We start from the raw sequence: 288,358 nt of genomic DNA on the forward strand, positions 1-288,358 counted from the left end.
GTTTAAAATACTAGTTTAAAATGTCACAAAACTGGTGTAACGTCCCTGTCTGTATGTAATCAAAGTTGTTTGACTTTACTTCAAGCCATAACTCGCATAGTGACATGTCAAACCAACAACAGAGACCAAGGAGCTTTCCAAACAAGTCATGGATAAAGTGGTAAAGAAAACTGATAAGAAGAAGGTTACAGAAACTTTCCAGTTGCTGATTATCCATTTGAATCTGTTATTAAAAAATGGAATGTGCTTCATATCATCCAGTTACTACCCAGCTCAGGCAAGCAAGAAACTGATTAGAAATGACATTGTAAAGCCAACAGTTACTTTGAAAGATTTGAAAAGTTCTATGTTCGTACATCGACAATATCGCAGTCCCTACACAAAGCTGACCTGTATAAGTGAGTAGCAAGGAATAAATTACTGAAAAAAAAAATCGTTTTAAATTTCGTATGGAATCTGTGACAAAGCATGTAAAGACATGTGGCAGAGGATTTTGTGGTCAAACGAGACAAAAATTGAACCTTTTGATCTACATTCAAATCGCTACGTCTAATACAAGCCCAACACAGCACATCACCCAGTGGATACTAACTCTCAAGTATGGTGGTAACAGATTATGTTACACGCATACTTCCCTTCAAAAGGGACTGGGAAGCTTGTTAGGATTGAGGATAAGATGGATGGTGTAAAGTAATGGCAAATTCCAAAGAAAAACATGCTTAGATCAACCGTAAATCTAAACATTAGTCGAAAATTTACACTTCAGCGGGACAATGTCTCGAAGCATAAGGTCAAAACCACACTGGAGTGGTTTTAAAAGAAGAAAGGGAACGCCACGGAGTGGAGCAGTCAAAGTTCTGACTTGAATCCAATGAAAATTAATGGCGAGCTTTGAAGACTGCAGTCCATCAATGATCCCCAACAAACAATCATAATAAAATTGGAACAATTTTGCCAGGAAGAATGGACAAATATTAGATCATCCCATTGAGCAAAGCATATAGAGACCTATCTAAAAAAGGTTCATTATAGTAATTGCTTGTAAAAGTGCCTCCACCAAGTACTGACTTAGGGGGCTGAATATTTACGAAATCAGAAATTTTCAATTTATTTATTTTTAACAGTCTTTGACATACAACCTCTTTCACCCATAACAGTGTTAAGTTTGATCATTAGAGTCTCGAATACAAACAAGTTATAGAGTCTCAAATACAAACAAGTTACTTAACAAAATTGTTTACATTACTTGTAGGGGTGAATCCTTTTACAAGGCATGCACACACATACACGTTTCACAGTAGGGAACATTTTGCCAGTTTCCTCGAGCTATGAAACAACTTTGAAAACCAAACATGTTGTGCTGTGTCTAGTTTCTTGTTGACTTGTAAATTTATTCAGTATCATCCACTCGTATACATTTCAGAAACGGTAAGGTAAGCATCCATACATTACTCTTTTAGAACGGTAAGGTAAGCATCCATACATTACTCTTTTAGAACGGTAAGGTAAGCATCCATACATTACTCTTTTAGAACGGTAAGGTAAGCATCCATACATTACTCTTTTAGAACGGTAAGGTAAGCATCCATACATTACTCTTTTAGAACGGTAAGGTAAGCATCCATACATTACTCTTTTAGAACGGTAAGGTAAGCATCCATACATTACTCTTTTAGAACGGTAAGGTAAATATCCATACATTATTCTTTTAGAACGGTAAGGTAAGCATCCATACATTACTCTTTTAGAACGGTAAGGTAAGCATCCATACATTACTCTTTTAGAACGGTAAGGTAAGCATCCATACATTACTCTTTTAGAACGGTAAGGTAGAAGGTAAGCATCCATACATTACTCTTTTAGAACGGTAAGGTAAGCATCCATACATTACTCTTTTAGAACGGTAAGGTAAGCATCCATACATTCTTTTAGAACGGTAAGGTAAGCATCCTCTTTTAGAACGGTAAGGTAACATTACATTACTCTTTTAGAACGGTAAGGTAAGCATCCATACATTACTCTTTTAGAACGGTAAGGTAAATATCACTCATTACTCTTTAGAACGGTAAGGTAAGCATCCATACATTACTCTTTTAGAACGGTAAGGTAAGCATCCATACATTACTCTTTTAGAACGGTAAGGTAAGCATCCATACATCCATACATTACTCTTTAAAAAATTTTGAAAAAAAAACTGAATGATTTTGAGATAGAAAGTCAAAATCCAAATATTTACTTATTATGGATAGAATGTAAAATTAACAGTCGCTTCCTGCAGGGATAGATCCAAGATATTCAAGGATAAGTGTTCATAATGAATCAATATGAGAGAGTCGTCCAAGGAGATTTGCCTCCATTTCTGAAGCAGAAGACTTTTTGGAATCTCTCTAATTCACAGTACTTTTCATTGAGTTTTGCCAGTTTCTCCTTTTTTTATGCAAGTTAAAAATAAGAAATTAGAATGGACAATACTTTCTGGTAATTTCCACGAGTAAGAATAAATAGGGTCAGGTGACCCTGCCCCTGCCACGTGGTTTGGTTTGAATTTCGCGCAAAACTTGTTTGTTTTCTCGCGCAAAGCTACTCGAAGGCTATCTGCGCTAGCCGTCCATAATTTAGCAGTGTAAGGCTAGGGGGAAGGCAACTAGTCATCACCACCCACCGCCAACTCTTGGGCTACTCTTTTACCAACGAATAGTGGGATTGACCCTCACATTATAACGTCCCCACTGCTGAAAGGGCGAGCATGTTCGGTGAGACGGGGATTCCAACCCACGACTTTCGGATTACGAGTCGAGTGCCTTAACCACCTGGCCATGCCGGGCCACTTACCTCAGGAAAGACGTCAATTGTTGGAAACGGTTCAGAGAATGGTGCTGAGATGGAAGGGGTTGTTTGTCATACAAGGAGAGACTTAAATTTTTGAAATAGTTTTCTCTCGAAAAAGAAGAACTAGAGGGTATTCTGAGTGTTTAAGATCGTAAAAGGAATTCATAATGTTGATACATCATCATTTTTATATTTAACAGTGAAAATAGTAGGTCTAGGGAACACAAGTATACATTTCGGCAGGGTTGGAGTCATCTCTAACCAAAACAGTTTCTATTTTTTCTAATGGGGTGATTGACTTTTGGAATGGATTGCCTTCGGTTGTTGGGGAGGAAATAAATGTAAGTTAGTTCAAGAGTAAGCTTAGTAAGTATACGAATGATAAGGGCTGACTTCAAGATTTATTTATTTATTTATTTCTAATGATTTTAATTTAGTTTAAAGGACGGAATAGCCGAGATGGACCAATACTCCCTCATTGTTCCAAAATGTTACGTCATAAGATGCGTCTCGGTTTACATGGTACTGCAAGAACCAATAAAAAGGCTGTTTAGAAACAAATATATACTTGCTGTAACTTTGTTAGAGGATTAATTTAATTTGTTGATTGAGAGCATGGAAAGCGTACCGAATACAGTGTCTTGTATTTCAGAATAATGTGTCTTTTTAACGTACTGTACTATGGATAACTTTCATAAATCAAACTTTCTGATTCTCAGTGTGTTTTTGGTTAATTAATACTAGTAGTATTTAAAACACAATACTTTAAAGTACAGAATTGTCTTTACACTCTCCTAATATGTATTATATATAACAACAACGTAATGCTTCTTCCAGAACGGAAATCTTGAAATCATTATAATAAAGCTAGTTGTTCTGTCTGCTATTATAGGTTTACATATGGTTGGGGCCCGGCATGGTCAGGCGGTTAAGACACTTGACTCTTAATCCGAAAGTCGTGGGTTCGAATCCCCGTCACACCAAACATGCTCGCCCTTTCAGCCGTGGGGGCGTTATAAGGTGACAGTCAATCCCACTATTCGTTGGTAAAAGAGTAGCCCAAGAGTTGGCGGCGGGTGATGATGACTAGCCGCTTTTCCTTTAGTCTTACACTGCAAAATTAGGGACGGCTAGCGTAGGTAACCCTCGTGTAGCTTTACGCGAAATTAAAAACAAACCAACCCAAGGTAAGGAGCCCAAAACCAAATACAATACTTCAAATGCGGCCTAACCAGCGACCTATACAACGAAATTATAACAACGAATTCTTTATTGTTGAAGAAAAGTGGAACAAAAGCATTACTAATTTCCGAGAAAAGCGATTTTGGAATGCTGTATAATACTTAATACTTATTAGAGGCCCTGTATCACGATCAAACTTTCCTGGAAAATATTTATGATTTTCAATGTGTCTCTGACAAAATTTTGTTTACTAGGGCAATCACTTTGTTGTCTTTTGGATTTACTAATTTTAAATATGTCAATTTTTTATAATTACATAACATATCTAATAACAGGTTAAAAACTTAAGAAGTTAAAATTAAACTAGATATGCATTATATTAAAACGTTTCAAATTCTTCAGACCACAAACGTAGCAACAAACATGTCAGAAACATGTTTTATAAGCATCATTCAGTATTTTGTAATAGGCTGTTTGGACTTATGGAATCATTGTTGTTAGTTTTTTTTTAATTACAATCTGGGTCCTCTGCTGGGACAGCCGTAAGTCTGCGGATTTATAACGCTAAATTCGGAGGTTTAATTCCCCTCGGTGGATACATCAAATAGTCCAATGTGGTTTTTCTATAAGAAAAACACATATATACTAAATATTGTCCCATATTAATAAAGCGGTAAGTCTACGGATTTGCAACGCTGAAATCAAGGGTTCGATTCTCCTCGGTGGACTCAGGAGATAGCCCGATGTGGCTTTGCTATAAGAAAACACATATACTTAATAAATCTGGACATAAGTTTTCATGAATAAATTTAAGTTCGCTTATTCAGTAGATTCTAAGGAAGATGCTTTCAGTGTGTTTATTTTAATCACAAAGAAACGAATTATAAAGTTTTTTTCAGTGTTCGTGAAATCGGTCTCTGTGGGTTTTTCGATCACGATAACGCAAAAATAGGCTAAACTGGCCTTGTCTTCATGGTGGGGTTGAACCATGTTCGTAGCACAAAAACTACCGCGGTCATGTCTTCGTTATTTATGCTATCAGCACGCGGCCGACCCTCTGGCACGTGTCGCTTAGAACCACACTGCACGATTTTCCCACGCCTCCTATAGCGAAGCTCCTTTCCCCTTTCGACTTTACAGTGGACTTGGCCATCCAGGCACTTGCTGTACAAGCAAGAGATCACGTTTATAGCCAGTGAGAGAGAGTGGATCGTAGGTTTGGTGTATTTAACGCTGAATGTGAGCAACTGGTGGTACCAAAGAAAGTTCGTATAGCGAATCTTATCAGATTATAATCTCGCTACCCAAGATGGACATCTAAATCTTTTTCCTGATAAACTAAGTAAAAGTTTGGGAAAAATCGTAATCGACAATTTGTAGTTGTAGTGTTGAACTTTGGCTAGTTACTGGGGGATGTCGGTTACTTAAAGAAAGGGCTATCTCAGTTTTCAGCGGACTTTGATTCGGTCAAGAAATATTCTGCATCGACGTTATACGGTGGTAGTACCGATACTAATAGATACCAGACCAGATACTCTTCTGCGCCAGGATGCAGGCGTTTTATTAAACCCAAGTGACGTTTCCGATGGCTTGTCTCAGACTCTGGAATCTTTTTCTGAGGGTGATTGCTTTCAGTGTATTTTGTGCGTGCGTTTGTGGGGCGACTGACGAATGTGATTGGATTGGAAGGTAAATTAATATTTTCAGAAAACAGCATTAACTTTTATAACTAATCGTTCTTACTTTTAGTGTTAGAGTAAAACCTATTATGTTATATTAATACCATTGTAGTGGCAGTTACAGATTTGTCAAAATAATAATAGATCGACTAGTATTAATAGTCAGTAGTAATAATAAATTTCAAAGTATTGTACGCTATTTAAACATAGTAAATTTAATGACACTTAGTACTAAAATTACTAAATTTCTGTATATCGGTCTATGGAGTACAACTAGTTTACACGAAATCTGAATGTTTGTTGGTTTTTTTTGCAAGAAGAATTTGTGATTAGGCCTAATATATGTATCACAGTTCTTTTGGACTGCAGTGGTGACTGTTCGGTAAACAGTAATTCATGGCTGTGTATAAATGTATTCTTTTATATATTAGGTTAATAAAACGTAGAAGAAAGGGAAAGCTAGTAATCTATTCTTTTATCAGTTATTTTCGAAGTAAAATTTGGAGTCTCGTGCAATGAAAAACTAGACTTATCAAACTCTCATTGAAGTACAGAGAATCCGGGGCGGTTTTAATAGAATCGGGGCAAAATGCGACGATTCCAGTGTTACTAAACCGTCTGGCTGAGATGTGGGCGCAAGCCATGTTAGACGAGTTTTGTTTGTTTTCAGAACGTATTTGATTTGAAACTTCTCTTGTGGTATTGGGTGACGTTGAAGTAAGAAAATTATGCCAAGTTTAGTGTCTTATTTACGTCGATCATCTACGTTGACGCTGACCTTAAGTCCAAGCTCGAAAACGTCAATATAGTAAACAAAGTGTCACATTTAGTAAGTGAAGCTGGGAAGGAAATCCATAATTCTTTCGTTGTACACCGCAACACTGAATGTACTCGTGAAGTTACACTTGTTAACTATTTCAGTTTATAACAACGTTAAATATTACTGATTATTTAATAAAAATTCTTTGTAAGAACGTAATTTAAATTACTTAACCTTGCTACTTCAATACCACAGTTATTTGTGAAAAATAAAACATATGTACTTTGTTTTTTTTGCATTTTTTTAGACGAAATACACATAAAAGTAAAGAAACAAATGTAAAACTTAATTCGTAAGATAACATAGAAGAAGCTTAAATGATTGTCATGTTACATTAGGAAGAAAGAGAAATTTTGAATTTTCTTTACGCATGTATACGAGGAGAGTACATGTTTTTAAAAGCGTAAGGTTTTCGCGCTTCTTGCATACCTTTAGTTTAAACTGCACACGACTAGTTATTTTAAGAAACATATTCTACGTCAATCGTAGAATAAGCGGACGTGTAAATATATATTAAAATTCACAGAAATTTGAAGAGAGAATTTGGTTTCTAGAATTACAGGATAAGCGCGCTGTCTGCTGTAAATCTCTTCTCTGAGTACCATTTTATTTTACCAATTACAAATTGCTCGTTTTACACATAACTGCTTGTAAGTCTGGCTAAATGTGCTTGGGAGTGATGTTATGGTGGTTTTAGTTATTCTAATGTAAATATGGCCTGTTTAAGTGTAGTAGTTAGTGTTCGTATAACAAGTCTAAAGACGTGTAGGGGTCACTTAGCCTAGAGCCATGTTCATGAATTCTTTTATAAAAATAAAAATATCGATTTAAGTTTAAATCGTTTCTGAATTGAGCTATTTTTTGTTATATCACCAACGTTTTTAGTAGAATAAAGCTTTTTTATCAACGGAGACTAAATTGAGAAAGTACCGAAAGTTTCATGTTTTGTTGTCCTTATACTTTGTTGTATACTTTAAGAACGTAGACCATCAACAATATTAGGTTATACCTTTGCCAAGCGACATGACATAAGCCATTGTTTGGGATGTAGTGTTACCAAAATGCACTGGCTGTCAATACATTAATATTGTTAATCTAATTGATTTTTAACGATAATTATTCCATGAATACGTCACAAACTTGTTTCATGAATGGTCTTAATTTTTGTTGGCTTAGTAAAGAATTTACCAACGTATGACTGCCTTGAGTACACTTTTCTGGGTCTTTTGTTCGTCAAGCTTGACTTTGCAAAATTTATTTATTTCAATTAACCATGAAGTGAGAGGTGAGGGTATACTGTGGGGTGGGGAAGAAAGTACTTTCTACGTCATTTCTGATGGGCTATACAGATAATTTTTGTGTGTAATCCTGACACGTCTATCACTCCAAATTTTTGTCAGAAGTACAGAAAAATCCAACTTGCACTGATGAGAATGAATTAAGGTTTTAGTTGAAATAAATAATATACTTTTCAGTTAACCTTTACTGTAGTATGACTTAAATAGCCGTCATGTAGCGGTGCAACTTCATTAAGGTTTAGCGTACAAAATTATTTACTGTAGTAATGGACATCAACGTCATAAAGAATTAAGTGTATTTTATATCGTTTGTTTCTATTGCACATTTGTGTTGTAGCTTTACAAGACGATTATAGGAAGGGGCATAGAATGATTCACAGGAACAAGGTTATTATTTTTAACGTAATTACAACCATAGCTGGAAAGTGTGTGTGTGTAATTTCTTTTTTCTTTTTGCAATTACACATGCACAGAATGCATATGTAACATACAAGTCACAATACCTGTCACGTGCATGTTTCTGTAATTATGATAACATCATGTCTGTATACTGTAAACCATTTATATTGTTAATTACTCTTCCTTTCGTATTCTTTGTGTGTATTTTACATGACAGAGCAAAAAGATGTGAAACCAAAATATTAAGTTACACGCGTGTCTTTCAAACACTGCAAATTCCGGACTGTCACGTGCTTTACAAATGATTGGTTGTATCGGGATGTCAGTAACGCACGCCAAACTGTTGCTGTATTTGTCGTACTCGAATCGGATGTTGTAGGATCGCTTTGTCGTTTGATAACATTGTTTCGAGACTGCACAGGTTATTGGATTGTTCGTTGACGTAAATGCAACTATTTTAGGCCTAACATTGTTCTTTTAAACCTACAGAAAATTGGATGCGTCAGTATTTTACATCAAGTCAAAATATTTTTTTTTTTTTAAGAAAGGGAAAACAAACTAAAGTTTTAACCATTGTTACTCATTTCACCAATTAGTATCAGATTTGTTGTATTTTACGGTCCTCTGGACGTTTTCAGAGAAAAGTGTGTGGCAAACAAAAGTCCTGTAGTCGAGGTTTGCTTGTACGTCCTAACAGGACGTGTTTATTTCAACTGAATATATGTTTAACGTGTGTAGTACAAAGGAAATAAGAGTTTCAAGTTTTCATGGCATTTCAGGTGTTGTTACTCAAATTGCCAGGAAGTATCAATTTAAAGAACATGACAATGAACTTTTGTTGTAACACTGTCTGAATTATGAACAATGAAATTACATTTAAGACCATTTATTTAAACAACTTAATTTTTATCTAAATATTTAATTTTGAAAACGAAAATTACGCCATCTACATTAAATCTTGAGATACTATAATAATCGTTATTTCTTCTGATAACATAAAACAGGTTTTGATGACATGCAATCATTGAACATCCTACACTGAATTGATCAAGGCTGCTTTAGAAACAATCCAGCAACTTTTAACTTTGACGTTGTATTGTATTAATTGACATTGATTACAAAACAGTTTTAACTGTGAATTGGATGCAAGGGCTAATAACTTGGTAACAAGGGAATTATTGTAATTGTAACTTCAAAATATATTTTTCTTGATGATGAGAAACTCACTTGAAATACAAATGAATCTCAGAACGGCTGCTATGGGTAGTAATACTTTTATTGATAAAGTTTATCAATAGAAATGTGAATACGCATAGCAGCCGTTCTGAGATTCATTTTTACGTCAACAGATAGGTGACAGTAAAGTGAACAACTAAGCTTGTGGCATTACATGATATATGAGGAAACAATTTATTAACGACAGTAATGGTGAACAAACCTTTCATTTCAGATCGTGTGTTCTGACATATCTGGTCGTTCAAGATAATTTAGAAATTGAGTTTGGCAATTTACACTATGAACTATAACTGGAACACTGACAGTTGAGCTGTTGCTGAATTTCTGACTGGGAACCTTTTGCAGAAATCTGATAATCTATACCATGAACAGATTCGTCTTGAGAATTATTTATTTACATAATTATTAATACTTCTCACATTAGGGAGCGCCTTTTCCTTTAACTCTGTATTTGTAACAAAGTTACCACATTTAGTAATGCAAAAGTATTGTTGATTGATTGGAAAGTTTTCAACACTAACTTATAAGAAGAATTAAACTGTCTGCTTGTATATCACCGAAGTTAGTAAAAATAAACTGAAAATGAGCCATAAATTGACGTGTACGTCTTTTATTACGGTTTACAGCTTTTATGGTGAGATTACTTTTTAAAACAGGTACGTTGTAGTCACTGGTTCAATCATTATTTTACTTAATCTTACTGTGAAAGCTGTAAACTGTAATAAAACACTATCAGTAAGTAAGCTCGAAGCGAAACTAACATGGACATAACTCGTTCAACGCGTAACATTGTTGGTCTGACAAATATCGTGATGGTTTTGTCGTTCAGCGACGGTGTATAGGACTGATTATTCGTAACACGAAGACAAAAACTGAATTAAAAGCGAAAAAATAGTTTTTTTGTGATAAACTTGATGGAATTTTCGCTATTCATTTTAGTTGCCAGTATGGTTGGTGGTGACTGGTTAAATAGTGTGCGAGGAGTTAGCGCACGGACAAACAATTTCGCTTTTGTGTATATAGATGAGTAAGTGTGGATCTGTGAATTAACAGTTTAAAGAAATTACAAATAATGTGTACATTACACACACAAAACTGCTATATGAATGTTGAGCTGTTAAAAAACCTACAGAAGGCAAAACTAACGACCGGATCGTATGATGTGTCTACTATAACTAACGACCGACCGGATCGTATGATGTGTCTACTATAACTAACGACCGACCGGATCGTATGATGTGTCTACTATAACTAACGACCGACCGGATCGTATGATGTGTCTACTATAACTAACGACCGACCGGATCGTATGATGTGTCTACTACAACTAACGACCGACCGGGTTGTATAATGTGTCTACTACAACTAACGACCGACCGGGTTGTATAATGTGTCTACTACAACTAACGACCGACCGGGTTGTATAATGTGTCTACTACAACTAACGACCGACCGGGTTGTATAATGTGTCTACTACAACTAACGACCGACCGGTTGTATAATGTGTCTACTACAACTAACGACCGACCGGGTTGTATAATGTGTCTACTACAACTAACGACCGACCGGGTTGTATAATGTGTCTACTACAACTAACGACCGACCGGGTTGTATAATGTGTCTACTACAACTAACGACCGACCGGGTTGTATAATGTGTCTACTACAACTAACGACCGACCGGGTTGTATAATGTGTCTACTACAACTAACGACCGACCGGGTTGTATAATGTGTCTACTACAACTAACGACCGACCGGGTTGTATAATGTGTCTACTATAACTAACGACCGACCGGGTTGTATAATGTGTCTACTACAACTTTTCATAGCTGTTTCTAGTGTTGTTGTATATTTGCTACCGATTATTTAGGGTTGATTAATTTTAACACCACGACCAAAGTCGTCCATTTCAGTAGACGGTAATTAATGCAAGGTGTTCTAAAGGAGGAAAACGGCAGCTGTTGTTTTGATTTTTCGAAGAATGAATGGATAAAACGGGGTGAGTTGATAAACAGACGGATATGAATTCGGTTTGTTTGTTAAATAGTCAATAATAAAAATAAAATATGTTACCAGTGATGACATGACTTCATGTCAGAGACATTAAACTTTAAGCTCAGATGTATGTTATGAAATGTTTTAAAATGTTTCATGTAAAACAACAACAAAATATCGAAGACTTACGTTATGTCGTATTATTGTCATGTCCCTGCTCAGAGCCTGTGTTATGTAATGATTTAACTGGAAAACTCAAATATCCTGTCAGGTTTAAAAAAATTTAAAACTTGGTAGTGGAGGGAAGACTGGGAATCTCGCCAGCATGTGCAGAGACAGTTGTTTACAGCTAATCTCCGAATTACATTTCGACTATAATGCGTAGGAACTGAACAGGTTTTCAAAATTGTCACATGTATATACTCTATATGCATACAAGTTTCGGTTAGATTTTTCTTTGAGAATCGAGTCACTAATGTTGTAGTTTCGACACTATTATTAAGCTTTGGGACAGGTTTTAATCGGTTATTCAGTCACCGTAGGCTACAAGTTTTACAGAAGGTATATCTGTATTCAATTACGGAGATGTCCCCAATATGTTAATATACAATAGTTTTGGGGGATTTGAGTGTTGAATAAAATATTTTAGATTTGAACACTGATGTAAATTTCATAATGATAATAATGAGCCCTAATTAGAATTGTCGTCTGTTCATATACATCAGATACTAGATTCTAAAACAATTTTCTTCCAGGTGCAACAGGTTTTGTTGTTTTAATTTTATGTATATGTTAGTTATGTTTAGTGTTTTTCTTTACTCATAGTTTTCCATTAATGTTTCCACATAACTGACTTTTGCCCAGGATTCAAATTATGATTGGAACTTTTTTAAATGTAACGTTGTCAAAAGCCCAACGAATTTGAGACAGGGAAGTTTTTTTGTTTATTTCGAGCTTAATCGGTAATCGAAAGTTGCTGGTTTTATCCCGTGGCTTCTGAAGCAACTCCAAAAGGGATTTTTTAAAAAGAGAATTATAAATATTTCTTGTCTTAACCTACCCTCTTCTAGTTCTTTTCTCTTGAGGTTTGAGGAAAACCTTAAATGTAATCTAGTGTCCTTGTAAGACAACAGGCTCTACCAAAACGAAACCCTACCAATCTCTGCACGTGCATCCTCCATTATTTGAAGCCCCAGGTGTAGGGCAGGGCAGTTTACCTTTTGGTGGTCTCCCGCTGTCTCCATTCTGTGTCTTTCCCTCTTCCTTTCCTGACCCCCTTTCCCTGTCTTATTTGCCCTGCTAACTTTTAGGTGTGTTTTATCCGAGTCTTTCAGATGTTACATGTATACCTTGTAGCCTTTTCGGACCTCCCACATCAGAGATGTAAAATTACATGTCCTACTGTTTACGATTTCCAACTGGTTTCTTTTTTACTTATTGTCTTGTAACACATTTTTGACTTCTTTTTTTTTAACCTTTAAGTTATACATTCCTTACAAGTACACGGATCGTGTATATTTTTAAGATTATCCATTAATGTAAAAAAAAATCTGTTTTAATATTTGTACCATTTTAAGACATGCCTGTTATCTAAAAATAAAAGGGGAAAATATACCTACAGTCGGCCTGATGCAACAGTAATGACGTAAGAAATCTTAGGTACTCTTCGGGTTCATTTGTTCACTTTACCTTGATAATGTCTTTCTTCTGCATTTGCTGTAGACCCTAAACCGGTTGTTGTCTTTCAAACGAGTTAATATTAACAACAGCAAGAGGACCCGGTTTAAAACAAAACTTGAGAAACGAGACGTTTGAGGTTGGATCGGTTTAGTATTAATGTCTGTAAACTGAATAAAACTACTGGAAAACGTTCACTTTGTCAATGTATTATGAAATTTACATCGTAAAAAAACTATATCCCTTACCTCCTAAATGTCATTGTGATATTGGCTTGTTATCTTACAATACCGCATTCGATGATCTGTCCTAGATGTGAAAGAACCTGTTTCCACGTTCGTTATATACTACGTTAAACTTGCACGTAAGCATGCACAGGGGTGGGGTTCGTTTTTATAATCTCTGCAATAGGGGCCGTCTTGTCGGAGATAAACGCGGAAAGTTTCTAATCTTTTGTGATCTTTGTAAAACTCCCGCGAACGAAGCAACCCACCCTGTATTGGCAGGTAAGGCCACGGAAATTCGTGATTAGGGGTTACGAAGGTTATAATTACAGCGTTATGATGTGGTGTCTGTAGCCTTTCGACCACTGGCCACCCCGTTATGGTATTTAGGGCGCTGTAGCCATTGTGAGTGCTATGTCCAAAGCTTCTTTGATTCTTCATCGGGCTATGTCGTATAAAACGTCTTTGTGTGTTGTAATAACCAGATGGTATCAGTTTTAATGCAACAGGACCTAATAGGAGTAGACTACAAAATTTCTTGGTACTTAAAGTGCGTTCCCTTTGAAAAGCACTTTAGGGAGGTTGAGCACGTGTCTAGCAGGGGGAAATGCTGCTATGTTTTCCTGAATTTGTAGGTATTTGTTTAAAAGCTACGATGGTTTTTAGATGTTAGATAAAGATGTTTTGAAACCTTTTTATTTCATTATATTTTGCTTAATTGTTATCAGTATCTATAAGAATTTTATGGATCCTATGTGTAACAGGAAGTTGTACAGTCTACTTGGACACAATACGTAATATGTAGAATTTCTGGAATATAGAAATATAAATGCACAGTTTACCGGAGATAATACAGGTTTATAGGTTGTTTTGTATGCCAGGCTTGTAAATTTACATTTAGATGTATATCACAGTTGAAGTTTCGTGATGGACCGTTAGTTATTCCATAAACAACTTGATTCTTTATAGACTTGTTTACAAGTGGGCTCATGTCAGGGTTTTCCCACTAGCTAAATCTTTGTTATTAGTCACGTGCTCATTCACGTGACAACAAACAATGCACAGTGCTTTCCAACAGTATTCACTCTTGCCAGTGATGTCGCATTTTGAGGAAATAATAATAATAATAATAACAATTGTATTTGTTTTTATTCAACACTGATGAACAAACTGAATACTGTTATGGGTGAAGGAGGTTGTATACAATAACTACTTAATGGTTATTTAAGAACAGAAATCTTAATCATTATAATAAAGCTAGGCCTCAACATATAGTTGTTCTATCTAGCCTTCGTGTACCTTTGCGCGAAATTCAAAAACAAATTTTCATGGAAGACTGGAAAAACAGTTATAATTATTTTTGCAATTTTCAGTGAACCGCGAGTGCGTTTTGTTGGATATTGTTGTGTATACGTGTTTTTTATATAAATGAAACTGTAAAACACCAGCTTTTGTTTCATTTTGTAATTAAAGAATCATTTTTAAACTTCCGTTTCTAATAAATGTGAACAATTTATTATTTTATGTATAATAAAGTAGTATAATATTATAGTTTCGTACTTGTTACTGTTTGGAACAGCTTATAGCATTAACTTTCTGCTCTTTACGTGTTTTGGACATGAAGAAAACTAAGCAATTAGGAAGCAGTTTGTTGGCCCATAGTTATGTTTCCCATCAGCTAACCCATCAACTTTACGACCTGTATTATAGTTAGTGAGATTACTTGTGTCATAAAAGGAAGGAAATGGTGGCGCTGGTGTATCGAAGCCGTTAACTTAAAAGCTTGTCGAAAAAAGGTGGCTTTTATTATTCCGATTTAAATAGTATGTGTACTGTTCAAGCAAGTTGACATAGGTTTGTTTTGAATTTCGCGCAAAGTTACACAAGGGCTAGCTTCCCCTAATTTAGCAGAGTAAGACCAGAGGGAAGGCAGCTAGTCATTACCACCCACCGCCGACTCTTTGGCTACTCTTTTACCAACGAATAGTAGGATTGATTGTAACTTCGTAACGCCCCCACGGCTGAAAGGGTGAGCATATTTTGTGTGACAGGGATCTGAACTCTCGGATAGTTGGCATAGGGTTTATAGATCTCCGCTGACCTGTGTGACAGGGATCTGAACCCTCGGATAGTTGGAATAGGGTTTATATATCTCCGCTGACCTGTGTGACAGGGATCTGAACCCTCGGATAGTTGGAATAGGGTTTATATATCTCCGCTGACCTAAAGGATCGACCGTTTATTTGCTATTTTTCATCTCCTATCCATTTATTAATCTTACCAAGTTTCGAGCTTTTTTCAAATTATTCACAATTTAACCAGCTCCATAAATTACAAACCTTTACTGTTTAGCCGCACATCACCTCTTATCCACGAGCGGGTTAAGGGAAGATTGTTTTCCTTGATGATTAATTATTTATTCTCACTTGATTATTTTTACACGAAAACAACTGTCAGAGAAAAAGTGCCTACTTTTGTTTAGTATATAAACAGACCAGTACTTTACTAGTGAGAGAGGCAGAGATGTTGACATTATTTTATTATAAAAAGGTTGAGATTGATGTATAATCATACTCAGTTTTTTTTAAGCCTAGAATTTTTTTCATCATGTTCTAATAGTTACTACCATACCTTATTAACTTTTTATAAATTTATAAAAGATGGATAATAGCATAGTCTGGATTAGTTTGCAGATAAAGTAACAATGTTATCGGACGGGTATGGGTATCTTCATCCAATGAGTAAATAAAGGTTCTTGGTTGGATGCACGCTATGACCGCTCGGGATTGAGAAGCTAAATTTGTTTTTTTCCCCAATGAGTTAAGTTATTTTAAACAATTTTCATCAGTGAATAAAAATAACAATTTGTTATTGTTCTATAGTATTAATTTTTATTAGGAATGCGATATTTCTAGGTTATCTTCGAGGTTGCGTGAGATAATGGTCTGCATAGTTTGGAGGTATCTGACAAGAAATTATTTAGCGCCTTTATTGTAGCTGTAATTTCGTCGGTAATAGAACACTGGAAAAAACCGTGTAGTGCTGTGACAATATTTTTTTCGAACGCCTTTTACTAGTGGAGAACTTGCGGACGTTGGGTAATGACTTTATTGGTGGTATAAAGCTGAATAGCTGCAATTGAATTACTTTGACAAATAAATCGATTTACAGGTGGAGCCCTGAAGGCGCCACTCAAGAGTAAGTCGTGATACGAGTCCAACCACTATAAACAAAAGGATGGCACCTTCAGCGTTAGACCTACCACAATTGTCTGCTCCCGCAGGGCTCCGATTTGTGTGCCATAAACATAATGCCGCCTCTGTGTTTTTGGGAGACCTGTATGGGTTGCTTTCAAGCTAACGTAAAGCTAATGTATTATAATATCTAATACTTTTTGTTTTTATAATGATAGTTTATATTTGAATCTGTTAACTTTGACGCTAACTAGTTAGCTTTAAAATTTATAAATCCGTGATGACGAGAAAACCCACTTGTAGAGAAATATATATTTAAAAACGGCTGGTATGGGTTGAGAATTTTTTTTTTTTTTTTTTAATGTAGAGGAGCGAACAACGTTTCCACCTTCTTCGATCATCGTCAGGTTCACAAAGAAAGAAAGAGGTAACTGACCGGTGGCTGACCACATGTTTCAAGGGAGTTGTGTAATTGAGTGTGGGAATGTAGAGGGCGTGCTTAGATGTAAAATTATATTTATTAATATAGGTATAAAGGTGTTTGTTTGTATTGGTTTATTTTGGGCTTGAGTTGCTGTATAAGTAAGGATTATTTAATTTTGCGTTTGTTTATGTTTGTTTCTTTATTTAGTATTTGGGTGTTTTCTATGGTTACGTTGTGTTTATATGACTTGCACTGTTCGAAAACGTGTGGTGACTTTTTACCTTCTTTGAATCTGGTTTCCATTTTTCTACTTGTTTCTCCAATATAGAAGTTGTGGCAGTTATAACATTGTATTTTATAAATAATGTTGGTGTGGTGTTTGTCAGTGTAGTTTTTACATACTATAGATCTTAGTTTTGTGCTTGGTTTTTGAATAAATTTGGTATTAACTGGAATGTTATATTTTGTTACTAGTTTTTGCCAAATGTTTGTTATTTTTCTGTTGATGTCGGGAATATATGGTATGCAGCAGTATATGGTTTTGTGATTTTTTAAATCCTGGGGTATATTTACTTGTGTTTAGTTGATTTTGCTTTTTGTCCAGGTGTGTGTGTGTATAATGTTTTCTACGGTTTGTGGAGGAAACTTATTGATGTTGATGAAGTATTGTTTTATTTTATCTAATTCATCGTTAATTTTATCGGGTGAGCATAGTTTTATGGCTGTGTTTATTTGGTTTCTTAGTATGTTGAGTTTTTGTTCTGTTTCATGTGCTGAGTCCCAAGGAATGTATAGTTCAGTATGGGTGATTTTTCGGTGGATTTCTGTTTTAAATTGTGTATTGATTGGTTCTTGTAATTTTGAGGTTAAGAAATGATATTTGATTGCTTTCTTCCTGTTAACATGTGAAGTTAATGTTGGGATGTATAGAGTTAATGTGATTGAAAAAATTAAGTATGTGTTCTGTAGATGTGAATCCCGCAATCGTGTCGTCTACATATCTGTACTCAACGAATTTTCTCACAAAACCATCAACATAATTTCACAAAATAGAAACCTAAAAAATAATCTTACAAAAAGAGGCATTAATTCCGTTAAAAACCTAAAACAAGACAAAAACATAAATTATAAAAGCAGATAAAGGAAACGCTATAGTAATAATGAACACGAATGAATACATCCAAAAAATGAAGAACATTCTATCAGACACTAACAAATTTAAACCAATACACACAAATCTAACAAAGACGCACGAGACGCAACTAAACAAATTACTACTACAAATGAAAAAAGCCAACACAATTTCACAAACACTTTATTCCTACCTACGTAAAACCGACTCACGCACACCACAAATATAAGGCATCCCCCAAACCTCGTAAACCATTGTCCATTACGACCAATAATGTCCACATATGAATTGTTTAATTACAACCTTGGTAAATATATAGCATGGGCATTCTCCAAATATGTAACATCAGCCAGGTCATTCATCAAATACTCTTTTAATTTCAAGTCTAATCTTAATTAACTTAATCATAAAGCCTTAATGGCCAGTTTCGATGTTATATCCCTCTTTACAGAAGTTCCAACCACTGAAGCCTGCAAGATAGCCTTAGAACTGTATATCCGAGACCCTAACCCAGCAGTTGACATTCCCAGTAACCAATTAGCAACCCTTATAGAATTAATCACGATGAAGACAAATTTAATGTTCAACAATCACAACTATTTACAATCAAATGGCTTAAGTATGTGCAACCCAGTATCGCCAGTTCTAGCCAATATTTTTATGACACAAGTTGAAACACAAGCAATTAGCACAGCATTGCATCCACCACTATACTGGTACAGATATGTAGACGACACGATTGCGGGATTCACATCTACAGAACACACACTTAATTTTTTCAATCATATTAAATCTATACATCCCAACATTATTTTCTTCCTGTTCACATGTGAAGTTAATCAAATATCATTTCTTAACCTCAAAATTACAAGAACCGATACACAACTTAAAACAGAAATCCACCAAAAAATCACCCATACTGGCCTACACATTCCTTGGGACAGAAAAATAACCAACATTTGGCAAAAAATAGTAAAAAAAAAATGACATTCCAGTTAATACCAAATTCATTCAAAAACCAGCCACAAAACTGAGGTCCATACTGTGTAAAAACTACACTGACAAACACTACACCAACATTATTTATAAAATACAATGTGATAATTGCCACGACTTCTATATTGGAGAAACAAGTAGAAAAATGGAAACCAGATTCAAATAACACAAAAAGTCGCCTTCACACATTTTCGAGCACTGCAAATCAAATAAATACAACATAACCATAGAAAACACTCAAATACTAAATAAAGAAGCAAACATAAAAAACGCAAAATTAAAGAAGCCTTACTTTTACAACAACTCAAGCCCAAAATAAACCAATACAAAGGAACACCTTTATATCTATATTAATAAATATAATCAAACATCTAAGTAAGCACGCCCTCTACATTCCCACACTCAATTACACAATTCCCTTCAAATATGTGGTCAACTATCGGTCAGTTACTACTTTCTTTGTGAACCTGACGATAACCGAAGAAGGTCGAAATGTTGTTCACTTCTCTACATAAAAAAAAAATTTCTCAACCCAACCAGCTGTTTTTAAATATAAAATTTACAAATCTTTCAGGGGATACGAAATAAAACAGCGAAATGCGAATAGAGTACTAAACTATAACATTCATTACTGAATTATTTTTATAATGTATAATTAATTAGTGTATAAATTTAAGAGATGATCTTTTTAGATAAGAAATCTGCTACATTCAGAAATTTGTTTCCGAATTGTATTCTTACCTTTCAAAATACACATACATATGCCCAAAACGTAACTAGATTTTAACCGTATTCGTAGAATGGTTCCGAGCATTTTTACCAAGTACAAAATTTTCCCCTCGTAGCTCCATCTTTTGACCGATTTCAGATCTATTTACAGCTGCAGCTGTTATTGAGATGATTTTTCTATCTTTACGTTAACCCGCATGAGTGGATTAAAAGTTATTAGGAACACACTCATAAGAGTTTTCTCGTACAAAAATAAGACAAGAAAAGTATCCAGTTTCAAAGAAGGTTACGTTCTAGTATATTAAGCCTTAAATGTAGTAAACCTAATTTTACTAATGTGAAGTACAAGACCCAGTTTCTGATTGACCTTAATCTAATAAATAGCACATTAGGAATTCACATGTAATTACACTTTTCGTTGCAGTGTGAACAAGCAATACAAGCTAGATAGAAAACGTAAACTCAGACCGATCATAGAAGCTTCTGGAACTGGATGAATTGTAGAGAAAAGCTCCGGTTATTATACAATGTGTTCGTTTGTGTTGACATATCCACACATTGTGTGTAACTGTATTTCATTCGTTATGCATATTTGATAACAAGACTGGCGTTGTATTAAAAAACAACAACAAAAAACGCTCAAAATTAACACAGATTAGTAGAAGCAGCCACGATTCATGTTTTGATGAAAACTAACGTAACTATTGTAACAAAACGACGAGTATGATACCGTTTTAGGATTTTTTGCCTGTTAACGCGGGGTTCTGTCTGAGTAAAGGTTTCAGCGTCAATACAAGAACCTTCTTTGTTCGAAGTTCTGCGTCATTTCGGCTTCTGGTGAATCATTTGAAACGCTGTCCACGTGAGGTTCATGTCGAAGAAAAGGGAGTTTTCAAACAGAACGGTCAGAAGTGCCACTTGGTGTCAAGTTTCATCTTGCTTCCAGTGCCCGGCTGTCTGTGTCTTGAATGTCCAAATGACGTTACTGGAAAGTTATACTACGACCTTGATAGGGGTGAGGGGAGGTTGGCGAATAGTTGGTGGTGAGCGAGAACTGATAAGACAGCATACATGTTAATATTGTCTTGGAGGAGCGGGTCACAAAAATATGAAAAGGATAGATAGAATAAAAAAAAAAACTGATGTTGCTTAGGCTTAAACTCGTACGTGTGTTTTTCATTATCTCTGTTTTAATAGTCTGTTTTAGCAACCTACTTTCTGTCCATCATTACTACCTATCTCCTTGGGGGGTACTTTTAAGTTTTTTTATTGTTGCATGATAATAGGTAGATAATGTACGTATAGTGTGTTTTAAAAAATTACCAGAAATGCCACAAATAGCTAAGTGCTGCACCGGTGTTATGAAATGTGTAATTTATCCATTGTAATCGGACATTAAGCACGTGAGCTCTCAACACATTGCAACTTAACTTGTCCGTAATCACGAATGTTTAAATGTGTGTTATGTCATCAGTAATAAATGAATATCAAAAATTCTGTGTACTGTGATGTATGGTAACGAGGCTACAGTTGCTCTCGAAAGGCCCCTCGCTAGTACAGCGGTCTGTCTACAGATTTACAACGCTAAAATCAGGGGTTAGATTCCCCTCGGTGGGCTAAACAGATAGCCCGATGTGGATTTGCTATAAGAAAACACGTGCTTTCGAATGGTATAGCAATTATACTAGCACTAATTATTAAGTTGAAATAAGTTAGATTTGATCGTATCATGGCTATATGTCACAAAATCATGAAACACTTTGAATTATCATGGTACATTATTTTTCCAGTTTTTAGTTTTGTAGGTTGGATGAAAAAAAGGATAAAACAGTGTAGATAAACTACATTGTAATATGTAACTGTACATAATGTTTATGGAACTATTGTGTGTAAATTGAAAATAATCATTTTTATGGTTTTTATAAACTTCTATTTCGAGTATATATGTAAGTTGTTTTTTTTGTTTTTCGACGTTATTATTATGTTTAAGAAATTCTTGTAGGTGTCGCTGCTCCTTTGCCTTTTGATCTGTTTTTCTGTCTCGTCACGGATTCGGTGACGTGAAACCAGTTCCTACAGCAGATTTAAAGTTATTTTGAAATAACTGAATCTCTCTTTTTTTTCTTTATCAGATTTTTTTTTTTAATCTTTTAGTGGACTAAGCCAGGGGGAACGATGTATTCAAGCCATTTATTTACGTTGTGCACAAGGTAGTATTGAATGGAAATATCCACGAGGGGCTTTGAGAGTTGTACTACGACATGGTACTTCCGGAAGAGAGTTCCGTGGTTGCTTGCGGGTTAATAATAAATTCAACGATGCTCAAATATATGTAGAAGGACATCGAAAACTTCATTTACTGTTCAGCAAACGTGACGGAAAACACCCGGAACTGTTACGATGTTTTAACTCTCACCACGGGCAGGTGGCGCTGTACGTGGAGGCAGAAACTGTTAGTAGCACTTTGCAGAAAGAGGAAACAAGGTTCACCTACGAACTTCAAGCTGTTTCAACCGCAGCTTTGTTAGATGACTTGGATGGTAAGTAAAATTAAAAATGAATCTTAAACGTAAATTTACAGGTAATCTAGTTCCCACAAGTTTTATTTCTTTTATTGTTAAGCAAATTTTTCATTAAATTATTTTTTTAAACCCATATTTTTGCTGGTTACAGCCTTCGAATATATTTTATGTACATACAGATATTGAAAAATGCAATTAAATTTGCAATCTAATTACAACTCAGTGCTGGAATAGGGGAAATTCTTTAGATTTAGAACGCTAGAATCAGGGGTTTGATTCCCCTCAATGGACACAGCAGATAGCCCAATGTGGCTTCGCTATTAAAAAATACTCGCGCGCTCATACTTATAGGAAATAAAGTTCACTCTTTTTTTTGCCAGTTTTTACATTAAATGTAACAGGCTTTTACACAGTAATTTGAGCTGAGTATAGCATGTAATGTTAAGACTTGAAGTATGGAATTTTATTTAATAACAAATCAACCAACTCTTTTTAAAACCACTTAACGAGTGGTTAAAGGTCAAAAGGTCACTGATACATACAAAATACGCCCTAATCATTAGGACATATTTGAAGATTGGACAGGTACTACCTCATCAAACTGGGGGAAGGGAACTTGAACACTCTAACATCAGTGAGAGCTTGGGGGTTTCATAAACACAATTTGCACTCATATTTTGGGCAACATCAACATAATTTATTTAATCTCGAATCGTACGTCACACTTAACTTCTGAAATCTCCTTAAAGGTGGTTTTCCAACACTAGGATTATAGTGAGGTAAGTTAAGAGTTGAAAAAAAAAAGAACAGCAACAAAAAAACACGAACCTTGAAGTAACAGATGCAAGCCATTATGGTAAACCAAAGACGTCTTAATCCCACTTTTATACCTCGTATCACCTTATTCTAAGGAGCGTAAACGCGTACTAAGACTTGTACGAATGGTTTAAGAATACCGAATCCCACAGATTTAACGGTTATTGGTATATGAAATTGGTCATTCCAAGTCCTACATTTGGAGGCACACGTTAACTGTAAGTCTAATCAGCTTAAGTTATTGATCTAGGTAACTGTGAAACGAACTGAGAAGAAGAAGCCATTGTGGAGGTTAATAAACAGTTGACACTGGACATTGCAACAATATAGGTTTAACGGTAGGAACCACCTTCTTAAAGAACCCGTAGCTCAGTTAGTTTATTGTCCGCATCCTCGCGCGATTCACTGTGTTTGACGTCACAATAAAACTTCCGATACATACACCATGCATCACGACAGGTCTAAACGAGGAAATCCTTCGTTGGTTAGAATGCATTATATGATTATACTGTTATGGATATAGCAGCTGGTATCATTTGACAAAACGTTTCAAGATAATCCGCTTACTACGACTTCTGAGTGATTCTCTGCCCGTTTTGTGTAGCCTTTTTGCTTATAGTATGCGCAGGACGATGACAGATGGAATTTAAAAAAAAAAAAAATCCATCATTTTAATCCAAAGTCAACATCATACTTGAAACTTCTGATGCCAGGTGAAAATTTACCGTAAAAATGCACTTACATGCTGTGACTAGGACTTGTTTGTATTCGGAGTTGTTTTTTAAAATAGTTGTATAAATTTGGAGATGAATGACTGCTTGAGTTACGTGTATCGTATTTAAAATGCCCCCGGCCTGACCACGTTAAAATCAGAGTTTTAATTCCTTGTGAATGAAACAGCAATTAGTCTAATGCGGCTCTGGTCTAAAAGAAGCACTTTAAATGATTTACAAAGTTGATAAACTTCTTTAGTTTCGTGGAAGAGAAGTGTACTTGAAACCGGACGACTGGTATTTTGAGATTGGTCCCAAAACAAAATTTCTAAGAACTGATACCAGTTCGAATGTAATCATTCATATGTTGTTTTCATGTTTTCACAAATTAATACTCAGCTTGATAACGTGTCCTTGTAAAGGTATTTCCAGGTCTGCTAAAAAAAACATGTTAATAATGCCCCCTTCACTCTGTCTACGGATTTGCAACGCTAGAAGCAGTTTCGATACTCATGGTGGGCAGAGCACAGATAGCCTATTGTGTAGCTTTGTGATTAATTCTAAAGAAACGAACGAACAAACAGTTGCACATTTATTTTAATATCGATGTTAAATATATAAATGTTACATCCTACTGTATTGCGAGATTCCCGCCTCTATATTTTACTTCAAACAAACATATTGGTAACGCACCCATAACTGACCATGCGGTCGGGCAACTGACAAGAAACAGTTTGTGGAGTTTGATGTCAGGGAGTCCATTTTTATTTTACCCATTGTTACTTTTTCAAAATCAGATCGCACTCATTGTTAAGCACGTGTTCTAAGATTATCTAACAGGGGCGCTGCAATTATTGGTCTTTTATTATGGATGACTTTAATTTAAACTTAAGTAAAACGTACATAATCATTTTTTGTCAGTAATACTATTTCTTCCAGTAGTCATCGCCCAGTTCGTATTCCTGCTTTAGTATTAACAATTTTAATCGACAGGGTTGTTTTACAAATTACCTCTTTCACTAATTATCTCTTAAAGTTGATGTTAGAGGACTCCTACGTGTTTTGTTATGGTGACATAGTTCAGATGCCAACAGAAATGACTACGTGAAGAGAAAGTTAGCTAGATGCTTGCAATTCTAAAAAAAAACCTGTACGAGTGAAAGTAAACAAGAGTGTATAGCTAGCTATGTTAATCACTATAACCAACGATACCTTTGAATAAATATCATGACCCGCTATGCTGGTTAAGGTACGACAAACATAGTATTAGTTGATAAACTGTTCATATTACCAAATTACACGAACAAACATCATCATGGCAATGTTTAATTTTTACCACTTTTTTATCTACGCATAATTAGGGTTACGGATTGAGGATTAATATTAAACTCATTATTTTATTTTTAATTACCATTCAGAAAGCTGGCTAACCAGCAAAAACTAGGCAGTCTTGTTTGTTCGATCGGGTCAAGTAACTCCAGCGTTCATAACTGTAACCAATAACGTTATTGGATAGTTATGTTTTCATTTTTTGATATTTTCTGTAATTGCAATATTTCCGCTTGCAAAAGTTATGTTAAAAATTGTAAGTGCGTTGAGTTTCGATCGTGTGAACAGTGGGTGAGGACTGTAATTTAATTTTGTTGATATTTAATTACATGTTGATCTAAAAAAAACAAAGCGCCATCATTGTCGGTCTGCCTAAACCTAGTTGTGATCCGTTTTTGCAAAGGTCATCAAATGTACCCCACTCGCAGATACAGCCGGAGGAATAAATTTAATTCGCCATCGGCCATGTTTAGGGTTGCAAAAAATGTGGCTAAAGATAAAGCGTGTATTCCTATCTGTCGTGTTATGTTCTGTAAACAGTTATGTCTTCGCTCTACCTTATATACAGTCGTAAGCCATATTTTCAGGGTTTTGATTTAGTTGTTTGCTACAGGGAGCTACAAACATGATGATGTTGATGATGACAAAAATTTATAAAAAAGGTAACAGAATATCCAGAATGTTCGTGAATGTTAATGATTGAGAGGTTTTGCGAAATCTGGAAACGGTGATCACTTATAAATACAAGAATAATGACGTATTGAGATAGTTCAGTTCGTTCATTGATTGAGAAGTTAGTTAAGTGTTCACAACAGTACTGGTTATTGTGCATATTTAGTTACCCTCTCAATTAGCCATAATATTGTACAAGTGAGTTTATTTCAATATTAGTAGCAGTACAGTTAATGAGTCAGTTTCTGTTGATAGTGAGTGAAAACACTAACTTGGGCCTCTAACTGCGTACAACTGATAGGAACCTGTAGCAAATGTTAAGAAAAAATCATTTGTTATCGTTATCTAGACTGAACTTCAAATTATTTTCACCTAATAGAGGTGTTATAACAATAGGATTCTCGTAATTCGTAAAGTGTTTTAAAAAGTAAGTTGTAGTATTGATTTCAGAAGTACCATACCATCAGATTTGAGAAATGTGTTACAACATACATTACCACTGAATGTCAACTGTAGTGTATAAACTAGCCACCAGTGGAAGGTGGTCTTCAAAAAACCTGTAACTAATCGTTATAAAAATCTAATTTATTAACCTTATTAAACTTATATTCATTGTAAAGTAGGAAGGCTCATAAATTGTACATTTTGAGTTAGAATTGTTATATCGACCTCGAAAAACAAGGTAGATGCTAACTGTAGACTTGCTTGATGTAGGTGCGCACTTGGGCTTTTGTAAAGTTACTACTGGACTGGTTACTCAGTTGTTCAAAGTTAGGGACGGCGGCAGTTTTAGTAGTTTTACCATAAATATAAGACAGAAATAATAATTTTATTTCTGGTGTGTCTCAGAAATGTTCATATTAAATATGTGAAGTAACAAGTTTAAAAATCGTTTTTATCTTTATTGAGAGCTAAATTACATAAAAAAAATCGTTACAGAAATTAAGTTATCACAGATGGCGCTGTCAGACCTTGCTCGAAATACGAGTACTGATGAGCGTGCGAGTGATTGTTATCGCAACGATGCCCCTAAAATACGAAACTGGGAGTCTTCCTTTCTGTCACTCTTGTATGACTCATAAGGTGCAGTGAAAGGATTATTAAATTAACTCAAGCAACTGTTCATCATATAAAGCCGACTTTTCTAAGGTATTGTGGTAAAATTAATATATTTCAACTTTCAGACTTTTAATGAAATTATCTACTTGCGTAACTGGGCAACCCCGGCGTCCCTTGATGTTCACACTCGAACACTGATGGATAGTTTTACAGACCAGAAACAATCGACGTGACAGGGTTGTCTTCGTACCCGCGTTGTGCTTGGATAAACACGGTTACTTGTTAGCGGTGCACGATGCATGTTGGATGTTCTGGGAAATGCAGTGCTTGGTGGATTACAAAAGAAATGTAATATAGTCTACAGAATGTAATATTTTTACTCTATAGCTACTTTTCTTTGTTAATGAACTCGCACATGCATGAAATGTCGTTTATTATGGACTCTCATTTTAATCGAATTTTGTATTTTTTTCTTCTTCTGCACGTGCAAAACTATAAAGTGTCGTTGATTTAAATTTTGCAATTTTCTAGGTATACACCCACGATTGTATATTTTAACCAAATACAGGAGCCTGTGCCTATTGGCTATTTTGTATGTGTGTGTGTGTGTTAGCGTTAGTAATTTAGCTGTCACGTTTTTGACGTTGTGGCTTGATGTGTCACGTAATATGTGATCGCTTTTGTTGGCGTGTGTTCGTTATTCCTAGCAGCAGATAGATAACTTGATTGTTGTCTTGTGTAGTGTTTGTGCGTGCGTGAAGAGTTTTAAACGTCAGGGTCACTACAACAACCGTGTATCATCTCTATTTAAACGGATGAATGTAAGGTTGAGAAAAACTGTTCTTTTGAGGCATTAGGGGAAATGCTTGGAAACGTTTTGAGGTTTCTAGAACTATTTTAAGGCAGTGGTTCCTAACTTGTGGGTCGCGATGAGTTTATTACAATTAGGCTTACTTTTGTTATAGATTTAAACGATTTGGTACTTGTCTTGTGAATTCATTGGTTGCTACCTGGGTGGCGATTAAATGTTTCAAAATGGTGTCACGTAGGGAAAGTTCGAGAAGCATTGTTAAAGGACAATTGGATATTATAACGTTGTGTTACATTCTAATTGCTCAGTCACGTCAATGCCACCTGACTTTATGAGCTAATTTATATTTTAACCGTTTTAAAAGTACTACTTACAGCACACATTGAGCCACAAATAAATAATAGAAGCCGTGTAAACTTCCGGTTAAAATTATCAAAATGAAAAGTCGTGCCACCAATATTAATCCGTTACTGTGCAGTACAAGTTAATCAAAATTTGGCAGATTATTTCCAATTATAAACACAGGCATGATTGTGTTAAAACAAAATCTAAAAATGTGTGTAAAAATGTCAACAAATAAAAAAAAAAAAAATGTTTCGATTGCACGATCAGTTTTTCTTTATAAGACAATCTCGAGGTGTGTGATCAAAAGTGGGAATTTTGACTTGCATTACTGATATTTGGGAAGGTAACTCCCATTCGTTTATCTACTCTCATACCTGTCCATTACTCTGATTATCTCAAAATTAGTTAAGGAAGCGTTGTAATGTGTTTTAAAATCAGTGTAGAGCTAAATAGAAATAAGTTACCTTGTTTTAACAATAAAATAAATTGATGGAAAACTAAAACTAAAATTTCACACTGAGTAACTAAGAAACAAAATTTTATGTTTTATTTCTGATGAATCGATTTGTAGGTATTATTAGCAGAAAACGTTCCTCATAATGGATACGATCTTGAGAAATTATAGGGGGAGCTAAGATCTAAAACTGGGGTACATATACTTAATGTTTATTTATAGGTTAAATAACTAAATTCAGATATCTAATTCGTAAAAGTTAACATTTACGAATTATTTTAATTCAAAATTTGTAATAACCAATTTTTATATAGAAATTAGATTTTTGTTATCGGATTATCTAAAAACTTGCAATAAGATAGCAGGTTCGTACCAACATTTTCAAAGTTTATTTATGTATTACTGAAATTAGATTTAGGCGAATTTTAATTCAATTTTGAAATGTGTGCACTTGTGTCTTTGGCCTAAAGCCACGATTCTAGTCAGCTTGTGAACGTTACGCAGAAGTAAATTATTCAGAAAAGCTCAAAAGATTCGTAGTTGTTTGAAGATAAACTAACTTCAAAGTATGAGTGTGATTTTTACGATATTCTGTACCAAGTATATCTCTTGAATGATTACTTATAGGTTTGGAATCCATTACTTTCAGCCATTGTATTTGAGAAAAATGTAGGCCTGCAGGTGAAACGTCAAAGTACGATAATTGGATGCTGTGTACCAGACTAAGTAGTGTCAATACTTCGAAATATGTATTTATGTTTAGGAGCGTACTATTGTATTTCATTTTTATTAACGTTGTTATTTTTTTTGTGAAAAAGTTTCTCCACTGCTAACAGACTCATTATATAAAACTTTCCATTTTACTAGTATTTCACCAAATTCTGCCTCCATAAACATAAAAAAATAAGCAACTAATTCTGAAGCTTGACTCAACATGGCCTTTTCAGGGTCGTCTGATACAGGAGTATTACGGCATTCTAAACAATTTAGTAACTGACAGAGACGAGAATCATTATGATAAACCGGAATTACTAATACCCTAGTGATAGGTTGCTAGTTGACTTACTGGTTGGAGAGCAAGGCTTACATTAGAAAGCTTTAAATATACAGGGTGGCTCGTAAGTCCCTACCCATCAATATGTTATTATGTTATATTCAGTAATATTAATGAAGAGTTGAAGGCAGCTGTTACCACGGCATTTGGAACAATAACCCCTGCTATGTTGAGGAAAATGTTTCAAAGAACATGGCGTCGCATAATATTATGCAGCAAGAATGAGGGACAGCACACAGATACACTGGATACGTAAGATATATGGATGGGTAGGGACTTACGGGCCACCCTGTACACTATTTATATTGTAATAAATGTTTTTTTTTTCGTTTTTCAGTTTGTCGTCCTTGTTCGGAAGAAGAAATGCTAAGGTTTTTCTGCGTGAGTGATTTTGGTGAGTAAGGGCATCTGTACGTTTATAATTGATAATAAAGATAAAATTTAGTAATATTAACGGCACTTAGATTACGTGTTCCCGTTTTTTTCTGGTTAAGTAAGCTTTGAGAAATGTATATTGCATTAAAAAAAAAGGTGTACTGTGTGACGTTACTATAGTTGTAGGCCTATCTGTGGTGTCTGGGCCTCGTTTCTGAAGAAGTTTTTATTTGAACCATATATTTTCTCTTATACCTACTTTATTAAATTATATACCAGCATAACTTTTGGTTCTATTTAAAATAGTTTCTGATAAAAAGTTAGTGTTAAGTAGATATTAAATTTGATACAATTTACCCAAGTTTTTAATATGAATGCTAGTTTTCAGTTACAAGTTTGTTTTTGAAGTAACTTACTCCGTGAATAATGTATATTTTAACTGTATTTTCGAAAGAAATAACTCTAAAGTCCACAACAAAGAATTTCTTTAAGCCAGTGATGATGGTAATAATCGCCACTTAAGCCTTCTTTGGGTACACCAGTGATATCGATAGGAAGGGTAGAGTAGGCTAAGCGATAAATAGCCTTCAGCAAGTCTGTGTCACTTAATTTCTGTACCTTTCTTATACACTCAATCTTTCACACCTATCTTTGTGGACTCTTAGAATGCCTGGAAAAAGGATTAGCTCGTTGTTCGTGCAGCTTTGACTTACACGGACCTGCTGACCAAGAACATGAAGGGCTTGACCGTTGTTCACATTTAAAAGCAAAGAATGACTTGTTGATTTTGGCAGCCTGTCGGGTTTTAAGTCAATCTCCAGTTAAGATGCATACGTACGTATGTCTGTAGAAGCTTTTGAATCCAACCTCACTTCTAACCCTTTAGTACTCAGTTAAGATGCTTTGGCCTAAATCACTAAGTGAAAGACGCAGGTGTCTTTGACTGAAATAATCCACCGGTTTCATTCATCAGTTCCTCTAAACGCGCCCCCTGTTGTGAAAGGGTAAAAGTATTCAACTTAAGCTTAACTCTTAACATTTTACATTGGTCTTTCTCGGATCACAACTGACTTAGCTAACCGCATTTTGTCTGGCCACATTATGTTATAGTCAACTCTGTTCCATCAAGTCTAAATGATATTCTTTAGACTGTAGCATGCATGCATGGTGTAAGCGAGACTAAAATATTCAGTGATTAATAAAATAAAAAAAAAGCTTACAAAATTTGAATAAAACAGGTAGAACTTTCTACCACCCACTTTGTAATAAGTTAGACCAAATACATATATGTTCTGTTGATAGGACAGCAAACAGAATTTGATACGCTAGGTTAGTTGGTTGGTTTGGCGTTTTATGGCGCAAAGCAACAAGACTATCTGCGCCAAACATCCGGTAGAAAGTTAAAATTAAAATACGTTAGGTGACGTTTGACTGGTACAACAGATGTATGTACTTATTTGTAGCAAAATTAAAATCGTTTAACTTTAAAAATTGGAGAACTTTGAATAAAAAGCTTTTAAAAGGTAAACTTGATGTGAAACAAAATGGCAAAAGAAATAAAACTCAACAGTACTCTCTTGACGTTGTAGACTAGATGTAAACATTGGTTTTATGCTATTTATGTTTTTTTAAAACTGTTTTATTTTACCTTAATTTTACTAAATTTACTTTTAACTTTTTACCGGACGTTTGGCGCAAATAGCCTAGCTGCTTTGTGCCATAAAACACTAAATCAACCAACCAACCTCATCACTACTGCCGGACTTCAGAAAATGATTTTTTACGACATATCGAATTATTGGACTTTTTCTGTGATAACTGCACATGGTCAATTCTGAACGTTCCACTTTCTTTTTTCAGCATTTTTCGGCTGAAAGTTTCATAATGGGACATGTGCACATGACCCGTCTCTTAATTTTAAGCTAACAAGTTAAATGTTATTAGTTACTTAACAACAACAACTTATTCTCGGAATATATAGTGAGATTTTGCTGTCACTGTTTAGCGCAACCATTGTCTTAAGGTGCGGATAGGGTTTTTGCGAAGATGTCGTAAACCATAAATCTTCGGTTTCACAACCGAGCCTGCTAATCATTAGATTTCGTATAGTCCAATAACACTCATCTAAGCATTAATTGGGTGCGGCACTAAACTCATAATCCGAGGATCGCGGGTTCGAATCCCCGTCACACCAAACATACTCGCCTTTTCAGTCGTGGAGACGTAATGTGACAGTAAATCCCACTATTTGTTGGTAAAAGAGTAGCCCAAGAGTTGGCGGTGGGAGGTGATGACTAGCTTCATTCCCTCTAGTCTTACACTGCTAAATTAGGGACGGCTAGCGCAGATAGCTCTCGTGTAGCTTTGCGCGAAATTCAAATCAAATCAAGCATTTAACAGTACATTTAATGTAAGGTTTTGATATTCTTATATTCATATCTTTGGAAAAATACACATAATAGGGTTGTTAGAAATCCCAGTTTTAAAATTTGTAATCGCAAAATGGCATGACATGATGTGTAATCTTGCGCTTTCAATAAAGAAAAATGTACAGTGGCAGGTTTGTGCCCCAAGGTCATGATTATCTGACTGCCGAAAACCTATTGTTCTCTTCTAGTGGTACCTACTTCGGACAAAAAAGAGACTTTTCAACCTTTTATTTACGTCCTAGCTTAAGTCACGCCCACGTAGGTTGCCAGAATCAAGCTAGTAATTTCTGTAGTAGTACTTACTCTGTTCGGTGTTGACAACTGTGATTCTTTTCGTACATGGAAAAAGGTTGCGAGATTATGGTGGTGGGGGAGGGGGGGGGTAGTCTGCGAGTACATAACTTGTGTGATGTAACTGTCTATTTCGTTTAGAATGTTCTGAATGTTTATTGCATTAACGTCAAAACGCCGTATTCATTATTCAGCTGGTTAATGTACTCGACTCGTAATCTGAGGGTCTCTGGTTTGAATCCCCGTCACACCAAACGTACTCGCCCTTTCAGCCGTGGGAGCATTATAAAATTACGGTCAATTCAACTATTCGTTGGTAAAAGAGTAGCCCAACAGTTGGCGGTGGGTGGTGATGATGACTAGCTGTCTTCCCTCTAGTTTTGCACTGTTAAATTAGGTACGGCTAGCGCAGATAGCCCTCGTGTAGCTTTGCGCGAAATTCTAAATAAACCAAACCAGTTTGTGAGCCCGCTTTTGGTTGTTAAGCGCTGAGTAATAAAACTAATTTAATATGTTGTAAAATAAAATATTAACCGTAGCCGCACTAGTCTTGAGTGAGGTTCGTGATGTCAGCTTATTTATAGTATTTTATGTAAACTGAATTTGTTTGACTTGTTTTTGTTACTCGTCACAGTTTGATTTGTTCCTTTACTGGTGCCCGGCATGGCCAAGTGCGTAAGGCGTGCGACTCGTAATCCGAGGGTCGCGGGTTCGCGCCAGCGTCGCGGTAAACATGCTCGCCCTCCCAGCCGTGGGGGCGTATAATGCTACGGTCAATCCCACTATTCGTTGGTAAAAGAGTAGCCCAAGAGTTGGCGGTGGGTGGTGATGACTAGTTGCCTTCCCTCTAGTCTTACACTGCTAAATTAGCGACGGCTAGCACAGATAGCCCTCCTAGTAGCTTTGTGCGAAATTCCAAAAAACAAACAAACAATCCTTTACTGGTTGTGTTGAGAAGATTCATAACGTAACATTCCGTAAATGAAACCAGAGTTATTTCATTTATATTTCTTTCACTCTTTTGCTTTTAGTTTTGCAAGGCACAGTTAGTTCTCTGAACCACAACAGGCGCCTCCAGCGGTCAGAGCTGACAGTTCAAGTGAAAAGAATTTATCGAGATAGTCACGAGTCAGTTTTGAATTCTGTCCCAGACGACCGCAAAGAAACTGTTCTTCATAGATCCCTGAAGTGCGATACTAAAGTTGGACCTGGGGAATATGTGTTTTTTGGCAAGTGGACACTGGAAAGCCCGGTTATTCAGTGCGCCCCTCGATTAGCGGATTGGAGAAAGATTAGAAGAAAAGCAATAATGGAAGGAACTAACCAGTGCCATCTGGATTAGGAAATTTTATTTCAATTTACGAGGAAAATGGGACTTTTTTTAAGAATTATTGCCAAAAATATTTCTGTGATTATGGTTATGAGTAACGTGAAACACAACAACGTATGTAACACATTGTCATCATATGGTAACACTTCTGAATGCTTATCTGAAGCATTATTGCTGTGAAAGTAGTAAAACGTTGTATATAGTTTCGTATTGATCTCATCCCTAACAGTGTACAGATTTTAAGTAAAAAATATTTTGAAAAAGAAACTTGATGACAAACAACTGTTTCTTGTTAAAATTGCTCCGAATATTAGTCACTGATTGAAATATACTTAGTGGCTCTTTCACCTTCCTCAGATCATCTGTGCTGAGTTTTGTTTATTTAACTTGTATAATTGTAATCAAATACTTAAACTGGTGTTTGATTACTCTTTGCAATTTTTTTACATGGTGGTTTTGTGTAACAGAATTAACTGCAATATATTTAACGGGAAACCAAAAATAAATAATAAATAATGCCTTTTACCGAAGATAATTAAAATCTTTAGAAAATACCTGTTCAACTGGTCAGCCAAATTATTGGAGCTTGTTCTTAAACAGCGCCATCTATAGTATTATTTCGTTACCTAATAATATTTGGTGAAATTTAAACAGAAAATGGAATTTTTCATTTATTTAAAGTTACGTAACGTATTCATATTTTTAAAAGTTAAAATTTTGAAGATTATATCTTAACACTTCGCATGCTTTGCGTTTTGTTGTTAAGAATTAACTGGATCAAGGGATCTTTCAAAAGGTTTGAGAGATTTTGTTATTTAAGCTTAGCAACGTCAAATTTTGACGATTATAAGTTGATTTAGCGGTATGACTTATCAGTTAGCGATCTAAAACAAGAATAAATTGGTAAAATAAAGAAAAATGAAGATTTTGTGACGTTAAAATGTGCATGACGTTTTTAAGACCTTGTACCACCTGGTGTTAATTTTGTTTATCGAGTGATTGTTATTTGTAATGTTGATGCTTAAAAAGTAATTTGAGATATCTTTAGACTTTTAATCTCTTAAAGAAAGCCCTTCTATTGTATATGAAATTTGACTGTTTCTAAAAATAGCTAAAGTTTCTTTGCTGAAACAATTATTCGAGGTAGAAATCAATACCTTTCGTTCACGAGTACACAAAACGTTCACTACGGGATCAAAGATGCTTGTACACGTGTTATAACAAAAATAATTTTTCTTTTACATGTGAGATTTTCACATGTTCGATTAATTTTAGATATTATTAGAAAAGAAGATGATCGTAGATATTTAATAAAAAACCAAACACAAAGATGCGACAAGGCTCACGCTCTACTGAAAAATAGACACACACAGAGAATGTTGAAATTTAAGTATACGAATTTTCCTTTGCTTTTGCTGACCGTTTTTCTTAAACTGTGACATTTACTTAGATTCACATATAGTAAATGTTTTGTTGTGCGAGTTATTTTTAGTCACTTTTCTTGATTTTTCTTCGTATTATTGTTCTGTTATAAATAGTGACATGGTAAAATTAAGACTGCGTCTGTAGCATTTCTTTTATAACTGTGTATTATTTAATTTTGTTTTATTTCGAAGGTTATATATGAACGAATTTTACTCTTTCGTGTACGAAGACTAAATTTTAGTCACACACACACACACACACACACACACACACAATAATAATAATAATAATCATTTGCACACTTATGATCCGTAACTGAAGTTTAGATGCACTTGGTAAGTAGGAAGTAAGATATAACATCGAAAAACTATAAAACAATGTTTTTTACAAAGTTGATTTTTGCTTTTCTTTGGAATTAGTAATGGTATTTTGAAAACTCCTTGTTAAAATATTTGATTCGGTATGGATTTAAGTGTTAAAAGAAACGCAAAAATTGGATTTAAGTGTGTGTTGATAAAATGGTTTCCTTGTGCTGACTATAGTGGTGGTCACTTTTATTTTTTGTACAGTTTACAAGTGTGAATAATAAAATTCAAATTCGATAAATTGTGCCCTAAATTTGGTCTGCGTAAAACAGTAACGAAGAATACAACTAACTAGAAACTAAAAATATATTAATTTAATACATACCGTTTCTTTTGACAAATAGATTTTTCCCGTCATATTCAGTGATGTTTATAGATTCTTGTCTTATTGTAAGGAAATGCTTTATTTCCTACTTATTACTGTTATACTCATTATATTCTCACACTTAACGTGAACCGGATGTGGCCTTGTGGATCCAAACGTACATGACTTGCGAACTATTTGCCGCAACAAAAAGCCAATAATTAAAAAAAAATCGACTATGCGAGTAGGGCAGGACTAAGACCACGCTGAACAATATTAGTTCTGTACCCCCTTCCCAGTTTCACAAACTCCGCGTTTTGCCATTGAAACATTACTTATGACAATGTCCTTTTATCAGTATAATGCTTGTGAAGTACTAGTTCCAAAATCGAATGAAATTCTTTTAAGCTATCACTTTGACGAACTCGGTACATATCTCACATTGTACTGCTTTCGCATTAATCAAAACAATCGTGATATGTTTATAGATGTCTAAATCAGATTAATTGGAAAACGTACCAATTACCTATTTTTTTTTATATAAACTTATATCTATGGTAAAGGGCGCCATCTGTTGTTGAAATGAAGTTTTTTGGTATTTTTTCTCTCTCTTTTTTTTCTACTAGTTTTCGTAATTATGGGTACATTCCAGTTGAATTCCATAATAACTTAAACTGTTTCAGCATATAAGCTTGTAATTGTTTTTTTTTTTCTCAGACATGTTGAGAAGGAAACTTAGCATGTCGATACAACAGTATATCATCACAGTCTTTTAGTGATACAACTAACCTCGTGTCTAAAAACCCAGAATTATAGAATAAGTAATAGTTTCTATATCCACAGCGTCTCTAATGGTAATTTATTTTTTTCATTTTTTACATAAATAACTAAAATTACTTCTAACCTTTTCATTATAAAATGAAAAGTACGAGAGACAAAACAAGTATTGTTCTGAACAGAACCACACTCTTGAATAAATCTGACGTCAATCCTGCGTCGCGTAGTAGTGGGACGCGCCTGTGAACAGGCAGTATGGAGTAGCCCAACCGACATAGTCGGTCTCAATTCCTTTTAAAAGTGGCCAGGTGGGTTAAGGCATTCGACTCGTAATCCGGGGCGCGGGTTCGAATCTCCATCGCACCAAACATGCTCGTCCTTTCAGTCGTGGGGGCGTTATAATGTACGGCCAATCCTACTATTCGTGGGTAACAGAGTAGTCCAACAGTTGGCAGTGGGTGGTGATGACTAGCTGCTTTCCCTCTAGTCTTACACTGCTACATTGGGGACGGCTAGCGCAGATAGCCCTTGAGTATCTTTGTGCGAAATTCAAGAAACAAACAAAATGACGTCATTAAATTCTGGGACAAAGAAAACGATTCGTGATAATTAACAAGACGTGTGTTTAACAAAATACACAACGGGTTATCTGTCCGTTACTAATATCAAACCCGAGTTTTAGCGTCTTAAGCACATGAACTTACCGGTAAGGTATTCTTTTGTAACTATATTTTAATCTGTGTTAGAAATTACTTTACAATAACATAGAGCGCTTATTCTTGTTAGAAGATAACGAAAGAAAACATAAACAGCGAAGGATTTCAAGACGTATAATTAGCGATACATCAAGAACACAGGTTTTAGTTTTTCATTTTTCATTCCACGCAAAGCTACACGAGGGCTATCTGCGCTAGCCGGTCATAATTTAGCACTGTAAGACTAGAGGGAAGGCACCTAGTCATCACCACCAACTCTTGGGCTACTCTTTTTACCAACGAATAGTGGGATTGACCGTCGCTTTAGAACGCCCCCACGGCTGAAAAGGCGAGCATGTTTGGTGTGACGGGGATTGGTACCCGCGACCCTCGGATTATGAGTCGAACATCTTAAACACCTGGCTATGCCGGGTCCTTATAAAAGATAAAGTATTGTAGAATGAAATATTCTGTGCCATGTGTATTATAGGTAATAAAATTATGAAGGTGAACATATACAAGTTTTTATAAAAAATAACGAAATTACATGATCAGAATATTTTAGCGTCGAAATATCTTTTACTAATAGTAATTTCTGAAAAGATCAAACGTAATCTGAGTTCACAGTGATGTTTACTTATAGATGTTTTGTCATTATTAAGTCGCTTCTGAAGAGTTACCTGTGCATAAATGTTGACTTTTAAAGTCACTTAAGTCTAGCGCCATCTAGTATCGAATATGTTTATTTTATGGAATTGAGTTGTTGTTCTTCGATTAATTAATAATATTCTTATTGTAAACGATTTGGTTTGTTTAGAATTTCGTGCAAAGCTACACGAGGACTCTCTCACTAGCCGCCCCTAATTTAGTAGTATAAGCAAAGAGGGAAGGCAACTAGTCACACCACCCATCTTGGGCTACTCTTTTACCAACGAATAGTGGGACTGACCGTCACATTATAACGTCCCCACGTTTGAAAGGGCGAACATGTTTGGAGTGACTGAGAATTGAACCCGCGACCCTCCAATTACGAGTCGCGTGCCTTAACCACCTGGCCATGGCGTGCCTATTTTAAATGGAGGTTAAAATAGCACATGAGAAATAGTGGATTTCTTTCAAATAATTAAGTTATTTCACAAAGTCATCCTCAGAACCATTATTAAAGGAATAACATCACAACATGTTACATCAGCCTTTAAATATATCTAAGTATAGATACACACAAGTTTCATCAATAGTTTGCAATAGCCATATCCCGTATCCAATGTCTGCGGTTCGTTTTAGGCCTAATAACGCTATGATTCTGGGTTTGATCCACGCAGTTGGAAAATACGGATATCCTACTGGACAGCTGTGTGTTTAACAACCAGTAAATTATGACCGTGTAGTTAATGTGAAAATATTCTTCCAATAAAACGGTCTCTCATTGGGTAAGTGGTAAGTTTATGGACTTACAGTGCTAAAATATGGGTTTTGATACCCCTGGTGGAACAACTCGTGTAACCTATTGAGTAGCTTTGCGATAAAACAAAATAGTTAATGTTTGCAAGTCTATATTAGCAGCATATACACATCTTACGTTAAGCCTCTTAAGTGAATAGTTGTAATCCTAGCATAACACATCAATAAAGTGAGGAATCCTAAACCGTATAAAAATATGCAGGAATAACCAGCTGGTAATAGGTTTGATAACAAATAGTGTTGGAATATTAAAGACCATATTTCATCCTGGTCACGCGTGGCCTAGTAGTTAGCATGCCCAAATTTGTGATTCTGAGAATTCATGGTTCTCGACCCATTTCAACTAACTTTAGGCTCTTGGGTGCGTTATAAAAGTAACTATTAAATTCATTGTTTGGTCAAACGAGAGTTGGTAGGAGATACTGCCTTCTTTGTTTCAGTTTAACACTGTGGTGGCCGAGAAGCAAATAGTTCTTTGCAGCTTTGCATCGAATATTTTGAGAAACAAACGATATATTCCATTATACATTCTCATCTGCGTTCGTTAAAACTATATTTTAATATTTTGTAGTAAAGATAATTAAATGTGATTAGTGTGTTATTCTAAATCACGGAAGATCTACACAAAAAACAAAGTACTGGTTTCCCAATACATTTCGCTGATATGATGAGCCCTGGTTTTAGACGAAAGGCCTAATCGGCAATGGATATAATAGATGTAGTGTGGTTGCCATATTGTTATACATTTTTCTTCACTTTCACTTTTATTCTCTTAGAATTACTGACGTAATTTTCTTTCGATGACACTGTAGTTTATATAAACCACTCTGGAAACGATAAGAGAAGTTTATTGGTTCCCTAGTTCTTCTGAAAATTAAGTATAAAATTATTTCAAATAAACATAAGTATAATACATAATTCATGTTAAAATAAATACATAAAATACATAATTCATGTTAAAATAAATACATAAAATACATAATTCATGTTAAAATAAATACATAAAATACATAATTCATGCTAAAATAAATAAGTAGTATTGTATTATTAATCTTGGTTCTAGTTTATGAATGACTCATGTAACATTATTAGATATTTAACTTCATCATCACCTAGTTAACACTGTAACAACTATTGTTTCACAACCAGACCTGTAGCAGGTCGCCACTTTTAATTTTTAAAATTTTTTTGAAGGGAAGTTGGCTACATATTCTGTTAAGTCTTGTTATTTAAAAAAAAACTACGGTGGCTAAAAATCACCAAAACTGAATATTTTGGATGAAGACAACAACAATATAAAAAGTAACGCGCAGTTTTCTGTGTTATATGATATTGTGAGTTCACATCTTATTTACATTTTAACTTCAGAACTTGGTGCCCTTTAACGCTATTTTCAAATTTCCTTTATTTATCACAGAACAGAAAACTGTGTGTTCGTTATCAAATCAACTCCTGAAAACTATAAAACAGATATTTCCCACAAAACTAGAAGCTAGCGTCATTAAACACTTCAGGTAAAAAGCATCTCTTTCATATACATGAGTCAAAGCCGCTAAGAAAACAAACTTATAACACTAATAGCGCATGGTAACTAAACATACAGCATTAATAGCACATGATAAAACATTACTAGCACATGATGAAGAAACTTCAAACATTCTCGCTTCTTTATCCTTTCAGATTGTTCGGTTTTTAAAGATAAAATAAAGATAATAAAAGTAACAAAGATATGCAAAGTATTTGTGTTTTAACGAATTGGTGTTGTCATTGCATCATAAAGAGGTGCCCAGTTCATTAGCTGATTATAATATAATACATTCTGTGTCTTCTATGATGACGAGAAACCCACTTGAAGTAAAAACGTATTCTAAATGTATTCATCTTCTTGTTCCTAAGACGTGTCCAGCGACGGTCAGTTGCAAACTCTCTTTGTTTACCTGAGGATGACTTAAGAAGGTTGAGGGGTCGCGGGTTCGAATCCCTGTCGCAACAAACATGCTCGCCCTTTCAGCAGTGAGGACGTTATAAAGTTATGGTCAATCCCACTATTCGTTGGCAGAAGAGTAGCCCAACAGTTGGCCTCTAGTATTACACTTCTAAATTAGGGACGACTAGCGAAGATAGTCCTCGTGTAGCTTTGCGCGAAATTAAAAAAACAAAACAAGAATTAAGAAGGTCGAAACTTTGTTCTGTACTTTAAGTTTAATTAAAGTACTAATATCCATACCAGTCGTCTTTAGCATACATTCTGTAATTTTTTAGTGATTTTAATGAAATAGAAATCGGCTTAATGAAACAAAATCACAAAAATTAAGATATTTCTATTATTTCTATAATATTACAGTATTTAACACATTTGCAAAGATGCCAACCATTACGATTTGAATGTAATCATTACGATTTTGGTGTATACATTACGACTATACACTCATACAGACAAATATTACGACTTGTTGCAACTCCCAAATTATTATATATTATATAGGCCTATACAATAAAGTGATAAATTGTTCCCCCAGGGCTTGAAGTGGGTGAAAAGAAAATTTCTAGTGAGATACAAGTAAATTTTGATCATAAATAAAAGACATAGTCTAAATGGCTACTTGCGATAATCATGTTTGTTTTTGAAATAATAAAAAATATCTGTATCTCCGATGTCTACCAATAGTTTGAGTGCGGTGCTTCTCCATACTGGGTACGTGGGGGAATCCATAGTTACATCATCAGTGCTTGTCTGCCAATCAGCGCTCGCGTAGATGGGTATTTCTCCTTTTCTAAGCGGCATAGAAACACCAATGCGTTCGTTTACAAGTTGGAAAAAAAAGAGGCCTAGTTCACCAGATAGTCTTGTTTCTGGCAAATCTAAAAGGACTAAAACTGTGAAAGGGGTCTGTCTACAATCATTACGCTCAGTCATAGGAAATAGTTGGCATCTCTACATTTGATGATGAAAAGTATCGTATATCCTACTTGCATATACTACCTATAGATGGCGCGGGATGTAAATGACCGTGTAATATTAAATTATACACCAGTGTTTAAAGCCTTTCTGAACACAAATAAATGTATATTTGTTGGCTGTTTTCATCTCGTCTGGTAAGTATAAGTCTGTTGCCTTAACATTTCGCGAACTAAAATCACACTTTCATGGACTTTGTAATGTGACTAAATTCTAGCATGGTCAAGCGTGTTAAGGCGTGCGACTCGTAATCTGAGGGTCGCGGGTTCGCATCCCCGTCGCGCCAAACATGCTCGCCCTTTCAACTGTGGGGGCGTTATAATGTACGGTCAATCCCACTATTCGTTGGTAAAAGAGTAGCCCAAGAGTTGGCGGTGGGTGGTGATGACTAGCTGCCTTCCCTCTAGTCTTACACTACTAAATTAGGGACGACTAGCACTGATAGCCCTCGAGTAGCTTTGTGGGAAATTCAAAAACAAACATAAAACAGACTAAATTCTGAACCGAAGTGTGAAAATACAATATGCCAATTTTAATCAAAACAAATTAAATCAGAGCCATATAGAATTTGTGTGTGGAGGCTTCCAAACAGTGTGTACCTTTTTTCTCAAACAAAGAATTTACAAGCAATTTGCTTAAAAGTTGATTGTTTATTATGAAAACAACAAAACAGAAGCAAGTTGTCATTTTGGACTTTTTTAGGAAATTGAGGTGGTTGTTCGACCTCTTCTTCTCTGACGACCTCTCTATAAAGTATTTCTATTGTAGACTAACTAATGGTGAGCCGTTAAATATTTTTTAACACTTTGTGCCTCACTATGTACAAAAGAACTAACGAAATCTTCAAGTTTACACTGCATGTCGAATATTAAACATTTAACAACAGAATGCCACAAAACAACACGGGAGGAAATGTGAAAATCAAATAAAGACAGATTGTCGATTTAAATAGCATGAGCGACAAACCCATTGTTTTTACAAAATGTTATGTCTAATTCATGAAAACAAAAGTTGACCAGTCCCTTGGGATTTTAAGAATGATTGCATCCGATAAACACTCATCAGTTTTGGCGCTTTAAACCTATTTTTAAGTAAATGTTTTACTTTGTTCGCAGTAAGTCTTTACAACGGTCCTCGTTTTATTTCCTTCGCTTCTTATTCTAAGAGGAAGCTACATTGGGGAAGTGACGTAGAGATGGCTGGTTGCGCATGAAAACGCATCGCGTTTCCACGAGCGACAAAATAGTTAAGCGAAGTGTAGTGAAGAGACGTATCTTTTGTTTAGGCTTAACGTGTCTGAAAACGAAGTGAAACAAAATTTAAAAACTCGTAGGAAGTTTATCTCTATAAGACTGACATTCTTATCACCGACGAGGAGTTGATAGATACACAAAATATTAATATACAAAGTGTAAAATACAAAAACAAAATAGTGTTACATTGTAATTATTTCTCAATTTGCTCTCGTTGCTGTTGAGTATTATATTTATAGCTCAAGTCCGAAGTTAACGTCGTGGTTTTGAAACTAAGGATGGAAGAAGAAATGCCAAGTTTTTCATCATCAAGAGAAGAAGCTGCTTATTTTAAACAGTTGGCACTGGAATATAAGGAAAAGTAAGTAATTTAAAAATTAGCACTAATGCTGTTGAAACTAATATATCTTCACATACTTCCTTCTTCCCGACCCTTAAATTTTGAAAAGTAGGCCTTCAGGATTGGTGATTTTTTTTTTGCTGAGAAATAACCTATTTTAATATTTGTATATTATGATTATAACTTAGAGTAAATATCGCTTCCACAGAAGAAAATGTTCATATGATACTTTTAGTGGTGGGGGTGCTAAACTCATGCTTTGTGTGATTTGTATTTCCTGAGCAAAGATATCTGTACAGGTGTTCGATGAGTTATGAGGAGAGACGAGGAGTGATTTTCAGTCTTATACACATGTACTTGATACCAATATTGTACGAGTATGTATGAAGCAATTCTTTTAAAATTTCGAAATACTTGCGGCGTTAAATATGTTAAGTCGGCCTGTGTTTCAAAGAAACGTCACTCTGTATTTGTTAGAAAAGCGCGAATGAGTTGATAAATTGAATGGTAAGGCTAATGTTTAAACCTAAAGTGAAAAAAGTACGTATACTTGGTAAATGAAAATAAAGACTTATTTATTCAAATTTAAACCATGATAAGGTTAGGGCCACGTTTGTTGTGAGCTTTCGGTAAAACAGATGTAATAAAGAAATAAAGCCAACGTTTAATATTACGTGATAAATACTTAAAAGCGAGACTGGCTTTAGAGTCAGAATATAAAAAAAACTATTGTTTTATATAGTAATTTACTGTGTGAAGATAAAGTATCATGAGATTGGAAACAGTTTTGTGTCATACACTTCATTCATGTTTTAACGCCTGACTGCGTCATCATAAGGAGTAATACATGGAAACGTAGTGTAAGAGACTGCTTTCAGTTTCACGCTACTTTGTAAAATAAATTAAGTAAAACAAAAGTTGTATTGTATTTTGAGACTGGGAACGACCTAATATTTGTATAACCATTGTGTACTATTAAAATTGGCTGAATTTATTTTAATACATCTGTGTTGTTAAACATACGCAACTCTTAATCTAAACCTATATTTCAAACGTGGTGTTTCTTTCGAACTTCGGTCACTGGAGGTCGCAATACTCAGTTATTGTTGAACTTAATGAATTATTGTGTTATTAATATAGGTCGATTCCTAGTTTCTTCTAAGTTTGAAGGCATGTTTAATCTATGTTTAAATAGCCTTTGGGGTTAATATATACAGTAGTATGAGAGTACAGTAACGGGAGTGCCACCGGATTTGTAGCAGATATTAATGTTGAACGAATCGTTAGCTTTGGTAATCAAACAAAATATTTTGTAATCATGGTTAAGCAGTTTTTGCTGAACATAAATACTTTATAAATTATTGCAGACTGAACATTTTTTGGGTGTGGAAAGTGGTTTTGTGTGGAAGTAATATCTCAGGTAATATTATTACAAGATGAATAATAATCAATTTTTAAAGGTGTTTGAATAATTATTATGTACGACCAGAAATGACGAACGTTAGTAAAACGATACCATGAAACAACGATCTAACGTTAAAAATCAACGCTAGATATTTGTATGAACGTCAGACCATAAATGAAAACTAATAAATTATATATAGTTTTGAAACATTCGCTAGGCATATATTCGTGACCTTTAAATGTAAATATTCTTAAGTGTTTGTTTAATTTCGCCCAATAATTTTTCAGTCCCACGGAGGGTAGGTAGAATGGATGCAACGAAACGTTTTGTCTATTAACCTTTTTATAGATAGTGGAATATAAATAAGATTAGCAAGTATGATAAAAATTCGTTGTTGCGAAAAGAAGCTACTCTGTTTGTCAGAACACGGTGGAAGGTATAAAAAATGGAGGGTCTCTATCTCTATGGAATTCGATCTACCTCATCGCGTTCAAATTAACACATCAGTATTTACGTTTCGTCTTCGTAATTGCAGGTCCCGACTGTGTCATGATAGAGGTGAAAGTAGGGAAACGGGTAAGAAAGATGAAAAACGTTCCGCTTGGCTTATGGTCTGGAAAATCTGGAATTGAGGGCCAACAGGGCAAAATATTATAAACACATCACGTGTAGTAGGTGTTGTTATAGGGACAGCGAGAGACCTTCACTTCCCGATGGAAAGGGTTGAAAAAGACGCGAATTATACTACCGAGGACTACGTGTACTGTGCGTGTGAAGGCTCAGACGGTCCGAGCTCTTTCCTGGCCTTTAAGAGTGACTCATTTCCGTAATTACGGGAGGAGGGGTGGGTCAAGATCTATTTAATAACTGTAAAAAAGGCCGCTGGATTTTAAATAAATCAAAGAAGGAGTGAAGCTACAGGGATGTTTTAATTTATCAAAGTTCAGTCGCCATAATTTTGTCTTTTCTTTTATACAGAGTTTTTTGTTTTCTACATAAAGCACTGAACGAACTGTATGCAACTGTTTTCTACGTAACGGACATGGCGCCCTCACCCCTTGATTACAACGTCATTTGGTTAGTACCGTATTTTGCGTACAACGAAACTAAATAGCCCTTGACAATAATACATTTCATTTTTAATTGTATATTTCACGGGATTTGAGATTTCTGTAAATTACACATGAAATAGTTGCATCAGTTGATCTATCGAAGTCATTTTGCGCCGTTATACTAAACCAAATATTTAAATTAAATGCTTGTAATCAGTTTGTGTGTGTATTTGTGCGTTATTAAATTGTGAATAGGTAAACTAACACATACAGTATTTTTACTTGAACAACTATTCGTTTATCATGTTTATTTTCTTGATACACACACACACACACATTTATGAGAATTTTTAAACATTTTTTTTACGATTGTCAACATCACTTATAATGAATTTAAGCTTAAGATAATTATAAAGATAAAAATGGGTGGTTTTAAACATTTGTTTATTTTGTTATTTCGACAAAACGACTTGCACAGTTGAGCCAAAGGATGAGTTAGTTTACGGAACTATTTTTCTTGTCACCAACTATTGTCTCAAGGTTTTCTGAACACCTTTACCTGGAAGTGCTCCTAGGGGGCGCTATGTGAAGTTAAAGAAAACTCTAATACATCTAATTTCTATCTGTTTATTTGTGGCTCCTATAAGTATTCGAACTTGGAGTAGTTTTCAAATGTTCAGAGTTTATTAAAGCCGTGAATATTAAACTTCAGGTGATATTGTTTCATTGTAACGTCCATATTAATATCGAGGGAACGTTTCCAAGAGAACCCCGTGTTCAGTTCTGCGAAAATGATTAAACTGTAAGCTATGGAAAATAAACTTTAATAAAATTAAAATAAACTACTTTGTAAACTGAAATGGTAAATAAGGCTAGAGACAGGAAAGTTATTTTATTCAATGAGTTATGATTGCATTTAAATTATTCCAAGAAAACAAAACAGAACGAGTGAAAATAAACACATTCGGTAAGTTATAGAAGGCGACTGTTAGTGAAAAAATTACGCACAGAAATGAAAATTCTGGGAGATGTATATTATTAAAACAACGTTATTATTGAAACAGTAAGGCTAGCTTTCCCACATAGGTGTCTGCGGACTCGTACGGTTTCGATACTGATGATGGGCAGAATACATATGGCCCATTGTGTAGCTTTGTGCTTAATAAGTAAAAAACAACAATCTCTATGACAAATCTTCAAGTTTCAACCATGTCAAACATCTAGGAATTTTGTGATTATAATCCAAACGTATGGATTATAAATGTTTGTACAGTAGTAAACTGTTATCTAATGGGTTCTCAGCAATCGTATTTAGTAAAAGACGATATACATACACACATATCATCATAGTGGTACTACGAGTTCCTACGTAAAATTCACGAGCTGTAACTTTGCGTTTTATAGTGCTAACCCTTCTTTACACGTGTACGTCCCTCAAATCAGCCCTTACGGACGTATACAGGGAAGAAACGGTGTGACTTGTTGGAGACATTTTTAGTATCTGTTCGTGGTTTCATTTTAAAATATGCTTTGCAGTGATTATTAAAATGAAATTAGCACCAATACGTCTTTTTTTTAATACTTTATTTTATTAAGAAAACAAATCTTTGAAAATATAACAAACTTGCCCGTAAAGGAGTTGTCATTTTCTTTTATCCGCTATAAACCAAGATGGTGGTTGACCGTACCATTCCATATTTAAATATTGGTTGTATTACGATAATTGGACTGTAGAACTATGTAGATGTTGTAAAGTCATCAAGAAGGTACGCCACTGTTTTATTTAAAGGAGACATCTTTGTGGTTTCACGAGTTATATGATATTCGAATGCTGTTTTCCTAAGTCCTGGTATTTAGCAAAAGGCCTCTTTGGCATTGGATATGGCAGAAAAAGCATGGTTGACACACTATAAAATACTTCCCTTTGCTTACACTCACAGGTTATTAAAACCGATTTATATTAATTGTACATTGACATCACCCACCGTCAACTCGTGGGTTACTCTAATCAAATAATAAGATTTGACCGTCACTTATCTAAGTCACCCACGCCCCCAAAATGCAGAATGCGACTTCTTTTGACCTATAACAGAATGCGAGCCTCTAGAAGACGAGTGTTTCTCAACCACTGGACCGTCACAACTACCTTACCGGTTGATGGGGTTTCACGAAAACAAATGAACCTAATATGAATATCTAAATCGTAACAGTTTTTAACTTATACTTGCGTTTTAACGGTCCCTAACAGTTTATGGAAGAAGCGAGCCGGTTCGTGACGGTAACGTCCGCCCATAAGAAGCTTTCAATTATTTATCGTGTGCTCCAGATAGTTATAATAATTACCGAAAATAAAGCTGGTGTGTTTGCGAAATTCATATTGGAAGTTTACTAAGACTTTTTTTAAATTCTAATTCTCGCCCAGTTTCATTTGAAAAGGTAGTTTTTCGATATCACGTTTTATTTTATTTTGAATGTTTTGTTTTGTTTTTAAATAAACTTCTCGGAGATGCGTATAAATATTAATATGTTTGTTCCAGCATTGTGGTGATTTAATTTTTCCATGTCTTGCGAATGGAATTAAACTCGGTTCACCTGGCATGCAGTGTAACAATTGTTGGAGGCTGTTTTGTTTCTAACGATTTAGACCACCAGGTCCGAATGCTGGGTTTTCACTGTCACTCTTGTAACGCATCCACGGCCCTAAATTGATGCGCGTGATATTTTTTTTACGGTAATAGGACGACTACTATAACGGAATTTTGTCACTTGTGGGTAGCGTGATGGACTGTAGATCCGAAGCTCGGATCTCTATTGGTCAAAAGAAATCACATTGTGCACTTTGGGGACGTGGGCGACTTAGATGAATGACAGTCAAATTATATTATTTGATTGGAGTAGCCCACGAGTCGGCGGTGGGTGATGTTAAGTAGTTACCATCACTTAAGTTTATCATTTCAAAATTAGAGTAGTTTTGTACTAAACTCTAGTACTAAACCATGGCCAGATGGTTAAGGCACTCGACACATAATCCGAGGGTTTCGGGTTCGAATTCCCGTCACACCAAACATGCTCGCCCTTTCAGCCGTGGGAACATTATAATGTGACGGTCAATCCCACTATTCGTTAATAAAAGAGTATCCTAAAAGTTGACGGTGGGTGGTAACGACTAGCTGCTTTCCCTCTAGTCTTACACTGCAAAATTAGGGACGGCTAGCGCAGATAGCCTCGTGTAGCTTTGCGCGAAATTTAAACTAAACTATATAAACAACTTATCACCCTCCTTTCGCCCATTTCATAAACATGTCTCGTTCTCGGGGCTGACCATCAATTTTCAGCTTGGGAAAATCAGTTAAGCGCCAATTCTTGCGACAATCTCACTTTCGTATGCTTCTCTAGTGGGCTTGAACCCATTTCTTCTCACACCAATTGCACTAAAGGAATAATCAATACTCCAAGCAACTTAAAATAAGACACCACCTTACTTCTGTTTAATCAGTTTTGTCTGCTAGCTACATTTAATTTGGTTAAAATTGGGAGAACGTATAATAACATAGCATTGACGTAACAGGTGGAAAGACAGCCAGATGGAGCTGCAGGAGTTTCAAGAAGGAAGTCGAGAACTAGAAGGTGAATTGGAGGCTCAACTGGCACAAGCTGAGAAGACGAATAAAGACCTGAGGTCGGTCAACACACGGTTGCAGATAGAACGTGAAAGCTTACAGGTCAGTATTTCGATACAGGCACAGATAGGTCAGCTGATATCGTAAATATTTGTATGTCTTTGAACCTGGTAATAGTTGGCTGCTTTTTGATAATATATGCAAATCTAAATGACTTCTTGGAAAAGGTTTAAGATAAGTGGGGATGTATAATTTTTCCGGATGCTATAGTTAGGTCGAAGTTTAAAAATCATCAGAAGAAATTGTCAATCATTGATCAAAACGTAAAAAAATTACAGTATGTTTCCCAACTTCAAATTTAGTGATTTCGATTCAAATCAGTTTTACAAAAATAAAATAAACATTTGGAGACTCGTTTATTATCTTCAATTTTAGTTTACGGTCGTCAGGTCAAAAATGATGGACCTTATTGATGTTTTGGTTATATGTGTATATAATATGATATGCAATGGTTTTATAGTGAGATGCTGTTAACCACAATTTATAGTTTTGTTTCGGCTTTAGGACGTATTCCAAGTTCTTTTTACCTTTGCTTAGAATATTGACCTCCTATAATAGTGTGTTTTATACTAAAGTACACTTTGTTTCTAGTCCAAATATTAGATAACTTGGATCAGAAGCATTTTTTATTACATGTGGCTTGTTAGGCGTCTTTCAGTCAGCGGTGATTAGACCATAGGTAATTTTTGTATTGTAAAATATATATGTACAGTATATCCGTGATATGAAAATAGCAGAACTTATAATTTTGGGACAGTTTTTATGTGTTTTGGATTCTTAACATGGGTTGCATGAACTCAAATAACATCAAGGTCGGTAATTACACCAACTTTACAAGAACACTGGTAGCTGAAAGGCGAGTCTCCACGTGATGTGGTCCAATATACTAACTAGTGAGGTAAATTTTGTAACATGTATTGCTTAAAAAAAAAAATCGAAATCTTTGTGCGAATGCGCGGGATAATTTGATGTAATGGATTGTTAAGATTTTTAAAACCTTAAAATTAATTCCAACTTGTATTCAAGTATTTTGGTCCCTCCTTTTTGTATTTCCAAAAATTGTGTTATTTTTGACACCTACCGTTAGGAATAAACGTTTCGCTGTTGGAAGAAAATTACTGTTTATCATTTAAAAAAAATGTGGATCCAGAAAAACTTTAGGTTACTAAAACAGGATTAAAAAGTTCACTTTATAATTAAACTTGATGTTATGATAAGGAAACAAAAACTGTTCAGAAATTAGCCAAATTGAACCATCACGCCAAGCACCTTTATATGAATGTGTTACACTTGAAACGAACTTGTTTGTAGTAATGACACGAAAGCACAATCTAGCGTTGACGGTTTAAATAAAAACAGGTCTGTACCACTAGGCCAGTGGGACACGGATTTAACTGAGATGTTAAAATTACCAGTTGCTAACTGACCAGACCAGCTGCCCTCGAATATACGTCACAACCGGCATCTGCGAAATAAGAATTTGATGTTTACGTCTTTCGATGATGTCAGATTGTACCCAAATTACTGGTAAGAACCAATGAATTGCCATGTTGTTTCCTAGAACTTTTACAAGAACCATTATTTGAATCCACACACGTACATATGTCGTCACATGCAGTTCTTGTAAGAAAGAAAAACGGATTTGGGATGAATGAAAACAGTACGATATCAGATCTATATTAGATTACTCCAGGGTGTCAATAAAGGAGTATGGACATTGTCTTACCCAAATATTTTTTATATAGTTTACCTTTTTATTTATTTTTCGTTACTTTTTGAAGACATTTTAGAAGTTTGTTTCAAATTGGCTATTTCGTAACTACAGCTTGTATTTTTCAAGATGAGAAGTTATAAATTATTGCATAAAATTGGCGTCTTATTACAAAGAAATGGTTCTATTTTCAATAAAATAATTGCCAAACACATTTTTGGTTGAATACAAGAAACTAAAAACTTGTAAAAATAACTGGAAAAATAAAAGGCATACGAAATGATGATGCCATTGTAATATCTATATGTTATAGTGATTTTACTTCATAAAAATAATTACACTATGATGGTAAAAACAGGTAGAAAATGTACAGTGACAAAAATATGGCTCATTTTTTGGAGCATACTTGCCGGTGATTGACACATACTATAAAAAAAATTGTACTTAACATTTAAAAAACTCGTAGAGCTTTCTACAGGAATGATGGAATGGATGTTATTAGTTACACTTCTCTAAATACCGGAGTATAAAAAGGTTTCGGGATTACAGAAGTTAGATATAACTTGTTTACTTAACTTACATCAACTCTTCTGATTTGCACGTTTTTCTAGAAAAGATTGTTTTAGAACTTTAGATCAAAGCACTGAAGAAGAAGTCTGGTTGTAGCCACCTATGATTTATATCTGATAGTCTATAGGAAAAGCAAATAGTCAACAGCACCTGCCGCTTTTGGAATACTCTAACCTGACCGCCCTCCAGTGGCACAGCCGTATGTATGGCTGCGGACTTACAACGCTAGAAATTGGGTTTCGATATCCGTGGTGGGTAGAGTTGAGCTTTGTGCTTAACTACAAGCAGATAAACTCGTACGTGATCGAATAGTTGGATTTAACTATCACTCTTATTATAGTACACCCGCAGTCCAAAACTATGGAGGTCCTTTTGCGGCAACAAAACATGAACCATAAACTCTTGAATTCACAGTCCAGTCCTGACATATTATCCTCTAGGCTACACCTGGTCTTCTATGTGGGTTATTTGTCACGTTGTATAACGAAGACAGTAGAGCCAACTTAGTCTAAAAAAAAGAAAAAGAAAAAAGGGGAAGTTTGTAACATTTGAAAAATATCTCTGTTTTTGTAGTTTCACCGTTAACCACATCAAAATAACATTGATTTCTGTTAGGATATACAGACAAGTGTTAAAGCTTAGTCCTCTGACTACTTTGTAATTCGTCAAGCCTAACTGATGGAATGTTCATAACCTTATTAAACTATCTGAAATGTTTCTAATAGCGTGTAGTTTTCACTGTATCAGAATAATGTTGAATATTACAATGTCCGAAAGTTAGGTCAAAGGTCGAGAATGTCACAGATCATTAGTCTGTACAAGTTGGTGAATAAGTATGTATGTTAAACAAAAGAAATAAAATTAAATGTTATGGATTTTGAGTGTCAGTTTTTAATGTATGGCTTCTACTGAAGTAACCGTGAAATAGTTTAAAAAATCAAATGATGCAATTAGGTAACTATGAATTTCATTACATGACACAAGTTGAACCTAATCCACGAGTTTTTGTTTTAAAGATAACCTGTTGATGCTGATGAGGTAATTATAAACTTATCACATGTCACAACTTAACCCTAGCTCACGAGTACCCGTTTTAAAGCTAATCTGTGATATAATTTTTAGCCGTAAATTGATGTATTCGTGTTAAAACAAAATTCCTGAAACTAGGCTGTGAACATGTTTGCTGGTCATTCATGTTACCGTCAGTTTACATAGAACTTTTTCTTTTTTTCGTTTGCATCAATGTTCGTTTAAACCTTAGCATAATTTATATTTCAAAAAAATGTTTAATAGTTATAATAAACTGTTCTAATTAATCTGTGGTAAGTTTCAAGTCGTAAGGAAGCATCAATCCAAAAACATGAATTTCAGCCATATTAAAAAAAACAATTTACAAAAAAAATAGTTTCTGGCTTATGTAATAAAAGGGTAACAGGGTTAGTAATTATTGAATAAAATTATGTTTTAAATTGTCTGCAAAGAAAAAAATGAAAGGGTTATTTTACTTTTTCGAAATAATTCGATGTAAAAACGAAATTTTATTTGTTATTTTAGGCCTCGCGTTCTCTTCGATGTCTTGAATTATTTAATTTATTTTTTGTATTGTAGGAATAAGTTATTTTGATTTTCAAGTTTTGCTTTTCGTTGACGCTAAGTTGTTCTTTGCAACTATAGTAATAACAGTCACGTGGTATTCCAACGTCTTTGTTTGTATAGTTACGACGTGCTCGAATTACTGATGATATACTCTGTGACAACACAGATTAAGAGATCTTGCATAGGTAAAATCTTTTGTCCCACACAAGAAAATAGAGGGCTTTCTCTGAAAGTAACCTACAATCCTAATAAGATAACGAACTTTGGTGAAAAGAATCTGTATTGACAACTTGAGAATTAGTGCAAGCAACTTTTGTCTTTCCTGGCGTTAACCTGTGTAGGTTAACAACCTGCTACCCATTCACACAGCCACGACTGGGTGAGAACAAGTGTCTGACCCCATAGAATGTGACGTTTGTCTAACCATCACCGTAAGAAACCCAGTTTGTGAGATAAAGGATGGAAGAAGGTATTTGTAGCTTTAGGATGTGAAACATGATTTAGAACAAGTATCTATCTAATATTGTGCATCCATATATCTCTCCTTTTTTTTAATTAACTTTAATTTTTTTAGAACGGCTAAAGGGGATTTCTATACCAAATAACTATAACTGAGACAAACACATTTATGCAGAGCTGCAAAACCGAGGGCCGGATTTGAGGGGAGCAAATGTCTCCGGAGTCGAAAGGACCTACCAACTAAGAGAGGAAAATAGAATTTAAAAAATGGATTTCTCATTCAAAAATGTGTTCATGAATGTGTCGCTATGACAACAACGATTTTATGTGTCTCAGGACGACTGGTATGGGTATTAAAACTTCTACCAAAATAAAGCAGAGAACAACGTTTCGACCTTCTTAGTGGGGTTCTCGTCATCACGAATAACGATTTTAGTTGTTTCATATGAACCAATTAACGAATAGAATTCGTTATCCTTATTTTATATTTGTCCCCCGCTGATACAGCGGTAAGTCTACGTACTTACAGCGCTAAAATCAGGGGTTCGAATCCCCTCGGTGGACTCAGCAGATAACCCAATGTGACTTTGCTATATGAAAACACACACACACATTACATTTATTACGAATTATATTATTTTGTAACCACCACTGCTTGTGTTTGTGTATTCCATGAACTATAGTTAATAAATAGTATTCAAGTGTACTGTTCAATTCTGATGAGCCGACGTAAATTACCCTCCCCTCCAAGTCTTTAATCCATGTGACGTTTGTCGTATAACTTGTGACTTTTTAAAATGACAGAGAAGTGATGGTAAACGCTTGTTAACATATTTAAAGTTATTTCATACTACGTTTTGTATCGTGAGACGAGTTATTACTTCTTGTCCCTGGACTTAATACGTACTAATCATTGTTTCTTATTTCATGTATTGTAGCAACGGTATTGTCCCTTGGCTTAACACATTGTAACAATACAGTTTCAGTGGCTACGAAAACGTTTATACGTGAATGGGTGGGTAGGTGTTGATCCAATTGCTTTATGATCTTTGTCCAGTTACACCGCATCGAATTAACAAGGTGTTCCTCTATCTTTAGGTGTGGTGTGAAACGAGTGAACTGATCAGATTATGAATTAGGATTATTATATCCTTGAAATTTGTGAAAAAATGTGAGTGAGACAACAGTGTGTGTATGAACATTCTACTGTGTATGTGGGACCGAAAGAAACAACGGTAGAATAAAAACCACTTCTTTAAAAGTTAGGGACAATGGAGTGGGATAATGGACTACGTTTGTGTATTTTTCTCTGAGTTACTCTTTGACAGTAGTGTTGTCATTCATGACTTAATACACTTTGACAGTAGTGTAGTACTGTCCTTCATGACTTAATACACCTTGACAGTAGTGTAGTGGTGTCCATCATGACTTAATACACCTTGACAGTAGTGTAGTGGTTTCCATCATGACTTACTACACTTTGACAGTAGTGTAGTACTGTCCTTCATGACTTAATACATCTTGACAGTAGTGTAGTGGTGTCCATCATGACTTAATACACTTTGACAGTAGTGTAGTGTTGTCCTCCGTGACTTAATATGCGTTGACATCGAACCTTGACTTGCCCAACTTAAACGTTCGGATTATTTCATATAGAGTAAAGCCCACATAGAAAAGAAAACAAAGAGTCTGTAATAAGGTCATGACACACCACTTCTATAAGCAGTGTCATAAAATATAGAACACGCACTTAAGCACAAGTTATTCAAAATATATGGCAATAAGTTCAAGTCAACACCATGGTTACCTGATACGTTATATTAAAAGAAGTCGAGTCTCAGTGCTAATATTGGTTTACACCTGAGAATAATAAGTTATGTAGTTTGTATTTCAATAAAGGGAATAAAAAATTGACAAATTTGGTAAACATTTGCCGAGTTGCATTATGCAATAGGCTGTTTTATTTTGATTGTTTTTATTAAAGTTATCTTCTAAAACCTTTATAATATCCCCTCCCCAAATTAGTAGTGTAGTGTTCCCTTTTTTTTGCGTACCATTGATGTAAAAGAGATACTTACATATTTTTAGTTTTGCATTTTGTGGGGGGTTTTTACCACTTCTCTCTCCATCCCAGGAAATGAATCTTCATCAAATTTAGTGTGGAAGTTCAATGGGTCCGTGGGGAGATGCATACAGATTTTCAGTTTTGCTGTTCTTGTGGGCGTTTTTACCATTACTTCTTTCGCCCTCTGTTGATGGATCCATATTAAATTGATATGAAGATTTGTTGAATCCATGCGGAGATACATCCAAATTTGCGGTTTCACACGTTTTTTCTTTGTTTTTTATAATTACATACAAGAGAAGCAGCTTTTTTTTGTCCGAAGATAACGTTTCATTAAACATGAATTTACATAACTTCTGCCCAATGAATGGCTACTCTAGCTAGGATAATAATACACAAAACATGATAAAGGAATAATGCACTGTTGTAGTCCTTCAAAAGGGGCTGGTCATTCGAACTACGTTACTAGAATCATACATGGATTGTAATTATTATATATTGCATAACTACTTTTCATATGTTCATACCCATTATAAAGAGTACAAAGAAACCATGTTCGCGAAACTTGACAGAAACTTCCACGTCTCTTTCACTCTTTTAACTTGTACATTTTTCAAACATACTATGTAAATTAAAACAAAGAGAGAGATAGTGTAGGCTTCACACTTAATATCTCTATTACTACTTCGTTTGCCACACCAGCTGTTAGTTATTTCAAATTATTTTTAATTATGAAATATACATTAACAGTAAAACGTGATTTTCTCGCATTTATTAGGCCTAATTGAATCCCTTTGTTTCGCCAGCATGACTTACATTACGACATTTTTTCAACATAATTATACCTCAACTGATAAATTATAGCACTACCGGAAGCGCAGATTCATTCAAGTTTAAGGCAGGCGTAAGAAAATCTTTATAATTCTAAAGCTTCAAGCTCCAAAAGTTCACGCGAGTGTAACAGGGGTGTAGAATTAATTAATATCCCTCTGTTTGAGGTGTAAAACACCAAACGAAATTACCTTCCTTTCAGAATACACACACACAAATAGAACATAACTTTTAATATTTTTAGTTAACAAAATTAATACAATGACAATGGCAGCCTAGTTTTTTGGAAATGGGTATCATATCTTTCATCTAAGCTGTTCGGTCACGTATTTTGTGGTTTGTAACAATGTCTAATGTTTGGCTTATAACAAAAGTAACTCAATAATATCATTGCAAAATTTAAATAAGTTTCCTTTTGCGTGTGACTGAGGGTTTATGACAGAAAAAGTGTGTGTGTGATATGTATATTTCTGTGTATAGTTTTGTTGTGAGGTTTGTAGGTACGTGATTGTGTGCTAGACTTCTGCAGTTTTTGGGGTTTTCAGTGCCATCCTAGAAACCTGCCTGGAATAGTATCTAGCAATAAAACAAATGACTCAAATAAAAAAGATACTGTAAAAAGAATACAATACAATTAGAATAATTGGTGGTTACATGTAGAAAACAATGTAATAATAGTTTTTGTTTGATTTATCATAATTTCGTCAGCCCGTTGTGTTACGCCCTCTAAAGATATAGTTAATTGAATTTCATATCATGAGGTGTTTAACGCTTTTTTAAATATATATTTTACTTTAGGGATAGCGGTGACAGAATGACCTCGCAATTCGTCATGTTCTACCTCAGCGTACACAGGGCCTACCCAACCCCGGCTCTGTATTTAATATTTTAACTTTAGTATTTTAAATTTTATTTTATTTTATTATTATTTATATTTTTTAGAATTCTCATGTGGCTCAGTTTTAAATTTGAGGGCATTTTATAACGCAAAATATCGGGTGATGGGCACAATGCCAATAACCCATTGTGCAAGTTTTTTCGACTTGCACGCCACTCATGTTAACGTGAGCTTAACGCCAAGGTCGGAGATCCTTAAGGTTCGGATATAATTGTTTCTTATTTCAGACCATTCGCTGACCAGAAGGAAGGCGGTTAGCCAGTAGCACCCACCGCAACAAGGATTCTCAACCGTAAAACGGTATTTACTGTCACTTTTATTAACGCCCTTACAGTTGAAAGTACAGGGTCTATTTAACGACATAAGGTATCAAACCTTGTATTCTAAGAATGGCAGCCCAACACGCTAACCACTTGGGCCACATCCTATCCAAAACTATTCTTGTATAACTCGAAATAGTATTTGGCAAACGGATAAAATACCACATTTGGGAATTGAAATGTTGACGTCACCTGTTTACGCTTGCTTTTCTGCTTTATAACTCGCAGGGTTAGTCGAGTGAAAAACAGGCCAGCAATGAACGCGTTAACTGTCTAACTGGATTTTACTGTCTCTCTATTAATTGGCCCTGCATGTCCAGGCGGTTAGAGCGCTTGCCTCGCAATCTGAGGGTCACGGATTCGAATCCCCGTCCCACCAATCATGCTCGTTTTTTTAGCCTTGAAAGCGTTAATAACATAACGCCCAATCCCACTATTTGTTAGTAAAAGTGCAGCCCAAAAGAATTGATGGTGGGTGATGATAATTAGCTGTCTTCTCTGTAGTCTTATTCTGCCAAATTTAGGGACGACTGCGCAGATAGTCCTCGTGTAGCTTAACGCGAAATTCAAAACAAACAGATGGATGGAATATGTAGAGAATTGAAAACAGCTGTCCAGGGGCAGTTGTGGACCATTAAACTTAAACCTGTCCTGTTTGCATGACAGCTGTCCAGGGGCAGTTCTGGACCATTAAACTTAAACCTGTCCTGTTTGCATGACAGCTGTCCAGGGGCAGTTCTGGACCATTAAACTTAAACCTGCCCTGTTTGCATGACAGTTGTTCAGGGGCAGTTGTGGACCATTAAACTTAAACCTGCCCTGTTTGCATGACAGCTATCCAGGGGCAGTTGTGGATCATTAAGCTTAAACCTGTCCTGTTTGCATGACAGCTGTCCAGGGGCAGTTCTGGACCATTAAACTTAAACCTGTCCTGTTTGCATGACAGCTGTCCAGGGGCAGTTCTGGACCATTAAACTTAAACCTGCCCTGTTTGCATGACAGCTGTCCATGGGCGTCGTTGGGAAGACGGGATATACGCCCCCAGAATGTTGTAAGAGGGCTCTATATGGCAGTTTCCGTGAAACATTTCAGGCCAAGCCGGTTTAACACGTCAAGTTACGGCATAACGTGAGGCCTCCGGATGCGGCTGCAACTACTTCGAAACACACTTTTGCTACTCCACAGCCAGGCATCTAATGAACAGTGGTTACTGTTTGAACTAAGTCACTTCATCAATACGACAGTACGCGTTAGTCCTCATATCTTTTGTCAAGTTTACTTCAGACTTCTTGTTGTCGTCTTACTTCAAAGTGAGAAGTAGTGGCAAAGTATTGAATAAAATTTCGAATTCAGGTTGATACAAGGTAAGTAAGAAATGTAGGGTCAGATGCTAACCCGTTGGTGTACCTAATACTGATCATTTCTTTGCCTCCCCCCCCCCTTAAAATGATCTCTTCAGTATTCCCACAAACCAAACATAAACCAGCACTTGTGTTGCACAATGTCATCGTTGTGCTTGTGTCTTTTTCAAATCACACACACACACACACACACTGTTTACGTAATGCACTTAGTAACCAATCAGCGTAAGTGGTATACATTCGCGTCTGACTGATAAATGTTTCACTGCGGTAGTTTTTAAACGTTAAACCCGTTATTGAGTGATTCAGTTTTGGATCGCTTTCGTTTAAAACATTATTCTTTTTTTCTTTTTCTAAGTGACTAAAATACTAAAACAGGTAAAACTGAAGCTTCTGAAGGGGGACTAATCCCCCTTCAGTTGCTCTGGGCCCTCGGCAGCTGTTTAGTCTGCGATGGTTTTCGAGTTACGGAATTGTTGTTCAGGATGTTTTGTGCACATTAAACATTACGAGTGTTAATATAACAACCACTTTATAATTATATTCGCTCAGAACTATGTCTGTCGTTACTACACGCTATCGTAGGTGTGCCGAGGTGTAAGTGTGGACTGTTTACAGACTGGCCGCGTGACTCACGTCTCTGGAATTTCCTTAGTGAAGATAAAACTTTCACGTGATACTGTTTGTTTTTTTTTTCATGCAAAATTTGAAACGTTGAGTTACTTGTAAGATTATACGGATATTTGAATAGTTTCTTTCATTCCTCAGATTAATAGAGTAGTAAAAGTAACGAGTCTTCGAAGTAGAACATTTGTCATGTCAGTCCAGCTTTCATTTCGTTCGTTCCTTGTTTTTTCTTTTTTTTAAATGGATTTTTAAAATGGACGAAAGGGTTCAAAATTGATCGGTATTCTTGGCCTTGTTTATTCATTAAAGAATGAAGTGTGAGAGGCTTATGGGAGTAGTACATTTTACTGATTAAAAATGAAGTGTGAGAGGCTTATGGGAGTATTACATCTTATTGATTAAAGAATGAAGTGTGAGAGGCTTATGGGAGTAGTACATCTTATTGATTAAAGAATGAAGTGTGAGAGGCTTAAGGGAGTATTACATTTTACTGATTAAAGAATGAAGTGTGAGAGGCTTGTGGGAGTATTACATTTTACTGATTAAAGAATGAAGTGTGAGAGGCTCATGGGAGTATTACATCTTATTGATTAAAGTATGAAGTGTGAGAGGCTTATGGGAGTATTACATTTTACTGATTAAAGAATGAAGTGTGAGAGGCTCATGGGAGTATTACATTTTACTGATTAAAGAATGAAGTGTGAGAGGCTCATGGGAGTATTACATCATATTGATTAAAGAATGAAGTGTGAGAGGCTCATGGGAGTATTACATTTTACTGATTAAAGAATGAAGTGTGAGAGGCTTGTGGGAGTATTACATTTTACTGCTTAAAGATTGAAGTGTGAGAGGCTCATGGGAGTATTACATTTTACTGATTAAAGAATGAAGTGTGAGAGGCTTGTGGGAGTATTACATTTTACTGCTTAAAGATTGAAGTGTGAGAGGCTCATGGGAGTATTACATTTTACTGATTAAAGAATGAAGTGTGAGAGGCTTGTGGGAGTAGTACATTTTACTGATTAAAGAATGAAGTATGGGAAACTTATGGGAGTATTACATCTTATTGATTACAGAATGATGTGTGAGAGACTTATGGGTTGAGTACATTTTATTGGTTAAAAATGAAGTGTGAGAGGCTCATGGGAGTATTACATCTTATTGATTAAAGTATGAAGTGTGAGAGGCTTATGGGAGTATTACATTTTACTGATTAAAGAATGAAGTGTGAGAGGCTTGTGGGAGTATTACATTTTACTGATTAAAGAATGAAGTGTGAGAGGCTCATGGGAGTATTACATCTTATTGATTAAAGAATGAAGTGTGAGAGGCTCATGGGAGTATTACATTTTACTGATTAAAGAATGAAGTGTGAGAGGCTTGTGGGAGTATTACATTTTATTGCTTAAAGATTGAAGTGTGAGAGGCTCATGGGAGTATTACATTTTACTGATTAAAGAATGAAGTGTGAGAGGCTTGTGGGAGTAGTACATTTTACTGATTAAAGAATGAAGTATGGGAAACTTATGGGAGTATTACATCTTATTGATTACAGAATGATGTGTGAGAGACTTATGGGATGAGTACATTTTACATCTCAACTAAAAATAAACGAACGTCAAATTGCCTCTGTAAATGAAGCTTTGATATTGAAATAATCGCTTTTCTTGAAGGATAATTTATTCATCTGGGAGCTAAATACTGTCAAAACCGATTTAGCAGCAAGAGAATTTAACAATAACAGATACCTTTTCACACGTGGTGGGATTTCTGCGTCAAACATTTTTTCGTTGTTGTTTGCCGGTGTAATTAAATCTTAGTCACACGCCATATGTTCGTGGGAAAAGACCAGCACTCGAATTTGTTTCAGCATCAGTCAACCCGCAAACATAAGATTGCAATGATAGACCATGGTCACGGTATGGCAAACACTCGGAGTTTGAAATAGTTTTTTTTTTCTCTCTGTTCTGGTTCACAGAAATAGCTAGGGATAGGAACAACTGTTGCACATCAAGTTGCGGTGCTTGGGCTTTTAATCGTATGTAGTCAAGACAGGAAGTTATTCTAATTGTCGAAGGAAGTCAGGGGAAGACAAAAAAGTGTCGATGAGGGAAGAGACCTTGGAATATGGTTGATTGCTTTGGTTAATTATTATTCTAAATCCTTGGTGGAGTTTTACTCGATTGTGGCAGTAAAGTAACTAGAATAACAAAAGACTGTGACACACTCGTCTGGCCATGCGTTGGTATTATTAGGTCTTCACGATTACTTTGTTGTTGTTGCTATGGTGAAGCGCGTGAATCCGTTGATTGCCAACTCCACTCTTACAAATCACGTTCGTTAAGTAGGTAAATATAGATTGAATAAAACAGTGACCCCATGACTAGAGAATTAAAAACAGAAAACATGCGCAATAAATATAACGACTAGGAAAATGCTGTAAGTTTTAATGGAAAAGTAAAAATCCAATTAAGTGACTATAGTCAAGGAGCTGAGGATTGCATGCAATTGTCGAGGGAGGGAAGAGAGACTATTATAAGTTCATAATCTATAGGTATTATCAAGACAACTGGTATGGGTATTAAAACTTTTAATTAAAATACAGAGCAACGAGAGTTTGTTAACTTGAAGATGACCTGAGAAGGTCGAAACGTTGTTCTGTACTTTATTTTAATTAAAAGTTTTAATATCCATACCAGCTGTCTTGAGGATACATTTTTATTTCAAGTGAGTTTATCGTCATCATGAATAATATACAACTATTTATAGTTGTGGGATAGGGGGCTTAGGGCAGGTTGTAGAAGATTCTGGCAGTTTGGAAACATCTGCCTTAAGTTCAATTGATGGTGTTGGTTACTTAGTATTTGGGACGTTATACACCTTGTAAAAATCGTTATAACTTTGAAAAGTATATATATCATTTTGTGAATTTGAAGAATTGCACAAACAATATCGGTTAATTAATTTTAGGTTTTAAAGGCTAAATTGTACGTGTAACTTCAGAATCTTAAATATTTTGCCCAATTAAAAAGAAAGGGTTTTTACAATGTTAGATTGTTCTAAATCTTCCTGGTGTCATAAAATAATTATTTTAATATTCCATCGTTCGTATCTTGTCTTCCAGAGCCTTGTATTTCAGAAAATGATTTTTTATCCGAAATATAACACAGAAATAATAATAATAAAATACACACAGAAGACTTGTATTTTGGGTAATTATTTTCACAAGATAAATTTTACGACAAAAATAAAAGTGCATTCAGATGAATAAATCTTATTATTACATGTAAACAAATATTCTGTGGGAATTTCTCCAAAACAGAATAATTTAAATGTCTGAAATAAAATAAGTTTACGCGAAAAGTGGACTATTGTGAAGTCCTTTTTTTTTTCTTTTACCCCTATCTAGCACTTCGTAATAACTTTTTAGTTTGATAGCTTTATGAACAATTTATACACATTTGAATCTAAATTGCAGGAAAAATTAGAAAAAATACACCAGGATAACCAACGTCAGATTGGTGACCTTCAGTATGAGTTGTCAGTGGTCAAGTCCGAGAGAGAAGAACTTTCCAAATATATTCGCGAACTGGAACAAGCTAATGATGACCTTGAGCGTTCTAAAAGGTAAAACATGAAAGATGCCATTTTTCAGAATTTAGAAACCATATTTGGAGATATCAGTTTTTAATAAGAGAATTTTATTAGTTGTTATATACAAGCTGGATGAACGAATCTCAGAAACAGGATATTTTATTGACTATTTATAGAATTTTTGAGTAAATACATTCTATATGGAACAAAATATTTAAAGGTTTTCGAAAGGCAAATTAATTAAACAATGATAGTCTGATGAGACTTTGACTTCTTAATACAGCTGATATTTGTTTAATCGGTAAATAAAAGCTCTTTAATTGATTGGACTTGATTAATAAATTAGTACAGTGTTCCATGATATATACAAACGAAAAGAAAAAAGGTAGTGGTAGTGGGTGCCGCCAACCATATAAGGTTGCAGTTAGAAGAAAAATGGCAAAAAAAAGAAAGAAATTGGTAGAGGTTATGTTGCTTTGTGTTTCGCAGCAAACTCACATAATAGCAATCAGAATAATCAGAAATTCTATTTAATCATAATTTTTATTAATCGATTAATAACTACTAGTTCATAGGTAATCAAATAAGTCACCAAGCTCTATTTTTGATTTGTTACAACTGTCTTATGAAACGATATGGATTTCTCTGCTTTCAGTGACAACAATCTTATGAAGTTTTATGTGGCTTTTTTTATACTTTCCAGGACAACGGTATGCTCTCTTGAAGATTTTGAATCAAAGTTGAATCAAGTTAGTATATTATTCTATTTTCCAACATTTTTTTCTGGCGTATTTTTATACAATCTGAACAGTTTCTATATACAATTTAATTCTGAGCAGTTGGTGCTAAAATCGTGAATTTTTTAATAGTTCTCACATATTTGATAACAATGATTATCAAAGGTACATGATTTTGATATTTAACATTGTCAGAAATCGTAAATTTTTTCAGTTGTGTTGTTAGAGGTGAATGTAAGAAAAAGTTTCATAGAAATGGTAAAGTCAAAGTAAACAAATGTGAACTTTATAAAAACCACGTATGCTGATTCGGTAAGTTTTAAATTACTGACTTCTTTGTATACTGTTCACTCCTGATGGAGTTCACGTTTCTTGTCATGTTGAGTAATCTATTTATTTCTTGTTAAATCCCTCAGTATAAATATCTCTTCAAACACTGGATAAAATACTTATTTTTCTATTTAAAACACATAGGGAGCTCTACCAATAATTCATGGAAGTAATTGCAGTATTATTGGTAGTTTTGCTCATATGTTATTAGGGACTTGTTTTGAAAAGTTTCTACATAATACGTTTTGATTGTGTTATGTTTAATAAGAACAGAAAGTTTAAATCTAATATTTTGTATATGTTGGAAGCACTTTTAAAATGTTAATATTTATTTCACATTTCTTTCTAATATTTCACCCTTTTTACTTTTAATGTGTGTAATAGGCCATTGAGAGAAATGCATTTCTTGAAAGTGAACTCGATGACAAGGAGACTATGGCAATGATGGTTCAGAGGCTGAAAGATGAAGCTCGTGGTAAATATCCCATTTATTTGAATGGAATTTTACCTATTGTGTTTAGTATAGGAAGGAGTTACCTATATAAGAACTTTTTAATTTTGCTGACACACAAATGTGTTTTGAAATGTATATTATACTAATATTGGTTCATCTGTGCCATCCAATACATTACATACTCAATTATTTCTTATCATTCAAATATTTATCAAGCTTTCCCTAAAATTAACTGCACCCACCACATTTAATAGTAACCAATTCCAAAGGTCAGCCATCCTGTAAGGAAAATTTTAGCTGAAGATGTCTTTTACCAAAACTTGTATTTGTGTAATTTAGTACTACTGATTTTACCATTAAGTACAGAAAAGATGAAGTGTTAACACTGTCAGTTCCCTAAACCCTTCTTTCTTCAAAAGAAAATAATTTCAAAGGTCATACCTGTCTTTATTTGACAACCTTTCCATCATGGGTATCCTTCTAATAGCCTTCCTCTGAACTCTTCAAACAATTCAAAGTCCTTTTTAAGGTAAAGTACATAAGGTAAAGTTACTGAACATAATGCACCAAAATGTGGTCTAACAAATGACATATACTGTAAAATTATAACTTCTCTAGACTTCCATACAACATTTCTGTGGTTACAACCTGATATATTATTTGTTCTACCTCAACAGCGTATTGCTTGGATGGCTTAAAGGTTGATAAACCAAAATATCAAAATCCTTTTTGTCTCACCAAAATTATAAGCATAATTCAAATTATGATAATCCAATGTGCATCACTGTGAACTTATTACAATTAAAACCATCTGCCATTTATCCACCCAACTCACCAATTAATCCAAATCCTTTTGTAAATCAACCTTCTGACAACCAGCAACACCTGAAACTTTAATATCACTAGTGAATTTAAATAATCTATTGACCATTTCTTCTTCTGGCATTGACACATACCAAAAAGAACAAAGGTCTTAACACTGATCCCTGAGGTACCTCATTTATGGCATCAATCCAGTTTGACTGACATCTGTATAACAACCCATTGCTTTCTTCCGTCCAGCCAGTTTTCTATCCAATGAACCAATCTATCCCTCCCGACACAAAACCTTTTGATATGACAACCTGTCAAATGCTTTCTGAAAATCCAGCTACATCAAATCCACACCAATATCCTTGTCTACACAAGCAATAACCTCTTCAAAGATCAGTAAGACAAGATTTTTCCCCTAGTGAATTAAACTTTAAATAATTTTTACAAGTCATTTTTTATCAGGCTTTCAAGAATCTTTCCCACCACTGATGTAAGACTGATAGGCCTATAATTATATTTTATTTGTTTGTTGTTAAGTGCAAACCTACACAATAAATTATTCACATTCTGCCAAATTTTGGTATTGAAACCTGATTTTTAGCATTATAAGCCCTTGCTGCTTAGCCACTGGTATACATGAAAATGTGTAGTTATTCAATGGCATTGCTATGTATTAAAGCGAATGAATCTTTCTAATATTTCAGATTTGAGACAAGAGCTCTTAATTCATCAGTCTCTTAGTAAACAGGGAAATAATAATAACATACTTGTTTTACCACATCTGGACAATGACAAGAGATTCGAGAAAATAGAGGTAGATTCTAACAAGTTGAAAGTAGAAAACTACAAACAGATTGGTTCTCCAGTGAGAGGTGAGGATGGTTTAAGTAGTTATACTTTGTTGCTTGTCTCAGAAATTATTTGTTTAAACTGAATCACATGTTTAATTTGCATGAAATAAAAATGTAATAATCGTAACATTAAAGAGTTTTGTGAGTTTATTTTCTCAATCCTTGCCAAATATTAAACAAAAGCAAACAGTCTATTTAATAGAATATTTAATGTTTAAATTTAGCTGTATTATTCAAAAGGGTTAAAGGTCATGCAGAAAATGTAACTTTTTGTTATGGCAACATGAAACTAGGCTAAACGTTAGACCTCAAGAGGTAGATCCATCAATTAGACAATGTATTGTCAGTTGTACATTTTGAATTGTTATGGCAACATGAAACTAGGCTAAACGTTAGACCTCAAGAGGTAGATCCATCGATTAGACAATGTATTCTCAGTTGTACATTTTGAATTGTTATGGCAACATGAAACTAGGCCAAACGTTAGACCTCAAGAGGTAGATCCATCAATTAGACAATGTATTGTCAGTTGTACATTTTGAATTGTTATGGCAACATGAAACTAGGCCAAACGTTAGACCTCAAGAGGTAGATCCATCGATTAGACAATGTATTGTCAGTTGTACATTTTGAATTGTTATGGCAACATGAAACTAGGCCAAACGTTAGACCTCAAGAGGTAGATCCATCGATTAGACAATGTATTGTCAATTGTACATTTTGAAAGTTTTACTTCACAGTATGAATATTGATGAGTATTTATACTTCACAGTATAAATTCTCAGAATTTATTGAATTACAAAACCTATAAGACAAAACAAGGTACATAACAGTATAATTCTCTACTGACATGGTGATAATTTTGTTTCTATCAAAATGTTCTTTTGTGACAAAATTTCATTTTTATCTTTTAGCTCACAACTATTTATACATTATTACTTGTCATCAGTATTTCACATATAGTAATCACCCACTAAATATAGACATTCAACAAGTATTGGGTTACTACATGTAATTCTAGAAATGTTGCTTTTAAGACATTCCCTGCTTTTGACTTTTTCATTACATCAATTTATAAAAGCCACTGTTATGCTTAACAATATTTAACATAAACATCAATCTGTACTGTATGATTTTTTTTATTTAATCTTTCTTTACAGGAATTTTAACTCAAGAAAGTAGCAAACCTCTGACTCCTTCAGTCAGAATATCTGCCTTAAATATCGTAGGAGATCTACTAAGGAAAGTTGGGGTGAGTATATTCAGCTTTACTTGCTCATTAGCTAATTGTTTTTAACCTGAGAAGCCTAGTATGCCCAGATGGTTAGGGTGCTCAACTCGCAGTTTGAAGGTTCTGCATTTAAATCTCCATCACACCAAACATATTCGCCCATTCAGCCAGGGGTTGTTATAATATGATGGTCAATTGCACTATTTCTTAGTAAAAGAGTAGCCCAAGTGTTGACAGTGGGTGGTGATGACTAGCTGCCTTCCCTTTAGTGTTACACTGCTAAATTAGGAATGCCTAGCACTGATAGCCCTCGTGTAGTTTTGCACGAAATTCAAAAGCCAAACATGCAATTCAACCTTAGTTTTAAAGTTCATTTTACTACTCAAAATCTGAAATAAAATTTACGTGTAAAAAACAAACTTCAACCTGGCCAAAGAAAGGTGTGGCTATTGGAACGATTATATTGTTTTTTGTTTTTCATTGCTTTCAGTTTCTTACATTACAAATCGTAGAACAGGTTTCTGTTTTTGTTTTTTTCTAGATGACCAAATTATTTCATGTAAGCATAGTTTATGAATTTATGTTTCTAAAATGCTTAATTAAACTATTATTTTAAGAATTGTTATTGAGAAAAATGCAATGGAAGCAGAGCCATGGTGTTATCTTCAATATTTAACTGTCTAACTGTTTAAATGTGAATAATTAGCATATAAAGAAGTCTGTTAACAATCTTAAATCAAAGTAATACTGATTGTGGTCATAATGCAGATATTTGTTACTGTTAAATGAAAAAAAATGTGCAGAGAAAATTTAATGAACTAGAAAAAGTGTCACCCAACGGTAGCTGGCTCTGCTAGAATTTAACTAGTCATATATAGTATTAATATCTAGTTGAAAAATTATAAAAAGTGAACATTTTCTACAAAAAGTAATTTTCTTGGGAGCAATGTGTACTGCTCGGGAAAATGGTTCGCATTATGTGGGTATTAACTGTAATATTGTTATATATTACAAGTGGCATGTTTTATTGAAAAAGAATGTTTTTTGTGTGTTTCTTATTAAGAGCTACACGTTTTAGAACTATATTCATAAATTATATCAGTAAAGATATAATCAAACCTTCGTGTAGAGCCCTAGTGAAAGTCACCTTTTTGTTGTGAGAAGAGTACTTTTATTTAAAAATTGTGTTCTGTGCTAAATAAATTGTCGTTTCATGTATTGTAGTAATTTTTGTGAGTGAATCTTGAATCCTCGAAATTGTAAAATTTATTTATAAATATTTGTTTGTGGTTCCTTTCAATAGATGGCGATACGATGTGTACTATTTTAGTCACGTATGTAGATACGTATATATAAATATACAAACTCACAGTTTTCGTCCGTTATGGTAAGATTATATGTGTGTTTTATTACAGTTAAGCCTCTCGGACTATCTGCTGAGTTCATAGAGGGGAAAAAATCCCTGATTATGTAGGCTTTAATTCTTTTTAACAAAAAATACGTTTCACGTATGATGTTTATAGTTAGTTGTTTACTTCTTTTCCAGTTATTTGTTGCCATCTTCCTTTTAGAGATTGTCAAGAAAAATGTAACCTCTTAGTTGAATTGAAGCACGTCTTGATAACACGTTATCTTTCTTATGTAATCAGAGTAACAAACAAGACCTGTGATTGTTACTGTAAAACAAATTTCATCTGAAAAGCCACTTCTGACGATTTTAGTTTATTTCATTGCTTAATAGGGTACTTTTGTGTTCAGATTGTGTAAACAAGTGTGAAACTTATTGACATACATTTCATTACTTTTTATCATATTCTCCTGGTTTATATCCCTCGGTGGACTCAGCATATAGCTCTATGTAGCTTTGCTACAGGAAAACAAGTTACCCTGGTAATTCTTGATGACAAGAAACCCATTTGAAATAAAAATATATCTCAGAACGTTCTGAGATACAACTTTCTCTGGTTTGTCACGTTGTGTGTGTTTTTGACTTAATAGGCACCATTTCATTACTTTAATAACGAATTTGGGTTGTTATTAAACTTTTTATACTGATAAAGTGAAAAACTGTTTTTTAATCTATAAGTTGGCATTAATTAGTTCCTACTTATTAAAAAGGTTTTAAACGAAACTTGTAATACAGATTGTCAACTCTTAGTAGAATGATGTATTCGTTTTTATTCTTAATAGTATATGATAATAGTTTGTGGCCACTTCATGGTTATGTACAAGTTTGAATAAACTGCAAATAATTTCATAAAATATAACTTAAGTTTTGGAGTATCATACAATTTGTGGGAAATTCATTTAGTCTGAGGTTCAACCAGTACAATATGGGATAATAAGGAAACTTGTGGCTTAAGCACCAGCCAGTATGTTGTAACATTACAGAACAATTGCAGATTGTGGAAGTTGCATAACTTATCCATCAAATACTCAAACTTTGGTTTAACTAATCTGCTAGTATATTATAGACAGTTGGGATATTTTTTCTATTAGATGTATGGACTAACACTGCTAGAAACAGGGTTTTGATACCTGTGGTGGCCAGAGTACAGGTAGCTCATTGTGTAGCTTTGTGCTTAATTTCAAGCAAACCAAATAATTTTGTGTAGTTTAACCTAATGGCACATGTAATGGAAATGAGCTATTGTAGTCTTTGGCATGTTTAATATGTTTTTTGCTTGTGTGTAATGATGTTAATTCTTAGGATGCTATGATTGGACTTACGTGACTTGACAGCTATAGTCATTTGGTGAACAAGCAGATGTACCCCACGGTGTCACAAAAACTTTTCCTCATAGTGCACTAAGTGGGATACTCCTGTATTCTTGTATTTCCTGCCTTAGTACCATACATGCATACATTGTCAAGTAGAGGTGGAACTAATGGAAAAAAGTACTAAAAAAATGTCAAATTCTAAATTTCATTTTTTTTATTGGATAAATGACATTTTCCAACAACCAACCCAAAATTTAATTATGCACTCAAGATGTTCTGCTTGTTCAGATGAAGTTATTTTAAAACTTGTGGTGTTATTGTCTGATATTATTTTCTTGTTAGGCACATAGTGTTCATTATCTAACTAGTAAATAGTTCTAATAACTTCTAATAGCTGTAAAGTAGTAAAATATTTGTGCAATGTGAACTTAAAATTAACTGTTCCTAACCTTCTACTCCTTTTTTACTTACTTCTGATGATCGACAAGGCACTGGAATCCAAGCTTGCTTCCTGTCGAAACTTCGTTAGAGAAAAACCCCAGATATTTGAGGGAAGTGGAAATAGTCCTGCCACAACACCAACGTAGGTATTATGTTATTACACCTTAATATAGAAACGTTTTTCTTTTAAATAAGTTTACTAAAATGACAAAGTTGTTAATGACTTATTATTTAAAATATATATTCTGCTGATTCTTTTTCAAATATTTTAGTACTTGAGACATTATCAAAAAAGAAATTTTTGTATGTTTTTATCTCTTACAACTGTAAATTCCATCATGTGCTACTAAAATTCTTTTATAAATAATTTATATCTGGTATAGATAGAGTAAAACTCGTGTGTAGAAACTGGCAGGATTAGTGTAGAATGCTCTTGGCTGTAGTAGCTATGTAATATTTTACTTTTCATCAATTTCCACGACAAACTGGAGGTGCTTCAGGATAAGATGTGAATGATTTAAGGGCACTTTTATGATTTATATTAATTTTTCTCAATATATTTAATACTCGACTCATAATCCGAGGGCAGCCACAGGTTCGAATCCCCATCACACCAAATGAATGGTAATTCCCGTTTCACATAGTACTTAACACCAATAGCCCGGCATGGCCAGGTGGTTAAGGCACTACTCATAATCCGAGGGTCGCGGGTTTGAATCCCCATCACATCAAACATGCTCTCCCTTTCAGCTGTGGGAGCATTATAATGTGACGGTCAATCCCACTATTCGTTGGTAAAAGAGTAGCCCAAGAGTTGGAGGTGGATGGTGAGGACTACCAGCCTTCCCTCTAGTCTTATGCTGCTAAATTAGTGATGGTTAGCACAGGTAGCCCTTGTTTAGTATTGCAAGAAATTCAAAAACAAACAAACAGTATATTCAATAGCAGGGACCATCCACATGATCCTATTAAACTTGGAACTCTTAACATTAAAGCATTCATGCTTCTAGCAAAAGAAAATGTTTTAAACATACTAAACATTTATAGATAATAATAAAAAAAAAGGCTTAGTAAATCTTCTTTGTCTAAAATTCAGCCCAGCTTCTATTAGAAATCGTAATCATAGAACATTCTCTCTGCATAATTCCAGTAACACAGAACATTTATTTGTGCATCTCTGGCATATGAAATAATTATAAAAATACTCTTATTACTGAACGTCACTAAAATGAGAGTACAACAAAAAATATTATGAGTTACATACAAATATTCTGTAAGTTTGTTTGTTTTCATAAAATTCTATGAATCAGCAAGATAGTGGTGATGGGGCCAGTCATTTAGAAACACTGGCTGCTGTGATGTGTTGATTGAAAAAGTTTCAAAACTTAAGATTTATGATTTATGCTGTTATTATGGAATTGAATGAAGTTGGGTTTCGTTGAGTGAGTTTAATTTTGATGTTTTTTGAAGGAATGTGAAGCAGCTTAAGAAAGAATCTTCTCTTCTCAGTTCTCAAGAATTTATCCCCCTTACCTGTATAAAGAAGGTTTATATATACTCTTGAGGAATATCCGTAGGACCAAAGTTCTGTACAACTTCAATAGGTGCTGGCTGTGGGTGCTAAAGTTTAGTTACTTTTCATCTCTGAAAAAGAAAGAGATAGAATTTCACATTAAGAATGATGATATTCTCTTTACAAGTGTACAAAAACTTCCATATGGAGTTGTACCATATCAGTTCTGGATTGTTGTTAAGTTTAATACTTGTATGCTAAAACACTTAATGATCAGTTGATTTTAAAAACTACTAACGTAACATATACTGGGACATTGTGTATAATTTTTATGTTTTCTGAGCTAAACATCTAAATTTTTCTTGAAAACAAACTTGCATGATTCAACTTAAAATGTTTATTTCTTTGATACAAAATTAAATATTGATGTAATAATCTGTTTTATTTGAAGAGCTAAGCTACTTGTGTACATATTTTGAAAAAAAAAACTGTTTATTGTTTCATGACTACCTTTAACATACCTTTTTAACTTAATCCTGTTTAGTTAAACATTAAGTCTCCAAGTTGGTGTCTCAACAATGAAAGCCAATTCATATTAATTATAATGACAAAAGCTGTAGTTACTCAGATAACTGTTTTGTTCCAGAACAGCCCTTGCAAGTTAACAACAAAGTGTGTCAAAGTATTGAGTCTTGCACTGTGTTAATTTACTTACGATGTTTCCTCAAATCTCAGTTTTACCAATATTTTGTAATAACTGCATAAATTCATCTCTAGCATGAAAAAATATATAAATCTGTTTGAAAGTGAAACAGTCTTTTACTATACTGTAGAAAACTGATTATAAAGTACATAAAATAGGTTTTTCTCACAGAATTTTTGTTATGTAGAGACTTTCTAGTCCTAAGTGGTTTTCATTCTGCAAGTACATTTAATGCCAGTTCTATTAATATAAGTTGTAATATGGAAAAAAACATTCAACTATTAGAGAGGTTAGGAAAGCCAGTTTTAAATTGTTTGATTGTATGTCTGGCTAATTTTTGTTTTGACTTTCATATTTGGTATATGAATGTATCACTGCAAAGGATATAGTTCAAAGGTCACAGCTGTTAAGTCTTTGTTTTTATTCATGATGAAGTACAGATCGGTCACTGTGTAAAATATTGGATTATGATTTCTTATCTGTAGAATAGCTGATCATGGACTGTCTGGTTAAACAGGTTCTGTTGCTACTATATTGCAAATTAGTGGGTTCAGATTAACAGGACAGTTTTATTTACAGATATCTGACTTGACCAATGTAACAAAAAACCTTTGACTGGGTTGGAAATATAGTTTCATTTGTCATTAACTTTAGTAGATTCATGATTAAGATTGTCACAGGATAAGGGTTTTATTGTACTGTGGGTTTATATGAAACTGTTTGTTTGCTCACTTTTATACTCTGTGATTTAAAAATAACTTCAGAATGTGTGTGGTCTTTGAAAGGATTCTTACCTTCACACAATTAAGTTTTTGTTATTTTCTTTTTGTCAGTTATTGTGATGTTGAATATACCAGGTTCACAGCTGGTGTAATTAAAACTAGTTAAAAGATGCAGTTTTAAGCTAATATCAACTCTCATCAACCCATTGAGGCTGTTGGTAAGAAGTGAATTAAATATGGAGGTCAATAAACAAAAGAATTTAAACCTAGGAAAATGTTCTTGTTATTATGTTCTGGTGTCTCTATAAATACTGAGATCACATCTTCACAAAACATTATAGTACTCTGTTATGATATGATTTGTGAGTGACAGTGGCAGTATGCAATCTTTAATATATATTCATAATAGTTCTTGTATTTAAAAAGAAAAGCAAAAACAATAACTCCTTTCCAGAAAGTTCTTTAGGAATATTTATATGAAACTGGAAAGTATAAAGGTTTAACTCGTGTACTGTTAATCTACATTTTAAATGTATTTTATTGCAAAGAAACAACTTTGTAACTACACAGTCAGCCTTAAGATGTAATAGTATTAACTTTTTGTACATAAGCTTTATACAAATATATTTTTTTAAGTGTTTTAAAGTGTTATAAATTAACGTTCAGAACTGTAGATGAAAGCATATTTAAGATGCTATTGAATGGTTAAGGTTTGGACTTAGTACAGACTTTGTGTGTATTACTAGTTATTAAACATTAATAGTTTTTTGTGTGAAATGTAGATCATTTTACTTCGTATTTAGTGACTTACGTCTTTCTACTCTTATTACCCACATCAAAATAGGATTTCACGAAAATGCTGCATGAACTCAAATATGGTACGTCTCTTAGAACAGATAAAAAGAAATTGAAATAAATTCTCTCTTTTAATGATGCCTTATTTTTAAAGAGTGTAGGAAAGAAGTAGCTGATGAGTTCACAAGGTATTGTAAATGATTGAACATAAGAAATTTACTGATTTTATTTAGTAACTTCTGTTGAGGTTACTTTTTTTTTCAACAATGATTCTATACACTCACTGTTAGATAATGATGAATGTATCAGTTTGCCCCACAATTCAAAATACTTTTAATTATATAGCTGAAGTTTGTGTTAAAATTACATTTAAACATAACAGATTAGAACCTCCATCAATGGAAGCTTAAAAAATAACCAAGTTAAAATTGATCAAAGGGTCTTCAGGTGTGGAAGGTTGAAGGATTTCTTGTTTTTCTATTAAAATCAGTAATTTTACTTCATTATAAAATTAAGAATATTTTTTGTTTTGATAAAGGGAAGGATGGAAACCTTGGAGTTCCAAACTTGTTTTAATTCTGTTTCAGAATAGGGTAGAGTCATCTGTGATTGGTTGTGAACCTGATGCTTTATCCTAACTAGACATCCTTCTGAATTAGTCATTAATAGCTCTGGCAAGTTGCATTTAGAGTGATTATACCAGCAGGGGACAGGGTGAGCCAGACAAGTCTCTGGAATCTTGTGTTATTTTGAAAGTTTAACAGTCCAGATTTGTTTCTCTCATCTCAGGTATTCATCCTCCTCCATCCAGAATCTTGCTTCAATGTGGTATTCACTTTCCACCATTTCCTTTCACATGTATAAAGTAATCAATCTGTCATTTGATTACCTGGTTATGGAAACACTGCATGTATTAATCTTATTACATGAGTAGGTATTTGTTCCTGGTTTACATTTTCTCTGAGCACTTTACAAGCTATTTCATAAAGGTAAATATTTTGGAAAACTATGAGGAATGTTCATAAAGATCATTTTAATGTAATATTGTGGTTTCTGTCATATGATTACACATTTGAACAGGAAAACCAAAAATATTTGCTAACATAATTAAGTACAACTTTATAATAGAATAACAGTTATGTACAACATGTTAATTAAACAATCTACTGGCTAAAATGTAACAATTTTGTTTAAATTCTTATATAAAACAATTTAATTGTACTATTTCACTTTCCTTTTTCTTTATGGAAGTCACATACCACACTTTTCTTGCAATAAATTTTTTCCTTAATTTCTTTACATAAGTACCTAATTAATACACCACACTTGTATCTTTTATAATAAATATTTCATTAATAACTTATTACACAGACACACCTATTATTTTACAGTTTTTAAACAACCTATTTAAATTAGGTAACACCATATACTCCTCATTACTTACAAAACAGTGATAAATAAAACTGTAGGATTCAATATAAAATTAATAGAGCTACCTGGATTATTAGGATGAACTAGGAGCAGCCAATATTACTCCTAACTGCTCAATTATCTGATCCACTCATTTTCTCTTTCCATTAAATCGCAGATAGCCCTCGTGTAGCTTTGCACAAAATTGAAAACAAATCAAACCATCAAAACTTTTACACACCTAGACCCAAAATTGTAATCAAAGCTGAAATCTGAAATAAAGTAAAATAATGATAAACTTAAGTAGTCCAGCATGGCCAGGTGCTCAACTCGTAAACCGAGGGTCTCAGGTTTGAATCCCCATCACACCAAGCATGCCCTTTCACTAGTAGGGGTGTTATAATGTGACAGTTAATCCTGCTATTTGGTGGTAAAAGAGTATTCCAAGAGTGGGTGGTGATGACTAGCTGCCTTCCCTCTAGTCTTACACTGCTAAATTAGGGACAGCTAAGGCAGATAGCCCTAGTGTAGAGTTGCACGAAATTCAAAATTAAACAAAATGAGAAATTTATTTCTTATATAGATTTTATACTAATATTATCAAAACTTTACAACTGGATTACAATAGCAACTAAATATTTACTGTGTCATTTCAAAAGATATTCTTCATTACAAATAATATTTATTTTTTTGAAGAAAATGCATTTAACTGTTTGTATAGTTACATAATTTTATCTTTCAAAACGTCACACTATGCAACATTGTTCCCTGCAGGGTTTATGTAAAGCTATTTTTTTAAAAAGTTGAACAAGGAATTTCTAAGTTGTTTATTATTTTCAGCCTAAAAACCATCTCTCATACAGAACTACCAACTAGACTGAGGGCATTATTACTTACTTAGGTTTTTGCTTAAGTAATTGAATGGGACAACTGAGTGACATTGTTATAATTTCTTCTACCTTGTTTCTTTGGTGTTCTAATATAACAAAATCCCATGATTGTAATAAATACAAACATAATTTTCCAACTAATTTAAATATTAATTTAATTTCAAGCCTTTTTGATATGTGCAACAAACTTTCAATAACAAAAAAAAAAAAAAAGTTACCAATGTCATTTAAATTTAAGATCAAGATTCCTTGTATATTATTTTATGGTATTTTCTAATTTCTCAGATATTTTTAGTAGTACAAGCAGCTACATATATTAATCAATTAGTGAATGAGTGAAATGGTGCTGGTACGTTCCACAAGTTTTCTGTAGGGACTGACCATTAGCAATAAGAAATGACATATATAAAAGTATCTCATAAACTTATCACTAAGAGAGTTATGGGTGAAGTGCAGTTTTTTTACTTCCCCTGTCCTATACAATTCCATTTGAGCACTTATAAAAACCAACCTTGCTTGATAAGTGTTAAGTTAAAACAAGTAAAGTTTGTGTGTTATCTCAAAAGTTATGAATTTTTAAAAATGTCAAATACTTCATTCTGTACTAAAACAAATTGTATTTAAATAAGACTACACTCAGAGTTGAGGTAAGTGTTAATGTTACATGTAGATATCTTAGTAATATAGTTACACACTGTAAATGATTGAAACCTGACAATAAAAAAAATAATCTGGAATTAATTACCAAATTATATTTTTTTAGCTCAAAGAACATATCCTAAGGTTTTAAGAATTTAATATTAAAACAAATTTACCAAGGTTTTACCCGAAATGTCTTTATCCAAATACTACAAGAGAAAATTAAATTGAGCTAATATTAGAAGATTCATTCTGATTGTGAAGTATCTATTTTGTTGACAACTGCTAGAATTATGTCAAAAAATGTTTTTAAAAAATTGAGTGTAGATTAAACTGGAGATAGTTATTTCCTTATATAAGAAGCAAATTTACTTTGTGTGAATGTTTATTCCAAATTCACCTAGGATTGAAATATACTTTTTTAAAACGTTTTATGAGTGAGGAAAATTATATGTTTGAGAAGAAAGTTTACATTTACGAATTTACAGAAGTTTCACATAAGAATTTACACACAAGTTTAACAACAGTCAGTAAACATCATCACCAAATGAACAAAATTCTGCACTATCTTCCCAGTAGTACAGCAGTAGGTCTGTGGACTCAGACTCAATGCTAGAAACTAGGTTTTGATATCTGTGGTGGGCAAAGCACAGATAACCCATTGTGTAGCTTTTGGCTAATTACAAACAAATGAAACAAAACTGCAATAATTCTTCCACTATATAAATTTTTGATGAAAAGCAAAGTAGAATCACTTAACTTCTTTATATGTACAATATCTATAATGGAAATCATATATGACAATTATTGCTAAGGAATTGTGAAAATTTCATTTCTCACAAGATGTCAACACTGTAGGAATGCACATATTAAGTAGTTTTCAATTTGTTTTATTACTTTGTTCTTGTGTGTTTCGAAATTGCATCTGTTCTTCAAAATTTTTAAGTTTTGGGGCAAATTTTATATGAATTTCATTAGTTACAAATCTTAAAAAAACAATCACCGTTCTTTTTAATGACAAATAATTATTTACTTCCAATAATATTTGATGGTCATGTATTAGCATGTAGACCACCTTAGAATTTCTCAACCTCTTTGGTACCAAGAAGTGGTTTGCCGTCTTTCTTAACAAGAGAAACAATTTTTAGGACTTTACTTACACCATTGAAACTGAGGTCTGAAAAAATCTTTACAGTGCTGTTAGACAGTAGAAAGTTGAAAAAAAATCAAGCATGTACGAATATAGAACACTATTCTGTATTTAATGATAAAATGGGAATTAGGGTTTCTGAGGATCTTTTATGAATTTGATTATAAAGTTAAGGGGTAAATTTATTTGATTAAAAGTCATAATTACAGGAAAGCATATAAATTCCAAAAATTCTCTCCCTGAACGTTATTACAAACCTATGACCAATTTTGTTTTATCAAAAAGGGGACAAGCCACCTCCATGATATTTAGCTTGCAATTATACCTTTTCATCATGAACCAAAAGTCATCCATAATAAGAATTTACCAGGTTTGGACAAACCAATATAGTACAACACATGGCAAAATTCACTTTATTGCTTCAGGAATAAGTTTGCTTACTACTCAAAACCTTCTTCCACTATACTAAAATCTATATGTTTAAAAAGTTAAACTAAATTGCCAAATACCTGTAGTGAATCTAAAAATATGTCAGTTTGGTGAAATCATTTTGAAAATTGTAGTAAAGGATAATTTTCCTACTGTATCTCCACTGCTATTGCACTACATACATGCAAAACATGTAGTGGTTTTTGATTTCCTTCTTGTATATGTTCTCTTTCAAGACTGGACCAACACTGTGAATATCACTAATAAGAATGGATACCACTCCCTTGTCCAACATATGAAGTAGGTTCTGCCTTAGTTTCTCTAATGTGTTTTACCATTTTGTTTATTTATACTAAATATGGGACATGCAAAGTTTCATATGTACTCACATAAACACAGCTGTATTATGTTAAATATAATACAATAAGAATGAATGTGCCATATTTTATGTACTAAAAACCTGTCAGTTGATCTTGCAGATATCTCTATAACCCTTTCCCCATCAAATATTACAAAATCATAAGGTAAAACAATGTCTTTTAATTCATGTAGTATTGATGTTTTATCTTTTTTCCGTTTTACATATAGAATTCACACGTACAACAAACAAGTTTTGTTATACTGTAGGTCAAGAACTAGACTAAGTGATATGGTTCTTGCTGTATAAAGTTTGTTTCATACCATCTGGTATGCAAGGGGTGGTAGGAAAGAACGAACACCACTACTTACCTCAGCATCATTTACGATGAAATGCATCCACAGATGCTTCATATCTACACTCTTAGTGTTAACTTTCTCCATGATGACATTGCCCAAATTGTGCTAAAAAGGTTTTTAAGAAACACAACAGGGATTTCAGACATCTTGCAGGGCTCCCCATATCTTAAAGACTTAATCAAATTGAGCAGTTGTAGGATGATTGTGTTTATTGTGTTCCATAATATATTAATAATAGAAAAGGGAAAATTTACTCAGGACACTATCCAACACAATATAGATTCCATGTCATAATGTATTATTGTATAAAAGTGCAAGAAAGTGACTGGGCAATGATTAGATCTAGGCTAATATTCTTACATGAGATCATTAAACAAACAAACTTGCACAGTAATGCTAAAAAACTGGGTTTGAATACCAGCAATCAGTACATCACAGACAGTCAATTGTATGGCTTTGTGTTTAACAACAAAAAATAGTTCCTGGAGAGTTGAAATAATTGAAAATAGTACAAATCTGAAACCTTAATTTAATTAGTTGATTATTTTCATGAATTATGATACAAAATGATTTAACTTAAACAAACTTGGATCAATCTAAAATAATGATATACCCTAAATGGTAATATTTCAATCACAGAATAACTTTTATGTTTGTAAATGGCCACATGTAGCAAGATATGATAAACACTAGGCTTAAATTTCCATACCTATTTTGATATCTTATGATACAATTACAAATATCTATCAACAGAGTTCAGAATATTGAACTATGTTAACTCAATAAATTTTCCCTAATAAATAGTTTTTTTTAAATGAACAACTTCCAAGCCTGAATATCAATAACCAAAGAATGTTTCTTTGCATTTCTTTATGTAAATATAATTTATTTTAAGATGCAGACTATTAATTGGATATGTTTTTCTTTATGTTACCCATGCCAACATTTACTTGGTCATTTGTCAACAGACAAAAGCTCTTCAAAACATAGAGGAGTAAACCTAGGCAGTTGAGGTTAAGAAATATTTGTTTTGTTAAGCGTAATAAGAAACTGAAACAAACTGAAGTGAAATGCATATTGTGAAATGATGTAGCAACACCTCAAGGATCTTGCCAAAGTTTTATTCTACTTGAATAAAATCCACAGAGTGAATCCTTTGATCACTATTTCTTATAACCCTCTATTAAGTAAACTACAGTTTATCTCACTGTAGACAAATACAACATGGTTACTCAAATGTCTTTTTCCCTCCCTTATCAAAAGTTTTGCAATTTGGTGAAAATACCAACACAAAACTAGTCATATTTCCAGAGTCTGCACATTATTTTGACTTGTTTTGGAAAGCTTCATTAATTTTGAATAAGGGGGGAAAAAGAGTTACTTAAAGTTGTGAAAGAGAGACCTACAAACAACAACAACAAAATACTATAGCAAGAATAACCCTAGTTGCTTTTCAAAAGAGCAACACAATTATCTTTGGAATGGACACTGTACCAAACATTACAAAAACTCAGATTGACTTGCAAATTCAAGAATGATTTAAAGATCATATTTTAAATACAAACAAGTGTGTAAAACAAGAAGAGACCAGAGTAAGTGAACTATCTTTTGTGTCTGTTACATTTATCTATAGACACAATAATAGTACAAAAGTAATCAGTTGAATACAATTGAAAAGGCAGCCCTTCCCTCATTTTCAGTTGCATCAAAGTCTGATATTCAAAACAATGAAATATAAAGCAATACGTTTGTTTACATATTTTTTATTACATTCTGTTCAGAAGATGTGGTTAATGGTTTTAAAATACAACACAATACAATACTGAAACATCACTGTACTTGCTAATTCATGAAAACTAAAATTATTACTAGCTACACACTTGAAATTTTTGAAAGAAACAATTTAAAATACAAAATAAGTAAAAATAAAACAAAAAGTAAGAATCACAAGTAAGAACCAAATGTACCCAATGATTGGTAATGCCTTTCCAAAGTTACTGTTAGAATGAAAACAGAACACATTGTAATATACTGTAACAGTAAATATGCAAATTATAATGAAAAATAGCATTTTTAAGAAACAACTGGGAAAGGAATGTGTTAAGAATTTTAAAAGCTATCAGGAGTCTAAGTGAATTTTGCAAAACTAATGGAAGAGAAAGGTATATTAAGGTTAATGTGTGTGTATACAAGTTCGTCCCCAAACCATACATAGTGAACCCTGAAGAACTATATTCTATTATACAACATTAAATCACATAGGAAATATTTTTCTAAATAAAGTATTATACATATATATCATTTAATAACAGCCAAGGAAATTTAGGTACCTTATCACACATGCTGAAATTTATCAAAATCATATGTTTTAACTAATTTAAGAAATATTTCTAGAAAGGATGACACTTTAATTTGATTACAAAGTTCACAGTACTTGTTTGGGAAGAATGTTACAATACCTTTTTCTTAATGTATAATCTTTATTTTATTTTGTTTCATGATAAACAAGTATACTTAAAAAGTTTGTCTTCTAAAGTATACAGACTACAAAAAACTTGTGTTTATTACAGGTTCAGTATGGTATTAAAGTTCAAAAACAGTGTCAATATCACCTATAAATAAACGTTGGTAGATATTTTGGTTAAACAATGTAGTAGTCTAGAACAAAACAATTATATTTTGATTTTAAAAAATAATTTGAAGGTATGTATAAGTACAGAAAATTAAATTTGACAATTTTTTTTTTTTTTAAACCTAAATATTACCAGTAAATTGTTTTGGAGGGTGGGTATTAATAACTGCTCACAGAAGAGAAAAAAATATACTGTTTAGCCACATGTAAGAAATTTTTGTACACACACACACATATATATGGTCTATTGAACTTTTAAGAATATACAACTATACACATTACCATAACCTTTAACGACTATATACCAACAAAAGTACTGTACAAAAAAACATAACTTGTGTTTGTAGAACTTATTCCTAATAAATTCTACATTTGTTTTCCATGTAAAATCCAACTTTCTTCTTGAAATGCTTTATCTTCTAAGTAAATCTGTTAAATAACAACTTGAAAGACAAAATTACAACTGATCACAATTGTTTTAATTCCCCTCACAAAATTTCCATTTTTTATCACTTAAAACTGATCCCTGGAGAAGAGAAGGAAAAAAACACAAAAAACAACCTTAACAACATGCACATTTTATGAAACATTCTAAACAGGGTTCACTGAAAATGTTCCTTAACCAAAAGTAAAATTATATACAAATTAATTAAACATTTCATTCAGTAACAATGAATTTCACATTTGTAAGCTAGCCTTTACATCTGAAGAAAAAAGATCAAAATTATTCAATATTAACTTCCATATTTTAATACAAGTGTTCAGTAATTAGACTGAAGATATTTTCATTGTGATGAACTACCTTGCAAAGAAAGAATAAATGATATAGAAAATAAACTTTTCAGCATCATCTGAGTAACCTGACATTATGTTTTTAATCTGTTTTATCCTTTGTTATAGTCATGTAGTTACACTTTCATTTGAAGACAGTGACTAATCACCAACTTTGTCATAACCATACATACGCATTTAACCCAGTCTGTCATATTTTATGTGAACAGAATTTGTAAGATATTGCATGTACCTATGTCCAGTGGTATTCCAAAAAAGTCATTTGCACACATGCATATAACCCATACCAATTAAGTGGTCAACTTACCTGACATGGATCAATCAATGGTCTACAGTAAAACCTTTGAAGCAAAAATATCTATGTCAAAGTTCATCACACTCATGGAGTGACTCATTTTTTTGACAAGAAGTTACACACTGTGAAAAGCTTACACAAGTATCTGAGTGAATTTTCCTTTCCACAAAAAAAGAGAATATTTAGGTTTGTATGCAGACAGTAATGAATGTGTAGTGAAAACATTAGTAACTTCTTTCACAGAGTGCAACTTTAGTTTTTATAAACTGAAAACCTTTATGAGTAAAGTCAGGATTTTCACATAGCTCAGTAGCCATTAATGGAAGCTTCTATTCTCAGTTGAACACACCCACACACAATAAATGAAACAAACAAAATTTTGTGCACTCATCAAGACATAATTGTAATATCACCACCACAGCTTTGTTCTCAAGATAAAGCTGTTTATTTCTGTTACAGTTTGTACTGCAATTATATTTTATCTGAAAAATCTCTTAGTCATTTGTCTGTACAAAACAAAATAACACAGGCCATTAGGTATAATTTAGTTTTTTTAGTCTAACAAAACAAACTCTTTCAGCCATTCAGCAAGGATGACAGACATCAAATTTTAATTTATTCAAATCAAGTTAAACCACAAAAGTACTTCTGAAAAGCACATTTAAAAAAAAATATTTTATTGAAGAAATTATTAAGTAGATTTGTAAAATTAAATGCATGATAACAGTTATATTAACTTGCAACAAACTCAAGAACCACAAGACAACTGGAAGGAGTGTTCTAATTACACGTGGAAAAGAACACCTTTATGTCATTTATAACACAAAAGACTGGTGGATAAATCTGAAGTTTTCAATACTACTGGGATTAAAATATTTAGACACTATTCAAAAAAGACGTTTTTATGAGTTTAGCTGGTTGTTAAGGATGGCTGCAACTTTCGTAGCACTAGCTTGCTGAACAAAAGTTTCATGTGTTCCTTCTACAGTGTACACATGAACTTTACCTTCACAGACCTGCCACAAAAAATAATTACATCAGTAAGTCATATGACTGTTATTAATTGTAATAATTGCTATAGCCAGTACTGTTATTGTAAACACAAACAATAGTGTTTTGTAGAAGGTAAACACTTACCTTCATGTAAACACAACCAGTGTTTACCCACACATCAGTAAAATAAACCAAGAAACATTAAATATGACAATTCATTTAAAAAAAATGATCTTGACCATGCCATACGAAATTTCACATTTGCAATTACTACAGGATTCTAATACTATATAGAAAAAAAATTACATTTTCTTCTATAACGTCTGAAGCTTTTTTAAAATTGTAAACATATGTAATGTAGATACAAGTTCCAAAATTGATTTATTTTTACCCTTATGTGACGACAGATGAATAGCAGTTTGTTTTTTAAGACTGTTCTATTAACTGTGAATTTATTGTAAATACTGAACTAAGTTATACAATACTCTTACAAAATAAAAAAAATCAGCATACATTCATATCATAGATTAAATTATAATAAAACATTTAGTAAATAACATTACTTAATGATGCATCATTTTGTTTGAACCTTGTCACACTTATCTTTTGTACATCCAACTTTAACTACTAGGAAAAAATAAAGTAAAACATACATTCTGTTAATAACTCTTGACACTTAGAAAACAGACCTAGATCACAGTTATAAATACCTTACAAGCTATTAGAGAGCTGATTAGAAACAAAATGTACCTCATTTAGACCGTAATCATGGAGAAGCTGTGCTGCACCCTGTAGTACCTCAGCAGCCTTGATCAAAGTCACTTTACCAACATATTTATTGGATGGTTTGTACTGGTCAGCTATTTCTAGTCTGCGATAAAAGGATTCAACAGCTTGTTGGACTTCTTGAGGATCTATTGGAGAGTGAAGCGTTGATGCAAGCAACTCTGTGGCCCACTGCAGCTTAGACTCCCAAGATAATCTCTGGAGCATTTCGGCCTTGGTCTGAATTAACAACATTATTTGTTTTTTTTCCACATCCTCAATTTTTTTTTTTAACTGAAGTAAGTTTATTGTTATCTAGTGAAAAAATATTTAGTTACTGTTGGTTTGGTTTTGTTTATTAACTATAAAACAGTACTTAAATGTGGCAGATGGTTCACTCTTTAAGGTTTGACTTTCTTGTAAGGTTAAGTGTGTGCGAGTGTGTGTACTGTATTTACATATAATTTTATACTAATGGGTAAATATGAAATGGAAAGTCTATTAATACCAATAATAGTTTTAGTTGTTGCTGTCAAAATTATGTAATGCTAGAAACACTAGCTTATATGATAGTTTGGAGATATACATACTTACATGAATAATAATTACACCTTGAAATTTTTAAATTTTGGAAAGTAATTAAGGTGAGTGTATAGTTGTAACAGAGCTAGTTTTTAAACATTTATGTAATAGGATTTAAACCATACCCTTTAAAGTTCCTGCTGTAAAGTTTTCGCACAGTTCTAGAGTTCAGACAAGCTGAGTTACAAAACAAGTGTTAGTCTAAATGACATTTACTGTTTATAGCCAAATTTTAGGATACGGAACACCTTAGTTGCTAAAGTATAATGCTTAATGGTTATATGTGCAAGATTACTGTACCACAGCAGGATACCTATATATAGTTAAGAACTACAACTTCACTCAGTGAATAATTATCTACCTTAATAAACCAGTTCACATAGGTATGCAATATCAAAACACATTCTGTATAAGGGCTCGAATGCACTGACTTGTCAGCTGGATATTTCTGTCTTTATCAATATCATCTACTGAAATCACAATAAAAAATCTCAATGTTTGTCAGCTTCCGAGATTTATGTTTATCCTGCATGCTAACAATGGGGGCAGTACCACTTGAACCAATATTTTTAATGAAACTAACGACATGGAAAGAATAGAATAGAATTAACATTGATTATTATTTTACTGTGATGCAGGATTTCATAAATGTCACAACTACATGTTGCTCCATCATTTTACACCACAACAGATACATGGTTATGGTTTTAGATAAATGCTAAGACAATATACAAATAAGGGTCTTTTCATTAAAAATTTGTTTTTTTAACTTTAAAAACATATTAATCGATATCATTCATCTGAGAAGAGAAAGAACTAGTTTTATCATAAGCACCAGTAACAGATAAAATTTCCCACATCAGGACTAACCTTTATGTAATCTATTGGTATGATGGTCATTAAATATGCACAAACAGCACTGGCATCTTGAAAGTGCTGGTCACTTTGATCTGTAACCCTTGCTTTATAATGCTGCAGGTGGGCTCCAACAAAGGTTGGAGACCCATCCAGTAAAGTGAGGGATTTAACAATGGAAGATCCATTCTGGTTCTGGAGTTGTAGAGCCATTTCAAAAGCGACAGCTGCACCAAAGGAATACCCTGCTAGACTGTATGGCCCTGAATGTTGTATTGCTTGGATTTGCTGGAGAAGGAAAGTAAAGTATGACAGAATGAAATACAATTCCACGTGCAGGTTTAGACAACATGATGAAATGAAATAGAAGTTCCACGCATCTTGAGAGAATGTAATGTAATGAAATAGAAATAAAAAACTAAAAATATTGGGTTGTTTCTGTAATGAAGCTGTAATACCAAACTAACCTATGCAATTTAAGAAGTTTAGTTCTTAAACAAAAATATAGAAACATCTTATCATTTAATAAAATATTATAACTTTGAACATGTAATTTCTGGATTATTTGACAAGTTTGTTATTAGCTAATGAAAAAAATGTTTTTAATACAAGTCAATGTAATAAGATACCAATATACTCTTTATTACAAGTAAAAGAAAATTAATGCCACTTCAGTTAAATTTAAGCAATTAATAGAAAATTGGCTCCATGTTTAATAAATAATAAGTACACTGTGTTTTCAGTGACTTCCAGTAACTAGAAGATAAAATTTCTAAACATAACTCACTAAAGAAATAAATTTAATAAGACATACCTTTAAATAATATGATGCCATTTCTTTTATGCTAGAAATTGGAACATCATTTGTACACTGCAGCCCAATAACTGGTCTCTGTAAAAGACTTGCAACATTACTCAAGGAAGAAACAAACCCTTCAATGGAGTGTACCACAAACAGAGGAGCTCCATTTTGTATAGTATTCAAATAGACTGTACAATTTTTTGGCATGAGTTGAGTTGGTGGCAAAACAACTTTTGTGTCTTCTTTCTCACAGTCTGAGCCGCTCTGTGCCCCTGGGAGAGAAGCTTCACCACCAATCTCTTCAAGTGTCTTCAGATTAAGCTGACGGATTTCCTGCATTGACATCACTAGATCATAGTCCCGTTCAAGTGTCTGCTTCACCTCAACTCCCATTAGAGAGTCCATGCCTAGCTCTCCAAGAGTTACTTCAGGGTTTAGGGTAGAGGGGTCTTTAACACCTACAAACAAAGTTAAAAGTATTGTATCATTAATATACTACTGTTATAATTGCTGTAAGCAATACAGATAACATTCTATTATCTTGTATTAACTTGATACTGAAATCAGGCTAAATACTGTAAGCACAGAAAGGTATAAAAAGAAAGTATCCTGAACTGAAACAATTTGTTAGAAGTTATTGTAAGGCAATAGGTAATATTTTATATACACATTTATCCTCATCTAAAGTAATTTTTAACTGCACACTTGATGATACTTACCAAGAATATGAGCAACAGTTTCTATAAGATTGTGTTTCCCAGCACCATCTCCAGCTGAAACACCTCCCTTCTCAGCCCTAACAACGCTAGACACCACAGGACAGCTTTGCTGAAGAAATTGATCCAGTATGGCAAGACAAGAGACAATCCTCTGTGGGACAGTTCCACCAATCACAACATCATTACCTCCCATTGTCTCTTGAACCAGTCCAACATCTCCAATAGCTCCCCACTGTACAGCCAATGCTGAGAGGGAAAAAAACAAACTAAACTGACAAGTTCTGGATATCCATTTCCTACAGTATAAGAAAGTAAGGAATTTTAACCTTAGTGTTTACATTAATGTAGGTTGGTTGGTTGGTTGTTTTATGGCACAAAGCAGCTAGGCTATCTGTGCCAAACATCCAGCAAAAAGTTAAAATGAAATTTAGTAAAATGCATAAAAGGAAATTATTGTAAAACAAAACAAAGTTAAAAAAAATGTAAATAGCATAAAACCAATGTTTACATCTAATCTACAACATTAAGAGAAAAAAATGCAGTAATTCAAGTTGTAAAGGACTTTCTGTAGCATAATTGTAATTATCATAACTTGCCAGGAAGACGAACAGATAAGTACAAAAACCACTGTCTGTCACCTGAAGTTGGCCTGTCCAGTGCTGGTTCAGAGTTATTTGACTTCATGGCCATTTTCAAAAAATAAAGTAATAAAAGTTTTAAGAGACTTGTAGCAACATTTTAATAATAACTCACCAAGATGACTAACAGGTAGTTCAGACAGCAGTGTTAGTCACCTGAAGTTGGCCTTTTCAGTTCTGGATTTGAGTATTTTGAAGTGGCCATTTTCTAATTTCAAATTGAACTAGATGGACTGTCATTCTTAAAATGGAATCACATTAAAAAGATCTAATGTATAAATTTAAAAAACTTAAATAGCATTAAAAAGATAAATGGCCTTTAAAAAACTAAAAACATTTCAAAGATGGACAGTGTCACCATCACCAATAACACTGTTGAAAGTTATGGACAAACCTTGGAACAGAACATGTTTAAAATGGTACCATCGTTGAGAGTGGTAATGATGGCAAGAAAGTAAAATGTGGCTTATTGTAGCTTGGTGCATCAGTTCCAGATACATTAACTTAGGAATTAATTCCTTTTGTGAAAATGTATTTTAAAATACCTCTAGGAAATGTCAATAACCTCATGCATTCATTACTACTACAAATAATAAGACATGTTAAACATGGATATCATTGGCTGACCTCATACTTTCACTATTACAACAGATAACAAGAAAAAAACATATTAAACCTGGATATCCATCTTTTTTTCTTTCTTCACATATTCGTTCCATTACAGAATTAGCAAATCCATAGTTGCTTTGACCAGCATTGCCTCGACCACAACTCACAGAAGAAAATACCACAAACATGTCAAGTTCTGGACACAATTCACGAGAAAGCTGATCCAAGTTACTTGTACCATTTGCTTTTGGCTCACAGACTATCTTGAAGTCCTCAGCTGACTGATTTTCCATAAAGGCATCTCGTAAAACCTTAATTCATAGAAGAAACTATGGTAAAGCATCATTATCCACAGAAAAATACCACTACTGTGTGTGTGTGTGTGTGTGTGTGCACACACACACACACACGCAGGTTTTGCAAGAAGCAATATTTGTTAACTTTTAAAAGTTAATATTAGTGCTGTGGAAATTAGATTAAAAATAAAATTACAAAATGTTTTACAGGTTATATTGCAGTCTTACCAGATGCTAATATAACTTGGATTTGACAAGTACTTATGAACTTTCACACTCAACTTACATTTGTGTAATAAAGCCTGAGAGATATAAAACCATTATAATCATTATTAATACCAAGCAATAATTCATAGAAACTCCTGCACAAACAGTGTCACTTTGACCTTTTAAGCTTTACAGGTGTTAACATTCAAATCTGTGGCAAATTTATTCTATTAAGTTTTTAATAACTATTTTAATAATATTAGTTAAGAAAGTCTTTCCCACTCTGTACTTCACTGTTATTATTATAGATAAGTGCACAGACACATACACAAAAACATTAAGAAACAGGTAATCCGAAAATGACAATTAATACAAACTTACAAGTTAAAGAAAACACAGTCTGCCAGATAATAAAAATATTTAATTTAAAATTACATCCAATTCAGTGGCTGAAGTTATTGTTCTTCTGACATATAAATATTTTAGTAGCAGTTTGATAACTATTGTAAGTAAGTATATAAAAATGATTGCAATAACTAACAACTTACAGCTGCAACATTAAAAATCCCTCCAATTGGCCCAAGTTTCATGGAATCTTTTAGCAGCTGACAAGCATTATCTAAAGAGACAACATTCTGCTTTGAGACTAAAACATGAATTCCAGCATCTTTCCATCTCTGTAAACACAGACACTGGTAGCCACTTCGAACTCCTGACCTTGATGTAACCACAACTTTTCTTGCCCCCCTATCAATTAGCCACTGGATGAGTTCTAAACCAAATCCTCCAAGCCCTCCAACTATAATGTAAGATTTCTTGGGGTGGCATATTGTGCGAGGAATGACTGGAATATGTGCTGGTACTGGTGTCACCATTTTCTGGTCTTCTTCATCTTTGATCTAAGTAGATTTACAAAAACTCATGTTTTACCTTACACAATATCTAAACTAATACAAAGTTCTACTAAAGTTTATATATATATATGAATTAAAAACCATGGACATAAATACTGAACAATTATTAATATAATCTGACATTTCAGTTCGACTAGATAATCCAATTCTTCAATATCCGAGGTTGAATTTAAATTTCCAAGCATTCATTCCATCATGAAACTGACTTATTAAATGAACAAATTATTTGAAGAAAGAATATTACCTATTTTTAAGTTCAAACAAAGACAAAAATCAAGAAAAAATCTTATATTTTACTCTACAAAGTACATGTAATTGCAGCTGTAATTTATCTTTCTTACAGACAAGTTTTGTAAATCACTCTATGAGCAGACTCAGTATGACGATTGGTACAGTACTATGTTACCAATGGACTCATCTTTCTTAAAACTACTTATATTTATCAATTCATTTATCCTTCTTGTAATTCTCAACGTAAAACGAAAAATTTTAGACTACTATAATATTCTGAAAACTTATAAGTACATATTTCTTCAGTGGTTTTTCTTAATGAAGTTTTTAAACACCTAAACTAAATATTAACAAATTCAAAACTATACAAAATTCGTTATTAACTATATAATTAATGTAAATTTCTCTCTTTATTTCACTCCGAGAATCTCAAAAGCTACAGTTAATAAGTATTTATTCACATAGCAAACTCAAGGAATTATTACATACTTATAGGTGTTAGAAGACATATTTAGTTAATTAATAAAAACAAGTTCATACTAAGTATCTACATAACCAAACATTCCAAAATATCTGTTGTTCAAAATAAACAGCTGCTTATCCATTAATATTACAATGTGACTTAACAGTAGTAAATGCTACATTTTATTACCTTAATTACCACTTTTCCAATATGCTTGCCACTTGCCATGTATCTAAATGCTTCTTCTACTTGCTCCTTTTCAAATAATTCCCTCTGCAAGGGCTTCACTGCTCCACTTAAAATACCTTCTGCAACAAGCTGAACAACCTGTTTTTTAGACGACTTCACTGTTTTGTTATCTCCAAAGAGTGCATCCAACAAAATGCCATGAAAAGAAATGTTATGAAGAAAAGCAGACATTCCTATTTGGGAAGGAAGGAAAGAAAAAAAGAAAAGACATTACCATCAATTAATAAAAACATTCAGTAGCCAATTACTTAGAAACCAAAGTGTGAAATGAACCAGTAAAGAAATGATTATTATTTTAGAACATGAGAATTTCAGCATCTTTGAAATGAATTTAATAAGTCAAAATAAGAAATGTACACTTATTAATTATGTTGTGTTATATAATAAACCAATTATCACAAGTTTTCAGACCAGCTATTATAATTAAATATAGCTTGAACCCTTAAATGAATTATGTTACACAAAAACTAACAGAAAATAAGTAAATTTTTACCCAATGGAGAATTCTTTGACAAATCAAATTTTCCAATCTCTAGAAAACGTCCATGCTGGGCCAAACATCGAACACTAGCTTGTAATTTCTCTTCAGCCAATGAGTTAAGGATTAAGTTAACTCCTAAATGGTAAAGTTAATTTATTCATATAATATAATACATAAAACACAGTTTTTAATAAGCCCTATGGACAAAACATATTTTTCATTTAAAAATGAAATAAATTTCTAAAAACCTCTAAAGGAACACACTAAACTCCAACACACTTTTAAATAAAAAAAATACAAAATCCTAAAAATCATTTATTTACAAGAAATGATATATTTTTAAATGTGTTACTTTACCCAAACTAATAAGTCTTTAAACTAAATCAATATTCTTTACAATAAAAAAAAAGATTATATTCTATTCATACTTTTTTGGGTTTAATACTTTAAACTTACTTTTCTGTAACAGTATCTTAAAAGCTAGATGTATTAGGGTTTTTGTACATATTTATTTCACTGAAAACCTAACAAAAAGATCCCTAACATATTCAATTAAAACTGACATTATTACAAAAAGAAGTATACATTATTTTCAGCATTAGTGGATTTTCTGTATATGTCAATAAACTGACACAGTTCAACTAGTGATTAATTAATAATTAAAAAATACAATTCACCTTCCCCATTGGTTGCTTTCATAATGTCATACTCAAATGAAAGATCTCTCGAGTTACTGAAATTCTTGTCTGTCAACTGTGGAAATCGCTGTTTTAGGAACTCCCTCTTCTCTTTAGATCCTGTGAAACATACTTGTTGATGAGATCTTTTATTAAAGTTACATCTGACCATACATTTACACACAGGGCAAAAATATCATACTCTACAACTCGTGTACTTTTGAAAAGCAGACTTTCTTTCTCAGGTGTAACTGAAATATTCCTAGTTTGCCCCTGAAAAAGATAGGTCCATCTTTCAAAAGCACTGTACTTATCTATTAAATTAATTTCTTGAACCTGTGTGTTTTTCTAACATCATGAACACATAGTACAACTTTTACATCAGTAGGAAGCAGATCATTATGTGATCTAATTTGATAAAATCTTTACTTCTAGATCAACAAACAACAAATTCTATATTTTTTTTACTTCAAGAAGTCAAATGGATCTCTATAAGCACTATTTTTTTTATTTTACAACAGACAGATATGCAACACAATAAAGAATGCAGAGATTGCATTTAATATTCTGCATTGCACACACAAATATATATACACACACACACACACACACACATTCCAAAACAAAGATACAAGACCAACTCGTTCAAATTATTTATTTTTTAAATATGTAATGCAACATGAAAAATGTTACACTACTCCAAGCATCCATTTATAATCATAATATTTCACACATATACATCTACAAACTAGAATTCAGCAACAATGACAGAATTATACCTTTTGTAAATGTTACATAATTAACCTTGCATACCACACTATTACTGTAAAAATAATGTTTCAGCAAATAGAATGGAGAAGCTAAAGTTTGGTTAATACAATTGTCTAAAAAACTTTCCAGTTTTATTCTTTTGTTCCACAATAGTTTGTATTAATTAACTTTAAATCACGTTCCTTGAATATCCAAAACACAGTCTTTTAAAATGCTTTGGCTAAGCACACAGTTGTATAATAAATAAAATGTTTTATAATTATTTGTTTCCCTTGGTTGGTTACAGAGCATCCACTTAAAGTACATATGTATGTAAAAAACATCATAGTATTTTATGTGTATGGAATGGCATACACAGTGTCACTTCAACAGATGACTGATAAGTTAATATTTCATTGTTTCTATACATTCAACAATGCACAAGCTAAAAATATATTCAGTACTCCATATGCTGCTTCACATGTGTATGGAGGTTAGGCATTAGGCACTGTACATGAAGCATTACTGTTTGGCATGCTTAGTTGGCTCATTCACTGCAGCTGTGTCATATATGATATTTTATTAAGGGGTACTGACAAAAATGACTGATCCATTGTTCTTTAACAATGTGGATGAAGAGTGCCTTATTATTCATTAACACCCTTTACCAGTTCATGCAGGAAAATAATGAAATTCCATCTGTTATAGCTAGTATACAGAAGCAAAAAGTCAGGTAGGTAGGTATTCAATGACTATCTGTGCTAGACAAGATGTAGTACAGTATAGGTATAGGGCAATTAAGGTAAAAAGTAAAATATGTAAAATTAGGAACTGCCAGGAAGACTGAAGCAAGAAGTACACCCTTGCTGTTGGTCACATGAAGCTGGCCTTTCCAGTCCTGGGTTCAGTTCAAAAGAAAAGGAAAAATTAAGATGTGTAAAATTAAGACATGCCAGGAAAACTGAAGCATCAAGATAGAGTTTTGCAGTCAGTCACCTGAAGTTGGCAGCAATAAGTCAAACCACATAGGTTACAGCTGCAGTGAATGGGTTAATCTGAAACAATTTTATATTAGGCGTTACGGTTTTGTTACAATAAAAAGTAGGTGTTATGGGACAAAATACAGATGTTTTAAAAAGTATGTTTAAGAAATGGATTGTTTTTAAAGGCTAGCTTGACCTCTAATGTTTTTAAAAGATATTATTAACAAAAATATGGATAAAGCATCTTTTAAATCACATTTTAGCATTTAAAAATTCAATAAACATATTTAAACATATATATCCAAAATTACAAGTTTTATTCCAACCCTTTCACTACTAGCCACATTTTCTTGTTCTTTTTAAACTAAGTGCTAAATATCATGTTTTTGGATAACTACCTTAGTAAATTTATTAAAGAAAATAGATTTTCCTTTAATTTTTACAACATTCTTATCTAGTCAGCCTCTGGTGTACAAAGTAACTTACCTATAGTAGTATAAACTTCACATCCCATATGCAAAGCAATGGAGATGGCTGCTTGACCAACACCACCACTACCAGAATGAATAAGTACAGATTCCCCTTCTTGAAGCCCTCCCCTCACAACAAGGGCATAATAAGCAGTAGAATAAGCTACTGGAACAGTACTAGCATCCTCAAGAGTCCAACTGTCAGGAACCATCCATAAAAAGTCAGGATCAACAAGTACACTGGTGGCTAAGCCTTTTGCAGGAACAAGACCCATCACCCGTTGTCCTTTCTCATTTCTTCCAGCAAATTCAAGACCCAGAATACAATCTTCCATGGCCAAGGATCCTGTGAGAAAGTGGGGAAAACAAATTGCATACTCATAAAAATTCCACAATAGATAACAAAACTTTACTGAAAAGTGTGAATAAAAAAGAAACCCAAGTTACTTCAAAATACATTTTAAACTAGTTTAAGTTTTATGCAGTCATGTTTGCACTTGAGATACATATACAAGGTATATTAGTCATGTGTAAACAACACAAAGATTAAAAACAGATAAAAACTCGGTTCACTAGACATAACTGCCACCCACAAGCTCAAGAATAAATCAGTGGACTTGTAACAATAAAAAGAGTATCAATAGTTATGGCTGGTAAATTGTAGATTGCCAATTATAGCTTTGCTTGTTTATTGTAAAGCCCAAAAATTTAAAAAACTTCTTAAAAACAAAACACTACTTCTGGAGTTTGTTTATGAAAACATTTTAGATGCATGTTCTTAAGATATAAGTTAAATAAACTAAATGCTTCTTTCATCTGTTTTGTTCTTATTCTAATTATTAGTCTCTTCTAATTACACGTTTTGTTTAACTAATTTTAATAAACTTTACCACAAGTATTATTTGATACAAACAACACTATTCAAACACTAGTAAGATTAAATCATACCTGGTAAAGCATCAGGAGGCAGTTTTCCAGTAGCCAGCATAATATCTCGAAAATTAAGTGGAGCATAATACACATAACACAGTGTACTTTGTTTTTCATTACTTATGTCATGAGAATATTTCAGTGGAGATTCAAACCACCGTAGGGTTGAGAGGTCTCCTCTCGTCATAACATTTAATAAAGCATGTTCAGTCTTAATGGACTCTGCTACATCTGTGCACGTATGAGGAAAGAAAATGGAAATTTTTAAATGAAAATTGTACAGATCAGTTATTTCAAGATTCTTTACCATCAAAAAATAATAATAACAATAACTATGAAATTGAAATACTTTGAGTATGTACATAACTAGAATATAACAACTATACATTCTTATTAATTTTAGCCCGAGGTGTAAAATTGGTAAAAATGAACCAAAAGCTCACTAGGATCATCACTTTAAAAAAAAAACAGTGTTTGAGTTCAAGATTATTTTGCAATTAGAAGATTTTAGAAATAGTTAAAGTAATACTCAGAATGCCTTTAAAACATTATTTAAGATTATAAATCACTATTTTACAAATGTCAGGAATATCATCTTACTAATCTGCCTTCGAAATTTTATTACACTTAGACAGCTTTCACAAACTATCATTAAATGTGCATTTTAATGCCAAGTATGATAAATATTGGTCTGAGATGAACAGAAGCAGGCCTAATATACAAAGACACAGGATTACAGTTTAACCTACCTCCTGTAAAAGACACGTGTCTAAAAGAACCCCACTGTCTGTTTTTATAAACATTCATTACAAGATCTTTCTTCAAAACATCACTGAATCTTGGATCATTGAGAGTCAAAGATGAAAGACTTGGTTTTATCTGGTCTGTAATCAAGATGCATCTACAAATAGAGTAATAAATATCTAATAAAGAGCAGCTGGTTAAAATTGAGCCACATAATGGTTACCTAAACTAATAAAAGTTAAAACAAAAAAATTTTTGTTTGCCTGCATACTACACTTGATAGGATGAGACACTGGACTCAACAGCATATCACAATTATTAACTATGCTCACAGTAAACATATGTTTGTTTAGATAACAAGTTTATAATTTTGGACAATTTTTTCTTTTTTAAATTCATAAATTTCATTTTGAGCTTCTATTGGAAAAACAGAAAAAAATGGCAACTAAATTATAGGGCCAGACTCTTATTAAAGTGGCAAGATTACATCTGAAAATTCCTTGCTTATTACAGGGTCAATTCTATGTTGAATGTTTCAAGAGTAGAAACACTAAGAAACCTATTTTGGCCCAGGAAAGAGGTAGAACTAAATGTGACCTATCAAGATGCACTAAAAATATCAAAAACCATAGACATGGTTTAGTAAAAGCAACAAAGCAAAGTAAGTTATGTGAAATAAATTATGCATATAAATAAAAATTCTTCATTTAGTTTATTAGTTCAAGCCCGACATTCAATCCTTATATCTTCACACACAGGACAGTTAGCTTGCAAAACAAAGATAGTAGAGAGTTTTGAAGAAGTACAACAACAAAAAAGAGGAGGCCAAACCTTTAAAAGTAATTAAATATCCCCTTCCCCTCTTTATGGTTATATAATAACTTATCTTGATCCATTCACATCAACACTATTTCATACAGGGCAAGAGTATTTTCACTCTATGAAGGCTTCTATAAATGTAAGTCAATTTTTAATTTCTATTTGAATTTTTCAAGTGAGCAAAAATCTTTATAAAATTGTCAAACATAACTGTTTCATTGAACTCTCTCTAAACCTTCCTCCTCAAAATAAATAAACAGGTTAAAGTGGCATTAGGATTAACCTAGAATACCCCATGCTCACTAAACTTTTGAAATATTGAGATTCCAACCATAAATATTATTAACAGTGAGGGTATTCAACTGATAAAACAGTTGGTTACTTTTCAGTTTTGATTTATGCAAGTAATTATTTAGATCAGAATTCATTTTAATTATCAGTAATCAATCTATATGGCAAAAAAACAAGCATACTAATAAACAGCTAACAAACATTACTCATACAGCATTTTTAATAAAATTTGCATTGCTAACCTAAATTAATACTTTTGCAAGTTACTTAATACGAGAAGCAAGTATGCATTATGTGTTCAAAAAACAATTTCTTAGAATTTAAAGATTAGAAATATTTACTTTTTAATGTGCCACATCTAAAACCTACCGTAACTTATCTCCACCTGGTTCCTGACGTAAGCAGTTTGTCATACCAATAATTCCACAAGTAGCATCATCAGAAACAAGCCAAATGTTGTGAGAACTAGGCTTTTCTTGGTTTTCTAGAAGCTGGTTCTTTAATTTTTCAACCCATAACTCATAATCTCCAGTTTTTACCTGGATGACAGTCTGGTCCGATGGTACAGCATCTGAAGGTTTTCTCAATAGATAAACAGAAAAAGTCAATCCAGCAGACTTGTGGGAAATTAGTGTTAATCCATGAGCTCTAAAAGCCTCCTCAAAGACAGATTCTTTCTTCATGTTGAATGGAACACCACAAACAAGGTGAAGAAACCTTTCTGCAGGAGTCATGTCAGTTCTTTCTATCACCAGCATAAATCCTCTTTCTTTAAGAAGTGAAGAAAATGTAGCCACTTGGTTTTGCAAGTCATCCTTACTGCTCAAAACATCCCAGGCTACAAGAAGGTCACAGTCGTTAAGAATGGATGGGGCAGAAGATGTTAGATCCCATTGGACTGACTTTACTCCTGCAGATGCAGTCTCATTACTAACAGCTTCAACATTAGGGTGAGCAACAACATAGTCAGATTTTAAAAGGAAGTTAGATGTATGTAACAGTTTGTTAATTCTACCACAGATAGATGTCACTCCACTTTCAACTTCCACTATTTTTAACTTTCTGCTGGTTGTGTTCTCTACAACAGTATCTAGCAGTGTTCGCAGTTTCTCTTCCTTAAACACAGAAGTTGTTAAAAGATCCTTGTGAAGTTCTTCGTCACATCTGTTGACAAGATTCTTGGCATTTTGAAGAAAATTGGCATCGTGCGGCAGATGCCACATTTCTGTAAGCACTTTAAGAAGTGTATGGTTGTTGGAAGTAGTCTGTAGGTAATTGTTCAAGATTCCATCCGTTGGTTCAGTAAATCCATTTAGTACATCAGTAATTTGAGCTTTATTTTTACCACTAGCCTCCAGAATTCTACGAGCTACTGCCGAGCACACTTGGCTGTATTCTTCCAAGTCTATATCACTGTTATTAACACTAGTACCAAAGTAAGGGATAAACGTGTACCTTTCGAGCAGAGGAACATTCTGCTGTGCCTGACGACGAGGAGCAAGACTAGCCTTAATTCCTTTCATTTCTACTCCACCAGATATACAAATATTTATGTACTTATCTTGCACCACTGTTAATGCTACAAAATGTAGAAAGAACATTTTAAATTCACTCGTTCATTTTATCATACCAGTGAGAGTCTTATGTCTAGAATAAGTTTGTTTTATAAAACAAAATACAATTTACTTTAATATATCAAATTCAGACCAGTATAAAAATTTAAAAACATCTTAAGTCAATGGATAATTATCTAAACATGATAAAAAGAAAAAAAACATACATCTGAATACACCACAAGTTAAATTATAGCTTTTCAAATGTAACATAATTCAAAATTAAACTGAACTAGAGTGGGCTTATGCTATAGACAGCAAATCAGTCAATAATATAGAGAGGAACAGTCTTAATATAAAACAAAAATGTTTCTTGGTAAAAGTAGTTTAAAAAAAAAAAAGAAACATTTCAATAAACTTCTTTACATATACAAACAAATATTTAAAAATATTTAAATATTTATCAGTTGTACTTGACTGATACTCCAAAAGAAACCTAGAAATTGAGGGTACTCCTCCCCACAGTAGAAAAAAACATACCAATGCATTAAAAATATGGTTATGTTAGAAGTATGAAATGGATGATTATAAAAAAAACAATAACCCATTTTCACATGTATTTAAACATGGATATTCATAGGCACCATAGGTTAAAAAAAAGTTACAAAAATGTACATAAAAAATCATGAAAACTGTAACAATTATGTTATAATTTATATTATTCAGATGATTAATCTGGCATTGCTATGAAATATGCCATTTCTGGAGATTATATTTGGAAATTATACCATAACATCCATTAAAATATTTCATCATTCCAGGTTTTCTTTGATAAAACAAGACAACTGTAAAAATAATGTTATAAATAAATAGTTGGCCACACATATCCAAGTTAAAATTGTTACTGTCAGCCAATGCAACCAAATGTTGCCCAAAATGTTGCAAAATAAAATTTTTAAAAACAGACACTTAGCAAGTCTACTCATCCACACAATTTCCACATTTTAATATCTTGGAAAATGTTAACATAGCAGTAATGTTCTATGATTAATTATGAAGATTCATCTTGCTACAAACAAATGCTACACAACCATTCAAATTAGTTACACCTATTCATACTCAGTGTGCTGAAGACACTCAAAGATAGACATCCAGATTCTATTACAAACAACAATGCTGACATTCAAGGTTAAAAATTTATGACAGATTCAAAAACAAGGGAATATAAAATTAAAGATAAAAAAAAAACATTATTTAATTGTATACACAAACCTCCTTCAGATTTATCTGCCATCTCTTTGTGAACTTTAGGATTGATTGTAACAGACTGGAGTCTGGTAGGAAGGTATAATCCCCTAGCACGCCTTCCAAGAATTGAAAACTGAAGCATTGTATCAAGGAAAACCACCCAGTTGTCAGCCCACTTTAATTTTCCTTGTGACCCTAGAGAACAAAAACAGTTATGAAGCATTAAATCTTATAAAATATAATTTTATGGAAATAAAATAATATTAATTTTAAATAATTTACATTTTCTTCTCATTCATTGATGAAAAAATAATATAGAAATAACAGTGTTTAATATTAAATAATATACAAATACATATAATAACACACATGCATACACTTGGAAACAAATATATAAATATTTGTCTGTGTGTATACATGGATGGACATATTTTATCCAATGGACATGACCGATAACTTTTACGTCTCTTTGACTGAAAACTAATCCAAAACATATGTCTTTTATGAATAGGCTGAACGTTTTATAAAAGGTATGGTGATAATTATTAGTACTTTATGAAAATAATTCTGGCAGAATGCACTAAAAATGAGAGGTTTGAAAGAGTTAATATGAAATACCCTTTACACCAATATGTAGATTTTAGTGTTAGCAGTTTTTTGTTTTTTTACCTCAAGTACAATAGAACACAACATACATAAATATATTCTGAAACAGACTGTTAAAAGGTTCTAGTCACACAACGGCATGCTTCGAGAGACCAAGAGTGTGTGTGTTACTTGTAATATTTTGAATTTATTAATCTATTGGATGCATAACAGAATTTTAATTTTCCAGGACAGAAGAATGATAATATTTGTGAGAGAACATAAAACGTGTATGAGAGACATTTCTATGTTTACTTTTAGTATTTTGGGATGAGTTTACTGAAAGACAATTTCAAATGAGTGAAGAAATAGAATCTCATTAACTCACCATTTATGTCAGATTCCAGTACACCTTGAAAAGTTGGCCCATAATCATAACCTCTGAGCCTAAGTTCTGTATAAATGTCTTTAGAACTTAATATAGTATCTTCATTCTTATGAGTGGGTGCAACAATGTCAGTCATTTTCAAAACAGGATCCTCAGGACAATAGACACGCCCACTAGCAGCTACAGCTCCACCTTCACAAATCTCAAACTCTCCTGTTATTTCCATAACATTGACCAACAACCTCACAACACCTAATGAGGGTTGGAAAAAAGAAATCAGACATGATGCTTAGTTTAACATACCTACAATATACTCAAAAAGATATTTATAACAGTATACAGTTATATACAAAATAAGCTACTATTAAACTAAATGTTACTTTCAAGTAGTTTAGGGAGTTTCTCAACATAGCTAACATTGTTACAACTAAATGTTCACAGAAACTTTAATTTCAGTTTTATATACCATATTGCTTGTGATCAACATCCCTCTCTAATTACACACACTACAATTAATTAAACTTACCATTTTTTGGTAATATGGTTGCCCGGTGAAATGAAACATTTTCAAACATAACTGGCATTTGCTCAAATGTCTGGCCTTTGACCCTTGCCAAAGCTTTCCATGCCAATAGCATGTACCCAGTTGCTGGAAATAGTACTCTGCCATCAATACAATGTCCAATTAAGTACTGATCTGGGGAATCTAAAGAGGACAAATCAATTTCTACAATTGACTCTGATGAACATCCTCCATTGAAGAACTGATCCCACGTTGTTACAGTCCATGACTGAGAGTGGTCCCACTTAATTAATGGAGAAAGCATGGGAGTTCCTGGGGCCACAGGAAAGCTAACAGTTGGGTAAAGGTTTTCTATAGCTGGATTCAACCCACACAGATACATCCTGATTAAAAAAAAAAAGGGGGGGAGAGAAAGAAATGAAAAAAAGAAGTTTAAAAAAAATCAGTTTTCAGTTTCAGAACTATATTAATCTTTGCTTTAAAATGGTGCTGTGTTTGTATACAACATACTTTACCCAATTTTATCAACAAGTCAGGTTCTTTGACAAGTGCTTTAATAAGTTATAAAAGCTAATACTATAATTACAGTGCACAAAGTGCTTGCAAACACCTTGAAAATTTAACAAAGCTAAATAAAAAAAATTTGAAAAAACAACAACAACAAATGAACAAGCAAAAAAAAGGAAACCATAATTACTTTTTCCTTACAAACACAGAATTAAAATTAAATTACTGAAAATACTACCACATAAAAAAATGACAATCCAAGAACACTATGTAATGGTAATAATTCTTCATATGCATTGTCATAATTTTTTCCCACCATTTTATTAGAATGATTCTAATCCAAGATTTTATTTTACTCATATCATGCAAGATGATTACACATGGATGAAAGCCAAACGTACTATACATTGATTCCATGTCCAAAATATTACAAAGATAAAAACAACCTACATTTTCTTAAATGCTCTACACATGTGGGATGGTGGACATCACTTAGCAATCTCTAAAGTTAAATAAATACAAGTTACTTTGAAATATGTTGAGATTCCTTATTCATAGTAACTGATTGTGTTTAGCAGTATATGACTCACTTTCCAATAGAAGATAAAAGAAATTCCATATTGTTGTGGTGCTTCCTCTTCATCAGGCCAATAAAAGAACATTCAGAACCAAGGGTTCGCTTAAGAATAGCCTGCAACAGACAGTGTGGAGCAATCTCAATCGTTACAGCATTGTGTGGAACATGCTGCAGGGCCTCATGGAACAGTACAGGCGAGACCAAGTTGTTCACATGGTAAGCCACGGATGACAGCTGGGCTAAAGGCTCTTTCCATTTACATTGGGGAATAGATGAACTAATCCAGCGTGAGCTGCGAGGTAATGGGTTCTTGATGATCTAGAAAAACATTCACTTTCATTGAAACTTTAACATGTTTTTTTATTCCCTTTTATAACAGCCAGTGACTTCAATGTAATAAAAAAAAACTACTGGGCATTCTTTAAATACTACCATTTTAACCATTTCTATCTATCTTATACCTTACTATCTAGTATCATTCATCCATTAAAACCATTGTGAAACCTCTGTGCGTGGTCAAATGACACTTAACATTTCCAACATTAACAGATAACAATAACTTACTTTTTCTAGAGCATAAGTTAGAGTTGGAGCAATAGAAGCCATATAAGGGCTATGAAAAGCTACTCCTGCTGTTGCAACTTCTCTAGCAAAAATATTTTCAGCTTTCAACTCCTCAACAAATGTCACCACTTTTTCAGCAGGACCAGAGATCGTAACAGTATCCTCAGCATTGTGACAAGCTGGAATGACTCCTTCCGGACAACGACGTTTGGTTTCCTCCCATGTTAACCCTAGTCATTAAAACATGACTCAGAAGATAGTTTGTTCCATATTTTGACTTACTGTATCCATAAAGTAAATTTCTTGTTTTATTTTTAACCATTATTATTCAATTGCCTTTTGATCAGATTCTTGCATAACTCCATGCTTATAATGTGTATATGAAAAATATAACAATTTGTTTACAATAAAAAAACAAAATCTTTGGTTAGTGTCAGATAAAAATAAGAAATAAGACAGTCACATTTTCAATAAATACCAAATCAGGCCTTACCAACAGCAGCCATGCCTCCCTTTGGTAAGTCAGCTTCTTCCACACATCGTCCCCTCCAGTATGCAGCCAATACAGTTTGTTCAGCTGTAAAACATCCATCTGCATATGCACACCCAAGTTCCCCCACTGAGTGACCAACAATTCCATCTGGCTCTATACCCAAGCTTCGCAAAACATCAATCAGTGCAACCTAAAGCAAAGAATTCATTAGCACCAACCACACTCCTAATCAGAAGTAATTCAATAAAACAGAACCTTTCTTTCTTAAAAAATAAATCTCCAAGTTTAGGTTGTAATAATAAACTACATAAAGTTAAATACAATTACATTGAAAACTATCTTTACACTACCTAAGTTTAGTATTTGCATTAAAAGAAATTATGAAGCAAAAATGTATTTCACAAGCTCTAATTTTGTGCTTAAATTTTGCAAAAATATTTCATAATTTTTTTTACAATCAATCAATGTACAAAAGTGAATATCCAAGGTAATTCAAAAAAGTTAGGAAAAAAACAAAACTATACAGTATGCCTGAATTCTTACAAATTTATAATATTGTGATGCTGAATTTATACAGCATCTCGAAATGACTAATGTTTGTTTCATTAATGGATTTATTTTCTTATATGAAACAAGTGGTAATTATTCTCAAAAAGAAAAATAAGCATTATCTTAAAGCAATTTAAGTTTGAATGATATAAGTAGAACATCAATGTATATCTTATAAAAAAACTTATATTTATAAAACAAATTGTTTCCTTATTACACTGATGGTGCACAATTCATATTACTATTACTGGTGTGGCGCAATTGGTCCAATGACTAAAAATCTGGAAAAACGCTAACACCAGACAAGTGTTGTAAAGTTATATGTTTGGGGTGTTAGCTCATCTTATAGCTGTACTTCAACATTATACTTTAGAATCACACACACAACAACTTAAACAGGAATAATTGAATGTGAAAACAGGAATATTAGCAAAGCATAAAAATCAAATCCAAATATACAGTCAGATAAAATTATTTCTAAATTTGCATGCTTATCTACATTGTAGGTAAAAATGAAAAATCAATAAATGCTCATTGAAACTAATACATTCAATAAATGTCACTTTAATTACTGAAACTTATATTGGTTTTCATGACTGCATGTCAGAAAAACTGTATACTTCAAATATTGTTTTTGGAGTAGTTTTTTGGGACAACCTCTCTTCTCATTCAATTTTCTAACAAAATATGTTAAACACAAAAGGTACCTGCACTGCAGCTATAGAAACAAATGATGCAACTGTGCTTTGAGGTGACTCATCAGTATCGTCCGTCACAATGTTCAGCAGGTCAATTCCATATGGTGAAAGAATATCTGCAGTCTTGTGGAGAGAGTCGGCAAAAACCTTGATGTTCATCAAGTCACGACACATTCCAACCCACTGAGTTCCCATTCCAGAACATATGTACCATACAGGACGTTTTTCTCCTGGTGCTTTCTGAAGAGAAGAAAGAAAAATGTACGTGTATGTGTGTGCACGGGCGCGAGCATGCATGCACACAAAAATAATTCTTCAAATCAAATTTTTAACACTTAAAACCATACAAATAAATCAGTGTTAAAACAAATGCAAAATAAACCTCATGTTTACAAAGTTAACAACAAATTACTTTTCAAAACAAACATACTAGTAAAACTACTTTATTTTGAAATACAACTAAAGATTTTAAAACTACCATATGCTTTTCAAGTGTTTCCTATGAAACTCCCATTTTTCTTCATTAAATTTCTTAATAACAAACTCCTCTTGAAACCAATATGAAGATAACTTTCACAAGGTTTACACCCAAATTTCGGGTGTGCAGTGTGAAAATTGAGATAAGCGAGTCACAAAACTGGATTCTTGTTACAAGTAACAAATTGAAAGTAATAAGATAACAGACAAAATTTTACAAAAAAACTGACTTCTCATCTGACTGGTGAAATGATTAAAAAAACATTCCAATTTCAGTCTAGCACAACCATTATAATAGCATTGTCACTTTTCATAAACTCATGTTACTTGTATATAATCTTTGCTATGAATGGTCAAGTGGTCTAACAAAACTCACCAATATCAATAGTAGTCACGTAAGTTATTTACTAGTAGTTTGGTTGTTTTGATACAGTAGGTGTAGATGCTTTATGCTACATGTATTTATGGCAAACACAAAAGACTATTTGAAGTAGTTATTCCTAATTTTGAACTAACCAGATGGAAGGTAGGCAGTCACCAGAAATCTACCACTCATGATTAGGGGTAGATGGTCACTCTTATGGCACAGTTACAGCTGAAAGTATACGAAATATTTTTTGTATCTCATGGTTTCCAAATCAATTCACCAGCTCTAAATTCTGGAGCTCTACTACAGAGTCAAGCCAGACCCAGAATATTAAAACTGAGGGTTTTTGTATTTGAAAATAATACCAAATTTGACTAAGTTTAAAAACCTATTAAATACTGTTAGCTAGTACTAGTGATGATATTCATATGCGAAAAAAAAAAAAAATTGTTTTTAGTGAATTTCTTGCTGCTGAGCATGTTGATGTCCTTCCTTTCATGGACTGGATGTAAATGATTAGCAAAACTTTCATATCCTAAATACGAGCTAGGAGAATGACACCACATGACTCATTAACTGTTCACATAAATTTATTAATGTGTGTAGTAGTGAATTTTGTACAATATGTTACTCAAACTATAAAACTCACATATACCACCACATCAATTTTTGTAATCTAACTGGGGGAAGACCAGTAAAGTTCATTTAATACTGTTGAAAATTGTAGACCACTGTTTAGGTTTGATATACTATAAGATTCAAGTACAGCAAGGTAATTTAATCAATTACGTTGATGAGCATTGTGTAAACTAATAGAAATTACAACTGATTAATCAGAATTACTGTTTATAACTATCAGTATTTTCAGTTATTCAAATGTTGGCAGTGTGTGCTACCAGTCTTTGTTCTTCCTTATACCACTAGAATTGAGAAAATGTATTAAACATGCAATCAATTAACAAGACCATCAATTAATCAACAATAAAATACCATTAATACCCAGCTCTATAAATAAAGCATTTATGTTTCTTCAGTATTAACTGTTCCTAAATGAGCTACTAAAGTATTTTTAAAAGAAAGTGTACAAATTTTGTAAAAACCAAACTATAATTATAGTGAAAAGAAACCTGTAATGTGGTTACTTAGTATTACACTAAATGTTTTTACAACTATTATATCATTCTATACCATAAAAATATTTCAACTATGAATTACTTGAACCTAAACCTATGTTATCTCTAGTACCTTGGAAGACTACATGATTAGACACCCAGATTTCCTTAAGGTTTGCTGTACATTATCACAAAAATTTATAAGGCAGTTGAATGTAAGGGGGCCATTGCACATTTCCATTAACATTCCAAATCATATGAAAAGTCCAAGTGTGGTATCCCATAATCTGAAGTTAAATAAATCATACACTATTCCAAGTAATACAAAGGGTAGAAAATCAGCAACTTGTGCCAGTTTATGACATTTAAGGGGTTGGAGATGAAATGGACATAGAGCAAAATTGACAAGAGCTTTTATCTATTGCCATACATAACTATTAGCAATAAGAAAATATTTAAGAATTTTTGCAATGTCATAAATGATAATGTACTGACTACATGAAAGAGCACTTACACAAATCTATTAAAACAAACAAATTACTTAAATACAGAGCAATATTACAAACTAGGTATGAATGGTATAATTAGACAGCTTTGATTAAAGCTCACCATTTATCATTTCAAAATCTGCTTTTCAAGCAATGCAGATACACTACAATTATACCTGAATAGCATAGCTGTTTGAAATGGTTAACTGTTTCTACTAATACTTATCTAAAGAGTTGAATATAAGTAATAATGACACGTTTTTAGATTGTCACAAATTTTCAGTCTGAACTTTGCCTGCAAAAGACAATTTAAAACCAAAGGACAGTTAATAAAACTCAAATAACTGGTATCTGTAGTGTTATTAACAATGAGTGGCAGCACTAAAAGGATAAGTAAAGTCAACCAAACTGCAATGTCACATCTTTCAACTGTTTAGGAAATAGCTATATTGATTTTACTGATAGATACATTTAATATTCTCCTTGTCTTAAAAATGTATACTTTATGACTATTATATATTTATAGGTAGTTGAACAATGTTGCATCATCATACAAGACTCAAGACAGTCTCATTACAGTAGGTAATTGTAAGTTCTCTAGTTAACTTACAACATAATCAACACATTTATTATACCAGTTCTTTTCAATTACTTACAGTACGCTGATTGACAAAAACTAATAGTACTTACTTCCACCGTTCTTACTTCATCTCTACCGTCAATGCTAGGAATCATGAATCCTCTAAAGGGCATGGCCATAGGAGGTGCCTTCCCAACTTCAGTTAGAAGAGCAAATGTTTCCAATGAAATATTTTCTTGAAACTGGTTGAACACAAAGTTCACAGATTCTTCTGTTCTACCACAAAATGTTACCAAGTAAGGAATGGCTTTCTTATTTTTAGAGTTTTCCATTGCCATATCACTTGGTGGTAGGTATGGCTGTAACACAGCATGGACATTTGCTCCTCCAAATCCAAATGAGTTAATTCCAATTAATCCCTCAGGTAGAGCTAGATTTTCGTCAACAACTTTTAGTCTTCCATCAACAAGTGCAGGAATGTTTGGATTAGGAGAAACATAATGCAGGTTTGCAGGAATTTTTCCAGTCTCCATTGCAAGAAGTACTTTTGCTACTGAGCATAAACCTAAAGGAAAGAAAATTAAGGTCTCACAACACAACACATGCACAGGAATATTATAACAGTTTGAAAAAAATCAAAGTAGTCCCTAAGCTTTGGGAATTCTTCGGATGTAAGTTAATAGTAGTAGTACAAATTACGGATAAAAGAAAAATTTCTAGAAACTCAAACAATAATACTACCTCAATATCAAAATTATCTTATTAAGTTTTAAATGGGTTACAGAAAAAATTAAGATTCAAATACAGTGCTATATGATTGTGATATACCAATATACTATGTGACTCCATCTTCTCATAGTATTATATTTATTCTGAATACACATACTTTTCACATAATATGTTGTCAATAAAACTATTCATCTTAGTTCATATCATCTTTGTTTCTTTATTATTCTAGAAGTAGATAATACTTGTTACCACCCTTAAAGGACATTGCTTAATGCAGCCTTGTGTAAAGAGGTTGATAGCAGTGTCACTGTTAAGGGACACAAATGACCAGCAACACGGTAATACAGTAAATGAACAGTTTCTATAAAGAATCCAAGAAACCTTAGGTTTGGCAGCATGATCTGATTGAATGTAGTCTATAGATTTGTTACCAGAGGTCAGTCCAGTGTCCAACAAAAATGACTATGAAACATCAGTAAACTGCCACTACACCCATGTTTAGTTATTTCATTAAACATCAACTTAAAAAAAAAAAAGAAAGAAAGAAATAGATTTAGTACTATTTCACAATGAATATCTTGAGCTAACCTACTATTATTCAATAGATCTATCCAATGAAGCTTAAGCTTATATTCAGTTCACCTAAATATACATTGGAGGGGTTAGAAAAAAAAGTAATTTTAGGATTATGAGAGCTTAGTAATAAAAATTTGAAAATATGTGGTATCATTTCCACTTTGTTTCATTTTCATTTAATAAACATTGCTAATCAAAGTTATTACTTTGCAAATTTATTTTCAATATATTTTCTCACCCTGAGTTTTAACCAGAAACCTGTCATACCAGTAGAGTGCTCTACCAACTGAGCAAATAGACTAATCCACTCACTTCTTAGTTAGTCACTTTTTAATTAACTTAAACTACTACAATACCACGAGTAGATTAAAAACAGTCACAGGTCACAACATAAGCTCATTACTCATAGGAAACGTGTCATTCAGTAAAATTAATTATCTGTGGAAAAAGAAACTATTTTAGAAAGACTTCAGTCAAAAGGCCATGAAGGATGGCCTAAGATGATTTTGAGCAATACTTAAAACTATCCTTGTTCAAAAATATTAAAAATAAAAGATTTGAATAAACAATATACACAATAATAAACATAGTTAAAATGTAAGAAAAGTTACAAAACACACTAACAAAACCACAGAAATAAACTGAAAATAACTGTAAAAGGAATGACATATTACAATAATTTCACCTGAAGCTGGCTCCGAATGGCCCATATTCGACTTTACAGAGCCTATAAACAAAGGATTATCCCTTTCTTTACACAGAACATCAGCTATGGCTTCTAATTCTTGAGGGTCGCCAGCTTTTGTTCCTGTACCATGAGCTTCAACATAGACAACCTGAGATGGACTCACACCAGCTTCAGCATAAACCTCTTTTAAAAGTTGTTGTTGCACATGACCAGCTGGAAATGTCACTCCTAAAGAAGGAAGAGTGTTTACATATAAACATGTTTATAGATATTAAATTTATTCCTAAATTTGTTGGACCATAAGGACTAATTTTGTAGTTCTAAGTTAAGTTTGTTAGCAGTACAAGTGGTGGAAAAAATTTTGTTTACAATTTATGTCTTAGAAAAATAATTTAAAACATTAGCCAGAGAACACTTTCAAATGCAAAAACAACACATTAATGTTGCTAATTATACCAATTTCCACAGAAAAAAAAGAATTTTAAAATGCTAATTACTTTGTGAAAAAAAAATATTCTAAACTACAACTCTTGCAACTTTCTTCAAAAATTATAATAAATGTTGAAACAGTAATTGTAGAAAAACAAGCCAACCTTGTTCTTTAGATCCATCAGTATTAGTTTTAACATGAACTACAGTGGCATATATCCTTCTGGCCTCAGAGGCACGCTGAAGAAATATCACTGAGGCTGCTTCACTTCGTACATAACCATTGCCTGAAATGTAAACTACACATTTCAGAAACAAGATCTTAAGTGTTAACAGTTCAAAATATAATACCATAGATATGTATACACACACTGTCAAACTGACATTTTTTTGAGCAAGTTTTAAAAACAGATTTGTAAACAATCTGAAATCCATTGATTAGAATTATTCATGTTATTACTGTGTTTTTCAACGAGAGAAAAAAAGGGGATAAAATAATGCTTTATATAGAAGCTTGTTTAATACTTCTTCTGTGATGCTTTTTCATAATAATCTATTACCCTTTGAGGTTATCCATTTTTCCTCACTTATTGTGCTGGTTTAACATTTCATATGTTAATTCATCAGCAGTACACTGTTTATTTATTGAAAAAAAACATGAAATGACTACGATTACATAAACTTACAACACAAATGTTTACAAACTGAAGATATACTCAAGTGTAATTGTACACTTTACAGATTCAAATCTTTATCTCTATAAAATACTAAAGTTCATCTGCAGTGTAATTTTTTTAGTAGTTAGGTTTGTTTCAGATATTTGTGCAAAGCTACACAAGAGTTATCAGTGCAAGCTGTCTAATTCAGAATTGGAAGAGAGAAGAAAGGTAATCAACAGTATACACTGTCAAACCTAAAGCTACTCTTATCAAACAGTGGAATTTAGCCATCATTATCATAATGAACCCAGGCCCCAAATCACAGAAATTGTTTCATTGTGACAATGAGGCATGTATCTTAGCTTCACAGTTTTGACAAGCTAACCATTAATCATATCTAGGTAATTTTGGGTTAATTAGTTGTTTTTTTTTTAATATCCTTACCCGATGCATCAAATGCTTTACATTTTCCATCAACGGAAAGCATTCCAAGTCGATGAAACTGAAGAGAACTAGTGGGTTTCAAACACAGGTTGACACCTCCTACTATTGCTGAGTCACACTGACTAGTTCGGAGAGCAATCACAGCCTGCTCCAGAGCAAGTAAACTGGATGAACATGCTGTATCAAGTGCAAAACTGGGGCCTAATAGAAGATATTTTAACAATAATTTTTCCCATATCTATACTAGAAAACAAAGAAGCATTGTTTCATATCTTATTGTTTTAATAGTTGCATAAAGCAATCCACAGTGATTCAGTCAATTTGTATATCATATACTTTAAAACTCTTGATGTGAGAAAACAAACACTATTACAGCTGTTGACGATAAGCCAGATATTCCTTATCCGTTGTTCTCTTAATTAAAACATGAATATCTTTTAGCATCTATTAAATAGCAAAACTAACAATGGACTAAAAACCCAAATCAATACACAGGATGAAAATTTAATAATCATTTTTACACCTGTTAGTTAAATTCCTTTTTTTTTAATTTTTTTGCAACAGTACACATCAAAATTTTTTTTATAGTATGGTGACTGCTGTAATATTTGAAAAACTTAATAAATGACCTGACCTTTAAAGTCAAAAGTGTAAGAAATTCTGTTTGCAAACATGGCACGGCAACAACCAGTTAGCCCATAACCATTGATCTTCTCGGGATCTTTGCCTAATGCCTCATCAGTCTCTGAAGCACTACAGCCAATAAAAACCCCAGTTCTTCTTCCTCGCAGGCTGTGAGGGTTGTAGCCTAAAAAATAATGAGTCGAGTCTTTCAAACTAATGGACATTCATAGACATCTTCCAAACTATAAAAAATAAAATAGGTCAAAAATGTGTTTAGATTTCATTTATGATGTTGCTTTAACAATCTATTAAGTGTTACTGAATAATGGCTCACGTAACACAATGTATTATATACTTAAACTACACCTCTTCTAATGTATTACATGCTTGAAAGAGGAATGATTATGTTTATGTATCTTTTAATATTTTCTATGTTAATTATCAAGGAGTCTTTCTAGTACATTTAAATGTACAAGAAATATGTATGGTAAATACAATTATCAAAAACACTATACAATGTGCAGGTATACAGGTTAATCATTTTGCAACCTCTTATCTCTGGCATACACTATGAAGTCACTGGACATGCAAGTGTCATGCAAATTTCAGGCTAGAGGATATATTGTTTAATTTATGATTAGTACATAAATTGTCAGTATGGTGAATTATTAATGTATTTCACAGCAGTAGCCAAAAGTTCAGAAATACAGATTATTGTAAGATATGTGTTACATGCATAAGAAAACATTTTAGGATCTAATACAAACCAGTATTTGAGAAAAATAAATTTGGGATTTTTTAATTGGTACCTGTGGCAAATTTAAAGAAATTAAGGAAACTTTGATGTTTCTCACCTGCATCAATTATTGCTTCACATGTTAACTCGAGAAGGATTCTAAGTTGAGGATCCATAGCATGCGCTTGTTTAGGATGTACTCCAAAAAATGTTGCATCAAACTTTCTCAGATCCTTTAACTTACCACAACGTGTAGGTAAGCCATACAAACCTGGAGAAATGATATGTTTATATTTAACTAAAGCAAGCTATACAATTATCTTTTTTTTTTTTAAACAGATTACTTTAGAAGTTAGGATAGCACGAGTTTTACACAGCACAGCTTAGATCAAATATAATTAGATTTTGTACATAAAAAATATATACTTAGAAAAATAAAAAATTCAGCCATAATACAAATTTCTAACAGTAGACTATAAATTACAGTGTATGTCATGGTTAAGAAGACAGCATACAAGATCACAAAGAAAAGTTATAAGTTTTAAAAAGATAGTTAAAACTTGAATGCTTTCAAATACACTCAAGTTTTAGCTATCTCTAAAAACACAAACAACTTAAAGTGTATGTAATGTGTCCCGTTTTCTTTGAAGTGCCAGAAAAAGTAACATCCAAGTTTTATATTGGGATTACACCACCTATTCAGTTTGGACTCGATTTCCCTAGCCTCCCACAGAGAAGCAGATGTGGCTTGTCAAAAATACTATTAATAAAAACTATACGCAAAATAATAATTGGAGTAGCCTACAACAATGGAAGAGGCAGAAAAACTGTCCATTCCACCCCCAGCACCTATAAAAAAATTAGGACACGTTATATAACGATCCATCCTATGATTCGTGCGCTTGTTATTGACGTTTGTTTTACAGGTTTTGTTTAAGTACACACACACACACATACATACATATATATATTTTATAGCGAGATCTCAAAATATCATAAATTAGTTCATTCAAAACCAAAAGATAGAGCCACTTGTCAACTAATACATATTTCATTAACCACACACGAATAAAAATCTATATTTAGACTTGAGAGAGTTTACTCTACACATTTTTTCTTACGTGCCTTCCAAGTACAGTCACCAAAAGTTTTGTTTTTAAAGATTTTTGAATGCTGGAGGGGAAAAAAAAAAAATTGTGTAGCTCCTCTTAATGCGGATTCAAATTGTGATCTGACAACGGTTTGTCAATTTAGTGAAAATCAGCCCGATTATTTTTACAACGGTTTAGGGCTCTGAAATGAATGAAATTCGTGCTGTAATAGTCAGAATTTAAATGTGTGTTTCGAGTGCACTTTGTTTTATGCTGGTTGGAATTTTTTTTAATTGAAAAATGTTATTCATCAAAATATAAATTTCGAAGACGAAAAGATGACTTACAGGTTTAAACTATCTCTTGATTATCAACAGTGAGTAAAGAACTGTACATAAAAACCAAATACGATGTTGTCCAACCCATTAGCACGAAACGACTACCGCAACAATTTACGTGCAATACAGGTACTTCTTTTGAAATTTAAGGTTTAGTTTGTTCTGAATTTCGCGTAAAGCTACACGAGGGCTATCTGCGCTAGCCGTCCCTAATTTAGCAGTGTAAGACTAGAGGAAAGGCAGCTAATCATCACCACCCACCGCCAACTCTTGGGCTACTCTTTACCAACGAATTGTGGGATTTATCGTAGCGATATAACGCACCCTCGGCTGAAAGGGCGAGCATATTTGGTGTGACGGGGATTCGAACTCGCAACTTTCGGATTACGAGTAGAGTGCTTTAACCACCTGGCCATGCTGGGTCGGTTTAAGAACTTGATATTTCATAGCATTGACACCAAGCATTGAGAATATATAAGTGGTCTTCAACCTACTCGAAACCTTATCAAATAATCTCTTCCACACACAGCAAACAAAACAAGATAAGGATTAACGTTAAATAATTAAACAACTATAAAGAACATTTCATTCTATTCCTGGTTGACATTTATTTAAAGGATCTAAATGCATGAAATATTAATTACAACAGTTCCTATTACAATACTTATTGTATGAACATATCTTGACCAAATATGAAATTTATTCAGTTTATAAAATGTGAAGAAAAAAAACACGCTATGTAACCTTCATCTTGTACACGTTTGAATAACATCATTCATTCGACGTGAAAGTTTAAAATCACGCAAATATTTTTAAACAATATACGAGGATGAAAGAAAACATACAATAGTTGTAGGTCTTTTTTTTTTTTATAACGAAAAAAAAAGAAAAACTACATATCAAACTAATAAATACCATTTATTACTGCATGAAATACGTGTAAAATGTCTAGGAAAAACATTAAAATATTTGGCTTGACTAGCATCCGTGATATAATGTGTTTATGATATAAAAGTGTTGAACATAAAATTTATCGAGGAAAGGAAAACAAACGAAAGACAACGGAATTAAGGTTTATTTGTGAACGAATATTTGTTTTACAAAAAATAATAATAATGCAGTTGTGTGCTCGCTACTCTTGTATGCTTGCTAATGATGGGTGATTTTTCAACTTCTACACCAGTAAACCCCCGACTATTATATTTGGAACTGGTTACTTTGCATTAAAAACAGTTTGTAATGTAAAATTGTTTTATTTATAAAGTTTCACACAAGTAAAAACGGCGTTGTTTGGAAGTGTCATTAGCTGAAGAAGTAAAATACAATTGCTTCTACGGATAACAGGACAATCTTTACAATTAAATGTACAATTACTGTTAAAGTGTTATAGTTCTATGAAAGAGTTCGCGGTCGTTAGATATGAAGAAGCAAGTGTAGTGGATAATAATATCCAAACTTGGAATTCAACCGGAACTAAACTACGATGGCCAGATGACACTGATTCCTGGGGTCATTACCCTATTTCAAAGTAACGTTCTCAAGTTAACGAAATTCGAGTTGCGAAGCATCTTGACTGTTAACAAAATTCACGTTTCGCTGACATCTATTATTATTATTATTATAATTACGGAAAGCTAAACTATAATTTCATCCATTCTTGGTTTACAAAAAAACTTTTTCCCAAATATCAGTTTCATATTATTTTGAAGCCACATTGGTTTATTTTGAAATTAATTTTATTAACTTTATGAAGACTCATTTTAATTTTACTCTAATAGTAATGATTTTTACTAACCACATATGGTCCCTCAAAATATTTTCAGTAGGACAATCATCTATTTTGGTGATGCTATTTAAATATATTTGCAAAGCCCTCTAACCAGCAAGTTCAATAATTTTATCTTGATCAAAACGCTCGTTATCATAGGTAGGGCAAGCTTTGAATATTCCACTTCTGTTTATAATAAAAGCAAACATAAAACTAGGTAGAGCTGGGCTTTTAAAAGTTACTACAATGAATCGTACGTTACCTTAAATCAACATTATAGAGAGCTCGGTACGACGGTAAAATGACATTTGCGTTACTAAGGGATACATTTGTAAAGTATAATTAGGTCAGCATGTACGAACAGGTCAAAACACGGGCCTAAATTACGAGAATCATAATTCGATCGTAACACTAACGAAAAGCTTTGTGCTTATATTTTAACAATATAAATGTTCAGCCGCCAGGCGGGTTACCATGGAGTTGAAAGTCCTACTGAGAAACTCGTGAAGTTTTGGTCTGTAAAAGGGACGTAAAGCCATTGAATGATACTTTAATTTATTTTGGTAATAATGCTACTTGCACAGTACTGTAACCAAACAGGTTTCTCTTGTCAATAGCTAATGAACTTGACTATCATGTATTATTATCTGTGCAACTATTATTCGAACCGTGATATTTTGTTTAAAGAAATATTTGCAGTATTCGAATGCGACTCTTCAGTGTTAAGACAGCCCTTGGGTCGAAAATTATTAAGATTTATTATTATTTGTAAATTACTTGTGTGTTAGTAGTTTAGTAAAACAGAGATCAAGCAAATTCTTGTTCTTACTGTGACTGAATTAAAAGTGGGTGGATACATTTAACAATATAAGACACCACAGTCATGCGTTTATTACACCTACTCAAACAGTTTTAAAATAACGGGGGGGGGGATTGAATGAAGTACAACTAAGTATGGTTGAAATGTTGCTCTAAACATCCACGTCTGAACCAACAAGGCTTAGTCGTTAATTTTATCTGACCCTGGTGCACCTTCATAAACAAACCGTTAGCACCATCATGGGAATATTTTTCCATCCAAGATACAAAAGGGTGGAGAGAAAACGATAAATTTTACAAATGAAACAACAAAAGACAAGATTTATACGTAAAACAAATACGACGAGAGCTTGGGGCACGATGACATCACATTTTGTTTGGGCTGTAATACGCTGGTTCACCTAATTCTGTACAAAAGCAGTGTCATTGCATACCACATTTTTAAATATTAACGTGACTTTATGCTCTCGATAAATTGGTTTCTACAGTATTTAGGATACATGTCTACCGATAAGTAAAACTTTATAAGTCCTAACTTTACATACGAAACAATGACCAGAATAACATCTAAAATAAATACTAATTCCCATGGGTACCGTTACAAGATATATATTTAGCTGTATGCAAATAAAGAAAGTACGTCATTTTTCTGGAAGACAACTAACAATGTTACACACACACACACACACAAACTTCCACATATCACAAAAAAAAAAAAAAAACATTTCCTAGTCTGATATATCGAAATGGCATTGCAAGTTGGTAATTGTGTTGTTTCCAGTCGCGTGGAGAATCCGAAATAATCGCTGATCAGTCTTCTCTTTAACCATTACTCTGCCCCTATTCTATATTCCCCGGCACATCTCATGATGAAAAATCAAAACAAATCGATAAATGTAATAATAAAACGAAATTTCCCGTCGTCTTACAACAGCTAAATGTGGTTTGGTTTTCTACTTTTATGTACAATCTCACAGCTGCCTGTTTTATCTACAATATATACATTAATTTAAATATCAACTACGTTTAAACGAAGGTCACTCAACAAAAATTATAAACATTATTTTCCAAATTCTTTCGATATACAGGCTGCACCAGATTTTTTTGGCTAACGTGATTTTAATCACCCCTTCTCCTTCTAAAAACTCTACACGAGGCATTTTCATCGTGATAGCTTTTAAAAAAATTAAACCAAAGGTTCTTTTTTAATCTATATACTGATTTTATTAACTAAACACCAATATAATAAACTATTCAATGGATGTAAAAATTAACCCCAAAAGAAGCAAAACAAATAAAACACGTGAATATGCCAGACGTGTTCGTTCCTCTAACAAGCATTACGATATTGTTTGTTCCAATGGTCACCATTTTAAATATCTACAGTGCTTATGAAAACCCTTCTGTTACTACAAATTGTTAATGTTATTATAATACGACAGATAAAACACTATTTATCTCGAAATAATCTTCGTTTTAAAATAGAATTATATTAATATGTTAGAATCTTGACAAACGTCCGATTCCCCATACGCTTTCAGTATCGCAACTGTTTTAATTGTTACTACTTCATTTTTCAAAATGACCCTACTTATATAAAAAGTGGATTTTTTAAAATCCAATGGAGGAATGTAATAAAACTTTGAGAGGGTATTTTAAACTATACTAGGGTTTTAAAAAAGCTACATTTCTTTCAATTCAAAATAACCACATTAACCAATTTAATAACCACATGTATACTGTAACTTTTTAAATATTTTTAAATTATTTTATTCATGCTTTTCATATTCTAATTTTTTTTAGCTCTAGCATAATGTAACAATAAAGCATGTCACCTACAAGTTTCCTGATGTCTAAGTTCAACGTAAATTTTCCGTCAGAGTTCGTAAAAGGTAATATTGTGATACATAAAGTCAGAGTTAAAAGGAGAGGTAGTTAGCCAGCGAGTGATTAATTAGTGAGTCTGTTACCGTGTTACTTACTGATCGATTACTGAACGAGAAGAAAATAATGAGTGACTTTGAGTTTATTTGAAAGTTAGCCTTACGAAAACTTGCAAGTTATAGTCGAAGAAATATAACGCTTTCGCTATCGTCACGTGTTCGAAACACTGTATTATTTCTATAGAATAACAAGAAAAACAGAAGTTACAACACCCACAAACAAACCGTTACAAACATTTCATGGCTGGAAATTCACGCACACCTAGTACCAAATGCTCTGAACAAGCACGTGAGGCACGTGTATGACATGATATGGGCCTTACTTGTAATTAAAATACCGCAGCTATCGCTTCGTACGAGACAAGTCAATGATGTCATTTCCGTCTAGCATTACCGAAGCCCATTCTGAATTTACAAGATATCAAATAAATTTACGAGTTCATGGTTTGAAGTAATCACATACGTGTCTGCTTATATCATCTAAGCTTGTGGATCATTTCTACAAAATTTCCAAAACAAATTGACGGGTCGGTGCTATGATGAGATGACTATGTTGGCCAAGTTCTTCTTGTTAAAGTCACGTGGAGAGCCTTATATAGTGCTATTTAACATATGCAGGTATTCTAATATCATTCACAAGGCATATATACAAGGTTTCAGTAATACAGTTAGACTTAACAAATCTATAACTCTTTATGATTAGATTAATTACTCAGAAACACAGGTTCCCGTTAGTGTATTGTTATATGGATTTACGCAGTATAACAGTACCATATAGGATTCACGACTTCTTGGATCTAACTGTATTTACCAAGTTCTAGACCTCAACTTCTGTTGATGTAGGAAAGCCCCAAGGTTGAAACTGGCCGTAATGATCATGAGTGCTGTGAACGCTTATGTATTTGACGAAATAAATACGCGACAAATCGACACTTGTAAGTTTTCGATTTTTTAAAAATATGTGTACGAATTTAATTTCTTTTCTGCAACCAAAATATCAGATACCTGAAGGTCTTCGACTGTGAAACACAAGCACACAAATGTATTGTAGAAACAACTGTGTTACCAAGCCCAAATGCCCACCTTTAATAGATCACATAGCTGTCACACCAACGTATGTAGAGCAATTGTATAACTAACTGTAAGCCACAATGAAATTGTTTTTTTTCCAGTAAGAAGTACTTCATTCGTGTTTGGTAAACTGTGCAAAGAGAGATAACAGAAGTACACGTTCAGGAAATAGCAGTCGTTTTCACATACTTGTGTGTTAAAAAAAAAAAAAAGAGGAGGAAAAATCGACTTTCCTTAACGTGAATAAATACAGCTAAGTGAACAGCTATCCTAAACTATTTATATTTTAAAGGGCAGTGATGAAAATTATTCATAAAACAATTAAATAAAAACCTCAACCGCAGCAGTTTCTCAAATTATATTTCGACGTGTTGTTGTGACGGTAGATTCATGATGACGAGAAATCCAACTGAAGTAAAAACGTATTTTAAAGACAGCTGGTACGGGGGTATCAAAACTTTACAAGAAATTGTATAACGTACAGAACAACGTTTCGACCTTTTCTAAATCATATGCTGGTTAGCAAAGAGAGTTTGCAAATGACCATTGCTGGGCGAAGGGTCAAGAGTGTAAACGGGTACAGGATTGTAGAGTGCGTTGGAGTTAGATTTTAGGTTATTACATAACATAGGCAGAAAGGTGTTCCTTTATATCAGTACAATTCTGGTTTGAGTTGTATAAGTAGGGCTTCTTTGATTTTGCGTTTGTTTATATTTGTTTCCATACTTAGTATCTGGCTGTTTTCTATGGTTATGTTGTGCTCAATTGATTTGCAGTGTTCAAAAATGTGCGGTATTTTTTTTGTGTCCTTTGAATCTAGTTTCCATTTTCTGATTGTTTCTCTGATATAGAAGTCGTAGCAATTGTTGCATTGTATTTTATAAATAATGTAGAAGTTATGTTTGTCAGTGTAGTTTTTACCTAGTAATAACTTTAGTTTTGTACCTGGTTTTTGAATATATTTAGTGTTTACTGGAATGTTGTGTTTTGTTATAAGTTTTGTTTCCAAATGTTGGTTATTTTTTGAAACTTACGTTGATGAAGTGTTGTTTTATTTTGTTGATTTCATCGTTAATTTTATGGGGTGAGTATAGTTTTGTGGCTGTGTTTATTTGGTTTCTAAATGTGTTTGTTTTTCATGTGCTGAGTCCCGGGAATGTATAATCCAGTATGGGTGATTTTTCTGTGGATTTCTGTTTTGAATTGTATATCAGTTCTAGTGATTATGAGGTAAAGAAACACTATTTGGTTAGTTTTTTCCTGTTCACAGGTGAACTTAATGTTTGGGTGTATGGAATTAATGTGGTTGAAAAACTAAGCGTATGTTCTGTAGATGTAAATCCAGCAATTGTATCGCCAACATATCATTACCTATATTAATTAATAACCTAAAATCTAATTGCAACGCCCCCTACAATCTCGTACCTTTTTACACTGTCGACCTTAAGGTATGTGCTGGCAACGGTCAGTTACAAACTCTCTTAGTTAACATGAAGAAGACCTAAGAAGGTCGAAATGTTGTTCTGTACTTTATTTTAATCGAAGTTTTAATACCCATACCAGCCGTCTTTAGAATACACTGTTACCGTAGATTACTTAGACGGTTAAGACTTTTTTTCAGTTTAGTACTGTAGCCAATCATCTCACGAATCTCATCCGGGTCAGGTATTTGGTTCACAAAGTTTGAGGACCTGAACAAACTGGGGTGTTTATGAATATGGTTTATACACTAAGAACAGGAGCCCTCTGAGGGAGGCGCACCATATAATGTTCGCTGCTCGTATTTCGCACAAGGCTACTAGATTCTTGTACTTGTGCTAACCATTCTAGGAGGTAGGAAGGATGGTGATGGTGACAAAAGTGAAAAGAGTAACAGTGAGATATATGTAAAGCTAGTTAAGTCGGATCTATATAGATGAGCTACAGGAAAGATATATTTTTTAAGCGCCTGTCCTGTGAAAGTGAATTTTCTCAGGGTACTCTCGTAAACCTGATCGGTGACCCTAATTATGGGCCGTCAGTGTATACAAGTTTCTGAAATCGGAGATGCAAGTATCGAGCTTCTTCGTCGCTGTTTTTGTCCTTGCTACGCCATCTTTGCCTTCATCCAGTGGAAAATCTAAATCAGGACGCACCTCAATGCAGTTATTAAAATACCACTTTGATTGAACCTGATCTCCACGATGGGGGACATGAATACCCTTGAACTCTCCAGTTTGAGGAAAATTATTTAAAAATTAATTGCGTGCCACGAAAGTTTTCCTTCTTTCACTTCTACGTGTATATACGAGGTATATGTCCTCGAGCAAGAACGCCTAATATATTGTTAACCTACAAGGCTAACTCGAAACATGCATATTTACTGAACGACAAAATATATTTGCACGTTAACTAACACAGATATCTGAAAAACTTTTAAAAGCAGGGAACTACAATTTTACAAAAAAAAAAAAATGACGCTAAAATAACAACACAAAGTAGAATTTACGTGTATCTGTTCTACATCTTTGTCCAGTAGCTGAACAAATATATCATGACATTCCTGGTGGCAAACTCCACTCCGACTTAAGGAAAATTTGAAATTTTCCTGATCTGCTGACGCACGTTAACGACATTTTAATAACGTCAACTATGGTGGAACAACGCAAACCTGAACACACACAAACAGACTGTTAACGACAAGCACTTTAATAAAACGTCAACTATGGTGGAACAACGCAAACCTGAACACACACAAACAGACTGATTGTCACAGGAAATATAAGCACTAACATGATGGCAGGCAATAAAATGTATTTTTTTTTTTTAATATAGAATAGTTGATCAAACCTATCATCACATGAGGAATTAAATAATCATTACAATCAAACTAACAAACTGAAAAAATGTATATATACACACACACACACACACAGTTGGCAAAACTATGAAACAAGGTTGCACGTGCACATACAGGTTGTGTGGAAAATTAAGCAACAAAATAAAAACGGCGACATTTTTCCGATTTCATTTTCTACTATCTGCAGTTGAGTTACATAATACTAATAATAACAAACCCTAATGCGTAGGTGCAACGTAGAACGTTGAATATGTGATGGATAATTGCTTTAGGCTATATAATTCAATACTTACCCTATTTAACCTTCGAATTACAGTCTTGTTTTATACTGTTTACTCCAATTAGGGTCCAGATATTGAACTACTGATTTATTTTGTTTCTACGTGTTTAAAAATCTAGCTTATATGCATAACTAAAAGATAAAATTGTAATTTGAGGTATATTTCAATTTTACTGTTTGAATACCGTTAATGTGGTTTGTAAAGAAATACATATAAATAAAGCAAAATGGTGCTTATGATTAAAATGAGTAAATTAATTTTCAATACTTATTTTTAAACACTTAACGTTTTTGTGAACACTTGGAGATTTGGAATTGCTATTCCCGGAATACAATTTACTGAAACCAAGCATTTAAGTAATTACAATAAAGACAGATAAGAAATAAACCGTATTTCCCAACGTTTTCGATACGCAAACCTATCTTCCTCAGGTGCAAACCGTATTTCCATCCACTGTATGGCCTGGTATATAATTATTTTATCTTTATATGCTTGCCTTTAGTAACTAACCTACAGTAACAGTTTTTCAGAGACGTCCCTTGTTACATCTGTGGAATTACTTGTACATTAGAAGTTTTGTGAATTTTGTATAAAGCTGTTAGAAGGTTATTTTTCGTACGGGTCCCCAGTTTAGAAGCGATATACTAAAGGGACGGTTACTGAGAAATACTGGACACATTATAAACCTCTCACCCTCCCCTACCGGGCTGAAAGAGTTGACATCTTTGGTGTTGATGGAATTCAAACTCGTGACTCAAGTGCCCTAACCACCAAAATCTAGACCATATCAGGCCTGAAGTAAAAACGCAATAAATGTGTCCGATATTGTGGAATTTTGGTCAAAACACCCTGTATTATTCAGTTTACAGCTATAGAATTTTTAGAACACGAGTTTTACATCGGTCTATATACTCATTTATTTAGGCTACCATTTTTAAATATTTTAATAAATTCAGTACGGGTTGTCTATGGTAAGTTTAGCTTTCCATAAACAGGATGTGCCCAGCCGTGAACTTCGATAATAATACCTTCAGGCAGGTACTTTTAGTTGTGCCTAACACAGATGTGTCAACTCTTTCACAAACTCTGGTTTGCACAACAGATGCACATACACACCGAAGATATTTTGTTTCCCAGATTCCTAAATACTAGAACGTTCATGTCATAAGGGACGCAGATAAACGTTTCGGAATTCTACCAATTTCATTTTCAGTATCTGAAGCAGAATATAATGAACTTGGATCAAGTTACCCATATACATTGTTACATACAATAAATTAACCCAAACAGAAAGCAGACATGTAATATGTACTGTCTTTATGTTCTTACCTCCACTTTCTACGTGTTTTGTTAATGTAGTAATTAATACTGTTTAGTACTGATGTACACCATTTACTTCTTACTTTGGGCACTAGAAATGGACTCAGAAGAATTCCAAAACGTTTAACTGCGATCCTTCTAATGTAAATAAAAACACTCTCTTCATCATATAATTTATTAATTACAACAACCTGAACAGACAGACAGATTCTAGATAACTATATTAACTTCAAGCGAACTCACGTCGTATTCAAAGTGACAGGAGTTGAACAATTTTTTAAAATAAAAAGTTTCGTCAATAATAGATGTTTATTAATCAAACTGTCGGATCTTTCTGTTCTTCAAGTTTCCTTATTACCAACCTCCACAAATTTCCTAAAAATCTCTAATCTTGCAGACTTAATGATTAAGTGTATAATTATGTTTTACTGCACAATACCATCATGACGTGTGAAGAACAAAATGAAAAATATATCGTTTGATTTGTATACAGTTAGAACCATACAGTTTTTTAGAAATGATAACATCGAAAACACCATTTATTTCCAAAAGGAGGATGTTCATTATTACACGAGCAATAATTTAGAACAAAACCAAAAACAACTGCTTATAAAACTATGAAATTTCAAAGACGTGTAAGCGAAGTTTTTCTACGTATCGTTTTATCAAACGTAATGAGATGATTTCTGTACGTTTCCGATTAACAAACTTTGTTCTTACCTGGCTTCCACCGCCTGTCATCTTCTGTAATCATGTCTATACCATTGAAGAGATTATCCTTCAGCTCAGCCATATTATCAGATTCTGGGAATCGGCCAGAAATACCACTAATAACAATATCTTCAGTCATGTCCCACTTTGGCATCCTAAAGCCTAAAGGAGCTTCTGTTACACCCTTCATAGTAGTGGTAGAGGTCTTGGACGGTGGACTATTGGAGATGGGTGGGTCCACAGCGGAATGGGCCGGCATTCTCAAAATTCAATTTTTCTAAACAACAACAACAAAAGTGGGATTATACAATTGATCTCTGGGAAATGTGAGTAATTTAAATACGTCTACTATTACCACTAGACTGCAAGGAATGTTGCGTGATCGTTTTTACAATTGACCAAATAGTTTGGCTACGATCGTAGGACAAAACCCCCTTGGTCAAATAATAATAAGTCATAATTTTATTCTTTAAAGCTTATGAACACTTCTCTGACGTGCAAAATTTTACTATGTAATAAAACTGGAAAAAAAGAGAAAATGCATTGCAAGTATTATAGAATAGCATGCATTAACACTTGACTACAAATTTATAACACAATGTTTTACAGAAGCACCCAATTAGGTACACAATCATGAAAATAAACATTATAAAAGGAACGTCATGCCGTATTTACGAAAAGTCAAACAAGTAAAACATAATATTGAAAATCTCATTAAGTGTCAAGGTTCATTTTACGTCCACCTAATGCTGTGACTTATGCCATTCAGAAATTCCTCCAAGGTCTTCCTCTCATTTACATAGACCAGACGTAGGTTCTTTAAAGAGTAAAGCTCCCTTTTAGCACGTTTGACTCGTTTTTTGAAGACTCATCACAAGAATCTTTAATCACGGCTGTTGATACAAGAGCATGAGCTTGTCTAATACTTTCAGTGGCCTTCCAAATGGTTGAGTGGTTGTGTCTCAAGTTTATAGAACTGATACAGTCAGGCCACCAGTTAGAAAATTACTCAGATAGACAAAACAGTGATTACCTAAGGTATTTCAACACAGAAAAATAGAAGAAATAGGAGCTTTTGTTATATTTTCAACTTTCACCAAGGGGGGTTTTGTCCTACTTTACAGTTTACTTGAGGGATTCTTTGACCAAGGGGGCTTTGTATGTTCCCGGTTTGGCTACGCGAATGATATACAAATAAACATACAAACTAAAACGCTGCTGATAATGAACTGTTCGGTATGCGAAAGTTTAAAGTTATATAGCAGCTTTAAAACAAAACCTTCGTAAATTCCTAATGCATCTGTGTTAAAGAAAAATGATTAACTGAGCCTTTCAGCTTGCATCCGGCATTAAATGCCATTTTGGATACGAGCTCATAAAACCAGGAAAATTAATCTCCACCGCTGTGGATGCTAAGTGTTAATGACAAGTAGTCGTATGTAACATACAACTAAAATCTTACAACAAAATACTTTAACAATAACTAAACTGAAACAACACGAACCAAAAAAAAAATCGATGAAGTCAACCGAACAAGAAGATAAAATTAACGAATGAAAGCGAAACATTAATATACTAACAACGATGAGGAAAAAGGGGTGGGGCTGTTTTATTACATCCTATATCTAAACTTTCCTGTTTTCTCACGATGAAAAATACATTACGACAGAAGAGAAACGGCATTTATATACAACACCTAAAAAAAAAAAAAAAGCCTTCGTTTCATACCAATTTCACTTCTTTTTAACCATCAGTGTAACATTTTCCTCGTGGGAGTTCCCCTTTGAAATTACATATAGATTTGTTGGTTATTCAAGGAACAAACAGCCACACTTTATAAAGCAATAAAATTAGTCGGTTTTACCTTCCTTGAGCTCTGGACCATCCTTACTGAGCTGTTAGTAGATACGCGAAGTTCATGTTATCAGAACTGCCAGGTATTAGAAAAGACGTGTAGACTTCTTTGTATTATTTTAATAACGTTTCAAAACGATCGAAATTAACATTTATGAAATTAGAACTTTAAAACAAAGGGTTCAGGTATAACCATTCTTAAGTTGTGAACTACTGACACGAGGGAAGGCAAGCTGCTAGTATTACCCGCAAGTGTAAGAACTTTATCCATACGTTTTGAACCGAATTCAGATTGATGGTCACTTTTATAACGCGCCCACAGCTGAACATAGTGTTTTTTAGTACCACAATCTGACGATCCAACGACTTGACCACGATCGACCCAAGTCTAAGGACACGGTACGTTTTAACAGACCTGAAGACGTCGATTTTTTAACTCGCATGAAAAGAAACACCCTCTTGGAAAAAAAAAAATATCGGCGAAAACTTTGAAAAGAGGGGCGTTTTACATTAAATTTTCCTTTTAAAAGATCCAACTGCCAATTAAATAATTATTTGAATTTTTATGAGCGACATTATTATATTAAATGATGGATATTTTTTCTCTGTGGTGACCACCAACGCCAGAACTTTTATTACACTTGCTAGATGGCTGAATGTACATCCTGCGAAAATTCGCATTAAACAATTTACGGGTGGAATTAAAACAGGAGTTATTTATCACAATTACTACAACTATACCAACTATGTAATTGGTTTACAAATAAGTTAATCATCTCTTTAAAGTTCTATTCTCAACTCGAGCTTTAAAAGATTCAATTGAACCCTCAACAGAAGGCTTAAAGAAATGAGATCTGAACACAAGAGAATTAGCTCACATACTTTATAAGACCAGAATTTTTACAAATCTTTTAATCTCTTTCAAACAAACTTCTGTAGAGAACTTGCATTTCTTTAACTCAACAGCTTGTTTCATTATTTATCTAAGCATAATGTCACTTAAAATACTGCAATCGATTTGTTCAACATTTTATTGCGGACACTAAGAAATATTAAATTACATATACTGACCAATTACATTTTTTTATATATCAAAGTTGTGTTCAAGATGTGCTTTCTAGTGTGTTTTTTAATTAATCTATGATTCCTTTCCATATTTGATTAGCAATGAAATTTAATGCTCGTGTATATAAATACTTAGTTAAATAAACAAAGGCTCGTATGGTAAATAACTCGCGAGAAAAACAGCGTGTATTTACTAAATGATGTAATGCAAATAGTGAACTTAGGTCATGGTGTGTCTGAAAGGCCATCTTAACACTTCGTAGTTTATTCTAAGAACCCACGAGTGTAAGCAAAGTAGAACGTGTTTTAATACATTAACCACAACAAAATTATAATATCCACTGCCGACGAGGCTTGTCGTACGATATCAAGGCTCGTGAGGGTGGATGAGCTACGACATATAGTCCATGTAAACTGGAGTTAAGCCTAAACGTACAAAAGCAACGACAGGCGTCTAACAACAGTAGCAGATCTTGTTCGATTTATCAGACCACATCTTGGCATAACGTGCAGTGCAGAGAAAGTAATGGAGATATCCGATGATTTCTCATCATATCAGTACTTCTAGAGTGCACAAAAAACAAACAACTTAGAATGATTAAGTCACATTTATAATAAAGTCAAGTTAAAATAACAACTTGGAGTTAAAAAAAATAATTTTATTCCATCAATTCTCACCCAAATTCTCATTTTCAAATGACTAAAGTCCAGTTCAAACTAATAACACTTCGCCAGAATCCGACGTTTAAACGGTCACTTTTAAACACTATCAAAATACATTAATTTAATACAATGTTTCATAGGACTTCGTCTCTCGTAATGCACATGTCTTAATGGAAGTGTTAGGTATCGAACGAAAGGCCTCCTTAGCAGCGACTTATGCGAGACAAAAGATTGATCTGAAATACTATTTCTACACGCCCATTATTTTTAATCCCAAAGGACAAATTAAGAGTAGGGTGAAAAACATCAGTGACTGAATATATTTATAAATCAAACTATACGCACAACAGTTAGACATGCAGCAGACGATGTAAACAGCATTTCGACCACTACTATATCCGATGTACATCAGCCAGCCTGACAAGCCACAGTATTGACTAAAGGTCTCGTCGCCACAGGTTATGGTATAATGTGAACGACATATTACAAGAAAAAAAATCCAAAAATGAAGCAAATGTAGGGATAGCATTTAGATCATCATAGCACAGACACACAAACAGCTGAACGTTCATAGACAAAAACAGAATAAATTAAAACTTGGTTGTGATTACATTGTTACATACGTTGCTATACATTAATTATCTGTGATATTATGCAAGGATGATGAAAATGCTATCCTTATCTTGTTTACATTGTTTTTGAAGTATTGATATCAGCCGTACTTTCTTTAAATTTTTTATTTACTTCTTTTTAATGCACTGTTTAAATGTTCATAGGAAAGTCGTATTTATAAGCAAGTGCTAAATACAGTGAGGTTCCAAGTATAATATTTATTATCTATTATTGGCTGGTTAATTCCCGTTTCACCCTGTAAAAGTATTTTTAAAGAAACATCAAAGTTCTGTAAGAAGGCTAACCTCTAGGGTTAATGATAGCATCGTTTGCACTAACTTGTTGGTGTTTTTTTTTAAAATTACTTCTAGTTATTAACAACACTTACAAAAGCGAATACTCTGAAACTATGTCACCTCAGTGAAATTGGTTGATACTGTTGTTTTGAGCTATCATGCAATAAAACAATCGGCATAAGAAATCCAAAGATTTTGCTATGAATACTCACATACATTCCCAGAACTGTTTACATATCATTGCACAGATATTGTTATAAAAGGAAGCAATGTATAGTACTGTAAATTTCTGATGACCTATCGAGAAGACATTTAAGATAATTTCGATAAGCAATTCAAACTATCCATGCATAGGCAGGCAGTGCTGCCCTCTGTCTAGTAAGTTTTATTTTTCACTTACACATTTTTTAAGAGATATAAATGCTACGTTAGTCGGAAAACTACAAAATTTGAACTCTTATACCAACCATTACTTCAGTCACTCAATACGACCACACTTTAAGAAACAGAGCAACCCCACCTAAGTCTGCACGTAAATATACCTTTTTCTTGATTATGGTTTGTTTTGCCGTCTCTAATTTAACAGATTTAGGCTATATGAAAGGCAGCTAGTCATCTCCACCCTCCACCAACTTTTGGGTTACCATCACTAACAAATTGATAGCCACATAACAACGTCCCCATGGTTGAAAAGGCAAGTATGTTCGGTGACGGAGATTCGAACACGCGTCTCTCAGATTACAAGTCGAATGTCTTAATCATTGGGCTATGCCAAGCACATTGGTTATGATCATATTTTGTGTGAATTTGAAATAAATGGTTACCTAAAGTTTTTATTATAGGCAGCACCATAGCAAACACATGAGGGATGGGTCTGATTAAATCTCGAATGACGGCCTATAGTTTACATACGGTAGCGCATACACCAGACGTCAGCAAAACCCAGCGACAGGGATAGAGACGAAAAACCTTTCACTAATCAAGTACAAAACTGCCCTTCAGGTTCGGCTAACCTCCACTGACGTCTAATAAACGGACTGCAAAAACCATCGATTTTCTTCATCTCTATCAGCTATAACCCGTAAACTATAGCGTGCTACGACCGGCCTGCATACGAAAACACTTCACTGCTCTCTAAGATGCGTTTTTCATATCTAGAGCAGCAAGTGATCCACGATAGGTTAATTACAGACAAAAGTACTCATCACAGTCTCTAATTAGTAAGCCATTACGTGCATTATATAGAAGTACATAATCTGCCGTATACCCCTTAATACGCCGCGTAGTATCCTTGCTTCAGGAAGTGATGTATACAGACTATATCATGGTTCCCTATAGAATAGAACTGAATAAGATGGTGAAATGGCGCCTTCCGCCTAGAAGTTACTGCCTCACCGGAAGCCACGATTTCGATTAGTAACAAAACAATTTTATTCCAAGATTGACGAGATGGAAAAAGATCAGAACATAAAGAACACTTCAAATGCGACAAAAATGTGTACCACCTACTCCTGCATTCCACTCTACAAGTCCAGTGTAAGAGTAAGAATGGGTAATAAAGATTTTCCTGTCATCCCAAATGCTCTCTAGTTTCTGATCCTAAAACTTTATAATGAAATTTGTTGTTGCTAATACAACATCTAGCACTATTTTTAAAACAAAATCATGGTATTAGTCCACTTAAACGTTTTGTAAATATAATAAAGTACATAAATAACGCCTTTCACAAATTCTCCCTTGGTTAACAGAAATAAATACAATGAAGATAATTTATCATAAGTTATGCCTTTCTGGACATAAAACTGTCCGTCGTCCATTCCAAGTTAACTTGTAGGACTTATTAGTTTGAAACTTAAATGTACAAAAATGTTACACCAACTTAACTATATACTGGCTTATCCCTTATCACATATGTTCTGTATAAATGTCGCTCTATATACAACTATATGTTATTATATAATGTGTATCACAAATTCGTGAAGAAACCAACAAAAAAAAAATGACTCAACAACTTTGGATAAAAAGATTCAAGGTCGGGCACCTTAAAATCAACCATTTGTAAACAAAGCCCAAGCCACGCACCAGTGGAAGAAGGAAAATGTGCACTCTACTGTTGGTTGTCTTGAACAAGGAAAACTAAGTGTTCGTTATTTAAACCTATTTTTTATACAGTGATGCAATCATTAGGATTTACGTAATTATCAACTGAATGTTTATAACAAATAACAGATTCAATGTCTTTTTTTTCTCTCGTTAAACACAGTTCATAATATATTTTTATTTTTCTGCTAGGCCGTATAAAATTATTTTACTTTCGTGGTTGCATTATTCAAACAAATTCGCATAGTTCATCAAAAGGATACACTTTTCATAATTGATGCTGCAATCAATAAGTTGGATATTTCACGTAATAAAAGAAAATGCGTATACTCGTTTTTCCATTTATATACCAATAGTCAAAGGTTGAGTAACCACAGGTACTTTAAGACTCAATCTCTACTCTTACTGTAATCGTGTAACATCAAGACCAAATTAATGTGAAATGTAATGAACCAAAAAGTTGATTCCCTTTAAAAAAATGTTTACACCCTAGTGCAGACTGAATGATTACTTGTGTACACCTTAGATCACATGACTGACGAAGTGCCACTCGATTTACATAAAGAACTAAAGGTGTGTGATATCTTAAAGTTTTGCCCTTGTCAGAACCGAAATACCAAAAAAACCTACCATCCATTTTAGTACAGTGTATTTAGTAAAAAAAAAAAAAAAAAAGGATGAATTTGAAATACACATATTTAATAAGGAAGTGTAGAATGAATCTCTCTAAGGTGAATGGGAAAAAAGGCTAAATGCATGATTATATTAAATTTTCGCTATCAATAGTTACTGATAAGAACAGTTCAGTAAAGGATGTCAGTTTTTCTCCCGTAAGGGTGTTTAACTTCAAATTTTAGCACATTTCTCTAGCTAATATATATCACGTGCATTATCACGTATGTATGAAAATAGAACCGAGTTACCACAACTGGTCTGTTACATGCTCGTAATAACCTTGAAACATTTCAAGCAATCAAAAGTTTACCTATCAAAACACAGACTACTGCATCTGTAACTATAGGCAGTGCAGGCTAACTAAAAATGTGGATTATTAAATCTACCCTGAGACGAGTTTGTAAATCTTGACAAACAACATTGACAGAAGCTAATGTTTGCATTATCTTATAAAAAATCATTAAGGGCCGAGTTGTAGAACTACATTTTAAAATAATAGTACAGAGAATATACTTCTATTAATAAAACTTGAACAATCAAATTTTAGTAGTCTATCCATAATTACCATACTTTAAAGTATATTTCTACAAATTTCGATTTGTCCAAAATTCTATTACGTTAAATCACAAAACCCAAGTATATTAAATAATGATGAGCTAAGATATGTAACTTACAGGTAAGAATTGGAATATTTTCCACACTGATAAAAAAAAAAAGGAGGGGTGGAGGGCAGCTAAGTAACATTGCTTAAATATACAGCCTTACAGCTACAACGAAAGTATGCAATGACGAAACCCAATCGATTTACAATTGTCTGTAGATTAACAAGATATTCTTACTCAATGCGCATGTTCACAAACGATACAGCGCCGTCTTCAAGCTGCAGTATATTCAAATTAGGGCTACAGTTCCATAGTTATACGAAATATGTATCAAATCGAATAATGTGTAACACAAGATTTTCACCACCTAAGATTAACAGTCTCCACAATTTAAATACTCTAACCCGCCAATAAATACACTAATATAAGAAAATCTAAATAAATGGGCAGGACCTCGGAGGAAGAGATGTAGCACTTCTATTTATTTTATTATCCACTAACTAGCTCAAGTAATGTCTGCTTAGAAGTTAGAAGTGTAAACGTAATAGTAATATCAAATGCGAATATGAAATGACGTTTACTTCTTTAATATGACACCTAAAAAAAAATATTAAAAAAATTACGATTTATCAAACTCGCTTCTCGTACCTTTATAATACATATTTCCAAGAAATATTTAGGCAAAATAGAAGTTAATTGGGGATAACAGTCCAATTTCTATTACGACTCGCTAGAACTAAAGTGTTAAAATAAGATATAGTACAACTATTAAAACTCAAATGTATAACTATCCTATACTACCAAAGTATGAGATTTTTGGGAGGAGTCGTATATGTCTGTAGCAGTTGTGCCAAAACATAAAAATAATTTTTTTAATAACTTCACAAAAATAATTCAAATTCTTAGGATTATAATTTTAAGTTAAAAAGTGAAATACTAGCAATATTCCATCTTTTTTCTATTTAAACTTCAAGCTTGCATCTTAAAAAACACGCGTTATCTTAACTGCCTTAAGATATTTCTTAACATTTTACCTAAGTTAAAAAATAAATAAAAATCCAGAGAACATGAACAGTGCAAGTGTCAGTAATACCACGGTATTTTAATGCTATTATTAATGTATTATTTAAAGGGCGAATCTTACTAGTTACTACTCAAATATCATGTCTGAATAAATAAAAAACACGTGAAAATTAAAATAAGGTTTCATAAATGGGAAGTAGCACAATAGTTATGCTTAATCCAGTTTAATTATTCACAAAAATGACATTCAGAAATATAGTCCTAACAATACTAAACATTAATAACAAGTTACGACTAAAAAGCCAAGTAGAACTACTGAACGCAAAAAACTAAACGAAGTTATAGTCACTATACTTATTTATTTAAGGTGAAAAAAATTAGTTATTTTTACTTTTCCTGTCAAGTTAAAAACGTACTTTGAAATATTTTATAAGCTTATTACGGTAGAAAATATCGAAAGGTGCGCAGTTGAACTAAAATTAAAAACAATATAACAGACAACTTTCAATGTGATAATATTAACATACACGTATAGTAAGCCAGAATGTCGAAAATTCACCTGTAAATTACTGTGCGTTCGTTTGACAAAACACCCCGAGAAATACCAATACTGAACACCAAACTTATGAAACCAGCAAGTTATAAAACAGCTAGTAGCAACAGTAATATCAACGTCACCAAACTTCTTTCTCTGTCACTCTGGGAAGACTGAAGGTAAGCCTAAATGTGTTCCTTACACAATATTATACTCTAAAGACATCGGCTTCCACAAACATTTACAGACAAATATTTCGATCGTTCTCGCCGGTTAGCAAAGAAGCCGGTGAAGTCATGTTATGGTGTGATGTGAGGCCACGTGATTTTGTCCAATCACATTGTACAAATGCACTACGTATACCAGCTACCTATTTTCTGTTGCCAAAGCAACTGTCGCTGCGATCGACTGTAATGCAGATTCCTCGTTTGAAATCTACGCGACTACATCATCGATCTATGAAAACAACTATTTTATTAGACACAAATTTGAAATGTTAAATTCATATCCAAGTACTATACAGCGTAATACTTATGTAGTAAAGCATATTATACTAACATGGTAATAAATTAACAAGTAACAATCTGTAAGTATATAGATATTTATTTTGGAAAACAAACTACATGTTTCGACCGTTCCTTCGTCTTCCTCTTCAAGCATATAGTACGCAGCGTAAGGTAATGTCAGGACACATATTTTCTAAAGTAAATATAACTGCTCTTAGAGATAGTTGTTTATTCATTTCACACTATTATACAGCATCATAACTGAAAGTGTGAAACATAGCATTAATTCTAAAATACCAAAATTTTAATAACATTCGATAATACGCACGAGAAACTTTAACTTTCCATGTAATATATGTACGCATATAAAACAGTTCGAATCACCATGAGATCGTTACATAAATTGTATTGCAACACATAAATTTATCTCGTAAATATAGTGAGGATGCTGTAAATACAACGTTAGATTTATAAAATATTGTTTCTGGTAATAAACAAGTACAAAGCAATTTTTTTTTTTTTTTTTTTACATTCGTGAAGGAGAATATGTGAAAGTCCATCTTGGTAAACAGTGCATAATGTAGACATAGTCATATTATTTGACTTGTTAGCTAATTGACTCTGTACATGTGCAACGCATTAAAAAAACAAACAAAAGTTAACACACTGTAGGTGCAGATGTACTTTCAAAGTCTTGTCGCACCCTGTCGGTGCACGTGCACCATAAGTTAACTTACAATGGTTCTGTGTGTCGACCGATGCGTTTATTTCAACTGCATAACTTGTTGACCAGTGTACGAAAATAATTGAGAGATTGTGTTTTTAAAAATAAAAACATCTGGTTTTAACAAAAAATGAAATACGTTTTATTATTATTATTATTGGTATTATTATATCTGGAACAAGTTTACGTGTAAAAATTCATTAGGAACTTTTTTTCACAAGACACGTTGCATGGGATCTATATTCTTATTTGTTTGTTAATTTAACAAGCTAATGGTTCCATCTTCAGTTATTAAAGGGTCTCAAGTATAATAAGATCTAACATTTTCAAGGACTTTTCAATCGGTAAAACACCACGAACACGAAGTGTTTTCCTTATGCATCACTGTGAAAACCTAATTACATTAATTTACATTCTTCACTGAAAGTTACAATAAGAGGGTCATGAGAAAATAAAAAAAAGATATAACTTGAATATCTACATCTGACCTTTTGTAAGTCCACTATCATCAAATCAGAAAGAAAAAAATAATAGCAGTTGGATATGTCAAAAGTAGAGGTATTCATGGCAACAAAAATACGTACTGGTAATAACTATTATTTTATTTTTCATAATATTTCAAATTAATGAATAAAACCTTCAATAGGCCAATTCTCTCATCTATTCAAAACAAATTCTATGTCCAAATGATGAAGTAATAAACTAATACTATTTAACTAAAAACGAACAACAGAAACTTAGATAATGTAATTAAACTACAGAAGTTTTCTGGTGAATGACAAAGATTCTAAGCAATAAAGACATACAAAACATTTCAAATAGATAAATAGAATAACAATCAATTTTACTTTTAGTAATCCAGTTTATTAATAATACATTTTCTAATTAAAGTTTTTAAAAATGGAGAAACCATTTCTGATATAGAAATAAACAAATAAAACGATAAAACGTTAAATCGCAACGAAACTCTTTCAATATAGTTCAAAATAATAATGCTAACAATCCCAAACAATTTATACAAACTTTGAAAGAAAAAACATACGTTTTAAACTAAATATGTAATCATTTAGGCAAAAGAAAATTGTATAATTCAAAATGAACAACAAATATTATTAAGAATTCGAGTAAACCAGACTCGTAAATTCATACATTCACTAACAAACTAATAAGTTTCGAGTGGTGTAAAACGTCATAACACTCTTATCTCTGTCAATACATATTTCATTAAAGGGTCAGAATGTTAAAAAAACATGTCAGTTAATAAACTGTGAAGTATGGATACAAAAATAAAATTATTCAGTAGTGTTTGATCAAGTTAATGTTGTCTCAAACATGCAATGTAAACTTGGAATTCTGCTTTACATATAATAATAATAATACTAAAAACACAGTGTCTAGTCTATCTTTATATGCTTTTATTTGCAACTTGTGACATGCCCATGAAGTGTACATTTGGACGGAGAGATGGCGCTTCAAGCTATTATGTATAAAATGATCAATTAAAGCAGTGGTTCTTAACCTGGGTTCAATCGAACCCCAGGATTTCGGTGAGTCAGTCTCAGGGGTTCTGCGGAGGTCAAGACACACACTGTGTGTATGTTCGTTCCGTTCACCCCACTCGTATGATTCGTGACGTCATGCTTCACTTGGCCATCATTGGCTACGGCTGATCACGTCACATCACTTGGCCTTAATATCTGTGCTGCAGAGAACTTCGTGCGCTTAGCAGTCAACTTGTGACTGTAGTAATCGTGCGTCATTTGTGATTTTTTCCCTAACCTTTCAATCCTTTCATACTAACTATGTCGCGCAAAAACAGAAAGTGGTCGGACGAATACGTACAATATGGATTCACGTGTATAAAGGAACATAATGGGAGTCAGCGTCCTCAATACATGATTCGCAATGCCAAGTTAAGCAATTCTAGTCTAGCACTGGCTAAACTAAGAGAACACTCCCTAAAGCTGCATGGAGATGGGAAATACAAGAACACAACGCTTGCTGAATTCAAGGTAAAGAGAGCCAGGTTCAATGAAAAGGCTACTTTGCCTGTTCTCGGCTTTGTACCCAACGACAAACCGATCCTCACAGCATTGTACTAAGTTGCGTACTTGATCGCAAAGCAGGGCAAACCACACATCATTGTTGAAGCACTTGTAAAATCAGCTGCGTTGAAGATGGCGAATATCATGCTGGGAAAAGCTGCTGAAAATAAGTTATCCCAAATTCCTCTTCCAAATGACACCATCAGCAGCAAAATAGATGACATGGGCGATGACATCTTGGCTCAAGTAGTTGCAGATCTAATTTCAAGCCTAGCAAAATTCAGCCTTCAACTGGACGGGACCACCGATGTTTTCAATTTAAGCCAGCTTGTTGTATTCGTGCGCTATGTGAAGAACAACGAGATAAAAGATTTTTTATTTTGTAAGCCTCTTACAACAACAACTAAGGCAGCCGACGTGAGAAAACTTGTGGATGACTTCTTCAGAGACAACGATCTTTCGTGAGATATGGTTTTTGCGGTTTGTTCGGACGAAGGTCCAGTCATGCTGGGACGAAACTCTGGTTTTGGTGAACTGGTGAAAGCCTATGCACTACACATTATTGTAACGCACTGTGTTCTGCACAGGCATGCGTTGGCAACGAAAACATTGCCTTCAAAACTGGCAGGAGTATTTAAAATTGTAGTGGAATGTGTGAACTTTGTGCGAAATAGTGCCCTGAAGCACCGCATCTTCAAAGAGCCGTGTAATGAAATGGGCTCTGAATTTGAGATACTTCTGTACCATTCTAACGTTCGGTGGTTATCCCGAGGAAAGGTGCTGAATCGTGTTTTGCCATGCGTGTGGAATTAGTCCTGTTTTTGCCAGAGCACCAACATTGTCATGCAGATTGCTTCGAAAAATCTGAGTTCATTTTAATTTTGGCATACATGGCCGATATCTTCAATGCTCTCAATCAACAAATGCAGGGTGGTGGAGTCAACATCATCGAAGCAGAAGAAAACCTGAAGGCTTTTCTAAAAAGCTATTGTTATGGAAACGACGAACAGAGAATGATAACTTCGCAAACTTTCCCCTGCTGGACGGCTGTGTAAGTAAGATCGAAGATGTGTCTGAAATCGGAGACATTTCTGTAACCGGGGAACTGAGCAAGCAATTGCTATGTAGTTAGATGAGCTCGCAAAGTCTCTCGTCGGATACTTCCCCACCAGAGAGTCATATATCCAGCATGGGTGAGACAGCAGTTCACGTTTAGTGTTGCGACGGCAGATGTCAATGATGAATACCTCGACGAAATCATTGAACTTTAGCAGAGCCAGGTTCAACAGCAACTTTTCAGAACAACAACACTCTCAACGTTTTGGTGTCACCAAATCGTAGCGTACCCTCTTATTGCTAAGAAACCCTTGAGATACTCATACCGTTTGTTACAACGTATCTTTGTGAGCAATCCTTTTCGAGGATGGAAGACATAAAAACGAAGAAAAGGAACAGACTTTGTTGCGAAAATGATATGAGAGTGGCACTTGCCAAGGTGAAGCTGCGCATTTCTGAACTTGTCTCTGAAAGGCACCAGCAAAAGTCACATTGATATGCAGTAAATATTCATTGAGTTATGTTTTTGTGTGACATTCATGTTTTGTTGGTTTTGTTCTTTGAACACAGTGATATTGTGTGCAACTGATGCATGGTTCATTTTGTCCACTAATAAAATATCTACTTATGTTTTGAATTTTAAAAACTCATATTTTATTTTCCCAACTACAAAGGGTTCAGTGAATGCAAGTACGAAACTTCTGGGGTTCAGTACCTCCAACAAGGTTAAGAACCACTGAGTTAAAGATACGAGAGAAATAAACAATAACTTTAAAACATGGTTGATTGAATTTTTAAAATCATGTATTTTCTGTTCATGAACTGTAAGTAATGAATCTAAATAAAATTTATTTTCCACTGTTTTCCCAAGTAAAAAGATGGCGCATCAAGTTATCGTATTTAGAATAATTCGATAAGGTTTGGGGTGAATTTCGCGCAAAGCTACACGACGCTAACCGTCCCTAATTTAGCACTAGGCACCAGCATCCACCGCCAATTCTTGGCCTACTTTTCTACCAACGAATAATGGGATTGACCGTGACATTATAACGTCCCCACGGCTAAAAGGACGAGCATGTTTGGGATGACAGGGATTCGAACCCGGGAGCGTCGGATGTCGAGTTGAGTGACTTACCCATCTGGCCAATTAGGTAAAGACACCACACTCTGGAATAATAACTTAAAAATATATATATTTGACTGAGTTTTAAAATTCCTATCTTATAATGAAATATGAAAAAAAATAGTTCATGATAAACGTAAAAGGTTTGAAAAAATAAACAAATTCGCAACGTACTTTACATTAAATAAGATACTTAGTTAACAAAGACAAAAATCTTAACTAAGCCTGGTAATACATGGCATTATTTAATATATTCACGAAACACGAAAGAGTATTGTTATTAATATGCTTGCATACAAACAAAATATCAAGAATTTTATAATTCTAGAAAATTACGTATTTCTTTACTTGTCGTCTGCTTAATCTTTCGAGAAAAAAATGCTTTAAACTTTATTTTAAATAATTTTTGTCGCTACAGGGTATGAGTATTGATTGTCAGTTCAATTTTGCCTTAATTTTCAAAAATCGAAAATGTGGTTAAAATATAGTTTATTATTTATTTTATCTTATATAATTAAAAAAATTAATACAGTAGGTTGAAAATTAATGTTTTCATATTTTTAATAACTTTCAGAAAAAGATTAAAAACGGAAATTGGGACGCAATTTAATTTTGTTCTTTTCTTTAATAAAAACTTTTCAAAGAGAACGTGCCAGGTGAGCCACGAGAAGGAAAAACAATTAAAGTATAGAAAAATATATAAAAATAAATAATATGAACATTTTGTATAGAGCTTTTCAAACCGCTAACGAAACGAGACGGGTAAGAAGATGTTGGAGATGTAATTTTTAATCCTTCAAATGAACAGTAAAACAAGTGTACTTGTACATTATACCATGAATAGTAAAGTCATTTTTTTTCATGGCGTAATAAAAAACCACAAAAACAACTGCATCTCACCATTAAATTTATCTGTAGTGTGTTATTATATTAAGTGTTTCTATTTTCATGTAGTGTTTATTCTGAATATGTGCATCTGAAATTTCACGGGACTGGTGCTAGGGAAGTGGTGGGGTGGTTGTTTATCCCAAATTTCACTTTGGCCCACAACAGGGTAATTCTTTCTAGCGATTCTTATAAAATAGTTTTTCTGTTTTTGTTTGTCTTTGGAATAGCTAAGAAAAATCAACAAAAGTATTACTGTCCCATCACAGAAGACCAGTAAGAGAAAACCGGTAAACTCTTTGTTTAGAATTAAGCACTAAGCTACACAATGGGCTATCTGTGCTCTGCCCACCACGGGTATCGAAATCTGGTTCTTAGCGGTGCGAATCCGCAGACGTACTGCTGTTCTGCTTGGAAGCAAACTCATATCTCTGCCTGCGTATGTAAACTGATCTTGTTTCAAGTTAACTTTAAGTGGTATTCTCAGATAAACTGATTTCCGTGAAAGTATCAGATAGGTTCACTTAAGAACGGAAGGATTTAATATGAAACTTACGAAGTAAGCTGAATTTGAAAACAAGCCGAGTTTTATGCTATGCGATAAGGAAGGAGAGTGGACAGTGTGATTTTAAGTTAATCAGTCTTTATTACAGATACAGCAAAAAACAGTTTGTGCACTTGTGTAGACACGAGACAATCATCTTACTACTGGATAGGTGAATAGATCTACGGGTTACTTTCTCCAATATAATTTTCTGTAGAACTATTAAATTCGACGACCAAATAGAAATCTGAAAGTGTATAAGTTTCAGTCTTATAAGAGACCTTATATATGTATTATTTTGATGATAGCTTCTCCACATGATTGGTCATTTTCTCACAATAGTTATTAATTGCAACATACAGGTATAATCCACTTAATCTAAGGTGCAAAATTTCTGTAATACAACAGCGTTGACCCTTTATATTCTATGATGCAAAATTTATTCAATACAACAACGTTGACCCTTTCTATTCTATGATGCAAAATTTCTGTGATATAACAAGGGGTTCAACCTTTCTATTTTATGATGCAAAATTTATGCAATACAACAACGTTGATCCTTTCTATTCTGTTATGCAAAATATTTGTGATATAACAACGTTGACCCTTTCCATTCTATGATGCAAACTTTTTGCAATACAACAACTTTGATCCTTTTTATTTTATGATACAAAATTTCTGCAGTACCACAACGTTCACCCTTTCTATTCTATGATGCAAAATTTCTGCAATATAACAACGTTGACCCTTTTCATTCTATTATGTAAAATTTCTGCAATATAACAACATTGATCCTTTCTATTCTATGAAGTAAAATATTCATAGCTAAATTAGGGACGGCTAGCACAGACAGCCCTCGAGTAGCTTTGTGCGAAATTCAAAAACAAACAGACTAGAGGGAAGACCGCTAGTCATCACCACCCACTGCTAATTCTTGGGCTACTCTTTTACCAACGAATAATGGGATTGATCACACATTATAACGCCCCCATAGGTGAAAGGGTGAGCATGTTTGGTGTGACGGGGATTCGAACCCGCGACCCTCAGTCTACGAATCGAGTGCCACCTGGCCATGTCGGGCCCATATAATAATGGAAGCTTACCATTGAACCACCAGGGGAAGGGCATGATGGTCGAAGCTCTTGGATGTTTCTAAAGAGAGTCTGTTTTTTGTAGATAAACGCAAAGCTACATTCTGCTCACCACGAGTATCAAAAATTCGGTTTCTATCAGCGTAAGTCCGCAGACATCCTGCTGTTTCACCGGGTGGGGATGATTTTGTAAAGAGGAAATGCAGTAATATGTTGCTTAGCATTGGATTGTACAGTATAGCTATGCGCTAAAAACATGATGTTGGTACTTCAGTGTCAAATTTTTCTAATCTTTCGGGGGGTTAATCTCATGACCCTCACAATTGGCTATTCTTTTACCAACGAATAGTGGCATTGATCGTCACTTTATAACGCCCCCACACCTGAAACGGCGACTATGTTTGGTGTGACTGAGATTTCAGCCCGCGACCCTTAGGTTAGAAGTCAAGTACCTTAACCATCGGGCTTAAAAAGAACGAAACTACATTCAATCATAAGAAAATAACATTTTAACTGAAACAAGTTCAAATGAGGATGATATCTTACAATGAAACTATTTTGGTATGATTTTAAAAACTATTCAACAATAAAGGTGATACAATGCATAATAAAGAAATAACAGAAAAATATTTGAAAACCATTAAATAAAAAATCACATTACACAAAATAGACCGGTTAGTAAATTTTTACCAAATATGAATGCACTTAAGATGTTATATCTTATTCTAATAACGTATTAGTATGCTATTAATTTGCATAGTTCATGTTTAGAGATATCTCAAAACAAACAGAATAATGATAGAAAACGAAATAATTAACCTATCTATTTATACTCACAGAAGGAAAATGCTTTCTAATTTTAATCGGTCACGCCAGATTTCGTTCAGTACAAGGTCAAGCAGGCTATATCATCAGACGAAACCTATTGCAGTAGACAAACCAGTTTGATATGACCACCGTATCACACGGCTGATCACCCGATAGGCAAGGAGCGCGTGATTTTATATAGATCTTTAACCAATTTCAAGGAAATTCAGCAATTTTAATCTTTTTTTTATATCATTCAAGGTGAACGAGAAAAGTTTGAGTGACGTCAGAACTGATTCTGTGCGAACTGGTATTAAGGTCGCAGTTTTTTTGTTTGTTTGGGAATTTCGCACAAAGCTACTCGAGGGCTATCTGTGCTAGCCGTCCCTAATTTAGCAGTGTAAGACTAGAGGAAAGGCAGCTAGTCATCACCACCCACCGCCAACTCTTGGGCTACTCTTTTACCAACGAATAGTGGGATTGACCGTCACATTATACACCCCCCACGGCTGGGAGGGCGAGCATGTTTAGCGCGACGCGGGCGCAAACCCGCGACCCTCGGTTTACGAGTCGCACGCCTTACGCGCTAGGCCATGCCGGGCCTTAAGGTCGCAGTAGACGACTTGATAAGGTCGGGTGCAATCTAGAACTTTATGGCTATTATCATTTAAATGCTATTTTATTATATAAAATAGGATAATCTGTGCTGTGCAAATAATGAAATTCGTTTCACAATTCTTATTTTGTACTTCAGAGCTATGTCTATTCATTTTATATCATAGCATTTCCCACTATTTATCATTTTCTATAGACTGATCGCTAACAAAACTCTCTGTTATTGGTAAACACCACTTACGCAATTATGATACGAAAGCAACACATCTGGCCTAATCACTTTTGATGTGTCGATTTATAAGTGATTTAACAACATACTTTTAATTTTTTTAGTACTGTTACAAACGTAAAACTATACGATGACTCACTTGTGTCTCTGTCAACAACGGGTAGCTCAACAGTGGTTCCCAACTTTTTGTGACCCCCCTTCTCCCCCCAAAAAGTATGCGTTAGATATTTGGAGGACCGGCATGGCCAGATGGGTTAAGGTGTTCGACTCGTAATTTGAGTGTCGCGAGTTCACATCCTTGTCGCACCAAACACACTCGCCCTTTCAGCAGTGGGGACATTATAATGTGACGGTCAATCCCACTATTCGTTGGTAAAAGAAAAGTCCTAGAGTTGGCGGGGATGACTAGCTGCCTTCCCTCTAGTCTTACACTTCTAAAGTAGGGACGGCTAGCGCAGATAGCCCTCGAGTAGCATTACGCAAAATTTAAAAACAAAAACAAACGGCATTTAGAGAAAAACGGACTTTCTATAGACATCTTTGGCGTATGGATATAATATCATTAGATTTTTTTTACAATGACTATTTAATTTATTGTACTTTTTATCTAATGTACATTGTTCTTCTTCCTCCGTTTTCTTCTATATAAACTCATCCTGAATGCTGATATAAAAGACGATTAATCTCATGGCACGTGGAGGCGCGCGCCTTTATCGGAAGATATTTACCGAGAGACGACGTCATCATCTCATATCACACCACTAAAAGTAAACAAATGAAACATGGGAAGTAATATAACACCTATAGCAAATATGATGATAGTTTCTAGTGTCAAACATTTTTATTCTTTTTCTGTTTTGCACCAGGTTTTCAGAGAATCCACTTGACACATAACAACCGCGTAGAAGCTACTAGAGAAAAACATCACCTTGTATTAATATTCTGGTACACTGATACCTAACAAATTGTCAGAAGTTTCTGGAAAACGATAGATTGGAATTGTTAATTGAAAAATCAATTGACCACAAACACCAAAGAAGAACAAGCATACACAAGTGAATAAAAGGTTTAGAGTACTTTAACTTATTTACTAGCTTATAAGTTCCTTATTGTTATACTGCCCCTCTCCTGGTGGCTTAACAGTGAATATGAAAGCTCGAACGTCAAAAAGTGAGTTTCGATAGCTGTGATAAGCACATTTGAACAGGACATAGAAAAACGTTACTATGTGGCGGTCAATCCCTCTATTCTCTAGTCATCACCACCCACCGCTAACTCTTGGCCTACTCTTTTACCAACGAATAGTGGGATTGACCGTCACATTATAACGCCCTCACGGCTGAAAGTGCGAGCATGTTTGATGCTACGGGGATTCGAACCCGCGACCCTAAGATTACCAGTCGAGTGCCTTAACCACCTGGTCATGCCGGGCCATGATAATACATCAAAATATTACAACGACAATATACAACGAAATTCTGATGGCTGGCAGCCATAGATGTTGCTCTGTTGTGCCAATTAGCTGAAGAAACTTTCACGTTATATAAATGTATATAACTACGAATAAAACATCTGGAAGTTGAAAAACTTTTACATTAGCAAAAAGGATAATTTTAACAATGACGCGTGTCTTGGATCAATTAAAACAAAAAATAACAATGATGCGTGTCTTGGATCAATTAAAACAAACAAAAAACAAAGTCATCACAACACCAAAGTCAAAAGCAACAACAGTAAGTAAAAGGGTGGATTTAAGTTTAGAGAACACACATTATGACAAAGAGTCGCTTTCTTCAAAGTAACTAGTCCTAAGAACAGAAACGAATATAACCCAAGCTATGACTCACGTGTTTATTTCCTTTCACATTATTATAAGGTACAGTTCTGGATTCCCAAGATGACGAACCGAGCTGGAATCCGTGCGATACCACAAAATATTCTCCATATTGAAGCAGTACGTGTGTGTAATAAGAGTAACAAATCAATCCATTATCGTGAATTATCGTTGTTGCTAATCGTCAACTTAATAGCACATTGTTTCTGAGTGGCTACCTCCCAGCGTAATGAGGTATTTTTAGTTTTGACAAAGCTGCGAAGGCCATCCGCTGCTATCAATAATTTTGAACTATTTAACCAGACATAAGGGAGCTAGCTGTCAACCATCAACCACATTTGCCGTCAACCCTTTGTCTATTCCCGTTTGTCAGAGCAGTAGAATTTATCAGTCACCCTTCAAGGGCACTTACACCCATAATGAAGGTTTCTCTGGCCGCGGGTCGCGAAACTGTAGTCCACGAATTCACAGTTTAGGCACAATAACAAGTAAGTTAAGTCCGACCCAGATAAAAATTGAACATCTCTAAAGAATCATCACAAGCACGTTCTTTCAAGACGTAATATTACTGAGGCTGTTACAATCTTTAAACTCCTACTCTCGTTGCACCAATTTCAAATTAACAATGACACCGAATGTAGCCATCCAAATGACCGCAAATGATATACATATGTATATATAGTCTATTATTAGTTCAGTTTTCAATTCAAACATTTATGACACCAATAAACATTAAACTGAACTTGACACATCTTATCGTTGTGTTTGTTGTTAAGCGCAAAGCTGCATAACGGGCTATCTATTCCGTGCCTACTATGTACATTCAAACCCGATTTTTAGCTTTAGAAGTTGTCAGATAACTCTAAATAAATGTTAACGTTATTCGTGACAAAGTAAGTAAAGTGTTTTAATAAAATAATATCTACAGTCTGTGGAATTTTGTCTTTTTCATTAAAATTAACTCAATGTCGATGTTAATTAAGAATTCATTTTAATCAAATTTATATTTTATTTATTAGTAATGAAATACATAATTCTGTAAGCTGAGTTTTTCCAAAAAACAACAACAACAAAGGTTAAAAAGTATAATACATTTAAAAAGTTATTAAAGATAAATATTAAGTTGAAATGCCATTTCTTTTGTAATAGTGTGTCTGGCTGTTTTCTGGTTTTTATATTGTATGTATATATATTTATGAATTCAAGCTTTTTTTTTTTTAATACACAATGTCACCTTGAAGTTGAACTACCATTGGATATATATACCTACAAAAACACAATAAAAATCATTCAAGAACATTCCAAGGCCTTTTCGGAATAAATAACAAATACAACCATAAAAAATAGTTACATAGTTCATTAAATACAAACTGGTATCTGTACGAATTTATACCACACCAATGATATTACTCAAGTAACATGAAAAGCCCGTCGAACAAGAATTCAAAGGTCGAAAATAAGGTAAAAATGAGAAGAGTTGAAAACGTGAGTACCAGTTAAAAATGTACAACACATATTTTAAAATATCATTCAGGATTTTTTCGGTTTTTATACAACAATTAAAACTTTTTAACAGTAATAATGTAGCTAAACAATGTAAGAGAGGAAATGAAAAATGCCCCACAGTTTTTCTTTTACTTGTTGTGTATCGAGTGAAAAATAAACAAATGTTGGTGTGCGTGATTTCTTTTTCGGTGCAAAGCTAAATAATGTTTAGTTGCGTCCTGTTCACAATGCCGACCGGAATCGAACTCCGGTTTTAGCGCTGTAAGTCCGTAAATTTACCGCTGTCCCGCCTAGGAATAATCTGTTACACTTCTATAAAATACAATATCACCCCCAAGCACAAACAAGTAACTTGTATGGGGAGCAAATGCCCTCATATTTTTTTTTCGTAGGACGGGGCCATGCCCTTTGCATTGTAATAGTATTTTCATTTCTCAATAACTTACTCGTACAATTATCATAGCAGTCATGATATTCAGTATTTTAGATAGGTTAACCGTAATGCCCCAGCTACAAACCCCTCCCCCACATTTGAAACCAAAGTTATGTCACTTCATGTAGTGAAAGAGAACCCTCTTGAAAACTCACAAAGTTCTCGTTAAAACAACTGAAGAAAGAACCCCAACGTTCCAGGTTACATACAACAAATCAAATTTAGAATTTGAATTACAATATGTAACACAAATTTTGTTCCTGAATAGTATGTGTTATTTCTTAATTGCTAAATTTGTAAAAGTACAGAAAATTGCCATTCTTCCCTTAAAACTTTGCTTTTGTGACCTGGATAATGAAATTTAGAAACTAAGCTATTTTCTATTTCAAAACTGGCAAATTTGCACATTTTCATTCACATAAGATCTAAATAAAACAACATATGAAGCAAGATTTACATGTATTTATACTAAAGTTATACAAAAATGTTTAGAAGTGAGTAGTTTTTCGAAATTGGCGTCTGTAATGTAAATCACTTTCACGAATCCATCCCCAAATATAGTCTCCCATCATGTTCTCATTATACGCTCCCAGGTCACAAAAGCAAAGTTTAAAGAGAAAAACAGGTCTTTTCCATTTACTTTAAGCATAAGCAATTGAGAAATAACACTTTCTGCACATGAACAAGAAAAAGTAAAAATTTTGTTACAGAGTGTTATAGTCACTGGATGTCAAAATCACCTCTCGTTGACATGTTTATAAGAAATAGTAGCTGTTAGTGTGAAAAATAAAATGTTAAAAAGTTTCTCATTGTGGAGCTCGATAATCACAGACGCCTCACCAGGGGGCCAGAAGAGGCACGTGATATCTCACATTGAATATTCTTTAACGAAAGATTTTTTATCACACCGGTTATTCTCCACCCTCTTTTAAACAAAGTCAGCTGTCAATGTGTATTTAAATTTGGGTAATGGTTGCTAACCGAGGTTCAGAAACCATGGATTGTTTTCAGCGTGAAACTACAGAATGGGATCTTTGAACTGTGTCCATCGCAAGCATAACTGAACTCCATATCACAGCTTCATAAGAATGGTTTGTTTGTTTGTTTTGAATTTCGCGCAAAACTACACGAGGGATATCTGCGCTTGCTGTCCCTACTTTATCAGTGTAAGACTAGAGGGAAGACCGCTAGTCATCACCACCCACCGCTAACTCTTGGGCTACTCTTTTACCAACGAATAATGGGATTGATCACACATTATAACGCCCCCATGGTTGAAATGGAGAGCATGTTTGGTGTGACGGGGATTCGAACCCACGGCCCTCAGCCTACGAATCGAGTGCCTTAACCACCTGGCCATGCCGGGCCCATATAATAATGGAAGCTTACCATTGAACCGCCAGGGGAAGGGCATGATGGTCGAAGTTCTTGGATTTTTCTAAAGAGAGTCTGTTTTTTGTAGTTAAGCGCAAAGCTACACTCTGCTCACCACGAGTATCGAAATTCGGTTTCTATCAGCGTAAGTCCGCAGACATCCTGCTGTTTCACCGGGTAGGGATGATTTTGTAAAGAGGAAATGCAGTAATATGTTGCTTAGCATTGGATTGTACAGTATAGCTATACGCTAAAAACGTGATGTTAGTACTTCACTGTAAAATTTTTCTAATATTTCTAAGGGGAGAATTCCATCTCCTGACCCCCACAATTGGCGTTCGCGGCTGAAAACAATCAAAACAGGTAGTACCAACCGTTTTTAATAGCCATAGGAACACATGCATTACTCGCCTACTGAACTCTTCATAACAAACGAAGCGAGCACATGAAAAAAGTGCACTACAACGGGAAAAGATGCATCTAGAAAGTGTTTCGTGAAATAAAGGTCAGTTAAAAGACAGACGAGCATTTTTCCTCGAACCATTGAAAAAAAAATCTCATCTTAATTTTTACCGTTGTACGTGTGTTTTTCTCTCTCTCGTTGGGATGAAACAAACAAACAATAATTCTAATAAGATGGTGAAAATTCGGTCTCTTATTTCTTCCTAACAGAACAATCTAAATGCTTTAGTGCCGCCAGGAGGTGGTTGTGTGCTCGGGTGAAAAGCATTACTCGAAATTGTATTCCAAAAACTTTAAAAAACACTTCCTGAGCATAAATGTGAAAGTAACAGTTTTATTTCTTATATCGCGAAAATCCGGAGTTTGAGCCCGCACCGTTGGACACAGCAAACAGCCGAAACAAACAAGCATAATTATATATATTGAAAAATAAATGTTGAAATAAGTTCTTCGTGAAATAGACATATATATATATATAAACAAAATTGTTTAGATAACATGTTATACGAGATGTGTGATACGGTCACAAATATTAGTTAAGCCAACATAGTTCATGGGTCACTTTAACTGTGTGAATTCTAATACTTTTCGAAAGCTGAATGCTTCCGAACTATACTTGTCGTTTAAAGGGAAAGCCCGATTTGTTTCTGTTGAGGCATCTTCCAAAATAAAACAAACTGCAACCTGCTTTGGGAAATGCAAGATATGACGACATGATTCGCATTGTGATGTTATTCAAACAGTTTTTTTCATCCAGCTTATTTCAATGTATAATTAAAAAAGTAAGTTATTCCCAATCTATGTAGTTTTCGCACGAAAAGTTTTGAATTTATGCTGGCTGTCCACGAGGTAACACCTATTCTGCTCATGAGGAAACGGGTACTGTAAAGCTGCACGTTGCATAAGACTGTAGAGCACAGCAGCGCCCTCCACTGACAGGTCACAGACAGACAGTACAGATAACCAATGTGTAGTTTTACGTAAAAAATTCGAAACAAATATTTTTGGGCTATTGCAGTGAGAAGCTATACGGGTAATTTCAGTTGAATTAAGATTTAGCTTTTTATAAATCTGTTAAGAGTACACTCATATAAATATTTGTTTTTGTTTTTTGAGTTTCGCGCAAAGCTACACGAGTGCTATCGGTGCTAGCCGTACATAATTTAGCAGTGTAACACTAGAGGAGAGGCATCTAGTCATCACTACCCACCGCAAACTCTTTCAACAACGAATAGTGGAATTGTCCGTGACATTATAAAGTCTCCAGGCAATCATGTTTTGCTATGATGGGGATTCAAACCCGCATCTCTCAGATTGCGAGTCGAGCGCCCTAACCATCTGGCCACATACATATCTAGAACTATAGCATTTAAATGGTAACAAACAGGTTGAAATAGAAAACAAATAAGTAAAAGGGTAGTAATCCTGCATTTGGTGTCTCTAGTCGTGCGAAGCCTGTGAACCAATCGAAACTTGTTATACAGAAAGTCCTATTAATATCCTTAATCTATTGAGCCTTCTGAAAAACCAGCACTGGATAGAATTATGCTTATTATTCTATTTTAAACTGTAGCTATAGCACGTGGTCGTTAATCTCCGGCAGAGTTACATTGTGTTTCCATTAACACCAATTTCCTTTAAAAGGAAGGGGGGAAAATGCCACCTAAATAAAAACAGTCGTCGGAAATAATGAGTCGTCTCCCGCTAAAATAATACACAATTTGTCGCAACAAGTTAAGACACCAGTGAATACAAGTAATAATTTTATATTCCATTTTATAAAGGTAGGCTGGTGTTTTCGGTATGGTTATTCTGTTTTATTTAAAAATAACATTATATCCAGTTTTATTAAATATCTTTCCCATTACAGTTTATTTATTTATTTTTAGTGAGTATAAAGTCTCTTTGGTGCTTGGTCAAGTGATTAGTTTCCGGAATGAAATGATTCATAATTCACTAATAGAAAGAGAGAGAGTACGCTCTATATGCTGGTGTCGTGGATGCACTGTAAGAATAACAGTCAGATCTCATTGTCCAGTCAGACATGTCTACCCTCAAAATTGTAGTTTCGTTTGCATTTCGCGCAAAGCCACACGAGGGCCATCTGAGCTAGAACACCCTAATTTAGCAGTGAAAGAGTTGAGGGAAGGGAGTTAGTACCACCATCGCCATATCTTGGTCGTCTTTTTTACTAACAAATAGTGGGATTGATCTATACATTACAACATACCTAGAGCCGAAAGGGTGACGAGGACCATAATTAGGGACACTGTGGACAGATAACCTTTGTGTAATCTTGCATGAAATTCTGAAGTAAACGAACTCTTTCAGTTAACTTACGATGTGCAACTTGTTGTGCAAAATGTTAATTTTATCAACGATGTTTATCTCCACACAATATTAAACTATTGTTTCATAAAACTATTTCTACACCTAGGAAAATTTATAATGGTGTACGTAAAAAAATAAATTTCATAATGATATCAGATGCTAAAATGGTACTTCCACAAAACATCCACATAAACGAGTTCAAAAATAAAAATAAAATGAACAGAACAAAAAACAACGTATATTTATTTGTTGACGTAGCCTTATGAGGCCTAGCTATCAAGACCTACGATTTAGAAGGAACAGTGTTGTATCTTCTTCTTCTTCATGTGTCAAATCTGCGGCAGACATAGACGACCATGGCATGCCAGACTTCTCTGTTGTCAATCCGTCGCGCCAAACATGCTCGCCTTTTCAGCCGTGGGGGCGTTATATTGTGACGGTCAATCCCACTTTTTATTGGTAAAAGAGTATCCCAAGAGTTGGTGGTGGGTGGTGATGACTAGGTGCCTTCCCTCTAGTCTTACACTGCTAAATTAGAGACGGCTAGCACAGATAGCCTTCGAGTAGCTTTGTGCGAAATTTAAAAACACACAAAGCCTATAAGGACACCTCATTTTACCTGCGAGCACTGAAAAAAAACAAACTAGAAGGTAAGACGGACAATTTTTGCTTACTTGAATAGTTAAGATTTTATATTATACAAATTTTAGACCTTTAAAATTTAAATACCTTTAAATAAAATTGAAATTTAAAAACCTTTTATTTTTAATTTCCAATAGTATAGAAAAAATATCACAATATTTTGCACGAACCTCTTACACATAAGTTGTGAATGAAGTAAATTTATTTTTCATAATTTTATTTTGCTCTTTTGCAGGGCGGTACAAAGGGGAAAAAGAGCCATGAAGTTCGCTATTTTAAGAATTTGGTGTGAACCCAATTACCACTCAAGCAATTGCTACTTTTACATGATGGACCCTTCCAAACGTCGGGCTGGCAAGAATGCATCTGCTATCATGTATCTGGACCTTCCCTTATCCATCACCCCAGTACCACACTGCCCTAAGCTCCCTGTACCCACTCCACCAGAGAGAAAGTAGCTATCCTCAAAAGAGAGCAGCAAATCAGAAAAGGTAGACGTTGAAGATCCAGATTGCAATTTCAGAGGTGCAGCTGGTGAGAGAAACCCATACTACCCCAACCAAAGAGACCTCAATGACTTAATCAGAGATCTTGGTCTAACAAAGTTGAATGCCGAGCTGTTGACATCTAGGCTCAAGGAGTGGGGTTTGTTAGATGAAAGTGTGCAAGTCAGAGGAAGCGTTACCGACAACTTTCAAACTTTTTTACTCGTCAAGATGGGCTCTGCTTCTGCCACAATGTATCCAGTCTGTGCGAGGCAATTCGATTTGCCTGTAACCCGAATGAGTGGCGCCTCTTCATTGATAGTTCATCCAGAAACCTCAAAGCTATGCTGCTCCATAATGAAAATAAGTATTCGTATCTTCCCCTGGCTCATTCTGTGTACCTCAAAGAGGAATACAACAGCGTCAAGACCATTGCTGGAAGGCTTGAAGTATGATGAGTATGGCTGGAAGGTTATCGGAGAATTCGCAATGGTGGCATCCCTGATGGGTCTCCAAGGAGGCTTTACCAAGTTTCCCTGTTATCATTTTTGTATAACTTTAGTACAAATATGTGTAAATCTTGATTCATATGTTATTTTATTCAGACCTTATGTAAATGAAAATGTGCAAATTTGTCCGTTTTTACATAGAAAATAGGCTAATTTCTAAATTTCATTATCCAGGTCGCAAAAGCAAAGTTTGAAGGGAATAATGGCCATTTTCTGTACTTTTACAACATAAGCAATTAAGAAATTACACATACAATCCAGGAACAAAATTTGTGTTACATAGCGTAATAGAAAGATAAACGATAATTCGTGAGCATAAGAAATTGTTTTATTGACGGTAGAGCATACTACATGTTTTGACAGAACATTGATCTGTCTTCTTCAGGAACAGTCACTAAATTGACAGGTATTTTGGTTTAATATCTGAAAAGCTCCTTCAGGGTTTGAGAGAGCACCGGGGGTGCTCCGAAGCTGTTGTTTCTAATGAGCCCCGCACGCAAAATTAAGGTTTGGTTCTACTCGTGAATGAAAGATATTAATAATTGTGTGGAACTTAAAGTATTTATTTTTAACTATTTCCAACTGAGATGGGTAAAATTTTATCAGTACTAAGTAATCCAAAGTGTATATATCGTTATAAACCAAACTGAGGCACGTGCCGTTTGTTCCATGCATTTCTTTCCATGTTCACTGTTTTTGTTCTGTCAATAGTACTATCTTGAGGTTTTAGCTCCAGTATTATAGATAGGGCTTGTATCAAACTTCAAACCATTGGACAAAAGTTGTCAACTCTAACTTATATTTATTTCATTCTATTTTGTGCATGAAATTGGATGCCATTTCACGTAATTGATACAGCCATGCCGGGCCCCTTGTAGGCTTCACACATTTTAGCAGATTCTGTATCAGAGTACGTTTTCGCTCCTGTCCTGATAAATTGGCCATATACATAGCAGAATGTGTCTGGAAAATGCTTGCAGCTTCTTGATGCCATCTCTGATAAAATCAGCTAGATCAAGGTATTCACTCAGGCAGCAAGAACTAAAGTGAAGTTATGAGTGGTGAGTATATATTACTATGGAAAGTTCTACAACATTCTAGTTGTTGTTTTGAATTAAGCACAAAGCTACACAATGGGCTATCTGTGCTCTGCCCACCACGGGTATCGAAACTCGGTTTTTAGCATTGTAAGTCCGCAGACATACCGCTGAGCCACTGGGTGGCACAACATTCTAGAAAATTCTCTCTCAGTTACTCAGCACTGAATGTACCTGGAACGTTCTGGAAAATGGGAAAATTTCATTACCTGGGTCACAAAAGCAAAGTTTGAAGAGAAAAACAGGTCTTTTCCATTTACTTTAGGCATAAGCAATTGAGAAATAATACTTTCAGCTCAGGAACAAGAAAAAATAAAAAAATTGTTACGTAGTGTTATTATATTAGCATAATACTCTTAACATCTTATTCGAGTATTTAGACTTCTAGAATTCGTGGTTCTTAATTTTAGAAAATATTTCAATTTAATCAAACATGGTATCTTCATTTTAAGTATAAAAATGACGTCACAAAAATATTTAGCCGACACTGTCCTCTTATCAACACTTCAACATATTGTGTAAATACATGCAGTCTTGCGAAGCGTCACAGCATGATCTCAATCTGTATTTGTATGCGTCTTAGGGCGACATCTATCCATTGTTACATACACTAAAATAACATTTACACCACTGCAAATCAACATTTTCCTCTTCTTAGTATTTTGTCAAGGTGTGTGGCCATTCTTCTATCATTTATAGTTTGGAATCCGTGCTCCGAAAATAAAATCATTAAAAGATATGCTATTTATCCATAGCTTTGGAGTGATAAACCACCCACTGCTAACTTTTGTCAGATTAAGTAGTGAGGTTTAACGTCGCTGACGGCCACAAAATGCGGAACGCGATAGATATCCGTAAAGAGTTGGTAACACGGAATCTCAGTTTCACAGTTCGATGACGGGATTCGAGCTCGCAATCTGTAGGTTGAAAGTTAAGTGGTCTAACCACTAGTCCTTATTAGGCCCTCCCAGATTACGATTTGAACTTTTTGCACCTTTTAACAGTCATTGTAATTATGTGTTAACCACACTTCAGACATTCATCACCAAGGCTATTATCTTATTTATTCAGACTTTTCGCGTAAAGATAAATATAGGCTATTTTCAGTTCGCCTTCCAAAATTGTAATTGAACGAGTAAATTATAGATAGAAAATAGCTACGGCAACAGAAATAACCTACTCCGCCAATTCTTTATTCACCGTCAGTCTTACAACGTACCAATGGTCCAGAAGTGTGAAGCGAGCTTTTGCGATAAATTGTAAACTGAATCTTCGAATTGAAGTTTCCATCACTGTTGACCACTGAACCCCGCTCCGGCCTCAAGAGAAGTAGATTTAATATTGATACCACAAGGAAAGCAAACAGCCTATTCCTCTACCAATTAAGTAGTGAAATCTGATCACCATCTTGCTATAATGGACGTAGATTGTATGTCAGTATCTATGTATGTAACCAAAACTACAGAAGTCTTTACAAATTAACACAATGATAATACTGATGTAGATTGTTTAAAGACTTTTGTTAGTGTATGTTTTAAACTTATAAGATCCAAAGAAAGCTATTGAAGACAAGGACAGAGAAGTAATAAAGATGACAGAAGAGAGCAAACAAGGCACAAAAGGCTCAATAATTTCTCAAGCAAAACGAAGTCAGGCCTTTCATTTGTAATCAGGTATAAACATTACGATTAGTAATTACTAATATACACAACGTTTCTGCTAGTTCTTATAACTCACTCACTGTCCCAGTGTGTGAAGTTTTATTTTCTGCAATGAGACTCGAACCACAAAGCCTCAGATCTACATTCTGCCATGCCAATCACTATGTTTATGGCCATGGAAGATAAAAGAAATGTTTTAATTAAACTACCAAAAAGTATAAAAAATTTGGGTAAAATAAAAAAATATAGTATAAAATAAACTGTTTACTTTCATGTAATGTAGCACTACAAATATAGTTTTCCTTTCTGTGTAAATTATGTTGGACTAAAACGTATCTCATTGCAGAAAGACTACAAGAATAAGAAAAACTTAAAGCTATTTGCACCAAAGCATTCTGTAATTTTGAAGTGATCTGTTAGAGGGAAGACAACTAGTTAACTCCATTCATTGCCAACTCATGGGTTACTCTGATAGTAGGATTTCACTGTTACTTTTATAATGCAGCCACAGTCCCAAAGTGTGGAGCACGCCTTTTTTTTTTCTTTGGCAACAACAGACCTGAGCCTTAAGTCTACAGGCATTTGAGATACCAGTAACTTAGTTCATCAGCAATGAGCCTAAAAATTCTACCTAAGTAAAAGTGAATCAGGATTAAAAGCAAACGTTTCTTTAACCCTTTTGGCACTGAATAACAACTTTTAATGTTTGGCATGGCACTGAATATGTGTTTGATACTTCAACTAATTATGGTATCAGAACTAAAAGCATGATATCTTGGCAATAACTCAACAAAAGTTCCTGAAATATTCAGTTGAACCCAATACTATACATGTTAAATTCAATACATAAGAATTACAGGAATAAAGGAAGGTTGCCTGCCACACCGAGTCTTCAGTTCGACTGTAGTCGCCAAATGCACCAAAAGGGTTAATACAAAGTATTTACTAATATGTATATACACCCATCTTTTGATAACATTGAGTTAGCTAAAAACTAAATAGAAAAAAGTCAAGCTTTAGCACCAAATGTTTATTTTTATACTCTTTACAAAAAGAGTAAATCTTTTATGAGACTGAAGATTCTGGACATTATAAGTAAGAAGTGTGTTTGATGAGGTGACTAGCAAACTACGAGTCAAGCATAAATAGTTCACTACAAATCTTAGTTTTATTGTAACAAGTTGATTAATATTCTTTGCCATTTCTAAAAAGCAAGTGATAAAAAGCAATGCACATTTCATTACTTTCAAAATCAACATTCTATACTTTGTCTTTGAGAACATGCAGAAAACATATTCGTGTAATCTGTATCTAAATAAAAATTGCCAAACTTATTATCATATTACCTATTGTCACATGCAACTATATGCACAAAATATTTCAGTGACAGGAGTTTCTATTCCATGTAAACATACAAATGGGTGAACTAAAGTTATGGAAGTTGTACGTAATTAAAACATACACATTTATTATAAATATTCAATACAAGTGAATATATCAACCAATATCAAAAGCAACAGAACATGCAAGATAAAAATAAAACAATGAATATTAGTAGAATGATTACAGATTTAGACTTCCATATCTGAAATATTAAGTGATGAAATAAAACACTGCAAACTGTTTTGGGATTCCTAAAGCTTCCACTTCTCTGTGGCTAAAAAATGTTACATTTATTGGAATGACAATGTTAAACTGATAATTTCCATCATGGAGTTGAAACAAAACAAAAAAGGCAATGACCCTTCAAAAGTTTCTGCTGAAAGTAAATATTTATCACAACAGTATTTAATGGTTCAAAATTATGAACACCAACATTCTAATACTTAAAAATCTGATCTGTAAAGATATTTATTCGTCTCTAATTTTTTTAGAGGCCGTTGTTGTTGATCTTTTGTTGTGTACACAATAAAGTGTAGAAATTCAAGTTAATATTATTAATAACTCTCCAGTATTTCTTCATGTTTAAACATAATACATCATAAACACCTTCAGTTAATACACTTTCACACCTTTCTTCATGAATTTAATGAGTCCAGTACAAGCAAGCTCCAAGAACCAAAGAAATTATCACAAACAAACATTAAACATGAGTAAAGGTTTGCCAGTGGTCAACTGCAAGTAGACATGTTGAACAGATAACAGAAGCACTAAAAATTACTGAAATGAACTTAATATCTTTTAGTCTACTTGCTTTGGTAATTGTTTCTACCACTCTTACACATTTCTATAAATTTGGATAACTTTTTTTTAAATTACTAAAGTCACATAGAGGGGTAAACTTTATTTTCATGCTGCATTTAGTTTACCAGTTTAATCATGACATCAATATTGGTATAACAAAAATCTGATCTGTTACTTTACACCTTCCATAAGAAGCAATTTTTAATTTGGATCATGATAATTAGAATATAAAAATGGATCTTTGGTCATTGTAGTAAAACCTCCAAGGAGTCTAGAATCATGTCAGTGAGTAAAGAGACAATTAATCAATGTTAGTCAGATAACTTTCCAATCAGTATATTTAAATAAAAATCACTGTTGGCTACCGATGAGGTCCCACAGATGATTGGTTATAAAAAACTGGGAGTTCTGGTTCAGATTCAGAGAGAATGGCTTCACTTCAGTGCTTGACTTAATTACTGTAGCTCTTATTAAGGAAAGTGAGTAAATCAGAGCTAGTGTATATTTAATAGTATACATTATCAATATTAAATTACTGTACATGTTTGTCTGTGTGGTATTATATTGGTAATTTGGCAGTGATGAAATCAGGGTACAAGAAAAAATACATTTAGTTACAATAAGTAAACATAGGTTCTTTATAAACTAAGAACTGTGTAAGCTAAAGTAAAAGCAAATAAAATGGTTTATAAGTAAAATCCTAAGCACACTAGTCATCAAATATGTTATGTTTAAAATCAAAATCAGCAAACATCTGAAGGAAATCACACACACATAAGACTAAATATAGTTCATGAAAATGAGAAAACAATGAACAATACAAACTGAAATAAATACCAGAGGTAAATAAATGGAAAGTTATTATAAAACTATACATGTAAAATGAGAAAATATAGTGAAAAAACTGCAGAAAAATATTAAAAAAACAGACCATGTTGAACAGCTGGAGAAAATGATAGTACAAATAGTCATGAGAAATAATTGAGTTGTAAGAAAAGTGGATTTGTATAAAAGGTTGATTTTAATAACACACAGTGAACAGAATGGATGGTACACAATAACAGGTTAATTTAATGAGTTATCACATCACTCATCAAAAACCACAAAATCCTTAACAACAAAAAACATCTACTTAATTATAACCTTGATGAGAAAGATGTTTCTTGGCACACATGTTTTGATACAACAGTTATTAATTTGAAGATTGTATGTTACATCATTCACAATAATGTTACCATGTTACAGGGTTTATTAGTCGAGTCCTTTCTGATATTAGTACATTAAAAACATCTCATGGGTAATAAATAAGAGGAAAGAGAAGACCCAGAGAGCAGATATCACAATACTCATACTATGGGAGATTGAAAATTTGTTTAAAATTTTCTTACAAAATTTGAACTTGAAACTTGTACAGTATTAGAACCTGATTTATTAATTATGTTTTGATGCTGAGTTTATTTGCATACAATGATAATAAAACAGTTTAACTGAAGTTTTAATATAAAAGTCATGACATATACATTGATCTTCCCATAGTGAGAGGGTTAGTTATTTTGTAATGCTCTGATTAACCAAAAATAATTCTACCCAGAAAAGATAATTTTTTATTTTTACTAAATGTTTGAAGGCATAATAAATGACTGTAGAATAAAATGGCAGTAAGATGAACTGATTACATTCATTTTAATTGCATAGAATTAAAAAAAAAATCACAATTAATAAAACAAAGATATTACAGTTTGACTGTGTGAAAGACTAATTTAATCTGTCATTTGAACTAAACACTTGCTCTTGAAAAGTTTAAAGACTTAATATGTGTTACCTGTTTGTTGTGATTATTACATTCTGATAACAAATTTCTAGGTCTTATCAAAATCCATTACTTGTTCTACTGATACTAAATTGTATTGTAGAGTTTGAGACTTGCTAATATTCTCTAACACATACAATGACATGCTTATTAGAATGTGGTCTGAATGTTGCAGTAAAATAATGTTGTTCACTTTGAAAATTCTCAGTAAAGAAAACAGATTCCTCCAGATGTTATGTGCAGCAAGTTTTATTTGTAATCTACAAATTAAAGCATTTCTTCTGAATGAAGTAGAGGATTCCATTATTTTAAAATTATGTAACTAAGATGCTTGTTAAACTGTAAAAAATATGTAGAAGTGTACACTATCAACTGTGATGGTATCATATATCTGTTTTAACACTGATGTTTAAAATAAATTTAGAAATAGACCTAACTTATACTGTTAAGTCCATATTAAAAAATTGTAGAAGATTCTCTCTCAAGTGTAAGAATAAACAATGTGTGTGTGTGTGTGTGTGTGTGTAAACACTGGTTTATTGCCTATATCATTATACAAACTAAAATTTTGAGAAAATCTTACACTTATAAATATAACCAATGAGATGTGTCAAAAAACAGTATGTATAATTGGTTTGCCATAAATCTTGGAAGTTATAGCTGTGATTGTTAATTGTGAACTTGAGATATAAGACCAGGAACATTTAGATTTCGAACATCACAAACCATTTAACAGATTCACAACAGGCATTAAAATATTTCAATGAAAACATTAAACAACTTTAGCAGTAGAATAACTTTGGAAGTGGTTGGCAGAGAAGACAGAGCTAGGTAGCTCCCTCTTAAGTTAATTCCTTCTACATCAACTCAAAATGAATTTGCTCATCATGAACCGTTAGTAAGATAAAGGAATTTCTAACAAAGATAGAAAATTAAAGTTTGTAAGACTGTTTGTATATGAAAATATATTTGTATTAAAAACTGTCTGCATCAATCTTGTTTGATACATAACATTTATTTAACTTAAATCTAAGTTATCATTTAACTCAGTTTCACGCTATTCAAAATTATAATGTTACATAATAACCTGGAGGCTGGTCTGAAATAGATCGCAATATCTAAAGCAGCCCATACTTTAAACAGATAAAAAAAAAGTGCTATTTTTTCCTACAACCATGAATGAATAACTCAATTGAAGGGAACTATGTGCAGTCTTAGAATAAAAAGGCAAAAGAAATTTAGCACAAGTAGAAAAAAGGATACAGATGTATGTTATGTCTTTGAAGAAAGCCAAAGTATTAACAGTGTTTAATTTTGTTCATATATAAAATAACCATGCAGTTAACTAGGCCCTCATAGAAAGACAGAACAGAACTGTAGACCTTTATGTAAACATTGTGATTTCATATTTTATAGTAACAGTATTTTAGTAAAGGATACAACCTTTAATTTCATCTTCTGAGCTGTCGTAGTCCCATCTCAAACCAGTTATTTTTGTATAAAGCATCAGCTCTTTCCTGCAACATAAAACAGTGTACAGGTTGTTAAAGGTCATGATATAACATGCTTTCTCTTACTTCTCAGTCCAATGTGTTTTTCTAGCTACTTGGGTGTTTCAGTAACTTGCATCTCATTACTTTCATATAAGAACTAAGAATGTTAACGGAGTCAATACACAAACATCCAAAATAGTATTTCATAAAACAAAATCACTACAAGTGCTACTTGTTTTCAAAAAAAATATTGAAAAACATCAATGAAAAAATTCAGATTCTGATACCTTAAAGCAGGTATAGCCTCAAAGTTTCTCTCTTTCACTTCTTCTAATCTTTTATCAAGCTGGTTTTTCTCATCTTCTTTCTGTTTTATTGCCTCTTTCAACTCTGAACATGCTACTTTAATCTTATCTAACAGTTCCCTTTTGGAGTCGAGTTCAGCCTGGAGTTTCTCAATTTTTTTAATATATATTTCTTGGATAGAAACATCTTTCAATTTATTCTTTTCTTCTTGACAACATGCCTGTAGAGCTTTATAAATCAAAGAATTCAATAACATATTTGTGTGACTTTTTCTTATATACAAATGACAAACTGATAAAGATTTGTCTTCATGTATTCTAAGAAATGGGCTTAAAAAATTAACCTACTACTAAAAATGCAAAACACTAATACTAAAGAAAAATGTGAAATTATTTTAAATATAATTTCTCACCAGACCACCATTATGGACGCACAAGAGCAAAAAAAAGAAAAATTACAATTGGAAACAGCATCACATACAGAGCTGATCAATTAGATATAATAAACAATACAAAAATCAGCTTTGGTGTACTTAAGACAAAACCAAAATAAATAGTTCTGTGCATTTCAGATGTAAATATTATTCAAACTAGCTTGAAGGTGATTACAGTATATTAAGGATTAATGTCACATAACTAAGAATTTTCACTCACTTTTGTTGTGTTTCAACATTATTATATTTTGTGTGTGTAAAATACTACACAACTATCCCAATCAAGTCAGAGCAAATTAGTACATAGGCCTGACTGATCCAATTTTCCAAAATATTATTCTGGTTACAGTACATGAACAGAGGTGATCTTACTAATTTTTTTTTTTTTATTATGTTGAAGATAATTACCTTTCAAGCTTTCATTGTATTTATTTTGTCGAACATCTTTGAATTCTTTAATTTGTTTTATACAATTGAAAAGTGAATTTTCTTCTTCAAAACAAAACTCCAGGCCATTTCTGACGAGCTCAAGAGATTTCACAAGATTATCTGGCAATTCCAGCATATTTCTTAGACAAGTAACTTCCAAGGAGAAACCTGGCAAGTCAGTGGAAAGTTTTATATTTCTTTCCTGTAAAGTAACAATGAGTGATGCTCATAATGTCTCTTGTATATTTCCACAGTAATATTTTATTTCACAGATTTTACCATTTATAGTTACAAATAAGACACTAAATATCAAATAACTTTCAGTGAAATCAGACTATACACCTAAACTCCAAAATTAGAGATAATGATGAAAAACATACTGCTTATAAAACATGTTATAAACTACATAATATTTAGAAACCCATAACATTAGAGTTGTCTTTAACTGTTTCTTAATCACTTCAGTAAAAGTCAGATTATTTCAAGGGTTTCAAAAATGTGAAACCTTTTCTGATTTTGAAACAAAATTATTGTAGTTTCTAATAAGATTAAGATCTTAATATGAAGATAGAGAATAATTTAACTGGTAGTACCAAGTTTCATCAGTAGCAACTGGCAAATTTCCTAAACTTCTGAGAGTTTAAACAACTCATTATAAGCACATTTACACAACATTTTTATACACTGAATAATCAACTCAGTAAACAGCTGCACAACAAATTATAAATTGAGATAATTATCGTTACTTCTAAACTTAAACTTGTTTATATAGTGGCTTAATTTTTAAATTACAGAATAAAATGTGCAAGGAATTTGTCTTTCAGATTGTTTATAAGCTTACTAAATATTTTAACTATGTTAGTCTATAAAATAAAAAGACCACCATAATGACAAAATATATTTCAGCATTATCATAATGAAACAGGTAAAATAAAGATAATAATGAAATATCACAGGCAACATTCAAGCTGTGACACTTCTTGAACAGGTTTTATAATTAGTGTAAATTACTTTTTAAAAATTCAGTTGTCCAAGGAAAAATTATAAACTGGAGTCACATAATTGTTTACTCTGTTTATAATATTGCAACTAAGTAGTCACCCCTAACAGATCATCATAGCTTGTATTATCTTAAACGTATGGTAATTTCTTTTGTATCTCTTCTTTTATTCCTTTGTACCTTGGTTACTTGGAACAATAATTTCAAAAAACAGGTAGAATTATACCAATGCTCAGTGAAAACATTACTTTTAGTTTTATATAGTTCAGTATACTGATTCTATTCAGCAATGCATATAGATTTATCAACTGAAAACTGTCAGGTTGTGTAACAATGCTGTCGTCTTACTGTAACCACATAGATGGTATTTTTCAACATGATATTGCTGTTTGTATTCTAGCATAAGTTCTGAACATTCAAACTTTACAAATAGCTCAGATTTGTGATACTTTCCATGGAATAGTGTACAACAAAAGTCTAAAGAAATAGTTCTAATCAAATTTGGCATCCTTCCAGTACTTTACTAGAAGCTACATTTGCATTCAGTTCAAATAATCCAAATCCAAATATCCTACAAGGAAATATCACATTAAGTTTTATTTTATGACATATCAATAATACTGTTGAAATTTATAATATGAAAGTTACGAATTTTGTGCAGACTACATGATAATCACTACCAAACACAGAAAAACATTTCTGCACAAAGTTAGTAACCAGAAAATCCATTAAAATTATGTAACCTTTAGTAATGCTTGGCTTTATCTTTCAGAATCACCATCTTTCATGTTTAAATATAAAATTTTTATTTGGAGCATAATGAGATATAATGTAAGGACAAATTATTGCTCAATTTTGTTTTGTCTCATTCTTAGGCAACATATCTACCGATTTAACAATGTTTAGGAATGACAAGGAACCTACTGGCACATCTTGACTGTTCTATCCTCTAAATTAAAAATTCAAATAAATAAATTAATTTAAAATCTTAAAGCCAGTCCCTTTATCATTCACACAGTTATAAAGCTTTCTTTTAAACTCCACAAGATCCAAAGGCAATCCATTCCAAAAGTTAACCACCCTATTAGTTTGTTTAATTTTGTGCAAAGCTACATGAGGTCTATCTGTGCTAGTCGTTTGTAGTTAGCAGTGTAAGACTAGAAGGAAGTCAACTAGTCATCACCACACACTGCCAACTCTTGGGCTACTCTTAATAAAAAATAGTGGGATTGGCCATCATATTACAATGCTCCCATGGCTGTAAGGGCAAGCATGTTTGGTGTGACAGGAATTTGAACCCACGACCCTCCGATTATAATTCAAATGCCTTAACCTGCTCAGACCTTATTCCTGGGTTATCGAGAATTTCAGACTTATTATCAACTATAATAAGTTGTATATCAGACTATATACAAGAGAGAGATAGAAAAGTAGTAAGTAGCTCATATATATCCAATCCTTAACCTCTTTCAAAACCATTGAGGAAATATCTACTCAGAAGCCTTATTGTTTTCAAACTTTCCAATGTTTTTTAAATATTAAGGTCCTAGTTAATGTAATCGTATTGTCTGATCTTGTTTCCATCCACTCGTATGAGGTTGGGAAAAAAAAGTTTCTGATAAAAGCATCATTTAAATGTTAGAATAGTTTATTTAATGAAATCTGGTCAAAACTGTAAAATAATTTCTTTCAAACACAAAGTAATACAGATTTCTGCGCTAAGTTAAAGTCCAAATACACTGCCATCTGGTGTCACATATATATGGGAAGTTCATTGTAACTAATTAGTTATACCTTCAGAATATGAGTCTGTAATTTATAGGGATAATGACTGTTTACCCCATCAACTGGTAATTATTTTCACAACCTTTAGGCCTATACCCAATTTTTCAAAATTACATTGAACAAAATATAGCATTTAAAATGTAATTTCTCTGCATAGTAGTTCAGTTATTTTGCAAAATGTGAGGCAGACAATGGATTAACTTGTATCAGAAAGGAGTGGGTGGGTGGGCATAGGCTTAAAATTACCATAAATAATTAAATAGGTACTGGTATATGCCTTCTTTATCCCAGTCAATTAGACTTATATCCTGAAGATATAATTTGTATGTGGCATACAATGATTACACAGGTACATTTTCTGATGATAAAAAAAGGCAACAAATGATATAAAAATACGTTTACAACTAGTAGTACCTCTACTCAAAATACATTTTAAGATTTATGTAAAGTTGGATTTCAGATTTTGAATTCACATAAGAAAATTTTTCACGAGATTACTTTTTAAACTTAAAATTTTTGTGAAGTGCTCTACTGATGAAATAATACAATTCCTTATGATCATTACAAAAATATAAAAAGTAATTATACTTATAAATATATTGATCTATACAGATAGCTTGCTTTGATTAGAAGTTATTACGTTATAAGATTAAGACTAAAATTCGTGAGAACCACTGCTTTAAGTCTAAGTTATGACTAACGCCGTTAGCAACAGCTATTAGTAGTACTAACAGCAACACTACAGTAACAGTACTACTATTACTTATATTAACAAATCACTGATAAAAGTTGAAAACGACTGAAATCAAAACAGCTCACACTAGGTACACTTCCTAATTACAAAAATATACCTCTTCTAATTTTTCTTAGTTTCTTTCTAAAGAGAATATCGCTTCATTTCTTTTGCTGAACTTGATAGTTTGTCTACCTAAATTAAAACATCATCCACTAACTTCTGATTCAAAAAAAAGAGCGCTATGTATGAGCTGCTGCTGCTCCCCTCTAATAATATAGCTTTTAAGACAGACGTTTATTTGATAAAAAATAAATGAAACAAGTATTCTATATTTGTATTTGATATTTCAGCTAATACATTTATTTCAATTAAATATGTGGAATTAAAATTTTCAAGTAATTTATATATATTTGATTTGAGACATCTTTTTAATTAGGCTTAAAATTTGCAAAATAAAAAAGTGTGCAAACCTACAAAGGAAGGAGGAAATGAACTAAAATGTTTCTCTTCGCCAGATAATTTATCACTAACAGAATATACAAACTGAAGAATAACGTTACAATGCGTATATGATTTTTTTCAGAATGTAGATGGAATTTAAATATATTTTAAATTAGCTGTTAAAATAACTCTAGAAATACCATTTTGTCCAACTGGAAGAACGTGTAGATTTATTTGATGAGAACTGCTAATACCTTTACAGAAATTATTAAATGCTTGCGTTCATCCCACAAGAATAGTGTATTCGCAGGTGGCGTGCTGATAAAGACTGAACAGAAAATTGGTTTTCATACTTATACACGGCAAAGTGGGTTAAGGCGTTTGAGTCGTAATCCGAGGGTCGCGAGTTCGAATCCCGGTCGCACCAAACATGCTCGCCCTTTCAACGGTGGGGGCATTATAATGTGACAGTCAATCCCATCTGCGTTGGTAAAAGAGTAGCCCAAGAGTTGGCGGTGGGTGGTGATGACTAGCTGCCTTCCCTCTGGTCTTACACTGCTAAATTAAGGTAGCTTTGCGCGAAATTACAAACAAACACATTTATACGTTTAGGTGATATTTCTTAAAATAACGTGGATTAATAAAAGTAAATATATTTTCTAATCAAAAGATGTTGTAATTCATTTCAGGATTTTAATACGACTAACTCATATATATAGATATCTCAGGATATACACTATCAGTGTTTTTGACACGAGTTAAGTTAGGCTCTTCTTCATGTCTTCTTTACTCCCATTAGCCTGAGACTTACTGATACTGTGATTTCAAGGGTGTAGTTGACGACCATGGTGCATAGCTACACTTGTTTTTCAGAACTCGCTACACCTCTTGGGTCATTATTGGTTTTGTTTCTCTTGCGTGACATAATTGGTCTATTCTGCAATGTCTTAAAAAAGACCGTATATTAAGTCCACTAGTGCTGATCTACCTACTGTGCTTTCCTCTTAAAAGTTGGTGTCTTAAGTGTTATGATTCTTATTTAAATGAAATCGAACTTATACGGGCCATTCTGTGGGCAAATGATGTTATTTACACAAAGTAGATTTAGAAAAAAAGAAAAGAAGGAATAATAAAAGCAATTAAAAAACAGAGCAGATGTAGAGATGCATTCACAGAATCGTTTGAGGACTAGGGTTAACTGGTACCATTAATGTTCCTTTTTCTATGAATTGTCCTGCAACAAGAGTGAGCAGAAGCCTTGTTCAGGAGTATAGTTTTAATTAGTGAAGATATATCTACAAGTGAGCAAACAAAAGTTAAGTTTAAACATTTAAGGAGTTTACTGATGAAAAAGTAAGATTAGATTCCATGATAGAGCTGTGGATTGCGTTATAAGGGGGACATTCACTCTTTAGTTTAAATGATAGGTGATAAGATGCTGCTGACTTGCTGCCTTCTCCTTAGTTAGTAGTTAAACTAGAATCAGGAACGCGTTAGGTTGCCAAAGTATCTTTTCCATAAATACAAAGCAGAGTTACTATGACCACTGAAATTTTGATTTGGTTGCGCAGCATTAGCGCTTGAATACATCTAAGTCAGTCAGTTTTTGAAACCCCTCACCCGTCTCTTGACTAATTCCGCATATTGTACTGTAAATGTACACTCAAGTGATTCACATATTACATGACAGGAATGGTTTTATATATAATAAATAACTGAAAATACCTTATCGACTAGTTTATTGGTCTTTTATTCGAGAAAGCTTTTGGTGTTACTGCTGACGGTGACTTTAGCACACAAAAAGACAGAGATGCTTCATTACTGCATTACTTGACTAATGTTTGTTTGTTTTTGAATTTGGAGCAAAGCCACACGTCTGCTATCTGCGTTAGCCGTCCCTAATTTAAGAGTGTAAGGCTCTTTGTTTATATTTTGTTAAACCAACAAGGGCCCGGCACGGCATAGCGCGTTAAGGCGTGCGCTTCGTAATCTGAGGGTCGCGGGTTCGCGCCCGAGTCGCGCCAAACATGCTCGCCCTCCCAGCCGTGGGGGCGTTATACTATGACGGTCAATCCCACTATTCGTTGGCGGTGGGTGGTGATGACTAGCTGCCTTCCCTCTAGTCTTACACTGCTAAATTAGGGACGGCTAGCACAGATAGCCCTCGAGTAGCTTTGTGCGAAATTCCAAAACAAACAAAAAAACAACAACCAACAAATAGTGAGATTGACCGTTACATTATAATGCCCACACTGGTGAAAAAGCAAGCATGTTTGGTGTGATGAAGATTGGAGCTTGCGACCTTCAGATTACAAATCAAGCGTCCTAACCGCTTGGCTAGGTTGAGTCTACTTGACTAATGAAAACTTATATAACTTTTAACTCTCTTGAATTGACTGAATTAGAATGATTTGTATACAAACCCTTCTTCCAGAACTTCAACCGAATATTTCAAACCTACCATCATCATGTCGTTCCTTATTATTTTATAAATGAAAATTTATAAATTACTCTTGTACCACTTCTAACCACGTAAATATGATATTAGTAACAGATAAAAATGCGTTTTTTAATTCAGTTTAGAAGGTGCCATGCACGAAGTATAGCAACTTAATGACATAGGGCCCTAAGAATGTTTATAACTCAAGCACTCAAATAAGGAAAATTCTCATTTAAGGTAAACACACGTTCAAGCCTCATTTCAAAATATTTATTATCCAAGTGCGTGTTTCTAGTGTTCTAATATCCTCTTTCCAAGGTTATGTGTCTTTTTACTAAGGAAAGAGTTTATCAAGGAAAAATGGACTTTTTAATAGTATTTGTGAGTCTGTGTTCAAAGTGTGTCAAATAAAACTGATAATTTTTGGTTTAAAAAAATGAGAGACGTTTAAACGAGAAGAAAGGTAATAAAAGAAAATACAAAAAATCATTCGCATTAGTCTTAGTAGTTGGTGAGGAAAGTGGCTGATAAAGGCTATTTCTTCGTTGTTGTTAATACAGTATATTTTACAGTTTCGTAATATTAGATATTTTGTTATTAAAGTATACATCTAAGACTACTCACTTTCGAAAGCACCTAAGATGGTTCAACTCATGTTAAATATCTGTGGTTAAAACCCAAGTAAACTGAATAGGAAAATCGTTTGTTAGGTATATTTGATAGCCTCAAAATGCTCCCGCTTGCTCATTACCAATAAGCTCACTATTCCTGTTCCTTTCATTTTGCACGTGAATTATGTCAACCAGTCTTTTCCAAAAACTACTTTACGGCCAGTGTCGACATTATCTCTCTGTTTACAAATACACCTCTAAGTGAAACCATTGATATATGTATATCTGAACTTTCGCACAATAATATTTCGCTGCAAGTCTTTTCAGTAGCTCAAATTTTTGGATCTTACAACCAAAAATTCATACTTCCTATTCAAATTGTTGGTGTGAACGTGTTCTGTAGCCACTATGAGAAAAAAACAACATATACACTGGATTGGTGAAGTGAATAAACTAGTATAATCCAATAACACACATTGATCAAAAGACAGACTGAACTGGACCTTCCTTGAATTTAAACTTGGAGGTTAAACAATTTTCGGAATTCTATGTTTATTTATAAAACCCTATTTTAACAAATAGGTGGTGTAGCGATAAACTCTCCTCACTGGGCCCGACATTAGACCAATCATTTACAGTAGTATGTAGACAGCATTTTTATTATTTTTCAGGATAAGGAACACTGCTATAAATCTTATAATACCTGAACTCACAACATCCTGCCGTAAGTTCACTTACGAGGTTGAAGATAATAATAATTTACTTTTGTTTTTAGATATTCTTGTTAACAGTTACACCAGGGGATTTGGCACATCAATATATGGAAAACAAAACAAAACAAAAACCAAAACGTTCGCTGAATTTTTAACACAATTTGACAGCTTTACTTAAGTCACATACAAAAGAAATATGGTAACATGTTTATTAAACAAAGTTTATAACTTGTGTTCTATGTACTTTAATTTACCCTCTGAAAATTCACTCATACAGGGTATTTTAAGACATAACAATCATTCACAACATCTATTACACAAAGTTACCTAAACCTTTCTAACTACGAAACCCACTAATCTACACAGACTACCAACTGTATCCAAACTTACTACACACTATCTTCTCCCTTATGCTAGTAAACAAAGTTTAACTTTAAAAAGCCAATTAGAAGATAATTCATCGCTACTACATCAAAGCTGATTTTAGATTAGTTTTTAAACTCACACCATGCACCTAGTTTTTCTGTACTAAACAGCTTCTAGTTTTTCTTTTTTCTTGTCTTGTATTTATTTACACGTGTGGAGACCGTAAGGCTTCACACATTGGTTAAACTAAACGCCAAAAGGTAGGGTCAATAAATATACGGAAATTACAGTGAAAACACATAAAATAAATAAATGAATAAGAAAATCAGTAACTCCATGTTTCTTCTATACACCAACATGGTAAAGAAACAGAACATGTCAATTTCCTGTGATGGGTGGGGGTGAGAGACTCTCTTTTTTGATGATAACTTAAATGTTACTATTATAACTGAAATGACGTGGAGAGTAAACCAGCAAACTAAGCCTGACGAACATATATTCGCAACCAAACAAAATTGATCTGGAATTACTGATTAAACAACTCTCAACATAAAAAAAAAAAACTTTACAAACACCGAACAACATGACATCTTCCTTTAAATTACACATTTTCTAATATGAACAGTATTTTGTTTGTTATTCATTTAATTTTCATATTATTTTAGTTTTTGGTTAAATTACTGTTGTTATAGCTATGTATTTAAGTTACTTAATTGGGAATGATGTAATTACTTAATTTTACTTTACATACTGAAAATGAAATCTATTGGATTCCGTAACGTTTATCTATGTTACTCGTGTGCTACAAATATAAAATATTGTTTATCTGATCATCGTTATCCTTTTTGCTTTGAGAGGCACTTTAGTGTTAAATGACGCTTCCTTTCATATTTTGAACTCAATGATTTGCAGATTTCAAAACAAGAACTTTAAATCTAAATCCATGTATCCCTCGGTATAGTAATATGTTTACCTCTTTTTACCTTAGTAATATTAAAAGACAAATAAACATTTTTCTCCAAAAAAAAATTAATATGAACATTATTTTCAAACAAGGGCAGATTGGTCTACCAGAACACAGGGCAGATGCATTTGAATAATTCTTAGAAATAAAATTTAAATTTTACTTGTTTAATTAGTATGCAGCATGAGATATTGCCGAGGCTGGTCTTTCATTGCCAATCTACCCTCGTTTATTCTAACAGAAAGACTATCATCTGATACCAATGTGTTCTTGGGTTTAAAATACGTAATTACAACTTGGCGATAGTTAAGGCCATTTACATCGGCAAAAAATATTCACCATCTTGCCATACGTAACCACGGATACATGAGATTATCTTTAAAGACTGATATGACACTTTCAAATCCTTGTAGCTCTGCCATCCCTAATCATAAATTGAACAGTAATCAAAATATCAATTTCAACTCTTAACCATTGGTGAATCAGACCTCAATTTTCTTACCAAATAAAGTATCTAACCGGCTGTATTTTGTTAACGTTTAAGTGTATTAATAGAAAAAAAATGTTGCATTTATATGAATTAATTTTTATATTATACACATTTTTTTTTTTACTGTGTAGAAGAAGCTGAATACGGATTAAGCACAATCCACACGTTTATTTAAATAAATTTTATTAGATCAATCGTTTTCCTTTTTCAGTTTATAGTTGAAAGTGCTGTCATCTGTCGGTAAAAATGTATTTTTAAAATTTGTTGAGAACATCCGTCTTGCTGATTTCTTTTTTATTTCTGAAAAAATAAAATATTTTTTGTAAGGAGACATTGTAAGAATACAAACCCTATTAAAGAATAATGAGAAAATTGTACAGTAATTAATATAATTTAATAAAAGCTAATTACATTACTACAATTTTGTAAAGAGATTTTGAGAATTTTATTCGCGTATCTGATTGTTCTAATGTTTTCGCAGTTAAATTTCTGATTGATAAGTTGTAACGTTTATTGATGTAAAACTTTTGTGCGATCAGTCCTTTACTATTAATCTAGTAGTCTACCCGTGGCTAAGCGATGAATTAATATTTGTTTATTTTCAGATTTTTCTCCTTCCTCTCTAATTTTGAAGCGAAAAGACATAGACAAGTGGAGACACCATTAATTTGTTTTCGTTTGTTTGTTTGTTTTTGAAATTCGCACAAAGCTACTCGAGGGCTATCTGTGCTAGCCGTCCCTAATTTAGCAGTGTAAGACTAGAGGGAAGGCAGCTAGTCATCACCACCCACCGCCAACTCTTGGGCTACTCTTTTACCAACGAATAGTTGGATTGACCGTAACATTATAACACCCTCACGGCTGAAAGAGTGAGCATGTTTAGGCCCTCAGATTACGAGTTGCACGCCTTAACACGCTTGGCCATGCCGGGCCACCCATTAATTTGTACATAACCAAATATTTCATGTGATATATAATAAACCTCTCTGTTTTCTTTCTTTTAACGAAAATCTTAGAAATGTTCTTTCCCTGTACGCATTCATCCGCCGTCAAATCAACTATGTCAAGTGACCTAAGAATACCAGAGAGTGTAATTGGTGTCAAAAATGTGCTGTATTGAGAGATCAGTGTTCACTCTGATCAGAAGCTACAGAAGAAACTTTCAAATTCAGTGTTTGAAATTTTGGGTATTGAAATTGATGGATAGTTATTCTAAGACATTGAAAAACTGTGTTATTTTTCTGTAAAAATCTACCATTGTCAGGGGTCCGAGCAGACCCTATTATCAAAAATTAATTTTAAAATATTAACTAATAATAAACTATTATTTCGGAAACAAAAAGATACTGATATTCAATATATTTTCTTTTATTAATCGATAAATTAACACTTAATATTACAACTTGTTTGTTACCACTCAAACTAAATTCAGCAATTTAACACAAATTAGCCAAACGCTAAAGCCATCTAGAACAACAAACATTAGCCCAGCATGGCCAAAGAGTTAGGGCGCTGGACTTGTAATTTGAAAGCTGCGGGTTCGGATCCCCGTAACACCAAACATGTTCGCTCTTTTAACCGTGGGGGCGTTATAATGTAACGGCCAATCCCACTATTTGTTGGTAAAAGAGATGGCGGTGGGTGATGATGACTAGCTGCCGTCCCTCTTGTCTTACACTGATAAATTAGGGATGGCTAGGCAGATAGCCTTCGTGTAGCTTTGCACGAAGTTCAAACCAAACCAAACCTTAGCTTATAAGTAACTGACTTTAAAATATATATAAATCTACACTTTTGTTGGGTATACCAGTTCTCTCGCTGGCATAGCGGTAAGTCTTCTGATTTATAACGGTAAATTCAGGGGTTTGATTCCTCTCGCTGAACAAATAAATAGCCCAATGTGGCTTTGCAAAAAGAAAACAAACGGTATAACGGGTCGGAAAGATTAACTTCAGCTCGATAAATTTGTTTAATTCGCGTGGATTCTACGTGAACACATTTTCAAGTAAAAGAGTACAGATCGGGAATCTACGAACCAGTAAGGTAGGATTTTTAGTTCTGTTGAAGATCCTTTTGTAAATAAAAGAGTAGAGATTGGGAATTTACGAACTAGTAAGGTAGGATTTTTAGTTTTGTTGAAAATCATTTTCTAAATAAAAGGGTGGAGGTGGGCGTTTTACCGTGTAGAATGTATAGGGTGGAACTACTTCAAGGCCATGTGTAAATATGAAGAGTAACTGTCTTCCCACAACTGATTGCAGACACCAAAAAGTAGTGGGAGTTGAGACGTTGTAGGTGTACGCATTGAACTCTTAAACCTTAACTGATTTTTATTAACTGCAGGCTAGTTTAACATCAGTATATGAATTTTATCTAATAGATGGAATATCTCCAAAGCATTTAGGTGCTATGGCAACAGATGTTATCATATACTTTTAATACAACTCGTGTTTTATTTTAAACATAATTAGTTAATAAAAACAAATAAAAATTCACAATCTCAATAATAAGTTGTCAAATAAAAAACAAGACGTTTTCCCTTAAAACAAATTATTCTATATTTTGTTCTTGCTTTAGTGCGACACTGCACAACCAGTTATCTTCACCCTATTCCTGACGGAAAATCGAACCCCGATTTTAAGACTTGTAAGCCCTTAAATTTATTGCTAACTCACTGGTAGACACTTCACAAATGTAAATGCTTCCTCTTTTGGCAAATGATATTTTACTGTTGGATTGTACAAGACAACACTAACTGCCTGATTATCACTCTACTATCACGGACACCTTCTATTAAAGCAATATGAAAGTCGCTCTATCTCCAGTAAATATTCAGATTTTCAGCTATCTAGAACGGTCGAAAGTCGGAAGCCAAGATTTCTAATTTTTCATCATTATTTTTGTTCAACAGGAGTAGGGTCTACCTAGTTCTAGCAGTAACTATAATGTTATCATCATCTGATAAAGTAAAACAGTCTTTAGGATCTTTGGCTACCTGTTTTATCATTATTCCATAAAAATTTGTTTAAAAAAAGAAGAAAGAATCATAATTTTGATGTAAACATTGTCACCTCGTGAAGCAAGCCTACTTACAGAAATATGGTGTTAAGTTTTGGTTTGTTTTGAATTTCGCGCAAAGCTATTCAAGGGCTATCTGCGCTAACCGTCCCTAATTTAGCAGTGTAAGACTAGCGGAAAGGCAGCTAGTCATCACCATCCACCTCCAACTCTTGGGCTACTCTTTTACCAACGAATAGTGGGATTGACCGTAACATTATAACGCCCCCACAGCTGAAAGAACAAGCATGTTTGGTGTGACAGGGATTCGAACCCGCCGCCCTCGGATTATGAGTCGAGTGCCTTAACCCCCTGGCCATGCCGAGCTATTGGTGTTAAGTACAATGTGAAACGGGAATTACTATTCAATAACAGATGAACATTAGATTACTATAATATGTGAAATATCTAATGGTTCTGCAAAAGGTGTTTTCAGGGAGACAATCCCTGTATTATTTATGAATTAAAGGAGTTAAAAAAATCAACACACATTTCGGTCATCAGAAGCTATATGAAGAACTACTTGGCACAGTCGCTCTATCTACTGTGAACATGCCACTTTTCAGCTATCCAGAGCGTCCCAAATATGAAAATCGTATCACATCATATAAAGAAAGAAGTAAACAAACAACTATAAGGAAAATAATTTATCGATAAATAAAATAGCTATGTAGAGCTGGCTACTGAACTTGAAAACTTGAACTTGGCGTGGGTGGTAATGACTAGCTTCTCTACAGTCTTTCACTGTTGAATTAGGGATGATTAGCGCAGATTAGCCCTCGTGTATCTTTGCACGAAATTAAAAAACAAAACAAAACAAAAACTATTTGTCATCAAAGGTATAAATTACAAGATACAACCTGAAGACATTGTGACAGGAATGAAAGAGTCAAGATATAGAAAGTGATAAAACGGAAGAATAATAAGCAAACAGATGAGGAAACAACATTAGTAAAAGTTTGCTAAACAAAAGAGGAAAATGCAAACAATTTGCTTGAAAATGGATTAGAACAGAAGACCATTTCATCCATGGTACAGTGTTTCAAGTGTTATAAATTTGGGCAGGTGGCAGGTGATTGTGCTAATAGAGTTACATGCGTAAGGCGTGCTGGCAGTCATGAACTGAAATACTTCAAAGAAGAAGGAAATAATATCAAATGTACAAACTGTGCATAAGATCAGCATGCGAGTTCCAAGTTGTGTAAATATACAATAAGAGGTAAAATATAAAAATGCTTCTAAACTTTATAATAAAAAAAACGTTTGCTACTAAAATTAATTTTAAACAAAAGGTAAACAAAACCATGTTAAATAAGGTTATAGGTGACCTGAAATACAAGATTTTATTAGATGTAGCTTTAATTTTAGCCGAATAATTTATTAAAATTAAATATAAACTTGCAGTTAAAGATATTGTTAAGTATACATATGATATAATACAAAATCATTTTGATTTAAATTTGGATCCAAAGTCTATTTATGAACATTTTGTTTTAACATCACGTATAAATAATCAAGATTGACTAAAGTTGCTAAAAGAAATGATTAATAATAGATTTAGTTTGTTTGGGAATTTCGCACAAAGCTACTCGAAGGCTATCTGAGATAGCCGTCCCTAATTTAGCAGTGTAAGACTAGAGGGAAAGCAGCTAGTCATCACCACCCACCGACAACTCTTGGGTTACTCTTTACCAACGAATAGTGGGATTGACCGTCACATTATAACGTCCCCTCGGCTGAAAGGGCGAGCATGTTTACCGCGACGCGGGCACGAACCCGCGACCCTCGAATTACGAGGTTTTGGTAAGTATTTCTGAAACAAAATTGACAGAAGAAAATATTTTTAAACTCGTGGTTTTATAATTTATAGTAAAGATAGAGATGTACGGGAGCATAATTTAGGGTTAGGAAAAATAAATATAAATTTGTAACAGAAATAAACTCATTGGAAAATGAAGGCTTAGAAGTAGATATATGGATACATTGTATGAGAGTTACCATTGTGTATATATCCAAAAAATTCTTGATAATAATTTGTTTCAGAAATTAATAGATTATAATACAAATTTATATAATTATAGAGAATTTAAATTGTAAAATGGGCTTGTAGTGTTTGTTTTAATTTCCGCCTAACCTGCACGAGGGCTATTAGTGCTAGCCGTCCCCAGTTTAACAGTGTAAGACTAAAAGGAAAACAGCTAGTCATGACCACTCACTGCCAACTTTTAGACTACTCTTTAAACAATAGGTTATTAAATGAACGGTGATTAAATTAAAATTTTCCTATTAATATGAAGGATTTTTATGTTAGTATTTATCTCAATAGTCCAATGAAAATTTAATTGTAAAAATATTAATAAGGTTTTTGACGGTTTGAAAACTATAGATAAAACCACAACCCTTGGTCATGACGAAATTTAATATAATATGATTAAAAAATATAATGAAATGATAATTAATAAAATAACTAATGTCTTTAATTTGTCTTTGATGTTAGGATACATCCACGTAGACTGTAAAAGAGGTATGATAAGCATAACAACAAAGTCTATTAGAATTAAGAGTGACCCATCTAATTATAGGCCTCTAATTCTAGCTAGTTGTCTCTGTAAAATTCATCCCTAATTTAGTAGTGGAAGGCAGCGAGTCATCACCACCCACCGCCAACTCTTGGACTACTCTTTTACTAACGAATGGGGGGATTGACAATAACATTATAACGCCTCTATGGCTGACAGGACGAGCATGTTGGGTATAATGGGGAGTCGAATCCACGACTCTCAGATTACGACTCGACCGCCTTAACCACTTGGCCATACTGGCCCTTAAATTCGTTTTTGAAAGAATCATTAATAATAGATAACTGAAGTTTTTGGAAAATAACTTGTTAAATAAATATCAAACCTGTTAAAAACAACAGTATCTGACCAACTGGTTAGTCTTACGGAATCTATAATAGATGGTTTTAATTTAAAACATTTAACTGGAACTGGATGTGAAAAACATAAACTTTTGATAAAATATGGCGTAACAGTTTAATTTATTGAATTTAAACAAGTTTGAATATATTTTATACTAGTTTACTTTGAGAGAAATGTTATCGAATTTTTAAAAATAAAAATATTAAGTGTAAAAGAAATACAGGAAAGATATGGATGGAGGACGCAACCCACCTGATACACTTTGCCTCAAAGAAGTCAGAATTCCACTTCAACTTGCCCCCCAGTGGCACAGTGGCATGTCTGCAGACTCACAGTGCTAGAAACCAGGTGTCGATACCTGTGGTGGGCTGAGCACAGATAGCCCATTGTGTAGTTTGTGCTTAATTCCAAACCAATCAAATCCACCTCAATGTCACAAAGAAAATGGATTAATGTTCTTCTATATTAAAGGTTTTTGGATATTCTAAAGGGAAGGTCTGACAAACAATACGACAATCATTAAGATTAGAATTAAAATGACTTTAAGGCATGTAGAAAGACAAACGTTAACTTACACGTTGAATAGTTGCGACTTATATTTACGTACATGTGTGTAGATATGTATGTATACAATCTTTCTTTTCCTTGCTCACGCATTGGTTGGTTTATTTTTATTAAACACAAAGTTATACAGTGGAATGAATACCTGTGCTCTGACCACCATGAGTATCGAAAACCGATTTTTAGTGTTGTACACTGGTTGACTTACCATTGTACCACTGAGAGTGGGTGGTGGGGCACTTCCGTTTTAATAAACTACTACCATGAGCACGTGGAAGGAAAATACGTTACGTAATTTCCAAATACTCCTGGTATCAATCCTCAAATATATACAACAATCACAAGTATAAGCTAGCCTCAGTGTGTTATACTATAATGAAATAAGCCGGATCGAATTGTACTTAATGTTTCCAATCTTTCACAAATGCACTCCCCCCGCGCTGGTACGGATTTACAACGCTAAAATCAGCGGTTCAATTCCTCTCGATGGGTTCAACAGATAGTCCGATGTGGCTTTGCTATAAGAAAACACACAGTCTCATATATATATATATATACAAAATAAACAAACTATTCACTATGATATATATATATATATATAATATATATTAATGTTAAAATTTGTACGATATAAAACATGGCTTGTTTTCAATAAAAGAACCTACGTATTTGCAACACTAGAATCAGGGGTTCGACTACCCTCGGTTAACACAGCAGGTAGCCCAATCTAGCTTTACTATACGAAAACATTCACTCCTTAAATGGAAAAAAAAAGTATAATATAAACCTGGTCTTACGAAACGAAATAATAAAAAAGGAAAAAAAAATAATTTTTAAAGGAGAAGCTATAAATGGAATAAGGAACTTTAAAATGTATTGTATTTGGAACAACATACAGGACGGTCGGCGGGATTTTTTTTTTTTTTTTGCCACATGACCAACATTCTTTCCCCCTGTGTTTAGGGTAATATATCCAACCATCTCGTAGATAGAATACAAATGATTAAGGAAATTTATTAGTCAGCTTTTTCGGTTCATATTTTAATTCACATGTATTCATGTGTCACATTTTGGAGTCTAGGCCAGCCACAAATTCTTGACTTAATATTTCTTAGAAGTTATGGCATTAGATTTGATGTTTCCGTTAAAAAACAAAACAAAAAAAAAACAACAAACTATAGGTTTAAGAAACTAGTCATACGGGCACGTTCTTCACAAACCACGTGGCCTTTCGCGTGCTTTTGGCCTCCGGTGAGGACGTGGGACTGAGACTTCAGGTTCGACTTGACATAGTCGTCTTGGTACTCGGTGAGGTGGTTGTACTTGTGTTTCTTCTAGAAGTGACTGGCGTCGTATATTTTTCACAGTTTAGATTTATTTTTGTTTGTGTAAAGCGACCCGAAAGACAAAACCGGAAATCTCAAAGGTATCGTTTTTTTTGTTGTTGTTTGTTTCTGTCAAAATGGCTTGCTCGACAATGACTTTATCGGTTGGTACAATAGGGGCAGTAGTGGCCGTTGTTTGTCTTTCTGTTGGTTTTGGTACGGACAATTGGCATGAAATACGTGTCAACAGAACCATTATCCGGGCAAGACTTCAAGCAAACGAAGAGGGGCTGAAAGAAATGGATACTGATGTGAAATATTTCGACAGAGACGAGGGGCTATTTAGAATATGTTTTCCTCAGAAGAAACCGAGAGGACGTAAGTTAAATACAATATCTGCTTTTTATTTGATACTATAATAATAAGAATACCTTCTAAAATAGTAAACAATGGAAGAGCAGGTAATACGTGGTTAAGCAAAAACATAACAGAGGGCAATTGTTTTATAAATATTTTTCAACCAAACATAAAGGTAACCATATTTATAGTCAGTTTATTTTCTATCTTCTTTTTTTTTTTTAATTGGTATGTTTTATTTGTTCCATTAATCATACATGTGTACAAGAACTAACAATCCGGAGAAGAGGTTTATTTCAGTTATTCCGCATTAATAACTTTGTTCATTTCTCTGTGTGTACAGTTTAACCCAGAACAAGCGAAGTCATGCCATATTAATAACTTTTACACATTTGTCTTAAGAAAGTATCGCTGTAAAATGATACATTTTACTGTTTTATTTTTAGTTTTGAGAACTATTTTATGTGCAAGGATACTGTGACACATCCCCTCCTCCCCAAGTGATTCAACATTAAGTCTGAAAACCTATATTTTATAGGTATAGCACTATAAACTTGGTTTCCATAAGTGTGGCGGGCTTTATGCCTAACGTGCAAACGAAAAACTTTGATACCTGTTATAGAGAACACTTTAATTGTAAAAAAATATTTTGATACTTAAAATCAGTACATGAGAAACATACACACAATTAGAACACCTTTATAATTCTGAATGACAGTTTTTAACTAATTTATCGCGGTAAAGACCTAATATTTTTTTCGGTGTAATATGTCTATAAATCACTCTTATGTAATCAAAATACGTTATACTGTATTAAAACTATCTCGAAGTTTTCTAGATTTGGCTATTATTTTAAAATGTTCCAACATTTGATCATCTCCTTCAAAACTGTCCGTTCTTTGGTCACTATAAAGGTTGCCAATGTTTGTACAGTACATAAAAAAACAACAACAACCTATTAACATTTACTCATTCTGTAACAGTTCTATAGTATGGCTCTGTTATTTATCATTTGTCAGTCCGTTAAGTTCATCAGGCATCATTCAAAACCACAAATGATACTGTGTGCTTCTGAGAAAGGTGCCTTCTTCATTTTACGTTTTTGTCTACAACATGCAGCACATTTCAGCGTCTGATGTCACATAACTTGTATGTCAGAAACGAGTTATTTATTTTTACATTTATTAACATTTCACTTACGTCATACTAGGACGTACAGGAACCGCAAAGCGGACTTGGACATTTACATGACTCATCTCGGAAGATGAGTAAAAAAAGTCAAGATCTGTTTGCTCTTTTAAAATCTGGAAAGAGAGTTAGGATTTAAAACTACTCTTACATTCAACCAAGGCAAAATAGATTTTCATTTAATTGTGATAAAAGTACTTTAAGTGCGGGACGAAACATTAAAAACCTTTTTTGTTTCGTCGATATGTAAAAGATTGCTAGAACATTTTATATTAATATTTAAGTAATTTATATAATTAAGATGAGGGTATTACTCACTATCCATTATATAAGTAAATTTATGGATTTTATTATTATTATTTTTATCGTTAGTTAATCGAACGTAAAGAAACGTTTTTTTTTTTTAATGTTCTAGTTTTATAACTATAATCACGGTTTGCCACTCGTCACAAAAATGAGGAACACATTTTCAGGGTGTGGGTGCGTTATAGGAGTAACTGTTGATATTAAAAGTTTGTTGTGTGTATTGTTGGTTAGTGAGTTTCTAGTCCATGAATGTAGCTCTACTTGAAGTTCTAAATCCAACGGTTAATGTTTTTTTATGTTATTAACTCAAGTTCTTTATATTTGTTTTTGTCTTTATTGAATTAAACGATTGCATAATACACTCGGATAAATGCAAACTTTGAAACCGGAAAACCACTACCCTCACCCCATCAGGACTTCACTCTGTTTCTCTCCGTATTAAAGAATGTTAAACCACTACCATAAGTTATTGGATTCCAATAAAGATTTTTTTCTTATTTTTCATATCACAGAGGTGCAGAAAGCAAATTGTTTTGGGTGATTTATTTGACCGAGAAAAATGAAAGAATCACTTCACATACGCACCCATTACGCCCAGGGCTCACGTTTTGCCTGAGGGTCCCGGAAGCTTTCGGTTCCGGATTAAATTTTGTGCACTATCCTGGTTTTTCTGAGAGTAATTTTTACCCTACGTTTAACACATTTTTAATGGTGCAGATAGAAAAGTGGGAGGGTGTGTACTTCCCCGTTTCTTTCACCACTGTATTAAAATCTTGTATAAAAAGATTATGTACTTTAATAAATTACTTGTATTCCTCACATGGAATTTCGAGTGGATTATACACGTGGGAAACAGCGAACTGTGATTACGAGCAGAAAGTCTTCCAACCATGACGTATATTTAAACAGTAACTTTATCTGGTGGAAACCAACAAATGGGAAGGACGAATTTTGACTTGGCTTCAATTCATCGTCAGAGTAAAACAAATTTATGATACCAACCTTTTATTGTTATAAATCGGAAAGTGTTTTAACTACATGCATATGCACATTTTAGAGCAAGATTACATATGTATTATATCTTCACGTGCGTGATATTAAGAGTGTCAAATACAACAACGCGTAGATTTTTCGCTTTAAATTACACCCGTTCATTTTACAAACTAGATATAAAACAAACAATGAGAACATTAAACACGTCTAGCTTAAAAACAAGGCGGTATTTAGGGCAACTCGAATTCATCGTGCTCAAGGATTATGCCTCGCCTTCTTTCGCCCACAAATCAGCAACACTAACAGACCTCACCTTATTTAGCCCACAGTGGGTGATAGTTTCAGCGAGAGAAAGACAATGGACGTAAAATGTATTATTAAAATATATAGAAAACAAAGGTAGATCAGTGTAAGCTTCTAGAGTAATACGTAAAACAGACGTAGAATTTGTGAAAAAAAAAAACGCAATTATTTCGTACATCACAATCATCTGAGAGAAAATATAACTCTGAAATAATTACATTAAAATGGCTTAAAATACAACAATTACACTCGCGCAGTAATTTCCCGAGTGCCGATCACACACACACACATACACGAAGGAATTTTCATCTTAAATGCTATTGCAAGAAGACCTTTTTCGGCCAAGATGAAAGAAATTAGCCTAGTGGTATTTTTCGTAGATTTGTAAATACGTGAAGAAAATGAAGTTAACCCGGATGTTCAATGAGAAAAATGGATTACAAAATCAAAAGACATTTGGCTGAATGGAGTAACTGGTTGATTTTTAGAGCAAATAGTCTAAAAGATTGTGGTGAGGTTTTTGGGTGGCGCCGTTTAGCTCTCCTTGTCGAAATTAGTGAATTACTTAAGAAATAAATGTTATGACAAATATGTTTATTAAAATGATGTTGTTACTTCTACTGATTATACTAACTTTATTATGCATCATACCAAATTTGATTGAAATGTTGTAACGTCTGTTAAATAATCGGACCAGACATTTTATCATAATTACATCATACGTACATACGTCATGAAGTGCTATTTTAATAGATCAGAACAATTTCTCCGTTTAGTTACATGAAAAAAAATCTAATGCAAAGAATTCGGTTCAATCTGAGGTCGTAGGTTCGAATCCCCGACCCATCAAACATACTCATCCTTTCAGCTATGGGGCATTATAAAGTTACGATCACCACAGTATTCGTTGGTAAAAAAGATTAGCTGACGAGGTGTAAACAAATTAAATGTTTTTGTGTCGGGGAAGTTGATGGGTGGGGGAGATTTATTTGACCGAGAAGAACGAGGGAATGTGCGCCATCTACACACCCATTACCCTCGGTGTTCAACCCTCATCTGAGGGTCCTAGAAGCTTTTGGTTGGCGGTGGGTGGTGATGACTATCTGCCTTCCCTCTAGTCTTTCACTATTAATTAGCATGAAATTAAAAAAAACAACACTAACGGTGCAGAATAATTTGTAAATTATGAGTAGCTATTAAATAGCAACTGTATGATAGCAACAAATCAACAAAACCACACAGTATAATACAAAAGTTGTATAAGTAATAACTTGGATATAAGATCCCACTGTTTAACTGTATTCTGTTTGTAAAAACTGGTTACTTCTAGAGGCAAGTCTTTAGTCGTGTTTTCTTTTAACTATCGACAAGCTAGTATGTATGCACGAGTCAATTAAAACCGGATTTTAAGGTCGAACTAACTTCTGTTAAAACTGTGTTAAAGAAATACTTAGAAGTTTCATTTGCAAGAGGTCAAACTTAGAAAAAAACCAGACGTTCTTCAACTTGGATGTGAGTGACGAAATATAATTCTATAGCTGCACGCGCATTTTAAGCACGTAGGCGTCATTATGACAACCTCGCAGCAGAGTTAAATATTATAAAAAGCATGAATACACGTTAATCTTTGCAGCAATTTTTATCATATTTTGAATTAAACTTGAGGATTAATGAGTGTGAGAACATTTATTTGAGTCAGTTTGTGTTCAACGATGTCGGTAATTGTGTGAATCCGTGTTTATGTGTGAGAGCAAAAGTAAAGAACACTTTCACTCTGTAGCTGAGGATGTGGATCTTTATTAATATATTAAAGAATGGTTGTATAATGTCCTAATTGATCAACTACAGAGTGAAAGTGTTCTTTACTGTTTCACGAGATGGTTGTATCATTTCCTTATCAACCAGTTACAGAGTGAAAGCGTTTAATGTTTCATGAGATGGTTGTATCGTTACATACATATATTGTTGATACTAATATACGTAATAAACAACTTTTTAACATCAACCTTGACTTTGCTCCTTTAACTGAACGTTTAGCATTTAGCTTTAAGATATTCTTAAGAAGTTTTACAATAAAGCACGAACCGTTATTAAAGGGGAAAACTAAATTTCGTTTATCACCAATATTAAAGTATCCGTTATGCCCCCGTATGAATTATACAAATTAAATAATGAACTGTATTCTAGAATAGTTGAGTTTAAGTTAACTTACTGGTTATGAGTTTTTTGGTTGTTTTTTTTTTTTTGCAAGTTGCAGTATGGAAGAATGTTCCTAAAAAGGCACAATGTTTTGATAGTTAGATCAATCATTCTTACGCACACGGTTTTTAACTTAAAGTTGTTACTTATAGAATAAGAAGGAACTGTGTTGTTTGACAGTTCATAGTGTTGCAGTGTAATCTTTGGTTATACCGTTGGAGTTGAGCAGTACAAGGATTTCTTATTTTTTGAAAACCTGTCCTGTTCCCGCCCATTTTACTCATCCCATAATTTTAGGTCATCCAGTAAGAGCCCTTAGGTTTAAGTGTGACAGGTTTTTTTCACATTTCAATGCTCCAAAGCCGTTCATTTTTTGTAGCTTATATAAACATGGGGGGAGTAGTAATTAATAACATCAAACACCCAAAACTCACTGAAGTTAATAAGGATATCTTTTATAATGTGTAATATTATGTCCAGTAATATCGATATAAGACTGGATGACGTCACAAGCAGGTTGCCATATTTAGATGCAATTAGCATCTGGTACAATTTACGAGTGACAAGTTACATAACTCGCATTTGTTTTTCCGTTTGTTTATTTCAAGTGCATTACTAACAAATCTTTCTTTATTCTTAATGGTTTTATTGCCTTAATGTTTACTACTTCGATAGTAATTCCAGTACGTTAAATGCGCTAATGATATCCTTTTTATTCATCACATACAGATTTTTTACAAATTGTTTATATATACTTTTACACAAGTAAATCATTTTCATTGAAATTGTGTTTCATTTTGTAATGCTTAAAATATTGACAACCATTGTATATAGATTTCTCTGGGCCATTCGCGACGTGAGAGTCTTATCGGTCGTTTCAGAATCCATGAGAAAAAATACACTAGTATATAAATGGTTACCAATTCGCGTGACGTGTCATTTCTGGACTGTACCTGTATGTATGTGCGCTTTCACATTATTATTTTTTTCAATATTATTTATTCATCGCTAGGGCAATAAGAGGTTTTCTAAGTGACCCAAACGTGTTCTGTTATACTTGTGGCGAAATTAAATTTGATGTAGGTTAGTTTTCATCTCGGCTTACGTACTTACTTACTTACTTACACACACACACACACACACACACACACACACACACAATATCCAGAAATGGATATTATTTATGAAATCTCCGTAGCTGGATCATAGAAAATGCGTTATTCAAACAAAAACAACTTTTTGGAAGTTCTCATTAAAGCCGATAATTTAACAAATACTTCTTTGCTAGCCTTTACAACGCTAGAAACCAGGTTTGTATACCCGTGATGGACAGAGCACAGATAGCCATTTGTATATATTTTTTGTTTAATTTCAAACAACCAAACAATTCTAAAAATCGTGCATAACGTGATGCTGATTTAACTTCAACATTAAAGTATCTTTTTACTGGATATTCAAAAATAACGGTGTAATTTAGTTATTTTTTCCGTACGAAGTTAAGGCAATCAACATTTCTGTTCAGGAAAAAAACAACAACTAAACTTCGGGGTTCGGTTCCTTCTGTAAGAGCCAGGTGGTTAAGGCACTCGACTTCGTAATCTGAGAGTCATGGGTTCGAACCTCCATCGCACCAAAAATGCTCGTCCTGTCAGCCGTGGGGGGGGGGTTATAATGTGACGATCAATCCCATTATTCGTTGGCAAAAGAGTAGCCTAAGAGTTGGCGGTGGGTGGTGATGACTAGCTACCTTTCCTCTAGTCTTACACTGCTAAATTAGGGATGGTTAGCGCATATGGCCCTCGAGTAGCTTTGCGCAATATTCAAAACAAACCAATCCTTCTGTAGCACAGTGCAGATAACTGCACTGGAACCAACCAACCAAACAAAATTAATTATGTGCTAGCTAAAATAGGTATTCCTCAAATTGTAATGATAGACACTTGAACATAGTTGTATATATAAAAGAATGTGTCATTCAGAGTCTATCTTTTTTCAGTTTCTACCTACATATCTCCAGTTCAGACCGAATGCACGAACATCAACTACTACTTTTCGGAAAATAAAGTTTCAGCTGGTTTCTCAGAAGAGCGGTGGGAACGAATATGTAAGTAAAACATTGAAGTGCGAACAGTTTTATAAATAAATAAAGAAAACAAGACATTACTTAACTAATCAACTGTTTTGTGTATTTCTTTTGTAGCTTTTTTTCAATTAAGAAAAATATACACAAAAAAACACCTTCATAATTATGTTTAATTTATCTGCTTGCGAATCAGTGGTTGGCTTGTGGGCTTAAATGATAAAACCTGAGTGTCCATACCAGCGTTGGACAAAGCACAGATAGCCCATTATGTAGTTCTGTACTTAACAAGAAGCAAATAATATTACTTATTAGAAATAAAAAATATAACAAGATTTTAAACCATTCTCGCTTCCTCCATGTCATACAGTGTCCATGATTCCTAGATTGCCCCTGAAGAAGAAGGGTCCACCTTTCGAAAGCGCTCGGGTTATAACGGTTTCTTTTCCACTTTTATTGAGACTTCTTGGACCTACGTGTTTTTAGCACATCATGAAGTTTTGTTTTTGTTTTGTTTTGTTTTTTAAAATTTCGCGCAAAGCTACACGAGGGCTATCTGCGCTAGCCGTCCCTAATTTTACAGTGTAAGACTAGAGGGAAGGCAGCTAGTCATCACCATCCACCGCCAACTCCTGGTATACTATTTTACCAACGAATAGAGGAATTGACCGTCATGTTATAAAGCCCCCAGAGCTGAAAGGGCGAGCATGTTTGGTGCGACGGGGATTCTAACTCGCGACCCTCAGATGACGAGTCGAACGCCTTAACCCACCTGGCCATGCCGGGCCACATCGTGAAGTGGCTATCATTATATATTTACGTTGTCTTTGTCGTAATACACTCAGTAGTTTGAAATATTTAATATTCACGTAATCGTATTCCAGATCTACGAGATGTAATCCATCTAGAATACTTTGTTTTTTTAAACTTGTTATTTAGTTCTAAAAATGTGTTTCTCGTCAGTACAGACGTGGCGCGGCTTTGTTGTTAGGGCTTTTGACTCGCAATCTGCGGGTCGCAATTTCAAATCCCTTCATTGAACGAGCTTGCTTTTTCAGAGATTGGGGGGGGGGCATTACAATGTGACGTTCAGCCCCATTTTTTCGTAGATAAAGGGGTGGCCAAAAGGTTGGTAAAAGGGGTGTTGACTAGTCACTTCTCATCTCTCGCATCTAGAGTAGGGACGGCTAGCGCAGATAGCTCTCGAGTAGCTTTGCACGAATTTCAACAATCAATCAAAGCAGACATTTTTTATATCATGTGCACTAATGTGGTGCTCTTAGGCTTAACCTCAGTCCTCCTGTGTCTTCTACAGACCAGTTCTTAACATTACTCCTTGGGATAACTCTGAAGTACACATAACGAAACGAAAACCACTTCGATACATATCTGTTCCACGAAATACGATGGTCGACTGTTTGTTCTTTAAGGTTTTTATTACAAGTTTGAATCCAATGTAAATTATATCCATCTAGGGCTAGTCGATGAAGTATAACACTAATGCGGAACTCTGAAAATGTTAAGGTAAAAACAAAGAGGAAAGTCTAGGTTTCTTTGGTGATGGTGATTTTTGTCCATCTCTTTCAAAACCACGTATCTTTACATATGACTAGAAATATTCAACATCATGTCTATTACTGCTTAGACGTGACTTATTTTAATCTATAATGTTTGTTATTGTTTCTAAAGTATTAGTATGCTCTATACTAATATTTGCTAACCAAAATATTCTACATGGGAACAGCTGATTTGAATATTGTTAATTTTTAATTATTTATAACACGATTTAAGATGTTTGGAAAGCCGGAAGTCAAGGTATAAAGTGTCTACAAATAACGTTTCTCAACTCTTTCGATACTAAGGTCTAGCAAGGCAGGTGTGACGAATCAGTGATTGAAAAACACTATTCTTAAACATTTTGTTTTACCGTATAGGATATCTGAAGAAAACCTGTGCACGTTTTTGTAACAGATGAAGTTCAAAGAGTAGACTTAGCTAAATTATTTGTTGTGTAAACACGTAGCTTTTGGATTTATGGTATAGGAAGTGGAAAGGTTACAACAACCAGGAAGGCGTCGGGTTTTATCAGCATAAAATGTCACTGACCTGTGAGGGCATCCCTTCTCATCCCTCCATCCCCCATATACATTTCTTCCCTCAAGATATCAGTGAGAAGGTAATGGTGTACAACCTTGAATAGCTTTTCTAGAACCTTGGAGAGTGTAAATTTTCATTTCAATAATTTTATTGGCAACACTTAAATTGAAATGTTTGCTTGATACATAGTATTCACTTACTGCAGTTATAACTACTGCTAATAAAAGGAGATAGAGTTTAGAAAAACGAAAAGCATTGTTACATAATTATAATCATAGCACATTGCCGCGAGCGTTTAACGTGTAGCGTTTAGTGGCCTCTGCAGGAACAAATAAATATGTTTGTAACTATAAAGCAAAAATCCATACTCATTACTGTTGTATTGTTGAATTACTTTTAAATATATTCGCTACAAAAAAATTGCAGATTAATCTTCGGTTGCTAGGTTTCAGTAATGTTTTCGTAATTTAATCTACTGTCAAATTAATCGGAAAGTTAGTGTTATTATGGATTATAAGTCAATGTATAATATCTACATTATTGGTTGCAGTAGAAATAATTGATAAACATTAGTGGCGATGTTTTACGGCCTTTAACTCGTGCGTATTGTCACTATACACTGACAAGATGAATGGTTTTTAGTAGGCTAAGCTGCTAAGGATATTAAAGTTTATTTGTTATACATATTTTTTAATTGCTGTTTGTAACTGGAATAACACTTCGATATTTAAGTCAAGTTAGGTTAAAGAACACAGCTGTTAGAATACATTCAGTAAGTAACAACACATGCGCATGACTTTATCGTGTATCAGCTACAAGCATTTTAGTACCAACGTGTATGGAATAGTCGTGGTTAGATGCAAAATGTTCAACTGTACCCAGCTCTGTGATTGACCAACGAATTTCTTTAAATTTTGTGTTTCTATGTTTGGCTCTTGATCTTTTTTTTTTTTTCTATATTGTTAACCAGTGTTTCATAAAGACCTCGATTTAATGTATTATTAGCCAGACAGAAGTAATGTTTTTATTCACTGATTAGAGATCTGACGTATTGTATATTTCAATGTACTTTTACATGTATTGATTTAAAGTTTCCTTTTGTTGCTGTTTTAGGGAAAACTTAACAGTTGAGTTACCTGTATTCGGTCCGTTGTGGGGAATCGAGCCCTGAGTTTTAGTGGGGACTTGGAGCTCTTAAGTAGTCATGATAAAGTACTTGCTTAAAATGTACATGTTTCAACCCAAACGAGCCGTTTTTACATATATATTTTTCTCTACAAGTGGATTTTCTCAACATTACTTGTTTAAAATGTTTGTCCAGTCTACAATCATTCAACAAAGCTCCGTTGCACTTGAAACAACACCAATATGACTGATACATCTGTCTTGTAGTGGGGGACCCTAGGAAACAGTCATCAGTGTTTATGTCAAGTTATCATGATCTTCGTTAATGTTTTATGTGACGTACTTCAAAGATATTAAAACCTTTGAATAATTATTTTCGGATACTTAATGTATTTTTTGTTTGAAGTATACCTCATCAGATTCATAAGGCTAGGGATGTTTGACAAGTTAGTCATGGCCACAAAATCGGTGGTTGATTTTGTTCTTTTCAGCTCTGCATCCATAAATTTGGACAGAACCCAGAATTTTTTATAACCGCCCCAAATATAGATTATATATCTTTTCAAATTTTCTCCCAAGACTTAAGGGGGGAGAAAGAGAAAAAAACGCGACTCTAACTTTTTGCAGGGGTTCTGTTTAAGTAATTGGTTTTTCCTCGCCAGGTTACACCTGAGAACTCTGAGAAACCCCAAAGGGACAAGTGGATTTTCAGGTTGCAAGCTATCTCAGCAGGGATAAATTCGGACCTTTCTAAAAACAACACATTTTTACACGTACACGGTTGAGGAGAATGACCTTAAGAAGGTTGAGGCGCAGGGAAAATTTTACATCGGCTTATCATAATCCGAAACGTCTTGATGTGTAATATTTATGGCTGGTTAGTTTTATTAGCAAATAATCACCTTTCTTTTTGACTTTTTAAGTGTTTGTGTTTTTAAAGTAATTGGATATCATCTTAAAATTTAAATATTTTATAGTTGAGGTGCGGGAAATTCTAAAGTATGGCCAGTCTAAATATCTGCAATTTTCTCTGTTGTGTTCTTTAAGCAGCAAAGTTATTTTATAATATTTGATTAGTTTCTGGATGTTGACGAAATTAATTGTCATTAAATTTGCTACTGGTTGTGTGTTAGATGCAGACAAAAATTCGCAAGTTGGTCGTTCAGTTCTTAGATTTCAACGAGGTCTTTGAACTTTAACACACAGCAAAATTAATAGGAATGTTATATCATTATTATAATCTGAAACTTCTATTTTAATATCCTTGCGTATGGAAACGGAGGCTGATTTCAACGAAATTTAATGAAAGAGTAAGTGGCTATCTGAATATTAAATCGTGTACGCTTTCCTTACCCTAGTTAAATGTTAGAGAATTGTGGGTGAATCTAAATTTATGACGAACTTTACAGATCCGGATTCAAAATGCCGTATATATGGTAAAACGATCTTCCAGTCGTACATGAAAATCAAAGAAACTTTTTTGTGTTTCTTATGAATGCAATTTTATACCAAAGTACTTGGGGCAAAGACTGTAAGGTATGACTCTTGTTAGAGCAGTTAATATATTTCCTTTAGCTAGTTAGATATGTAAATTATATTTAAATATTACGGTATTACCAAATTAGATTCGAATTAGTTGACCAATGATGTAATTTACAATCAACAAAAATGACACACTATTTCACAAAAGTCTTAACAATCTAGTTTTAATCCTAAATTATTCATAGGATCTAGATGTCATAGACGTATTGGAAACATTTTCATAATTAATTATGAACCAAATTATCCTTGCATCCACGATTTTGTTTCTTGCAAGGCCCTCTTGTAACACAGCATTTTTCTTGGGGTTGTGTCTTCCTTTCTCAGTGGGTTGTGCTTTTTCGGAATAGCAGTTTACCACCTTCGTATTCAGGCGTAGTTTGCTGAATTGGGTCAATCATTGGATGATGTCGTTGAATCTCCTGATTAGCCCATTCCACCATGGCTCGTTATCATCTGCACTTGTAACCTATTCTTCAGTCATTAAAGGAGGACAGATACTTCCGATTGGAAATACTCTCTTCTCTTTGCCGAACATCTTTAGAACTATTCTTTTGTTCCCGTTTGTATGGATGGTGTGAAATCAAGTGACTGTGGGATTTGCTATGGCTTTGTATAGCTCGGTGGTTGCTCACAGGATCTCTTCTACAGCTCCTATGTTCACTATCAAGTAGTATGTTATGTCTCTTGCCTTGGGTCACATAGAAGCTAAGCACTACACCAACTGTACTTTTTACACTCTTATCCCTCTATTGGCCCTGGAATCGCCTAATTTTTGTTATCATCCTGTTCTCGTCGATATTCAGAAACGACTGGCTCACTTTTCATTGCCTTCTGTTTCTATCCAGTTATTCTAGATACCTGGCTATGTTGGTATTCGTGGGAACGAGTTTGCTGACACCGCAGCTAAGTCCTTCTGCTCTGGTGCTGTCGCAACCATCTCTGCCCCGTGTATGGTCAACGGTCTTATGATTAGGGGCCGACTTCGCGCCATTTTCCGGTCGACTTGGGGTAAGAAACTTCATAACAAGCTTTTGCAAATCAAGCTTTCTGTTGTTGTTTGTCTATCTAGTTTCGGTAAGAATTTAAAGGAGGAAGCTATCTTGTCTAGGCTACTCTTTGGTCAGTTTTTTCTTAACTCGTCGTTTCTTTGTGGGATTTATCTGTCAGTCTGTGGCCTTTGTGGCACTCAAGTCATAATTACCCACGTTTTGCTTCTGTGTTGTCCTTACGTGTGTAAGCTGTGGCACCATTTTCGCCACAAGGGATTTAACCTTGACATTGGACAGTGTCATTAGCGATGGTGACATCGCCCAGCTTGATTGTCTTTTAACTTTTTGCAGACCATTGGTCTCTTTACTTCTATTTACATTTCTTTTTGGAAAATTTTCTAACTTTTTTTACCTTTCCTTTTTTACATTTTATTATATTTTACTTGTAATTTTTTTATTGGTTGTTTGGCGCAAATAGTCTTGTAGTTTTGTGCCATAAGACGCCAATCAACACAAACATTTGGGTCCATGATTTTGTTTCTTGTAACGCCCTTACCAACACCCAAATGTTAAAAACAAAAACACTTTCATGCAATGAATCCCTTTGATTGCAGTGGGTAATCTCCTGTGTATTTTCTTTCAGAAAATGAGTTTTTATTTTGATGAATCATTTAAACTCTCAGCGTTGTAACAGGTGTAAACATATTACTCAACATGATTACAATAAGAAGTCCTCATTAGTAGTAAATGGTATAAAGCAGGTCAGTCAAATGAAGGTTAGAAACAGCACTCGGCCTGCAGATTGAAATAATCTAGACAATAACCTTCACACAAGTATATCCGGGTCATTATTACTCAACCGAAAAGCTACTTGGACTAAGTAAAAATTCCTTATCATGTAAGAGAGAACAAATTACGTAACATTGGGTCATTTCGTACTTTATCCTAACGGAACAGAGTGGCATCTTTGTATTGTAGAAATAAATACCATTTTAATGGTAGAATATAGGTAAAGTTTGAATATTTTAAATTTTGCATCACACAGAAAATTAACAGAAATTAGGATTCGCCACTCTTTCAGTCAAACAAAAATGTTTTTAAACCTAAATTCCTGTCGATAAATAATCGTGCGAAATATGGTCTGTATTGTTTTTGTTAAACCTACTTCCTCATTGTAAATAGTTTAGCTAAACATACATTATGGTTTGGTACTTGATGTTTTAAATTTCCTAATTACGAATGTTTGTGAGGTGCGCAATGTTTTTGAAAAACAGAATTAAGACTGTTATAACCTAAAGATATTTGCATACCTCTTGGTAATTAAATGGTAAAATGAAGTACAATAAACCAGATTTATTGGCGTTTTATTTCTATTTTTAGTAGTCAAAACGCTGGAAGTAGAGAGATTTATTGTTAGTCTTTATTTCGAGACTTTTTGGCTGTATATTATATTCATTATTTTGTATTCAGACACTACATGCTCTCTGATTGGCTGTTGTTATTTTATTTTTAGATATGGCACGATCGGTGATTGGACTGTATATTACTGGCTTCTTCTTTCTCTTCTTGTCGTTCTTTACCGGAATTACTGGATGCTGGAAGCGTTCCCATGGAAACGTTGTTGCCACTGGTCTACTGCAATTGTTAGCAGGTGAGTATTAATGTTAATTAGCGTCTCTCTCGACTTAATAGCGTTAACTAAACTTACGTCAGTGAAACGTCAGTTTTATTTATCAGTTAATATAATGTAATCTGTTTCCCAACAGTCCGCATTTGGAATGTGAAATTATGAAACGTTAACATTCATCTGTGTGTTTCACTTCGATTTCTTTTAACGTTAAAATATGCTTTAATTTATTTTAACTTTACGTTGCGGCTGTTATATTGCTTGAACTTGTAAGGACGTGTTCATTTACCAAGTACTGCCCAGTCACACCAAACATGCTCGCCCTTTCAGCTGTAGGGGTGTTATGTGACAGTCAATCCCACTATTCGTTGGTAAAAGAGTAGCTCAAGAGTTGGCGGTGGGTGGTGATGACTAGCTGCCTTCTCTTTAGTCTTACACTGCTGAATTAGGAATGATTAGCGCAGAGAGCCCGCGTGTAGCTTTGAAACAGGATCAAAAACAAGTTATCGGTAATTTCGTATGAAAGCAAAATTATAAACAAAATTCTTCCTTCAGACCTATCTTAAACTCCTTTGTATTCGCTTAATTTACTTATGTCTATTAATTATGATATTATTATACATCATTAAATCTAATATTTTTCTGTTAAGAAAAGAAAAAGGAACCGTTAAATTCCAAATTTCTGTCTAAAGTACCCATTTTATAACGTTGTTAATTATCAAAAACAATTATTTACAAAAATCCTTATTTTGTTTTACTGGTGCGAATATAAATATTTCTGTATTTGATCACGTGAAGTTTGAAAACACTTTGTCTTCTTCCAGCTCTGGTGGACGCGGGCGCAATGGGACTGTGGCACGGGGTCCAATATTACGATTATCAAAAACTACGGGATGAGATGGCCTACTTTGGTTGGCCCGATGTAAGTATTTTCTGTATAATTTTGTCTAGCAGTTCCGCTATTTACGACACTTGAATTACATTGTAAAGTTCGTTCACGCATCAGATGTGATATCAAACAATTTGGGCTTTGTCTAATAATACAGTAAGGTTGTGTTGTCTGGATATCCATTGTTGTCACGGTTTGTAGCTTTTACGACCATCCAAGTGTAATCACTAGTTAATAAGTATTTAAATTACTAATTATTTTACTAGTCTGCATTTCGGACTCTTATCTCAGGGAAGTGCCAATAAGAATTATTTATGTAGAGCTGGTGGTGGCTGGATTCTAACCTGAGGATTGTTGATAGAAGATGGGACTCTAAACATGTCTGGGATCTCCTACAGCAACATAATAATAATAAAAAGTAGTTTGAAATAAAAAATGTAAATTTACTTATTAATAATGAGGCTCAGGTGATCAAATAGGCCAATAACCATGATAACATCAAATTACCTTTGTTTTACGTACAAAACTTTTGTAAAAAAAATCTACTTATTTCTACAGTGTTAACGTAAAGAAACATCGTAATTTACTCAATAGAGTAGGATTTTATTTATCAGTAATATTTAGTTAAAATATTTGTTAGTAATCATTAATTGTGTAGCTCATGTCAAAAAATATATTTCATTTGAAAAACTGATTAATGCGGAAACTGAAGAACCAGGAAAAGATAAGTTTTGGATTAAAACCGAAGGTATTAAGTCGAAGACACTCGACTAATAAATTAATCCTTTACAAGGTTGGTTACTTTACTTACTGATGAATCAATGAATTGAAATTACCATAATGTTTAATGGCATTGCTTGCTGTTGGATCAATGCATTGAAATTACTGTAAGGTTTAACGGCATTGCCTGCTGTTGGATCAATGCATTGAAATTACTGTAAGGTTTAACGGCATTGCGTGCTGTTGGATCAATGCATTGAAATTACTGTAAGGTTTAACGGCATTGCGTGCTGTTGGATCAATGCATTTTAGTTATCATAAGCTTCAGCTACTTCATTTTTAGTTGTGATTCATGTAACTATTATTTAATCAGAAATTATTAATAACTCTTAAAATAAGATAAGTATGGAGTTGTGCATGGCTTGGTGGTGTAAGAACATCACAGTTATTCCCACTATTTGTTGACAAAACTCAAAAGTTGGTGGATGTTTTCGGCCAGTTTCTTTCTCTGTGGTCAGCTGTTCAAAATTATGAACAGCGACTGCTAGCCTTAGTACATGTGCCGTAATCGAACATATCTAATACAAGTTTGTGTGCCAAACAGTTTAATTAGTTTTGTTTTTGTACTGTGTTTACGACTGTTCTAAGTTATTTATTAATTATCTTAATGTTAATATTTGCCTACATCAGCATCGCAGTTGGTAGATAGTAAGTATTATGGTTTTTCCAGTGAATGTTTTCAACAAGAAATTTGACAAGTCACAAATGTTGTATCGGCGTGATTTGCTCGTGTTGATCCATCATGTTTGTCTTCTGACGATAGGTAGCAAAATCCAAGATTTTGTTTTTGTTGTAATTTGTCGTGTGTAAAGACATTAAACCGATACAAAATTCATGTCAGAGTTTTGTTTTTTCCACAGATTTTGAAACGCAGAGGATACACGAACTTTTATTACGGGTGGTCTTACATTCTGGCCTGGATTGGTATTGGAATGAGCCTAATGGCCGCCATCTTGTTCCTCTGTGCTGCTAATTGTCTTCGTAGGGAGAAGAAGATCGAACAAGCGAAGAATGTGCAATACCTCATGCCTGTGTATCCGGACAAGCGACAACCGTACACGGCTTATCCTGGCCCTTATTATCAGTACGGCTATTAGGCCTCACTCTTCTCGTGATACACATTGTTCATTGGTCGTGAAAAATTAGCCCATAGGGAAATAGAGCAGTAAAACTTACACGCATTTTGGTAACATCCTCGCATTTTTAAACACAGAGAAAGTTGTAACATATATATATTTAAGTTCTTAAAATTTATGTGACAAAACTTAAAAAAAAAATATATGTATTGGCTAGTTTTGAAATTATGATTTAGATACGATGGTTTATTTCCAACGGTGTCAGGCGTCCAAGTTGTCTTTGTGAATTCTAGAAATATTCAGTTGATACGGGTTTACCAAGAAATCTGGATATATTTACAAAATATTCCTTTCAATTCATTCATATACGAATTATTTAAGCTATTTTCTTACCGATATTCGCTGATAACACACTTTCGTTGAGTATATCGGAAGTTTTTTTTTAGTTTGGCAGTTTTTAGTAAAATTAATTTCAACGAACTTCAAGCCTTATCAAAAATTGTGTTACATAATATACTTTAACTACCAAGAGCAACTCATCTTACAAACTGTGACTGAAATATTTTCCTTTTACATTAAGAACCAATACTAATTAAATACCCTGCAGCCAAAATAATTCATATCTAAAAAATTTTCGAGAGATTATATAAATGAATTATTTTTCCAGTTATAGTTACGTATGTTAAACAATAAAAATAGTCTAATCAAAGAATATTGGCTAAAGTAATGTAAATGTGACAGAAATTTTAAAAACGGAGTCTATAACATAGATCAGAAAACATTATATAAAGGAATCGTATTTTTATAAGAAGGTGTGGGAGTATATTACACAAGACATAAGAATGTGGTGAAGACTGGTTTGTAAACTCCCTGTCACCGAACATGTCCTTTCAACGGTAAAGGAGTTAAACTATGACGGTTAACCCTAGGGGTGGCTAGCGCAGATTGCCCTCGAATAGTTTTACTTGAAACGTAAGAAAAACAAGCAAGGGGCTTAAACGTAGGATATATATATACATATGTCAAGTTATTCTGAAATAATAAAGAAAACAACCATCTTGCTGAGGGCTGTCTTTTAACTAGATAAAACAACCATAACTGAGTTGAGTTAGAAATAGATGTAATCGCATTGTTAGGGGCTAATTTTGAAATGATGGCATTATTAGAACTGTTTTGTAAAAGAAAAAAATACTTTTACAGCTGTGTCAATGAACTAATTACACCTTATTACGCAACACTATGATAAAACACTTCTGCATATTTTCCTCCTCATTTAAGCCTTTTTTTTTATTCGAAGGTGTTTATTACTTTATTTTTCTAAAGGTTCATTTGTAATTTAATAGACACTAAAATACGAAAAAAAAATGGCTGGAAAAATATCGTTAAATAAAAGGCTTTACCAAGAGATAAAATGGAACAATGTCTTAAAGATCGTGTAGCAACTTTTTTGGTGTTGGTGTGTCGGTTTATTTATCAAAATATTTAAAACGTATTCCATTTGAAAGGATAATTTCAATATTCGATCCATCAAATTTCCAGATGAGCTTAATGTAAAACATCTATATTTATATCACTGATACACATTGGGTATATAGAGAATTAATTATTTCGCTCTCGGTACCAGGTACAGTGGACAAATGGAGTGTGTTCTCTGTACACACAGGATGATATGAGTTAGGAAAAGGATACTTTAGCCAAGTATACCAAGGTAAAACTAAATAGCAAAAAAAGGACACTCTGAAAACGGTCATTTCGAACTGTACAAGTCCGTATTTAGAGGTATAGTCCACTAAATTTTAAAGTGAAAGTATTTTTATAAAGTTTTTTTAAAGCGTTTAAAGGAACTTGTGGTTTTCTAAAGTTTAGATATGAATTTCAAATAGATACGGTTTCAAAACTTGTGTAAACGACGATTGTTGTGTCTTTATTCTTCTGGTTCGTATCACTTTAATAAATACAGTATAACATTCCTTATCACTTTAATAGTATAACATTCCTTATGGTAAACATTCCATTTAATTTCAGGTGTTTTGTTTCTCGCTACACATGCACAACCTACTTTAATTTATTTTTACTACCATGTTCTATGTTAAAAATTATAATTTACGTGTTTGTCAAAAAAATTGGTTTTCTATAACATACTTTTTTTGCCCAATATATAGTTCTTGTGTCTTTACTGACTCCCTTCGATATGTATTCGTAATCTCATTGTTTCAGAGACGCGAATTCGTGGCTATAGCTAGGCTGAAAATTTATCTGAGTTTGAAACAAAGCATACGAGGTCAGCATTCTGTCTTTTTCATGTGAGTACAATATTAAATGTATGCTACATCTAATTTCAAATTTTAACCGACGCCTGGACCTGGGTGACCTCATGGCCGTGGAGGCATTGCGATTCTATATAATTAAAAATCTGTTATAAACGTAACCAAAACTTAATTTATTTTATGTTAGGGCAAGTGTCATGTTGTAAAGGTGATTGAACGTGTGCGCGTGTATTTTAAATGTTATTTTCAGAAATTAACCACTAAAAATATTTCGGTTGCAGCAACTTTATATTGTGTACTCGTATATGATACTTTACAATATTCAATAATTGCCAGCATTATTTTCATGAACTATTTGTTTTATTTACAAGTAATAATTTGTTTTATTGATTTTGTAGTTATTTGTAACAATTTTTTTTTTACCATGTTATGAATAACTTTCTTTTAAAAGCCAGTATGTTACTATATTTTGATATTCTAAATTTTAGGAAACTGTTTTCTACATTGTTGTTGAAAGATTTGTGTTTATCCATCACTTGTGGAAACAGGTTACAAATGACTGCGAAAATTTCTGTTTGGGTGTATGTGACGCGACACCTATTGTGAGAAAGTAATCCTTTCTAACGTGTTCATTAATTTGTGTTTGTAGTATTCAGAAATTAAAAGATTCCTATAAAAGAAACAAACTGGAAATTTCTTTAATTTGATTTTATACACCAGAAACATAGCCCTACACCCACCCACGGTAGCTCAGCGGTGAGTCTGCAGACGCCAAAAATTACTTTTCGATATCCGTGGTGGGCAGAGCACAGAAAACTTACTGTGTATCATTATACTTAAACAAATACCTAGAATAAACAGAAACACTGAATCTCTTGTAACAAAACGCAGAAGAAAAGATAAAAGGATAAAAATAAAGTTTTTGGCGAGGTATATAAAACAAATTATTTTCTACAGTAGTAGCTTTCGCAATGAACTTTCCTGAAGTTCAACATGCACAGAATTACAAATGGCGCGTGCATGTTCTGCCATGTCCGAATATGAATATGGATGTTTACAAAAAATTCGATCATTTTTTCTTTGTTTAAGAGTTTTGTTAATTAGTCCATAATCGGGCTATTTGACTGTGTATTTGCAGGAATCAAACTCCGAATTCAGCTTTATTTATCAACATATACATCTCGCGCATAATCAGCATGTTTAGCCAGAGTGAAGTTCTCTATCTGGTTCTTTGTATTAATTCTTATAAGACGAGTGTAATTAGTGGATTACACTTAAATTGGGAGTTAGTGGGTTACACTTAAATTCAATCTTCTTATTCCTCATTTTTCTGTTACATTTTTTTTAAAGCGGGACATTATAAACTCACAATAAACTTGTATACCTTATTCAGGTTCAGGTAAACCTCCACAAAAGGAGTCTTAAAAGAACAATACACCTTTCTCTACAGTTAGTGGCTTCGCGTTTAATCAGCACAAAAGAGTTCTCACGGATTATGACGTAGAGACAACGCAAAGAAATCTCGTTGATGTTGGTATTACACGCTTAATTAGTTTTCTCAGACAAATTGACAGTCGCTGCTTACGTTTAGAATGTTTCTCTCTCTTTGACTGAACGAGCGTTAAATTCATTCAGATCAACGGTTAATGTGTGTTCAACAGTTACCTATAGAAACATGTTAAACAATATTCCAAACTGGCAAAGTTGTATGATTTCTTGTTATTCTTTCTTTAAGAAAAGAGAGACTTAAAGAATAACATGAAGTCGGTGATGTTTCCACTCGACCTGGGTCCGGCATGGCCGGGTTGTTAAAGTGTTTTTGACTAGCAATCTGAAGATCACGGGTCCCCTCCCACCAAACATGCTCCTTATTAGCCATTACAATATGGCGGCCCTTTCCACAATTCGTTCGTAAGAGAGTAGCTCAAGGGTTAGCAATGGGTGGTGATGACTAGCTGCCTTCTCTCTGGTGTTTTACTGTTAATAGTTCAGTTGACCTGTCTTTGCTGTGTATATATATATTTCTACATGCAAAAATAATTCAAAATGAACTAAATTTTCATTGTTTTATTATTCAATTCATCGTTGTAGCAACTCGGACTTCAGCCTTCCGACAGCAGTAGTCAGTGTTTTAATCTTGAGTTTCAAGGACTACAAAATAATCGTATTTCTAACAGGTCTAACAAGAAGATGATTTATCTTCGTTTTCTCCCCTCACCCCAAACAACCATCAACTGGATTCATCCACTAATAGGGTTTCGTGACTGCAATGATTTATGTCAAGTTTTGCTTAAGTAACGTGTTTAATAATTTCTATTTACTTGGTCCTCCCCACCTTCTAAATGGGTCAGCGGTGAGTATGAAGGCTTATAACGCTAAAACTCGAGGTTCGATAACAAAGTGGGCTGAACACACATGTCCCATTGCCTTTTTCGACAGCAAACAAGCAAGTTAGCGTTTTTCTTCAAAATCACCTAATTAACGGTCTGTCACGCTTTAAATCAGCAAGTGGTCAATATTCATTATGTGCTTTCGTTCACTAGTTTGGCTTCGTGACTTGAAAACAACGTGTCACATTTTAATTTCTTAATATAGTCAATACCATCGGTTGCTCTGAAAAGTTGGTTTATTACATATTTACAAGACAGAGATATGTTTCAGAGTAAGACATTTCTAGCAGTTTTCACCAAATCGGTGTTTCGTCATTCCAATTATACCACAGAAACGTTTCGTTTAAACTGCACCAAAATAATATTTATTCCAACTATACTACAACAGTTTAATTAAAATGACATTAAGAATCTTGGATTATCAATCCATGTGCTTGAAAAATTTGGCAATTCTATTAAATCTGGTGATGACTAGCTGCCTTTCTTTTAGTCTTACACTGCTAATTTAGGGACGGCTAGCGCAGATAACTCTCATGTAGCTTTGCGCGAAATTAAAAAACAACCAAACAAACGCAAGTCAAAACAATACGCCACAGAAGGATCCCAATCATGGATTCTCCTCGCAGTTCGCTGATAATGTGACAGTCTGTAAAAGTGCTCCAACACCAGCAATAGCAGCCTCAAACATACAATCACAATTAAATAGAATAACTGAATACAGCCAAAAATACAAAATAAAAAGAAATACAGCAAAAATACAATTAGTCGTATTTACCAAACTAACAAAGCACAAAAACTACAGCCTGAAATATATATGAATGGAACACTATTTCAGACTGCCACATAGGCAAAATTTCGAGCTCTAACCTATGACTCAAAATTAACGTGGATTAACCACTTAAATGTAATTAAAAGTAAAATCTGGCGAAAAACCAGCTATGCTTGAAGTCTTAACTGCCAAGTATAGTGAAGCATCAACAGGCAATATACTAAAAATTTACAAAACATACATTAGACCAGTAATTGATTATGCAGCTCCAACTTGGATTACTGTAAGTGAAAAAATAAATAAAAATACAAAACACACTCCTCACAACACCATACAGAGTTCCCAGAGAAACAGCAACAAAATTTATACACAAATATTCAAACATACAAACCATACCAGATAGACTCCTACACAGTACAATAACGTATTTTCATAAAAATTGGATGAAAAATGAATTATTATGCGAACTAGACAGGTACCTCATACATGATGAAGATAGTCCTAAACATCTCTTCCCGATCATCATATATTTTAAACATAAAAATAATGATTATATACATGTATAAAAGGAAGAAAGAAAAGGCCATCATCAAACTAGATTTCCTACTGATAGGACAAATTATATGTATAAATGTCGTAATCTGAAGGTCGCGCCAAACATGCTCGCCCTCCCACCCGTGGGGGCGTTATAATGTTACAATTAATCCCACTATTCGTTGGTAAAAGAGTAGCCCAAGAGTTGGCGGTGGGTGGTGATGACTAGCTGCCTTCCCTCTAGTCTTACACTGCTAACTTAGGGATGGCTAGCACAGATATCTCTCAAGTAGCTTTGTGCGAAATTCAAAACAAACAAACAAATGTATAAAAATGTGTGAAACTAGTACATGGACATTTCCCTGAAAAGGGTCGGAGTAAACTTAGATCACTGACCCAAAATAAGTAGCCATACCAACATACACTGCATGATCAGGAAGGAGGAAAAGGTCAAAGCGCATCAAACCGTCCACGGTACATACGATAACCCTAATCCCGAGGGAGAGAGAGAGAGCAAACGATGATCGAAAATTTGATATTAAAGTGCGGTTACACTATGCAACAAAATTTTTACTTTTTCTTGTTCATGGGCAGAAAGTGGTATTTCCCAATTGCTTATGCCTAAAGTAAATGGAAAAGATCTATTTTTCTCTTCAAACTTTGCTTTTGTGATCTGGGCAGTGAAATTTTTAAATTTAGCCATTTTCCAGAACATTCCAGGTTGATTTAGTGCTGACTTGATCAGAGATCTTGGTCTAACAAAATCAAATGCCAAACTTTTGACATCTAGGCTCAAGGAGAGGAATATGTTAGATGAAAGTATGCAAGTCGCAAGTTAGAGGAAGCGTCACCGACATTTTTCAAGCTTCTTTACTCGTCAAGATGGGCACTGCTTCTGCCACAATGTATCCGGTTTGTGTGAGGCAATTGAAATTACCTGTAACCCAAACTAATAGCGCCTCTTCATTGATAGCTTATCCAGAAGCCTCAAAGCTGTGCTGCTCCATAACTGGAATAAGTATCCGTCTCTTTCCCTGGCTCATTCGATGCACCTCAAAGACGAATACAACAGGGTCAAGATCTTGCTAGAAGCCTTGAAGTATGATGAGTATGGGTGAGAGGTTATCGGATACTTCAAAATGGTGGTATTCCTGATGGGTCTCTAAGGAGACTTTATCAAGTTTCCCTGTTATCTTTACCTTTGTGACAGAAGGAAAACCGCAGTGTACAACATCGGGAAGCACAACGGACCGAGTTTTATGTGGGGAGGCACAATGTCAGGTATGAGCCACTAGTGGACCTCCAGAAGGTGCTGTTCCCACCATTGCACATAAAACTGGGTCTTATGAAACAATTTCTCACAGCTCTTGATAAGGAGTCTGCAGCCTTCAAGTACCTTCGATACTTCTTCCCTGAGCTGTATGAGGCAAAGGTCAAACCTGAAGCTTCATTGGATCACAAATAAAGATCCTGGAGTGCACAGAATTCTCCAAGAAGCTGAGTAGGAAGGGAAAAAGGCGTGGGGCAACTTTGTCGCAATGGTCCGGGGCTTTTTGGGTAGTCACAAGGCTGAAAATTACGCGGAACTGGTTGAGGCTCTGGTAAAGAACTACGGCAAAATGGACTGCAGGATGTCCCTGAAAGTCCATATCCTTGACGTTCATCTTGATAAATTCAAAGAAAACATGGGAGCATACTCAGAAGAGCAAGGCGAGCGCTTCCACCAACTTTGAACGCTGCTACCAAGGAGCGTATAATGAAAATATGATGAGGGACTATATTTGAGAGCTGATACCTTAACGTGATTTACATTACAGTCGCAAATTTCGAAAAACTACTCATCTCTAAACATTTTTATATACCTTTAGTATAAATACATTTAAATCTTGATTCATATGTTGTTTTATTCAGACCTTATGTTAATGAAAATGTGCAAATCTGCCCGTTTTAACATAGAAAATAGGTTAATTTCTAAATTTCATTATCCAGGTCACAAAAACAAAGTTTGAAGGGAATAATGGCCATTTTCTGTACTTTTACAACATAAACAATTAAGAAATAACACATACTACCCAGGAACAAAATTTGTGTTACATAGTGTTATGTAGTATATTTGATTGACGATACGTAATTTTAAATACGGCTTGTAATGTAAATAAATAATATTATCTGATTGGTTCAATGAGTTGTGGTGATGAATAAAATATAATATTAATATTATGGTGAAATAAATAATCGTGAAACTATTATTCGGTCAATATTAAGGTTGGGTTATTGCACGAGTCAAATCACTAAATATTTTAGATGGATTAATGCAACCATTGTTCAGTGAAACAAGAAAAGATAGACATACGGAAGTTTAGATGCAAAATGTATATCGATGATAAAAATTTCTTCAAGAAGGGAGAATTGATGTATTTTACACTATTTTCAAATTATTCAAGAGAGGAAAATTATAATTTTATAAAATTTCATGTAGGATTTTCATACATTTCATATGCAGAAAATTGAGGAGTTATATAATGATGCTTGACCATTAAATGGAATATATATGTCAAGTACAAATAAACTGAGGTACAGTCCAGATGATATTAAGAAGTAACTGTTTACATTGTATCTAAACTGACGCTATCGTAGCAGAGAAAAAGCTACGCGAAAAGTTTATATTAACTTAAATACAATTCATACATGAGGAGTTAATCGAAACTTTGACGTTAAGAACGAGAGTTACGGGAAAACAGACCGTCAATTTACCATCTTTGATCACTGTTGATATGTTTCATGCTGTATATTAAAGTACTTTTGTTTCCGAGAATTACAATGAGTTCGCAAAAGTCATCCAACCAAGTGTCAGATCTTCTTGGGGGTTGGATGTGTACACTATTTGTAAGTCGTAAGAATATTAAAGAAATCTGTTTAAAAATCAATGTTTGTGGGCGAGAAATCAGTCCATAAATACGAAGTTAGGAAGTCACTAAACCTGCTGTCGATTATTCAGTTAACCCAATAGTACCTGAAACTAGGATAAAAATATCCCACATTTCCCGATCAAACCCTATGTAACTATGCATTTTTTTTGTCTCGAATAACATAGCTAAAATTTGCATGTGCAATGCATAGTGTTATGTCTATGGTGCTTTCAATCAATGTATTAATCGGTAACGATTTTTAAATCTCATATTTAGCTTTATAAGTTGATTTGTTACATTAAAGTTTAAAAAACTATATTAAGAAATAATTATGTTTAATCATTAATACTGTATAAAAATATGTTCTTGTCTTTATGTAGATATTTTCAGATATCTTTAACTAGAGCTTTTTTTCTTGCTGACTAAAACAATTTGCATTTATACTAAACGCTCGATAAATTCTCACTGTCAAAAATTATTGCACACTACTCTGCCTTAATAATATTCTTACCATCAACAAGTTGCTATACACTTCATGACCAGTATCAGTAATATATCAATATACGTCAGGGACTCGTTCAGCAATATTGCTGACACTTGAATATAGCTTATATCCAAAATAGAATTATCAATCATAATATCAAAAGAACCCTTAGTTATAAATCAAGCTATTATTCTTCCACTTTTTATATATCCAACATACTTACGTTTATTACTATAGAACACACCTAGTAATAACAATGTGAAATTAGAGTTTTGAGAATTATACTGATACATTTATTAACAAAACTTCTAAATACACTGTTATTCTATAAGCACCTTAGCTCATAAAATATTGGACCAGCTTTAATTAAATTCTTATACACTGTAGTTTTATTACCGTTTCAGATAAAGTCTATATTTTACATTTGTATAACAGAGAACATAAACATTGATACATCATACTAAAGATTCACTGCATAAATAAATGAATAATGGATTCAACATAAACTAAACGTAAGATTTCACTTTGTAGGCTCTGAAAACTTACTTCAGGTTTCAAATGTTTTCTTCAGATAGGTTTCTAACAATATTACAGTAACATATAATCGATTATCTTCCACTATATTGATATATCATTAAATATACACTGCTGGCCAAAATCTTAAGGCTAATGAACATAAAGAAAAAAATATGCATTTTTCGTTGTTAGACTCAACAACTTATTTGAATAGAGCTTCGAAAGATGAAAATAAGAAAAGATAAGACAAAAATTAAAAACTTTTTAACATTTAATAGGGAAAATGTGAACACTATGAAATCAGCCTAAATACTAGCTGAACAAAAGTTTAAGACCATACCAGCAGTGTATTTATCATCGGTTATAAATCAATGTTCTGTGATTTTCTTGTATGAAAATTGCGTTCATTGTGATAGATAAATCTTCTAAGGAAAACGTAACTGCTAGATTGTCAGACGACCTTGAACCAGTTTTTTCTTCGATGTTTTTAACGTGGTATGAAATGCTTCGTTGTCTACATTTTAGACCCTTTTTAATTAGATTTGGTTAGTAAGAACACGCTCAGTCGCACTGAATATAAGATATTTCTTTCTTTTCTGATGCCCAGACATATTTGATGATTGTGTGTAACTGTGACTTGAAATATTAGACACATTTGGTCTTTCTTTTCTCTAACAAGTAGAAAGTTCAGAATGAGTAATAGTAATTGTACATGATTGTATAACTAGTCAATTTTCTCACTTCAATATTCTGATTAAATGACACTCGCACCTTGTCATCTTGTTTAGTATTTAACTGTCGAAATCTGTTCTTAATTAAAATAATTTTGCACTACTTCTTAATATGTTACAGCGGTCATTTAAATATATTTTATTCAATGTAGTTTCTATATAACAGTCAGAAGAGGAATACTGATGTAATGGTTGTTCTCCATAAACTCGATTGAAACTATTCGTTGATTCATTTCCCTCCTGATACTGGAAGTTGTGGGAGATGTGTACAAGGCGGAAAATTGGTGTTAGTATCACATAATATAGATTGGTTAATTACAGCTTTGAAGTTCGACTCAGATTCAATTTGAATATAATATTTCTTCTCAGATTGCTTTTGTAAAACAGAGCCACCTGTTTCGTTTTTCTCAAAAGCACCTCTCTTTCGTGTTGAAGGGGAAACACAAGGAGTACTTTTTGAAAGTGAAAGTTTATGTGTTGGAGACAGTGTTTTGATATGTGAAGGTTTTGAAAATGTTACATATTTTTCATCTTTGAATTTAAATTGATAGAGAAATCTTTCTGTGGTTGTTTTGAAAAAGAGATGCAATTGAAGTTAGGTTGGTTTTCAATTGTATACTTTGGATGCTGGAAAAGAAAATCCGCAAATGCTGTAAGTTTGGAAAGGGTAGATTTTGTCTCCGATTCTGCAGATGAAGTAAATGTTTCAGAAGGATTCTCATTCACACTTTTAAAGATTTTTTCGGTAGTTTTAACTTCAGACAACAGATCATTTAGAGCTCATTCACTTTTTGTAAGCTCGCTGGAAACCATTGGCTTTTTGTTATCCTTGTGAAATAAACACAAAATATATTAATAATATATTTATGGGAAACACAATCTGTCACATAAAAAAGTAACATCCTTATTTAACAGAAAAAAAACATTCATATTCAAGTAGCCCAAAGTAAACTCATCTCATTCTTGACTATCAAATGTGTAACTTTTAATATTTGACAGCTATCTTCACTTTGTGTACATGACAATCGAACAGCAAAACCGTTGATCGACTATTCCACCAGAACTTGTAATGCAGAAAGGACATAACAGAAACTTTAGCTGCTAAGTTAATGTTCATATTATTTATTTATTATTGAACTATAACAAAATACCTTAAATATCATAAGGTGATAAATAACTTACTAAAACTCGTTTGTTTTTTAACATCACTTAAAGACATCTTTGCTAATCATCTCTAATTTAGCAGTGAAGAAAAAGAGGGAAAGCACCTAATTATCACCAACCGTCAACTCTTGGGCTACTCTCATATTAACAAATAGTGGAATTGACCATCAAATTTTAACACCCATACAGCTATAAACAGACTCAGATTCAAACACCCGACTCTCACATTGCGAGTCGAGCACCTTAACCAGGCCTACCCTAAGGTCGTGAAGTCAAACTTAAAGCTAATTTAATTATAAAATGTAATAAAACTGTCATAGATAAGTAGGTTGATGAACTAATTCCTTAAAGTTATAGAGTCAAACTTGAAGCAAATTGGAATCTCATTCAGAACAATGGTTTCTTATTCGATAACGGTGGTCTTAAGTCTGCATATTCAAAGTAGAATATAAATTAAATATATAAATATTTATTCAAGTGTAAGTACAATAAGTATAAAGTACGTCTTTTCCGAGATTCACTTTGTAGTCAATGTATATCTTGTGTCAGTAGATTTACTGTTGAATTAGGTACATATCTAGATTATTGTTTAGGTCAATTTGATGTAATCACTTGCACAAATGCCTTAGCAGTTGGAATGGCCCACATTTTGAATTCCGTGTCTGGGAATTTACTCTCTAGATTTTCCATCTATGAGTGTGTTATAAGAGTGATGATGAAGTCCCATAATTCGATCACAGTAGTTCAAGTATTTGTGACGGGTTGTGTGTTGGTCAGCTGCTTTCAATCTAATGACGAGTGGTATAAATAGTTTTTGTATTGGTTTTATTGTTTTTGTTAAATTTCGTACGAGCCGAGGGTTATCTCCACTATCCGTACCTAATTTTTAAATGAGATTGATCGTCACAGCATAATGCCTATAAGGTTGTAATGACAATCATGCTCGATGACGAGATCCGATCTCGCTACTGTATATTTCAATTTTTTTTCTCCAGTATCTCAGTGTTGAATCTGAAGACTTATAACACTAACAACCGGGTTGTGTTTAGATAGCCCATTACGTAGGTTTATGCTTCACAATAAATAAAAAACAAACTATATTTTTCCATTCGTTGCAAAGTTTCTTAATAGGATCTTAAACTAAAATTGTTAACACTTACGTCACAAATTTCTGATAAATTTATCGTTGTGGAATCTCTTGCAGTTTTTTCTGCATCTCCCTCACGTTTTAAACTAGAATTCCCAATTGGTAAATATTTTATATCATCGAAGTTTCTTCCTCTCTCTGAATTTCTGTCTTGACAACACTGTGATACCTTGAAACTCTGTCCTTTACGTATCATAATACTGAAGAAAAATAAAGAATTTAATGTTGATAAACATGTCTATAACTGTAAGTATCAATATATTTGTATCAAAAGTAACATGAGCTAACCGATAAAAAACAGCAATCTTAATGTAATCTGTCTAACTTCAGTATAATATTATAGTAGTATATTAGTACACTGGGTAACTGACAAGTTTCATGGTAAGATTCTCAACTGCTTTAATCAACATCGCAGAGTTCCATTCTTAGAGAACAATTTTAAATTATATTCTAGATTAGGGAAAGATGGGAAGAAATAAAAATGAAATATTAATTGTATATTAAATGAGTTAACTGGTGATTAAATAACTCTAACGAGCACTGACAATGAGCGGTTAAATCTAAATTGTTTTACCTACTGCAATTACTAGTTAAAAATTCGAGTTTAATTACATAGTTTTAAAACACTACACCTTCCTTATTCGTAAGCCTATTACATGTTAGAAATATTTAATCAGCATAAAACTCGAAAGTGTCATTTAAAGTTTTTTTTATAAGATATCAATTTTAAAATATTGATAATAAACCATACAGAGATTGAAATATACCTATAATGTTACTCTGCCCAACCAATTAGCTATAAACTTAAGAATTAATGACACTACAGTCAGGAATTCGATCTTGTACCTTACAATAAACAAATTAAACCAACAAAATATTATGCTTACACGATAAAGTTATTAGAAGTTGTATATCCACGGTGAGAAACACAAGTAGAGCCGAAAATATCTTTTCTATCATGGGTGCTGAAATTAAAACAATGTTATTATTGTTCAATACTGGTATTTTTTCTCAATAAATATTTTCAAACAGCACCAGTTAGGTAATATTTAACCTGGAAAAAATATTTACTTTCAACTTATTAAAAATTTCAATACTTATAAGTAAAGACAACCAACAAGAATGAAGCACCGAAATCATTTGTTATAAATAAAGTCGTAAGTTGGTCCAGCATGGCTACGTGGGTGAAGGTGTTCGACTCGTAATCTGAGGGTCGCGAGTTCGAATCCACGTCCCACCAAACATGCTTGCCCTTTCAGCCGTGAGAGCGTTTTAAAGTGACGGTTAATTTTATTATTCGTTGGTGAAAGGGTAGCTCAAGAGTTGGCGGTGGGTGGGCATGACTAGCTGCCCTCCCTCTAGTCTTACACTACTAAATTAGGGACAGCTAGCGCAGAAAGCCCTTGAGTAGCTTTGTGCGAAATTAAAAAACAAACGGTAGTCGTAACTTACGTACAGAAGTTGTCACTATTAAATCAGATGTACAGATTCTTTTTTAAACAAATGTGTCGAAAAGATATCTTACACATACAGATCATTGTACAAACATTTATATAAATATTCATTTATCGAGTTATACGAAAGTTCATTATGTATCAAATCATAGACGCTAAGGGTGGCTGTACAATTTTTACTCGAATGAGTTTATATTTTCTGCTTCAATTTTGACCGAATTAAAATGTGTCCAAGTGTCCTTATGTATTGCAAGCTAGAGGGGCTTCACCATCCGGTCTCCTGCTCGTAAACTTGTGTTCAGAATAGTTAAAATTAACCTTGATAACACTAGAGCGGTGTTGGAAGTCTAGTTCTTCTTATTACTTCCATTTGTTCTGATCGTACTCAGTTTCATTACCATTATTAATAGCTGCTAGTTAGGTCATTCTTTGACCAGTCATACTTTTCAAATTATAAATAGACTCTTCTTTATATATTGGATTCTAATACCAATTTTAATATGACTAAATAAATAAACGTCCATTGTATAGCTGCACTGGGGACTTTGGAAATATACTGTGATTTCCACCGCTTCAATCATTTTTTTCATGAAAACAGTTGCTGATTTGTAAACTTTTAGCTTGTAAACCTTTGCCAGCTCCAATTATTGTTTATTAGCCTGTAAACAATAGAACAATGTTTCAAATTCATCACAATACTGTTGTTCTTTTCCAATTGTTTCTTTCTTCAGTGATCACAATGGATGATGAAGGATAGATTAGAGCCCCTTAAGAATATTTTATTTTGAAACCTTTTTGTAACCATTCAGATATAAGGTGCTAAGCATGTGGTCTAATGTGTCACATCTTGCAAATACAACAACACGCTAATGTACTTCACATTTTGTATTGTGAGAACGTATCATTCAGATCGTTAGGAAAGATAAACTAGGAAGAAACGGTGATAACAAAAATAACAGAAGTGATAATAAGACTAACAAAAGAAAAGATAAAATAAAATGTTAAAGGTAACTGATAAAGAAAATGTAAACAAGAAACAGTCAACTTCTGTTTCATAAAAAAATTATATTAAAATCAGGGATACCAAAGAATAAACTTATAACAAAATAATTTGTCTAAATACTAGAAACGGGTAACTTGTCAATTGTCCGAATTTTGTATTAAGTTTAAAGCTATTTCAGAGTTAAGCACTTCCAGCAATAGAACTTTTAAATATAATTGATATAAGGTCGTTCATAGTTCGATTATAAGTATCTATTTGTTTGTTTTTGAATTTCGCGCAAAGCTGCACGAGGCCTATCTGCGCTGGCCGTCCCAAATTTTGCAGTATAAGACTAGATGGAAGGCAGCCAGTCATTACCACCCACCGTCAACTCTTGGGCTAATCTTTTATCAACAAATAGTGCTATTGACTATGAAACTGAAACGTACCCACGGCTGAAAGGACGAGCATGTTTGATGTAACGGGGATTCCATCCCGCCAACATCAGAGTCAAGCACCCAAACAACTTCGCCGGCTCTGTACAAGAAGAGATGGGCCTCCGATAATTTTCAGGAAAGCTGTGTTTATTAACTGTCCTATCATGCTAAAGTTGTGATCTGTTTTCTTATAGCAAAGCCACCGAGGGGAATCTAACACCTGATTTTAGCGTTGTAAATTCATAGACTTACTTCTGTACCAGGGGGGGACTCACGATAAAGAAGTTAAGTTTTGTTATTGTACTTATAGGTATGGATTATAGGGTTTAGATTACTTAAAGGTGTTTGTGCTGCGAGTAAGGCCACGACCTTACAATGTTAAAAGCCTGATCCAATGTTTCTCAGTATAGGTATTATTTTAAATTCCAGATAATTTAAACAAAGCATTGCGATGGTCGTTGGACGGTGCTGACGTAATGTGATTTCTGCCCCGTGCTCTGAATGTCAAAGTGAAGAAATTCAACCAAGCGCGGGTAAACGGCTGGAGTAACTATGACTCACTTTACCTCGTCATCTAATTAGTGACACGCATGAATGGATTAAGGAGATTCCCACTGTCCCTATCTAATATCTAGCGAAACCACAGCAAAGGGCATTCCCTTGGAGAAGTCATTATTCGTCTCTGTTAACAGCAAAGTTAATAGTTAAAGTTAAAAATATATCATTTGGTCATGTTGTAACATAGAAATATCTATTGTGCTTAGAACAAACATTTTTTGGGAAAATGACGACTTGTATAAGGAAAATGAGAAAAATTTATGTAGGATTGAGTAAAGCGTGTTGTCAACAGAAACACGTAGCGAGGTGCTCCGTATGTGTTAATGAACATCAAACAAATTATAAATCACAACCGAAATGTTGTAATAGCAAGAAAAATCACACAACAAGGTATGTAAGAAATATAAACAAATAAAACAACGTATATACGAAATTGAAAACACAACAGAAAATCGAAAGAACAAGTACCACCACGCCCAACAAACAGTACAAATCGTTTATAATGAAATACAAAAACACCATCAAGACACACAAACAACCGACATACAAACAAAATTACAATCACAAAGACTGACGAAAACGAAATAAAAACAGACATTCACAAACATCAAAAAACATCTCCATGTACTTCATTACAGAATACTTGAAACCAACACAAACAAAAGGATACGTAAGAACTTATCATAAAAATTGCCAAAAAACACATCAAGCCATACATACCGATGTTAACCCAGTGAGTCACTGGAGATCTATTATCTTGTATTCACAGTCTTACATATCATATAAGGCGCCCTCACTTCTAAGAAACACAACAGTGACAGCGTTACTAGCATAGTTAAACCAGATATTTGTGTAATAAGTGAAACCTATTTATGTGCAAACCATAAATTTATAATTAAAGGATAGTGAGTATCAAGAAAAACAGAATAAAAAAGTAGGTGCAAAAACAGAGGAACTCTACTGTTATATAAATCTGATCTCATTGTTGAGGAAGTGTAAGTTACTACCTTAAATTAATGAAAGACCATAAATATGTTAACTGAAAATGTATTTATTGTAACGGTAGCATGCACACACTGCTCACCGAATATCACTCAGTTGTGTCATATTATTAATAATAATAATAAAACCGTTATAACAAAAGGTTTAAATAGTAAACATACAATTTTAACTGTAAATTAACTAATTCAAATTGAAGAACATAATATAAACATTTATATCATACAAATACAATGTTATTAAATGACCACATCTTCATATATTTCATATACACATGACACTAGTTACATACTGTATTTTTGTCTTGTCATTACAATAAATTTTCAAGTAGGAAACGATATAGACAGTGATAACTTTCGTGTCTGGAATACTTTCAGTGTCAGTATCATAAAAATAAATCAACATAAACAGAAAAATGAATCTATAAAAATGCAAACTAAATCGAATTCCAGTCCAACCTAATGCTTATTATCATACAATTACTGAGTGCCTTACCATAGCACCAAAGTAAATAATACCTAAACATATATTAGCAAAACAGCACCAACATGGAAACCATATGAACAAATAATAAACGTGATTAAAGAATGACGGACCTAAATACCGAGAAAGAGGAAATTATAAGTGAGGACACATTAAAGAGAGAAAACGTTACAATAACCCCACAGCAGGCACGAACTTAAATAAAACAGAAGTAATTCAAAACATACAACTCTTACTAATCGCATCATAAACCAGACATAAGATCTACAAAGTACTCAGCACCCTGTGGCACAACATTCTCACGTTGCACATGTTAGATATGGAAGTACTGTAAGGTATTATTCGCTTTCTGTTAAACTTTTTGAAAAATATAAATTGCAAAATAAATGTTGAAGTAACCTTGTCACAGTTATATACTCTGGAGACAAGTGTCCCCAAACAGGGATAATCAGACCTATCTTCTTCATCATGTATGTTAACAACATGCCTCTCAAAGATTCAAATCATGGATGTTCTTCACAGTTCGCGGATGATGTAGAAATCCCAACCCATCTATACCACCTAAAAATTTATAGCCCCAACCAAGCAGAATAACTAAATGTTTTCAGAAATAAAGCATCAAAATTAACGTGCAGAAAAAGCAATCGGTGGTCTTTATCAAATTAACCAAACATAAAAAGATCTGTCAAAACAATATCCTACATTCACTGAAGTCTTAGGTCTTATATATCATTCAAAATTAACAGGTATAAATCATTTAAACAATATCAAAACCAAAATCTGACTAAACCAAACTGTGCTAGGAGTTTAATGGCTTAAAACAACCGTCAATATAATAAGAATGTATAAAACATATATACAACTGTAAGAGGTTATGCAGCTTTAGCTTGGATAAATGTCGCACTATGAAGACAAAAAACAATACAGAATTCATTACTTACAACAGCATATAAAATATTTAGAAAACCTCCTCCAACTTCACGTATAAATACGCAAATGTAGAACCAGTAACCGATAGATTTCTGCACAGTATGCAAAAGTATTTTACGAAAAATGTGAAAAAAGTGAAGTCATGCGAACTCGATAGATACTGCATACGTGACAATGATAACCTTAAGCATCTCTCCCCAGTGAATATATATACCGAACAAAAACGTGTGATCTAATTACAAGACCATTACATTTAACATTATTTTAAGCTACTATGAAAACATTCCAAGGGTATATAAATTTGTAAATAGTCTCATCCTAACTTAAAATATTTGTGAAATAGAAAAAGACAATTGGAATTACTTGCGAAGTATAGAACTTTATACAACTAAAGTGATTTTGCGTTTGTTACCATATTTACCAACATAGACATGGTCTTCAAAGAGGTCAAAGTAAGAGCGCGAAATTAGTTCTTATCGTCTTGTAGTTACTATGGCAACATTATTCAGCACTCTGCAACGTGTAGAGAAGGGAAAAATTGGTCAACAACACCTGATCCTTCTCGGTCTTCAAAGACCAAGTCCTGACGCTGTGACACAGATATATATTTGGGATACCCTGACCCTCATGTAGTATTCAAATTCTTATTCACCTGAAGCAACTAGCACATACCTAGGGGTACGGAGCGATTTTAACCTGGTATTCTCGGTCTATAAAGCCTAAAACGTATTCAAAAGAACAGCAGCAGTAACAGCATAATTGCTCGTAGCATGTTTGAACTTGTGGTTTATCGTTTTAATAAACAGAGCTTTTGGCATGAACGCCATTTTGTAAAAGGCTTGAGTGAACACACTGGAATTATTATAATATGCCCATATCGGTATCAAAATAAATATTTTTGCGTTATAATTCTGCAGACTTACCAATGAACCAATGGAGGCCCTAGAATGGAAGGGGGCAAATAAGACTGACCTCCCATGAATCTATTCAGCTGGAGACAATATGTCACAACTTAATCTACGTATATGTGTTAATCTTGTCTGACTAGACATGTTGAACAATAAGTAGTATTTGGTTCCCGAGTTAGGTGGTCGACGCCTCTGGTTAGAGACTCGAAGTTCTTCTGATTGACATCTTTCTTTCACATTTCAAGAAGAACGAACAAACAACTAAATCTAAGTGCAGAAAATCAGTCACCAAATATGTTCAAACACATATAGAATATACTGACTTTTAGGAGTGATTCTCGCGTCATTATATTAACTCGACTATAAAAAAGCTGGATTACAGATAATATGTATACAACACACATATACATATTGATAGAGTACTGAATGCTAGATAGCGAGATAATTTTTATGTACATGCCCATAATTAAATGTCTCCAGAAGTTTGTAATAGCCGTGGTTTGATTTTCACTGAGACAAATAATGAGCTGATAAAACACATTTATTTTACAGTCAATTGTGAATACGTTTTTAAAACATTTGTGTTTTAGTTTTTATAATGTTGTGTAGTTTAATGTTTAGTAATAAATTGTGGACAGTTTGAAAGTTAAATCGATGAATAGGAATCTACAAGGACCAGTTCTTGGTTTAAAATGAAACAATGTGTTTTGGAAGAAAAGAACCTGCAGTCCTGTTTTCAACCCTTTTGTTATACATTATAGATGATCCAGATTACCTTGATATACAGGAATACAAATCACAATTATCCTAGTTATTTCTAATTAATTTGTGTACATCGAATTCAATTTTATTTATAATGAGTATTGTACCACGCAAAGCATAGGTTTACTGAGTATGACGTAATATGTGAACTTATCGGTGGTAAGAGCTACATAAAGAAGTCGAAACATTCAGGGTTAAAACAGTCTTGAATGCTTAGTGTTTTCAACACTTCACTACACAAAATACACTAAAATTCAGTAATTCCACGTTTGTAGAAGTGTTATACCTAGTTATTAATACATTAAACGATGTGCTTGTTTAATTCATGAAGAAGACGTACAGGTTTCCAAAAATAAATGATGGAGAAGTGAGATCGAGTCTCGCTCTTCACAGATCCGTAGAAGTGTTTGCCATTTAACAACGATACGATTTGATCAAAAATATATTTTATATTCAATAGATGTCCGCTGCTAGATTTGTGTGTTTTGAATTTCGTGCAAAACTACACGAGGGCGATCTGCGCGAGCCGTTCCTAATTTAGCAGTAAAGGAGTGTTTGTGTGGGTGTTTTCTTATAGCAAAGACCATTGGGATATCTGCTTGGTCCACCGAGGGGATTCGAGTTCCCGATTTTAACGTTGTAGAACCGAAGACTTACCACTGTATCATCAGAGGACTTAAGCAGTAAAAGATTAGAAGGAAACTGTCTCTTCTAAATCTAAGATAAAATACTTATTCTTATTTATAGGCAGGTAATATCTCTTAAAATTGCAATAAAATCTCTTTCTAGAAGATGGGTAATGTATAATTTATATCAGTTCCAAGTGCTACAATATTTCGTAAACATTATGATAATATTCGTCGTGTTTTGTTAATAATATACTCTTCAAAAAAAGAAACGCAAAAGGGATATTTTAGTTATTTTAAAGGGAAATATATGTAATAACGTTACAAGCTCAGAGTATGTGATGTTACACGTGTTAAAGCACTGATTGTCAGACCAAAATGACAATAAAAGTTGTGCACTTTGAAAACGGAGGAAAACATCGGATTTTTCGCCAAAACGCATGCGTGTCCAATAAACTTGTTTGAGAGATCTGCATATTCTGCAAGTGCAACATGTGCAAAATCCCTATAAAAGTGACGGGTTCTCGGTTTCCATAGCTCAGTGTTAAGCCACCGACACGCAATACAGTTACTCCAAGACTGACTGAAGCACAACGCAACAACGCCATTAGTGGCTTGGAAGCAGGCGAATCTCAATCAAATGTTGCCAGAGCTGTGAATGTCAACCCAAGCACCATCACAAGGCTATGGAATCGTCACCAACAACATGGATCAACTCGTGACCGTCCACGATCTGGCAGACCTCGTGTGACCATGCCCGCACAAGATCGCAACATCCGGTTACGTCACCTTCGGGATAGGACCACCACTGCGACGTCTACTACCTCAACCATACCAGGGCTGCGTAGGATTTCCGATCAGACCGTACGCAGCCGTCGACGAGATTCTTAGGCCCCATGTGCAACCCATCATGGTGAACGTCAACGACGTTTTTCAACATGACAACACCCTTTTTCACACAGCCCGACTCACTACTGTCTTCTTGAGACACCACAACATCAACGTTCTTCCCTGGCCCTCCAGATCACCAGATTTAAACCCCATCGAACATCTTTGGGACGAGTTGGACCGACGTCTGCGACGGCGACAACCTCAACCGCAGACTCTACCTCAGCTTGCAGCAGCTTTGCAGGCTGAGTGGACAGCCATTCAACAGGATGTGATTCGTCATCTCATCGCTTCCATGGGCAGGAGATGCCAAGCAGTTATTGATTCTCACGGGAGGCATACTCGTTATTGACGTTGAGTGACGTTAAACTTCACCTAGTGAGCGTGGTTTTCGCCTTTGCAGACTTTGGATGTTCAGCAGTGAATGTACAAAGTTTTACACATGTCATACAGAACTACCCGGAATAAATTTGTTAACAATGTGTCTTATATTTTGTCTTTTGCGTTTCTTTTTTGAAGAGTATATTTTTGGGACAAAGTACTGTAAGAAATAAAAAATATTTCAGAAAAATTATCTGATTTATTTTTATTAGAATATCTACAATTACCCAGCTTATCAATGATATATTAAGTTGCCGTAAAGATCTGTTATGATACTGTATACTTGTAAAAGGAACTTGAGTAACACTGCAGGTTTAACGTTAGGTCAGTGACGTGTGGTTAATGGTTTTATAACACGCGACATATTATTTGCGTTCTTTGAAACGGTTTTTGATTTTGATATTAAAAGTATCATGTTTCCATTAGGAAAAACGTTTTTTTTTGCGCTTGGGTTGACTTTAGTTTATGAGACGATTTGAGACAGATATTTCTGTAACAACTCTAGAGTTTGTGAACCTAGATGTAAATAGTATATTTTTGTTTCTACTCTAAACAGTTTGCCAAATTTAGGAATATAATATTTTTGAAAACTTTTGAAAACCATTTTGAGAATATTGATAAATTTTGGTGTAAATGACATTTGGTCAGTTAAGCTGTTTGTAACCGTACATCTAGTGTGAATTATGTCTTTGAATTTATCACCTAAAGCTGAATATAAACATACTACATTTAGAAGCTGATTGGTTGTTTGGAGTTTTATGGCGCAAAGCAACTAGGCTACCTGCGCCACATTTTGAATTGATTGCCTTTAAATTAGAGAGACAGTTCCTACGTCCATCTATCAAGAAAGATGTGTTGTTGTTGTTTTCTAACTGAAGCTTTTAAAAATTGTTGTATATAAGTTAATATTTGGTGTTTGTATTTTTTATGTTATAATACATATCTCTAAAAGTACAAAATTTGCAGAGATGTCATTTTTTAATTTTATACAGTACAGTAACACGAGATCGTAAGATATCTTTATTCAGTGAAATATCCAGCTTATAAATGCTTTAGAAAATTGAATAAACTTCAAGATTTCTACGTGATTTGCCAGTTTTGCCAAATTAACAAAAACAAAAAGAACCAAACATTTTAATGTTGGCAAAAGGTTCGATAGAGAAACTAATTTTGAAATTGATATTTAATTTTAAAATATTCAGCAAGGATACATTAAATGCTTATTATTATAGCATAAAATATTAATTGTTTTTAAATTTATAAAATGTATCTCATAAATCAAAACAATCGTGTTTTTTCACTGGGACGGAGTGTACAGCAATATTCAACGAACAAATACAATAGCCAAACTTTTTTTTGATTTTCACAGAGAACAAAAGAAGAAACAACAGAGTTTAAAAAGTAATTCCATACAAATATACACAAACGCACATGGTTTTACATTATGGTTTCGATGTTTTATTTTAGATATTAGTTAAAGGATCATACTAAGATTTATTTAGGCACATTAATATACATACAATTAAACAATTAGTTCATTAATTTACAGGGAATTATTCATTTGAGTAGAAATGACTTAGAATTCAGAGAAATCATATATTGGGTGATTGCATATATTCATTGTAGTCTGTTGTGTTGATCCATCAACTAGCATATTAGTGCAATATATATTTATGTATTAATGAATAGAAAATCAAATATGAAACTGTAAGCTACACGAAATCAAAAACAAGGGCTACCTTAGACACAGTAAATTCAAACCTGTGATAAATGACATCAAAATGAACAAAAACAAGTTCTACCAAATGAAAGACTTGTAGAAGAAAGTTCATTAATTGTAAATTACTTTTATAGACAAATATAAAATAATATCATACTGTCTTAACGAAAGTTTAGCACATAAAGGAAGAAAGCTAATGTATGTAAAAACATGGTATACGAGACTCAACTTTTATCTGATAAAACACTCATAATCAGAAAATGCAATATTACACAGGATGAGTAAAAGCCCTGGTTTTTCCTATTCTTGTGAAGTTGGTGTGGTATATCGAAAGTCTGCTGGCATGGCTAGGTGGTTAAAGCACTAGACTCGTAATCCGAGGGTCCCGAATTCAAATCCTCGCCACACCAAACATGCTTGCCATTTCAGTCGTGGAAACGTTGTAGTTTGACGGTAAATCCCACTATTCATTGGTAAAAGAGTAGCCCAAGCGTTAGCGGTTGGTGGTGATGACTAGATGCCTTCCCTCTTGTCTTACACTGCTAAATTAGAGAGGGCTAGCGCAGTTATTCCTCGTGTAGCTTTGCGCGAAATTAAAAAACAAACAAACCAACCTTCAGGCATAAAACGCGGTAAACGAAAAACACCACAGAAAATCTTGTCTTACTTTGAACCATTTAATTTTATGAAATTGTTTAAATTGTATTAAACTTAAAAATATGTTTTACTGTTATTAATCAAAAATTAAATGCTTTGAAATTTACGGACTTATCTTAGTCATTGAATACGTGGTTAAATATTGTCTTCAATGAACAACTTTCTGCAAACTATTATTTGTATTTGAATTGTTTTGATTAATTCTATTGTATCATTATAGTGTTTACTGAAATAGAGTTACTGTATTAAAATAAATATACGTATCCGATATATGACTGACTATTACAAGTACGCTTCTTCTAAAATCAGGAGAAAGTATGCGCATTGAAGATACCTTGAAAAAATTGCCTCAAATATTTCCCGTGAGAAGATAGCGTTAACGCTTCTGAAAGATTGAATAGGGCAATTACCAAGACTGAAGATGCAGATCAGTTTACTTCTTAATAAATTGTTAATGTAAAAGAAAAGCTTTTGTGGTTCACATAACGTATATGAAAACAAAACAAAATACAGGACCATAACACTAATCTACAACTTATGGTAAATATTACTTCCTTAGCACGAAAACTTGTATCAAAGATAAATGCACAAGGCCTAAACTTAGAGCGTTATTGTTCTAATAATAATTACTGTTTTCTTTTATTTAATATAGAATACGGAAAAGTATCAGTTTCTGTATGATTTTTGTTCCTGTTGAATTCCTTTAGTACATTTGAAATTAACATGAGCAAGGCCTAAAATATTACGCAGTCATGAGCAGTTCTCTACACAGAAGGACTTTTCATGATATATTTGATTAAGAGTAAAGCGCCCTAACTTTGTGGCCATGCCAGGCCAAAAATTCACAAACATCAGACTATTGCGTACTAGCCAAAAAACATAGAAAGCAAAACCACATTGGGTTATTTGCTGTGTCCAACAAGGTAAATCGAACCCCTAATTTTAGCGTTGTAAATCCGTAGACTTTCCACTGTCTCAGCAGGACACCTACAGGTATATACTCTGCTGTATAAACTACACCATATTGCTTTATTCACACAGATCATTTCGTAAACGTCAGAAACACTGTACAACCGATCAGCTAATTCAAGGTAGTAACAGCTCCCAAAAGACTACCACCTGATGTTTCCAGACTTATCATCGATCTTCTAAAAAATGGTACAGTATTCCTTATACATACTAACCTTTGACCTTTAGCTTCCACCGGGATAGATCGGGATATTCTTTTCAGCACCCTATGAGCCCAATCCACTTCTCACTCGCGCAATTACAAAATTTACCAAATTATTGTATTTGCAGTTTCTTAATACTTACAAGATTTGCAACAAAACGTTGGAATTTTTTCGCGATTTTATAGTACTTTTAACTATACCACATTAACTTTATAATCCATCTATTCATTAACATTTCAGTTGCGATTGTTCGATCTTTCGTTTAATATATTTTGGTCGGCTTTATCTATATTTGTCTTTAAATTATTATTTCGTTATAGCTTCGTTTTGAATTGAATTTTCGAGTTTTTTTTAGAATTTGTAAATGGTAATATATTGTCACAAGTTCAGTGTGGATCTATATATTATTGTTATTGCCATTAAAATAGAAAAATACAATTGTCTTTCTTCAAACAACAATTATCTATCTGATATTGCAGGCACGTCACGTCACTAAGGGTAAAGCTTTAGAAACTAAAAAATTAGCTATAATCGATGTAAAATACAAACGGTGTATTAAGTAATCTGTTTCAAGAAAATGTTTTTGTATTTGATAAGATCTGAAAAGTTTTTCATTAAGATCAATCTGTGGTTGATGGTTGCTGTAGGAATTGGTGGTGGTGTTGTTTGTCATATTTCCAACATTAACAAGTTTCTGTAAGTGATGAGTTCCATTTTAAACCATTGGTTTGGTTAGTTCATGTAATAAATAATTATTGAGGCATACCTTTGGTGTTAATTTGCATAATTCACAATTACTCATTTACGGTATACTTACACTAATGTAATTGCAGTTGTTAGTCCTACGGATGTTTGTAAAGATGTGTATGTCTATTGTTGGTATGTATACTAAAATAATAAGTTATTCAACTTGTTACGAACACATTACAAATCTAACATCCTTGAATCGCTTTATTTTGTCAGTTATCCTGAGAACTGCAAAAATCAATGCTCGGTCGTGGACACCCTTTCCGAGTTCTCAAGACACATTAAGATCATCATTGGGGCGTTCATGACATTCATATGTCTTGATTTATTTGTTTTCATACTTGAGGAATTAAAGGTGAGATTTTATTTCAAATCGCCTAATGTAAGAATTTTACTGATAATCCTTTAGTCAATTGAAGAAAACTTTGATTTTAACATGATTACATGATTTGTTTATTGGTGGTTATCGCATAAATTAAATTTCAGGGTTACCTGTTTAAAATTTATATTTTTATAGTGATTAAGTTAATTTATGCTTGCCAAGCATTTTTTTGTCTAGAAGTATACAGTAATGCAGTGAAATATATAGGTGTGCTGGACAAAGTATCTAATTTGTTAGTGGTAGTAAATTTAGCAATAAATGAACAGTACGCTTATGTTAAAATAGTGTATAGTTATATGTACAAAAATAATTTAAACTGTGCATCATAGTTGTATTTTAAATCCCACACTGTAGAGTTCTCTTTTTGTTGTCAAGAAACTACTTTAGAATCCAGGTGAAAAGATCAACTATCTTTCATTATTTTTAATTTAAACAATAACAATGTATAACTCTTATTTGGTTTACCTTTATGGTTCCTTCTATCATAACAGTATCTTAACTTTTGATACACGTCTTCTGTTTTTACGAAAGGCAGGTTCAGTGGTCATAGAAAACACTTTGACGACACAAGTTATTCTCTCAAAATGGAAGAAAATTGTTAATCTCCCTTTAACATATTAACCGTTTGGCTATTCGTTCCTACGACGTTTAACTTTACTTTTTCTAACCTTCCTCTGAACGAAACTATCTTTCAGTTAACTAACTTTACTTTTTGCTCTCTTCCCGTTCACTCGCTTGGTAGTAGCCTTTTTATATCTCTCTCTCACTAGGCCGTTAAGATTTAGATCAGTAACTCACAAACAACTTCCAATGATCGTCTGCTTTTAATTCTGATTATGAAAAAACAATCTCACAAAATAAATAAATGAATACTACTTATATCGAACTACCTTTTATATCTGAAAATGATGCAAGAACAAACCAACAGCACAGAACAATACAGGAATTATTATTTATGTTAAAAATATGAAAGATGTATTTTTTTGCGTAACTAGGAGATTTAATGTTATTCACATCATTTATGGTGTAATTTGGAACGTTCTATATAGCAGTCGAAACATATAATTAGGCCCAGCATGGTCAAATGGTTAGGGCACTCATCTCGTAATATAATGAAAGCCGCGGGTTCCAATCCCCGTCACACCAAACATTCTTTCCCTTTCAATTGCAGGTGCGTTACAATGTGACGGTCAATTCCACTATTCGTTGGTAAAGGAGTGGACCAAGAGTAAATGGTGGATGGTGCTGATTAGTTGCTTTCCCTCTGGTTTTGCACTGCTAAATTAGGGACGGCTAGCGCAGATAGCCCTCGAGTAGCTTTGTGCGAAGTTCAAAACAAACAAACAAACCCTTTGAGCCCTCCATATGCGAACGTTTTTATAACGCTTGCCACAATAATTCCGCACAACCCATATTGAAATCAAAGTTTCCAATATGTCTTTCATGCATCATCTCTCCACCAATAGCACATCTGAGTAGAAAAATAATCGCAAACAGATAAATAACAAAATTAAATCCCACAGAAGAAGAGTAGGTAAATGAGGATGCATGTCATGGTGTACAATTGTAACCAACATCCACGTGTGGGTTGGTTGAGGATCAAATTAACACAGGAATGGCATTGACCCATGGATCTGGGATTATGTCATCTGGTATCCATGAGAAGCCCAATCCATCGCATGAAATTAACTCCTGCGATCACGAGAGTGGTACAAAACATTTAAAGATTAGAAATACCACCATCACAAGAGAAAACAAGATAATGTCTAGGACAGAGGCAGAAACAATTCCCATGTACCCTTTGTTACCCACAGCACAGAAAAAAAGAATTGTGGGAGAAAGCTGGACAACTAGAAACCAGTATGAGGACTTACGTTGATTGTTTCACTTTAGAACGTGTCCACAATGTACTGACATTTGTGCAAGGGCAGGGTAATGGTATCCAATTGAAAGAGCGATCTGTACTGAGACATCTCACTCTGTTGTATGTGTCTGACGGTAGAGGATGGTTTACCTTCTAGACCAGCAGAAAACCACCAGCCTATTCTGAAATGAATGGTTATAGTCATCTATGCGGAACCCATCCAGCAGGATACATTCATGGTTAAACACTTCAGTGACTTGAAAGAGGAAGAGGAGGTAGAGGTCATTACTGTGTGTGTATGGATTGCAATCCTCTAGATATTTTAATGGGTGATCATGAAACCCTATTTTGAAAAGCAAACTATTCACTTTTATTCAATCATGGTATAGCAGGTATTGGCAGCCATCCCCTTCTGCTTAACACATGCTGTTCATAGGTGATACGGTCCTGAATTGGCCTATTTATAATGGATATATCACGAAGTCATAGACCCTGCAGTAATCTTATGAAACATCCCATATGAAAGGTGAGCGTGCGAAGCCATGAATACAGCATGTGAATTAACATGGCATACAATGTGGATTTGTGTATAAGAATACTTGCTCAGGCATCACTTGCCATGGAGTGGGATCAAGTAGAAGTAATTTGAATCAAAGGCCCCAGGAAGAAAAGAAAGCAATAATAAAAAACCTACCTAGTGTAATACCCACACTGATGTCTAAAGTACAGACACAGGTGGCAGGTGATACTCCAAGGATGAAAAACTCACGACGTGATAGACATGAGAGATGAATGTACAACTCTGCTAAATGTCAAATGATATGAAAAGCAAAGGGAAAGGAAACATGACATTATTGGAAAGAAGAAACACAGAACAACATACATTTGATAGGGGAAACAGAGGAATAAGGTAACTGGATTTAACAATGAACCAAATTTGTAAGGGTAAAGGAAGAAAGATCTTTAAAAGAAGGGAATTGCCAAAAGATAAATAGATAGGTGTTGAAACTCGTGAACATGTCATGCAGGCAATAACAATAAAGACAACATATCACACAGAGACGTCTGCCTGGATCAGGAGACGGCAGAGATGAAGTTGGTTGGTTGGCTATCTGCATCACACAGCCGGTGAAAAATTAAAAATAAAAGTTACTAAAATACTAAAAAGGAATCATCTTAGAAAAAAACATATGCCAATTTTCGAATTAAAGACTTAACTAGAATTAAAATGGCAAATGACCCGTAAAAATTTTAAAACACAACTGAGATGGACAGTGTCACTATCGCTAATGCTCACTATAGTGAGAAGGAACAGACCAAGGCTAGGAAGGGGATGGTTGGAGGACAGGAATCGGTGCTATTCTTGGCTATGTCTCAAAGAAATGGGTCACCAAATGATAAACGATGCATTATTGTTGGACTGAAGCAACCTTCAACTCCAAAGACTCAAAAATTATGTCACACATGTGAGGTCTTACAAACTGTGCCACATGAAGGTCTCATAGATAAGAAGTATGCAGATGGATCCACAAGCATGATCCAAGTGATCCTAACAACAAAGAAACCACGTTTGCAGGGCCAATTATGTGGAAATAAGGAGTGAGAGGACTTTCCCAGAAAACTCATTCATATTCCTGTGAAAACTTCAGACAAGAGATAGATCATTGAGATGTATTGCAACAAAGTCATCACAGTATGACAAAGACAGGAGTAGTGAATACCTGGTAGATAAATGGGAGATTTGTGATTTGCCACTCCAACCCCTGAACAGGCAGAAGTGAACGTAACCATTTTTTGGTCCAGATGTGAACAATCTATTCAACCTTAAGGGAGAGAGAAGAAAATGATCTATTGCTCGTAAGGGATGAGACATGTTAATGCCATCAACGAACTGAGATGAGAAATACTCAACACAACCCCGATTATGGGTGAAAAGTAAATGAGGTAAGGAGGCAAAACTGTATAAAAGGTAAAGATTGGGACCATAAGAGGTAGGATGAAGAGACAAAACATCACATGAGAAATAAATTCCAAGAAACAGATGAAAGTTGATCAGAAATCTCTGGAAGTGTGTGAGAAGGCATGGGAAACTCGGTTGGGGTGAGGAGAAATGATCAAAATCCCTTTCAGACAAATGTTGTCCCATATAATGCTCAATTTTCCTATGAATGAATGCAAGTAAATAGCCTGCTTGGTCGCTTGCACCTGTGGCCTGAAGTAAGGCATCGTATGAATGAGAAGTATCTGAAGTCGTAACGTTAACTGAGAAATTCAGGCTTGAGATCGAACAAACAAGTGAAATATTAAAACAGGAGTAAATAACTTCTTTCAAACCCAAAGTGGAAATTTCTTGAAATAAATTGTAAGTTACACTGACGTAAACCACTCCAACCAAAACTTGAAGAAAAATTAAAATGTCTAAACCTCAGCATCACAAAAAAGTGACTTTTCGGTAGAGACACATAAGAGGGAGCTAGATTCGTCACGTGACGATGGTGTATTTCTATTGGTGGAAAGATGACGCTTTATGATTTGCATGGAAGATATGTTGAAATCTTTGATTCCAATAGGTGGGTGCAAAATGGTTGTGGCATGCGTTACTAAAAATCGCATTTACAGGGTAGCACAAAATGGGAAAACTTAATCTTGTAAGGAAAGTTCCTTATTACAATACTAAAATAAGTTTGTGATTTACAGGGAGTGTTTTACAGTATTTTCTCTATTCAATAGCGTGATATTAATGTTTATGGAAGATAAAAAACTTTTATTTAAACAGTGTGTGCTTTCTTATGCTGATTCTGCTGAGGAAGATCAAACTGCGGATTTCAATGCCACAGAATCAAAAACCTACATTTTTTCGTCAGGAATGATTTATTTAAAAACATCGTAAGAAATATCCAGTCTGTTTTCTTGTGATATCAATAATGTTACAAAAGTATTAATATTTACTTTGTGTATTTCACCTGTGTAGCGCAAAGGCATATTTTGTAATAATTTATGTTTCAAGTTAAAATGTGTAACCCCAAGGTGATTCATAACTTTAATGGTGTAATTTAGAGGATTGAATACAAGTTTTTGTTTATTTTTCACAGTCTTGTGATCATATAATTGATAAGCTTCTCTTTGTTTTCATCACTGGTGTCTGAGCATTGAATTTACTTACAGTTGCTCTTTTAATATATATCATTGAGCTAGAATTATTACTTCATAGTTGTAATATTAATGACTGCATTTCTTTACCAGTGTGCAAAAAATATTGTAAAAGAGGTTTATGTGAAAGATCCTAAGAACAAATATACCAAGAAAAAAAAATCGTTATGGGTAAGTTTAAAAATAATATGTACCTCAGCAGCTTTATTTCGTTTAAACTTAAAGAAAAGTATGGTAAATTGAATAGGGTAATTACACTTATTAATATTTGAATTCAAGTTTGAGGTTCTGTATTTGTGTTGGACAGAAGTGTGAGTCCAAGGTATGAACCCTTGAAATTTTGTGGAAGGTTGCAAAAGATTGATATTGTAATTTAAAGCTAAATTTGTACTCAGTAATAAAATATTTTTAATAAAACGTTATTTTTGGAACACAGTACAATTCTATAATTAATTAGTAGGTATTATTTTACCTTAACTACATTTACGACAGAAAGTGCGTCCCGACTGTTTTTTTGCTCATAACTTAAAAAGTATCACGAGTAGGCTTATAGAAGTATGGTGTATTATTAATATTATTCTAACACACATCTACATAAGTTTTGATGTAAATTAAACGACAAATAAACTGTTTATAAACAAATGACCAAAAATAGGAGGAGCAGAAAGTGTTCGTACAGTTTAGAACTTGTGGGAAAACTGATATTCCCGTAAAAATTTTGTTTAGCTTGGCAAATAAACTACATTATACCATTCCAGAACTGAACACTGGGCTCATAATTATTGGAATTTAGCCAGCAAAAAATGTACTTCCGGTAGTTTAGCGCCGTCTCCGTCATTATCTGCTTGGTCATCATGGCGAACAGGAAACAACTGTCCAGTGATTTAAAAAAACCGAATTATTGTAAAATACAAGTCTCGTGTGTTTCTTTCTGGTATTGCGACACAACTTAATGTGCCGAAATCTACTGTTCAAAGCATAATTGCCAAGTTTAAGCTTAAGGGATCAACTGCTAACCTTCCTCGTTCCGGACGCCACATGAAAATTCCAGAGAGAACCAAGAGGAAGGTTCTCAGAGAAGTTAATAGGATACCTCATTTAATACGTAATAACATACAGAAACTTGTAAGGGAAACTGGGGTTGAAGTAAACACCTCTACAGTTACGAACATGTAATGTTCTTCTGGGATCAAAGCATGCCGTCCTCGTAAAACTCCATATTTAAAGCCTGTTCATTTAGAACCACAATTGAGGTATGCAAGAAAGCATGTAGAAAACCCTTTACCTATTGGAAGAGTATTCTTTGGTCAGACGAGACAAAAATCGAGTTTTTCGGCCACAGTGATGTTCACAATATTTTCCGAAAGAAGGGGGAACGACATCTTCCAAAGAACATCGTCCCTACAGTTAAACACGAAGGTGGCTCGATCACGCTATTGGGTTCCTTCAGCTCTTCTGGTGTAGGCAACGGAATCATGAAAAGAAGAGTACGTTGATATATTAGGCACTTATACCAAGAAGGATGCTCGGAACTTGCGGCTTGGACGTCGTTGGATCTTTCAGCACAACAATGACCCTAAGCACACATCGAAATGTGTGTAATCCTGGTTGCAGAGGAACCATATAAACGTTCTGAAGTGGCCATCGCAGTCACCCGATCTCAAACTAATTGAAAACGTTTGGCATGAGTTGAAGATCAGGGTTCATCAGCGTCATCCGAAAAACTTCCAAGAGTTGGAGGCCTTCTGTAAAGAAGAATGGAAGAAAATACCAGTCGAATACTGTCAAACGATCGTGGAGGTCTATGAGGAGAGATTGCGCCAAGTAATTCACCTGAAAGTCTGCACAACTGACCATTAAAGTAGACACACGAACATTTTCTGCCCCTCCTATGTTTGGTTATTTGTTTATAAACAGTTTATTTGTCGCTCAATATACCTAAAAATTTATGTAGATGTGAGTTAGTATAATATTTATGATATACTGTACTTTCATTATCCTAATCATAATACTTTTTAAGTTATAAGGAAAAACTACTCACGATGCAGGGGTACGAACACTTTTTGTCGTAACTGTATATCACTTCATTAATCAGTTACTTATTTTTCTAAACCTATGTGTTGACATTTTTTAAAATTCTTCTTGTAGGTTCATTATTTTTAAAAACTTTTCAGTTGAATGAATACATGACGTTAAGCTGATTATTTTGTAAATTTCACATAACAAATCCTTACTATCTTCTTCAAATTACTTTACTCAGCAAGACACAAAATTCTGTATCATTATCCTGCTAAAATTCAAAGCAATGGTTTATTAATGTCAATCTACTGAAGGCACATTCTTCATAATTCTCCCAACTTTGACAATATTTCACTTTTGTCTTCTGTATAAATGATCGAAACAATGTACCTGTTATAAAAGTATTCTTTCTTACTGTAAAAGCTGTAACTTGTATTATTATAATTTTTGATCATTGTTAAAATGATTGTTACGTTCGTGTGACATGCGAGTGTTGTATGGAATAAATTACATTTTAAGGCTCTCCTTGACTCTGTCGCAAGTTTAGAAGTTGTTGATTTTAAAACACACATCATAAGATAGGGAAACGTTTTTTTTTTTTTTTGTTGACGAAAAAACCCAGCAATACCTTACTGCAGCATTTATTGAACTGTTGTGAATATTTATGAGAGTTTTGACTGGTCATGAAAGATGCATTTGGCACATTATTTAGAGTGGCGACAAATCTCTGTCGCCCAGATAAAAGCACTAAAGTTTCGAAATAAAGTGTTAGTTATGGGGAAACTTGTACATGCAAGCGTTCTAAATGAACTTCGTGTATAAAATGCAGTCTTTGTGGATGATCTGGTGCTTTTTAATAATCAAAATACAGAGTTACACTGTAAATGTGGGGGAAAGCAACCAATTGTAAGTGAAACACACATTGAACAAGGAAAAAACAATGATTTTGATGAGAATGAATTGAATTTCAAGATTGTAATGATGCTAATTAATATAAGAATCCGAATGTGAAGTCCTTAGTCTCTTAACTAAAGAGTAGACATTAAAGAACATTACAATATGAAAATACAAAGATTTAATGAACATGAAACTATTGGTTAAGTCTCTTAGTTTTGTTTACTACCAGGTTTTTTCTGTGTGGTTGGACATCCAATCGCTTGTAGCTTCGTTATTTAATTTTAAAACCATAAAACAACAACAACAAGTGCACAGATTTATTTTTTAACTAGATCAACCCCTAAACACAACCCTTTAGACATTTTCGCGTCGATACTTTTCAGGTTAGTACGATATAATGTTGGCCGGACGTGTGAGGAATGTGTTAAACCTAAATTTAACTATGTATAAAAACATTCATCATGTACTAAGTTTCGTTTTCGAAAGGCAGATAGTTTTGAGATATATAAAAATACTGTAGTTAAGAGAACAGTTATGATAAGAAGAATACCAAACTGTTATTAAAGATATAAAGTAGACATGCTGGTGGAACACATAAGTGCAAACGTTTTTGGCTTTCATGAGATCACCAAAATTCAAATCTTCGCACAATGACGTTTCTGTTAGATAATACAACCAAGTTGTTTAGACACTTATGAGTCATTGCTCTTCTTATGTAGGTCTTTATAAGTGTTAGCTTGGAAAATCATTAATTACTTGATGCAACAGTCACTGAGATAGTGAGAAGAAACCGAAGAGCAATCCTAATATTGGGAAGTATGTTGATTTGTCTTGAGGGAAAGAAAATGCATCATTTTTTATGGCATTTTTCTTGAGTAACTCAGAAAAATATATTTAAATTTTTTTCTTTTCAGTAATTTTGTAGTTACCAACGTCACGATTTCTATAATTTATGATCAGTTCTTGTATTTCAGTTGCACATTTGTTTACCTCTAACTTCGCTAACTATTGAAATTCATACATAAAACTAAATATATTATGGTGTGTTTCAGCTGTTCAATTCTGTTGCAAGTAGCTGCGTCCATTACCCTATTGAATCAGTTTATATGGTAAACCCGATGTACATCTGTGACAGATTAATCATCAGTAAACATATTCCTTCTTCGTATTTCAGTGTCCTTGAAAACTGCATCTTTCTGTAGGTCATTTGCAAATTATCTTACAACAGTCACTTTTAAAGCTGCTTTCTAAGTATCATTTTAACTTCATGCATGTGCTCTCTAAAATCTGGAGTTCACTCGGTATGCCCATGGTGTCAGTTGATAATGTTTCAAGCTAGCTTGCTGTCAAGAGAAGTGTACCTTTCTATCAACACAGAATTAACTCGTTCTTCGTGAACATTGATAAAATATTCAGTTCGAGACTAAATAGAAGGCTCAGTATAATTTTTAAGTCTGTAAAACTCTCTATACAAACCATTATTTGTAATAACCTTTGGTATAAATTGTGTTGTTGTTTGTAAATGCTTTTTCTCTCCAAGAAATTTCTACCGTGAGATATTTCTCCACTTTCAAAGACGGAATTAAGCTGCTGACCAATGTCTAAATTTTAACATTTCCCAAACCACGACCACCTGGCATCATCAAGATGTTTCTGCTCAGTCCACAGAATGTACTCTGAGTCTCATGAACCTCCTCCACACCTATGCTGTTTGTAAATGTCTTTACTGTATACTTCAAAACTTCGATCCATACAACAGCATTCAGCTTGAGATTACATTTTCCTTCCTCATTGGTCCATGTTTGTTTCAAAATAGATGATCTGTCATTGTTTCTTTTGGACTTCATATCTAGTTATAGATGGCAGAATTGGGTCTGTCTTTAGATGACGTTCTGTCTTCACTGGTCAGACCATCTCACCATGGCTTATTTCCATCTCCAAATGTGGCCTTTCTTTCAGTCATCTGAAGAAGTCCTAATTGGAAATACCGTCTTCTATTTGCGAAACATCTTTCAAACCATTAGTATAAATGGTAATATTGTTTGGTGGCTGCACACAGATTCCCCTCTACAGTTTTTATGTTCACTGCAGAATTTTATGCCATTTCTCTTGCCCTGGATTCCATAGAAGTTATGCAGTACACGAACTGTACTATTTATTCTGATTAACTCAGCTGGAATCACTTCACGTCAGTTCTCATCGATATTGAAAACTGACTAGCCAATTTCTCTCTATCATCTACTTCTATTCAGTTTTTCTGGATACCAAGCCTTGTCGGTATTTGCTGGAACGAGCTTGCTGACACCTCAGCTAAGTCTGCTCTGGTGTCATCACTGCTGTGCCTGTTCCATACATGGAACTAAGATCCTGTATTCCAGGAGTAGCTCCACTTCAGTTAACAGTCGATTTGAAGAGAGCATCGTGATAACAAGCTTTTCCAGACCAAATCCTCTTTGTTCTTTGGCCGTCGTGCTTCTGTAAGGATCAGAAAAGGAAAGTCGTCCTGGCTAGATTACACATTGGTCACATATCTTTAACCCATCGTTTTCTTTTATCTGTGACTGATACACCAGTGTATGGTCTGTATGACACTCAAGTCACAATTGATCACAATTTACTGACGTGTCGTTGTTATGACCATGAGTGACGGCACTATTTAAGGTATGTTTTTATCATGCTTTCTCCCCTGACGTTAGATAGCGTCATTGGCGATTGTGAATCTGTCAACCTCTGCTGTAACTTTAAATTTTTAACGGCTATTGGTCTTTCTAATTCTACTTAAGTTTATACATATTTTAATTATTTCACTTTTATATTCATTTTTACTGGTTGTTTGACACAGATAGCCTTGTTGATTTGCGCAAATAAACGCCAAAGAACTAGCTAATCAACCTGTACTTTTTATAATTCAAACATGTTAAAAAATAGTTGATGTGATACGAAGATCCATTGTCATTTATCATCATTTTTAATGAATTTAAATCATTTAGTTTCATAAACCACGTGTTGTGGTCTTTATTTTATGTACTGAGTTTTGAATATCTCATGACCAGCAGTAATCAGCCACCATCTTCCCTAATACCTCACCAACATTTCCCTGACTTTTTGATGAAATCATTTCCCTTGTTCTTCACAGAAGACAGTAAGATTTTCAGTCAAGTAGTCAATATGCGAGTGTAAAAATGAACTTTCAAGCTCATAATGCAACCCAGCTGTTTGAATTTATAAAGCATGTTAGTGACATAATTTAAGTTCTGTTGTTTCCTTTAAAAATGTCAATAATATTTTTATTGGCAAAACATGCTTCCTTTTCATCACAACAGGATGACAACTGGAACAATCTGTGCAATTCTATAGGTTAGTCTCTCTCCGACCATGCATTATTTTGGAGCAAATCCAGTAGTAGCTTATCCAAAATCAAATGCAATAACACCACAGCGACTATTGACAGGAAACAAACCCAATTATTTACCGATTGCATGAAGAACACTTTTGTCACACCAAATATCCCATACTTCGACTCAACACACTTCACCCATGTTAATCAATTGATAAACATCAACCAGGACATCCCACTGCACGGTTCCACGTTGAAAACAATTAAACCGCTTACTCTTCAAGACATACACACGCCAAATGTTTTCAACAGAAATTAAATTCCTGGTGAAGAAAGTACAACGTACGACACCTGGTGAAGATGGCATTTGTAGTATTGCACAAAGAAATCTCTCTTACCCTAACCTAAATAATTTAGTATTGATATATAATCTCTTTTTTTCATCTGGATACTACCCAAAAGTTTGAGAATCAGCTACTATTAAGATAATATCCAAGACAGAAAACAACCTCAGCAACCCTAGTAATTATAAATTGATTAGTCTACTCAACACCCTAGGCAAACTTATGGAAAAAGTGATAACAGGATTAATTTTCACCTAGAATCCAATAAATTCTAAGTAACAACCAAAACGCTGGTAGAAGAAACGGGCAAACAATAGACCATTTTGTTAGACTATAAGAATCTGTTTATTGTGGATTCAATCTCAAATAATCCACAGTAACCACTATTCTCAACATTCAGAAAGCCTTTGATTCAGTTTGATACAGTGGCCTCAGATTTAAAACGCACACCATTGGTTTACCACCTCAGTGGGTCCAATGGATATCAAGTGTTATCACCATCCATTCAGCTGAGGTCAAAGTTCACGAATCAGTATTCAGTCCTTTCAACTTAACTGCCAAAGTACCCCAAGATCAGTACTTAGCTCAGTCCTTTACAACATCTAGTCAAAGATATGACCTTTCTCCATTAACTACACGTTAATACCACAATATGCTGACGATACAGCCACATGGAACACTTCCAATAACCCACACGCTGTCACAGTCAGAATCCAAACGACATTTAACAGTGCATCACTTTGGTGTAACAAATGAAGCATTGCTCTGAATCCTACTGAAACACAATCCAAAGTTTTCCGTCAAGAAAGTAAACAAAGTCATTTAAAGACATTAAACTATGTTTAAACAACACTAACATTAACTTTACCAATGTCATTAAATGGTTAGTTCTAACATTTGTGCAGAACTTATCACGGAAGAAGCACTTTAATAACAAAACAAGAACTAGAATCAACTTCCTGAAAGGCAGTTCCTAAAGTGGACCAAACAAATGCTGCACAGCTAAAATCATTCTAACTATCTATAAAGCATATATCAGGGCCCTTGTTGTGTATGGCAATTCTGCTACTTGTAACAGGACTGATCATCTTCATTAAAGACCACAGAATCTCCAAAGCCAAGTTATCAAAATCACATTCAAACAACCAAAATACAATTCACGGATCTATCTTAACTTACTAACCGAAATGTACAGAGCTGCTTCGTTTACTTTCCTCTAGATATTAAAAACATATTCAGAGTCAAATAACATGTTTAGTTAAAACACATTCTCCTGGGCTAAATATATCTTTTTTTTTAATGTGATAAGTAACCTTACCTAAGGTAGTATAACCACACAACCTTTATTATATACTAGTAATCATTCTCCTGTTTTCATCTCTGGGCATTTCACAGGTAGAATATTCGGCACCTGCCCAGTAAAAGTGGTTTTCTTTGGGCACTTTGCCAAATGCTAGTTATTTTTCTGCTGATGTCAGAAATATCTGGTATGCAGCAAAATATGGTTTTGTGATTTTTTAATTCGTGGGATATGTTTACTTTTGTTAGTTGACTTTGCTTTTTGTGTAGGCGTGTGCGTGTGATGTTTTCTACGATTTGTGGAGGAAACTTGTTCATGTTTATGAAGTATTGTTTTATTTTGTTTAATTCATCGTTAATTTTATCTGGTGAGCATATCGTGTCGTCTACATATCTGTACCAGTATAGTGGTGGATGTAATGCTGTGTTAATTGCTTGTGTTTCAACTTGTGCCATAAAAATGTTTGCTAGAACTGGTGATACTGGGTTGGACTTGCTAAGGCCATTTGTTTGTTTATAGTTGTGGTTGTTGAACATAAAGTTTGTCTTCATCGTAATGAATTCTATGAGGGTTGGTAATTGGTTGCTGGGAATGTCTATTGATGGGTTAGGGTCTCGGATATAGAGTTCTAAGGTTATCTTGCAGGCTTCAGGGGTTGAGACTTCTGTAAAGCAAGATATAACATCAAAACTAGCCATTAAGGCTTTATGATTAAGTTGATTAAGATTAGACTTGAAATTAAAAGAGTCTTGGATGAATGAAATGGTGATGTTACACATGTGGAGAATGACCATGCTACATATATAGGAAAGAATGGGTGGTTGGTGGAGTGTCTAAAGAAACAGGTACACACTTACAGGGCAGTATTGAATGAGAATAGCAGGTCAAAACAGATAAGTGGTGCACCTGAATTAGTTCATGGTGTTATAACTTCAGACACCACAAGCAATGTAAAAAAATATATTTTTTGAAAAATAATATTTATTTTGTACTACTAACATATGTGTGGTAATTGGACTCACCTGTACCAATATTTGCTGATAGTATCACTATCAGTTCTTACAATATTGTAAACATCACTACATTTCCAAGTACAACTTAACATTTTTGTTATGAACGTGATTGAAGTTTAATGAATTAAGATCATGGAAACATACAATTAGTTACTAATATTTGATGTGGTCACTAAAATAGTTTTTGTACATCATGGATTCTGGAGTATTAACTACTGTGGAATTCAGGATTCTTAACCTCTGGAAATAAAATTACTCTTTTTTTTTTCTTCTATTTTACATGAATCGAGGAAACAATTTACCTAAACGTCTTTGATATCCAGGAACAGATTCCCTTACCCCTACTCAGATATGAATACAGTTAGTGAAGTTTGCTATACCAAATATTTATTGTGAATTACATCTTTCATTATTATCTGTATTTTCTCATACAATAGTTTTCATGATATGAATTTAGTGCATCTCAGCTCACCATTGTTTTATTATATCACTTGTTTAAAGAATTTCCATTCTAATGTAGATACTTCTGGAAAAACAACCAATCTGTAATTAACAAATATTTAAGCTGTCATTATGATATAATATTGAATGACGGTAACACAATTAAAGCAAAATAGGTTTAATCAAAATCATTCTCTAGACACATTTATACCTGTTTATTGTTATTTATCAGGCTTTAAATACAATCTTGCCTATTAGTTGTGAGTATCATATGACAACATATTACCTAGTATAATCATTTTAGTGATATCGATTTATTTATATTTACTAATAACCGTTGTTATGTATAATTTATTAGTAAAACTACTTGTAACGATTTTGAAGGCCATACTTGGTGGCGAAGTATACAACTAAGGTTGCTCCCTCAAAACATCCATGTAAGTCTAGTATGACTCACTTCAAAGTAAAACTGTTTAGTTTTACGTACCAACAAAGATCATAAAATTACCCTAAAAAGAGAGATGCAAAGAAAGTACAGAGTTTGTCAGAAATACAAGAACATTAAGCAACGAATATATAACATCATAATATCAAACCCACACAAGTCAGCACACAATTTATGAAATAAACACAAAGACAGAAGTGAAAACTCCACACAGCCCACACAAATATCAAAACTGACAACTTTAACTACTTAAAACTCAGACATATATCTGTGCAAAAACTGCGTTCCCATCAAACAGAAAAAGCAGATAAAACAGAATAAGCAAGCAGGGAAAAACCAGAAAACAACGACAAAAAAACACCTAAATAAAAACATAAATCTAGCAAATAAGTAATAGTTGGCCTCTTTGATTAACTGTACATTAGAAGCATCCAGAAACATCTTAAGAGAATTCACCCACAAACATCAGAATACCCAGAAAGAGGTAACATTACTTTACTCTTTGAAATAACAATAAAACATTTTACACCGATAATCACATACTTAATTAGAAGAATTATGATTTTTTCCTGTTCAAAACCAAATAATCACCTCATATCGTAGCTTATTGCACTAACTGAATTATCGTATCGAATGTGTAAATATTTATATAGTATCTCATGCAAAATGCGTATATAATATACCGCTAATAATATACTCTTCAGAAAAAGAAACGCAAAAGGCAAAATCTGAGACACATTGTTAACAAGTTTATTCCGGGTAGTTCTGTATGACATGTGTGAAACTTTGCACATTCACTGCTGAACATCCAAAGTCTGCAAAGGCGAAGTCCACGCTCACTAGTTGACGTTTAACGTCACTCAACGTCAATAACGAGTATGCCCCCCGTGAGCATCAATAACTGTTTGGCATTTCCTGCCCATGGAAGCGATGACATGACGAATCACATCCTGTTGAATGGCTGTCCACTCAGCCTGCAAAGCTGCTGCAAGCTGAGATAGAATCTGCGGTTGAGGTTGTCGCCGTCGCAAATGTCGGTCCAACTCGTCCCAAAGATGTTCGATGGGGTTTAAATCTGGTGATCTGGCCAGGGAAGAACGTTGATGTGGTGTCTCAAGAAGACAGTGGTGAGTCGGACTGTGTGAGGACGGGCGTTGTCATGTTGAAAAAACGTCGTTGCCGTTCACCATGATGGGTTGGACATGGGGCCTAAGAATCTCGTCGACGGTTGCGTACGGTTTGATCGGAAATCCTACGCAGCCCTGGTATGGTTGAGGTAGTAGACGTCGCAGTGGTGGTCCTACCCCGAAGGTGATGTAACCGGATGTAGCGATCTTGTGCGGGCGTGGTCACACGAGGTCTGCCAGATCGTGGACGGTCACAAGGTGATCCATGTTGTTGGTGACGATTCCATAGCCTTGTGATGGTGCTTGGGTGGACATTTACAGCTCTGGCAACATCTAATTGAGATTCGCCTGCTTCCAAACGACCAATGGCGTTGTTGCGTTGTGTTTCAGTCAGTCTTGGCGTAACTGTATTGCGTGTCGGTGGCTTAACACTGAGCTATGGAAACCGAGAACCTGTCATTTTTATAGGGATTTTGCACATGTTGCACTTGCAGAACATGCAGATCTCTCAAACAAATTTATTGGACACGAATGCGTTTTGGCAAAAAATCCGATGTTTTCCTCCGTTTTCAATGTGCACAACTTTTATTGTAATTTTGGTCTGACAATCAGTGCCTTAACACGTGTAACATCACATACTCTGAGCTTGTAACGTTATTACATATATTTCTCTTCAAAATAACAAAAATATCCCTTTTGCGTTTCTTCTTTTGAAGAGTATATTATAATAAATGATAATTTACTAGTGATCTATTTGAAGTGTCATGAACGACCGAATGAAGCAAAAGCACTAAATATTAATGTATCACATTCATGACCATGGTTCATATAATAGAAATAGAAACAACTTCAAAATATTTTATTTCTAACTATGTTTTCGTGAATGTTTCACTATCGTTTTTCAGTTTAAAATACATGAAGGAAGAAGAGGTCTAAATTGTACTTGACCCTTCCATATTGCACCTTAATTGTCAGCACCAGGGTCATATCACTGCAGTCTGTAAATCTCTCCCACGTTGTGTGGGTTGTGGTAAAAACCATCATAACACGTAATATCCAAGGAAGCACGAAGATCTGTACTGTTGTAAATTTTTAAGTAAATACATGCGGTAAACTACAAAGGATGCAGTAGATATAAAGAAATTAAAATCACAAAATACAACATACATCACAACGTTACCCAAACAACAGCAGAAATTAGAAACAGAAACATAACACAAACATCAATAAAAACACCACTGCTGTCCGCAGCAGGTAACAACAAACAATGTTATATAATAACCAAAGTTATCCTCCAGTAAAGACAAACATGGAAATAAAACCAAAGAAAAACACAAAACAACCACAAAATATACCACAACCTGAGATATCAAAACACCAAGCAATGCTAATATTAACCCTGAAAATAACCAAGTAATTGAAGCAGTAAAAATAAGACCTATTCGTTGGTAAAATAGTAGTTCAAGTGTTGGCGGTGGAGATGAGAGAATTGCCTTCTCTCTAGTCTTACACTGCTAAATTAGGGACGGCTAACGGAGATAGCCCTCGTGTAGCTTTGCGCGAAATTCAAAAGCAAATAATTAGAATAATTTTAGGAGAATGCGAAGTTTAACATGCTAATTTAGTTAATGCATGTTATGCCTTCCCATAATTAAAAGAGGAAACACTATAAAGCTGGCAAAATATTAGACAGAATGATATATAATTATAAAACAAACCAGCCCAATTAGGTTAAAGTCAGTAAAAGGCTATAAACTCTATGAGTATGAATGTTTAACTGATAAAGTAAAACTGACAAACAGGATTAGGATATATAAAAGAAAATTCTACACCCCCCAATAGCACAGCGAGATGTCTGCTGATCATCAAAGCTGTTTGATTGTGTTGGATTAAGTCATATATCTTGTGATATACGATTATGATAATGAAGTAACTGTTTGATGATAGTATTATTACTTTGAGAAACATTCATTATGTACGGATTATGATGATAGTATTATTACTTTGAGAAACATTCATTATGTACGGATTATGATGATAGTATTATTACTTTGAGAAACATTCATTGTGTACGGATAATGATGATAGTATTATTGCTTTGAGAAACATTCATTATGTACGGATTATGATGATAGTATTATTGCTTTGAGAAACATTCATTATGTGCGAATTATGATGATAGTATTATTGCTTTGAGAAACATTCATTATGTACGGATTATGATGATAGTATTATTGCTTTGAGAAACATTCATTATGTACGGATTATGATGATAGTATTATTGCTTTGAGAAACATTCATTATGTGCGAATTATGATGATAGTATTATTACTTTGAGAAACATTCATTATGTACGGATTATGATGATAGTATTATTGCTTTGAGAAACATTCATTATGTACGGATTATGATGATAGTATTATTGCTTTGAGAAACATTCATTATGTACGGATTATGATGATAGTATTATTACTTTGAGAAACATTCATAATGTACGGATTACAATATGTAAAAGAATTTTTACTTTTTATTGTTCATGGGCAGAAAGTGTTATTTCCCAATTGCTTAGCCTAAACTAAATGGAAAAGTCCTATTTTTCTCTTCAAACTTTGTTTTTGTGACATGGGTAATGAAATTTTTAAGTTTACCCATTTTCAAGAACATTCCAGGTGGATTCAGTGCTAAGTAGCTGATAGAGAATTTTCTCGAACTTACAAGAATTTTAAATAATTTTCTAAAATGTAGAACTTCACTCATCAAGATGGGCTCTGCTTTTGCAACAATATATCCGGTCCGTGCGAGGCAGTTGGAATTTCCTGTTACCCGAACGAGTGGCGCCTCTTCATTGATAGCTCATCCAAAAGCCTCAAAACTGTATTGCTCCATAACGGGAATAAGTATCCGTCTCTCGTCTCTTCCTCTGGCTAATTCAGTGCACCTCAAAAAGTAATACAACAGTATAAAAACTTTGCAAGAAGCCTTAAAGTATGATGAGTATGGCTGAGATGTTGTCGGATACTTCAAAATGGTGCCATTCCTGATGGATCTCCAAGGACGCTTTACCAAGTTTCTCTGTTATCTTTCCCTTTGAGACAGCAGAGACACCGCAGCGCACTACAATATGAAGCACTGGCCACAATGGACCGAGCTCTCTGTGAGGAAGCACAATGTCAAGTGTGAGTCAAAAGGTGTTGCTCCCACCATTGCACATAAAATTGGGTCTTATGAAACAATTTGTCATAGTTCTTGATAAGGAATCTGCAGCCTTGAAGTACCTTCGAGATTTCTTCCCTAAGCTGTTTGAGGCAAAGGTCAAAGCTGGTATCTTTGTTGGATCACAAATAAAGAAGAGCTTGGAGTGTACAGAATTCCTCAAGAAGCTCAGTTGGAAGAAAAAAAAAGCTTGGGACAGCCTTGTCGCAATCGTTTGGGGCTTAGTAGGTAATCACAAGGTCGAAAATTATGTGGAACTGGTTGAGGCTTTGGTGAAGAACTACATCAAAATGGGCTGCAGGATGTCCCTGAAAGTCCATATACTTGACGCTCATCTTGATAAATTCAAGGAGAACATGGGAGCACACTCAGAGGACCAAGGCAAGCGCTTCCACTAAGATATACTGGACTTTGAACGCCACTACCAAGGAGCGTATAATGAAAACATGATGGAAGACTATTTGGGGGCTGATACGTGAAAGTGATTTACATTATAGTTGCAAATCTCGAAAAACTACTCACTTATAAACATTTTTGTATAACTTTAGTATAAATACATGTAAATCTTGATTCATTTGTTGTTTTATTCAGACCTTATGTAAATGAAAATGTGCAAATTTGCCCGTTTTACATGAAAAATAGGTTAATTTCTAAATTTCGTTATCCAGGTCACAAAAACAAAGTTTGAGGGGAATAATGGGGATTTGCTGTATTTTTAAAACATAAACGATTAAGAAATAACACATACTATCCAGAAATAAAATTTGTGTTACATAGTGGTATATTTTTTATTAGAAGTTAGTGTTTTTTTAACAATTACGTTAAAAAATGCACTTTTAGCACCAATTCGACTATTAAGTATAAACTAAAGAAGCCTTTTATTTTGCTACTGCTGATTATTTATGAAATATGCAAGAAATGTACAGTAAACAAAAATGACACAACTACAAAATACCGTCACACCTGATCTAGCGAAATCCGAGTGTTTTTATTGGCAGTCATATGCTTGACTTTAAAAATAACACCAAAATACCTAAGAACGTATGAGTGAAAGCAAAGAAGAATATGTTATTATGTGTCAACCACGGTACATGTACCATATTCTGTGCTGACGAGGCCTATCGCCCAAAACAATAGCTCATCAGGTTGGTTGGGTAACCATAGACATAAATTATTTATTTACGAATTGCGATTTTGAGACATATAAAGTCTTGTTGGATTTAACCACACACTAGGTGTAGACTAATGGTTAAAGTGATGGTATAGAGATGTGAGAACTCGAACAGCCATAACACTAGTCCACACACTTCACACTTGTTGTGTAGACTTTATTACTGTATTGGTAAATCACACTATTTGAATAAAAATAATCATTTAGATAGTAAGTACTGTTGATTGGTTAATCCCCAATAAGGATAATTAAGTCTGAGACCTCAGGGTTATTGACCTGGTTATTTAGTCCATGAGTCATGTTATGTACTGTTTTCAAAGAAAATACCAAATACTATTAACTGATCAGCGGTAATTTGCGGATATTGGCAGAGCGCGTAAATTCAATGATGTAACTTTGCACTCGATAACCTGCCAAATGAACTTTTTTTTGTACACAGTGCTCAGTAGAACAATTTAAATTATAGTTCTCTGTAACTCTCGATATTTCGACTTTAATAAATCTTGCCTGCTTTTAGAGTGTTTGACGTATTTTAGAAGATACGAGAAACGTATTAGATTATTTGTTTATGGCAAAGCTACTATGAGACTCCTCCGTTCCAAATTTTGAGCTGTTGAATACAAGAAACGCAGCTAACTCTCTGACAATTCTGTAGCAACGAATAGTGGGATTGATAGTCACGTTATAACGCCGACACAACTAAGAGAACAAGTATGTTCGATGACAGGTTTACAACCTACGACGTGCAGATTATCGTAAAAAGGATTGTTTTACATAATTTACTACTACTGATACTAAAATACACAAATAATTAAGCTTTTTTTGGTCTCCAAAACCTTAGGATTACGACATATGGCGGTTTTTCTCATGTACATTTCAAATTCGAACGGATGTTATCGTTCCTATAATTTCAACAATAATAAACTGATAATCTCATAACATTTTGTATATGTAAGAAAAATAAAAAGTATTTCTGCTTCGTGTTTCTGATACAGTATTTTTTTTTCATTCATACTACCTATGGGTTGTTTACTCTTTTTTAATTTTCTAACCATTCTTCGCGATTTGTTTAAACTTTGTAGTGCTGTCCTCTAGTGATACAAATCATTACTACTCTGATCACTCTAGTTTTTTTGCATTTGATTACTGGCATTCTTGTCTTGTACTAAATATAATGACAACAAATGCCATCTAATATTTCAAATTATCGCGTGAAACCAGTATTTAGTGGTAACTAAATTCTAAAATAAAAGTTATATAGATCTTAACTGTACTAACATATCGCCAGTAAACTACCAGCAGCACTCTATTCAACACAAATAATTTTGCTGTTTTTGAGAAGTTGGTATGTCTAAGATACACCCGCTGTTTCACTTTTCATACGTAACTTGGAACAGTCTTGGATCAAACGTGAAAAACATATAAAAACATCATTATCTATCGTCAGTTAAAGAAACAAATCATTAAAACTTTTTCTACTGGAATTATCAACAAATGTATCGACTTTTTAAGTACCTTAGTTATACTACCCGACTTCCAAATTCACGACAATTCTCTTGTTTATCAAAAACAAAATAAACTTATTACTTTTTCATTTGTGTTAAACTAGCAGCTGGAGTACCCGCCCTCTGGACAGAAGCTATGCAAACTCAGAATTAATGAAAGTTCGCTCTCTCTCTCATAGTTATTTGTGTATTAGTATTTATATACCCAGGTGGGTCAGGTTTTGTAAACCTCTTCTTCCTTCCTTTGCATTTGTTTCAGCAACTGCCAAGTGTATTTATACATTGTACACGAGGGCCAGAGTATCCCCCACTTACTCAGGCCCCTATCAGGGCAATGTGCATGAATGATCTACATATAGACTTGGTGCAAGTAAATCACTTCTCTTTATAGTTCCATAATTATTTGCACTTTCATTAGATAGATATGAACTATAAAACATTCACATGAATCCCTTTCACTGTTGTTTTTATTGTTGCTATGTCTCCATTTGTGAGTCTTTTTAGGTGTGTCCAGAATTGTTTCGGATCTGTTTTTTCATTTAGTTGGGAGCAGAAATCGTCCCATTTTTCTTGTTTTAATAATTTTACTTCTGCTCTGATTCGGTTTCTTATTTTATTTATTTGTGTTTTTAATTCTCTGTATCTTGTCTCCATCTATTGTCTTCTTAATTGACGTCTATGCTTGATTAGTGTTAACAGTTGTTTGTGTGGTTTCCATGTATTGTTTATAGTTTTATGTTGTTGTTTTTGTATTACTTTTTTTACTGCGGTTTGAAGGCACTCCGTGATTATTTGACAGTAATTATCAATATCTATTTTACTTTTAGCTGTTTTCATAATTTTGTTTGGTAGCCAATGGTCAAATTCTGTTTGGAATTTTTTCCAATTTACTTTTTTGTAATCAAATTTTTCTTTTCTATGTATTGTATTTTTATGGGGGGTTGAGATAGAAGACACACCATACAGTTAAATGATCACTGTCTACATCTTTTCCCACATTAAATTTTACTAGTTTTCAGCTCATTTTATACGAGCTTAGACATACGTCTAGTACATCACTGGTATAAGTGGCATACGTAGTATGCGTAGGCGTGTCGTCATTCAGGAATACTAAGTTGTGTTCATCTATAAATTGGAGAAGTCTTTCATTTGCATTTGTTGAATTGTATCCAAGGTTGATGTGTTTACTGTTTAAATCTCCTATTAAAATTGTATTTTAATTGTGGGAAAAGATGTCAATTAGATTTAAGTCTATTTGTTTTGTGGGTGAACAATAAATTCCTGCTATTGTAACAGTAGAACGATTATTTAACAGGATATCGGTAGTTATATGTTCATTGTTGCTGCTGATTTGAATTTCAGTAACTGATAGATTTGTTTTGTGTAGCAGCAACATTCCTCTATTATTATCCTGTTTATCTAATTTGTCTTAATGAAAGTTTATCTGAGGTTTGGTTTGTTTTGAATTTGGCGCAAAGCTACGTGAAAGCTATCTGCGCTAGCCGTCACTAATTTAGCAGTGTAAGAGTAAAGTGAAGGCAGCTAATCATCACCACCCACTGCCAACTCTTGGACTGCTATTTTACAAACGAATAGTAGGATTGACCGTCACATTATAATGTCCCCGCGACTGAAAAGGTAAGCATGTTTGGTGTGACGGAGATTCGAGCCTGCAACTCTCGGATTACGAGTCGAGTGCCTTAACCACCACGCCATGCCGAGTCGTTTATCTTAGAACAAGAAAGATTGCTTCCCTTATTTGTAATGGTAAAAAAATGCAAAAATGCCCATAAAAACTGCAAAAAACACACAAAACGTGAAACTGCCAGTTTGGATGTATTTCAGCATGAGCCCAACAAGTCTTCGTGCCAAACTTGGTTAAGATCCATCAACAAGGGGAGAAGTACTGGAATAAAATACAAAAACACCCGCAAAACCCGAAAGAGCCATAATAAATAACTGAATAAACTTTCATAGCAAATTTGATGAAGTTCCATCTACAGGGGGCAAAGTCGTGGTAGAAAAAAAACTTCCATAAAAATCGCAAAACTGAAAATGTTATGCACTCCCGCATGTACCTAATGAGTTTCCATACCAATTTGTTGAAGATCCATCCGCACTCCGCGAAACAGTTACACGGACATATAACAGACTGTACTATTGTATTTATGTAGACTCGTGTCTTAATGAAGAAACTATTGCTCACACAAAACAAGTGAATATTAAATATGTATATATATAATGCAGTTTGTCCTTGAATAGGCTCGAGCCTACAACACTGTATGTTACACTGTGACCTTAACCTAGTATTACTTATCAGTAATAGTATTATTAGATGCACCACAATGTTCAAACTGGAATTCTTATCTTCATTACAGAGAATCAAAGGCACGAAACAAATGACAACCTTGACACACACAGATTTTACAGTTGTGCCTATGTGGGCCAAGATTGTCGCCATTGTTTCTTACAACTTGTCTCGTCGTGTTTGTTCGCAGTGGATAAGATAAGAGTTGCAGTTCGAAAGTTGTTACGCATCTTATAATAATAACAATATAAAAATTTTCTTCCAATAATAAAAGTATCAACGGGTTAGAAGGTTCACTCAAATGTTTCTCCCGACTTGGTTTGTGTTTCTGATATCTATACTTTATATGGTTGAGTTTTTTTTTTTATAATTTGCTACTATCAAACATCGACAGTGTTTGTGTTCTAGATAGATATACAGGCGCTGAAATAAGTGTTACCAACCAACTATATTTCCTTCAGAAATCTAATAACTTATAAAGGGCTAACCTCGGCTCTGCCCTACACGGGTATCGAACCCAGGTTTTTATCAGTATACATCTGTCACAGGGAGAGGGGGCGCATATTTATCAAGGGAAATGAGATCAAGATATTTTTTTGGAAATATTCGCCCCTTTAAGTTAGGTGTTCGCTATATTTAATTTTAGCATTAATCAAACCGCAGTAGTCATAGGCATACAGGAGGATTGGGGGTGGGGGAGGATGATAAAAATTCCCAAATGAACATAAAAAATCCTCGAATCATCATACTCTCTGCTTCTAATTTTGCCCGAATGAAAACTGAAAATTGGCTCGAATAGTTGTATATATTGTAGGCCTCCTATCTCACTCGTTCGTAGTAGTTATCTTTAGTACCAAGCAGTATTACCGACATAAGTAATACGTCAGTTATTACTCATTACTGAAATTAAAAACAATAATAATTTTATTACCAATTGCTTATAAATCACTAACACGTGATATTGATTTCCTTTAATACTTATATCATGTTGAGAAATTAATATTCTATTTCAAATTACTCCACAACAATATAAAGATCAATTAATGCTAATAATGAACACAAGTAAAGCACCTTATACTTGACCCTCAGAAGATTTTTTACCCTCATATTCATATTAATCAGACAATATTTTCAAAATGCATTATTCTTCCTTCGGTACCTTTTGTAAGACCTCAAAAGTTATTTCCAACTACAAAATGAAGTTCTTATTACAAATTAGAACTTCAACAAAGAAAGGAAAACCAAAACAGGACACACCGAGAAGGAAAATAAAAAAAAAAAGAAAAATTTTATCGCCATCTAGTGATAAGTGGAACTAAAGTTTAAAGTTTAATAAATGGTACAAATTGAATATTATTAGTAGCATTAAATAACATTAATATGTAAAAATAAACTAGCGGAAACAACTCGTTAAATTTAGATTCGAAGTAATAATAACAATACTAATTAAAACGTAATGAGCTATGGTCGTATTTAATTAATATTTACTAGTTTTATGTGTACCATGGATCGATTGAGCTACCGTTCCACATTATGTATTCTTTAGTGCTGAAACTCTTACGAATATTCTGTTAAATAATGTAGTTTGTATCCTATTGCCTTAGGACGACAAAATGTTTATAAGTCATCGTGATAACTCATGGGCTCCAGTGAAAGTTTTACTTCGAATGTGCAAAATCGATTCGTTTCACATACCAACATAATAACACGTACCTTGCATAGTGTTTCAAATTCAAAATATGTATTCAAGTGGCGCTGTTTCCCACTGTTCCCTCAGTCTAACATACTTCTCAGTTGATGTATTAAGAAATATTAAGAAAATCATCGTTTGTAATAAGGTGACCAAAATTTGTTAACCAAACCAGGAGAGCTAGTGTGTAAAACTTTGCACCTGTAGTCCTCACACCCCTTCAGTGTCACAGCGACATGTTTGTGGGTTTAAAACGCGAGAAACCGGGTTTCGATATCCGTGGTGGGCATAGCACACATAGCCCATTGTATAAGTCTATACTTAACTACAAACAAACAGACAGCAGTCATTACAATTCCAGATATAATCATTGTTGGTAAAGTTTGCTGTAGTAGTGACAACTGTACGTCTCTGATAAATGACACGTCTATGATTTTGTTGTTCCGAAAAAGAATAGCAGAAGTATTCTACGATATACTGAAGGCCGTAACCATGACGACTACGTACATTAGTATACGGTATTAAAGGACAATTATTTCGAAACGTTTTTAAGCGCAACTAAGTGAAGTTATTTTACTGCGCTATTTAAAGAACATTAACCTGCGGTACACCATATTTAAAATGGTAAAACAACAAACAGTTACTTCATCATATCTTATGATCTTATGTGTTGACTTGTACATATTTCGTTATTTATGTTAATAGATTTTCTAGCCTTCTAAGGTTCGTGCGGTAAAACAAAAGTAGATGCCAAGTCATTCTTATTAGTCTCTGTAACGGAGTACGGATTCATGTTTACCGGTTAAGCAAGAAAAATGCTTATGTTTCGTCAGGTACAAACCTTGCTTTCTAACTAATTAATTGTATGGCAACTATGACAAGCAGAAAACCTATTACAGATAAGCTGTGCAACTATGACAAGCAGAAAACCTAATTCCGGATAAGCTGTGCATACTTTAACATCCAAAGCTATAGATTAAACGCAAAAACAAAACAACAAACGACCATGGCCTTGTGGTTAACTTTTTGTTTCGAAGAAGGAAGTGTTCAGTGTTCGAAACATGACGACACTAAATACATTTGGTACTTTAAGCGCGTTATAAAACTGGTTGTAAATCATGTTATTGAGTTCTAAGTCATGTAGGTGCTCTTCGTTTGGTAAATAGTTTAACATTAAGGACTGCTTTAGATGAACCTTAGGGTATCTCTATGTACTATTTGTATATGCAAATAATGTACTCGGCAAGATTGAGAATTTGAATTCCATGATTGAAGGCCAAAAGCAGTGAAACGACAACCTCAATATCCTAAAATAGTGTAAACGATTCCCTATTTACTGATTTTGTAAACAAGCACTCGCCTTTTATGTAATTCCTTTTTTTTTGTAGAGAAAACAGTAGAGGTTTCTTTTTTTTAAAAAAAAGACCTCATTCACCCAATTTTTTGTGCTAACTACGCTCCTGCACCTTATGGACGAGTTGCCGAATAGTAAACGCTTTGATTTTCACTCACAATGACACTCTTTATGAAACAAATATATCGTTTACATGAAATCTATCGAGTCTGAATGATTTCAGCGAAAATAGATTGGTTTCGCATCGAATTTCCCATTTTTAATAACTGGGATAATTTAGCGTTCTCTATACCGCGTTAACGTTGCACTCGGAGATCGGCGGAACGACTGCATCATTCGTATTAAGTTTTTATGTGATTCTACGTTGGTTTGGTGTTTTATAGGGCAAAACAACTAGGCTATCTACGTCAGCCTAACGTGATTTTATGTTTGATATATTTAATCCAAAAAGTAATCAAACACTTATAATTCTTTTCAGCCGATGACATTTTTACTGCATTCTCTTCTGTTGAACACGATTCATTGTTTGGAATTAAGCACAAAGCTACACAATGGGCTATCTATACTCTGCCCAGTACGGGTTGAACACGAACAAACTTTCTTCAAACGCATGAACTGCATTCAGCCGAACTTTAAATTCACCAGTTAACATGAAAACACAATTGTTTGGTTTGGTTTGTTTTGAATTTCGCGCAAAGGTACACGAGGGCTATCTGCGCTAGCCGTCCCTAATTTAGCGGTGTAAGACTAGAGGGAAGGCAGCTAGTCATCACCACCCACCGCCAATTTTTGTCCTACTATTTTACCAACGAATAATGGGATTGGCTGTCACATTATAACGTCCTCACAGCTGAGAGAGCGAGCATGTTTGGTGTGACGGGAACTGGAACCCGCAATCCTCGGATTAGGAGTCGCGTGCCTTAACCATCTGGCCATGCCCGGCCAAACACAGTTGTCTTTTATTAACCTTGACTTTAAAAAAATCTGACCCACTCACACATACACAGCCCAAAAAAAATTCACCGTTAGGACATTCGTAGTGGCCTCTACATTCTCTGGAGTTTCGTCCATGAAACCAATAAAACAAAATTAATTATAAAAACTTTATCAACATACTATCAAGCCTCCACACAATGAACTGGCTGCATAGGTGGCGAAATAAACCTTACATGAAACATGCCTTTATTTAAATAAATAAATTTCCTTAAGCTATTGATGAAAATTTCTCACATAACCACCACAACACAAACCTTAAATTTCAACTGACGAACAAATTCGATACTAATAAATCAAACAACATAACATCAAAGTATAGTTGTACTATGCATTCTGGAAATGACTTCAAAAATAACTCGCATTTGGACAAAACTTGTCATTAAACATAAAATTACTATCTACTTTAAGTTCACTTAAAAATTTGGCCCTGAACTGAAGTTGTTACTAAGTAAGTTATGTGGAATCGCACAGTATCAATGTATAATATCTACAGAAAATACTAAGTCAGAGAAACCAGAAGGAAGTTTTAAACCAGATTCACTGAACATTGTAATAATAACAATAACTTTACTTGATACAATTTCAACTAAAAAAAATCAAACATTGTATGTCTTTCGGAAACGCTGTATCAAACATCAACAAACGCAAGATCAAAGAAGTTATCTTAATTAAACAAAACACCCCTAAGCTAAATCAAGTTTCCAGGGTACCAAGATACCTTTACTAAGTCGTTATGCAATCTCCTATCATGTGACATCTTTGTTTCGAACTGTACATATGTACTCCCGTGTCTTTACAGTAGCAATGTTAAATTTGTAATAAATTCATGATTACCCATCCAACTGTGTCCAGACTTCACTATTCTTTGTGTAATTCAGTATATAAAATGTAGGCCTGCACAAATATTAAAAAAATATATAAAAATTAAGAGACAAAAATTGTATTTTTAGAACTTTGTATATTAAGTCTTAGATGCGCTAATATCACTATAAAAAACATAAATTTACTACATCTAAGCCAATTTTTTGCTTTCGTATATCCAACTGGTGTCTATGCATCTCTGTATATCATTTATTTTTCTGTAATATAATAAATGGCCCGGCATGGCCAAGCGTGTTAATGTGTGCGACTCGTAATCTGAGGGTCGCGGGTTCGCATCCCCGTCGCGCCAAACATGCTCGCCCTTTCAACCGTGGGGGCGTTATAATGTGACGGTCAATCCCACTATTCGTTGGTAAAAGAGTAGCCCAAGAGTTGGCGGTGGGTGGTGATGACTAGCTGCCTTCCCTCTAGTCTTACACTGCAAAATTAGGGACGGCTAGCACAGATAGCCCTGGAGTAGCTTTGTGCGAAATTCAAAAAACAAACAAAAACAAACAAACAATATTATAAAGGTTTGGTATGTGTGCGAGACCATACCTTCGTGAGGTGTAAAACTGGTAGTGTTATATGTAGATATATGCAAAGGTAACAGTTTCATATTTTTTGGTATGCGACATATGATTTATTAACGCGTTGACGGATTTGTTGCATTGGTGTTACTAATTTAATATTCAAAACTTCACATGCATCACATTAAAATCAGTAATATAATAACATATTGTATTATAGTACAATACATAATACAATATGTTATTATATTACTGTACATATGTATTCCCGTGTCTTTACCGAAGCAATAACATATTATGTATTGATGGGTAATCATGAATTTATTACAAATTTAACATTGCTATGGTAAAGACACGGGAATACATATATATCAGTAATATAATAACATATTGTATTACAATACAATACAGTGTAGAATCGTATAATACACTAAAGTATAGTATAGTACAGTTCACCACACTGTATTAGTGAACGTTCTTTTGTATAAATTACTGTATTCTGTAATGTTGTACAAATTACGTATTTTAATTCTTTCTTGATTGAGGTCCTTTATCATCCTATGTAGTCATTCCAGGATTGTGTAGGTGGCGCTCAGGGTTCATGATATACTACAAGTTGCACAATTTTCACTACGTCCTTCAATATATGTATTCTTGTAATCCTAAGCAGGATTCAATCAGCCTATAAGCTCCGAAGAAAGGTGCATGTTGAATATGATAAAATAGTGTTGATTACTGCTAAAACATGGCACATATTTTGTATGAAGTAAATAATTTGTTGTATTGAACATAGACTGGAAAATTCTCGTTGTTACCTTCAGAGACAAAAATACGTAACGTAACATCTAATAGAAGGTGAAAACTGAACCAATCTTGCCATCCATCAAGGGGCCCAGCCCAGCCTGGCCACGTGGTTAATGCGATCGACTCATATTATGAAGGTCGTGGTTTTCTATTCCCGTCACACCAAACACGCTCGCCCTTTCAGTTATGGGAGTGTTATATTGTAATGGTCAATTCAACTTTTCGTTGGTAAAAATGTAGCCCAAGAGTTGGAGGTGGGTGGCGATGACTAGCTGCCTTCCCTTCTCTGCTAAATTAGGGACAGCTAGCGCAATGGTCCTCGTGTAGCTTTGCGCAAAATTCATAAAACAAACACATCATACATCAAGAGACGAGTTATGTGGTTCGGACACCTAAATTCTGTATCACAAAGAGCATTTAATACCAAAATAAACGAATGGAATGCAAAAGGACGACCACTCAGATGGTGGATTGGATATGTACTCAGGAGACAAAGAAATGAGCAAGATAGAATTCCCTGGATTTCTCCTCAACATTGCAAGACTCGTTTCAGCTTGTTACGAATTTCGAGTAAAGCTACAAGAGGGCTATCTGTGCTAGTCGTTCCTAATTAAACATACAAAAGGAAAGACAGTTAGCCATTACCACCCACGCCGAATACTTTAACCAAGAATCCAATAATGAAATCTCCCCACAGCTGAAAGGACGAGCAAATTTGGTTGGACGGTGATTCAAACCCGCGGCTCGAGAGTCGAGCACCCCAAACACCTACCCATGCTGAGCCTGTGCAAAGCATAAAAGGAAGGGGAAATTAAACAACACTGACTGGAAAAATCCCCACCAAAAACTGATCATTTAGTGTACCTATTTTTAAAAAAAATCTAAAAATATGAAATTAAATCTGAAAACGATGTAAACTAAAAATATATATTATTAGGTTGCCAAACAGTTAGGATTATTATAAACTGATTTAGCTGATGCCTTTCAAAGTTCCCAAGCAAGCTTATCAAAGTACAATGCATTACTACACACACACACACAGTAACGTTACAATAGTGGCTAAAGTAGCAAATAGCATATCTCATAATGAATTCACCCATTACGTGAACGTTAAAACATAGTAAAAGCAAGGAAAGGGTACAAACAGTCCAACAGAAATAACAGGTCTAAGAAAAGTTTTCCTCAACTTTTTTATTTTTATTTTGATAACCCCAAAACATAAAATTATAAAAACAGAATAAAATAGAAACACAATGACAAAGACGGACACAGGATATACTAACATTACAACAATGAATGCGAAAAGAAAAATAAAAGCTGTACACGTGAAATTCCTTTCAAATATTCTTGATGTTTTTTGGTAGCTCATTGTCCACAGTCCACGTGAGTCTACAAATAGAATTTCTTTGGTGTCAATTTGGATTCAAAACAACAAAATGGTGAGCGAAAAGCCATTCTCTGTGGTTCTTTCCGATATACAATAGCAATCAACTACATATATAATTTTTAAAGAAGAATTGAAAGGTGTTCGTCAACCCCAAAAATTTAAAAGAACTGGACGGGATACAGCAAGAACTCTTTTTTTTTTTTTTTTAAGATGGGGAAATGCTTTACTAAACGTTACCTTATGTCACAGTGTTATTGTAGTATTGTAGTTCATTTTGTTATTAATTAATGTATTTAATACTTAGAAGTACGCATGAAATTAATAACTCATACTTTAAGATTTCCGTTTATTTTCAATACAAATACAACGTCAGTCACCTTATAAATAATAACAAAATTTAAATATCAGATAAATCACAAATCTCCTACAAAATCACATACCCAAAGTAATCTTATTCAAGAGTTAATTTGTAGCTCTTTTATCAATACTGCAGAATGTATATTAAACTGAACACAGTTTATTTGTTCAGAGAATATTATATTGCACACAATTTACCGTTCACAGAATATGTATATTACACTGCACACAAATTACTGTTTACAGAATACTTATATTATACTGCACACAAATTACTGTTTACAGAATACTTATATTATACTGCACACAATTTACTGTTTACAGAATACTTATACTGCACACAATTTATTTCCTAGAGAATATATGTTAGACTGTAGACATTTTGTTTACAGAATATTTATTAGACTTAGTGTGTGTGCGTTTTCTTATAGCAAAGCCACATCAGCTAGCTGCTGAGCCCACCGAAGGGAATCGAACCCCTGATTTTAGCGTTGTAAATCCGTAGACTTACTGCTGTACTAGCAATAGGCTATATTAGATTTAGAGGGAACATATATTTACTGTTTATAGTACGTTAGACTGTAGGCGTTTCATTTTTCACAAATCACTTGTTTGTTAACATAAAGGAGTTTATTTAGGTATTATATAAAAATCAATTATGAAGTGCCCCCATATATTATGGAATTTTATGTGCAATTTACTGTTAAATAGATAAGAATCACTAAGTTATGTGCTGAAGCAGGGGCAACTACCATTCATACAAGTTTCACGATTTGTACCCTAATTTCAGACACAGGGCTAAGGGATTTACATACTAAAATATTGGTTGGAATGCTTCTATGTAGAATGTGCTAATAATATATTGAAACAAATTTATTATAAAATAATTTGAAAAAATTCTGTAACTAACTTTCTCAAGAGCTACGAAATTCACAACCGACCAGATACACTTACAAATAATAATGCTCCAAGAGCACACACATTAACTTTTATAAGACCCTTTCACCTTTAACACAGGCACCTAATTATATTCCGATTAAAATTCTACGAGATAAATAAATCACCTTGAAAATTAATAACTGTCTTACAGTTAGCATATGTGCACTTTTTGTAAGTAAAATAAATGTTAATTAATAAAAAGAAGGAATCCTCAATAGCTGCGCAACTTAAATTCTTTTAGAGAAGATCTGAGTAAATTAATTTACGAGGCTTACCTCCCCTTTTTTTTTACCAGCTGTATTTTTTTTTTTTTGTAAGCCAGCAATATCACGCATGGAATCGAAAGAGCTTGAACTTTTGAGTCCAAAACTGTAACTCAAATCAGTCAAGAAATAACAGCTGTTATTTAAACGTTTGTACTTGAAAATCTCGAAACCATGCTACGAACCGTTATGCCGCGGCTGAAAAATATGCCTATGATATATACTCTGAAAAGAAATGCAGAAACTGGTGTAACTGGATATATCCAGATAAATACGGTTACATTACATAATAATAAAGTTATTAGTTGTTGGTCAAAATATAGTTACTGGAGTATCTTTTATATAAAATACAGCTAAAGAAATACAAACCTAAATACATGTTTATACTTACACATTGACCCAGGTTCAGAAAGTCTGGTTGTTTAGTACAACGTATTATATACTTCTCTTTCCAATATTATGAATGGAAAAACAAATCCGCTATAATTTGGTCAACCACAACATATATAACGATTAAAAACAAAAACAAACAGACAAATATTAATTATAACGCTCACCAGTAAGGGCTCAAAACGTATTTGTTCATTTTTGAGTTTGATATTAGACAAAAAAAGTGAGATTATCCACTCTTACATTTCACATTTTCAGTTTTAAAAGCATTGCAACTTTTAAATTTATTCTCGTGTTCTGAATTACAGACGAAATCTTCATACACATTACTTGTACCTGTACAAAATGTACGTACGTATGATAATAATGAGCAGTCATTCACTCGTTAAACACTATCATACTTGGCACATGAAGAAGCTCATGATATGGGTTAATATTTCTAATCCCCTTGTCATGTATTTTGTGATGTTGAATTTCGCGCAAAGATTATCGAGGGCTAATAGCATTGGCCGTCCATAGTTTTTAGAGGCTAGACTAAAAGGGGAAGGCAGATGCTCAACACCATCCATATTCAACTCTTTACCAATGAATAATGGGACTGATTGTTACATTATGACGACCCCAACGGCTGGGAGAGTATGTTCGGAGGGGTTTTGAATCGATGACTTGCGAATTATGCATTGAGCACTTTAACCACCAGATCCAGTCATGACATATAGACGCCATAGTTACGAAAGCTAATACACACAAAGTTGTGTAATCAGCTGGAACATAGGAATGCTTTTCCATGTGTGAAGAACCTTGTATCTGATGAGGTACACCTTATGCAGCAACTGATTGCAGATATTTTCAAGCTACGGCACATAGCTGTATCACACCAAAATTTTAGCAATAAGACAGAGTAAGCATATTACCTTGATGTTGAGTTACAGCATAACTGGATTATGAAATGTCCTACATTTGGCAGTAAGAAGTCTTCTACAGATATTTAAAAAGTAATGCCTGTAATAGTAGATCAATTTTGACCTTAATATTTATTGGGATCACAGACGTCACTAATTTGGTTTTGCTTCATCAAAAAGCAGTTTTTCATCTTCTACATTTGTATGATTGAAAATTAAGCAAATATCAAAATATGGAATTATTTCATACCTCATTATTCTGTCCAAGAAATACTATATGTGAATATAGCAAAATAAGACAAATTAATCAGTCTTGGTACTAATATCACGAATATAAATTCCTTTAAAACGTAGCACTATATTCAGAGTACTAACAAAGTCCTAGTGCCTATATTTGCACATTAAAATATATGGTTTTGTATATCAACAATGCCCTATTTAGTGAAAGTATATAAAAAAATGCTAAATATGTGTACTTTGCAAGATATTACTACCACAAAGTAAGTCTTTAAACACAGGAGGTCTGGACAAAATATATCCTACATCTTTTAATGGTGAAATTTTTAGACATGCTAAAATAACAGAAATAGAAAACAATTTACAAAAAATTAAATAAATAATAATAATAATTGATTACTATCAACGTTCTGTTCAATCAATGAATATCCCACAGCAAACGAATGTATAGAGTAGAAGAAAGTGTAATCAAAACACAAAATAATTCTTCTCCTAGGTATAAATAATTTAATATCGCTTAGCTTTAACCCAAAAATTATGTAAGAAAACAGCAACATCCTTATTATAAAAATTATGAAAATTTAAAATTCCATCAAAAGTCAACAAAATTTAACACAAAATGTACAAACAAAAAAAACAAAGTACCCACTCCACACCATGGAATGTTATCCTTTCTTAAACAATGAAGACACACATATGCAAGCAAACTTTAAGATTTTAAAAACATAACTTCAACTCACGACTAGCCAAGATCAACTAAACATTCATATGAAAGAACAGACAAACAACTGTCCTTTTCCTAAACTGTATTCAAATGTAATTGTACTCATGATGTGCAAGAAATCTTAGAAGTTAACATTAACAACAAGAAAAACATGCAAAACTTTTATTTCCTTTTTTCCCCAATTCTATGCCATTTGTTTAATCTTCAAAGCTGGAATGAATTGTAACACCACCTGTAGTTTATACCATTCTGTGATATCTGTTTATATGTACACACTGCACACACACAATTTAAGTAGTTTAAACAAGAGTTACCAATTTATTTGAAAGTTTTGCTTTTAATGAAAGACAGAAGGGCATGTGTGTGTGTGTGTATATATATTGGGATCAAATGTATAATTTTCAAAATTACAAAGAACAATGTTATATTTTTATTATAAAATAGAAAAAATATATATATACTGGACTGATCAATGTCACACTGAGAAACCACATTGATATACTTATTTGTTCATCGAGTCATTATCCTGGCAAGGGATGGCAACACCTCAGCTTGTAAAGGAACACAGTCGACAACCTCTCCGTCAACTGTCATGTAACCTTCTGTAGAAAATGGTTCCAGTCGAAATGCACGAACAGGTATCATAGTTACATATGGAATATCCACATGTTTACCATTTTGTAGTGAAAGCAAGAAGTTTATCACTTGAACTCTGGAAACACCTGCCTGGATAATGACTAACCACATCAACCCATCATCTAACTTGGCATTTGGGGCAAAGAACACGTCAGTACCAAGATGAGTTTGATGAGAAGCATACACCATAATGAAGTCCCCTTCAACAACAACCCAGTTAGATGGCAAAGGTTGGTTAATTGGTGGCAGCAGTGAACTTTGAGCTGCATCACTACACGTTTTTTCAGAAGAATTTGGAATGTCATAAGATTCACCATTTACAGTTACAGCAGACAGTTGAAGAACGTCATTCCAACTAGCTGTTTGTCCAGAGCTTGTTTCAATTTGCTCAGAACATGCTCCAGCAGGATGTACATCACTTTGGTGGGTCACCGTTACCTCATCACCCAAAAAATATGTCCTTTCTGGTTCTACCATAAAATCTGATGATGAATTTGAATTTTCTAGTGAAGAAGAGTCAGAAATCTTTTTATTCGTAAACAGTTTACTTACACTTTCTTTACTTGTCTCTTCTTCGAAGGTGAAATTCAAACTTTTTGACCTCACCAACTGTTGGATTTTTTTTTTAATTGAATCTTTTCTTTCTTCATGAGAAGTTGTTACGTATTCACTGCCTCCAGAAGTAGAACTTCTCTTCATCCTGTGCTGAGATGTCAGTTGTTTCACTGCATTTGGCAAATAACCATCAAGAGGTAGATAGGAAAGCCTTCCACTGTACTTTCTCAAACCTGCCAGAAGATAGAAAATATTTGCTAGATCTTTTACATATGCATTAAAAAACTATACATCTAACTGTTTAGAACACTATTAAAACTGCTCTGGAATAAAAACCAACAGAATCTATTTCATTATGCCACAATTTATAAACATATATAATGAAATAAACAGCTTCAAAACTATTATTTACATTAATTGTTAATAGGCAATTAAAAAACAATGATCTTATTATAAAAATAAACATTAAAAAGTTCTCTGCAAAATCAATTTTAAATCACATTTGTCATCTTAAAGTCATAATATATATTGTCTGCAGCAGTAGCTCCAAAATGCATTGGAGATATCCCATTTACCAGAAAGGCTGATGTTAAAACTAGCTGATAATCAAGGAAAATCAATTAAGAGTATGGAGTTCAGTGCTTACACCCACAATGTCTCAACTGCTACTGGCTTTCACTGTCTGCAGCCAGTCGTGGATAGAAAAAGACAGTTACCCCTAAAAGCTGTTCTAATTCTCATAGTAAAACAAAATGAAACCACCCTAAAATATCTACTACATGTTATATGTCACTACCAACCTCTGCCCATTACAAATGAAATGAAATAATAAAAGATCTTAAACAGAACTAGAAACTTCACCTTAATATTTCTTATGTAGTTCATACTCCCAACCTCTTCCCTTTCTTTTGAAAATTTATTCAAGTATAACATGGGAATACTCAGATAAGCCCAACTCCTTGAAGATAATCTTTCCATCTCAGTTGTACTGAAAAATTTGAATTTTATAAACTTATAGGTATTCAATCTAGTGACACAAAAGGTATATTTATTATCAAGAATTTACGTGTAAAAATATTTTCATATTTATTATACAGCAGCATGAAAATTTTGTTTTATTCATTATGACTAAGAAATTTAAAATGAATTTTGCAAAGGCCTTCTTAGTGTCTATGTTTTTAACATATACAACACACACACACACAGATCAGAGGTACTTCTACCTATATATAGATACACACATAGTAGGGTCAGATTTATCTACAGTACAATATAAAAACAGAAAAAATATATTTGTTTTAACATAAAAAGCTGTAATCCAGGATTACAATATGCATGCAACAACAGAAACTAAAATTTTTTTTTAGAAACGTTTATACAAACAAGGAAAAAAAAATGTTGAAAAGTTTTATAAGAGAACTGCACGTCTAATAAATTCTTATTGAGTGTTTTGGTTTAATAACTTGTAATGAACAACCTAAACAATGAAAAATGGACTTACCAATAGACCTAACAATAGCCCATAAACCAAACCTAGCCTCTCCTATTGCTCGCAACTTTTCAGACTCAATGTCAATATCAGCCATAATACCCCAACCAATAGAAAGAAAGGAATACAATGTTTCTTTTGCTGTGGACACACGGACCAAATCCATTGGAGACACCCTTCCATGAATTAAATTCAATACACTTGAGATGACTGTTTTTCTACCATATGGCTCCCTATGGAAATTTAAAAACTTTTTACCAAAAAATTTTAATATTCATGTATTCATTCAAGAAGTAACCAACTTTTCAGTTGTATACAAAATGTTTCATATAATCAGTAGTTTATTTTTGCGAGTGTCAAGAGTTCTAGTACTTAAGAATATTTGACACTTCTTTAAAGTGCTGGCCTTATCACTCTTGATGGCAACTCATTTCCTATCACAGCATTACCTAGTTAGAAATATAAATTACAAATGAAATGAAAGTCTCATATTTGTGTCCTCTTATTATCTTCAGAATGTAGTGCAAAGAAATCAGAAGCCTTTATTCTTTCAGTATCCTTGAGAATATTGTAAATTTCTATAAAATTACCATTTATCCTTTTTTTTTTTTTTTTAGAAGAGATAATATGTTAAGAGACACTATCCTACCCCTGTAAGGAAATCCTTTCATTCCTAGAATCATCCAAAGTAGCACTTCTATAAATTCTTATTAGAGAATATCATTTCTTTGGTACAACCAAAACTGTACACAGCATTCCAAGTCAGGCCTAACTAATGATTTACATAGATATAATTACTTCTTTTGACTTGTAACTAACATGTCTATTTTATAAATGTAATCTCAAATTAAATTACCTTTACCACTGAATATTAACTTATGAAACTAGTTTATGTTACTTTGAGTTTCATTTTTACAATTGATTATTGCAGAGAAACTTGTTTCATCATTTTGTAGGCTAACTGGAATTAGAAAATTTACGAATACAACAGGTGCACAACACATTTTATGATAATATGTAACTAAAATCATGAAAAGTTCAGGTCTTTACAAAACCAGTGCTAAAATTATGATCTCAGATCATACTTGAACAGATCTCATTGAGTACATTCTAAAAACATAATTTTACTTTTGTGTTATCTAATAAAAGATACAATAAATTAACAACATTTTCAAGAGGGGAACTACTTTTTCGTCCCCCCCCCCCTGTATATATCCAAAATAAAGGTTACATGGTGTTTCATATATGCATCCATGAGTGTGAACAGTTAAGAAAACACTATTATTCTGGTAAACTATAGTTCATCAAAAAAAACATACCCTTGAGCATAGCTAATTGCCCTGGCAAGTCCATTTCCAGATCCACCTGGTATAATTCCAACTGGAGTCTTGATTGCTGTGGTCCAATCACTTCTTTCCATTATACCATTGAAAACCTCAAAAAAAAAATTGTTTGAAAAAATAAAAACTAAGTACACTAAATGAGAAATGAAAGACTGAGTTAGGTAAAACCTCCTATGTTCATGTGTTCACCACATTTAGTAAGAAATGCAAATCTGAGTCAGATAAGCACCAATATCAATGTGCTTACCACACTTGAAAACAAATGCAAGATTGTATTATCCAAAATCTCCAACACCCATATTACTTCCACACTTAATAAATGGAAGTCAGAATCATGTACATTTTCCAATGTTCATGCGATTACTAAACGTTATGAGAAATGTAAGTCTGAGTTCAGTAAAATCTACGCTACCCATATGCTCACCATCTAAATACCATTGTTAAAAAGCCTAGACCAATTCACAAGAACAAAAAAGAGAAAACACCAACAATTAAACATGTATTCCTTACAATCTTCCTTTTCTTTTATTGTCAAGGACAGTACTAGTTTTGTTAAGCTGCTAACAATTACAAAGTTCAATAGATTCTACAATCAAGTTGAAAATGAATTTCATAAAATGTACACACATTAAAAAAAGTCAATACCATGTTAGCAGTGTACATAAGTATGCAAACATACAAGTTCATGTTTTGTGACATAACATTTAACAACATAAACAAGTAAATCCTAATGTTAACACAACTTACATTCAAATGTAAATCTCAAACAGATACAAAATAAAATTCATTCTTTAATTTTATGTACATTTTCAAATATATATACACAAGCAAGCAAATCCTGGTGTTAATTTTATACACACTTAAAATAAAATGTATGGATGGATATATCTTTTACCTTTATACATCTGTTTTATGAATTACTTAGAATTATTGTCCAATGTATTAGCAAAATAAATAAAACAGATGATTTATTGTATACCTCATATAAAAGACCATCACCAGAGACCACAACAACCCCATTCCATGCTGCTAGATTTTGTGTTTTGACAAAGTCTCTTGCACAGTTGGAACGGTCTGCAAATAGAAACAGAAAACCACATGTGCCATGCTTATGAAAGTTCAATAAATTTTTAACTCATCATCTGCACAATAAAAAAACAAAAAATAAAACAGCTGAAAGAAAAAAATTAAAAAGTTAGGAAATTATCAACCAAATTTCAAGTAAAGAATAAAACACATCATAATAGACACTAATTAATGTTTTGTAATGGTCATAGTAGTGCATTCAGAACAAAATATATTAACATTATACATAATTTTTATTTGTCCTAAAAATACACATGCACTTAATTTCAACAGGAGCAAACAAAAGGCGGATGGAAATATAGTTTAGTAGATATTTTGTACAACATATTAAAAGCTTATCATAATTTTTCGAAAAGCCTAACGTTAGTTCGTAGAAAAAAAACTATATTTATTGATAATATTAAGCATCGTAGACATTATCCACATCTAAACTAAATCAAAAACGCACACAAGTTGGTGTTAATTTATTTCTATCGAATACAGGCCGTATTTAATGAAGGCTTACCTAATCTTTGGACTAAGGTAAGTGAATTTAAAAATTTCTGAGCTGCGATTATAATCGTTTTGTATTATTCCAGAAATGTGTTGTTTGAAAAATTAATCTTGCAATAAAGATACTGATTTGGTAGCAAATGCTTTGCGGGTCTCTGTCTGCTAGTTAATTATAATACTTTTTATTTGTCCTGAAAATGCGCGCGGAAAATTCATTTAAACAGATGTAAACAATATACAGTTTGTTGCAACAACGTATAAAAACTAAAAAGGTTTTTTAATGTCATTTTTAACATTAGACCGTAGAATAATCTTTAAAAGTTTACTGATAGTATTAAGAAGGTAAAGTTTATATCCAAGTTGAAGCAAAACAATGTACATAACTTACAATATTAATTTAACTTTTCTTGATAACGAGAAACCCACTTGACATAAAAATGTATCTCAGAGCGGCTGGTATGGGTTTTAATACATTTATTGTGGCCCGGCATGGCCAAGTGGGTTAAGATGTTCGACTCGTAATCCGAGGGTCGCGGGTTCGAATCCCGTTCGTACCAAACATGCTCGTCCTTTCAACCGTGAGAGCGTTATAACGTGATGGTCAATCTCACTATTCGTTGGTAAACGAATAGCCCAAGAGTTAGCGGTGGGTGGTGATGACTAGCTGTCTTCTCTCTAGTCTTACACTGCTAAATTAGGAACGGCTAGCGCAGAAAGCCCAGAGTAGCTTTGCGCGAAATTCAAAACAAACAAACACTTTTATTGATAAGCAGAGAACAACGTTTCGACCTTCCTTGGTCATCTTCAGGTTAACGTTGTTCTCTCCTTATCAATAAAAGTGTTAATACCCATAATTTAGTTCTATCTATTATAGGATGTATTTAATAAATGTTTAACAAATGTTAGACCTTAGATGTGTGGATTTAAAGACTGTGGTGTCTGCGATTAGAATTATTTTGCACTGTTGTAAAAATCCTGTATATAAAACGTACTGTTGCAATAGAGATACAAATTTTATTGCAAATATTCAGCGAGTTAATACGCCCAACATCTATCTAAATATGCATGCGCGCGCAAGTTATTTCAATGGATGTAAATAAGAGGCGGATGTAAGTATACTTTAATATACATTTTGTAAAAAAGCATGCTAAAAGCTTCAAGTTTTTAAAACTGACTAAAGTCAGATCGTAGAATAACATAAGTGTATTCACTAATAGTATTAAATAAAATAAAGCTTAATTCTACCTAAGCTAAAGTAAAAAGCAAATCAAAACATAAGATATAATGTTATCTCTTGTTTGAATATAGGCCGTACTTAATAAAAGCTTAACTATTGTTTGGTCCAAAACAAATTGACAAAGATTTCTGGTTTTGCGATTAGAAATATTTTGTGCTATTCTACAAATCCAATATTTGAAGAAGTACTGTTACAATAAAGATACTAATTTGACCGTAAATGTTTTGTGGGTTCCTGCTAGCTATAATAATATCCAGGTTATGTTTATTCTAATAATTTACTATTTAATATGCATGGACTTTAACCAACAAAACTCTAATGAATATATATACTTTGGTTAAAGAGTTTGCACAATGACACATTAAGGGCTAAACTAATAAAAGCTTTTTAAAAGGTCTAACGTTAGGCAGTAGAATAACAAATTTATTCACTGATTGTATCAAATGCAATAAATCCGTGATGACGGAATTAAAGTTTTAATATCCATACCAGCCGTCTAGAGAATATAAATGCAATAAAACTTAGCCCTAAGTTAGCTAAAGAAAAAAAAAAAAAGTACAAAAGTTAAAGTGTTAATTTATACCTTTATTGAATATCGGCTGTACTTAATAAAAACTTAAATAATGTTAGGCCTATGATAAGTGGACTTTAAAACATATTTTCTGCTACTTCACATAATTTCATACTTTCTTTTGAATAGAGACAATGCCTACCTCATACTATCATACATATACGTTAAAACAAACTCTTCCAAACATAATTTAAAATAGACTTTTGTGAAAATTTCGTTTTTATTTCATGATAAACTGCTCTATTATAATTATTTTTTTACACATTATTGTTGAGAACTTAATCTCAATACTAGAAGCTAGAAACCAAATGCAGTAATTCATGCAAAGACAATGTATTATACTATTATAAACTGTTAATTTTGTAAACAATTTCACTTTTTCTTGTATATATTTTTTTTAAATATACTCACAGACAAGAGTGAAATTAGCAATTGTTAGGATGCTTTCAAATTATTGTCATAAACACAAAATAAAATGTAGAAAGGCATTCAATGTTAAGCAGTTGATAATGCAATGTATAATTACCAAAATCTGTTGAGTTAGTGAAATAACTCATGTGATGCTTGAGGTATTTCACTACACCCAGCCTCCTCCCCCCAACAATGAAACTCTAGAACTATACCTGTTAAAGTACTTAAAACACTGAGCTTAACATTTTGCAGAGGATCCCATTGTCAATTTATTCATGATGATTTGGGAAAACATGGGACTTATTGGTCCATCTCAGCTGTTCCATCCTCTAAACTAAACCTGTTTGTAAGTAAATTTGAAAAAAATAAAATAAAGCCAGCCCTTATCATTCAGAGTTATCAAATTTTATCTTAAACTCTCTTAAATTTACTGCCTCCACAACATTTGAAGGCAACTCATTCCAGAGGCTAACCACCCTAGCTGATGATGACTCCTACCTTACCAAAATTTATACTTGTGTCCCTTAGTCCTACTATTCTCACTGTTAAATGTGAAAAAATGACAATCTTAAAAATCTCAATAATATCATCCCCTAACGTAAGAGAAAACAATTTAAGATTTCAGCCTCTCCTCATATGAGAATCCCTCTATCCTAGGCACCATTTTATTAACCCTCTTCTGAACCCTTTCCAACAATTCAATGTCTTTCCAAAGGTAAGGAGACCAAGACCAAACACAGTATTCCAAATGTAGCCTAACCAGTTATCTATACAAGGAAATTATAACCTCTTTAAACTTGTATTCAATATTTCTACAGAAACAACTTAAAATCCTATTTGACATAGCATTACAACACCACAGTTTGAATGACTTTAGAGACTGGTCAACTATTGCACTAAAATCCTTCTTTTGTGGCAGTAAAGTTTATTTTCATCCAAATTATATTTATAATTCAAATTATGATAACCCATATGCATTATCTTGCATTTATTATAATTAAAACCCATTTGCTATTTATTTTCACAACACACTAAATGATCTAAATCCTTTTGTAAATTAGTAGTATCCTATTCACAGCTAGCAATACCTAATACCTTAATATCATCAACAAATTTAAGTAATTTATTGACCATTCTTTCATCAGTGTCATTGATGTAAATCAAAGAGTAAAAGTCCTAAGACTGAGTCTTGAGGTGCACCACTTGTGACATAATCCAGTTTGACTGAATTACATTTGAACAGTTCTCTGCTTTCTTCCATCCAGACACTTTTATTAAATTTGCTGACTTATCCCCTACATCTATAGAAATAATTTTGTTACAAACCTTTTTTTGTGATACCTTGCCAAAGGCTTTTTGAAAATCCAGATACATCAAATATACACTCTTATCCTAATCTACATAAACAGTAATGTTTTCAAAGAATGTCAAAGATTTATAAGGTATATTGACTATCTGATGCAATTCTAAACTTTGTTAAATGACTTTAAAAAACATTTTTTACCAGCAAGTGGTTTGAATATCCAGTTTTAACCTCCTTCAGAACCCTAGGGGGAATATCTAACCCAGGAATCTTATTGTTCTTTAAAATTTCCTGTTTTTTCTCACCCAGCTCAGAATTAATGGAGTCATCTAATCTGATCTTGTTTCCATCCATCAACTGTTCAGGATGCAAAATACTGCTTAAAGCTTTGTTAGTAAAAAAAACAACAACAAAAAAAGCAAAATTTAATAATCCATCCATCTCAAAATTATCAGAAAAAAAGCCTTCCTTTACTCTCTCTCAAGGAAACTATTCCATCCAAACATTTTATTTACCCTTAGTGTATTTAAGGAAATCCTTTCTGTTAATTTTCACATTTTCTGCCAAAATGTTGTGATACATCCTTTATGATGTTCTGATTTCTGTTTCACCAACTTCCTTAATCTTCTATAATCTTGTTATACCAGCCAATTTAAATTTCTTTAAATCTTATCTCAAACTATTAATGAGCCAACCTGGTTTTCTACTTCCAGCTACCCTTTTTTTTTCCCTATAAGAATTACATTTACCTTTCATGTTTAGAAATTTATCTTAAAAATTTTTCCACATCTGTTTGGGTAATTTTATGGGGTCTACAAACAAAAGGCTTGTGATAACATCTGTCTAGCTGTTTGGGAAGAAACAGTTTGAGTTACTTATCTGCTCTTATGTGTAGGATGTATGGTGTAGCTGAGTAAATGCACGATATTTTGTTAACAACAGGTCTTCTTTCCAATGTTCAACAGGATTCACCTAGGAGGAGTAGCCAATTTCATGAATGTACGAATGGCTGGTCAAATGTGATTTTTCACGTGTAGTTTGGATGTTCATAATACTGAACACTGTAGATACCTTTATTTGTTTGATAATACTGAGTACAGAATATTAAGTAACTCCTAATTTTCAGCATGATTGTACTAGTCAGAAAGTAATACTGTATAAACCAAGTAAGTGTATGCAGCCACTTATAAGCCAGCAAGATTAAAGTATAAATTGTTTCTTAACTGTAAATAGTTTAAGAATGGAACATTTTCTAAGAGGGATTTCTTGTATTTATGGTTTAACTGAGAAAATTGTTGCAACCAAAACCAAATGTCTGTGACAACTTCAATTATTTCACGTGGTAGAGTGTAAAAAAATACATAATATTGTGATTAGGGGTAACTACAATATTACGTGGATGCAAATAACATCCACCAAGAAAACAATTGATCTAAAGACTCGGGCAGTTCATAGATTAATAAAAATAATTCCTATGAAAAATGTTTTAGATATCGAGAATTGGACCAAGTCTAGCATTTTTATGTACATCTTCGAAGTACTTACAGATCTGATCAAAAATTAGATTATTCAGAAAAAAACAACATTAACATAGTTAATGACTAGGAGAATCACAATACCACTTTATGTTTTTTAAAAAATAAGATACTATAGTGTGTCATTTTAAAGAAGCAGTTGGTTTACGTTATAAAGTTTAACTAGGAGTACATCTTACATGTGATATAGACTTGTAGGGCCAATAACTATTACCAAGTTTTGAAGGTTATTTAAATGTTCAGTACACTAAGTTACGACCTTTTGATTATGATATATAAGATATTGTAACACTCTGGATGGATGTTATCTGCTTGAAACTTGAAGTCCTGATAGACCAGTGTCAAGACATAAATGGGACTCCAGTGTTCAAGCTTTATTCTTCAACATGACAGATTTTACTAATTATTTCAGACTACAACAGTAGACATCTGAACAAGAATTATGAGCTGTAATGCAAATTATGGGGTTAATCATTACTGGTAAGTTACTTTCAAGTTTGTGGGGGATGGGAGGGTGAAATGTAAGGTTTATCTGTTTGGGGTATACAGTCTTGATAGCTTACTTGGTCAAACATTAGTCTCAATAAAATTGACCCAGATTTTTTGTTGGGTGTATTGGTTATTTTAATGAAATAGAATGGATATAATGTATGTAAATATAATGAAACCTATTGATCTGTGTAGTTTAGGTAACCTAATGCTACCCTAATAGTTGTTCTGCAGCAGTGTAAATTAATGAGCTTGTACCAATCATTCACAGTTTAGTTCTTAAACTTTTAGTGTGTGAGAACTCAGATATATCAGGATACAGTGGCCATGGCTAGCTTGCTTCAAGTTAAGAGAAATAAGTTGTTTATCAAACCTTCAAGATGTATCATTAGTACAATGCACAAATTTTCACTATTGCTTACATTATTCAAGGTGCACAGAACAAGGTTCAAATGTTATGTAATGCTCAGGCCAGACATTGCTGCCATGGCAACTGGCTGTTTCTCGCATCATACTATATTCTGTTTACGCGTGTCCCATGATTACAACACTGACTGGTAAGTGTTGTCAAGATGAATTATAGAGCACAAAGTTGTATATTAGTTTAACCCTTATAAGCAAACCTGGGGTCCAAATGGATTCCAATGACTATCTTGGTTGTATATCTTTTTGATGTAATTGTTACAAATTTATATCAATTCATGTAATTATCAAGCATAAATCCTGGATCAATATAATACTATTGTTTTTGAAACAGAAAGATAAAGCATGAGGCTATAGTCTATTTATTTGGGGTCCAAGTGGATTCCATGCTATCACTGACCATCCCTATACATGTAGTTCAGTAACTGCATATAACATATGAAACAGATTTCTGTATATTTATTTCACTATAGAGACTGTATACAGGATAATTCATCAATATTGCTATCTGGTGTGTTTGCTTATGACATCATTGTGGTGAACATGTATATACATCTCATTCCTCAACAAATGTTCTCTGTAATGACTACTTACAATGTCCTATTTTAAAGAAACCTTGTTTGATAATTATTCTAAATTGATTGCTTATTGGATTTTTAATCTTTAGCCTTCTTTAACGATACATTTGTATTGAGGTCTGGTCAAATCCAAAGTGACCCACAATACTCACTTTGTTTTTGTCGAAACATATTTTGCAGTAATGTGTTAATCTCATCCTATCTTGGTGAATAATGATTTAAATACAGGAGTATAATAAAACCTTACCATTTGTTGTACAATCTTTGTATAAGGAATGGTTTAATACCACTTATCCATATACTGAGGAACATCGTAATTTCTTAATCTGTCAACATATTTCTTGTACAATACATATATTTCTATGTTGTTTACATTGCATGCTAACCCTAACATAAAAGTTGTAATGTAATTAGTTTTAGTAATTTCAATCCAGAGTTTACTAGAACAGTAATTTTGTGTTGAGGTCCAGTTGAACCTGAGGTGTTGCAAAAAGTAAGGGCTGATGAGGGTTAATATAGAAATCTTATTGAGAGAAAAAAACAAACAAAAAGGTATGTACTCCTACTAGCACAGGAATAAACTGCTAATACATGTCACAAAATAATTTGAATATCTAATGGCCTGATAATGTTTTTGAATGGTTGACAATAATAATGGCCAGTACACATGAAACCGAAGTTACAGATTTTAAATGCAACATGTAGACATGCAGAGCCTAGGGAAAACGAGGTAAGTAACATATGTATGTATGTATACAGCATATGTAATTTAAAGAACTTAAAAAGTGAAAACAGACTAAAATATAAAATATGTTAGTCTTGGGAATATATACTTGGCTAGAATGCGAGAGATACTGTAATAGCCTGAACATTATTGACATCATGAGTTATGCTAGTGAATTTAAAATACACAGACTAAGAAAAATAACTGTACTTTTGAAGTAATTTGGCAAAACACAGTAGCCCTGATATAACATTAAAGCCACTGGGAGTTCCAAAAAGTAACATTTCAGAGCACTAAATACAAACACACTCCTTCACCAGCACAAGTTTGTTTTAAAAATGGGCAAACATTTATGAAAACAAATAATTTCACATTAAAGTAACAATGTAACAAAAAAAAATTCAGGTAGTGCAGCAAGGATTTAAACAAAATTTAAGCCTTAGATCAATCAAGGTTGTATTAGAGATACATTAACACAATGTTTGAAACTGTCCTAGTTACATTCATTTAGGGAAAAAACAACAACAACTGATTACAGTCTAGTGAACACAACAATTCCTAGCAGTTTATTAAACATTTTTCTAACCTATATGTACAAGATTGTTTGTGGGTTCATAACTTTGCTGGTTACAGGTTACCTAATAATTTAAAATACACACATGAAATTAATACTGTAATTAACCCCAGTTAAAAATACTGCTTAAGTCTTCTTTCTATTGTACATAACAAATAAATTATTTAAATTTTTTAGCTTATCCTAGAACTAGGAAATAAAATTCATTAACTATAAGCATCAATTATACCAATTAGTGCCACATAAAATAATCAATAAATTGATAATAAACAACAATTTTCAATATTATTATCCTTTTTGATGATTTGAAACTATCCAGTAATCAAAATTTTGCCATTATTGTTTTCATCAAATTCAGACTTTTTCAGCTGAATCAATTAGTGTCATGACTGTCAAAAATATTAAACTAATCAAACTTAGAGTTTCAGATTATTATTATTCCAACTATTCAAGTAATCAAAATATTGACATTATGTTTGTTTGCTATTAAGCACAAAGCTATCTGTATTCTGCCCATCACATTTATTTAAACCCAATTTTTAGTGTTATAATTTCTGTTTTTATCCATATGATGAGAAAATTTAATTAAAAGGCCTGTTGAGTAATTAATTAGCAAAATTATACTTACTGCTGGCTCCAGTGACATAACAGCCTAAACCAAAAATATTTATTTGAAGACAATACGACTTTATACGTAAGACTCCTTAAATCCAAGAGGACACATTCAGTATCTGATTGAAAATATCAATTTACCTGTCAGGCAGTATGAGCATAGGATAACACTTATGTGCCTTTGGCTGAAAACTAATCCATGTTATTATCCTCCCTTTACAAATACACCAGAAATTTGATAAGGTATGGTAGTAATTTTTAGGACATCAAGAAAATAAGCCAGCAGAATGTGCAAAAATTATGAGTTTAGAAAGAGGTAATTTGTAAAATGTAGAAAGAATAATTCTCCTCACCTGTAACAACAAGCTTGTATTTAATATCACTCTCAGCTAGAACAGGGACAACACGCTCTCTAAAAACTTCCAGAGCTTTTCCTGGCCCACTTCTTGGATTAACAAAAATTAACAGATTTCTCTGAGGAGGCAGTTCTTGGATACCTTAAAAAAAAAAGTTTATATATGTAGTTGAAGTGTTACATTTGATTTTGAAAATTTTATTTAATGGATTAGGGGGCCCTTTGAAATCAAATGGTTTTCTGACATATTTTAATGCAGCTTAAATAGTTTAAAAATAAAACAGATGACATCCTAGCTTATGTTTGCATTCTATTTGCCATTACATTAATAATGTTATTCTTACTAAAGGGTCAAAAATGATAAATAACACTAGTTCATATGAAGTCTGAGCCACAGTTACATCTTATGATGGTAATAAGATTTTCAACTATGTTATAAATTAAATCTCTTTTGCAATTAGTTTATTTGAAATTTCTCTGCAGTTTTTGATTATCTCAAGGACACGTTTTGAAATTGCGTTATTGTGAGACTAAACATCGTGAATGCTTACACGTGCAACAGTACAAGTGCTCACCTTGAAGATAAACAGTTTCACCAGATTTCAGTAACAACAACAGAGCTTTCTGCCATCTTTTAGCAACGTTCACATTTTCTTCCTCTTGTTGATGTTTTTTTATTTCCAAAGTGATAGTTTCCCGCACTCGCTGTAACTGCTTTTGAAGTTTACCCCTTAAACGTAAAGGATAACAATACAAACATAGATATATTGAACGATCTAACGAATCAGCATCTTTTAGAGTTGTTTTTTTTTCTTTCATTATATGGCACCCCACTACGTCACTTATTTTGATGACAGTTTCTTCATAGCGATTATTTTTTGTAGGTGAAGGATGTACCAAAATGATATTCTTTTGAGTCAGTTTAACGTTGACGACACATTTCGTATTATGCAATACGAACATGTCTTCTAATAAAGCAGACGTTGATGGCATTGGTGAGCAAGAAGAAACATATTCGCTTTCCAAACCTTCCATGACAAAATTCAATGAAACTATGTACACCTCACTTACAAAGGGATGTACTTTGTTAAATAAAAGTTTATTAAACAAATGAAAGTATGAAACATAATGTACGCAAAACTCTAATTTCTTTAAAAACAGGACACTACCTTACCAAATCTCACCTATCTCACTTTCTAACACACATTAACTGTTTCACAACACACGAAACCATGTCGCGTGACTTAAAAAATTGAAACTGTAGGTGGTGCTACCATCACACCGTTATGTAGTGGTTTCTATTTTGTTGTTATTATTTACATTGTTTTCTTCTATTATTTGATCAGCTTTACGTTTATTTTCCTTATACGTCATCTCACTTGCCTTCTAATATTTATTATTAAACATTACACAGGCAATTTTTATATTAAAGAAAACATCATAAGATCACCTAGCGGTAAGTTCATTTAATTAATTAGTTGCTTGTGCACACGCAATTGGCTGTTTATACTCAAAATCGAAATGTGAAGTAACTAGTCATGTATAAGAACAAATAAGTTCATGTTATAAAGATAAACAGCTTTATTAATAACAAATTAAGTAATGAAGAACAAACATAAATTTACAAAAATGTGAAGTTAATTATCCCAACTAATTTGACGTACCATTACGTCATTTTCAAGGATGTACTGTGTGTGTACAGCGACGTCTTGCGAGTGTTGTTTTCTCCGTCTGATTTCTTCAGAGATATTCCTCTGAAAAATGTTTTCCTTGACGGATCAGTTTGAAAGCCTATACCATTGTTTATAAGTTTGTCTGAATTCTTGTGTATTTCAGTAGCTTCTCTAATATTTATTTAGGTTATGTAATAAATAAGTTTCAATTTTATGAATTTGATTATTTAATCATTTTGGTAGAGGTGAGCGGCGACTTCTGATTTTTCTATTTCCAAACGGCGGTGATGATTTCTATGTTCTTACGTTTAACGACCGTTTAGTTTGGCCTATGTATAGTTTGTTGCATAAGCACTGGATCAAATATTTTCTAGAAACTATTCATGAGTTTTTTTTTCCTTTATTCAGTTTACTTTATATGTAAAAACAGCTCGTTTGGGTTGAAAAAATATTTTACGTAGAGTGTCGGAATGTAGAGGGCGGTGTTAGATGTTTTAATATATAATTTTATATTATTTATATTATTAATTTTAATATAGGTATAAAGGTGTTCCTTTGTATTGGTTTATTCTTGGTTTAAGTTGTATAAGTAAGGCTTCTTTAATTTTGCGTTTGTTTATGTTTGTTTCTTTATTTAGTATTTGAGTGTTTTCTATGGTTATGTTGTGTTTATTTGACTTCCAGTGTTCGAAAACGTGTGAAGGTGACTTTTTATGTTCTTTGAATCTGGTTTCCATTTTTCTACTTGTTTCTCCAATATAGAAGTCGTAGCAGTTATCACAATGTATTTTATAAATAATGTCGGTGTGATGTTTGTCAGTGTAGTTTTTACACAGTATAGACCTCAGTTTTATGCCTGGTTTTTGAATGAATTTGGTATTAACTGGAATGTCATATTTTATTACTAGTTTTTGCCAAATGACAAAGTGGCCAAATAGACACCACTCTTGCGGGTCATGGTCACAACCCAAAGCAGAGAACAATCCTTCGATGCCAACACAGAAACAGAGACTGTCAACTTGTGCAAAGAATTTGGTTATATTATCTTGGCGGCTTCGAAAAACAGAAATTTTCGTACCTGGTGACAGCAAACACCATTCCTGCAGTCTCGAACCCAGCAATTCGGCTTTTATTTTTGACAGATTCAAATCTTTGACCAGATGGTTTAATTCTGACTGTGTTATGAGATGTGGATCGCCTGAGAAGCACGGTTCAAAATCCGGATCATTGTTACTGCCAGTTTCCTGCATTGCCGTTTCTTCATCTAAGGTCCATTCCTCTGGTGGTTTCGGAATTGGAATACTGTCGTCATGTGACACGAGTCTCATTGCTGAAGGCAGATTAGGGTATTCAATTGACTTCTTGTTTTTGTCAGGGAAACCAGACACATTAGTCAAACAGAAGTAACAGTCCGTCACATGGTATTCTGTTCTCGCCGTATTATCGGGACAGCAAACGGCATTATCTTTCGAGTGCGTCTGAGCCAAGCTCTCAGACAGACAGCACATGTCGCACAACAAATGTGAGGCGCTCATTCCTGGTCTTGATCACCAATTTTACAGCCAAAATACAGATGATATGCTTTCTTCATAAGAGCAGTCACTGAGAGTCTCTGATGAACAAGCTTATACTCGCCACAAATATAGCAGAATGTATCATAGCTGTTACGACATTGACGAGACATATTGACCAATACCAATCATCCTGTAAAACGTGTATAACCTAACTTATTTGTTACAGTGCTACTGAGGCAATGCTATATTCTGAAACAATACGTAAACACTATAAGGTCTATATTAATCCAATGAGCAGCATCTGTGTATGCAAGCCACTTTTATAGCCTGCCCGAGCTGCGTACTTCCACAGAACAGCTTCCAACCTGGCCTGATTTTATGCCTGGACATTGTTCATAGGTCTCTTACAGAAACGAAAATTTTTGGACACAAATATAAGAAAAAAATGACAAAACTGAAATTTTCGATGAAACGGTACGTGATGGGCAAATTTGAATGTGATTTTCGTGATCAGCAGCCAGAAATCTATAAGGAACACCCAACAGTGTTCAAGAAGCAAAAACTTTGTTGTGCAGTGTAATTCAACCGACAGTGAAGCATGAACCGGTATAAACAAACCAGATTATTAATTCTGACATCATAGTTATGATAATTATTTGTATTTCATACAATTTATTTCAAGCAACATCGTGCTGTTTACTTAAAAAAAAACAACAGGAAAATAGTATTAGATAGTTCTGACAGCTTGGTTTGTTTTGAATTTCGCGCAAAGCTACTCAAGGGCTAGCTGGGCTAGTCGTCCCTAATTTAGCAGTGTAAGACTAAAGAGAAGGCAGATAGTCATCATTACTCACCTCCAACTCTTGGGATACTTTTTACCAACGAATAGTGGGATTGACCGTCACGTTATAACGCTCCCACGGCTGAAAGGGCGAGTATGTTTGGTGCTACGGGTATTCGAACACAAGACCCTCAGATTACGAGTCGAACGCCTTAATCCACCTGGCCATGCCGGGCCGGTTCTGACAGATATTGGCGAAACTGGAAGACCCTCTTCAATGTTTAGCTCTTGACAAATGTTTCACGATGATTACAAATGTTGTTTTTCCTGTTTTGATATAGTATATGAAACCAGTGTAATAAATTTTCCCTGACAAATATTGGCATGGCAGTAATATGTTAAGAGTAATTTCAAATTAAATGTAATGAATGGTAGTTTTAAACAAATAATATTCTGTTTGGAGCACAGTTTCAAACTCATAAACATTTCACAAAAGGCTTGAGGGAGGGGGAAGCAGAGAAGACTGATTTTGTATTAGATCCCTAATTCAACTGAAAGTTCCATGCTGATTTACACACATGTATTAACATTTTCTGTCTAAGCATATTTCACAGAAAGTGTCATTTGGGACTCCTTCCGAGGAAGAGGAGGGGGTGAATATTTTTGTCGGTTCCTCATATGATTTGCCTGTTCAGAATTCGTATTTTATTAATACCACATTCATCATATACAAACATATTGATCAACTGCCAAAAACAATTAAATTTGGATTTTTAATTGATTATATACAAGAAGTTCAGATATTTTTCGCAATCTTTAAAATACGAAAAACTCGCTGCTTACAAATATGCCATGAAAAACATTATATCTGAGTGTGATCCAAGTTTTGATCATCTTAATGAAAGTGAGGTAAAAAAAGCTTCACGTGTACAATGCAGATTTTTAAACATTTCAATTTTTTTTGTGGCTTGTCTTAGCAAGTTCTTGACTCGCAATTTGGGAGTCGTGGAATAGGTCTCCATCTCCGAATATCTTTGACTTTTGAGCTTCGAGGGCGTTATAATGTGACAGTTAACTCTGTTTGTAAAAGAGTAGCCTAAGAGTTAACATTGAGAGGTGCTGACCAGCTGCTTTCCCTTTAGTCCATGGATGGCCATCTTATATATAATTATGGATCAGGCTATAGTCGTGTGGTTAAAACTATGTGATCGTGTAAAGAATGCTCATAATATTTGATGTATCTAAATTTTATTTCCTAAACATCTGTTTAAAGTAATATTATTTGATAGCATCTTCTCAGTATATTTTATTATTAAAACTGTTTCCCGCATGTGTTGTTTTAAGTGTAAACGTTTTTGTACGTCAGAAGCCACATAGTACTCTCTCTTCACCTAAATTTTGAAATAAGTAAAATTTAACTATGTAGTTTATACATCTAGAGTGAAACGAAACATCAACTGACGAAATACACCCATTCGCCTTTTGGTAATATTATTTAAAAGTAAAAAAGAAACACGATAAATCAACAAAACAAAATTTAATTATTCTACTGTACTTTTCAACAATATCGTTTTAAATTATTTTTCGCGACATTTGCTCGAAGACAAACTAAATGTTGGTTTTCAACAATTTAATAATGAACAAGTTTCATGACTCGGGTTGTATTTGCAGTTGACGGCACAAAGATACTTTCTGGCACAGTTGCCTCCTCTTCTTCCGTATCTGTTAGCTCTTCTGTTAGTTTCTCCCCGCAAGGACTGCCAGCAATCGCTGATCGCTACCGCAGTTTGTCTGGACCTCAGATTCTGATCACAGTTAAATACAGCGTTGTAGTTGCCCTGACAGTGAAAATACCTTAGACAAAAAAAAAATAAAAAATAAAATTACACAAGTTGAGAGAGATTATAGTGTGTACTTTAGTATGTTATATTAAAACGATTTCGAAACCTCGTCACGTCATTGCAGTGGATATTGCGACATGCAGTTATGCTCTTGGTAACAATCGTGAACCTTGACAATACCTACACAATTTAGTTTTTGTTGCGACAGGTCTCGACGCAAGTTTGTCATGTTCAAGGCACAGCTTTCCTTTCCTAAGCTTTCCATAATCTATCAAGTATTCGAGGGTGAGGATTTTATAGCTCCCGTTTCAACTGTCCAGTTGCCCTGAAATCAGAAGATACTGCATCTGGTGACTTGAAAAACATGCCTGTCTGTAGAGTAGCATTAATACATACTTAATTTTCTATGTATCTGAGGTATACGACGCTTGTATATGAGGCACGACTGGAAGTCTTAACTTGGGAAACTCGTACCTGCTGGTCTCGTTTTTAGACAAAGATCCTTCTTGATTATATTGCTTACTTTTGTCTGTGGCATGGTTTTGGCTTTTTTGTTGACTTTTGTGTTGGTATATTCTCTCATGTTAGAAGACAAGGGTCTTTGCATATGACAGCTAGTGTACGACTTCTTGCAAGTCTTGTTCTGTATGGTCTTGATACTTCAAATTGATCTATATTTCTTTGTTTCTCAATATCATTAAGTATAAAGGATATTCCTGTCTTGAAAATTCTAAATCGTCAATGGAGTGCATCTATATTATCTGAGTGTATAAAGATTTTGCGCTGGAAAAAGCTGTCACAACCCTTTCAAAAAGTGATTAGTTTTCAGTATCATTATACTACCTTCTAAACATCAAACAATGTCAATATGAAGGTCTGATATATGTATTAAGCTGCGACTTTTATATTGGTTGTAGTTATCACACGATTGATTGATTATTATTTTCAAAATCATTTTAATACAATGTATTAGGTCTTCCATACAAGCGGTTCTTTTATGTATAAAACACACAGTTTCACCCATTATTCTTGGGGTTTAGTACAATATTATTTCCTAAAAATGGGTTTGTTTGATCTTTTACTTGATGACATCTGACACAAAATGATGACCTCTGTATGTGAATCCATACATCAACTTTTTTTCACAACGCCATTAAGGTTATTTCCATAATAATTATACTCATAATTTAAATTGTAATATCCAACATCCATTACTTTTCATTTATTGTAATTAATGTTAAGTAATTGGAGCTGGGAGTTGAAATGACGATGTCATTTTTAAGTCAATGAATGACAGTTAAATTGTATATTTATATTATGAAAATAACATGGCCAATAATACTCACCTAATTCGTAATAATATAATATAATGTTTATTAGAAGGACAGTGGAGGTAATTCGTTTGTTAGTTCCAATAATTTCCTATGTGATTATTTTGTTTTCCGATTTAAATTTGTTTTTTTTTGTGCCTTTAATCAAGAGAACCATTTCTACTTTATGAATATTTTCCTGCGTCGTGGGAATTTATGGGAATTCTTCAGTGTCATGATAGAGAAGTTTGATAGAGAGGTTTTCTTTATGGATACTTTCCTGTGTCATGGTAGTTTTCTTTATGGATACTTTCCTGTGTCATGGTAGTTTTCTTTATGGATACTTTCCTGTGTCATGGTAGTTTTCTTTATGGATACTTTCCTGTGTCATGGTAGTTTTCTTTATGGATACTTTCCTGTGTCATGGTAGTTTTCTTTATGGATATTTTCCTGTTTTGTTGAATCTGTTTTAAGTCTAAAGTTTTTGTTATGTTGGAATATGGTGTTGGTTTGTTGTTGTTTTTATGTGAATTACCTATCTTTTCGATCGTGCGTAAATTTTTTTTATCTTGTACAAGAACCGTGATGCTATCACTAGCGATGTTTGAGTTGACCGCTATCACTTATCAGTTGTTTAGTATGTTATGGTTAATAATATTTTTCATGGAGAAACACATTAAAACATTTATTGGTCAAACTCGGGCTACTGTGAAGAGTTGCTAATCAAAATGCCGTAATTAATTTATTTCTTAATATGAATGCCACAGATATTTTAATATTTCGTTTCTGACTTCCAATATGGCTGCACCAATAAAAGTCAGAGATTATCCACGATCATGAAACTCGTATTAGTTTTACTCTTTAATTTAGAGAACTTAATATATACAGGGGTCGCCCTAAAACATGTATACACACGTTGAATGATTATAACTCACTCAAACTTTCTTTTTTTTACACATGCAACTGATTTAAAGTAATGACAAAAGCAAGACTAAGTTTTAAGAAAAGGAAATTTACCTTAAAGTGTTACTGGAAGTGTGAGAACGTAGCTAAAGTGTAAAGACGGTGTAGAAGGGAGTTTCAAACAGATCCACCAACGCGACTCACCATTACTCGCATCAGAGATAAGTTTGAAACAAATGGAACTGTTCAAGACGTCCATAAAGGGCGTTCTGGAAGACCGCGGTCGTACACCAGTCCCACACGAGAAGCAAAGCTGTTGGAAAGTCTCCACCGATCTCCAAGAAAATCTGTTTGGCCAACAGCCTATGAGACAGGAATCCCAAAATCGAGCATTGAAGCGCGTTCATTGGAAAAGTTTTATTCCGGCATTAGTCCACGCCCTCAATGAAGATGATCCTGACCAGATAGTTGAATTTTGTGAGTGGTACCTGGCAAAAGCTGCAGTGGATGTACAGTTTCAAAACAAAATTTCCTACATGTTCACCAGACCTTACACCTCTGGACTATTTTATTTATGGGGATACGCCAAAGATAAAGTTTATAGCACAAAACCTGCAATAGTCAATGAGCTGAGAGCAGCAATTGAAAGAGAATGCACCCAAATACAAAAATGAAATGATTCGTGAAGTTTGTAATTCCACCCGTCCGCATTATCAGCAGTGCCTGGATCAGAACGGTCATCAGTTCGAACACCTGCGATAACTCAAAAGATTCTACATTTGTCTTATTAAAATTCGATTATAAAACCTAGATATATGTTAATAATTATTGTATTTATAATCATTCAAAGTGTATATACATTTTTTGGGCCACCCTGTATATATATATATATATGATTCTCTAACATATAGAAAATATGAGGCATAGTTACTAAATACATACTGGAAATCTGAAAATTAATCAGTAATTTCGACTCATCAACTAAGAGGTTCACTTACTCGTCACAGTTGATACATTTTCTAGTAGTCATTTTGTATAAACTTTTAAACATCTCTTTCGTAGCGCAGCGAACGTCTTTGTCAAACAAGGTTGAGAAACCCATACTTCTGAAAATACAGCTGTTAAAGGCCATCCATCTTATTTGACAGTCACCGAGATCTGTGATTATATACAATACTGACAGCGGAAACAGGAAAGGCATGGCGACGCATTTCATAGTGACAGGTTTCTGAAATGTACAAAATAGTTAAATAATTTTATTTTGTAATATTAGATATTGTTATCAAAATATTCTCAAATCCAATGCTACGAAGTGGGCTATCTGAGTGGCGCCCAATGTGTGTAGAGAACCACAATTTTTACTGTCATTTTTACTATCGTAAGCCCAAACACCTACCGCTGAACCACAAGGGTGGAGGGTGGATATTTGAGATTATTATTATAGATAATTATTAATCAGGGATTTTGAAACAAACATTTGTAAGAATCATTCCTAAATTATAAATAGTCATATGTACTAATTACTCTCGTTATTTTACTCTACCACTGCACGTTTTTATTTATTTTCTATTTACTTTTTCGACGGTTTCCAACACTCAATGAATAATAAAAAAGTTGAAACACAGAACCCATGAGATTCCAAAACCAGAAATACGTCATATACAATTCATTTTTAAAAGCCAGTCTTAGTTTCAGACCTAATCGAATAGTTTCTACTTTAATGCCTATTAACAACCACCGTGACTCAGCTATAAGTCTGAGGACTTGTAATGCTAGTAACTTGATTTTGATACTCGCGATTGGCAGACCAATAATAACACATTTGTAGTTTACGCTTCACAACAAAGAAACAATGCCAATTAAACTATATTTAATATTGTGCATCTTTATGCACTTATTTCTTAAGATTAACATGACTTAGTTTCCACAGAATTACGAATAATTAAAAATAATAATTTACCTTTTCAATAAAATCAGCAGCGTAAAAAGAATAATGATTATTTTCGCAAGATATCCATGAAATGTCAAGATCTCCTTTCAAACGCTCGTTATATACCGACACCGCCCTCTAGTAACAAAGTTTTAAATCGTTCTCATAATAACTTGACCTCTGAAACGTTTACAGTTTACAAGAGTTCTTAACTTTAAAAAAAACTTGTACAGATATTTTATAAGCGTATATACTTTCATTGAAAATTGTAGACCGAACAGTTTACACTTTCAAATAAATCATTTTATGGTACTTACAATATCGTAAAGTATAATTTGTAAAGTCGAAATTAATTACCACGATTTTCGTGAAAATATACAAAATAGATTTGCCCATATAAGCAAATCATGCAACTGATGACACTGCTTTTAAAATTAAATTTTCGATAACAGCGTTCAACTACAGGTTACCACTACTTGTTAGTTCCATAAGTGGTGGAACTAGGGTGACGCTGACGAAGAGTGCCCCCCATTAAATCTGGCTCCTGTAATGAAGTTTATCTTTGACTGGATAATAAAGATTGGTGTACAATTATCAGATAATGCGTTGTTTATGCTTTGAAGTCAATGATCACAGTTAAGATAGAAAATATGGTTTTCCTAGTAATCAGGTCACATCCCAACCCCTCCCTCCTAGAAAAAAATATTTTTCAGTCTTTTATGGCCATTTGTTATATTTATAAATTTCCTTTCTCTGTGTAACGAATAACTGAAAGAAGATTGAATTTACCTGTTCCATAACTAATATAGAATATATATTTATTTGTGTACATGGTACCTCCCCCCAAGGCTCGGCATGGCCAGGTGGGTTAAGGGGTGCAACTCGTAATCCGAGAGTCGCGAGTTCGCATCCCCGTCGCGCCAAAGATGCTCGCCCTTTTAGCCGTGGGGGCGTTTTTATGTGAGGGTCAATCCCACTATTCATTGGTAAAAGAGCAGCCCAAGAGTTGGCGGTGGGTGGTGATAACTAGCTGCCTTCCCTCCACATGTGTTGGTATGGTGACCCAAGACCAGTTACTTGTACTGACCAATTCAACTACATTTTGTGTTTTCCTTTTGGAAATCATACATTAAAATGCCACAGCGCGATGTTGAAGAAAGAATTTGCATAGTGGAATATTATTTTATGAATAAAGCATTTAAAAGAACAATCAACAAAGTGTAAATTGAACACTTGAGTAGGAACGTCTTGAAGTACGTATTGAGGATAATGGAAACCATTCTGAACATATCATACAGAGGAATTTTTTGTAAAACACTGTTACGTACGTACGTTAGATATAAGCGTCGGAACTGGGAGTGTTGTAACACCCTCACTTTTACATATTTGTGTGTGTTTGTTTCTAGCAAAGCCACATTGAGCTATCTACTGAGTCCACAGAGAGGAATCGAGCTCCTGATTTTAGCGTTTTAAATCCTTAGAATTACCGCTGTACCAGAAGGGGCCTTACATATTTGACTTATGTTGCAACTGTAAATTATACTGTTATATTAATTTTTCTGGGGACACGTCCCCCATAGATTGAGATATCTTTGGCAGCACGAGAGCTGCTTTTAATTTGTCACTGTAGAATATGTAAGTCCAGCCAAGCACCCCTACCTTGCATATTCCTACCTACTGTAAGGTGTAAATAACATACTTGAAGGGATTTTGTTATTTTATGGAAAAACTGAAAGAGTAAGAAACAATTTTTTATGAATGTATGTTATTCATATTTCGGTATACACTTTTGGGGCACCCTGTACATTCATTTGGTATTTTTCAAAATGTCTATGCAGTTTCTGTATGTAGTTATTTACATCCGTGTTCTATGTCCCACGATCGTATGCGTGCGCAAATTCTTAACATAACAATGGCTACCCCAACTGTAACATTTGTTCGTATGTCATTAGACGCAAATGCGAGTTTCAGATTAGACTTCTTGGAAGGCAGTCGATTCAAACACGTAACATAGAAACTTAAACTTGTAGTAATGTACAATGTAAATGAACATCTGGTTAAACTGTTTATTACTTGTGGTATATCTGGCTCTTTCTTCGTCTCGCTAGTGTCCTTAAGCCTTATATTTTCTTAATTGTGTCTCCTGTTTTACTATGG

The 288,358-nt window shown here is 33.7% G+C and overlaps 8 protein-coding genes across 17 annotated transcripts; 4 read left to right on the forward strand and 4 right to left on the reverse strand.

Moving 5' to 3' along the window:
• The first annotated feature begins 5,171 nt into the window (after window positions 1-5,171).
• On the forward strand, window positions 5,172-36,046 carry LOC143254978 (meteorin-like protein). The gene is made up of 4 exons (XM_076509921.1): window positions 5,172-5,700; window positions 21,970-22,355; window positions 29,928-29,984; window positions 33,717-36,046. The coding sequence occupies exons 1-4, from the start codon at window positions 5,597-5,599 to the stop codon at window positions 34,025-34,027; spliced, it is 858 nt and encodes a 285-aa protein (XP_076366036.1). The 5' UTR covers window positions 5,172-5,596; the 3' UTR covers window positions 34,028-36,046.
• A 5,865-nt stretch (window positions 36,047-41,911) lies between these two features.
• Window positions 41,912-80,095, forward strand: LOC143254980 (nuclear distribution protein nudE-like 1). 5 transcript variants are annotated; one of them, XM_076509932.1, is made up of 9 exons: window positions 41,912-43,615; window positions 49,620-49,773; window positions 63,648-63,796; window positions 64,467-64,512; window positions 65,215-65,305; window positions 66,802-66,969; window positions 68,109-68,200; window positions 71,389-71,487; window positions 72,812-75,056. In XM_076509932.1, exons 1-8 carry the CDS (start codon window positions 43,533-43,535, stop codon window positions 71,485-71,487), a joined length of 882 nt encoding a protein of 293 aa, XP_076366047.1. In that variant the 5' UTR covers window positions 41,912-43,532; the 3' UTR covers window positions 72,812-75,056. The 5 variants fall into 5 exon arrangements, with proteins under 5 accessions (XP_076366047.1, XP_076366045.1, XP_076366046.1 ...); XM_076509930.1 differs by lacking the exon at window positions 72,812-75,056 and adding an exon at window positions 79,829-80,095 and having other exon boundaries at window positions 41,913-43,615; window positions 64,419-64,512; window positions 71,389-71,483; XM_076509931.1 differs by having other exon boundaries at window positions 41,913-43,615; window positions 64,419-64,512.
• A 1,964-nt stretch (window positions 80,096-82,059) lies between these two features.
• On the reverse strand, window positions 82,060-144,634 carry FASN1 (Fatty acid synthase 1). Of its 5 annotated transcripts, none has more exons than XM_076509924.1 (29): window positions 144,508-144,634; window positions 126,281-126,548; window positions 114,209-114,361; window positions 113,365-113,538; window positions 112,731-112,931; window positions 111,792-111,914; window positions 111,196-111,426; window positions 109,316-109,770; window positions 106,191-106,421; window positions 104,935-105,124; window positions 104,442-104,671; window positions 103,891-104,195; window positions 102,797-103,176; window positions 102,271-102,522; window positions 101,322-101,492; window positions 98,866-100,075; window positions 97,392-97,543; window positions 96,661-96,873; window positions 95,729-96,058; window positions 93,510-93,629; window positions 92,845-92,967; window positions 92,292-92,524; window positions 91,043-91,393; window positions 90,059-90,302; window positions 88,745-88,990; window positions 88,038-88,483; window positions 87,239-87,511; window positions 85,772-86,026; window positions 82,060-85,044 (listed from the first exon to the last, which is right to left on the reverse strand). In XM_076509924.1, exons 2-29 carry the CDS (start codon window positions 126,528-126,530, stop codon window positions 84,931-84,933), a joined length of 7,656 nt encoding a protein of 2,551 aa, XP_076366039.1. In that variant the 5' UTR covers window positions 126,531-126,548; window positions 144,508-144,634; the 3' UTR covers window positions 82,060-84,930. The 5 variants fall into 5 exon arrangements, with proteins under 5 accessions (XP_076366039.1, XP_076366037.1, XP_076366041.1 ...); XM_076509922.1 differs by lacking the exon at window positions 144,508-144,634 and adding an exon at window positions 135,721-135,982; XM_076509926.1 differs by lacking the exon at window positions 144,508-144,634 and adding an exon at window positions 135,689-135,982.
• A 14,036-nt stretch (window positions 144,635-158,670) lies between these two features.
• On the reverse strand, window positions 158,671-168,579 carry LOC143254981 (kinetochore protein Spc24-like). 2 transcript variants are annotated; one of them, XM_076509934.1, is made up of 5 exons: window positions 168,473-168,579; window positions 164,290-164,512; window positions 163,430-163,676; window positions 163,090-163,166; window positions 158,671-160,297 (listed from the first exon to the last, which is right to left on the reverse strand). In XM_076509934.1, the coding sequence occupies exons 1-5, from the start codon at window positions 168,473-168,475 to the stop codon at window positions 160,191-160,193; spliced, it is 657 nt and encodes a 218-aa protein (XP_076366049.1). In that variant the 5' UTR covers window positions 168,476-168,579; the 3' UTR covers window positions 158,671-160,190. The 2 variants fall into 2 exon arrangements, with proteins under 2 accessions (XP_076366049.1, XP_076366050.1); XM_076509935.1 differs by lacking the exon at window positions 168,473-168,579 and adding an exon at window positions 167,947-168,098.
• Window positions 168,580-181,684: 13,105 nt separating this feature from the next.
• Window positions 181,685-202,224, forward strand: LOC143254982 (claudin domain-containing protein 1-like). The gene is made up of 5 exons (XM_076509936.1): window positions 181,685-182,098; window positions 189,063-189,170; window positions 196,413-196,550; window positions 197,351-197,448; window positions 199,056-202,224. The coding sequence occupies exons 1-5, from the start codon at window positions 181,858-181,860 to the stop codon at window positions 199,290-199,292; spliced, it is 822 nt and encodes a 273-aa protein (XP_076366051.1). The 5' UTR covers window positions 181,685-181,857; the 3' UTR covers window positions 199,293-202,224.
• A 56,128-nt stretch (window positions 202,225-258,352) lies between these two features.
• Window positions 258,353-277,565, reverse strand: LOC143254983 (sphingosine kinase 1-like). The gene is made up of 6 exons (XM_076509937.1): window positions 276,825-277,565; window positions 276,248-276,391; window positions 266,839-266,933; window positions 265,836-265,951; window positions 264,529-264,749; window positions 258,353-263,260 (listed from the first exon to the last, which is right to left on the reverse strand). Exons 1-6 carry the CDS (start codon window positions 277,282-277,284, stop codon window positions 262,347-262,349), a joined length of 1,950 nt encoding a protein of 649 aa, XP_076366052.1. The 5' UTR covers window positions 277,285-277,565; the 3' UTR covers window positions 258,353-262,346.
• On the forward strand, window positions 268,482-281,634 carry LOC143254984 (uncharacterized). The gene is made up of 2 exons (XM_076509938.1): window positions 268,482-268,546; window positions 278,831-281,634. The coding sequence occupies exons 1-2, from the start codon at window positions 268,503-268,505 to the stop codon at window positions 279,327-279,329; spliced, it is 543 nt and encodes a 180-aa protein (XP_076366053.1). The 5' UTR covers window positions 268,482-268,502; the 3' UTR covers window positions 279,330-281,634.
• Window positions 281,635-281,739: 105 nt separating this feature from the next.
• Window positions 281,740-286,322, reverse strand: LOC143254985 (uncharacterized). The gene is made up of 3 exons (XM_076509939.1): window positions 286,232-286,322; window positions 285,270-285,499; window positions 281,740-282,071 (listed from the first exon to the last, which is right to left on the reverse strand). The coding sequence occupies exons 2-3, from the start codon at window positions 285,485-285,487 to the stop codon at window positions 281,840-281,842; spliced, it is 450 nt and encodes a 149-aa protein (XP_076366054.1). The 5' UTR covers window positions 285,488-285,499; window positions 286,232-286,322; the 3' UTR covers window positions 281,740-281,839.
• Between the last annotated feature and the right edge of the window lie 2,036 nt (window positions 286,323-288,358).

Source organism: Tachypleus tridentatus, chromosome 7 (assembly GCF_004210375.1).
Source record: "Tachypleus tridentatus isolate NWPU-2018 chromosome 7, ASM421037v1, whole genome shotgun sequence".
Lineage (NCBI taxonomy): Eukaryota > Metazoa > Arthropoda > Merostomata > Xiphosura > Limulidae > Tachypleus > Tachypleus tridentatus.

Bases quoted from the DNA above. Each gene is read 5' to 3' on its own strand.
- LOC143254984 (XM_076509938.1), top strand. From the start codon at position 268,503: ATGCGCGCGCAAGTTATTTCAATGGATGTAAATAAGAGGCGGAT. The intron at 268,547-278,830 runs GTAAGTATACTT...TTTTATTACTAG, and splicing joins GATGTAAATAAGAGGCGGAT to TTTTTGCCAAATGACAAAGT.
- LOC143254980 (XM_076509928.1), top strand. From the start codon at position 43,533: ATGGAAGAAGAAATGCCAAGTTTTTCATCATCAAGAGAAGAAGCTGCT. The intron at 43,616-49,619 runs GTAAGTAATTTA...TTGACGTAACAG, and splicing joins GCACTGGAATATAAGGAAAA to GTGGAAAGACAGCCAGATGG. The intron at 63,797-64,418 runs GTAAAACATGAA...CTCTGCTTTCAG, and splicing joins GACCTTGAGCGTTCTAAAAG to TGACAACAATCTTATGAAGT.
- LOC143254978 (XM_076509921.1), top strand. From the start codon at position 5,597: ATGGCTTGTCTCAGACTCTGGAATCTTTTTCTGAGGGTGATTGCTTTC. The intron at 5,701-21,969 runs GTAAATTAATAT...TTAATCTTTTAG, and splicing joins GAATGTGATTGGATTGGAAG to TGGACTAAGCCAGGGGGAAC. The intron at 29,985-33,716 runs GTGAGTAAGGGC...TTTTGCTTTTAG, and splicing joins TTTCTGCGTGAGTGATTTTG to TTTTGCAAGGCACAGTTAGT.
- LOC143254985 (XM_076509939.1), bottom strand. From the start codon at position 285,487: ATGAAATGCGTCGCCATGCCTTTCCTGTTTCCGCTGTCAGTATTGTAT. The intron at 282,072-285,269 runs GTAAGTGAACCT...TTTTTGTCTAAG, and splicing joins AAATGTATCAACTGTGACGA to GTATTTTCACTGTCAGGGCA.
- LOC143254983 (XM_076509937.1), bottom strand. From the start codon at position 277,284: ATGGAAGGTTTGGAAAGCGAATATGTTTCTTCTTGCTCACCAATGCCA. The intron at 266,934-276,247 runs GTGAGGAGAATT...TTCTATTTGCAG, and splicing joins ATACAAGCTTGTTGTTACAG to ACCGTTCCAACTGTGCAAGA. The intron at 263,261-264,528 runs GTAAGTCCATTT...ATCTTCTGGCAG, and splicing joins GGCTATTGTTAGGTCTATTG to GTTTGAGAAAGTACAGTGGA.
- LOC143254981 (XM_076509934.1), bottom strand. The intron at 163,167-163,429 runs GTATCAGAATCT...TTTATGTTGCAG, and splicing joins GAGGCTATACCTGCTTTAAG to GAAAGAGCTGATGCTTTATA. The intron at 160,298-163,089 runs GTATCCTTTACT...TAAGAGCTACAG, and splicing joins AGAAGATGAAATTAAAGGTT to TAATTAAGTCAAGCACTGAA.
- LOC143254982 (XM_076509936.1), top strand. From the start codon at position 181,858: ATGGCTTGCTCGACAATGACTTTATCGGTTGGTACAATAGGGGCAGTA. The intron at 196,551-197,350 runs GTGAGTATTAAT...GTCTTCTTCCAG, and splicing joins TCTACTGCAATTGTTAGCAG to CTCTGGTGGACGCGGGCGCA. The intron at 197,449-199,055 runs GTAAGTATTTTC...TTTTTTCCACAG, and splicing joins CCTACTTTGGTTGGCCCGAT to ATTTTGAAACGCAGAGGATA.
- FASN1 (XM_076509924.1), bottom strand. From the start codon at position 126,530: ATGCCGGCCCATTCCGCTGTGGACCCACCCATCTCCAATAGTCCACCG. The intron at 111,915-112,730 runs GTAAGGATATTA...TTTACATTTCAG, and splicing joins TAAAGCATTTGATGCATCGG to GCAATGGTTATGTACGAAGT. The intron at 111,427-111,791 runs GTTGGCTTGTTT...TTCCTTCTTTAG, and splicing joins TGATGGATCTAAAGAACAAG to GAGTGACATTTCCAGCTGGT.